We start from the raw sequence: 288,358 nt of genomic DNA, 5'->3' as shown, positions 1-288,358 counted from the left end.
GAAGTTTCTCCTTAATTCCAGGTTGGTTTTCCCCTTGATTACGGGTAGAGGTAGAGTAGAATATTTAGCAGCTGTATTTTCCTTTAGAATGTGTTCTGTGCAGTTTCACATCTGAATCATAACACCTTTCTGCAATTATACATAACCAAGGTCCTGAAGAGATTCCTCTATTAAAATAAAATTTGTATGACACTGACCACAGAGTATTTCTCAGAAGAATTAAGAACAATGACATTTTTGTAATTTTCATAATTGTCTTCTTTGTCCTGATATGGTTAGTAGGAAGTAAGAAAAATTCCAATCTTTCCTATGATGTGGTGTTTCATTTGATCAAAAACATACTAGCGACTGGGAAAATACAATGCTATTTTGTCTAGAAAGTAACAGTCAAGGCTATAAAATTGTATGATTTTCTTTTTTGTAATTTGCAGTTAGTGTACATAAGACTTCACATGACATCATACATCTGCTCAGGTTAGTTTTGTTATTTAGAATTCACAAAGGAATCTTATACTGATTATATAAAAATATAATGTTGAAATCTTTGTAATAGCTTAACTCCTGTAGCACTCCTTAAGATTAATCAAGTTACGTTGCGACCTTGATTTTTGCATATTATTACCTGTAACAAAATAAATGTTCTAGAGATGAAATGCCAATTAATGTGAGAAATTTTCATGCTTTCCTAAATGATATGCATATATAATATGATAATCAACAAGTTCATCTGAGGACTCATAGAGTGTTTTCTTTCTCTCTTTCTCTTTCCTTCTCTCCCTCCTTTCCAACAATTTATGTTGAACAAAAACAAGAACTTAAACTGTTTCAGATCAAGCAGGAACAATCAGTGGGAAGAAAACAGCTCCTCCAAAAGGTGGAACCCCTGGCTCAGATAAGGGAAAGAGAGGTACATACACTCAAAATGCATCTGAAATATTTAATTTATATGGACCCCAATTTCAGTCAAATTTTTGGTCAGGATATGGAACTGATACTCCTTTGCTCATCTTGCTTTATAGTCCATGCCAAATGATCAAGGTTACCTGGAACGTGTTTTGCAACACAGATTCTATTTGATGATTTGAACTCTAACTGAACTGAAGTTGGACTCAGAACATTAATCCTGGCTTGGTACGGATTCTCTTCTTTTGTATTATTTTTTTAAAAAATAGATTATTAGTGGTCTACATACATACTCCAACCAGGCAGTGGTGGGTTGCTCCCGGTTCGCACCGGTTCACAAGAACTGGTAGTAAAAATTTGTAGTAGTTCCGAGAACCGGTAATAACATTGGCTGGCCACGTCCCCAAACCAGTCACCACCCGGTCATCGCTTGCTTACCCCGCCCACCTTATCAGAGGCTTTTTTTTTAACTTTTAAAAGCATTTTTTCTACAACCTCTTCAGCCGAAAAAATGCTTTTAAAAGTAAAAAAAAAAGCCTCTGATGATTCCGCGGCTCAGCTGGGATCATCAGAGGCTTTTCAAAGCATGTTTTCTACCACCTCTTCAGCCGAAGAGGTGGTTTAAAACATGCTTTGAAAAGCCTCTGACGATCCCAGCTGAGTTGCCTGATCGGCAGAGGCTTTTCAAAGCATTTTTTTCTGCAACCTCTTAAGATTGTAGAAAAAATGCTTTTAAAAGTAAAAAAAAAAGTTGGTCACGTCCACCCAGTCACATTACCCCCACCAAGCCACTCCCACTAAATAAGCCACACCCACAGAACCTGTAGTAAAAAAATTTAGAACCCACCCCTGCAACCAGGAGCTTATTTAATTACCAGAAACATGAAAACTGTAAGCAAATATTTATCTGATTCATTCAAATCAACATGTTGCCCCTTCCCACAAATCTTCTTTCTGAATTTGAATTCTGAGAAGATGGAGATGCTGCTTGTGAACGGTTCCCAGACAAATCATAGGAATTTGCCTGTTGTAACTGTGGTTGCACTCTTTCAAAATTAAAGGATAGAACAATCATATTTTTGATTGAAGCGTTTACTGATGCCCGCTACAATTCTGTTTAGGCAATCTGATTGCCAATTGGCTACCAAATTGAAATCATGGCTTTATGTGGGATTAAAATTAAATATAAAGAACTAACTAATGACCACAGGTGGAGCAACTTATAATAAAGATATTGAAGTGGCAGCAAGAGCGCATGCAGAGATGGAGAGTCTGGGCCTGCTGTTAAAGGTTGTGAATTTTCCCTTCTGAGGTATGAATCTGCTGGGCCTTTGTCTTTTCCTCAGAGAAAAGGGACAGAATTAACAACTAGACTGAACTGACCAAGAACACTCCTACTTCTGCCTCCCAAACTCCCAAACAAGTAATTTTGCTTTTCAATAGCCAATACTTAAGATGAATTACCCAGGATGTTTTATTAAAAGGCATACAATTTTATGAGCTGCAGCCTTTTAATATACGTTGTTAGTCAGGAAAAATATTATCAGACTCCTGATTATTTGCCACCATAGAGTAACATGGTTCTTCTCCTACCATGCCTGTGATATTGGAGATGTATTTTGAAATGCTCCATTTCAGGAATTTGGGAATAGGCCAAATAAAATGTTTATGTTTTTTTTCATATATGTTTTATTTGTAGTTTTCCTTTAACAACATAAATATTTTGTGGACAGTGCATTGACTGGGTCAATATTCTTTTTACAAAATGCTAACAGTAATAATACAATTAAATATACATAGTCCTAATCTTCCAACTTCAGCAATACAATTCTCTCTTTATGATTCTTTATCACTTTTTTCATAAATTCATTGAAACATCAATAACATCTTTATACAATATGTTTGTTGACCTCTGCTAAATCTTAAATATTTTAATATTTTAAGAATTACTCAATTCCATCATAATTCCAATCTCCCAAATCTAGAAACACTAATAAGGCCAATTATTAACTTTAATCAGTGCCGGGATTATATCTCAAATTCCCCAAAATTTCTAGTCCCTAAAAATTAGTTTCCAATATAGTTTTTATACACTGTTAATAACAATAATACAATTAGATTGCCTAATCCTAGACTTCCAACTTCTAACCTTAATTTGCTTATGATTATAATAAATTCTATTGCCTATCGATATGTATACTACTATTTTCCACTTTGTGGTTTCTTCTTTTTATCTTTTATCTTTATCTGTCATCTCTTACCCTTTTTGAAATTCCAACATTTATTGACTTTTTGGTCACACTTTTATTTTTTTCTCTTGGGAATTTATAGCTCTTTCTAGCATTTTTATACCCACTAAATATTCCTTTCAGTTTACCCCTTGTCTCCTTCTGCTGCATCCTTTGAGCCCCCACCCATAGTCCTTTTTTTTTTTTTGAGGATATTTTTCTTTTTTCTCTCTGTTCAATTGTAAATTCTTAAGGGATTAACTATTTGATTCATACTTATTTTTCCTTTCTCTTCGTTGTTTTCATTATCTTTATCTTCTTGCATCTTATTTTGCTTTGTCCCCTCCACCACTTCTTCTGGTTTCTCATCTATTTTCTGAATATTATGTTCATCTTTTTCTTTTTCCCCTGTTTGTTGAAGATCTTCTACACTCACTTCTTTATTTTTGGACAGTCCCCTTATCTCCTTATTGTTCTTTATTGTTTCATGTATACTTTTAAGCATCAATAACATTTCTTCATATGCCTCTATTATCCCCTGTTGAGTCATTTTATAATTACTTGATATATTAAAAATTACTCAATATACCTCTAATATTCCAATGTCCCAATATCTAAAAACTCAAACTAAGCCAATTATTAATAAAATTTAATCAATTCTCTGATTGTACCTCCAAATCCCTTAAATTTATAGTCCTTGGAGTTCTTTGGTAATTTACCGCCTTTATAGTTTTCTATATAACTATAGCTTAGTTAGCTATATAACTATAGCTTTATAGTTGTTCACCTTCCCATTATCCAAATTTTAATGTCTTACTTAGCTTTTCTTTTTTCCCCTTCTTTTCTTCTATCACCTTTCTTCTTTTGCCTCATATAATGTTCTGTCAAATAACATTAATAATCCAAGTCCAAATTGGTCCACCAAATTTCCTCAGATCTTTTAAGTCCACCATCCATTAAACACTTTCAATAGAATTTTAGTTCTTTGCAATTTAATTTGTCTTAAGAATCTCAAAAAGCTCACTAAGTAAGACTCCTTCTGGAATGGAGTCAAGGTCAAGCCACCTTCCAGGTGTTGTTTAGTATCTTTCCTTCCTTTATGTGTATTAAACAATTCTCAGTTTCACTAGTTTCCCATGCTGTACTGCTCGTCTTCTTCCAGTAGATAGCTCCCCTGCTCCAAATTCCCACCTTAAACAGTGTTCCTCAAACAGATAAATTCAGGGGGTTTAAAAATTAAAAATAAAAAAGACAGTTTCTCCCAATAATCACCTTTCCAATTGTTTTTAGCTCTTTTCCAGGCTTTCTATATTTTAAAGCCTCCATTGGGCATTTCTTTCGCCTCTTAATCTTTAGTCTTTCTCCATGTATCTAATCGCCACTTTCTTATCTCTTGGAGATTATTTTTGAAATTCTTTTACTTGGGTTAAGTCTCTAGAATAAAAGTTGGAAGTTTTCCCACCCAGTTTCAAAGCTCTCTCCACGAACCGCTCCAGCACAAATCTTAATGTCCCAGTTGTCACAGCTTGTGACTTGACAAAAATGGCTGTCATTCCTGCTGCCATTCAGGAGAGCTTTCTTCGGACCTAACGAGGAAATTGCAAATTCCTCGTGGTTGACGAACTGCCTCTCCTTTCTTCACCACCCCTCCAAGGCAGCTTTGACCCCATAGGGGTCAGCAGATACTGGCTGTTTTCCATGGAGCTCGGCAGAGCTCTGCTATTTTCAGCTGTTCTCACTGCAATGTCAACTGGTTTCCAAATGAAATATTTATCAATAGAGATGGTAATTACTAAGCCCAACTAGCCAGAGTTTGTAAAGTAAAACCTCAGCTCACAAATAACTATATAAAATGTACAAAATCAGTATCTCAAAGACCCTGATATGTCTCCAGTCAATTATCCCCAAAGATAATTGATAAAGAGCCAGGTGTTTACAAAATATAAGGGGGAGTGGTTGGCTTAAATTTCTGAATAGGGTACTTCAGAAGTGAAATCCATCACTAATGAGAATCAGTGTTTGTTTGTTTAAATATATCAGCTGCCCAACTCCAGTGGACTCTAAGCTGGCAAGAGAATTGCTGATCGGTTTCTTTAGGCACAGCAGTTCTGCTGGAAGTTTAATAGCACTTAGCTGAGAAGGTTTCTTTACAAGAAATTTGGACTGAAATAAATCCAGTAATTTCCCATTCAAACTACATGGGTTTTTTTTAAATACAGCTTAAAAGCAGCCAGCCTGCACTGAAGCTTGAAAAATGATGGGCTGCTTGAATGAAAAAGTGAACACTCTCCTTTTAAATATGTGTTATGTGCGTGACACACAGTTGTAGGCCACAAAGGAAATATATAGACCCAGATTTTGTTTCCACTGAAAAAGTATCTTTGGTCAAAGGGTTTAGCTTGTTCCTGTAACATTTCATAGGAATAATGTAAATTGAGCTTTAGCATTTGTGACATGATTACATTGGTAAAGCATGTGTCTTTCATTTATCAGTTCAACAGTTTGGTGCTTTGCCTCTTTTGGATTGAATCTGCTGGAGAGCTACACTTCCATTTTTCAAAATATTATCATCAATTTTCATGGCAAGAGCAATTAGAACATTTGTGATTTGCAGCTCTCGAAGTGGCAGCAATAATTGATTTCTATTAATTTGAGTGGTTTTTAAAAAGACTAAATTCCCACAAAGGAGAGATCTGTGGAAAATATAGCCTGCTTAGAAGCTCCTTTCTCTTCAGAGCAATGAAAGCCATTCATCTTGTTCTGTTTAGCCCTCATGACTTTACATAGTCTTGTTAAGTTAGGAGGGAAGGAAGGTCTGTTATGAATACATAACAAATGCCTATCTTAATTCTTACATTTTTCTTTGCAAGTATTTGTTGCCAACTGTATTGGAATTTCCAGTGGATGAAATATTTACATATTTTATTATCTGTAGCTAACTGCTGGGTAAACCACAGTCCTCCCTCTATTTCTGTATCTTAGATGTGTTCCTTGCATGGGGTTGGATAACAGAATAATAGAAGGAACCTTTGAAGTCTTCTAATCCCATTCTTACTTCCATACTTCTGACTGGTGAAAACATCTTTCCACTTTCCCTGATCATCAAGACTGCTATAAAAAATGATAATATCCTCAATACTGTAATCAATATCTGCATTTTTGTAAGTATGAAAAATTCTTAGATGCGCTATATGTTGTCATTTTCAATGTTCAATTACCAATGTCCCACCCACCTCTTCTTTGCAATTGCCAGGAGTTCACAACTAACATCTTTTGAAAGTGTTGCTTTCAGACAGTTTTAACATGTTAACCTTCGCTTTATAGAAAGCTGCAATTCATTATTATTACAGGCGACCATTCTTGTATTCCTTCCATCTCTAAAATTTCTTTTTTCAGATGAGACTATCCAGGCTGCAGACTTTTTCCCAGAAATGTTAATATTATAATATTTACATAAGTACATTTTTGTTGCTTTTGACATTTTATCTTCGGTCCACAACAAAATGTAGTTTTCTTCAATATCACCAAGAGTAATTGTATTGAGTTATGTATCTACAGGATAACAGAATAACAGAAAAACAGAGTTGCAAGGGACCTTGGAGGTCTTCTAGTCCAATCTCCTGCTCAAGCAGGAGACCTATATCATTTCAGACAAGTGGCTGTCCATCTCTTCTTAAAAGCCTCCAGTGATGGACCACCCACAACTTCTAAAGGCAAGCAATTGCACTGGTTAACTGCATTCAGTTTTGGTTGCCATGATGTAAAAAAGATGTTGATACTCTAGAAAGAGTGCAGAGAAGAGCAACAACAATGATTAGGGGACTGGAGGCTAAAACATAAGAAGAACAGTTGCAGGAACTGGGTATGTCTAGTTTAATGAAAAGAAGGACTAGGGGAGACATGATAGCAGTGTTCCAATATCTCAGGGGTTGCCACAAAGAAGAGGGAATCAAGCTATTCTCCAAAGCACCTGAGGGTAGGACAAGAAGCAATGGGTGGAAACTAATCAAGGAGAGAAGCAACTTAGAACTAAGGAGAAGTTTACTCACAGTTAGAACAATTAATCAGTGGAACAACTTCCTCCAGAAGTTGTGAATGCTCCAACACTGGAAATTTTTAAGAAGATGTTGGATAACCATTTGTCTGAAGTGGTGTAGGGTTTCCTGCCTAAGCAGGGGGTTGGACTAAAAGACCTCCAAGGTCCCTTCTAACTTTGCTTTCTATTCTATTCTATTCTATTCTATTCTATTCTATTCTATTCTATTCTATTCTATTCTATTCTATTCTATTCTATTCTATTCTATTCTATTTTATTCTAATCGTTCTCACTGTCAGGACATTTCTCCTTAGTTCTAGGTTGCATCTCTCCTTGATTAATGATTAGACTCACTACATATCTAAAACAGATGACTGTAGATTATTTTCCCCATTAACCAGAACGTTACCCCAAGGGAGTACCAAACTTCAGGTTGAAACATTTCTATACAGGCAGTGGTTCCTCAATTTCATATCTAACAAAATTTTGCAAAGGCAATAAATTCATGCTGGATTAAGTTGAGGAACAATGATACTCAATGCATTGCTTAACATCAATGAGCGATTGATAAATAAATACAATTAGGTTACATTCAGGGTAATTAACTGTAAAGCCAGTTAACTGAAAATTAACAAGTATTAAGAGAAATGACTAGGATCAAACAATTACTAAAAAATTAGTGTGGGAAGGCAAAGCAAACCCTTAAGCAAACAAAGCAATCACCATTTGTTTAGTAATTACATAAGTTTCTTAAAATTTGTACAGGATGCATCACAACTGTAGTCTTTAAAATAAAGAGATCATTTTCAAATAAAAAATACAACTAAATTATTACAGCTTTCAAGATTTGAAATTTAATTTATTTTTGCATTATTTATATTGGCTAACTTATTGGATGTAGCTACCTTCACATATAATTTAATCTTTTATATGAAGATATCACATTATTGGTTTCGCTCACCTACTTCTCACAATATTAATAAAGTTTTAGGAATTTTAAAATATTTTAAAGTTAACCACTTTCTTCTCTGTCTCCTTCCTTAATCGCCAACGTATATGATAAAATATCTGCCAGGATTAAACAAAGACAAAGGATATTTTCACTCTTTTTTTTGCAACACATAACACATAACAATAATATGTCATTAAAAATGGTTTAATTCCATTAATATACAATGTGTTGTTTTAAGTAAAAGGAGTAAGGTTCTACCCGTGGTAGCATGCATTCTAGGGCTATATACAAAAAACCCCCAGAATAATAGATATTTATTAGAGAGGGCAGCAGAGGGAGGATTCTGAAATGTGGTAAACCATGTGACATTATCATGGCATACATATTTGTGTCTGATGCTGGGATGCTAGAACAAATGATTTTTCATCATTTTTTCATCATTGTACCAGATACTTATAATTCTCCAACATAAGATCAATAATTTTCAAATGAAGATTGATACAAAGAATCAGCTGCCTTCTCTTTCTTTAATCTTATTCCTGTGTTCAAACAGGGTTTAAACCACACTAGAGTTCCTAAACTGAAGAGCATCAAATGGCCACTAGATGGCAGTTGATGGGTCTTCTCTAGCCCATTGCTGCCATCTAGTAGTCATCCAGATAGTCCAGATCTTTAAATTATTTTTCCATTCTTGCTCCTGCTTTGACAATGTGTTCAACACCTACAGTCATTCTGAAAAAGCAACACAAAAATTTTGTTAATTAAATGAATTAACACCTGATCTTACTATCAACATCCAACCCTAACAAGAAGTCTGTATTTTGTGAATGTCTTTTCTTGTATAAACCTTTAGAATGTATGTTATGGTGCTCTGTGTGTTTTAAAAAATAAATTGAAATGGGACACTCATCTTGAGATGTCATGACTGTGAAGTGAGATGTCACTTCCTGAGATCAGGAAGGTCTCTGGTACAAACTATACAGTGTATGCTGCTTGTTATTTATTATCCACTCTTGCTGGTAAGAGGTATTTTAAGGTATTTTCTTTTTGATGCTGCTTGATTTTTGTTTTATTGTTATTTGTGTTTGTTAGTGGCTTTTAAAAAATCTTGTTTATATTATGTCCATGTAATTTTCTTGGCAACACTACAAGAAGCCATTGGCTTCTAAGTTTTTTTTTAACTTCACAATCTCATTCTGACATCCTGAGAAGTCTTCTATCTTAATTCTAACCAGATACAATCTTTGCTTAGCCCAAAGTACATAGGGATATTAAAAGTGAAGAAACAAACAGTAGAAAATAAAAGATATCATGAAACAGAAAAGAGCAGAAGCAGTAAAAACAAGATTAAATATTTGACAATAACACTAAAGAACTTTATTAAACCTTCAGGAATCCTACTTGAAAATCCCTCAGTTTTTAACAGGTTCACTAGTGCCTTCTTTAAGAAACAGGCATAATTTCATGAACTGAATCTACTTGAGAAACTATTCTGTCTAACCTTAATTATAGCTTTATTATGTTGTATGTAATGGGTTTTTAAATCAATTAATATCCAAAGAATCACAGCAGGCAGGAGCACTTAGCCAATAACCAGGAAACCAGGAACAGAACTAGTTAGTAATTAGATGGGAGACTAATACAAAATTTAAGTGATGCAGATTAACTATGAAATCAGAAAAAACATCCTGGAAGAATGATAGCCCACATTAAAACCATATATGATATTATTAGGTATATATCCCGTTTTTCCCTCCAAGATTCAAGGTGGGAAGAAAAGAGATACATCCCTTCTTTTTATCACTACAACAGCAACCTTGTGGGGTAGTTTGGGCTGAGATGGAGTAGCTACCCCACTCCATCTCAGTCTATTTTAAAACTGCCCTTAAACATAGGCTGGGACTTGGGTCTTGTCCTAATCCAGCCTCATAACTAATAAATCCCTCAGTTTATAGGATTCCTTACACATTTTATTCATGGCAAAAGAAAAAAAGGGGAGGGAATGAATATGGGCTTAGAAAGGATACCTGAAAAGGAAAGCTCTTTATTCAATAAATAACCTAAAATCATCTTTCTATTTAGGAAAGAAGGTGAAATTCATTCATTCATTCATTCATTCATTCATTCATTCATTCATTCATTCATTCAAAGTGCTTTTGTGATCCTTCGGGTAAATGAATCTTATAAAAGCTAGAATAGAATAGAATAGAATAGAATAGAATAGAATAGAATAGAATAGAATAGAATAGAATTATTTATTGGCTAAGTGTGATTGGACACATAAGGAATTTGTCTTGGTGCATACGCTCTCAGTGTACATAAAAGAAAAGCTATAAGCCATATACCATAATACAAAGATTATACATTCATTTCAGTTTCATTGTGATCATAATAACAAGCAACCATAAACAGTGCCCACACATCTCTCAATATGTACTTCATCAAATGTACAATATGCACTCACCGTTTGCTTGCTGAATGAAAATATTTATCATCTCTTTAGTTTGGATCTAAAAAAACATATGCAGGATTACATTTATGAATTTTTTTTCTCCAATTGTTCCTGCCCCCACTGGTCTTTTTCCTATGATGAATCCTGGCACTACAAAAAAAAAAAAAAAAAAAAGCAAATGACCATTGGTATTAGTAGCAGGATGACATTTCAGTTACACAAAGTGCCATTATTCTGAGTTAAGGCAGATTCCCTATGTTTGGAAAATAAAGACTGAGGACTATAAGGATGAAACAAAGCCATTGACATACAATGTCACATTAATTTTTACTCCAAACTTGTCACATAGGGCTGGTATTATTAACTGCTCCATTTTACAGATTCTGAAAGACTATTGGAACTGAGTGGTACTTGTCCAAGGTTGTTCAAGAAATGAATAGGTGTACTGAAATTTCATTTGGAAGCACAAGAATCCTGCTACCTTAGGCCAATGTTTCTATCTCTGTGTCTCAGTCTCGTTCCCTAGAAGGACCAATCAGCTGTGGACCACATAAAAGGTTCAAAAGCATTAGGCAATGTGGTGACATATTCAGGGACATGCAGTGGTGAAATATAAAATTTGTTACTACTGGTTCTGTGGGCGTGGCTTGGTGGGGAGGGTGATGTGACTGGGTGGGCGTGGCCAATTTTTTTTTTTTACTTTTAAAACCATTTTTTCTACAACCTCTTCAGTAAAGAGGTTGTAAAAAATGCTTAAAAGGCTCTGATGATCCCAGCTGAGTTGCCTGATTGGCAGAGGCTTTTTAAAAAAGCCTCTGCCGATTAGGCAACTCAGCTGGGATCGTCAGAGGCATTTATTTATTTATTTATTTATTTATTTATTTATTTATTTATTTATTTATTTAGATTTTTATACCACCCTTCTCCTGAAGGACTCAGGGTGGTGCACAGCCAAAACTAAACACATATATACAAAAAATTTTTAAACAATTTAAAAATATATTAAATAATTTGGCCCCAATCTTATTAAAACATGCGAATGATTTTTTAAATGTTATCTAATTCTGGGTTTTATTTAATTGACCAAACTAAGTAACAATTTTAATTAGCAATTTTATGATGTTTGTGTGTCTATATTTTTCTTGACTGTACACCGCCTTGAGTCCTACGGGAGAAAGGCGGTATAGAAATATAATTAATTAATTAATTAATTAATTAATTAAAAACTAAAACAACCATTAAAATACATGTTTAGGCCAGCCCAGCTTGTTGAAATAATAAGATCTTGAGGGCACGGTGAAAGGAACGTAGGTCAGGGATCATCCGTATCTCCGGGGGCAATTCATTCCAGAGGGCAGGTGCCCCCACAGAGAAGGCTCTCCCCCTGGGGGTTGCCAGTTGACATTGTTTGACCAACGGCACCCTGAGGAGTCCCTCTCTGTGGGAGCGTACTGGTCGGTGGGAGGCTATCGGTAGCAGAAGGCGATCTCGTAAGTACCCAGGTCCTAAGCCATGGAGCGCTTTAAAGATGGTAACCAACACCTTGAATTGCACCCGGTAGACCACCAGGAGCCAGTGCAGCTCACACAGGAGAGGTGTTACATGGGTGCGCCATGTCGCTCCCATAATCACCCACGCGGCCGCATTATGGACCAGTTGGAGCCTCCGAGTTCTCTTGTAGAGAGCATTACAGTAGTCCAGACAAGAGGTGACGAGGCCATGAGTGACCATGCCCTCTTCTTTAGAAGAAAAAAAGGGTTTTTTTTTCTTTTAAAGGCCTTTGAAGATCCCAGCTGAGCCGCGCAATCATCAGAGGCTTTTTTTTTTTTTACTTTTAAAAGCATTTTTTGGCCGTAGAGGTTGTACAAAAAATGCTTTTAAAAGTAAAAAAAAAAGCCTCTGGTGATTGTGCGGCTCAGCTGGGCATGGGGGAGGGGCAGGGATTTTTGCTACCGGTACTCCAAACCACCCGCCTCCATCATTACCAGATTGAGCGATCTGGTCTGAACCAGGAGCATTTCACCCCTGGGGACATGTCCCCTCAAACAGGAAGGTACAATACAACTATCATCTCAATTAATAATATGCCAAAGATTATTCTAAAAACTAGCAAACTGTACTATAATTTGTAACAACAAATTCCATGCTTTAAATCCACCATGTGTCAGTTAAATACAAATCTCTTGTATTTAACTGCTACACTTCTTGTGCAACTCATAAGATAATGTCTATTTTCCTAATGGCATCTCCATCTGCAATACACTGTGCAGCAAATGAAGATTGTCTGGTATTCCATGAGCCACATATAAAACCAATATGTAACCCCTATCAGCCAATTACCCAGAATTTAATATTTTTGTCTTTGTGAACAGCTGTACTGGTATTTGCAGCCATGATGCCATTAAGCAAACAGAGTAAGATTTTTTTTTCACCAAAAGGATTATTCTTTCATTCATTTGTTTGTATTCAAAGCAAGCAAAGCAGGGAATTTCACTCCCAGATCTGCTCAATTATTTTGTAGAGAAAGGTGGTTGATTTATGCATTATGAAATACATATCTTTAGAATCTCTTATTGCTTTTTCTTATACCTTATGTTACACCGTATAATTTAGTTAATAAGGAATAAGGCAATGCCCTTTAATGCTACTGCTATTTTCGTTGGTGGTGACTGTGTTTTGCTAGGATTTTTTTTTTCTACTATTGTCAGCTTTAATCCAAATGGATATTCATAATGAATCTAGATGCCTGAGTTGGAAAAGATAAGATTACTATTGTTAAATGCATGCAGGCTTAATTTTGCTCCAATGACTTCATTCAAAGGAAGATATTTCAGATAAAATTATACAAGGAGTGCAATCTGGCTGCAAGCCAAAGCATGAATACTCAAAAGTAACAAAATGGCTAAAGGACTATATGTAATACAAAGAAGTATGGCTCAGTTTTAGTGCACATGCTTTGCATTTGAAGAGTCCTTGATATTTCTTTTTAAAATATTTTGATGGCAGGTGATGGAGAGTCAATAGAAGTTGAAAAGAAGGAGGGGGCTAAAATAATCTGATCTGAAGTAGCATTCCTTCAGATTCCTTCCTATATTTCATAATCTATTCTTAGAGATTAAAAATAAATAGTTACTCCTATTTGTTAGGATTGGATAGTCAATAACTGTTCCAGAAATCTAAAACATTGCCCTTGCCAAATTGCCAAGTTTGTGCAGTGTTTAATTTGTCCACAAAAACAATGTGGGCAATAACCCTACATTTTAGGATAAATTTGAGTAAACCATGGAAGTTTAGATTTCACAGCATTTTTCCTTAACAATATATAATCACAGATCAAGAATCCCTGCCTCCAAAAACTATGACTGTAGGTTCCTGGCTTCCATTAAAATTCCCTTCAGATTGTAATTTTGAATGAGAGAAAAGAGAAAAATTGTTCCATTCTTCAATGCAGGGAAATTAATTAATTAAATATTAATGAATGTAAGTGAATGTTAAATTGAGAAATAGTTAACTCTTGAAGGAGGTATCACTTGAATCATTTTCCTGATGTATTTCTATTCCCTATATGGCTATAATACACTATCATCTCTGGATCAAAGCAAAAACCAGAGAACCAGTGGTGGGATTCAGCCAGTTCGCACCGGTTCGAGCGAACCAATTGTTAAATTACTCTGCACACATACTATCAAAGTGGATCCTGGGTGCTGCGCTGCACTGCTATGGAGAAACAGGAAACGGAGCGGCTGGTGCAAGGGAAGGAAGAGGCCACTTTCCCTCTTTCTTTTCCCTGCTCTTCCTCCTTCCCTCATGCCAGCCACTCCATTTTCTCCATTGCAGCACAGCACAGCATCCAGGATCCATTTCAATAGTATGTGTGCAGAGTAATTTAACAACCGGTTCACCCAGGGTCATGTTGGCTGTTGTGGGAAGCTCATCCCACATGTGCGGTGGTATTGTGGTCTGCCAGCAGCCTGCGGAGCTGGCAGCGGAGTCGGACAGCAATGAGGCTGAGGAAGAACATGGGCCAGTCCTGGAGGCTGGGGAAGGCCCAGATGAGGGCTCTGCGTCAGAGGCAGAGATGGGGCCAGGGCCATTGGGGAGTGATGTGCGGACTCCAGAGCCTCCAGAGACTGATAGGAGTGAGGCAGAGGAACAGGAGGAGCCTGTTCCTAATGCACACATGAGAAGAGCTGCCAGAAGGCAAGAGCAGCTCAAGCAAAGAGGACAACTCAGGAGTAGGGCCAAGAGATGATTGCCCCCTCCCATACGGCTTAAAACAGACCAGCAACGGCGTTTGGGCTTTGCTGGAAAACAACATTGGTAGCTTCGTCTTTTTCTTCGTCTTCGTCTTGTATTTATTTTTGTATCTGTGACTTCTGAATGTTTGCCAAGAAAGGACTTTGGCAGTTTGCCTAATTGGACCAAGGTTTGCGATAGGACTGATGAATTTGTGTTGGGAGGAATTTGCTTTAATTTAGTTGAACGATGCTGGGAATGAAGTAATTCTCAGCTGTTCGAATACAGTTTGTTTGTTTTTTCACTGACTGATTTTCCTACTACTTACTTGGGCCTGGGTCACAACAGGTGGAGCTGGAGGATGGGGATGGGCCACACCTCCCACGATGGCCAACCTGACCCTGGACGAACTGGTTGTTAAATTATTTGAATTCCACCACTGCAGAGAACCATTAGAATCCAGAAAGAGATATAGGAAAAAAATGCCTTCAAGTCAGTGTGACTCCTGGCAACCTGAAGTTCTCTTGGCATGATTTTTGGAAATGGTTTGCCATTAGCTTCTCCCTGGAACTGAGAGAAAGGGATTGATCCAAGGTCATCCAGCTGGCTTTTTGCCTAAGGCACTACTAGAATTCACTGTCTCCAGGATTCTAGCCTGATAGCAATAACAATAGCACTTAGACTTATATACCGCTCCCGCTCCATAGTGCTTTACAGCCCCCTCTAAGCAGTTTACAGAATCAGCATGTTGCCCCCAACAATCTGGATCCTCATTTTACTGACTCAGAAGGATGGAAGGAGGAGTCAACCTTGAGCCGGTGAGGATCGAACTCCTGGCTGTGGGCAGAGTTAGCCTGCAATACTGCATGCTAACCATTGCACCCCTAATCACTATACCAAACTATCTCTCTGTCTATGTCTTCCTGTCTTTCTCTGTTTCTCTCTCTTCTTTTTAGCTTTATGGAATGGCCATCAATCATATCAGTGAACCCTGAAGCCTGACATCCAAGCAAGGGAAATCTCTAGCATTATTAACATATAATACATTTGTTTTTCATCTTGATAGGTAAGGGGCATACAGCATTTCCTATCTCATGCTGCATCAGGCAGGCTGTAAGGAAGGATGAATCTGATTGCTCTTGTGAAAGATATAAATTGATCATTTATGCAGGGTTTTGGACATTAAGACTACAAATATCTTGGCAGCCACCGATTAGCTACTCCTTGTTTAAAAATAGCACTCAGAACTTAGAAAGAAAGAAAAATGCTGCTAACAGAATTGGGTCTAACTTATTTTGAATGCTTTCAGAGGATTAATAAAATATCTTTCTGATTCTGCACAGCTTTCTTTTGGTTTAACGTTAAAGGCATAAGCAGCCCTCTCAAAAGCGTTTTACTGTACTAACCTTGCATACTGTGATGAGAGAAGTTTCAGAAATTAAATTAGTGTGAAAGAAACTCTTCATCTCCCATTAACACTTCAATTTAAACTCATCTTGTAATAGTAGCAGTTCATTAAGTCTCCACCTGTTCAGTTTAGGATTTTATCTATTTCATTTTACAAGTATGGAGTGTTTATGTTGAATCTACATCAAAGAAGTTAGTGACTAATGAGTAGGACAGAAAAAGATAAAAAATAATATGAAACCAGCTTCAATTTTTGGAGCTAAATGAAGTTTATCAAAAAAAAAAATATTGAACTTTATTACACCCAGATACATTGAAAAATAAAAACCAGGGAAATAGTTAGATATGAGGGGCCCTTGGTGTTCTCTGAGCTTATGTGTTTTCTTGCAGACATTTCATTACCCTAACTGTAGTCGGAGACTACAGTTAGTCCAGAATGCAGCCGTGCGAGCTTTCGTGGGTGCGCCTAGATACACCCACATTACACCAATTCTCCACGAGCTGCACTGGCTCCCTATTGGTCTCCGGGCACAATTCAAGGTGTTGGTTATTACCTTTAAAGTTCTACATGGCTCTTCGAGACCGCCTTCTACCACATAGCTCCCAGCGACCGGTAAAATCCCACAGAGTTGGTCTCCTCCGGGTCCTGTCAGCTAAACAATGCCGGCTGGCGGGCCCGCAGGGAGGGCCTTTTCTGTGGCTGCCCCAGCTCTCTGGAATCAATTACCTCCTGAGGTCCGGACTACCCCCACCCTATTGGCCTTCCGGAAAGCGGTGAAGACCTGGCTTTTCCGGCAGGCCTGGGGCCATTGATCTCTCTGTTCAATCTTGCGAGATCCAGCCATGGATGGTGTGCATGTGTTTTTAATGTTTTTAAAATGCTTTTATAATGTGTTTTTTTTTTTAAATTTATGTTCACTGTTTGTATTATTTCTGTTGTAAGTCACCCAGAGTCCCTTGGGAGTTGGGCGGCATAGAAATATGATTAATTAAATTAAATTAAAATTAAACTAGGTAACATCTAGCATCAGTGCTAGTCAAAATAGTTAGATAATCACTTACAGAAGAAACAAAATAAAACAAAGTATTACCACTCTTTGGGAAAGAAACAAACACATTTCTATAATGAATATATTATGCAGCAATTTGCCAAGTATTTCTTAAAATATTATTTATGTATTTATTTACTTGTTTATGTATTTATCAATTACATTTTTATGCCACCCATGTCCCCTATGAGGTGACAGTAATCTGATCTAGCAAAAATCTAAACAGAATATTCCTTACAATTGAGATTGTAATAGAGCTACAAAAAGAGTTTCTTTTTAAAAAAGCAACTTATGTACCAACTTACTGGCTTTAATACAGTTAGAAAAGTGCTATAAAAATAAATAAAATAAAATAAATAAAAAGATCTATTTAAGAATAATTATTTACCAATTTGGAAACATATAACAGATATTTCTAGATGGACAAAATAAATTTGTGTTAGTTATAAAGACTGTAGCAGTTAAAATGAATATTCTTCCAAGACTTAATTTTCTTTTTCAAATGATTGCACTTTTTAGTGAAAAATCTGGTGCATTTATTTAATAACTTTATTAAAGTATAAAACCATTGATACAGACAAGTAATGTCTGTATCAGACATTATCTTATTGAAGTCTAATTTCAAGAATCTGCAGCTTCAAAGGAACAGGGTGGTATAGCTGTTCTGTACTTCAGTTTGTATTACCATGCTAGTTATCTTATACAAATTTCATGGATTATATTTTCTTAGAGTTCCAACTCTTCCATGAAAGTCTTCCAAAATTGTTGCATAGATATACAATATATGGGTTGATATACAGGTTGATGCCTTTTTGTTTGCTATTAAACATCTCGTTTTATACAGATAAACATTTTTTCAGTGGAAAATTAGGGACTGTAATGAAGACATAGAGTCCTTTTGCATATATGGCAACCATATTTAAAACTCAACAGTACTAGAAAGTAAACTATTATAGAATGGAAATTTTGTTGAAAGTTGTAATCCTATTCCATCCTTAAATATTGTTGGAAGAAATATCCAGGTCCAGTTCCAAGCTGGGAGAAAGGCACTGGAGATAAAATGGAGGATGGAGACTGATTGGAAAGAAAGATTCTCTTTATTGATGAAGCAGAACCACCAACCACATGTGATTCTGGGCAACTGACAAAATGGAGTTGAGATGGGTGGGTTTTTATACCTTCTTTGGGCTTTGTATTTGAGCTTCCTGTTCCTGTGCAAGATGTCCTTTAATATTCTATTGGCTATTGTCAGATTCCTATGGAGTCATGTAGGGGTTGTGTAGAGGTCATAGCTGGCTCTATTTGCAAAACAGGAAATGCAAATCCTAGGTGTCTGTCTGAGCTAATTTTGTCAATCTTTTGTTTGTTGCTTATCTGAGTTTCTGTCTTGACCCAGTCTTTCTGAATGGATTACCAACTTTGCATTTCTAAAAGCTGGCTTCCTCAGTTTCTACTTGGGGCAGGGAAACTGGGGCTGGTTTCTGCCTCCCTTAAGATTTTTTTTTTATTTCTTGACTATACCTGGGGATCAATTGAAATAAAGTTGTGAACCAGTTAAAAATAGGGGTAGGAGTGGAGGAAAGCATTGCTGGAAGGCAACTATTTGAGTTGTGAACCAGTTTTATAATAGATTTAGGAGGAGTTAAGGAGAAGGTCGTGTGCAGTTAAAATTATACTGTGAACCAGCTAAAATAATTAAGATAAGGAGTGGAGGAAAGCATTGCTGGAAAGCAGCTGATTAAGATGCAAGCCAGCTAAAAAATAAATTTAGGAGGAAGTAGAAGAGATTTTCCTGGAGAATAGTAGCTAAACTGTGAACCAGTTTAAATAAATACAGACAGGAGTATTGGAAAATACAGCTGGGAAATAGATATTTAAATATGAACCAGTTAAAAATTAGATTCAATAAAATATGAGAATAAACTTGAAATAAATAAAATAAAGTATTGTGGAAGTAACAAACTATAGAAGGAAATGTTGATTGTTTATGAAATGACTAAGAGAGGAGGAAAATATTTTTTGTCAAGATTATGGATATTAGATGTCATTTAAGAGAAGTAAAATATAGATTTGAGGTAATGGGTTTTAGGATTGAGGAATATATATGAAATATTGATTGTTAAAATGATAAAGATTTAGAACGGTGTTTATTGTTTAGAATTTTGGGTGTAATAGTAGAATGATAAATGTTTAAAATAAGATTTTTTTTCTTTTTTCTTTTTTTTTTTTAAGATGTTGATGGATAAAATTTGGAACAAAATTGATTGAGGGAATGTGAATAATTGTACCCATTTTATGCCGGACCAAACCCTTGCTCTAAAAAGATGTATTTTATGTTTTATGTTTAAAAAAAATAATAAAAATTTTTTTGCAAAAAAAAAAGGTTTTTTTTTTAATTTCTCCTTTAGGGGGAATATTTTATCCTGCCTTTTTAATATTTCCCAAAATATTTCATTCTTCTAGGGTGGGGAGGCTTCCCACAATATTATTAAATTGAAGTAAATCATATATTCTTTCAAAATATACTGAACTGGCATTGTATATTTTAGTGGCTGCAGAGCAGGGCAGGGCAAAACACTGAAAGAGCTTCCATTAAGATTACAAGTACTAATAACTCTCCAAACTCTCCAAACCATTTTGGAAGCTAAAGTAAGAATAAGTTAGTATGACTAGGTTAATGAGAATGATAAACGCATAGGAATACATAAAACCTACAATAGATGTTTAAGAATTATGTTTTCCCCAACCTCGAGACATTCCAAGCAATAGATATTATTCACAATTCTCTTACTTTTGTGATGCTGAGTTCAATTGGCCCCCAAATGCCAAAGCAATTCTCCACGGACTCTTTTGCTTCAACCCTCTGCTCGTTTCAAAGAACAGCTTAATTTCTTCTTCTTACAACCTAAGTCCAATCAAATATAAGAGCTGTTTATATGGATTTGATTGCTATAAATAAAAAGGGCTCCCTTCCTCTTCCCCTTGCCTTTCCTGAATGCAAAACTGATATTTTAATATAACATGACATTTCAACGAATCCCACTATACATTTTAGATATTTCTGCCAAGATATTTTTGTAATGATTCTTTGCTGACAGGTGCCTGGAAGGATTATTAGATTAGATTGCCTGCTTTTGCTTTCATCTGTGATTTGGACTGGAGGTTTTCAAACGTATTTGGTTAAAAGGAATGCCTCACAAGATCAGAAGTAATTGAAAATGCAGCACACCTTTCCAATTCTCTAAGGAGAGATCGACTTAGAACAGGACAGAACCTGGTAGGTAATTTCTGCTGTTTATTTCACTCTTTTTATCAGCCATAATTGGTTTACTTTCATGAATCTAATACACTAACAATGCTTTCAGAGGAGAGATAGTTTCCATCTTCCTCTGCATTGAATATACCTCCCTTTTTCAGTTCCAGTTTCTTTCTCCCCGTCTCTCCTCTCGTGATTAAAAGAATTACAATACATTGAAAAGCAAAGCTGTAGTTTGTCAAGCATTTCAAGAGTCTAGTGCAGGGTTAAACTGGATTTATTCGAGGGCCAGATCATCATTGTAGTTCACCTCTGGGCCAGCAGGGGAGGTGGGGAGCAAGGGAGGGACACAGGACAGATGCATCCTGTAGCACTTTACCAGCCAAAATGGGGCATGGGGGGGGCACACTCAGCCACCCCATGCCTCATTTTTTGCCTCCCTGGCCTCCAGCAGCACTCTGCCAGCCAAAAATGGCCAACATTTTTGGCTGGCAGAGTGCTGCTGGAGGCCAGGGAGGCCAAAAATGGGCCACAGGGGGTGGGCCCACATGGCCCATTTTGGCCGGCAGAGGCACCCTGGCCCCATAAGCCACCCCGTGGGCCGCATCCGGCCAGTGGACCTTAAGATTAACACCTCAGGACTAGTTGTTAAGGTACCAGTCTAGAAACCAGGAGAGACAGTAAGTTTTGGTTCTGCTTTGGGCATGAAAGCCAACTGGATGGCCTTGGCCAGTCACTCTCTCAGCCCAATCCACCTCACGAGATTGTTGTTGCAGGGAAAATAGGAGAAAGGAGTATTGTACAAGTTCATTGCTGTAAGCTATTTATTAAAAATTATAAAGTCAGGATAAAAACATGTTTTTCATTCTCTAAAAGGTCTCTAAAAGATACAAGACATCTTATGCTGATTTTCTTCAGCACTTTTGTGGCAATGGTTTTAAGGTTCCAGGGTCCTGAATTTTACAGCATCACTGTATATGAAAGCATAGAATCGCAGAGTGGGAGAGGATAGGGTGAGGGAGGGGGATTGGTATACACTCATTGCAGATTCAGAATCTCTCCAGCCTGTGACTTTCTAACTTTTGCTTTAAGTCTCTCACAAAATAAAACCATCACCCCTGTAGGTGGTTGGATTCATTATCAAAATGCCATGAAGCTTCTCCTGATCTTTAACTGAAACCTACCATTATGTCATTTAACTCATCCAGTCCGCAGTGATAGAGAAAATGCCTTTGCATACTTCAGAGTGACAGAAAGCCTCTAAAAGGATCAGTTCTCTAGCTCAACATCATCTCAAATTCCTCCAATGTTTTCTATCTTCTTCTGAATCTGTTCTGTGCTATAAAAACAAGTATAGATAAACAGACAGCCGCTTAAAATTACTGCTAGATAGAGAATTTGCATTTTTATCTACCGGTTCTCATTCAATTTGATGAAAGAGAAATTGCTTCAGAATGATTTTTTCAAAATAAGGATGATTATCATGGAGATATTTTCATTGGGAAAATGTGATTGTCTTTTACTTATTAGTTATGAGATACTCCAAGGCTATGAATGACTTCTCTGTCTTTTACTTTATAACCATTTCTCCAACAGTCTGCAGCCTTCTCTGCTTCTTATGCATCAGTGAAATCCCAAAGAGATAACTCCTCTTGTAAGTCTTTCTCAGAATTGGTGCTTCGGTCACTGCTTAATAGCAGTATAGCACTTAGACTTACATACCACTTTACACTGCTTTGCAGACCTCTCTAAGCAGTTTTACAGAGTCAGCATATTGGCCCCCAACAATCTGGGTCCTCATTTTATCCATGTCGGAAGGATGGAAGACTAAGTAAACCTTGAGCCTGGTGAGATTTGAACTGCCAAATTGCAGGCAGCAGGCAGGCAGCAGAAGTAGCTTGCAGTACTGCACTCTAACCACTGTGCCACCATGGCTCACTGCGCCACTGTGGCTTAAGAAAAAATTATAGGAAAATTTATTCTCCCGCTCGAAGAAAATGGAGAAATTGTTCAGCAAATTTCCCTGGCCTCCAATTGGATGGAGAATTTTGAAAGACTGTTTATACCCCATTCTCCTTGCAAAAAAAAAAAAAAAAAAACGTACTTCAGATCACTAGAAAGAATAATGTTATCAGTTCATTAAAAAGAACGGTAATCTTACCGAAGAATATTAAGGAAATCCTGGAGCCAATAAATATGGTTCCTCTCCACCCATCCAGTCCTTTTTTATTTCTCTCTCTTTTTGGGGTGGGGGTGTAAATATTTGTCATCAGAGACCAACACTCCCATATATAAAATTCAAGAGTAGCTTGAGTTTTGGTGCCTTTTTAAAATTAAGCATGAAAAAATATGTGCAAATAATTTTTTTTTCTGTCAGTGCAATTAAAATAAACAAAGAGATTAAGCATATGGCTCTCAGATTTCACTGTGCTATTAATAAGGTCAAATTTAGCTAAATTGATCTTATAGCTATTCTGAAAAATTACCATTTCAACTGATGAGGTTGCACCACGTTTATATTAAAATACAAATTATCGACAGGAATTTTATTCTTTGGAATAAAATATTTTGACCTTAAACTTCTTTATGTCAAAAAGAACTTTTAAAATATGTATCAATACCAAAACAATTTTGTACCAAAATAACAAAAAGGGGTTTGATCAGTTGGCTATGCTTTCTTGGCTCTCAAAGGAATATAGTTGCTAAAAGTTTTTCAAGTGAGGTAAAAATCATTTGTTTGCTGCAAATATAAGACAATCAATGTAAAACACACAGAATGAAGTAGACAGTAGAATGGAAAAACTGTTAAAAGTGGGGGTGGGGCAGTCTCTAAATTCCTGGTAGGTGTAAATTTGTGTTTTAGGTGTTGATAACTCGATACATTGCACTAATGTTAGATGTGTTGATTACAATTTTCATGATTCCAGGTAACATATCAAGTCAGCATGATAATTTTTTATTCATGCCCATTATTTATGTATTCATTTACTAAATTTATTAAATACATAAAGACTTTAAACCCTCCTCCTCTTCCTTCTAACCTTTCATATTCATCTAGAAGTTCTGGAGACAAGTAGAACTAAGTTTTGTTTGGAATTGTAAAGAGTATAGCTCTCTGTAAGATCTGAAAATGTAATAAAGCCAAATCCCAGATGGCCCAAACAAATACCTGTACAACTGTCCCCCAAACTTTCTGGTTGAATGCACAGAGGTCAGAAAGAATAAGTGGAATCTATATAGCCATTCAATGTTCCCATCCTCTCCCCTGTCAAATTTTAATTTTTACTTTGGTATGGTAATAGTATTAAGTTAAGTTTATTTTATTGTCATTGCACCTCGTACAATGAAATTAAATGCCATCTTCAGTGTACATTATAACTATAAAAATAAAACACAAACACACATCTTTCACATTCTACACAATTGAATTGAAAACTTGATACTGCATTAGTATTGCACTATACAGTAGAATTCAATATAGTTACTGCCCTGGGATAGGAGCTGTTTTTCAGCCTATTTGTCCTGTACCGTCTGCCGGATGGTAAATGTTCAAAAAAAAGGATGCCCAGGATGAGACGGATCTTTAAGAATGTTTTGAATTTTCTTAAGGCAGCAGGAGGTATGAAGCTCTTCCAAAGAGGGGAGAGGGCAACCAATGATCCTCTGGGCAATGATGTTAACCCTCTGGAGTGCTGTCCTATCTGCCATTATGCAATTGGCAAACCATACACAGATGCAGTAAGTTAAAATACTCTCTATGGTGCAGCCATAGAAGGTCACCAGCAGTTTTTCATTCAGTTGTTGTTTCCTGAGAAGTGTCAGCTGGTATAATCTCTGCTGGGACCTTTTGACCAGTGCTGCAATGTGAGCACCCCAGGTCAGGTCCTCTTTTATGATAACACCCAGAAGCTTAAAACTGGCCACTTGCTCTATACAGTCTCCACTGATAAGCAAGGGCTGAATGTCTGATCTATTCCTTCTATAGCCCACTATAAGCTCCTTGGTCTTATTGGTGTTAAGGACCAAGTTATTGTCTCCACACCACGAAAGCAACCGGTCCACCTCATCTCAATAGGCAGACTCATCCCCCCCCCCGGAGTTCCACCACTTAAATATATGATAAGTATGTTAACTGAAACTTAATATTAATTACATCAAATCAAATCCTGGTCCTGTCAAAGTACCCTCTGGCTTTTTAACTCCAAAATATATTCAGACTGTGTGAGACACTTTTGGCTTATTCTTTTTCCAGTATTGTTTTACATTCCTAATTTGTTGTCTACAAGAATTTAGCAACCAAAACATGTTATTCACATTAACAGCCAATAAAAGGTTTCCAGTCAATTCACAGCACCAGGCACAAGATTATTGATCGGTACCTTGTACACAATCAATAGATTGGTAGGGGAGGTTTTCTGCCTTTGGCCTCTGCAGTGCCAGATTGATTTGTTATAGAAAAGCTGCTAATTGCAATAAAATGCCTCTTTTCATGAATTGCCTGCCCCAGGATATTCGATCAATAAAAGCATTGAAAGAGGCAAGTACATCATCTCCTATTTATAGGGCTTGATTACAATGTGTAGTCAAACTGCTAATAATGTTGCCAGAAAATATTTATTATTGTACAATACTAAATGTGCTAAAGCATTAAGGGCCAAATTAAATATTCTTGCTGGTTTTCCTTTCCTTCCTTCCTTCCTTCCTTCCTTCCTTCCTTCCTTCCTTCCTTCCTTCCTTCCCCCCTCTTTTTCTCACTCCCATATATAATGCAACTCTAATGCATTTCTGCTCAGTTCAGATATTATGTGAATTTATGGCCACATACAGTGCAGGACAGTAGTGGGTTGCTACCGGTTCGCCCCAGATCAGGCAAACTGGTAGCGGCAGCTCAGAAGGCTCCGCCCACCCGCCCGGATGTCTCTATGCATGCGCAGAAGCGTTGTGCACGCCCACGAGCGAACCGGTAGCGACCAAAATTGAAACCCACTACTGGTGCAGAACCACATTCACATGTGATTTGAATTTCCAGACATAGGACAGGAAACCCATAGTTTACAGCTATTTGTTTTTAATTTTTTCATTGCATGGATCAGTGTTGTAGTTATATTATGTAGCAGCTCCTTGAAGTAAAGAGTTGACAATAAATGCAATTTGTAGACCAGTTCCAAATTATGCTTTAATAGCCTTGTTTGGAAAATTCTTTCAAATTATGGTTCATAACCGAGCATGGGTTCAACAAAATATCAAATCATGATTTGGTGTCACCTCTGAATGCAACCTGTAGATTTCCTTGACGTAGGGATGTAAAATAGGAGAGGGAAGCTTAATTTTTACAAATTAGAAAATTGCAGCCAATTACGCAGACTTCTATTTGCAGACTTGGTTTCTGATAAGTTTCTTTCTGGCTCCCAACTGCAAGATCTTCCTTGAAATGAGTGAGAATTAATCAATCCTCCAGGGAGTCGCCTACAGATAGTCCTGACTTATGACGATTCAAAGTTATGATGGCCTTGGAAAAAGTGGCTTTCAATTTGTACTCACAACAGTTGCATCATCTGTGTAATCACATGAACATGTATAGGGCTGATTGCAGTGGCTTGCAGTCATGCGATCATGATGTGTGACCTTTTTTCTGATTTCCAGCAAAAAACACCATTGGGGAAGCTGGATTCACTTAATGGCCTCATGATTCACTTAACAACCACCATAAAAATTGTTGTAAAATTGGCTCTGACTTGACCATGACTTGCAATGGAAATTCGTAGTCATAAGTCAAGGACTTATGAATAATAGTTTCTCAGTCACATGTGCATAAGCATTTAACAGCTCTAGTTTTCAATCAGACGATGCTTAATTCATGAAGTGATGTCATAAACATGCACAGCAATATCAAATTATTATCAAATAAGCATCCATCTCCTTTTTTTTTTTTTTTTTTGCATGGTATTACCAAAATAGATCTTTAGCATTCACCAGTTCTTATATATCAAGGGTGTCAAACAGGGGAAAGTTGTGATATGTCACGTAATGACACCGTGACAACACAAGTTTGACACTCCTGTTATATATTGTTCACCTGTAAGTCATGTCATGTTGAAGCAAGAGCAGAAATAGCCATTAAAACTCACAAGTAGCCCTGCCAATAGCATCCACATGTGGGGCAACATAAAAAAGTTAGATTCCCTTGTCAAAGTCAAATCTCATATTATTCTCTTGGCAACAGTGCAAAAATGATTTGTTGCTATGCTGTAGTTTTTAAAATCCCTGTATGTTGCTCAGAGTCAGTGTTGACAGCCGGATAAATCATTTAAATTAAACAAATGAATAAATAAAATGCATTTTTTGTTTTTCAGGGTTTCCTTATCACCTCCCATCCCAAAACTAACCAGATTTGAGATTGCTGAGCTTTTTTGAGGTCAGACCATAGGTGGGATTCAGCGGTTCTGTCCGGTACGGGCGAACCGGTAGTGGCGACTGCGGGAGACTCCGCCCACCCATCCTGATGTAATGTGTGAGTATTGTACATGTGCAGAAGGCCGTGCACATGCACAGAGGTGGCACACGCAAGTGAAGCGAGTGTGCACACGCTCACATTTGCAAACCAGTAGGGAAGGCAAGTGAATTCCACCTCTGGGTCAGACATAATTGGTGATATGATGTTGTACTTGATTTGGAAATTCACCAATTAGGATATTTGTTCAGCCAATAGTATTTATTGTTGAATCTGGCAGATGGTGTTACTGGCACCTTTCACTGCTCTGAGTTTCTGAGGGGAAAAAAAACTAATTGGAGAAGTTGCTTCCTTAAAATGGGAAAAGCCAGAGAGTCTGCAGATAGCTAGAGAGAAATTTAATGAATAACACATTCATCCAGGCACCTTTGCTATGTCGTAACCAAACAAATGCTAAAGAACTAAAATTCATCCATGAAAAAAAATTTCAACAGCTAATTCTCTGCCCGCAACCTGATTGACAATTGGTCGGAGAGAAAAAAAAATCAGGAAATATTTCCACACATTTCTAATATTAAGCCATGTAAAATATAATTAATTTTCATGCAATGGAACAGGATGCAAAGAAGGAATGCAAGTAAATAATTTCAGATTATATATTTTCAAAACTTCAGGAACAAAACTTCCCTTTTGCTTCAATTTACGGAATTGAAAAGTGGCTTCAAGTTGGGGGCTGACATGATTGTGCCTGCAAAACAAAATTGCCAACCCAAAATGTAATTCAATAATCCATCAAATTGTGCGTTATCCATCAAAGATGGGAATTGCAATGTTCTCTTTGGTCCTTAAAATATAAAATTGTATTCTAACCGCCAGGCAAATTATTTGTTTCTTGAAAATGTAACAGTAAGCAAACATGGCCAGGATGCAGTATAACTCCCTAGTAATGGAGCCACAGAATGAACTAAAGCGGAATTTATGGGATTTTGTTACCAATCTATCCTCTGTGAGAAAATGGATTTGAAGAGCCACATAATTACAGCAATGAATTGTGCTCGCGGGAGGGAGGAAGAAGCAGAGGGAGAGACAAATAAGTGATTTGAAAGGTTGCTTGAAAGCAACAGTTATGGATATTGAAAATCTATTTCTCATTTTGCACTATCTTAGGAAATGTTTTGCATCACATGATGTAATCCTTGCAGGGCATTCTACCATACATTGGTTTTAGACATATTTTTAGTATGGGCAGAACTTGATCAGCATTGAAAGATAAAAGGCCTTGTAGGTCACCGGTTTAAAAAAAAAGCCTATCCTTCTAGGAGTATTTTGTTTGTATCTTTGAGCAACATCAAACAGATGTTGGGAAAGCATTGTTTTCTTTCTGACAGCCCCTTATTTGTAACTAAGACTTAATTATGGAATTTCAAGAGCCCCACATGATCCAGTGCCAAGCTATTACTCATTTTCCTCATTTCACTGCTTTATGAATGAGCAATAGAATATCATCCAATTTCATTGTGACACTTGCTATTCAGTAAGAAAACAGGGCACTAAAATCCTTCCGTATTCCTTCCTGCCAAGTAGAGATTTCTCAACTCAATGAATTTATAAACAAAAAGCTAAGAGCAAATGGGGCTTGTCATTTGACTTGATTTGTGCTGCTACTTTCAAAATTAATTTGAAATGCTTCCTTTGTGCAAGAAGGCAGAGAGACATCCTTTGTTTTACACTTGTTATGATGTTCTAGAAGTCAAACACTGGAGAGATTTCTTTGTTTTACCAGGAAGAAATGTATTTATCTATTCATTAGATATGTGAGGTGCTGTAGAAGGTAGACAAGCTGAACAAGTTTCCTTCTCTAATAGCAGCTCAGGGGGTAATTTAATTGGAGTCGTGGCACTGAAAGGAAAGGCTGCAATCCATCATTGTTGTGTCCAAGTCCCAGTCCAACACTGTCTACTCCCACACATATCTCAGACCTCAAATTCTGCAATAAACTTTTTGAAGAGAAGATTTCATTAGGAATTCTAATCACACAGCTATTTTTTTTTTTAAAGCAAGCACAATTTTAGGCTATGTCAACAAAGTTATCCTTTCTCCGAACTCAACTGAAGTACGGGGATATCTAGTTTTTGGAATCTCAGTTTACATAGGATGCAGACAAATGGAAACGAGTGCAAGAAATGGAAGTAAGACTGATCCGATGATAGAAAATGAAGTCTTATGAGCAGGGATCAACTGTATATTGTCCAATGCTTGCCGTGAAAAAGAAAATATAATATTACCTCACAATCTGAAGCAATGTTACATAATAAGCCATAGACTATTCCTTATCATTCCTGTGATGACTCTGGGCAAGGCAGTCGGCAACACAGTCAGCTGATAGTTCACAACGACTCTTTATTGCTCCAACTTGCCCTCAAATGCCCCCATGTTTATGGCAAGTCCCAGAGCAAATTGCTCCCCCCCCCTCTCTCTCTCTCACACACACACACACTTTCAGGAGCCTATGACTGCAAGTAATTCAACAAAATGCTGCTAGCACAACAGCTTCAAGGCAAGAAGTCCAGCAGGGCAAGGGATAAGTCAATGAGTCCAGGAAGTAAAGGAACAAGAAAATTAGTCCAGGAAGCAAGGCATAAGGCAAAAAGTCTAGCAAACTCCAGACATCAGCAATGGCACACAAAACTCCACGAATTCAGCATTTGTTCCTGACAAACACCCCTCCCCAGGATCTCCTTAAATCTCAGCCCCCAGGTGTGCCTTGTGAAGAGGGGTAGGGTCACTGGGTCAGCCTGCGCTGTTCCTGCCTCCTCTCCATTCTCTGTGCTCGGGGATCAGGAGGGGGTGGTCCTTGATCATCGCCTGAGCTCTGTTGCTCCTAATGTCCACTGCCTGCCCTCTCTTGGATGTCCTGCCCCCGTTCTTCCCTGCTGGCAAGTTGTCCCAATCCCAAGGGGCCCGGGGCTGCCCCACATTCATCCGAAGTCAACAAGGCCGCCCCCTCAGTCTCCATCGGCCCCAACTCTGGCTCATCCTCTCTGCGGATTCAGTCTTCAACCGGGGCAAGATAATTCCAAAGTGCAAGAAGCAGAATAATGGTCTGTGACAGGTATTGATAGAAAAGCTTCCAAGCAGTCAAAGTAGGTCAAATTGGGAACCAATCATTTAAGGAAAAGGTAGATTTCCTTTTTATGTTCAATCAAGGGTTGGATATAGATTTCATAATTGTGTGAGAAATGCAGTGAAATATTAGGCTTGGGTTTATTTTGGATTCTAGCACACATCCGTTTAGATTCATATCCTGTACTTAACTACTTCAGTAGAGATGTTATTAAACACAATGGAACTTACTTTGGAGTAGACATGAATAGAATCTAATGAACATCATGGAACTGCATCCATTAAGCTAGTGGTTTTTTGCTGTTGTCCACTTGAGAGTATACTTCACACTGTATTCCACTTAAGTTACATTAGTTTTAATTTGCTTTCTGGTACTATGGCTATCAGAGCCCTGATCATAAAATTTTGTTGTCAGAATCTCAACTAGAAGACTCCAGCAGTGAAGTAAGATTAGCATGCTGCTGCTCGAAGTTTTTGCTTGCTACAGAACTCTCTCTTCTCATGGATGAGTAAGACAGCAATCAGCAATTATCTCATATGGTAGATAATAATAAAGCAAAACAATTTCTGTGATTATTTCACATACCCACATTGCAGTAATTTGCATTATAATATTGATTATCCTTTTACAATGGAAAGACATGAATTTCATGTTAATAATCATGCACATTATATAACAGTTATGGAAAGGACACAATCTCCAGTGAATATTTGTAAACACAACGAACTGGCCAGCTGGTGCAATTGACTGATTCATCTCATTTACAGTGAAACAGACTGGACAACAATATCACAGCAAGAGAGTGAAATAATTATTATTCCAACTAAGAGGAAGTGTAAGTTTGAAGGTGTGAATATAAAATAAACTATTTTTATCCATTACCATTTTATAGGAATATAACATTTCTTAATGTGTCGAGGACTTTTGAAATTTAACCATGTAGAAGATAGATCAAAACTGTTGTTCATATATTGTGATAAATTTTCAAAATATTTCCAAAAACAGATTACTGCCATGATTTCCATGCCAGAATTAATGCAAATCCTTAAGGGAAAACAAAGCATCCTTAGTCTCAATTTATTAAATAACTTTCCGTTTTATAAATCCATAGCTGTAGACAAGGGACATGGACAAATCCATCATGAAATGCAACCCTGGTTCTTTGGCTTGATTCACAGAGAGATGAGAGATAAACAAGCATGATCAGCTATATACCTAGGCATAAGTGGTATCTGGTTAGCTGATCACTTATTGTATGACTTTTTCTAACAGAAAGAAATAGCATTGCTATTTATTTATTTGTTTGTTTGTTTATTTATTTGCTTGCTTGCCTGCTTGCTTGCTTATTTACATATATGTAGCATGCTTGGATTTCCTTATAAATTAATTATTTACAAAGGGAAGGCAAGATTTTAAAAAATCAGAAATGCAATAACATTTAGGGAGGAAAGCATGATTGTCACAGTATTAAGCCAATTAAATAGGTTTTCACATACAGTATCCATGCATACTGGATGTTGATTCCAGAAATGTAGGGTGTTCTATTTATCTAAGATCCACTGCTACATTCATTAAATTTTAGCCCACAAGATCTTTATATAGAAAAAACAGTCTAAAATAATGGAAGAAATTCCTCAAGGGAAAGTTGAGATACAAATATCCTTGTATTCTTTGAGGAAAAGTTGAGATACAAATATAACAAAAAAATCACACACATGTAGGTAAAAGCTATTTCTCTTTCTGATGGATAAGCACGAATTGAAAATACCAGGAACTATGTGTCACAAGTATTTATACGGATTTTTTTGCCCTCCCCATTTCTGTATTCTTTCTTTTAAAAATTACTTTAGATGCATTTCTAAAAATATATTGTAAGTATGCCTAAATATATTTTATAAATGCTGAGGCTTGCAAATCAATAAATAGTCAAAAAAATTTAATTTTGCAAAATAGTTAAAATGTCTAACAGGCTCTTCCAACACATGAAAGCCAAATTTTCACAGGTGACATCAAGGGCTTTTATCCTAAATGGCAATTTGCACTACAAAGTAGACTATAAGGGATTTATTTCTCTTCCTTCAGCCCTTGGTTTGGGTTTGTCATGGCTTCTTCTCACGGTTTATTAGAACTGCCCAAATAGTCTCTTGTCACACTGCTTGCCAAGGGAAATCAGGAAAGCCATGCTTGGCAACAGCCATGTTATGTTAATGTATTCATTTTGCATGTATCTAAAAATGTATGTATCTAAAAATCTCAATGGGACACGGTGGCTCAGTGGCTAAGACGCTGAGCTTGTCAATTGAAAGGTCAACGGTTCAGCAGTTCAAATCCCTAGTGCCGCGTAACTGGGTGACCTCCTGTTACTTGTCCCAGCTTCTGCCAACCTAGCAGTTCGAAAGCACGTAAAAAATGCAAGTAGAAAAATAGGGACCACCTTTGGTGGAAAGGCAACAGCATTCCATGCACCTTTGGCGTTTAGTCATGCTGGCCACATGACCACGGAGACGTCTTTGGACAGCGCTGGCTCTTTGGCTTTGAAACGGAGATGGGAATGACTAGCACATATGTGTGAGGGAACCTTTACCTTTACCTTTACCTTAAAAATCTTGATCTTGCTAGAAAGAAGATGGTATGGCATACAAGATGAATCACAATTAAAGTTTGTCCCTCAGCAGTGTTTCTTCAGTAACTTTAAGATGGGTGGAGTTAAGCCCCCAGAATTCCTCACTCAGTGAGATTGAAAAATACTGTCCTAGTGGATTGGAATAAATTATTAGATCAGGTTATATACTAAAATTTGAAACAGGATTCAGAAATCACATCAAAGATTAAAACTGTTTTTGATAAGGATTTTGATAAGAATTGTAAAGTAAGGGAAAACAGGTGAAAAGGTAATATTTGCTTTCTGTCTCTTCTCAAACTTTTTAAAGCATACATTTCTGCTGAGTGAAAGCTAACCCAAAGGTAGACCTTATAAGATTAATACTTTTCCCTGAAGTATTTTAGTGGGCTTCGATGGTGTTTGATAAGGAGAGGCTAAAAAAGAGAAATGAAGTCACTGTTCTATGTTATTATTGCAAGATATGTATTACTAAAGCCCCGTAAATATGCTGCTTTAGAAAAGGTATTTAATCTTATAAATTAAAGTAGCAATGGAATCCTTAGTGTTCCTTGAGCTTGATTGTTTGATTACAGATGTTTCATTAAAATCTGTGGTGGCGCAGTTGTTAGAATGCAGTATTGTAGGCTAACTCATTGCTCACTGCCAGGAGTTCAATTCTGACTGGCTCAAGGTTGACTCAGCCTTCCATCCTTCCAAGATTGGTAAAATGAGGACCCAGATTGTTGGGGGCAATATGCTGATTCTCTAAACTGCTTAGAGAGGCCTGTAAAGTACTATGAAGCAGTATATAAGTCTAAGTGATGTTGCTATTGCTATTATCCAACTATAATAAGTAACATCATCGGTGCTAATGAATATAGGATTTACTCCTTGTTTATATACAGTGGCTTGTCCTGCCAGTTTTGGTGGGTTTATGGTTTTCTCCTTGGTACTTCCTTGTTTAGGGTATTGTTTTTTCATTGTTTGTCTCGTGTTAATTCTTGCTTATCTTGATGTAGGCTGTTGGAGAGACTGTGTTTTTATCTTTTTGATTGCTTGTTTTCTTTTTTCTTTTCTCTTTTGAGTGGTGTGCATTGCTGGTACTAAGATTTTGTTATATTAAAGATGTAATATAAAAATTATAAAAAATTATATTGCCAGTATCTTTTAAGAGTTCATGTACTTAAACATTGTTTCTACTCTTGTGAATCCTGGTATATTTGTGTATAAATTGAATAGTTTAGTAATGTAAACACATTATCTTTATAACTTCTATATTCAGTAACTTGACCAAAAGTTTTTTACTGCACTCAGACTTGGAAAATTAATAATGATATAAAAAGAGGAGATGTTATTTCTATCTCATGGTTCTTTCCCAAGAAATCAATCTAGCATCTCAAAGCATTGCCCCTTATTTTTCTGTGGGGCTATTTTTCATATTATAGAGAATAAAAACATGCCAAAAATAGCCACTGCCCCTTTTTTCTGTCTTTTAAGATCAGAGAGAATCAGATCCCATATAGGAATAACAATACAATATTGTTTTAAGCAAATTATATGAACAAGCAATAAAGGATCTAGGTAAATGACCAGTATTTTTGTCCTCTTGGTAAACATATACAGAGTGCATCTGGGAGTATTAGATAGCTTGAATTATTTTCCACATTCATTATTGAATAACATCAATCAATCAGAAGAGAGCGGGAAGGGACCTTGGAGGTCTTCTAGTCCAACCACTGCTCAAGCAGGAGACCCTATGGCTAACCTTTTTGCCGTCATGTGCCAAAAGTGGGGTCGCATGCGTGCCCATACCCATAATTCAATGAGCCCTCCCCCCCACAATGCGTGCACAACCCCCTGGTGTTTCCCCCCGCTTTTGGCACGTGATGGCATGGTGGGCCCAGTAGGCCCTTTTCCCCCCACCCCAGGCTCCAGAGGCTTTCTTGGAGACTGGGGAGGGCAAAAATGGCCTCCCCCCCTCGGAGGCCCTCAGGAGGCCAGAAACGGCCCATTTCCTGACTTCCGGTGGGACCAGAAGGCCTGTTTTTCACTCTCCACAAGCTCGCCAGAGCTGAGGTAGGGCAACGCTTGCGTGTCCACTGATATGGCTCCGCGTGCCACCTGTGGCACGCATGCCATAGGTTCACCATCACAGCCCTATACCATTTCAGATACATGGCTGTCCAGTCTTTTCTTAAAAACCAAGGCAAGCTGTTGCACTGGTCTTTACTGTTGGGAAGTTTCTCCTTAATACATATGTATTACATCTTTTGTGGAAAGTTTCAAAGAAATGTATTTTTAAAAAACTAACAATGCAATATTATGTAATTTGAAATGGTCATCTTATTACTTTGGTGAGTCAAAATGAAGGACCATTCTCTCAGAAATTTGCCTTCTGATTAGCACTCTATGCCAATAAGGCCAACAAAAATGATTAGAGAGTAAATCACAGATCTTTTTATGAAAAAATAATTTCATACATAGCTAGAAAATGTAGACAGAGAACTTTTATTTCTTTCTTAAATATCAGAACTACATGATCCTAAATTCTGATATTTAAGAAAGAAATAAAGATCTCTTTCTATATTTTCCTTGCCTTGTATGAAATTATTTTTTTCATAAAAGATCCGGGCTTTACCCTCTAATCATTTTTGTTGGCTTTGTTGGTATGTCATGCACAGCTATATCCCCTTTTTAGAAACACAGTAACCTGATTCACACACAGTGTTCAAAATCTAATCACATCATAGATATGTTATCAGCATTACAAATTGCTGTTTTATTTGCAATGCTATTTATTCTTCCCTTGGAAAGTATTTCCCCACCCCCAACCATTTCTCATGGGGTCAACCATTTCCCATGGTCATTAGAAATTTCCAGTCAGGTCAGTTAGTGTCATTAGTTTCAATAATCATCTAGCAATTTTTGCTCTAATTACAATATTTTGCAGTTTTTACACTGAATAAATGCCATTATTGGATTAGCAAGATCCTTTTAAAGTTTCCTGCAAACTCTTTGAAACGTTATCATTTAGCAATTTGGCATTATTAGCAAATATCACCATTCAAAGTTCATCTCTAACTCCAAGTACTTTTTGAAAAGATGAAAAACAGTAGTCTCAGCGCAAAACTGTGAAGGGATTCAATTTACACATTTTTCTGTTGTGGAAAAAAACCAACGAATTCCAAATCATGAAAAAACTTCTCCTCTGACTCCACAGTGCTAACTTTGCTCAGGAACCCTTGGTAACAGATTACATCACAAATCCTTTGAAAGTTTTCCAATCTACATCTCCCCAATTGACTTGAGATATGATGGTTAAGTTTGCATAGTACTTTTTGGTAAAATATAAAATAAAATACAGCAATAGTTCATCATTACAGAGAGAGGGGAGAGAAACAGACTAGATAGATAGATAAATAGATGATAGAGAGAGGGGGAGAGAGAGATGTAAATCTAGACCTAGATATAAATATGTACAGTTTACCAGTGTAATCTGTAACTCTATAACCTGAGGTAATCCATGCAAGTATCTGATCGTTCGGTAAAACACTCCAAATGAAATGCTGCTATATGGAAGGCTTCATCTTCAAATTTTGCCATCCCTGTTAGCTTCTCCAGTTTAAGCTGTATTGTTCTCAAAGGAGCAAGAATGAATGAATGAATGAATGAATGATAAATAGAATGCATGAGTGCACAAGTGTGTGGTTGGAGCCTATTGTTTGTAAATGTGAGGAGTGTTTTGCATTAGGAAAATGTTGGTTTTATATTTTTATTGATTTTATTGTTATAGTAAGCCACTCAGAGTTATATTACATAAGATGGGCAGCTATGTAAATCTAATAAATAAATAAATAAATAAATAAATAAATAAATAAATAAATAAATTTAAAGAATGAGGCAGAGATGTTTGTTTACTATTTTACACAGTTTTGTAAGGTTTGTATGTCATAAAAATTCAGTTTTACATTTCTTCTGTTTGTAAATAACTTTTTTTAATGAGGGAAAGATTCTGTTATCCTTTGTTTTTGGTTTTGAGGAAAAACACACCTACCAGAGAGATTCAAATTTAACTTATTTTCTTTGATCTTAGCTTATTTGTTAAACTGAAAAATGAAAAGGTTTTCTTTTAAAATTTGTAATTGTATTAGTATCTTTAAAGAATAATTTTCTCACCCAAGAAAACAAAAATAAAATAATGAGCAGATATATTCTTTTCTTCTATTCTCATTAAAGCTCATTTGATTGAGTTTTCTTTTATTCGTAATTTGCAGAATCTATGATTAGAATGGCTTAAGTTAAGTCAGCCTGAGGCAATTCATTAAAACATGACAAAAGACTGAATCAATCAAAGATCCTTATTCCTTCAGGCAATAAAAAAAGTATCAGACATATTTGTTTTTCAAGGCAGAAACACAAATGGAATCCTTACCTCAAGATTTTGACACCTGAGATAAAAAAAACCTCAAAAGTATAGGGGCTTTTTTTGGCAATGTTTGTTTTAATCTGGATTCCTTTTTATTCTGTCTTCTCTATGGCCTGTCTGGTTTTCATGCTAGAAATACAGTCTGCACTCTGTACCATGCCAGGTGCTCAGGCAATGAATGGCGGTAAGTCTGAGGCAGGTAACCTGCAGGTAACACATGCAAAGGATCTCAAGGCTGGAGAGAGATGTGAAATTGCCTGGAAGCAAAATTGGATGGATGTTCAGCTCGTATGAAGAGAAAATGTAGCTGTCCAACTAAAAGGTAGAAACTGGAAGGCAGAGAAAGAATGGAAATTACTATCCTGTCATCAGAGTGGTAGGCATCATATTGGTAACATCTAAGTGCATCTTCAGAGTCATATATAACTTGCTAGGTCAGAACGATTGTAACCTTCTACAAATGATTTGCAGACTAAAAGATTTTACTGAAACCCTATTTTAGAGGGTTTCCTATTTTAGAGACAGTCCTCTTATTTAAAGAGCTGCCCAGACCAAACCCAGTTTAAAGAAAGGAGAGAGGAAGTATTTAGGCATGATAGCCATCTTATCAATAATTTGGAGAGGTAATTTGTTTGGTTCAATACAGGGGAGACTAAGTTTAGTTGTTTATTAGGCCATCCACATATTTATTTTTGTGTTCTTCATGTTTTGCATTGCAGTTAAAGGGGAAAACGTAACCTAACAAAGGGCAGGGTTTCTCATTTATTCATTATTCACTGACCTTCATGAATCATTATTCTTCTGTATATTGTCTGCCAGTGTGTTCTGGAACACTTATGATGATTAATGACTAAACATTATACACTACGGTGTATTGCACTGTAACCCATATTTTGTCCTTTTTTCCCTGAAAAAAAAGGGAAAGTATATGCTGGAATCACAAGAGAAAAGTGTTTAGCAAAACTCTTAGAAATAAGCGATGGGTTCAAATTATACATTCAACAGATTTCTAATTACTCAACTTCATCAAGGATTCTCAAATTAACACAAATTACAATTTCTCTTTGTTTTCCAGCCAGAACAAAATACAGTGGGAAGAAGTTACAGATGTTGATTGTTTTAACTCCCACACTTTTCAAAAACATTTCAAGCAAATTTCTTGTATACTCCATCTGGCTGTTTATTGTCTCTACAGAATTCAAGGAAGATTTTTGCAGCAACTTAACATTTTCATTTCAAGGAATTTTCTCCATAATCAATGCTCTCTGTAGAATTATAGATCATCAGAGTTGCCCAGTTCCTTTTTTCCCCTCCTGCTGCAGAACTTGTCACTCATCCAAATTTGGAGTTTGGAGGAAGAAAGCATGCTGCAATTTGTGGGCAAACTTAATTTCTATTCAGATGTTAGAAAATTGCAATTGTGGAAGAAGATGAGAATGCAGTCTTCAAACATAATAATTCTGGCTCCATTGGTTTACATGAAAGGTAATCTGAACTGAAGATAAAGTTCCTAAAAAATTCTGTGCTTACAATTTTCTCTGCAGAAGTTTCAGTTTGCTAGAGGGAATCAGGACTGAAGTAAACATGTTCTTAGTTTAGAGAAATCAAAATACAATGTGGGCTTTATTGGAAGCCTGCCTTCATCAAATGATTCTTTACACTTGGATTTCAAAGCTAAATATTTCTATTTGTTTATAACATTAATTATTGTACTGCATTTCTTACTACTAAAGTTAATTTTGAAAAGGATAATAACTAAATGGACAACCCTACATAAAAATGGTCTCCTCTACAAATAAGAGTCAAGTTGTATGGTGGTTAAAACACTAGACTAGAGACCAGAGACTCTGAGTTCTAATTGTGCCTTAGGCATAAAGCCAACTTTATGTACACTGAGAGCATATGCATCAAGACAAATTCCTTGTGTGTCCAATCACACTTGGCCAATAAAGAATTCTATTCTATTCATTCTAACTGAGTGATCTTGGGCCGGTCATCCTTCTTAGCTCTAGGAAGGAGGCAATGACAAACCACTCATGGAAAACGTTGCCAAGAAAACTGCAGGGACCTGTCCCAGAAGTTATCAGGAGTCAGTGTTGACTTGAAGGCATATACACGCATACACACAGACAACACACACACCAGTACAAATGCTAGTCCAGTAACATAAACTATATCACAACAGTGTTTATTTTCACCCTTATCAATGTTTGTCTTTTAATATTGTTTCAGTAAACACATTGCTTGACTCCATCACTTTTTTCCTTTTGAACAGTGCTTCTGGAGCCAAATTTAACTCTGATTTCCCAGACTGGAGGGAACACCTTTTATCAACTTCATTTAATACAGCACTTGCATCCTTTCCTGGAAGATCATAACCTTAAAAGAGTGGGACATGTTCTGGAAATCTCCAGGCTTCACTCTAACAGTGCCCTCCATGGGGGGCTGTCTTTGTGTTTAATCTGGAAACTTCACTTGGTACAAAACTTATCAACCAAGCTGTTTGTGGAAAGAATATTAAGAGATGATATTATACCTGTACTTAAATTGTCTAATTCATTTTCAGACAAAGTACAAAGGGTTTAATTTTAAAGCATTATATGGCTTAGGGTTTAAGCTTTATATGGCTTAAGGGTTTAATTTTAAAGCATTATATGGCTTAGATCAGCCTATTTGAGAGAACCTCTTTTATATGTACAGCCATACTTACTTTAACAGCTTTTAAAATCTCAGCTGAAAAATTGTTCCTTACTCTTAACCAGCAAAATACCTAGCAGAATATAAATAAATCATTAGAATAATTTTCAAAGGTATAATGAGAGATCAAGCACGACAAAATTGGTTCTGTTGTCACTATAACCTGAGCCTTATTTATGCATACTCTTTTTTTAAAAAAAATACAACAAGTAATCTAAGCAGGAGATGCCTCTTACCCAAAATTTAGCTATGCAGTGTTTTAATATGGTATTTTTTAATTTGCTTAGATGAAATGCTTTGAATTTTAAAAATTTATTAAATTACAAAAGTAATTCTTAAACGGCAATCTCTGCTTGTCCTGTAAAAATCCATCACCATCCCTTCTTTTTCCTTTTTTAAGGAATATAATTTTTGAAACTTTTTTCTGCTTCTCTTTAAAGCCCCTCCTGAGCTTGAGAGAAACCCCATCCTGCTCTTGCCAAAGATTATCAAAAACATGATCATTTCCATTCCATATCCATGCCTGAACCCTGACTGAAAAGAATCTAGATAATCATTTCAAGGCTAACCTTATCAGAAGATTATCATTAAAAGACAATTGTTAAAAGACAATTATATCAGCTAATGTTAAGTACTATCATATTAGGAAAAGTGAAGCAATTAGTGCAATTATCTCTAGCATGCTAGGAAAAGATTTAGTAATGCAATTAGCTGAAACAATTGTATAGAGTTGTATTATCAATAACAGCTATGGATGTTTCTAATGAATAATGGTAGTGTTGGAAGAAATATCCATCCGGTTCAGTTCAAAGCCAGGAGAAAGACACTGGAGACAAAATGGAGGCTGGAGGCTAATTGGAAACAGGGTCCATTTATTGATGAAGCAGAACCACCAAGCACTGTGATTCTGGGTAGCTTGACCCCATGGAGTTGAGAGGGGGAGGTTTTATACCTTCTCTTGGGCTTTGCACGTGAGCTTCCTGTTCCTGTGCAAGAGCATGTATTCTATTGGCTGTTTTAGGAGTTATGTAGGGGTCATAGCTGGCTCTATAGGTTGTCTGAGCTAAGTTTGGTTGAAGTTTGGAGGGTGATGCAATGAAGGGCCATTGGGCAATTCCTATTGTGGCCTACGTCTTTTTCCTGTGTTGGATCTTGGGTGAAGGTATTTGCTTATGAATAGAGCTATCTATTTCTTTATTTCTTAAGTGCTGACATCTGCTAAGGGCTATTAAGAAAGATGGGGGCTCCTTTCTGTCTCCAAGAGCATAGTTCTCCCTTTAGGGAAATATAATATTCTGTCTTTTTAATATTTCCTAAGATATTTCAGTCTTCTAGGAGAGGGGTGAGTGCTAACTTTCTACAGTAGGAATGAATCATAATTTAGAGAGGGGCTTTTCAAACAAAAAACCAGAATTTTCTCTGATTATAGTGTGGGAAGTTAAAATCCCCCCCTCTCCTAGAAAAAGGAAATGTTTTAGGAAATATTAAAAGGGCAGAATATTTCCCCTAAAAGGGAGGCAGAAACTCAGCCTCCCCCCAGCCACCTTTGTTGATGGGACATTAAAGCCTGAGCCAGTCCATTCTACATAACAAAGATCTGCCTCCTTCAGGCAGAGCCATTTACTTTCCCTTCATTGCATCACCCAACAAGATTCAACCAAACTTAACACAGAGACAACCAAAAACACTAGCTATGACCTCTGACAGCAACCAATCAGGATACTCTTCCTGTGCCCCAGGAAGTTCAAAGCCAGAGAGAGAATAAAACCCAGGGACTCTCAGCATCTCTTCCCTTTTTGCCCAGGATCTCAAGCCATGTGATCCTGTTCATCAATAAGCCTTCTTTCCAAGCAACTTCCATGAATCCAGTGTCTTTTTCCCCACTTGCAACTGAACCCAGATGGACATTTCTTCCAACAATAGTTTGAGTCAGGAGCTCTGCTAGGAAGTCTTCTGAAGACATTTTGAGCAAACACCAACACCACCCCCATAGTATGTTCTGGGGTTAGACCTCCTGAAGATGTTTTATGGCTATCTGTGTAGGCAACTTTTTGTGAGAATCTTTGTAGTCAGTCAGTTAATGACTCTGATCAACATCTAGTGAAATGTTTGTATATAAGTTTGCACAAATTGCATTGTATTTAGAGCCCATAAATCAGTGTTTCCTTGGGCCCTCAAACCCCCAAGGGTGCCCAAGCTCCTCTCAGTGTCCTCAAAATCAGAATTATTTTATAGCCTATGTTGAAAAATAATCCAGTATTAAAATCCCACCCAACAATTGTGAGAAGAGACAGCAGTGGGGAATGCATCACATTTAATATTGTAAACGTTGACGTATATGACCCATACAAAGCGAAGCTCTTTTGGGGTTCTCCATAATTTTTTTTTAAATGGAACTGTGCTAAGAGAAAAAAAAATTAAGAAACCCTGAAACTAATTAAATTAAATTACAGTACATTCAAGAATTCCCTAAGTCAAAAAAAGAAATGGGGCAATAAAATAAATATTGCGGAAACATTCAGCATTATTTACTGAACCAAGCATTTACCAATACAGCTTAAAATAATGCAGTCAGCTTATATTCAAACAGAAAAAAACCAATTTTCCCCTGAATCCGTTGTTCTAAGTTTGGCGCACAAAGGCACTAAATATTTGTCATACTAGTTTTCCACATCTATCATTATTAACAGCTAGCAATTTGGTTACTTGGAGCAACTGTATTTTTATTTTTTTTAAAAAAAAAGCTGCTGCCGAATCAAATATGCGGTTGGGGGGAAGATAATGCATTTACTTTGTAATAGTATTATAAGGAAGAAGGATAAACTGACTGTACAAGAGTATCTTCAATATTGTGCATGTAGATGTTATCTGAAAATTTAGAACTTCTTAGACCTGAATGCTTCAGAATAGCAATCACAGCAATGTTTCCTCTATCTTTGCAGAAGTCTATTTTAAATTGTTCTTAAATTTCTTTTTAGTAAATTTCTCTAGAGAAGTAACTTGGAAATCTGGCTGCCTTTTGTTGAAAACCTGATTGGTGTTTAACAATGTATTTAATCTGTTTTGTAGGTTTCACTATTAACCAAAAAGACCCATTTAAGTCTCTAACACCTTTTTTGTCAAGTTCAGGAGAAAAGGGTTCATTTATTAATTTAACTTCCAAAATGTTTAACTTACAATCCTGTTGTTTGTTTTATTTATTTCTACATGTATTCTCTACTTTACTGTTGGCAAAAGCATCTAAGGAATCTTACAATAAATTTAAACATGTAAATAACTATAAGAGAAGAATGAACTCAATACAATTTAATTCAATGTAATAGAAGCTGATGTGGGATGATAATAATAACAACAACAACAACAACAACTTTATTGTCATTGTACGTGTATACACAGTATACCCATACAACAAAATTCACTTAACGCCCAAAGACCAGGTCCAACACACATAATAATCCCCAAACACACTCCCACCCACCACAATTCCCCACCCCTAAACCACCCAAACATCCACACAACAGATCAAGTCCAATAGCTCACTGATGGTGGCCCTTTAGTTCATTGTTGAGTGCAATTATAGCTCTGAGATAAAAAACTATTCAGAAAACGTGAGGTCTGAGTTTTAATTGTTCTGTATCTTCTGCCAGAAGGCAACAGTCTAAAAAGATTGTAAGCAGGATGGGAAGAGTCTCTGAGAATGTTACACAACTTCCTCAAACAGCGAGATTCTAAGATGTCGTCCAGGGCTGGTAGCTGGAGCCTGATGATATTCTGGGCAGTTTTAATGATTCTCTGTAGAGCTTTTTTGTCTGCTACAGAGCTGCTCCCATACCATGCCAGAATGCCGTATGTCAGGACACTCTCAATGGTGCTGCGATAGTAGGACAGAAGTAGATGCTGAGATAGACTTATCTTCCTGAGCATTCTCAGGAAGTACAGCCTCTTCTGTGCCTTTAGTATTGCTGGCTATGTTACTTTTGTTCTAGCTACATGCACACACACACCCAGACTTCACTTTCCAAATTTCCCTAGGAGATCAGTCTCCCATCTCTCTATCTCTTCATTTTGGTAATGCTGTGTCAGGCCCAACCCAAGAGTCACGTACAACAATCCAGCCAAAGTTAAATTCTTTATTTGCTTACCCCCAATAGAATCTTGCCAGACTAACCCTTAAGATTCTCATCTTAATGGTATAGCCTGGGAGTGACTATCCTAATTCTCTTCTTCTGTCCCCTGTCCAACTCCAGGCTATGTTGTCTCTTGTGAATTATATATGGCCACTCCTGTATTCCTAAACTAGCCTGCTGAGAGATGGACAATCCTGATCCATTCCCAGCTGGCATTTGACTCACTATTGATTTCTGTACATGGAAAGGTGAAAATCTGCCCCTTGTCTTAGCAGCAAAATATTTATTTTTATTTATCACATTTGGAAAACACCCATCTCCATCACAGAGGGACCCAGTAATACTCTCTGAACAAGGCTGATCCTAATGATCACCTTCTTTTGGATGACCGCCTATTGAAGCCTTTGTAGCAAGAAAAGTACAAGTCAGAGTGATGGCAGAAACTAGTTTTTTAAAGACATCTGGAGTCCCTTTTAAATTACTTGGTGGAGGTTTTCAGATTCTCTCTGATGTGTAACTGAATAACCAGTTCTATAAACAAAACCCACACTGGGATGTGTTGGAATACATACCGTGTTTCCCCGAAAATAAGACCCTGTCTTATATTTTTTTGAACCCTGAAATAAGTGCTTGGCTTTATTGCCATGCCCTCAAAAGCCAGATTGGTTTTATTATCAGAGGATGTCTTATTTTGGGGAAAACAGGGTATTTACTGTATGTGAGGACATAATAAGTGCCTTGGGCATTCCATTGCTTGAATGTTAAGGATTCCAGGGGCAAGGATGTGCAGATCTCAAAATCAAAATGTGCAGATCTCAAAAATCCAGGCTGTTTCATTTCCTACTTTGGGAAAGCAGCTTCCCAATTCTTCAAATATTCAAGATTTCCTTATAATTAATCATCTATTTAAACCTTTGACTGGCCAGAAAATTTGCATGCTCACAGAGTTTATGTAAGACTCATCATAGATATCATTTATCTTTGCTAGTACTTCCTGGAACAGCCATCAGATACCAGAATGTTGTGTGATTACAATGGACCAACAAGAAACTTGTACTGAAGAGATATATGTTGCTATAGTAACAAATTTGGTTATTATTCTATTTTATTAGGATGTCTTTAATAAAAGATGGTTCTTTACCCTTTCAGAAAGCCTCACATCACTGAATATATGGATTATTTTAAAATAGGAGATTAAAGATCCCACCTTATATTATGATGCCTTTAGGAAAACATGGATTCCAACCGTAGTTTCTAGTGGGAATGGCATGACTAGATTCACTCCCAGTAAAAGTTGTGGTGGAATTATTTTATATACTAGCCACCATCTACCTGAGCACTTAAGAAGTCCAAGAATCTGCCTTAGGTATGTCAGGTCCCATAGATTCCTACGTTGTCATTCTGGTGGGAGTGGGAGGCTTGGGGAGATCTCTGTATGAAGTTTCTGTTTCTATTTCTTGCTTTGCCTTGTTGTAACTTTCAGGACCTTGGGAGTGGGGAAAGGAATGTGCCTCGATCCAGCTGCCTTATCTTGTCTCTGGAGAAGAGCAGCAGCGTTGCCTTGGGGACCGACATTCATCATCTTCTCAGCCTGAGTTTCCCATAACATCTTCACACCTTGGGATTGGCTCGATGATGGTTGGACTTTAGGAGGGCTCTGTTTGCAATGGTTTAATCTAATGTTTTGAGCAGGAAACCTTAGTTCCTGCCTACATCTTCTTGCTATCACAATCTTCCAATAAAAGTTCCTTTTGAAATGGCTTTCGTTTTAAGAGTTCTACTTTCTACTTTCTACTTTTAAGACTGGCAAGGCAGGACCTTACACTTAGGCCTATGTGGATCAGCCACAATCTGCATCAGATTGACATCTTATTCACCAAGGAGAACCAACAGGAGCCCAATTTATCTAAACTAGCCAAGAGGACCAGAAACCTGTTACCAATGCAAGGGAAGCAGCATGTCTGATCTGTTCCAAGCAAGAAAAGTAAGATGCTGCTTCAGGGGACTTCAGTTAAAGTTCCAGTCAAGCAAAGAATCCTATAAATCATTCACTTTTCTGAATAAATTTTCCTGCACATATATAAGCAATGCCATTAAATTCAGATGAGCAAGAACACTAATCCTGACTTAGAGTTCCTAATTCAGCAACTGAACAAGTTACATATGCATTTTTTCAGAAGATCAGAGCACACCTTGTCTTAGAATCATAAATCCATTTATCTGGGAATAAGCTGGAGTGACATTAATACATATGCATGGGGTTGCATTGTTAATAACTCATGAACTAATAGCTGTAACGGAATTTTCTTAATGTGTTATAAATGTCTTTATTATTTTCATTATATCAGAGTAGTAGTGAAATCCAAATTTTTTACTACCGGTTCTGTGGACGTGGCTTGATGGGCGTGGCGTGGCTTGGTAGGCGTGGTAGGGGAAAGATACTGCAAAATCTCCATTCCCACCCCACTCCAGGGAAAGGATACTGCAAAATCTTCATTCCCACCCCACTCTGGGACCAGCCAGAGGTGGTATTTGCCGAACTCAAAATTTCTGCTACCGGTTCTCTGAACTGCTCAAAATTTCTGCTACCGGTTCTCCAGAACCTGTCAGAACCTGCTGTATCAGAGCCCCTGTATCAGAGCCTTAAGCCTCCGACATATAAGTATTCTATTTTTCAGGTATTGCATGAATACATCTGTCAATGACACAAATTAAATAAAAAATATGACAGATTGAATGTGTATTGAAAGTCATAGTGCCAATAACATTTGCTTCAAAAATTTTGATTTATTAGCCATTATACAGTGGATCTTCTCAGGTGAATATTTTTTTTCACCAACTAAAGCAAATCTCCATGGCATTCATTTTCCACTAGGATAGGCTGTTAAGCTTGTTAAAACATAACTCACTGAGTCTCTCAAAAGTGACTCTTATAGTGCACTTTCTGCATATAACCAAGATACTGGATTTAGCTTTAACTCTCCAATTCAGTGGTCATAATTGCAGGATCGTTCTGATATTTGAGAAGAAAATATGACATTGGATTTTCTTTCTCACATTTTTTCAAAGTTCAATGGCTTTTTTGACATCAAGTTATTATGACTTTGAAAAGCCTTAAAAGCAGGCATGGTGGAGATTGGGTAAAAGTCAAAGTCAGGGAAATGTACTAAAACAAAAAAAAAATACAAAGACAATTCCACTTTCCATTCTTCTGCATACCTTCCCATGATAATTCCTTGTTTCTTACATTTCTCCCCTCCATATCATATTCTTCCCTTAGCATTTCTGTAGCCTGAATTTTAGGCAGGTGTCACTCTGGATCACACTGCTCAATAAACACACCTGCATAGCAGTGATGCTAAAACTGAATTAGAAATCATAAATCATATGCATGAGGAAACATGTTACAGAGGTAACAGTTTGAAGTGACCTTGAAGACGAAGTTCAAGAATAATGAGCTGTTTAATATTTGGATTTTAAAGGCCTGACAAACCTTTATTTAATTGCCACTGTTTTTCTGTGAATTATACCATTCTGCTTCCAATAATGGAGGAGCTCCTTTTCTGGCTACAACAAAGATTTAATATCACTGTGATTTAGGCGGAAAAAATGCTGCTTAAGATACGTTGTCTTCCAGATGGTAAACCACAGTAGATTGGGAAATGCTAAAAAGATCAGAGAGATTATCATCAAAATAAGTATTTTTTTAAAATGGTGTACATTATTTTAAATTGACCACATAGTTAACTACTAAGCCTATTATTTAGAGTTAAAAATTGTGTGTTTGCTTTTTTTTTGCATTTAATTCCTGGAATGAATTCAAGAAGGAAGTTAATGGCCATCTGCCATAGAAGCTGGTAATCTGTTGCCTGTCTTCTCAATGCTTTAGAACATAGTCATACTAATTTAGCTAACTTTGTTGGCTAAATTAATTAAGCCATTGCCTAAAATCTAATTACATTCTATAGCTGATGCCAGATCCTCAGAGGAATTCTAAACCCTAATCCACTGACTAGAAAATCAAAAGGAGCCTGGTGGTAGCCCCTTTTCCCAGTAACTTCTTTTTTATTCAAGACATAAACTTAAGTAAAGTAGACTCATCCGATGCATAATATATGAGTTGCTGTTGCAAAATTTTATTAAAATCTGTTAGTCGGAAAAGGAGCTCCTCCTGATTTTGGGCTCTCATAAGCTGCCATGGCTCTCCTCCTACAACAGCTGGAAATAATGGCTCTCCTCTGTTGGCACAGAGAAGATCCATTGTGAGAAGACCAACCTGCCGGCAACTCCAGTTCATATGCAGGAAGTCCCATCAATTTAGATCTAACACTGACAATGCTCTCAGAGGTGATTAACCTGTAGAGTGTGGCCTTCTGGAGATGATTGGAGGTACTTAGAAACCTTAAGAGTGGAAATAATTATTGCACAGTAGAATACATGCCTTCATGAATCTGTGCTTTATTTCATTTCAAGCTTCTGCTATCCTGAAATAGTTATGTCAAAAGGACAGAGTGTAGAACTGTAGTAATAATATTATACATTGTCTAGCTTAGGATATTGGCTGCCACTGTCAAGGGAAATAATCACATTACAGAACTTTCAGAATGGTTTATTCATCCATGTGGTACAGTGGCATCCGCTCAAAGTATCTAGACCAGTGATGGCTAATCTTTTTGCTGTTGCGTGCCAAAAGTGGGGGTCGTGCGCACGCGTGCCCACACCCATAATTCAATGCCCCCATGCCCCACCTCCCCATGGATGCACACATGACCCCCCCCACGCTCCCCACGCTTTTGGCACATGACGGCAAAAAGGTTACTGGTCGGCTCCAGGCTCCAGAGGCTTTATTGGAACTGCCTTCCCCACCCCCCTGGAGGCCGTCCGGAGGCCAAAAACGGCCCATTTCCTGACTTCTGGTGGGTCCAGAAGGCCTGAAAATCAGCTGGCTGGCGCGTGCATGCATGCTGGAGCTGAGCTAGGACAACACTCGCGTGCCCACAAATATGGCTCCGAGTGCCACCTGTGGCACACGTGCCATAGGTTTGCCATCATGGCTCTAGACCGTGTGTGATCATTAAATAATGGTCTATCCACAAGAGGAGGGCAGAGGTGGGTTTCACATTATTTTACCACTGGTTCGCTCTGCTCCGAAAATGTGAGCGCACGCATGCATGAGTTTAGAAAAGGTGGTTAAATAGGATGGCATAGCGCCAGGGCAGGTGGGCAGGCCCACCCCCATCTACAGGTCGCCACTACCGGTTTGCCCGAACTGATCCAAGCTGGCTGAATACTACCACTGGAGGAGGGGGAGAGGAAGGATGTGTGTGCAGGGTGTGGAAATGTAGCAGCCCATATTGTGGAAATTCTTTTCTCTTCCTTGGCTTGTCTAATGTTAATATCCCTTGGTACTGTTAATAAAAGAATGGATATTCATAGCGGTGTTTGCACAACTCATCCAAGTTAGTGAACTATCTAGCAAGTATATTTTCACAGATGCAGAGTTTAGTTAACCTTAGAGCTTAACATGTCCAGTCAACCAGGTTATTCTACAGCTCAATTTATTATGAACATTATGAACATAAATCTCTTTTCATAGAACTGATAGAACTGATCTAGCAAAAACATCAAATTCAAATGGCATAGCCTTTCTACTTTTATAATAACTAAAGCTCATACCCTTTTCCAAATCATTATTAAAATCTTGGCTTGATATTTTCTGTATCAGCAGGAGTCCTCATCTATGGGATAAAGAGAGAAAGAGGAAATAAAAAAGAGAATTGTAAAAGATTGTAAATCTGAACAAATTCACTTGGTGATGGACGGACATAAAAGATGTCTCCTATTATTTGACATCTTTAAAAGTATTGGAAAATGAAGATATATATATCATTGTGTGTGTGCGTGTGTGATCACACATAATGATTTTATATGCATACACACACATACATTGTCTCTATATTTGTGTGTGTGTGAGAGAGAGAGAGTAGATTCATTTTTCGATATTTTTGAAGATAGACTCAGATGCATGCAATGGAAATATATATGCATATGTGTACATATACATACACACGCACACATATTTCCATTGCACACATATGTGTCTATCTCAAATATTACAGGACTATATCTAGAAATACATCATAGAAATAAAATAAACAATCTTTATTTTGTTCAGGTATTACACTAATTAGGAAAATCTAGTGGTTTTCAAACATCTTAGCAATGGAATTGTTTTTTCATCCTTTTTTGTTACTCATCTTAAAGAGAGAATTTTCCCAATATTCCCCACCAGTAGCATCTCAGCAATCTGTCAACATTTTGGATGCTACTCCTAAGCTAAAAGCAGCAACAATGAGAACTTATGAATGGGACTTTGCAGCCCCACTTTTGAGATGTCTGAGTGTCGTTGCAGCCAGAAGAATCTGTAATAGTAAAAACAATGACAGCATAAGACACAGAGGTGAACAGAGTAAGTGATCTATCTTTTAATATTTCACTGTTAGTACTAAGAACAGCACTGCCTCACAAGCTTCTCAGAAAATTCTGCTTGCCTGCATCTAGTTTGTTTGTTTGGTACAGGCAATAACAGAGATGGATGGCAAGGGACCAGAGGACCTCTTTTAATTAAAAAATAGTGCAGCTGGGTTGGTTTTTGTCTCCCAAGGATCCATAAATATATTGTGGATAACACTTGGCTTTATGTAATGGAGACCACATCTTGTTATTTCAAAACCAAACTTTCAGATCACTCACTCTTCGTAAAGCTTCCCAAGGTTAAAAAAAAAAAAAAGGATAATGTAGTATAGGATATTTTAAGGACAATTAGATTATTATAAATTAGGGGACACGGTGGCTCAGTGACTAAGGTCGAAAGTTCGGCAGTTCAGTGGTGTGAATCCCTAGTGCCACGTAACAGGGTGAGCTCCCGTTACTTGTCCCAGCTTCTGCCAACCTAACAATTTGAAAGCACATAAAAAATGCAAGTAGAAAAATAGGGACCACCTTTGGTGGGAAGGTAACAGCATTCCGTGCGCCTTTGGCATTTAGTCATGCCGGCCACATGACCACAGAGACTTCTTCAGACAGCGCTGGCTCTTCAGCTTTGAAATGGAGATGAGCACTACAGTGGTGGGTTTCGAAAAAAATTTACTACCGGTTCTGTGGGTGTGGCTTGGTGGGTGTGGCATGACATGGCTTGGTGGGCATGGCTTGGTGGGTGTAGCAGGGTGGGTGTACTGTAAAATCTCCATTCCCTCCCCACTCCAGGGGTAGGATACTGTAAAATCTCCATTCCCTCCCCACTCCAGGGGAAGGTTACTGCAAAATCCCCATTTCCTCCCGATCATCTGGGACTCGGGAGGCAGAGAATAGATGGGGGCGGGGCCAGTCAAAGGTGATATTTATTGGTTATCCAAACTACTTAAAATTTCTGCTACTGGTTCTCCAGAACTGGTCAGAACCTGCTGAAACCCACCTCTGAAGCACCGCCCCCTAGAGTTGGGAACGATTAGCACGTATGTATGAGGGGAACCTTTACCTTTACCTTTTTAGACTGCTCAGAGCATTTTGAGGGGTTTAATACATTGTGGTATATCAAACGCCTTGCGGTAGATGCAGAGAAGACCTATGAACAAAAGAAATTCCAACTGGATGGTGGAATTGTTGGAGATAAACAAAAAGGAAAAGAAAATGAGTCATCTCTTCATGGTTTGTTTGGTGAATTTTCCCAGACAAACCTTTATGATTAATTTAGTATCTTTGTAGGTTAGTGTTTTTTTTTAAATTTAATTTATTTTTTTAAATTTAGGTTACCAGCCTAAATTATTTGTCCCAGCATTGTCATCCCTGTTTTCAGTTTCTGATGTATTGTCAGGTCAAAGATTCTGCTAGCTTCAGGCTCCGTTCACCTGGATAGTACCAAATTGGAGATGTTTCTTCCAATCAGGGTTCTACTGAAGAATATGGTGATCTTTTTTTGAACTAAAATCTGACATCCAAACCTCATTTAGTATCTTTGTTTCCTCCCTCCCTTCACACAGCCCCCAATTCTCCACTTTTATGCACAGAGAGCTGCTAGTTATACACATTCTGCTTTGACGTCTTTTAAACATTACTACAGAATAATTTTGGATTTTAACACATCAACTTTTTGAGAGCAGCAATTAATTATTGTAAAGAAGCTTTACAGAATGCTTGGCAATGATGCAGACTGACCGTATCACATAAAAGTGTGAGAGCCAAGGTTTTCTGGATGTTTCTTCCCTTTCAGAGAATTCAATGAAGACTGGGAATTTTCTTAATTTTTTTTTTAAAAAAAACTTATCACAAATATTTAGAGGTATCTATACTTCTTCCTCAAAATAGCAAGATCCTGGATTTTTGTTTGAATTCTCGAGCTGGATGTTGACATCCTGATTTTGGTGGTCACTGTTGGAGGGAGCAATAGAGGCTACAGAAAGTGGGGCTCTGCTTGCTAATTGCCCAACTCTGCCATCGAATATTTCTCTGATTAGGATACTTTTATTCTAAGTTTGATCTTAGACAGAACATAATAACTAAAGATTAATTGTATCCAACAAGTTATATCCAACAATATCTGGGGATTCAAATTTGGAAAGGACTTTCTTAAGCCACATTTGCAAAATGAATTTTATTGCCATCTTCTCTCTCTCTCTCTCTCTCTCTCTCTCTCTCTCTCTCTCTCTCTCTCTCTCTCTCTCTCTCTCTCTCTCTCTCTCTCTGTGTGTGTGTGTGTGTGTGTGTGTGTGTGTGTATGTGTGTGTATGCCTTCGAGTTATTGTTGAGTCCTAGTGACGATCCTGGACTAGTCCCTGTAATTTTATTGGAAAGAGTTTGGAAGTGATTTACCGTTGCCTCCTTCCTAGGGCTGAAAGAGATTGACTGACCCCAAATCAACCCAATTTGCTTTGATCCTAAAGAGGGACTAGAACTCATAGTCTCCTGGTTTCTAGTCTTAATATTTTAGGCTCTTCTTCCTAAAATATACTCTAGGTCAGAGGTCTTCAAACTTGACAGCTTTAAGACTTGTGGACTTCAACTCCCAGAATTCTCCAGCCGGCTGGAGAATTCTGGGAGTTGAAGTCCACAAGTCTTAAAGCTGCCAAGTTTGAAGACCTCTGACCTAGAGTATTATACATGATCTCCATTAACTAAGAGGAATATTTTATTTTTAAAAGATTATCATATTCCAATGTAGCAACAATTGTTCATCCATCTACTGCAGGGGTGTCAAATGTGCATCATCACGGCAGCGTCACATGACATATCGCGACTTTTCCCCCTTCACTAAACCAAGCATGGGCATGGCCAGAGCGTGACGCATCCAGCCCAAGACCTCGAGTTTGACAGCCCTGATCTACTGGAAGTATTTGATACCCAAATATTCAGCAGAATACTAATGGTACATCTTCAAAATGGCTATCATTACTGATTTTAACTCTAACTTTATCAACTTGTAAACTTATCTTCTATTAGTGACACAGAAAAAAAAAAAACTAAACTGCTATTATAAATAGTGAGAAGAGTTAAGCTGATAATGACTTGATCAAGTGGTTTTGTAATCAAACTTACAAACTTCTGCTGTGGATAATCAGCAGAATCACTTGTGTATACTTATGCATTTTGATGTTTTACCATAGCCAAGGTCATTGTGGTATGCTACCAATGCCAGAAATACTTCAGACTAATATGATTTCAGTTAGAACAGATACTTAACATTCTTATTTAACTAGAAAACACGATGCCAACTGAAAACATATTGATGAGTCATGTTGGATTGGGGAAAAATGCCTTGAAGAGGAGGAGGGAGGCGAGGCGGAAATTCATCACTATATTCCATTTATCAAAGATTTCATTCAAAGCATTTTGCTCAAATAAATCATAGTGTTATGATTTAGTTACACTAAATAGTTATATTTAGTGTATGAGCCATGATACTGTGGTGGTGCAGTGGTTAGAATACAGTATTGCAGGCTACTTCTGATGACTGCTGGCTGCCAGAAATTTGGCAGATTGATTCTGACCAGCTCAAAGTTGGTTCAGTCTTCCATCCTTCCGAGGTCGGTAAAATGAGGATCCAGATTGTTGGGGGCAATATGCTGACTCTGTAAACCCTCTTAGAGAGGGCTGTAAAAGCACTATGAAACAGTTTATAAGTCTATTGCTATTGCTACCTTAGTTAGTATTAGTTAATAATATTAGTTAATAATAGTTAATTAGTTAATATAGCTAAGTCAATGGAAAATTTTTACAATAAGTAAATAAAATGCATTATTTTCAGCCATTTCATCACACCTCTAGGAACTACTCAGAAGAGTTAGAAGTGCTGATGAATTCAAGCCACCATACAGTGATCATAACAGGAGGCGATGCCAATTTTATGCAGCCACGTCAGTAGTGGGTTTCAAAATATTTTACTACCGGTTCTGTGGGTGTGGCTTGGTGGGCATGGCATGGCTTGGTGGGCGTGGCTTGGTGGGCATGGCAGGGGAAGGATACTGTAAAATCTCCATTCCCACCCCACTCCAGGGGAAGGTTACTGTAAAATCTCCATTCCCTCCCCACTCCAGGGGAAGGTTACTGCAAAATCCCCATTTCCTCCCGATCAGCTGGGATTTGGGAGGCAGAGAATAGATGGGGGCAGGGCCAGTCAGAGATGGTATTTACCAGTTCTCCGAACTACTCAAAATTTCCACTACCGATTCTCCAGAACTGGTCAGAACCTGCTGAAACCCACGTCTGAGCCACACTAGTGGTGGGTTGCCCCCGGTTCACACTGGTTCTATAGAACCAGTAGTAAAACCAACGGGAGGTTCCGCCCACCGACCCCAACGTCATCCGAATGCTTCTGCGCATGCGCAGAAGAGCATGCACGTGCACGAGCAAAGCAAGAGCACGCACATGGCCCCATTGCGAACCAGTAGTAACGGTAAATAGAACCTACCCCTGAGCCACACATGTCCTTCATATCCCATTATTCACTAGTTCTAATGAAGAATGCATATATAAAAGGAACAAGGCTTCAATCATGTAGCCATGGATGTTATCTTGACTTTTTGATACCTCCCCTCCCCAATGCTTACTTGCATTGGTCTAGTCCTAACAATTTATAGCCCTATAACTCATATAGCCCTAACTCATAGGTCAGCATACACAAATACTATTTTGAAGGTAACATTATATACTAGATTACTACATCATGACAAGATAATAGTATTCCTGAATTATAGGATACCTAAAACTAAGAAAAAATGAACTTTTTGTTCCTTTGAATATCCCATTCCATCGCTAAACTGATTTTAGAGTTTATTAGACAATTCATGACCACTTGGGCCATTATTTCGGAGATATTTCCTCATAGGCAGGCAAAATATCAGTGAAGGTGGGAGCAACTACCAACTTCCTGCTGGCTTCCCTGTTGAATTTCCTTGTGGGAAGCTGGCAATGAGCATTAGAAATCTCCCTTTCCCCTCCCTTCCCCTCCTTTCCCCTTCCCTTTCCTTCCCAGCAGGCAGATACATGGCTGCTGGTGGCAATGGGCCTCAGTATTCTGTAATACCCACTTGTGATGCTTTGGTTGAAAACATTTTGTTCTATGATGCACCCTTTTTCAAATTAAATGTTACAGAGAGTTTTAGTGATAGATAGATAAGTTGGTTATAGACATTCAGGACACTTATATAAACCTGGTGACTGTACCAGGAGTGGGCTGCTGGGGGTTCACAGGGGTTCGGGATAATCTCTAGCTAAGATTCTATGCCGTTTGGAGAATCCCCAAATCCCACTCCTGGCCCACCCCTCCTAGGAGTCCCCACGCAGACTGTTTTGGATGCAGGTAAATGCAGGGCACACACAAAGGCTTGGGGACAGCAAAAAATGGGCCTACTGGAAGTTCGGAAAGGCCGGAAACAGGCCTGTTTTTGCCTCTAGAGTGCCTCTGGAGCCTGGGGAGGCTGTTTTTGCCCTCCCAGAGGCTCGAGGAAAGTCTCCGGAGCCCAGAGAGCAGTGGTGGGATTCAAATAATTTAACAACTGGTTCTCTGCCCTAATGATTTTTTCCAACAACCAGTTCACCAAACTGCTCAGAAAGTTAACAACCGGTTCTCCTGAAGTGGTGCGAACTGGCTGAATCCCAGCACTGCTGGGGAGGGCAAAAATGCCTCCCCCCCCACGGTGCAGGAGGCTGACTAGGCCATGCCCACCATGGCCACGCCCACCCAGCAACTGGGCAAAGAACCCCTTGCTAAAATTTTTGAAGCCCAGCCCTGGACTGTACTAAGAAACAAAGAATCTGTGAATATTAATCTGTGTTTTTTAATAACTATTTTTGCTCATTTCCAGTTAAGCTTTTATCTTAATATCATTTGACAAGAGCTGTAGTCCAAAACAAAAAAAGCACTATAGGAATCAACTAGTTAAATTCATTGGGATTAATCTGTTTTGTTTATATTATGGCAGCATTTCAGGATTAGTTATAAACCATATTCCACAAGACAAAAAGAGCCAATCTATTTTAAGAGGACAAGGAGGAGAAAAAACAAGAAAAACGCTGGAGACAGAACAGTATGGAGGATTCAAGAAAGAATGGCTGTATGTTTAACTCTCTGTATATTATTATGCATAGGATATGTGACCACCATTTTTAAAAACATCTTGCATTGACTTCTTACCCTGAGAGTTATGCATGTTTGTGTATTTTGTGCATTTCCCTAAAAGCTTGTTTTGCATACAGTGGAATATAGTTAGCAGAGGAAAAAATGTTATGTCAAAAATACTGTGGGAGAGTTTCTATTTCTCTAATCTCAGTGGAGGAAAAGGCGTAAGAATAGTTCTGCAGCTATTACCTTAAGTGCAAATGTGAGAACACTGAAAACAGCATTGTGAAATGTTGAAACAAAATCCCATGACATCATATGAAATGTCAACATTCTTCACTGAGTATGTGAGATTAATTGAAGACCAGATTATCAGGGATGCAATCTAGATCTTATTTTGCAGAAGGATAGTCAAGATGCTTCATCTTCTCGCACCTGTTTTGCCATATTAACAGTTTAAACACATCCACATTTTTGGTTGTTGTTTCACTCGTTTACTTGTGTACTTTCAATATTAAAGAGACAGATTCAACTTACTTCTGGTTTAATGTTTTCAGAAAAGAGTCTTGTAGCTCTGGGCTGGAAGTCTTTGATATACCATGAAATCTTATAATGGCCTTTACATGTCTCCTTCAACATTTCATAGTCAGCATGACTAACTGACCCAATTAAGTGGGGTGGGTAGAGAGGCGGGTCCATTTGCAGATCACGACCTACAATATCTTTTCCATCTCAGAAGGTTCCATCTGCAGATCACAACCTACAATATCGTTTCCATTTTGATTGATACCTTTTAAACAAATTCTTTGTGATGCTTTTCAATAAGCAAGTATAGGACTGCAGCCTTAAATTAGCATTCATTGCCTTATTGGCAATGAATGCTGCGAATCATTGGCCCCCACGGAGAGGGCTCGCAACTTGGGCGTCCTCCTGGATTCACGGCTGTCTTTAGAAGAGCACTTGACAGCCGTGACCGGGAGGATTTTTCATCAGGTTCGCCTGATTCGCCAGTTGCGTCCCTTTCTGGATCGGGACTCTTTACGCACGGTCACTCATGCCGTTGTCACCTCCCGCCTGGACTATTGCAACGCTCTCTACATGGGGCTCCCCTTGAGGAGCACCCGGAGGCTCCAACTGGCGCAGAGTGCGGCCGCGCGGGTGGTAATGGGAGCGACATGGCGTTCCCATGTAACACCTCTCCTGCGCGAGCTGCACTGGCTCCCGGTGGTCTTCCGGGTGCGCTTCAAGGTCTTGGTTACCACCTTTAAAGCGCTCCATGGCTTAGGACCCGGGTACTTGCGGGACCGTCTACTACCACCAATAGCCTCCCACCGGCCGGTACGCTCCCATAGAGAGGGGCTCCTCCGGGTGCCGTCAGCCAAACAATGCCGACTGGCGGCCCCCAGGGGGAGAGCCTTCTCTGTGGGGGCACCTACTATCTGGAACGAGCTCCCCCCAGAGATACGGAGGATCCCGGATCTGCGCACCTTCCGCCGCGCCTTAAAGACCTTACTATTTCACCAGGCCGGCCTGGCCTAATTTTCCCCCTCTTTTATAAAAGATTTTAAAAATTTTAAATATCTTTTAGTATTTATATATTCAATTTTAAATTGGTTTTAAAAATTTGGGGTTTTAAATTTGTCGGGGCCAAAATTATTTAATTTGATTTTATTCTATTTTTTAAATTTTGTATTGTATGTGTTTTTATTGTTTGGCTGTGCACCGCCCTGAGTCCTTCGGGAGTAGGGCGGTATAGAAATCTAATAAATAAAAAATAAATAAATAAATAAATATTGGTTGTTAAACCTTTTCCATCTACAAAGGTTGCTATACAGTGACAGGTTGCAGTGACAGGTGTGGACAAATAGAGTTGTAGTGGCAGTAATTAAGCTACGAGTGCAAGGTGGGTAACCATTGCTCTCTCTCTCACTCATAAGCTACATATTCACAAAGTCTTCATCCCTGGATCTCCTCCCTCAGCCAGGCTTATATCCCCACATCTGCAGAAGGAAGCAGACTTTTGCTAATCCCATCTTCTTCGTCTTCAGACTCTGCTGTTAAAATCTTGTTAGTTCTCAGTGGTCCATCATAAGACACAGTAGTGTCTCTCATCTAAGTTATGTCAATAAAGATCACCACCAATATTTTGAATTGTGCCCAGAACTGACAACCATTGAAATCTTTGCTACAAAAGATAAAAAGTGGTCCCATAAGCATGCACTGGCATAATTGCCACAGCCTGGAACAAACACACATCAGATATTTTCACGTCCCAGGATAATGAGTATGAGATGTTGCCATAGAGCTCCAAATCCCCCATTATGAATAATTGGGTAATCTCTCAGCATTGTCAGCCAGCTATGGTTGGCATCGTAAAATGATTGAAAGGAAACAATTCAATACGTTAGAATACACATTGATCTCTTGTGCCCATGTTTAAAAATGCTTCTAATCAATGTGAATAATTACTCCTTAATTATGAAAATTAATTGCAGAAAAATCTTCACAATTACCAAACTAATTTGATTAGCCCATCACTGAAAAAGCATGCCATTTTTCTAAGGTTTGAAGTCCTTTTTTAGAAGAATACATACATAGATAATGTTGCAGAAGAAATGCAAGAACACAAAATAAGAGACAATTCAGCCTAGAGCAGGGGTGTCAAACTCGTGGCTCGTGGGCTAGATGCTCACCCTCATTTTAGCGAAGGGGGAAAAAGACACAATACATCACGTGATGACAATGTGACAATGTGAGTTTGATACCCCTGGCCTAGAGAAAGAAGAAGGCCAAAGAAGAGACTCAAACCTACTTTGAGTCTATTTAGTGTAATAGGGGTCAGAGGGAATCTGTGAAGCTTTCAAGATTCTATTACTATATCCCAGAACAGTGTTTCTAAACCTTGGTAACTTTTAAGAGGTGTGAACTTGACTTCCTAGAATTCCCCAGCCAGAATTTTCCAGCATGTTGACTGAATAATTCTGGGAGTTGAAGTTCATAAATCTTAAATTTGCCAAGGTTCAGAAACACTGCCCTACAATAATGTAACATGCCTGGAATCTTTGCACTGTTTTTTGACTTGGCTTACTTTGAAGACATGACTGGCAGCAATGACTTGTTGATATGGATGACTTGCCAGCATTTGAATTAATCTTTTCACCACAAGTACTTTCAAGCAATATAGTCCAGGTTTTTACAGTTGCTCTATTTATAATTTAATTTTCAGAGATTCTTCTCCTCTGCTCTCCCTTTTTAATTGCTATGCTTTCAATTTTAAGGTTAGGTAGATCCTCTAATGCTCTTAAATGTATTTGTATTTTTTATTTTGTTGCTTAGCTTAGCATAACACTATAAATAATGTTTTCAAAGGAACTCCTAGGCTGATTTAGATGGATAACCTGGCCAAATCTTTACTATTAATGTATGTATTCATTAAAAAATTTTAGACCCCTTTTAATGATAAAATTTATTATTAGTCACATATGCCTCACTCTTTTCAGCGATCTTCTTAAATATTAACTAAGTCATCTGATATTAAATTAATTATAGCTATATTTTGGCATTTCTGAAGTTGAAATTTGATTATACCATGCAAATTCACTATTTTCATGGAAGTCTTACAATATATTCCTAATTTTGAAACTTCAAGAACTAAGATTAATCACATGAAAAATTAATACCACCCTATAATGCTTTGGTTAGACCACACTTGGAATACTGCTTCCAGCTTCCGGTGGCTCTGCGTTCCCCGATGGACGCTCCTTTAGGAGCTCCAGCCCCGTGATTCCGTTTGCCGCTAGAACAGCAAAAATCAGCTGTCTAGCGGCTAGAAACTCTCCCCCAGGGAAAAAGGGGGAGAGAAGAGCAGAAGGGTCTGGGTAGAGGTCCCCTAGACCCCCAGGTGTTTTTTTTAAGCCTGGGGTTTGCAGGGTGAGAGCTCCCTGAAAGCCCTTCAGTGCTCCGGATCCGGGACGATCCTGTTCTATGCAGAACAAGGGGTTGTGACCATACCAGCAATGCAATTTTAAGGATTATGAGAAAATTCGACCCTGGATGCTGGCAGAGCAAAATCAGGAGAACAAAAAATGCAAGTACTGAACTTTAACTCCGTTTAAAAGAAAAAGAAAAAAGATGGCGCTTAAGGGCGTTAAAACAAAACTTATTACTAGTGAAAGTGATAGTTAACGTTAGCAACATTGTTAAAGCTACTGGATTATGCAGCAAGAAAAAGATTTAAAGTGCTAGTGGAATGGAAAAGACTATGGTATTGACCTCAACTAATTTATACTTCTAAATTGTGTGGAAAATAATTGGACTTATTGACCTGATAGCTGAACAAATTTAAAGTGAAAATTGAAATATGGCTGACATCAAGGATGGAGGATCATTATTATATGAGCCAGCAAATTCACAAGTTGTGACTGTAAAGGTTTACAAGAACTTTTAAATTTTCATACTTCTGTTATATTAGAATCAATTAAAAGGACTGTTCAAAATCAAAATCTGGAGAACAACAATGATTTGCTGGCTGGAAAAAAGGAAGAAATTAACCAAGCTAATGTGATTTTGGAGCAGGGAAAAGAGGCTGTCAGGATTAAGATGGAAGTTAGCACACTGGAAACAGAGGTATTGGCAGAGGCTTCTTGCAGTTAATTGAAAAGCAGCAAATAGACTCTTTCCTGCAGACTGATAAACTTTACCGTGACAATCTTTGGCTTTACAGACAAAACTGGGGAGTTTTGAAAAAATTGTACTCGTTTACATGACGAATAAAGTAACAACTGAATTCAAACATTTCACAATAGTCTACCAGACTAAGCTACAATGTATTTGGTTGCTCAAAATCTTTGGTTGTTCATAACTTAATTCATAATTAACAATGTGAACTAAGTCACTATGGTATATTTTGGCATTATGAACGAGTCTAGCTCTGTGGTGAAATCCTCTGGTGTGTGAAAGCAGGATTTCCTGCTTTCTGGCAAACATAAATCACGCAGCACAGCTGATTGTCGGAAATACCTTTTTGTCCGAACCGGTAGCATTTTTTTACTACCAGTTCAGGTGAACCAGTAGCTTTTATTACTACTGGTTCAGGTGAACCGGTCTGAACCAGTAGCATTTCACCCCTGGTCGAGCTACCTTATGTGTATAAACAAATCATAGTTTTAAACACTGATTTAGTAGAGGCAGTACCACAAATAGCAGTCTACAAGGTCTTTCAATAGAAGCAAGACAATCAAATGTGTCCACCTTATTTCCAAAGGAGTACGCACGACATGTGTATGGAGGCTTGTTTCATCTTTTCACTTCATAAATATCCTAAAATCCAACAAGACTGCATAGGAATAACTCCACTGGAGGATACTGAAGAAGTGGAAATGAAAACAGATATTCTATGTGAATTTTAAAATTAAAGTATGGAGGGTTTTAAAAAATGATCAAACCTCATAAACTCAGAGTAGCTAAAAATCTGCAAAGCAGTGACTTCAAGTTTAATAAACATTTAAGATGAAAAGCTTACGAAAATATTCTTAGCAATTAGGTTATTTGCATGGGAAGATTTCTTTAATAGAGAAATTATTCTCCTGGGTTCAAATGTGTTAAAAAGTCAGAAGTTTTGAGAATGAAGTTTCCAAATTGAATGTATAGTTTGTAAAATTATTGAATAAATCACTTTTTCAATAAACACATCTAACATTCCATAATGGCATTTTGATCATCCATAGGAGCTGTTGCAACTAATTTTAGAAACATGTCTCTACTATTACTGCAAGATTCAAACTGAACTGGAAATCATATGATTTGATTCAAATCTGAATTTCATTTTCAATTCAGAAATCACAATTTCTTCAGAATTATAACAAAATTGTTGAATTTAATTTTTTAAAGAATTTGATGAAGTGTAGACTCTTTACATGAGGTGAAACTTACAACAGAAAAATGTGAATAATGTTTTGTGAAAAAGCATTTTAAAAAAGGCTATGCTTATTTTTTTTTAGTTCTCTTGAGGGTCAAATTGAATGAAAACTATCTATATCCTAGAGGTAGTCCTAGACACTTCTAAGGTAGTCAGATTACATTCAATGACACTCAGTTCCTGGTGACTTGTAGTGAAATATAGTCCAGAGACTCAGGAGGGAGAGGCTCTTTCACAGAGAGCAAAGAGACAACATAACTTGGAATCTTTGGTATGCAGGAAGAGGATGAAGGTGGACATCCCCACGCCAGGAGTTCACAGGTTATATAACAGTTATGCAGATGGTTGCTTAATTTGACAAAATTCCTGCTTACAGATAAACAACAATTAAAAAGTACGCTGAAGTATCCCCTTGTGTTGTTCTTTGTTCTTCGAGCCTGATATAACTTTAGTGTAGCTGTCTTGGCAGCAATACTAAGTGAATAGCCAATGTCGTCGTCTTCTTCTTCTTCTTCTTCTTCTTCTTCTTCTTCTTCTTCTTCTTCTTCTTCTTCTTCTTCTTCTTCTTCTTCTCCTTCTCCTTCTCCTTCTCCTTCTCCTTCTCCTCCTCCTCCTCCTCCTCCTCCTCCTCCTCCTCCTCCTCCTTCTGCTGCTTCTGCTTCTGCTTTTCCTCCTCCTCCTTCTCCTCTTCCTTCCTTGAGTAGCCTAAACTCCTAGAATTTTCTGATCCTCTCCCATCCAAGAACTAACCTGATTCTGCTTGACTTTGGATGAATTGATATTACTCAAGGCAATATTTCAGATCAATAGATACAAGCAACTCTTAGGGATGGAGAATGCTCACATTCTGAAAAAAGAGGGATAATTTCCTCTTCTTCCTTTGCATGTTATGCATATGTACAATGTACATATAAATGGCATACATTATAAAATGTTATTAGACAAGAAACATTTAAGCTTTCTGAAGGATGTGGATTAATAAACTACCAATGGTTCTTCTTAATGTGTTGCTTTTTCATCCCAAATTGCATTGTGAGTTTGTAGCTTTATGCACTTGAAATAACTCCATTTTTATAAACAATAACAGCAAGATTGCACAAATCTTCATGCAGATCTATAATAGATAACAATAGTTGAATAAGCTTGATTGGACTCCATTTGCTGCATTCTGCAGAATTAGCTAACTAATATATAATGTCACAGAAACAAAAAATGTCAAGGTTTAACAAAGCAAGCAAGCCTGACCTGCTTATCTTTTATTATTCTTTTGATTTTCCAGTGTTTGGTCTCCTTTCTTTGCCTTTGCTACATTGCCTTGTCTTTGAAATTTTATTTCCCCTGTCATTAAATGATAAAGAGAAGTTTCAGCAAGACACAGGAAACAGGTCTGTACTGAGAGTTTTCTTCATTATATCCATTTTAAGTTTGAGGGTCTTCTTAAAGCATTAATCATCAATATTTGTATATCATTTACAACAAAATAATTCTTTATGTCTCTCCCTGTGCAGAAAATAAAAAAGAATACATGAAGATGTCAAAAAAGTACAGTGAGAATGATCAAGGGCTTGATATAAAATCCCATGAAAAGAGAATGGAATGGTTTAGCCTTTAGAATAAAATGACTTGATATGATAACATCTTTCAAAAAGATTATTATATAGAATAAAGTTAAATTCTATTTTCCATCATTCAAAAAAAGCAGGACATCAAATAATGAGTTCAAGTATAGGAAAATGGAGTCTGATTGGATATTGGGGAGAAAATTCCCATAATAATAGTTTAACAATGGGGCCAAATACCAAGAGCAGTGGTAGGTTCGCTTTTGCTGGGTACATTCAGGCATAGACTGAAATGTTTTAATTTGGATTCCTGCACTAGACAGGGAGTTGTAGTTTATATTTTATTGGTACCAGCACTTCTATTCATTTCTCAGACTGGAATATATTGGGGCTTTATCTTTCCCATGTCTATTATGGCATAAACGTGCTCCAACCACCTGTATTTTCCCCAAAATGTCACTTTTAGCAAGGCTCTATCCATAACTTAACCTTAACTCATCCTTAGCTGATCCAGAGCTATGCCAAAATTGTATTCAAAACAAGCCTGAACAACAGCTGACCAGCAGGGGGCTGTTCTGCTCTCTCTTGCTGCTTTACTATGCAGACCCTCCATCCACTTAGCAGCCCCCACATATTAAGACATGTCATTTGTTAGGCTTCTTTACAAAACACTAGCATAAAGCCAGGAGTGAGTTTTGACAATTCGCTAAATCTGCTCATTTAACCATTAGCAAAACTTATCTCATTTCTAAGGTAAGTGATTGGTAGATGCTTTCTGATTAGTTAGTTAGATGTTCGAGGGGAAGGAAGCCATCAGAAATAAAATTGCTGTTAATCCACTAATTCCTGTGCTTAGCATGTACTGCACTCAGTAAATAAGGATACCCTTATTTGGCAGCATTATCCTTAACAGGAAGGATAACGAGGACAGGAAATTTTAAAGTAGTATAGTTTTCTATCAGTTCACAAGCAAGTGAATAGCATATCTCAGCTATGGGGGAAAGGCCTCTAAAAATGATGAGAGAAAGTACTCTAAATGCTTTCCCAGTACTCTTCAATAACTTAGAACTAAGGATAAATTTCCTGACAGTTAGAACAATTAATCAGTGGAACAACTTGCCTTCCAATTCTGTTATTCTATATATAGAATATATATCTTCATCAATGACTTGGACAAGGGGATAGATGAGGAACTCATCAAATTTGCAGATGACCCCAAGCAGGCAGGAATAGCCAACATTCCAGAAGATAGGCTTAAGATACAGAAGGATCTTGACAGACTTGAATATTGGGCACTATCTAACAAAATGAATTTCAATGGTGAAAAAAGTAAGGTTCTACATTTTAGGCAAGAAAACCAAAATGCACAGGTACAGGATATGTGGTACCTTGCTCAATAGTAGTAACTGTGAGAGGGATCTTGGAGTCCTAGTGGACAATCATTTAAATATGAGCCAGCAGTGTTCAGCAGCTGCCAAAAAAGCCAACACAGTTCTAGGCTGCATAAACAGAGGGATAGAATCAAGATCATGTGAAGTGTTAATACCACTTTATAATGCCTTGGTAAGGCCACACTTGGAATACTGCATTCAGTTTTGGTCGCCACAATGTAAAAAAGATGTCGAGACTCTAGAAAGAGTACAGAAAAGAGCAACAAAGATGATTAGGGGACTGGAGGCTAAAACATATGAAGAACAGTTGCAGGAACTGAGTATGTCTAGTTTAATGAAAAGACAGACTAGGGGACACATGATAGCAGTGTTCCAATATCTCAGGTGCTGCCACAAAGAAGAGAGAGTCAAGCTATTCTCCAAAGCACCTGAGGGTAGGACAAGAAGCAATGGGTGGAAACTAATCAAGGAGAGAAGCAACTTAGAATTAAGGAGAAATTTCCTGACAGTTAGAACAATTAATCAGTGGAACAGCTTGCCTCCAGAAGTTGTGAATGCTCCAACACTGGAAGTTTTTAAGAAGATGTTGGATAACCATTTGTCTGGAGTAGTATAGAGTTTCCTGCCTAAGCAGGGGGTTGGACTAGAAGACCTCCAAGGTCCCTTCCAACTCTATTATTCTATTCTATTCTATTCTATTCTATTCTATTCTATTCTAAATTTACTGAAAAAAGTTGGAGTAAATAGGATCTGTAAGCCATGGAACCAGAGTAAAGTAGCTGGCTTTTACAGGAAATGGAATTTTTATGGGTAAAAAAGAAACAAAATATATGAGAACAGAAACCAATGTCTGAATACTGCAATAAGAGAGGCATGGTAGCTAAGTGATTAAATGACACTGGAGATGGGCTTTGCTCAGCAGTTGGAGTCCTAGCACTGTGTGGTGGGGTGAACTCCCATCACTCGTCTCAGCTTCTGCCCACCCAGCAGTTCAAAAGTATGATCTATGCAAATAGATAAATAAGTAGCACTTCAGTGGGGAGACAGGCCGACGTTTCATGCAGATGGTTAGAATCCTGCTAGCGCTGGACCTTCTTGATTTGTGAGGCAGCTTCAGTGGAGGACCTCGGATGCTACTGCAGGAAAGCTGCTTGTCTATCTTTCTCGCCCCTGTGTTGGACCTTAAAGATTGTGCAAGCGTGAACCAAACAGGGCTAGCAGTCTTAGGCAGCAATACTACTGTATTAACATTGTAGTCTCCTGGCTAATGTAACATTGCCATACACTAAATAAATAAATAAACTGCAACAATGTGGTGACCATTTAAATTTTGTGTTGTAGAAGTTATACTATCATATGCAGTAGCGTCAGTTGACTTTTCTTTATATAAATAAACCTCAGAGGTGGCTAATCAAGTAATGTCAGTAAAAATCATAGACAACAAGAACACAGAGAATTCATCCATAAAAATAAATTAAATATGGAATCTAATAAAGAGAATGGAAATCAAAATCCCACTTTAGCAGCACATATTTATTTATTTATTGCATTTTTAATTCAGCCAGCAACAAATGTGAATCACATAAAAAGAGAAAGAAAATACTTTGAAATAGCCTGATCAAAGATTACTAAGTGCAGGGAGAGGATCAATATGGCAGCCATCTTGGGGGGGGGGACCCCTGTGTGCATGACAACATAGCTCTTCAGGTTCCAGTTAGTGTTGTGACAGTTTTGTTGTGTCTGTGAATTCCATAAGTTAATTATGGGTAAAGAATTACCCCATTTACCCCAATCAAATTTTGGAATGATTTTAATTGGTTCATATATTAAATGTCAGCCTGAATGAAAAAATGAAAAAGTGACAGAACATTTCACAATTGTCAGCTAATTACAATTAACTTTGGCAGAAATAATCACATCATACTGACTTTTAAGATGTCACTCGGGAATGGAAATACATTTTCAGGACAGGCTTTAAACATGTAGGCCATGAAGAGCTTTCATATGGTGGCTAAAGGCTCACTCACTTATCGTTCTTTTCTTTTAAAGTGATAGTGAGAGTAGACAGAAAGACATTAGTCTCCATCTTCAATAATGTTAAATTAAGCGTATTTGGTGTAATTTTAAGGTAGAAAGAAGTTTGGTTCAGGCAGAAATGGTGTGATTTTTGAGAGGAAGTCCTTTTTAGGAAGACATAAAATATAGCTTTTCTCCAGTGTGAGAATTAATTTGATTTTTATTCTGCCTTTACTACTTGAGTAATTCAAGCAGCAAACATTTAATACTCCTATTTTCTCCACAACAAGGACTACTGCACGTAGAAGTGATTGTCATTTAACACCAACTATTTTTTAAATAAGAAGATAAAAAGATGAATGGAGATGAGCTGCCATGCATTGTCTTCCATTGGGAAAAATACAAAGTGGCTTCCAGACATTTCAAAGCTTCATCCATGCCCTACCATTTCTCCCTAAAGGAGAAAAATGAGATTGAGGAGTGTTAGAAATTCTGTTTTATATAAAGCACCACATAGACCAAACAAAGAGTACAGTCACCATGTGGCTTACTACTCATCTGTATATAACTGGAGCAGGAAACAGGAAACTCTACTCAGAACAAAGAGTATAGAGTATATATCATAGATCCAAACTTGTAAATACTGCTATCTATGGCTGAATACTACTGTAGTTGTTGCATAAAAATACATTCTAACAATGAATTCCAACAAGGAGACATAAAGCTGATCTGGTTAATACTTTTGGGAACGCACTGGTAAGAACAGCCAAGGTTATGCCTTTCTTCCTTGATGGATGCAGACTGAGCACAAATGGTAGGGCAACAATTGTGGCAAGGAGGAGCTTTTCAGAAGGGTTAATTTTCAGTTCTGTGAGCTGAGTTAAACTCACAATCTGGGGTATGTCATTCCTGAATGACAAGATGGGATGAGAGCCATAAATATCTTTTAAAGACAATATCATTGATTTATCAGAATAACTCAGGAGTATAATAGAGAATATTTACCGATGCTCACGATGATCAAATAAAACTTCTGCGTACAAAATGAAGGTAATTCTCATTCAAAAATGAAAATAATGGCTATTATCTCCATGCTCTGTTAGCAAAAGACTGTAATCAAGTATATCAAACTCTAATTTGCACAAATGTTTGCAATAGGGTTATATTTGAAAATGAAATTAATCTGAAAATGGGATACATTTATAGAGGAATAATTGCAGAAAATGATTGTGTGGGTATCTCTATAATTCTGTAAAACAGATGTTTGTTTTCTGCTTTTAAGTCAATTTTGATTCCTGGCAATTACATGGACAAATCCCTGTAGTTTGCTTGGCATGATTTTTAGAAATGGTTTGTCATTGCCTCCTTCCTAGGGCTAGAGGGAATGACCGAACCAAAGTCAACCAGCTCACTTTCTGTCAAAGGCAGAACTAGAACTCACATTCTCCCAGTCTTTATTGCAATACCTGTTGCTACTACACTAAACTGGTTCTCATTATTAACATATATAATATGGCAATGAAATTCCTTCTTGAATTATTAAATTAAATTAATTATTAAATTAATGATCACTTCTCCAAGTTTTGATTCTGGAGCTTCAAAAGTTTTCTGTACGTATATGTATTTTTTTAAAAAATGATTAAAATTGGAACAAAGCTCTACTGCATCATTTTGAATTTGTATGCAAGATCATCTCCCTAGGGCAATCTTTCTGGACCAAGGTACTGTAGCTAGGCACCTCTGTCCCTCACCATTACCTTAGAATCACTAAAAGCAGGAAATAGGCTCATATTTTGGAGGATTTCAATATCACTCCATTTGACAAGAACAACATCTAAAGAAGTCATCCTTCAAAAACAGTCCAGTGTAGCTGGAGAGTGGTTTGGGATTTGAGTTCTCCCATATTGGGTCAGTGCAAGCAGCATCTAAAACAGGGGTGTCAAACTCACAGCGTCACGGCAGCGTCATTATGGTTTTAAGGTCAAGAATTCATGCTCATAATTTTCATTTAGAACTGTTGGAAGAAAAAAAAACTTTCAGTTGAGAAATGCCCCGTTACTTCACACCCAGACATAAGTGAAGCTGAAAAGCCTACTAGCACCAGATTCTTTAATGCCTCAGATTCCATTAGGTTTCTTCTCTTGAATAAGTCACTCCTTTGCCTTGCCTCGCTCCCTCCCCCAAGATAGCATTGACTCCTGGTAACTGCCTGGATTAATTCCTGGATCTTTCTTGTTAAGGTTTGGAAGTAGCTTGCCCAGGGGTCTGCAACCTTAAATACTCAAAGAGCCATTTGGACCCGTTTCCCACAGAAAACACCAGGAGCCACAAAACATGGGTGGGCGTGGCCAACTCATGTCACTCACTTCCACCAGTCACATGACCCCCTAGCCATGCCTACCCAGACGGTCATTAGGGCAGAGAACCTGTTGTTAAAAAACACCGGGAACCACAAAATCCTTTTGACATCTCTCTCTCTCTCCCCGCCCTTCCTCCCTCCCTCTCCCCCTCTCTCTGAATCTCTCTATATATATCTCTCTCCCCCTCTCTCTGTATCTCCCTCTCTCTCTCTCTCCCTCTGTATCTCTCTATGTCTCTCTCTCCCCCCCCCTTTCTCTGTATCTCCCTGTCTCTGCCCTGGCCACTTTTCCATCCCCCACCGTCACCCTTACCTTCTCAGACCAGGAGAGGAGTGACTGGGAGGGGAGGGTGAGGGATGGGGCCAGCCAGTGGTGGGATCAACTGACAGGGAGCCACAGCAGAGGGCCCAAAGAGCCGCATGCGGCTCCGGAGCCACAGGTTGCTGACCCCTGAGCTTGCCAATGCCTCCTTCCTAGGGCTGAGAGAGAGAGAGAGAGTGGCCCAAAGTCACCCAGCTGGTTTTGTGTCTAAAACAGGACTTGAACTTCTGCTATCCCAGTTTTAGCCTGGTGCCTAAACCATTATATCAAATTGGCTTGCTACTTTAGAAATACCATACATTTAAATAAAATAGTAAATCAGATCTCAGTTCAGGTTCTCAGAATAAAAGATTTCCCTCTGCAGAAACTCCTCTTGATTATGTGTACGAGAAAATAGAGACAATTACGTCTCCTCTAATGGACTGACTGGGACCCACTGTAGTTTGGCCTCTGTCTTTTCCAAATTGTCTTCCGTACTGCTCAGTGTAGAGCCTGGCATTTGTTGTGTTACTTTATTATATCACAGTACGCAAATATGTTTCTTTCCTCTTCCCTCCCATTCCATTTTTTTTAAAGGAACAGTCAAAAGATTGAAATTTATTATCATAAAATGCAAACTATTTTCAGAGCTTTGGTAGACTGTCAATAAATAAATTTTATGTGGGTCAACATTTGCACAAGTATCATGTGCCTGGGTTTCTGAAGAGAACTTCAGGTACTTGTGTGTGTCTGTATGTATTTATAGGTGTTTGTGTGACTGTGTGTGTCTGTGTAGTGATTTTCCAGACATTATAGTTGTGGTTCTGGGATTTCAGGAGATCTATCACTGATTTAAATTAAATGAAGGATGATTTGCCAGATGCACCTTTTGAAATGTTCTCAAAGCTTTTGGAATGTAAAGATCTTAAGCCAGAACGGCATCCTTTATTTATGTACCAGAGGGATGAAAGAGACTATGCAGTGAGATTTTGTAAATAAATTAACTCCAAACAACTCTAACAAAATGATAAAGTGCATTAGCAAAGCAGCCAAGCAGTAACAAACGTGTTCCTCTTTTACTCCTTTGTATGAGTTTTGGGCATTACACAGCAATGCCACTCCCTTACTTTGGTTTAGAATATGCGATATATTTCCTAGATGATGTTGAAAAGGAGCATTTCCAAAGCTATGCATGATTTGCATTACCTTTTCAAGGTGTTAGTTATCCGAAGAGGGCTCGGGGGAGTTTGAAGTTAAAGTAAGGGAAGTATTTTGTTTATGTTTTTTTTTATAAACATTATCAGAAGAGTTTATAAAAATAATGAAAAGATTATTACTATACAACGACACCTACTGGTACACAATTAAATGCATTTAGTTTACATTTCTTTTCTTCAGTTTAAACTGAAGATCAATACCTGAGCATAAATTCAAAAAGAATTCTTGTCTACAACTTCTTTGATCACCTGAGAAACCCCAATCAATGTCTTAAATTCTCTAGAGCTGTGATGGCAAACCTATGGCATGTGTGCCACAGGTGGCACGTGAAGCCATATTGGTGGGCACGCGAGCTCAGCTCTGGCACGCATGTGTGTGCCGGCCAACTGATTTTCAGGCCTTCTGGGCCCACCAGAAGTCAGGAAACAGGCCTTTTTCAGCATCGGGGAGGGAGGCCATTTTCTCCCTCCCCAGGCTCCTAGAAAAGCTCTGGAGCTTAGGGAGAGCAAAAAACAGGCCTTCTGGTCCCATTGGAAGTTGGCAAATGGGCCATTTCTGGCCTCCAGAGGGCCTCCGGGGAGGTGGGGAAGGCAGTTTTTGCTCTCCCCAGGCTCCTAGAAAGCCTCTGGAGCCTGGGGAGGGCAAAAAACAGGCCTAGTGGGCCCACCGAGCCATCGCGTGCCAAAAGTGGGGGAGCGCATGCGTGGGGGGGGGTCGGCACATAGAATTATGGGTGTGGGCATGTGCACGCTCCCTCCACTTTTGGCATGCAACGCCAAACATGTTAGCCATCACTGCTCTGGAGCTTTATTATATAGAAAATAAAAAAGGAAAAACAAATCATGAATAGCTTTGGGGAACAATTACTGATGATGAAGTTGAGAAATCCCTGTTTAATTTCAACAGGAAACTAAAATCTGTTTGTGCATCTTCATTTCTCTCCCTCTCTCTCTCCCTCTCTCCCTCCCCCCTCTCTCTCCCTCTTCCCCCCCCCCCCCTCTCTCTCTTTGTTTGTGTTGGCTGCCAAGGTTGACTTGGATAGTTGTCTTAGATAATTGAAAATTGTCTTAGTTTTTGAAATGACTATCATGCTTAGCAGAGCAAAAAGCAGTCCTTTGAGGCCAATGAACACATTTTGAAATTTGAAAACACATTCTGAGCATTCTCATAAAAACAGTCACTCTCATGATACATGGTCAATGACATAAACCATTCACCAGAAAGAAACAAAATGCTACTGTAATCTGCAGCCAACTACTATTTTATTTTTTAAAGAATATATCTGAACAAATACATAGCAGAGGTAGCACAGATGGAGTGCCCATAAGCACTGTGTGGGTTCACACACCGTTCTGATTGGTTTGGCTTAATATATGGTTTTGTAAACTATGATTTATAGTTTAGTGTTGTTTTAACCAAATCATTGTTAAAACAGAGTTTAGAATTAATCTAGTTTGTAAGTAACTTGGATGTGAGACAGGCTTATCTATTTACTGATGTTTATAGAATGCGGAATGGCTGGCTGGGGAATTCTGGAAATTGAAGTACACACATCTTAAAGTCAGAATAACATAGAGTTGGAAGGGATCTTAGAGATCTGTTCTAGTCCAACTCCCTGCTCAAGCAGGAGACCCTACACCAGTGGCCCCCCAACCTTTCTGGTTCCAGGGATCGGTTTTGGAAGAAAATTTGTCTTCCACATCTAGGGTGGGTTGGTTTCATGTACGAACTAGATCCTGCACATGCGCAGATGAAACTCCGCTTGTTCACCCGCTTGTACAGCCCGGTTCCTAACAGGTTGTGGACCTGTAACTGCCCTATACCATTTCAAACAAATGGCTGTCTAATCTCGTCTTATAAATCTCCAATGATGGAGCACCCACAGCTTCTGGAGGCAAGCCATTCAACTGATTAATTGTTCTAACTGTTAGGAAGTTTCTCCTTAGTTCTAAGTTGGTTCTCTCTTTGATTAGTTTCCATTCATTGCTTCTTATCCTGCCTTCAGGTGTCGACAAAGTTGACAAAGGGGATAAAACATTTTTTCCCCTTCCCTTCTCAGCTCTGTCTTGATTTGTTTTATTTACTGATTGATCTGTTTAAGAGTTCTAGAATACTCAAAAGTTTGCATTATATGTATGATTCTCCAAATGTTTATCTCTTAAAATCCATTTAAATATATTGGGGTTTGATGATGATGCATACACATTTCTAGTAAAAATAATCCTCCTTCAACTTAATCCTTGGAATTGAGCAGTGGTGGAATTCAATTTTTTTTACTACCGGTTCTGTGGGCTTGGTGGGCATGACTTGATGGGCATGGCAAGGGAAGGATACTGCAAAATCCCCATTCCTTCCCCACTCTGGGGCCAGCCAGAGGTGGTATTTCCTGGTTCTCTGAACTACTCAAAATTTCTGCTACCAGTTCTCCAGAGCCCGTCAGAACCTGCTGAAAAGCACCCCTGGAGCTAAGAAAAAAGAGTGAAAGAAAGAGATGAAAGAAGGTAAGGGGAGAACTGATTACCTCCCAAGGGGGTCCATGGGGGCAAGGAAATGTCAAATACAGAGCTTTGGTCATGTGGTCATAACCATCATCTTGACTTTTTGTACAGCCTGTCACAGTCACCCTTTTTCCTTTCCACTTGTGACATTTTTCTCCCTGTGTCCCCTACCATCATTGCACATTCTTCAGTATTTATTCCTTTCTCACATAGTCTTCAGAAGATTGTCCCAATAAAAGTAGTCTTTGAATGGGGGAGGGGGTGTAAGGAATCTGAGTTCTGCTGTTTAGCACCTGTCCATTTCTGTTGCAGCAATTAGCTGGACTTGAATGAGAAAAACAGCTTGGATTGGATTCTATTTTATTTTTTACAAAAAAACAGCACAACATTTGGCCCTCTTTGCTGCTGAATCACTATAAAGTGATATTGGTAAAAAAAAAAAAAAATGATCTGCCACTTAGCATTCTGGAAACAGCCAAAGAGATTAGTGCTTTCATAATGGAATACAACTGGCTAAGCGAGTTCCGTTTCATTTCCTGATAATGCAGCAGTCTAGATCACATTCTATGGCTTCTGAATTTCAAAAGGAGAACAGACTTTGTGCTTCCATTCCTGTGCCTGTCTCTTCTATGGATGGCCTAATCAAATGTTCACTTACACATTTTTCAGTTTTTAAGAGATGCGTAGAAGCTTCAGGAGGCATGTAGATATTTGACTGAAGTTACTTTATGTAACAAGACCTCAAACGCAACAGTAGAGAAGCTCTGCATCCACCAGATACATCTGGTAAATACATCAGAGTACAAGGGTCTGGTGGAGGCTGAGCTTCACCCTTTCCTGACTGATGTGGCCCAATGCAAGCCTGCAAAGCTTATGGCAGGGGTGTCAAACTCAAGGCCTGCGGCCTAGATCTGACCTGTGGGGCTGCTCTGGAAATGGTAAGGACTGGCCCTTGATGCCTCTGCCAGTGAAAACAGAGCTCGGGAGGGCTGCCTGTGGCAGAGGGTTGCAGGAGGCCATTGCAGCCTAAAATGGAAATTGGGAGCCCGTTTTCACTGGCAGAGAGCTCAGGCCACCACAGGAGCCCCTGATATGAGTGATGTTGAGCTGGCCATGTCGCCTGGCCACACACCCCACACACCCAAGTCAAACACAATCCTGATGCGGCCCTCAATGAAATTGACTTTGACACCCCTGGCTTACAGTCTTTTCTCCCCTTCATTCTATGTGTGCAAGCAGATTGGACTGGCTATTAAATCTTGCTTCAATGTCACCATCTGTGCCTGAGGAGAGCCAGCTAGCTTAGGTGACATAAAACAGGTTGTGTATGACACGCATAGCTCTGTTCTTCAAAAGAGTACCATTTTGCAGAAGTGGGGGAGGGGGCAGTGGAGATAATGGAGTAACCGGCTGATCAAAGCCCCAGCCTTTTTTCATGTGTCACCTGTAATATCATCATTCCAGAAATTTTCCGGAAGAGCGGTAGAATAAAAGAAACACTTGGCACATGGGAACTCCTACCCCCTCACAGGATACTTGTTACTGCTGCAAACTATGTCTTTATTTCACTGCTTTGCACCACTGGAATCTGAACATTTATTGCTTGACTCACAAATGGTAATCCATTAGGAATCTGCTTCTTTGATTAAATGTTTGGCTGGATGCATACTCTCCTGACAGCTAAGTGCAATAGTATTAATGCTGACTGATAGAGATAAAATATATCCCATATTAAGAAATAGGAAGTATACAATTCTAAAGCAAAAGAATATTGCTATCTAAAATTTGTCACTTAGATCTCAAGTCTGGATGAGAAAAATGTACACTTCTGTGGCAAATATAGTATATTACATATAGATGTGTATCCTGATCCTGATGTTCTTTTGTACTGATACCTGACACTCAGATAATAACACTGGAACTGAGTAGAATAGAATTATTCATTGGCCACGTTTGATTGGACATATAAGAATTTATCTCCTGCATAAACTCTCAGCATACTGTTGTGGTCCGCCAGCAGCCTGCGGAGCTGGCAGCAGAGTCGGACAGTGAGGAGGCTGGGGAGGACCATGGGCCAGTCCTGGAGTCTGGAGAAGGCTCGGACGAGGGCTCTGCATCAGAGGCAGAGATGGGGCCAGGGCCATCTGGGAGTTATGTGCAGACTCCGAAGCCTCCAGCGTTGGACACCACAGAGGCAGAGGAACAGGAAGAGCCTGTTCCTAGTGCATGTATGCAGAGAGCTGCCAGAAGGCAAGAACAGTTAAAACAAAAGGGATGACACAGGAGTAAGGCCTGGAGATGATTGGCCCCTCCCATAAGGCTTAAACGAGGAGCAAAGGCATGCGGTCCCTTTGCAGGAAAGCAATGTTATTAATTCTGTTCCCAGTCGGCAGCTCTGTTTGATTCTGGACTCCGTGTGGCTTTGCCAAGTAGGTCTTTGGCAGCATGTCAAGGGAGATAAAGGTTGGTGATTATCCAAAAGGACTTCTCCCGAAGGACTTTTTGCAAGTAATTGGGACTCAGCTGTGAATTACTTTCATAAAAGTATTATGTTGCAATAAAAGAGGTTTTTGGGACTTCTCATGTGTTTTAATGACTCAGTAAGCCTAGGTCACAACATGCACATATAAGTAACAAGTGATAAATCATGATCATAATCATAACGTGCAATCATCATATGGGGGCCAATTGGTGAGCATAAACATTCAGAAGAGATAAGTATTGTGATAAGAGGTAAGTAATTATTGTGATGTCACGGATTTAACTTGCATGAAGTGTTATGTCCTTATAAGGACATCCGCCCGGATTGGCTGCCAGCCATCGGGCGGGAAAGTTTGAATCACTGTCAGGGGCGGTGCAGCTGCCTGGAGCGAATATAAGGAGAGCTCCAGCAGCGCACAGTCAGTCTTGCTACTGTTTCTTGTTCTCAATAAAGTTACTAATGTAACGAGCTGGTCACATCTTCCATTCCTGCGCCGATCTAACATGAAGCTCAAAAACAACATTAATGCGAGCATGATTTGCAGTGGAGAAAAAGAACAACTTATTTTGAGGGCAGAAAATTTACAGCGGACAAACAGGCTTGCATAATATGTATAATTAGCTTGCAAAACCCATGGCTACAAGATATTGGTGGTCCTAAATTTACCAAAGAGAATCAGAGATTACTAATCCTAATTCCACTCAGACATTTCTGTAACCTTTGTGCCAGGCCTTTATGATTCTAGATTTGTTTTTATTTTGTTTGCAAAGGATGTTAAGGGCTCTTATGGTTTGCATGTAACACTGCCCCAATTTAACTTGGATCTGGAGAAAGCAGTTGCAGCCTAGCCATGACGATACATTTTAATGTCATTGTGTAATGGAGTTTTTATTAAAGAAATCAGCCCTGAGCTACAAATGACTTGGTATAAATTATAGCCATTGGAATCAACCAAAGAAGGAAAACAGTCCAATAGCATTCTTGGAAAAAGCAGAGTAACTTAACGTATTTTCCTCTACATTACAGTGTAGAACTGAGAAATGTTCTATTCCCCATTACTTGAAATATTCTGCTTACACCTTACTCTCAAGAGAAGACATATACCAAATAACATAATAACGCTACCCACACATACATGTCATGCCATGTGTTATTGTTCACCTGAAGTTGTATTTGCCTAATTTTAAGAACTGCTAAGGATCAGATAATTTTTTACTATGTCCTAATATGTAAAACCATAGAACTCAAAGAGAGTGCACTTACTTTTTCACATGACTGTGCATGCGTATATGTTTAAGTGCCCTCTATACACAATTGGACCCTTTCTCAGCTCCATCTGAATCTAAACTTCTGCATTTTGGATGCTTTTCAAACATGCTGACGTCAAATCCCAAAATTCTCATATTGGCCATGCTGGCTGAGAATTCTGGGCATTGAAATTTGTGCATCTGGAGGGTTCCTCCTTGTGAAAGACGAATATAGGGCTAACATAGGAACAAATAGCCTTCCATCTGTGCCTGTGCATGGCAGAAATAAACTTTTAATTATTCTGCATAGGATAGCACCATCTTGTAAATCTGGAACATTTTCGTAAACCTCTGCAAGCATATCACAAATACGTATTGGATGAGACTTTAAAAAAGTGCACCGTAAAATTGAAGATGCTTCAGAAGCTGGATGGATGCCAACACTATCAGTCAAAAGACTCATCTCCTCCTGTCCTTTAATGGATTTTCTGAGGAAAGAAGAAGAAAAAAAGACAGAAGTGATAGGAAGATACAGAAGGCAATTAAATATAGGAGATAGTATAATCTGTCCAAAAACTGTGCTGTCATATAGATGAGAGAGAACAACTGAACAATGAAGCTCTGGTCAGGAATTGGGAAGAAGTATTTTTTGGATTCACATTTTACTGCAAAACCTATACATCCCAAATCATATTAGCCTATTGGAGGACCTAAAAACTCTGATTCTGCCCAGATCTTTGGCAGAAAGTTGAAACCCCTTCTGGGATACTGGGTCTTGGTCTTGTTTTTGCCTAGGTTTTCGTATCTTTTGTTGCTATTTTATTGTTATATTATTGTTATAGTATAGTATAGTATAGTATAGTATAGTATAGTATAGTATAGTATAGTATAGTGTAGTGTAGTGTAGTGTAGTGTAGTGTAGTGTAGTGTAGTGTAGTGTAGTGTAGTATTGTATTGTATTGTATTGTATTGTATTGTATTGCATTGCATTGCATTGCATTGCATTGTATTGCATTGTATTATATTGTGTTGTGTGTGTGTGAGTGAGTGCGTCTGTATGTGTGTGTGTGTGAGAGAGAGAGAGAGCTTTTATTTTGTGAATTGTCCAGTGTCACTAGGTATCAACACTGTTATCATCATTACTGCAAACAGATATAGCAACTTTTCTGAATTTTGAAATAGTTCTCTACATAGGCTCCTAAAAGTGCTTACAGTAAGGGAATATTGTACATAAAGAAATGTACTGATTTAAAAAAAATAATCTAAGAAATTTAGAAATATTTTTAAAAATGGTTGGAAAAGTATTCCAAGAAAACATGCATACCAGATTGCTTATTCTAGAATAACTGTGTGAAAACATGTCCATTTCCATGTGTTTTTTTAATTTATTAGCAAGCTAATGTGAATTTGGACAAAATAAATAGGGCTGGGAAAAAACTGAGCAAAACTGAAAAGGACAGATTTCTCCACTATTAGTAGGGAATCAGCCCGAAGCAATGCATATGTAAAGCACTGTGGAAAATAAATGAGAGGTTAGCTAAAGGTTTTTACCACAAATTCACAGAAATCAAAAGCAATCCTCAGAATTTGGTTATTCAGCATACCAGGATGTGCTGTTGCATACTTTTCAAAAGTTAAGATTATATTGTGGGAGCAATCACAAAACTTCCATTTATCAGAAAACAAATGTTTAAGTTTTATGTTCTTCCTGCTTTCAGCATTCATTTATTCATTTGCAATTTATATAAATTATTCCAATCAGTTAAGTCTCTGGACAGTGAATAAAGCAAGAATAAACTCAACAATAATAATAAAAAAATATAAAAATAGCAACTTACATACTTACATGAGATGAATGATTGCAATCTAATTGGGTCAAAGGAGCAATAGAAATATACAGTTTTAACCACATTGTGAAATTTATGAAAGAGAAGGAAACAAGCATAGCTCCTGCAGAAACATGCTCCAAAAATTGGACTGCTCCAGAGAAGTCTTATACTTTCCAAGAAGTGGGGAGGATTTTAAGATCTTCCAAATTGTGGGATCAGACAGTAACCCCAGTGTAAAACCATAAAGAGCTTTATAGGTAACAATCAAAACTCTGAATGGGCTCCCAAAGATCAGTGTAACCAGTATAGTGATGTTAGTAAAGGTAGGATTTTCCAGGGGAACTGATACCTTGTTAGGAACCTGGCTGTCATATTCTGGACCACTCATAGCTTTCAAGTCATATGGCTTAGGGCCGGGGTACTTACGAGACCGCCTTCTGCCACCAATAGCCTCCCACCGGCCAGTACGCTCGCACAGAGTGGGCCTCCTCAGGGTGCCGTCCGCCAGACAATGTCGGCTGACGACTCCCAGGGGGAGAGCCTTCTCTGTGGCGGCGCCCACCCTCTGGAACAACCTCCCCCCAGAGATACGTACAATAACAGACCTCCGGATTTTTCGTCGGGCCCTGAAAACCCATTTATTTCAACTAGCTGGGCTGGCTTGAGTTAATTTTAAATTGATTTTAAATTGGGTTGTTTTAATTTACGGCCAATAATATTTAATTATTTTAAATTGCTTTTAAATTTTGTATGTATTGTTTTTTACTCTGGCTGTTCACCGCCCTGAGTCCTATTTTGGAGAAGGGCGGTATAGAAATTTAAATAATAAATAAATAAATAAATAAATATCCTAAGGCAGCTGTCTGTAAAATGTGCAATACAGTAGTCCATCCGGGGTGGGTTCTACTTAGCTTTACTACTGGTTCGCATTGTGCCTGCGCGCGCTCTTCTGCACATGTGAAGAAGCTTCTGCGCATGCGCAGATCACCTATGATGAGATCCGGGGGGTTCTTGCGAACCGGTCCGAACCAGGGGCAACCCACCACTGAGTCCATCCCTGTGGTGACCAAGTAATGAGTTACATTTCCAGGGCATTCTGATCTGGTGTACGTTGACTGAACCTCCAGCCAAAGTGATGAAAAGATTCCTTATTAATGGCATAAATTGTTGATGAAAGACCCACACGTCCAAGAGGATACAAGCAATAAATCAACACCCTCCAGAATACGTGGAGGAGTGATGTTCATGGACTATTAAGGTATTTATTACCAAATGGCAATGCATTTTTATAGGAGCTTGTTTCATCCCATTCAATGTCCATCTGGCTGAATTGTCAGAATAAAGAATGGAAAGATATAATGGCAAATGTCCACTTGTGTACTTGAATTGGGATCATGTCTCCTGACACTATTCATTTGTCATTCTTCATGCCATATGTGAAAACAAGACAATACTGCTGTGTGTTTCAAAAGCAAAGTACATATTTTTGCAAGCATAATTATTATAGAGGATGGAAATATTTGTAGAACAGAAATATCAACTAAAGGTTGCTTATTCACCTGACAAAAAATCTTCTCATTAAGGCATAAATGTTTTTAAAAAGATGATTAAATTAAATTACCTGAAGTAATTTAAAATTCCATGCTTGTGGATACACTCAGAGAGAGACACAGAGAGAAATCTTCTGAGAGAAAATTAAAGGTTTAGACTTAAATAATGTAATCCCACAACTACACTTAAGAATTTCTCAAATCAGGAGCAATGCTCCGAATTTTCATTTAACTTAGATCGATTTCTGGGGATATAAAATACCTTTATCGATCAATGAGACAGAAAAGTTATTTTTTTCCTTTAATTATTCCCAATGGAACTACACCATAGTAGTACACCTTCATTCAAACTTTTGGATTCATAAATAAAAACGATCTATATATCTGTGTACTATGTGCATGCTATATATCCATATTCTGTACAGTTCATGACAAACTGCTTTGAATTCTGATGAATTAGTTGCACTTAGACACCACTGAAATCAGTGTAAAAAGATCCATTGATTATAGAAGTAATTTTGAATCATAGATATATGTAATCCTATGTATGTCATCTGACAAATAATGTTGCAATCTAATATTTATTTGCAAATGAACTCCATTGTATTCCACAAGATATACTGCTAAATAGAGATATAAAGAATTGTGTTGAAAATTCTACATAAGTACATGCGAGGACAGCATAAAACTGGCACATTTTAAAAGAAATAGTAGCACTATGTAGAAAAATCCATATTCTCAACCCTAGATACATATAATTAGAGTTTGAAAATGTTCTGGTAATATTGCTGCATATATTCATATATTTCAAGTCCTAACTGATCTTACTTTTCACTATTAAACTCATCATTACTCTGGCTAGTACCAGTAAAAGCATAGCCTCCATTAAGATCAAAAACCATGAACTAACTTGAAGAGATTTATATTAAGGACAAAGATCATAGAACTTAATAATCTGTGAATGATATTTTTTTTTTAAGATAGCAAAGATCTTTATTAGGCAACAGCAAAAAAGTCTATGTTCAATAAATACTTTTCTGGACAGATTGTTCTCAGGAAATAATGCTTTCTTCATCATCTTTTCCTTCTCCCATCCTTCCATTTTGAGATAGTTAATTTCTGCTACAAAGGCTCAACATTTATTAGCTTTCTCATCACTAGTTTTATTGGCATCCAATAAAACCAAAGAAAAAGATAATAAAAAACTGTTTTCTATACTTACACTTTAAAGTCTAAACTCGAAAGACTTAAACTCCAAACAGTCAAGACTTACACTCTAAAACAGCAGTCCCCAACTGGCAATGGAGTGGTGGCAGGAGCGGGGAGGGAATGGTTTTGTGCATGCACACATCATGTTAGGATATGGTTTGAGCCTAACAAGTTGTCCAGGCAATATATGTGTTCTATGACTTTAATATGAATATGTATTGTGTGACTTTAAAGTTTTACTGCTGATTCATTGTAATGCTGAGTCATGCTGTAATTAGTTGTGAACATATTTAAGGAAGGTACTGTAAAGTATTCAGTTGATGATAAGCTACCATAGTGTGTGGAGTTGCAACCATTGTGCTATCATCGTTTGATGGATCTGGTGGTTTGTGAACCAGAGTGAGTTTGTTATTCTAACCAACTACTGTTTGTTTGGTAAGAAGATATCTGTAACTACTGGACTGATTTAACTGGCAAAGACTTGGATTGATTTAAAGACTATGAGATTGTTTTTTCTACTATAAAGTAAGCTTTTGATAAACCGGTTTGCATATCTCTTATTCATTGCTCTTAGCAATGTTTCTCTGTGCTCTACACTCTGCTGGTTGATAACACAACAACAATATCCTTAACACATCATTTGAATGGCCTGGTTCCCAACAGGTCATAGACTGGTTGAGGTCCAGGAAACGGGGAGTTTGGCACTGCTGCTCTAAAGTTTAAATGAGTGTTTCCCAACCTTGGCAGCTTTAAAATATGTGGACTTCAACTCTCACAATCTCCCAACCAGCCATGCTGGCTGGGAATTCTGGGAGTTGAAGTCCACACATCTTAAAATTGCCATGATTAAGAAACACTGGCCTAAACTATGAAAGTCCTGTTCTCAAAATAATGATCTGTACGGGAAGTCACATTTTAACTGAATATTACATCCAGCTTCCTTACTGTCTGATAGTGGACTCACTTGCAAAAAGTAGTGAATGGGCCTTCCCTTCACTACTTATATTCAAGAGGAAGTTGGACAGCCAGCTGTTCAAATTGCATTTCTTTGGATTCTTGCACTAAACTGGCAATTGGATTTGCGTCTTCCAATAACTTCTTCTAATTTCATGATTTTGTAAGGTTATCATTTTAAGATAGCAGTTAAACAGTTGAAGACTTCCATAAATATTAGCTAAGATTAATTATTTTTTAAAAAAATATAGAATATGTTATTGATTGATTGATTGATTGATTATTTCACTTTATATGCCTCCCTTCTCCAAAGACTCAGGGCAGCTTACAATGCACTTATAGCAATAGCCTTCATTCTTTTGTATATACCTGCTTATTAGGGCTTTTGGCCCCCCCATAAGCGGTGTTTCTACAAAGTGACCCCACAATCCGGGTCCTCAATTTACCTACCTCAGAAGGATGGAAGGCTGAGTCAACCTTGAACCTGGTGAGATTTGAACTCACACTAATTGCAGGCAGCTGGCAGCTAAGTGCTACATAACAGCACTTAGTCCGCTGCACCACCAAGGCTCTTATACATAATATAGAGTCAAAACATTTTCCAGGCCAAGGATTCTATCTTCAACAATCTTGCAAGATTCAAATTCAAAGATCTTACAAAATTTTGCAAAAGAATGCTCTGATGCAGAATGTCAGCATTTTGCAATGGGGGCCTATATTCTGAGGAGTTCCCACGCAAGTTGGTGGTCTTATTTTAGAGCTTGCAAAAGGTTGGTCACAATTTCACAAATGTTTTCATTCATCATCCCCAACTCATGTTCCTAATACCTGTTCCAAAACATCTAATCTTTTTGAGTAGTTTTGAGAGATATCTAGAAGTAGAACGATCAATTCTTCTCTTCAGTTGGTGACATGGCATCCATCTGTAGAATAACACCATGGGATAAAACCCACTTTCTTTTCATAAAAAATAAAAACCTCAATCATGCAAAAACCAATTGATTGATTGATTGAACAAACAACTTTAATTACGTAGCATGGCATGTTAGTGTTATATTCAGTTATGTTCATAATTTCCCCAAAAGGGGAAAGCAAGAAGTTGTGCAATTTGTATTTGATTAATATAGCAGTTAGGGTAAGTCTATACTTCCATACTAGCTTTATAATGGAAATTCTTTAGTATGAGCATTCAAAATTTGTCAGATCTGGCTTTCTGATAATATTATGCCATTTGATCTTAAAACAGCAAAGTTATAAACAGCATAAAACCAGGTAGGCCCACCATTAAAATGAATAAAGAATGAATAAAATATTAGGGCTGGGGAAATCCTTGAAAAGAGAATTAAAGGAACCATGTCTTTTTCTAGATTGGTACAGCTATTTCAGCTGTCTTTGCATATGAGAGCTCCTACATTTGCACAGATAGCTTTCAAAGCAGCTGATAAGCTTGGGAAAATAGGCACCTTCCTTAGAAATTGAGAAAGATGTACATAGGCATTCTTGCATACTCCAAAGTACTTCTTTTGAAGGCTAAATGCAACCCTACTAAACAGTGTGCTCTAATATCTATTTTAATTAATGCCTGTCAACAAATATACTACTGTGTCTTTTTTTTTTCTCATATTGTTTGGACTGCCTATCAAGCAGCCATATATCTTAAATCTTGAATCATGAAGTCGTTTAGAAGCAAATTACTGAACCTTTCAAGCACAACCAGAAGCATGTCCATCATCAGTTGGCAGTTTTGGTACCGAACATAATGTTGCGTTCTAATAGAGAAGATTGAAATGGTGCTTAAGAGAATAGCATGAATAAAAGTGACTACTAAGAGTTTCCTCAGCATGACATATGGATTGGCAAAAAGATTTGCAACATGCTGAAATACTAGACAAAGATGAAAGCCTTTGGAATTTAATTGAACATCAATCAAAATCTATTATTTCTGTGCTGCCTGTAGAGAATTTCCATTTTCAGTAGGAATTTTTTAATCTCAAGTCTTCAGGACTGAATGAAAAGCCTTCCTATGGATACCCCTTTCAAGGCTGCACTATCTGTGCCCTACATTCATCCAAAAGATACACATGCTGTATGATCATTCAGGTCAGATTGACCACCTGTGCCATGTTAATCATTTGTCTTGGACTCAAGCCTTTCCTCATTAGTAGCTGGCTTATGATCACTCACACTTGGATCTTTGTAGATTTGTCTCTTCTCTTTCTGAGCAGGTTCACTACAGGAGCTTGGCTTCAAGTGATCTCTAGTGTTTGACAACAATAGCAACAACCCAATAGCTTAGATTGTAGAATGGCACACATTTAAAGCAACTCCCAGGACAGATGGCACATCTATCTGTAGTGACAACAATCCATCATTCTTCAGCACTTGAAACACAAACCTGTTTTACCTAGAATGAAAGTGAGGGAATTTGGCATCAACTGTACAATGCTGCTCTATGAATTATCGATTCCTATTTTACTGATTTGATGTACAACTGTGAGAACTGATATAAAGTGTGATATTTTATTTAGAGTTGTCCCAAGTATGTTACGAGTTCCCTTTTGTGGCTATATTAACATCCTTGGCACAAATTTTACTTGGCCACCATATATTTATTTTGTATTGTTTTAATTGTTTTTATGATGTACACCACCCAGAACCATTTATTGAGATGGAAAAATCAGATCAACAATAAATGGGAAAAAAAATATGCAAACCTGAATAAGAGTTAGACTACATCATTTCTGATAACATTCTGATATCATGATAACATAATAAGAGATATTGCATTAGACCTTCCCTTCCTCTCTTCGGCTTTCTTAAATTTAGCAAGCCAACTACTGCCACTTCTACCACCACCAAAAATTGAATTGACAAAAGCTGTTCACATCACTGTAGTACAACTGAGTGAGGGGTGAAGAAATAGTTTCCATTTCTGGAGCAAAATCAGTGTTAAAATAACTCAATAATGGTCTCACATCCTATTTTAAATCATTTTGTTATTAAATTCCTAGCTAATCTTTCAATAATAGTCCCATCCATAAAATAAGATTAAAACATAAAAACAGTTAACTGAAACAAATAATTAAAAAAAAAGAAGAATTACATTCACCAGTTAAAACTATTTCACTAAAAAAGTCAACTTAAAGCTGAAAAAGCCTGTCTGAATAAAACAATACTGCCTATCTATAATTGAACAACAGAGAAGGAGCTACCTTACTTCTCTTGGCAATAAATTGTAATCCAATTTCAATCACCAGAATTTCATACAATTCCATATTTATTGTGTCAATCAAACTCGTATCTCATCAAAGAAAAGATTTTTATGCAATCATGACACCAAAGTAAAGATTATTTCAATATAATTTACAACAGTCAGAATAAACAGTATTTGTTTGCATGTTTTATTGCAAGCATTTTAAAAAAATCAGATGTTTTATAATTGCACCCAAGGCACTTATAACTATTGGTGAAATATACCGTGGTTGGTTGCACAGTCAGCCAGATTTGTAAACTGGATTTGGCATTTTTATCCATCCTTCAAGTCCTTCCCAAGGACATGGGATAGGCTGATATTGTTCGATGATGTTAAACATATGTTGCAGAATGGAAGCTGTTCCAAGTTCTTATTGTTACTATTTCCCACCTTTTATATATATATATAAGTCAAGGCAACTAACATAACTATTATTCCTATTCTCCTCCTATTTTCTCCACAATAACAACCCTGTAGGTGTGTTGAGCTGGCAGAAGTGACTCCCCCAAAGTCAACCAGCTGGCTTTCATGACTAGAACTCAGAGTCTCCTCTACACTAAACTCCTTTTATGTAGTCCTTTTGCAGAGTGCCTAACTGAGGGACATTAAAGAGAGCAAAAACTTAACACATAGATAGCAAGATTGTTAGGCTCTTCTTTCTTACTTGGCTCTTGAAAATACATTGCTATAAATTGAAAAGGCTATTTTTTTTCATCTTGCCAACTGCACTTCCAATGTGGCCGAACATGAAAAGAGCTTCTTCAAATCAATACAATATCTGAACCAATCCCTAAAAGAAGATGTTGTTCTTCAGGTATCAAGTATCTCCAAATGTTCATAATTGGATTTCCACTAAATTGCAATATTTCATGGATCATCTAATCAGATAGATGGCCCTTGTAAGAACCTGGCAGTATCATTAATCAAGGAAAACAGGTTTCTCGTGGCAATTTACAATATAAAACAAGTGAATCAACAAAGTTGATTCACACGCAGTACTATAATGACAATAAGCAACATGAGTGAGAGTTTCAAAAACTGCCAGAATACATACAGAGTGTTAGGAAATGGCTACTGCCTAACTAGTTGGTCAGGCAATATATAAACTATCAATACATGTTTGTCAAAAAGTATTATATTGCTTTAAGACTGTATTGCATCATCCTGTATCCTAATTGGCTAAGCTCTGTAGCCAATGTACTTAAGAGGAAGCTGAATCAAGGCTTGTAGGACACTACACCATTTTATCTGCTTATTTGCTGTTACTCTCTACCTGATCTCTCTGCATGATCACTGTTTGATCATTGCTACTTGTTGCTTTTCTACTATTTATTGAATGTTTTAATATTGAACTTGTTCCTGTTTGAAACTCAAGAAGAACTGTTTTATTGTGTAATGACAACAACTGGTAAGAAAACTTTGTCCTTGGAGTATCCCTGAATTGATATTTTATCTATCGCCTTATCTGTGTATGACTTGGATTGTTATTAGACTTTTTTTTTACTTTTTTCTAAAAAGTAAAAGACTACCACAACTCAGTGTGTCAGTATATTAACTGTGGTTATTCATTCTCAGCCGCTTTCATGTGCATATTCAAGGGGTACTTTGCTCAATAACCCATAACATCGGTTATGAGCCAAGAATATCCTTAACCCAGAGTTCCACTTTGTTTGGCCAAATGATTCAGAAAAGGTTTGAATCATACTTTGATGTTGGATGTGCTACATGAGACTGAAAGTTTCACATTTGATTTTCAAGTTGTGTGCATGGGGGTCACACTCCAAAAAATTGTAAAGGTCAATGGTAAAAGCTAAACTTGATTTAATCTAATTTGGGTTTAAAATAAATGAATACAATTATTTCCCATGGCTTTTATAACAATTTTCTTTTACTGTTGGAATGCAAATTACAATTTGCCAACAATTTTAAAAGAGATGGAAAAGGAGAGGAAACACACTATGCCATAGATATAAGTTCTTTTACCATTTCAGAGGGGCCTTTTTATGCAGTTTAAAACTATTTAGCACCGTGTGTTCTCAACATCTATATGGCACCCAGTTCTCCTCCTAAGGCAACTATTCCAAGATAGAAACTATGGAATCTAAATGTTTGAGAAATATCCCCAATATTGTTCTCCTCTATGAGGTGGGAAACTTTAAACTATAATCTGACTAATTTTTCCTTGCATATTGGGTAAAAATAATTTTCTACCCATAGGATTGAATCCCATTGATACTAGCACTGTGATGGTGAACCTATGGCACATGTGCCACAAGTGGCACATGGAGCATATGCATGTACACGTCGGCCAGCTGTTTTTCAGGCCTTCCGGGCTCACTGGAAGTCAGGAAACGGGCCGTTTCTGGCCTCCAGAGGGTCTCCAGGGGGGGTGGGGAAGGCAGTTTTCACCCTCCCTAGACTCATAGAAAGGCTCTGGAGCCTGGGGAGGGCGAACAAAGGGCCTACCAGGCCCACCGTGCCATTGCATGCCAAAAGTGGGGAGAGTGCAGGGGTGTTCGCACATGCAGGGTCGCATTGAATTATGAGTGTGGGCACACGTGCGTGCGACACTCCCCCGCACGCTCCCCCTGCTTTTGGCATGTGGCGGCAAAAAGGTTAGCCATCACTGTATTTAGCAGATGGTTATAATTCTAGGTAGAAGAGATATCTTATAGAAAATATGCATTTTTATGGTTTCTCTCAGGAAACCTTTCTGCCTCTGTGGTATGAAGAGGATTTTTTTTTTTAGCCTGAACATGTAAAAGACAATATTCTGGACATAGGCAAGAAAATCAGTCCTGCCAGCCCAGGAACATTTTTTTTTTTTGAGCAGCTAATCTCTCTAATCAGACCTGCAAGATGCTTAAATTTCATCACAATTTTCAAACTGAGGAGAGACTTTGAAGCTTAATTTAATGCTTTATCCTCAGCTGTCCTGGAAAGAAGATACAAATGCTCTTCAATATGTCTATATGATACAGGTGATGTAGAATCTACTGTTCATTGGTTAATGTGTTGTTGATTTTATAGGGACATTAGAGCCTGTTTGATTTCTCATTTGATAAAATGTCCAAACCATACTAATTTATTTTACATGGGATTCCTTTAATCTGATCAGGCAGTCTTTCTCTGAACATTGCCAGATTTCTTTATACTGCTATTAAAGTAAGATGAAAAGTGATTGCTTCTCTGGCTTCTTAAATATAGAAAAAAATGATTTAGGTTTTTCTTCTCCATTTATGCCTCTTATATACGGTACCATTTTATATCCAGAAGTAGAAAATTATGGCTTTGATTACTTTGTTCTAATCAAATTGTTGAGTTGATTATCTATTGCTGTGGTGGTCAATGACTGAAATAAAGATTTGATTGATATATGGCTTCAAGGTTGAACCATGGAATGTAAGTCCCACCAAGGTGAGGCTGGCCCCAAACCTCTTGACCTTCTGAGTCTTTCAAGACATAATTCTGTCAGTGACCTTGGGAATGCTATGATAAGAGTGAATGGCTATATGTTAGTTTTTTGGGGGGGTTTTGTATACTTGCTGCCATTCTGTCTTTGATCTCCTTACCTTATTTTTAATTTTAATTGTGGGTTTTCTTATGTATCTTTCTTATTATGTACTTGGAGTCACTATGTGTCAGGCCTTAAGACCCAAGACCCACATGTGGAGTTACTTATGAGTAGTTTCCTTTATTGCTCCTTACCTATAGACAGAATCTTGCCAGACTAAAGCAATTATTTGCAGAACTATAGATATGATCTGGGAGAAGCTAGGAGCTGTTTTAATCATCTTCCTGGTGACCGAATTTTTCAAGCTCTGCTGCCTCTTTGCCCTCTGGGATGCTTCCCCTTCCTTTTGGGAATCCAGATTATATTTCATCACACTAAGTGATATGGGCAGCTATACAAATGTGATAAATTAATAAGAAATAATTAGCAACAAACTTAGAAACAGGTTTTGTGGGTTTGTGTGTGTTTAGGGGAGATGACTGGTGCTTTTCTTTGCGATTTGCCATCTTCCTAATTACTTTCTTTTTAATTAAAAAAATTGAAATAGGCATCCATGAATCCCATGCTTGAAGACTGATTTAGAGTGCTTGCTTCTTTTCTATTGGTCTGACTGTTCCATGTGAATTGTCAGCGATATACTGTATACTATTTGTACATAGATCAATGGTTCTGGATGAACAGTTACTTTAGCGCGATCTTCGTATATTCATTAGACGGGCTATCAATAGGCCTAAACTGCTCTTCTCTTAAAGGTCATGACAGGAAAGCAAAAACCACTAATATTACCAAGATGATGAATGCAGTTTATTTAAGTACATAGTTGTCCTGTGACACCAACAAAAGAGGAATTGCTTAATTATCAAAACTGATGTTGGCAGTCTTACATTCTGCACTACAGATGGCAGCTATTTCATCATTTCCATTTCAGCAATAGATGTTGAGGAACATACTCAAATTAATTACTCGATTAACTTTGTCCAGAGATGGAAAAACACAGGGAACCTTTTATAACCTCTCAGAATTCTGCACCGACAATTTAGAAATCTCAGGAGTGCAACTGAGAGTGCTAAATCTACACGCCTTATAAGAAAAATATTGCAGACTGATGATTATTAAACTTGCATTGCTTAGCCAAGTATATAAAAAAATATTCTCGCATTTAAAGCATAGATTTGCATTGCTTCTTGGGCTTTTATTTATTGCCTCTTGCCAAGATATAATGAAAAATGTGTGAACTATTTTACAATGAAAGTTCTGCATTCAAAATGGCATCGGGTTATATTAATTCTTTGTTTCTCTTTATATGGCATTAATTTCTTAAGCTTATTAGATTTATTAGGTAAAACAGCATGTTCATATTCGTAAACTTGTGCCTTCGAATCAGTGTTGACTCCTGGGAAATGCCTTGAAAAGTCCCTGCAGTTTTCTTGGTAAGATTTCAGTAGTTTTTCATTGCTTGCTTCCTAGGGCTAAGAGAGAATGATTGGCCCAAAAGGTTACGCAGCTGGCATTGTGCCTAAAGCAGAACTAGAAGTCATGATCTCCCAGTTTCTTAGCCCGATGCCTTAACCACTGCACCAAATTGGCTCTCACAAAAAGTATAGTATTATAGATGGCGTTGTCATAAGGCACTCCAAGGCATTTCCTGAGGAACAAAGGGCATAAAAGAGGGTTGATATCTTTAAACTGGACTGCCTACAGTGAATGCTTTTAAATTAGGCATTTCATCTTATCCTTTAATCAATTAATATCTTTTTTCTTAAAATTATCACACAGAATCAACTTCAATTTTGTATCCTTTCCCCCCCTGAAGATTGTATAATTGGAGATGATCCTTCTCTGAGACTGTTTAAATCCTGTTTACGTAGTTTACGTAGAATCCTAGCTGACAATTACTTAAATATGAGCCAGCAGTGTGCTGTAGACTAGGAGTCTCCATTGGCAACTGTAAGTCTTGTGGAGTTCAACTCTGGGACTTGAAGTCCACAAGTCTTAAAGTTGCCAAACTTGGAGACTCCTGCTATAGAAGCCAATGCATTGCCTAGGCTGCATTAACAGAGGGATAGGATCAAGATCATGTGAAATGTTAATACCACGTTATAATGTTTTGGTAAGATCATACTTGGAATATCCCTGAGTCTTCAGAGAAAGGCGGCATATAAATTGAATAATTAAATAAATAAATATTGTATGCAGTTTTGGTCTCCATGATAGAAAAAGATGTTGAGACTCTTGAAAGAGTGCAAAGAAGAGCAACAAAGATAATTAGGAGACTGGAGGCTAAAACATACAAAGAATGATTGCAGAAATTGGGTATGTTTAGTTTAATAAAAAGAAGGAATGATATAATAGCTGTGTTCCAATATCTAAGGGGCTGGTACAAAGAAGATCTATTCTTCAAAGCAACCGAAGGTAGGACAAGAAGCAATGGGTGGAATCTAATCAAGGAGTGAAGAAACCTAGAACTAAGGAGAAATGTCCTGACAGAACAATCAATCAGGGAAACAACTTGCCTCCAGAAGTTGTGGGTGCTCTAACATGGAGGTTTTTGAGAAGAGATTGAACAACCATTTGTCTAAAATGGTATAGGGTTTCCTGCTTGAGCAGGGGTTGGACTAGAACACCTCCAAGGACCTCCAATTGTTATTCTGTTACGTATTTCATATATATCTCTGAAAAAAAGCTTTAAGTTCATTCATGTGTATTGAGATGTTGAAAGAAAGGAAAAAGCAAATTTCTTCATATATGTTTTACCTTCAGTTTATTTTAGTTTTCAGAAATGTGTTTAAAGTTACATTCAAATCATTATCTGGCAAGTAGATCAGCTTTATCTCCAGCTAACTTCATCATTAAATCAAAATCTCAATCTGGTTCATTCTCATCTTACTTCTCTAACTCGACCACTTCCAATTTTCTAATACAGTCCAGGAAATGGACATTGAGCAGTTTTTTTCTTATAAATTCTCTGATAATAATGTAAACACAGCATACTTATGAAACTATTGCTACATAGTTAAAAGAAAGAGTTAATTGAGTGGAACGAGAAATGTGCCTCATTATCCTGAAACAACCACTACATAATTCTATCCCGATAAACCTTTGTTGATTATGATACCTAATCAACAGCTGAACTTATTTCTTGCTTTGTGATTACAAACAGTTTAGTAGACATCTATTCTGTTTTCCACCAAATTATGAATTTGTAGAACTTTGATGGCAAAAATCAGGACTCTGATAAGATCTTTTTCAAGGAACACATTTTATTAAAAAGCACACACTTTCATGAATCTTAGTGCAGTTCACAGAAGCTTATGCCTTTTCAAAAAAAATTTCATTAGTTGAAAAAGCTGCTACCAGATTAAATGGATCATGTATCTCAGGATAGAAGCAGATGAGAGTTATTTTATAGTTTCAGAAATGAACTAAAATCCATCTCTCATGTCTTCTTTCAACATGATCTGAGGACACTTGTTCCAATCTATGACTACTTTTCCATGTAGCATATGATCCAGTTACAGGTCTGAATCTCATTTTATTAAAACCTGAAATTTGATTCTCTACTGATTTATCTTCCTTGACCTAACAAGGAAAACCTTACACTGATGCCATTGGCCTGTTTCCGGAAATCTATAGCTGTACCATTTGCTTAATTCTTATTAATTCATAGTTGTATACATTCTTGCATGAAAATATGTTGGAATACATTCTTTTGCCCAAAGATTTCCCCCCTCTATAAATGAATCTTGGTCTAATAAGAGCAATTTTGTAGACAATTGTTTGATCCAAAGCATTTATTTTTGTCCAGTTATCAAATTCTTCACAATAACAGCATTGAGATGTGTTGGACTCAAATTCCCACTACCCAACCAAACTGTACATGCTGAAAGTGAGTGATGAAATTCTAATCCAAAAAATCTGGAGGACATTTCATGGCTCCTTTATATACAACAGCTAAGCTGCATTTAAAAGATAGGCACTTTTTATCAACTATCTCAAAAGCAATAATAAACAATTTGAATAATCTTAGTTCAATATATTGTAATGAATTTAATGGTTTAGCAGTTATAGATGCTGAGGTTGTTAAAATTGACAACCTGGAAACCTGGAAAACTGACAACCTGGATTTGAGATCTGAACGCTACACAATTGGGTGAGTTTCCATTCGTTGCCCCATCTCCTGCCCACCTAGCAATTCAAAAGCATGTAAATGCAAGTAGACTAATAGGTACCACTTCAGTGAGACAGTAACAGTGTTCCTTGAGTCTTTGGTGTATAGCCATGCTGGCCACATGACAGTAGTGGGTTTCAAATCCCAGTGCTACCGGTTTGCTATTGGTAGCATGCAGGCATGTGCACTTGCTTTGTGAGCGCGCAGCACTTCTGTGCATGCACAAAAACTTCTGCACATGCGCAGAGCGTTTTTGATGACGTCTGGGCAGGTGGGCGGAGCCTCCTGCCGCCACTGCTACTGATTCGCCCAAACTGGGGTGAACCGGGAGCAACCCACCACTGCCACATGACCATAGAAAATGTCTTCGGACACGCTGGCTCCCTTGGCCAAGAAACAGAGATGAGCACTGGGCCTTAGAGTCGGACACGACAGGACAAGGAAACCTTTACCTAGGTAGAAACATACAAACATAGCATTGAAAGGGCTTTCCACTTTATTCTCTAGTGGTCCACATCAGCTTTCATACTGTTGCAGCTTGCATACTGTTCCAGTTCAGAATTGGCAATGTTTTCTATTGAGAAGTAAAGATTGGCTAATGATATAAGAGCACTCTCAAAATATTTTAAAGGATGTCACATAAATTTCTTCTCTTATGTACTCTAATGGCTTTAAATTATAGGAAGACAAATTACCTGAATGCTAGAAAGTTTTCTAACAGTAAGAATAGTTTGACAATGCAATTAATTATCCAGGTAAGTTATAGGTTCTTATTATTTAGTTATATTCTAGTGGAGGCTAGACAGGCATCTCTATGGAATGATTTGTTTTATATTACTGCAGAAGGTTGGATTTAAATGTGTGAAAAGTGTCTTCCAGCTACATAATATTATATTATTTTAAACAATCAGGCTAGAATTGCACAACACACTAAGCTTCAAAAATATTTAGGGAAGGTTAAATTCTTGAAATATGGTGCCCTGACTCCCAAGCCCTTTATTTGTTCCATGAGGATACCACGATGGTCTGAGAGACACCATCTACTACTGGAATGATCAATGCCATTTCTGCTTTTTGATTGGGTCTGAATTTAGAATAAAATTGGCCTAGATAAAAATTACTTCCTTGAAAGTGCTCTGTATGTGATACACACTGCTTTCTCAACAAGAGTCAGTAATCCCACAGTAAAACTGTTGAGTCTAGGGATGGCTTCATATGATGGTCTCAACAGTAATGGAACGGTTCTAGCAAGGCATATCTCAGCAGTCCATTTTGATTTCCCTAATACTTTGCTTCCATGTTTTCCTACAGCCATCACTGCTGCGATTGATACCCACGTGTGCTTTCCCCCCTCACTTTTGCCCATGACCCATGCTCTGGTTCATGTCTGAAACAGAACAGTCTCATTTCACTCTATATTGTATAGAATCAGTGTTTGTTGAAATAAGTGAATATGGCTTGTAGAATAGCATCTTTCTGCTCATATGGAATTCAAAGCTGTATATATCAATAGGAATATAAAGGGTAAATTGAACTCTTCAGGAGTGTGTTTGAAAAAAACAAAAAGGAATAAATGTAATATAATTTGAGTTCCTTTTCTTTTCTCCTCTCATAAAGGTTTGCCCCTATTCAGGCTTTGATATTTTTATTCATTTTTTTCATTTTTATATATTTATTTAATTCACAGAAAAAGCATATTTGTGGAGACCTGATTCATTATTCTCTTTCTACTCAATTGGAGTATTCAAGATGGCTAGGAAGCAATAAGATGCAAAATACAAAATATAAATATTCATATACAAATTAAGGCTGAATGCATTAATTGCAGGATGAGTGCCTAAAGTTAATAAATTTTTATTATAAAAGGTAGTAACTAAAACTATTATTCTCAACCCACCTAGTGAATTTAGCAAGACTTATTTGGTCAAGAGTTGATTTGAACACACACAGTTCTGTGCTTTCAATGTGTGGTATTTATCATCTAACCATATGAATTTCTCTAATTTAATGAAGAACATTAACTATACAGTAGATATGGCATGGAATAAGAGTTTCAGTAAATTACTTCACCCGTTAGCTTTCAGGCCAATAGCAGCCACTCTCTCCAATGTACCCATCTTGTAAGAGCACCTATGTTATAGCCACAAAATTTCAAATGTACCCAAAACGTTGAGGACTGTTTAGATCAGGAGTGTCAAACTCGATTTCATTGAGGGCTGCATCAGGGTTGTATTGACCTCGGGGTGGGCATGATCAGGGTGGGCATGACCAGCTTGACATCACTTGTGTTAGGGGCACCTGTGGTGACCCGAGCGCTCTGCCAGCGAAAATGGATTCCTGAGCTCCATTTGCGGTTGTGATGGTTTCCTGCAACCCTCTGCCAGCGAAAACAGAGCTTGGGAGGGCTGCATGCGGCCGTCCCAAGCTCCCTTTTCACTGGCAGAGGCACTGTGAGCCAGTCCTTCGCTGTTTCCAGGGCAGCCCCGAGGGCCAGATCTAAGTACCCCCTGGGCCGGATCTGGCCCCCGGGCCTTGAGTTTGACACCCCTGCTCTAGATCAACAAATGCACATGTTTCTATCCTACATTCAATAGTAGTTTCTCACTGAAGCAACTTTCAGGATCAGAGATGTTCAGTTACATCTGTAGCAATTTTCAAACTCAGTTCAGACCGCAGGCTTTCTTCTCATGTGTTTTCTACTAGCTTTCAGATGTATATTACAGTATTAACACCCCAAGGCATACAGTGAATTAATGGCAAATTCTGTTTCAAAATAGTTTTTTTAGATAGAAAATGATTTTTTTTTCATTAGAAGCTGTGATTATGCTAAATAACTTTCTTCAGTACAGATATTTCAGATAAGACTGATATATCATCACTTCATTGGCTATCTTTTCTCCCCTTAACATTTAGAAAGGGTTAGAATCAGTTGTCTGAAATGGTCATTTATGCAGTCACAAATCAGAATTGTGTTTCTGTAAAGTAGAATTATTTTAGCTTTTTTTTTTGTTGTTGAAAGTGTATTTGCATTTTTAATATGCATGATTGAAATATGTTCTTCAGCTTCTGAAAATCATGCAGTGAACATCCCTAGTTAAAAGAAAGAAAAAGGAAAAGGAAATTGAATGTGTAACTACATTGACCGCCACTTAAAAAATCTTCTTCATGGGTTCACTTCAAGATAACAAAAAAGGAGGTGATCTTTTTTGATAGATATCAGAAAGATTATCTATAGCTCCCTGCTTGTGTATTGGATAATACAATCCAGTCAATTTTTAGCACAGCATCAAATCTGGGATGAGACTGGATAGCACTGCTTTGAACATTAGCAATATATGCAGTATCTGAATATAAAGAAGGGAAGCCATTCAGTTAACACAAAAGAGCAACCCAATCAACACTTAGAAAATGAGCCACGTTGATATGCTTTAGAAAAAAGAACAATATTGTCATGATAAACTCAGACATCCTTTTAAAAAAAATATCCAGTCCATGTATTGAGTAATACTTAGGTCTGTACAGAAGATACAAAGATTATTGTAGCCATAATACTGAGTTCTGATGCCAAATATTGCCAATATTTTGGATTTTATCAATTTTGAATACATTACATCATTATGGTCTTAATCCTGAAGTCATTTCACACTGTGCAATATTTCATACTAGAGACATATCCAAGAGGATGGGATTTTTAACACAGAATACCATATGATAATTTTACTATTTAAATATGCATTATTTATTCTGCAACAAGTGTATTAAATGAAGCATTGATTCTGATATGCCTTTATATGTTTAGAGAAGAACACAGAATGAATCAGAAGATATTTGTTTCTGGAAAATTTAATTGAAATGTTTATTTTTATATTTTAAAAATGCTAGAAATTATTTTCTAGTATACCGTACTTATAATCTACAGTTTACAGATCTTCTTCAATAAGTAATCTTAAATTACTTATAGTTGTCATATGATAGTTGTATTATACAATCTTGTTAGTTTTTTGTCAAATGTACTTTTAAAAAGTCCCTACAACAAAACTTAGACAGGCATAAGAAGCCTTGCCTAAAAATTTAAAGACGTGCCTCTCCTTAAAATAGGAGACATGAGAGAAAAATGTGAAATTGGGAAGGGAACATATGTAGAGAGACGTTACATATTTTATTCATTTTTATTTTATTTTTTACAATATTTCAACTCAAAATCTTTTTCAACCCGCCTCCCTGACCTTTATGTTCTCTTCTGAAAATTTTAATATTTTAGCCTTATGCATTATCCTACAATAATTCAGAAAGACATAAAAATAGTACAGGGTTCACTATTCTTAGCCCTATGAAGAGAACATCTTTATACAATAAAAATTCTATTCAAATCATATTGTAAATTCATCCTGCAAAGAGATCAGAGATCAATTGGGTTATCAAAGGAAAAAAGCATTGATCAAAACAATTCTTGGATCTAAAATCAAATCAAACCAAATTAATTTCTTGTAAATGGTTCAACAAAATAATTTTAAAACAGCAGAATAACTTCATTACTCCTTTTCATGCAAAAGACTAGTATTCAACTCCCCATAGAGGAAATCACAGTAATACTTTCCACTATTTATACAGCTGAATTGCTTGGTGGAGCATATGTATGTTTGACATCCTTTCCTACTGCAAATTTAATTTAAAATCTAATATTTTATTGCAGCTTTAATAGCAATAGTATAAGGCAACCGAAGCAAGCTAATATTCTTACAGAAAAATATGTGTAGATATTATTATTGAGAAGAATTCATGATTCTGAGTTCAAAATTGTCATCCTTCCACTAATGGTAAATTAAAAAACCTATTTTTACAGAATCCACTTTTGCAAGATTTTCAATTATAGGTTATGGTATGTAGGAAAAAGACAATAAAACTATCAGAAATAGTATGTATTACCTCAATTGGATTTCAATTAAAAAAAGCTGAGCCATCTCTTAATTTCCAACAGAAACACTCTATTTAAGCTAATTTTGTAATGAGATGGAAAGCTGCTCAGTTTGCCTCTATGTTGAAGATACAGATTTTGTCTCCATTTATTCAGAATCCTTGTAAGAAGTCTTGTAGTTGAGCAACTATTTCTGTATCTACAGTTTCCATAAGAGCTTGAAAGCTTTGTTCTCCCAGCAATTCCTGCTGTGCTTTTAGTTTCTCGTATACAAATTGCTGCAGTGACACAGAGTGTACTGGATCCTTTAGTGCAAGCTGCAGGATAAAGATAAGAAAAATATATAATTTAAGAAAAAAGACAAACCTGTAATAATCAGTCTTATAATCTTAATGGCAGTGAAAAAGGCTTTTGTTTCCTGTACTGCTTACACTGAAAACATAGTCTACCAGTTGAATCCTTGAAAAGAAAATTTCTGCTACTTCATCAATTGAAATGAATACACTTAGATTCTGTGCCTATTGTATAACATAATTATGTACTGTGAACTTCATATCTGTGTTTTTGTCTTTAGTTATTCAAGACAGTTGTTAACAGCCCAACAGACCGATAAAACATTTGAGATGTTTTACTCACATACAAAAGATAAATATAACATTATCTGTAAGCTTTATGATACTATATATTTTACAGAAAATTCTTTCTTAGTAATGCTATTAAAAGAATAAGTTATAGAAATCTTGTGCCCTTTAAGGTAGCAGTCCTCAAAGAGTTATCCATGCTTAACCTGTTTTAAAAACACAAGAAAACTGTAAGGGAGGAAAATGGCATTTTTATTTAGCCCATGAACAAGTATATCTAGATAGCAAACTGAAAATTTTCGTATGCAGGTTATCATCCTTCTCTATAGTGATATGATGAATGCCAATTTAACTCATATTTCTAAATTTGGAACTTCATAAATATAATTTTCAGCAAAACAGTGCCTCCCTCTATGTAATTACTTTTTTGACAACATATATGTAGGCATCTTATTTGCTAATAACTTCAAGACCTCAGCTATGTATCCAATTTTCTACGAGAAATGAACAAAAACATACTGCTCCACAGTTATCAGAAAGTCATCTTTAACCAAAAGCAAAAAACAAAACCAGGCAATACCTTACCCCCATATACTACTGCAATTTTTTTCTGAGAAATTTATGGTGAAATTTGCAGCATGAACAAAGAATTGAAAGTGAATTAAAAATAGACAGTCCCTGATAATAATATTGTAAGCCCTAATGTTGAGTTTTAAAGTTGTATTTTAACAAAAGTATATAATAAATCAAATAAAATTATAGCTCAAGATGATATTAAAAAAAATGAAAGCAGCAATTTACACCTACAAAAAGAATCTCTATAAAGAGGCTAAGTACACGTAGTCCTCACCTTAGCCTGTCCATTACAGTTGTAATTTGTGATGGTCATAAAACAGATCAGTTAGTCTGATTTTACAACTTTTTTGGCAAAATGTTATAAAATGTGGTTACATGACATAAATGTGGACCAGCTGCTGAGCTCCCAATATGCAGCCAGGAGGGCCCACTCATTGGAACTTCGGAATCTGTAATGTAACACTGTAATGTTGAACAACTGCTAAGTAACTGGTCGTAAGTCAAGGACTACCTGTGTATTATATATTTCCATTCCTCAGCTTAAAATAGTGAAAGAAAAGTCTTCTTTGCAAAGACATCCCTCCTCCAATTCCATTCCCTAAATTTAGTATTGGCACAGTAACACAAAATAATTCCAATAGAATAAAAAAAGAATTTGCACAGTCTCAAGTGGTTAAGGCACTATGTAATGGTATGTGGGAATGACTTGGGACACAGGCTGCCTAGAGAATGTTTGGGTAAAACCCAACATAGTCCACAGTTAAATAGGGGCAAGAAGCTTAGAAGAGACCCTTTCTAATTTCTCAGGATGTAAAACAGAAAGAGGGACTTTCACACATGCAAGATCTTAATGTGGCCTTACAATAAGGTATAATTAGCTTGTCTGGTCATGTTTCTTTCCTAATCCTTTTGGTAAGACTGGTAGAATTCAGGCTAGAAACCAGGAGGCCACAATTTCTAATCTGGCCTTAGGCACAAAGCCAGTCTTTCAGGCCTAGGAAGGAGACAATGGCAAACCACCTCTGAAATTTTACAAGAAAGTTGCAGGACTTGTTCAAGTCGTCACTAGGAATTAACACTGTCTTGAAGGCACCAAAACAAACAAACACCCTTAAGTTAAAGTTCAGGTCAAAAAGTTCATATATACCAGTTTGGATATTAACAGTGATTCAGAATTACTTAAATCTAGTGTCTAGTCTCAAGATTTACAGCAGGATTGAAAACCAAATTGTATTAATGCAGCAAACAGTATTCTATATTTGTCTGAGACTAAAAGTACTTCTGAGACTTCTGAGTAATACAGAAGTGAAATCACTATATTGCCAATCAGAAGAGTAATATATATTTAAATGAAGCTATATAATGTAAAATTATATCATAAGAATAATCCTTAGGAGAAAAGTAGAGTTGCTTTTAATTTCATATATTGGAACTTTCCTATTCAAAGAATGTTTTTTAATTTCGGGCTTTTTACCTCACTCTACATTCCCACTTAAATCAGTGCCTTCAGATATATTGGTTTATACTCTCACATTCTCAAATTAGTATTGGCATGTTGAAATAGTAAGCAGTCTTTGAACTTTTCTTCTATGAAAGATGAAAAAAACTGAATTATGTTCATCTTGCTGTCAATGGATATTGTTAATGTCTTGCATTTATACTAGTATGGTGTAAGAGTGATCTCTGTGATAATATGATCTTGAAGAGCATTGAAGAATTACTGTACAGCTTGCTAAATTCTCCACTTTTCTCCCTGCAAATTACTTTAACAATTCGGTGCTGTATGCCTACCATAGTATTGTTATTTGAACAAAGACATATAAAGGGATAACACATTATGTACAGTTTAACTGTCAAATTATTAATAGCATCAAATCTCCTTAGGCAACAATAAGAAGCCACTTTTTCTGTCATTTTAATTTATTCACTGTCAGCTATTTTGTAATTATCAGCTTCTCTAAAATATTTCTAGATAGCCATAACTTTTTACAGAATATCTAATATTTCATTAGAAGCTAAAAATATAGATTTTTTAAAAAAAATATTGGTAGATATAAAATGTCCCAAATTAAAGATTTGATTTAGCTAAAATACTCATTGCTAAGAAAGAAGTACATTGGATACCTGAGTTTATATAATTTGTAAACTGAAAAGAAAATAATACCACTGTCTCTGCAAGAACTATCTTGGCCCTCTCTCAACTGGCACCCAGCAACCACCTCTTCATTAATCTATTGAGCTGCTTCCAACCCAGCTGGTTATTATTGAATTCTCAGTATCTGTGCTGAGCTTGCTTTTATCTTGCCTTTACCATTACACGTTTTGCTGTCTAATGATTTTTAGACTGTAAGCCTGGAGGCAAGTATTGTATTATCACAGATTTTTATAAGGTCCTATGAAGAATGCTTTAAGTAGCATTTTGAATAATTAGGGGGAAAAAAACCTTCCTTATGGGCTTCACATGGAGAGATTTTTTGTCATGGAGACATAGTAGAAAGCAACAGGGCATCTCAGAATTAAGGTAAAATGCTGTTCCACAGATGATTCAGATGACTTTTCTTGACACTGGCTAAGACTCGTAAATCAGGGACATGGCAGAAACAGTCCAAAACATCTGGAAATCACCAAATTGCTCAGCCTTAAGTCAATGGATTCCAATTGATGATTATTCCTCTGTATACACTTTCTGTGGTCAGAATGAAAGGGGACTTTTTGTACTGGAAAGCTTCAACTTTGGAATATTTTGCACATCTCTTTATATTAGTACCAAAAAGTACTAAGTAGCCAGCATTCTCAGATGAAATGATAGCATAAAGTTGTTTTTCATCTGAATTGTCAAAATGAGATGAACCAGAAACAGCATATTATTGGTCTATTTAGATATGCTTCTGGTTGGGGATGGATAGAATTTTCCTATTTTTATTTTCTTATAACTCTTTTATCAGAACACAACTATAGATGTAAGAGTCAATTTAGTGTAGCGATTGACAGACTAGAAACCAGAAGACCCTGAGTTCTAATCTCATATTAGCCACAAGACCAAGTGAGTGATCTTGGGTCAGTCACTTCTCTCAGTTCTCAAGCCAATAGCAAGCCAGAAATAAAACTGACTTGATTTTGAATTTTGAACCATAGATTATTTTTCTCTGGATTATTATTTTTCTTATTGATTCTTGATGTGCAATTATTATTTTGTCTCCTTTAATATCTCCCCCATCTCAAACATTCAATGTCGGGGGGGGGGGTTCAATGTTTTATCATCAGTTCCTCTGAGAATAATTATACCTCTAGGAGGAAGAAAAAATTAGCTTACAAATTGCTGAAGGTTAATAAATATAATTAAGAATTTGACTATACCATCTTTTTTCTTTTGTCCTGTTCTGTGGGTGGCTCTTCTTCTTCTATCACTTTTGGTTCTTCAAAACTAGACATCAGCATGCAACTAAAAAAAATGCAAATATATTAGACTTCCAATCATCCTAAGAAGGATTTTAAGGAATTGTATAAATGTATGTTGTTCAAAGCTAAAGACTTCTACAGAAGTATGCATGAAGAGTATTGTGCAAAATGAACAATAAAAACTTGAAATGAAAATCTTGAAAATGCATTTAAAGTATTATCTATCTTTATGAGCCAATCTAACAGTAATATATAATCACATTTGTAATATTTCCATATAAGAATATCAAAATGCATCTACTCCCTCTAGTGACAAACTAGGCTAAAATGAGTTATTTATCTGGTAGCTTCACTGCAGTATGCACATGCAAAGTAAAGTTCTACTTACTCTTTGAATGTTCTTGTTTCTATATCTTCAGTCATAACATCATGCAACCCTTCAACTGAAATATTTATGATACCACAAAATTTATCTTGGACAATACTAGAAAAGACATGGAAATTATTTAATTGTTTAGTTAAATAGAAAATAGGTTAAGCATTACGTTTACTAAATCTTTTCAGTTTTCTTTTCTTTGTTTAATGCTTAGCTGATCACTCACGTTTATCCCAAAACTAAGAATATCCTGGTTTCAGAATATTGTGTAACAACCAGTATTATATAGTTTCTACATGGAAAACAGTTGCAATTCAGAGATAGAGCGAGCGCACATGCTAGTTAAATAGACTACAATCCAAGTATAACAAAGTTAGGCTGCAATTATTTCCTTGTTACACAAGTGTAGTACAATCTATCTTGACAATCCAGTCACATCAGCATATGTATGTTTAATAACATGTTTTTTGTTTAACCAGCGAGATGGGTCCCTGCTCAACTCTTTCCTACGTAATCCATAAAGCTAAGGACTTCCCAAGCCTCAAATATATATTCCATTTTGACAGCAGAACTTGACAATACTCAGGAATATTAAAATTCAAATCAGTGTAACTCAGAAACAGACATTTACCAGAATTAGGCAGTTATTCACCATCTCTCTATGAATCCTGGATATTCTTTATCTCTCCAATTTACCTTAATTTTTTTCTTGTTGGAATAATAGGAGCACACTTTTAAATCAATGAAATGCAACATGGATCATTTTTATTTTCTAAAAATTCACAACTAGAATTATGTAGGGCCATAAGGCACTCTAGTATATAAAAACGACGCTTGCTTTGCACCATTAGTAGATGTATACACATTGCTGTATTTGTTTTTAAAGTAGAGTTCCTGGAACATTATAATTACCCCATGTACATCATCTAGATTTTTTTTTTTTGAATCGAAGAAGCATATGCTTTGAAAGAAACTGAAATTCAAACTAAATCTCTTTTCTCTTATTCCTCCTGCTTTCTACAGTTTTGATACCATACACTACTGTACGCTCCTACACCACACTGATAGGGCAAGTCACTTGTATACAAACAGATAACAAACTTCCTTTTCAGAACTGAAGTTGTTACTTAATTGAGTAATAAAATGTCTGCAAGAAAACAACCAAGCTCAGAGAGCACCAAGGAGCCCACATAACCTCCACCAAATTTTTCAAAGGGCAACAAAAATTATATGGGAGGAAGTTGATAAAATCTGCTGCTGCCTTTTCTAGCAGAAGTGCTATGTCTATTTTAAAAAAAACAACCAAAAATCTCCAAAATGCAAAGTGCTTCTATTGGAACTTCTATCAGAGGGAAATGAGGATTGAAACCAGAATAAATATTCTTGTAAATACTGTTTTATTATTCCAGATAATGTAATTTTTTACGCAATAATTTCATAATAAAAGCTGTCTTATCCAACAAATATTGCAGAGCTTTATGATGATGTTCAAAATAGCTGGTAACATGAAACAACAGAAATTATTTCTAGGAATTTATCAATAGTAATGAACAGTTAAAAAAACCTGTTATTTTTAACATAACATCTAATATCAAATTTATACAGAATGCTAAACAGAAAATAACATTAATAATTAATAATTGCTACAGAGATCAATTAAAATTGAGTAATTATAGATAAAATATAGTTACAATCAATAAAATGCAGATATGAAAAGAACAAAATGTAAAGGTTGAAAAAATATTAGCTGCATTTCAACCTTCCAGCCTAACATCAGTAGTTAAACTTGCATTTACAAAAGTCATCTACATCTATACACATGAAAATAAAAATTGTGATGAACGTATTACAGTGCTGAATGTTCAAATAAGATAACCTGTGCTTGGTTTTCAAGGGCCGTTGATTTAGAAAGTTCAACAGGATCCAATTCAGAACTTCCCAGGGGGTTCTGAGATACAGTAACATTGTAAGTACCAGCCTGATAAAAGCCATAATATTCTATTGCATTGTCAGAGTTCTTTTGCATATTGTATTTCTGTTTCAATTTAATGATTTTGTAGAACAAAAAGATGATCATAGCACAGGCCAAAATGAAAAAGGTTAATAAAATGTCAAAAGCCTGCTTTAGTTTCTCTACCTGCTGTGAACAAATTAGTGGTGTTTTAAATGATACAGAAACAGCTTCCGGAGATAGTACTTTATTTTCTTTCATCGTCAAATTAGCAGGTATCTTCTCTGTTGCTATTTGTTCTTGTTTTGACTTTCTACTAGAATTTTCTTCATTGAGATTTTGATAAGCAGATGTATAAGATGCTCTTACCAATGATGTAACTGCATTTGCATTAAAGTTCAACTGTTCTTTAACTGTATTCCTTGTGAGGTACATATTCTGTGCCAGTAATGAAGTAGTAAAGCTCTGCTGGATTCCTGCAGATTTATTGTTCTTGAAAATTTCAAGGCTTGTATTGTTGAAACAATTTTTGAACAAATGCAAGCTAGCATAATTCATATATCTTCCATGCAGACTGGAAGGACTTTGGCAAAGGAGTTTCACGGAGATAGAAGTAGCAGCTAGCCAATTCATCAATCTATATAATTTGCAGCTACAATCCCAAGGATTGTAATTTGCCAATAAGCGAGTTAAAGAAATCAAAGGCTTGAATACCATAGGCTGTAAAAATGTAAGATTATTGAAAGATAGATCAAGTATTTTCAAAGACGATCCTATTCCTTCAAAACTATTACCTGAAATATCAATTATTTTGTTTCTGTCAAGATGCAAAAACTTCAAATGATCCAACAATGAAAAAGTATGGGAATTGATGTTTACTAAATTATTATTACTCAAAACTAGCTTTTTAAGATTGACTAGCCCTGAAAATCCATTTGGATTAATAGTGTTTATTTTTGCACTTTTTAAAAATAGATATTCAAGCTTGCTAAGTCCTTTAAATGCAAAAGGAGGAATTGACCCAACAGGGTTTCGTGACAATGAAAGTTTTTGAAGTTTCCTCAGTAGTAGAAATGCTGTGGATGGCACGCATGTTAAATTATTTCCTTCGAGGTGCAAGCCTGTAAGATTATAAAGGTGCTGGAATGCTCTGTCTGATATTTGTGAAATCTTATTGTTTGCTAAGTTCAGAATTCGAAGATTAATCATGCCAAAGAAAATGCGGCTACCAAGGATTCTGAGTTGATTGTTTTGCAGCATTAGATAATGAACGGAAGTGAGATTACCAAATAATCCTTCGGAAACAAAGTCAATTTCATTATTCTGAAGATATAAAGAATGAAGATTTGAAAGTCCTTCAAATGTTCCAGGATACAAATATTTTATATGATTATTATTCAGCTGTAGGTACCATAATTTTTTCAATTCAGCAAATATATTTGGATATACGTATACAATGCCAGAATTGTCCAAGTGTAGTACAACAAGCTGCTGGAGGCTTATCAGTGCATTGGGATTTATATGTGATATATTGTTGCCACTTAAGTACAGAAATAAAGTATTCTGTGAAAAATTGTTTGGAATAAAAGAAAGACTTGAATTACGACAGTCAACTTGTCTGCCTATACACTGCTGGCAAACTGATGGACAACAAAATATATCCTTTTGGATCATCATCAGCAGAAGACAATTAAAAATATGCCGAAATGACTCAAAGTGATGCAGTTGATACATATCTCGGCTTTGACTCTCCAAGTCACCTTTGACTGCGCTATCAGGAAAAAAAAGTTTAAAAAATGCTTATTCAAAATTCTCATAGCTCATTATTTTTATCAGTATTACTTGTACAATTATTTAGAAGTGTTTTACAGGTAGTCCTCAATTTACAACTACAATTGAGACCAACATTTCTGTTGCTAAGTGAGCCATTTGTTAGGTGAGTTTTGCCCCATTTTATGACTTTTCTTGCCACATTTGTTATGTGAATTACTGTAGTTGTTCAGTTAATAACTTGATTGTTAAGGGAATCTAGCTTCCTCATTGACAAAAGGTGATCACATGACCCTGGCACACTGCCATCACTTTTTTTAGTGCCATTTTAACTTGAACAGTCACTAAACAAACTGTTGTAAATCAAGGACTACCTTTATTATATTTTATTGCATCATTTATAGTTTAAATTAAATTTACATTTACCATATTTGAAGATTGTTAATGATAAAATTAAATGCTTGCATTATTTAAACACAATGTAAAAGTTCTGTTACAAAATTGTCAGATAAGTTATGTTTTAGGTTATAAATTATATTCTTCAACCTTTAATGACTCATCCTTCATAGCTGCACATAACTCATATTAACATTTCTATTATTCTATGTTTAAAATATATTAGAATTCTCACCCAGAATATGAAGCTCATTTTGTCAGTTAAATGTTTTCCTTCTGTTTAAATTTCTCTCTTTGCCTACCAGTTCTGCAATTGTTCCTACAGGAAATACTACTCTTCCCATCGGTTCCTCTACAATGACTGGCTGAAATCAAGTTACCATGGATACAGGAAACTGAGAGACAGGAAGTCATTTTATCTACAGTTCTGAAATGCAGATGGAAAAAAAATCTCTAACTTAAAACTAAACTTGATATATTTTTCTTCTCCAACTACTGAATAGGTTGAAGCAAATCTAAATATAACAGCAATTAAATATGTGAGGTGTTTGCAAATGGTGAAAGCAATTGCTTATTAAGCAGAGAAAGAAATGTTTTACTGTATTAAAACTTAGAAAGCCTCCCTTCCCCCAAATCAAACTACTACTAAAACAAATATTATGGTCCATGCAGAATGTGTGAATGCACATAGAAGAAATGGTCATAGGTAGCAAAAATTATAGTTATACAAGAATCAATTGCTAATCTGTGGCCACATACCCTTGGCTTTGCTTCACTGCCACCAGATTTTTTTTGTAAAAGTCTGTTTTTGCTTTTTCTTCCCTTGAGCCAGGCAGCACACCTTCTATTTAGCCAATATGACAGCATTATAAACCATAGAGGTTTTCCATTTTTCCTTATACTTTACTTGCTGCATTTGTTTTTTCACAGCAAGGGAGAATGAAGTAAAAATAAATAAGTGTTCACTTTATGGGGACACAGCAAAAAGCATTCCCAAGGCATCCAGAAAAGAATTATATTGCTTCAGAAGGAGGCATAATTTTCCACTAAGAAAAGCATGCCAACGTAACTATAAAGGAAAACTATCAAAGCTGCCTCTAATGCGTTTCCTCCGGAGCAAAAGAACCAAATAACTTCAGAAGTTAATTGCTTAAAGTTCTACAATGTTAGTTGTACTGATCTCACTGGTGCTGTTTTTGAATATGAAGTAGTCCTAACAAAATGTTGCTGAGTAGATAAGACATTTGATTTCTCAAAGTTCTTTTTGAAGAGGAAGTGTTGTGCTACAATAAGACAAAAAAGGTCCTCTAATTGGCCTGATCCAGTCAATTATCACTCAATGAATTATTTCATATATAAAGAGTTCCATCTTCTGAAAGGAGGTGCTTGCTTAAGAAATCATCTTTGGTTAGACAATTTTAACAAATGCCCGATGCCAATAATTCATTTTCATTGAAACTGAACATAATGGTTGCCTTTCCAAATGCTCTTGATGCTTTTTCCATCTGGATATAGAACAAAAATGGCTGTGGCTGTTCTAACAGATGCTTATTACCAAGAGAAAGAAGACAAGAGAAATAAAATCTTCCTGATATTCCTGTATGTATGGTACTGTTGACCATGGTATCTTAATGGTCTAACTATCTACCATGTTTAATATAATTTACCATGTTGTTTTATCAGAAGATTTGGTTAATAGGAACCACTTTAAAATATTTCCACTCCACTTTTCCACCATTATTAAAGGTATTGAGACACATCATCTAAACCTCCTAGGAGTTTTCCCAAGGAGTCTAGCAAGGCTTTTCTTCCCTTTTCTTTGTGTTATTTTATATCTATATGAAGGCTCATTCACAGATCAGAAACATGTTACCAATATGTTGATCAGAATCCTTTCCTGTAATTTGGAGTTGGGTAAATTCAGTATTTCTAAATGGTCCAAGCAGTAAAGAATTGGAAACGGTACTAGATGTGGAAGAACAATCTAAAGCTAAATATGGGCAAAATAGGAATTCCAGGAATAGGATTTTAGGATTCAGGAAACATAAACGTTCTGGTTAGGGATGTACCATATTTTTCGCACTATAAGACACACCTGACCATAAAATGCACCTAGGTTTAGAGGAGGAAAACAAGAAAAAAAATATTCTCAATCAAATGGTGTACTAATATATTTAATAAAATATAGCAGAATAATATATCAGCCATGTAAAGTGAACAGCAGTATTAAAAACCATCATCACTGTCATTAAGGTTCAAGCAGTCTTCTACTTTTCTGGAAACCCCAAGAACTCATCATCGCTAGTTTCAGAATTTATGAAGCTCAGTTGCTCCCAATTACTGATATCAGTTTCTTTGCTAGCTTCATATATGATACTATCTTCAGTTTCATCTAAGGCATTCCTAATGCCACATTTTTTGAATGACCTCCTTCACTGAGTGCCATGATGTTTTAACCCATTCACAAACTTGAGTGATAGTGGGCCTCTTCATTCGGCCAGTAGGTGTCAGGTCATGATTACCAGCAGCCATCCATTTGTTCCACTCTTCTCGCATAAAGACTTTAAATGGTTTGTTGATGGAAACGTCAAGAGTAGCAACTGGCTGGCAAAACCCCCAGGAATTACAGCAAGGTGAGTTTTCACTTCTTTAAATCTTTTTTTTTGTAGTTTTGCTACAAAATTGATTGGCGGTATTCTGGGAGGCTGATCCAACTGCAGAGCTGCTGCTGTCGTTCACCACTGCTGCCTGTTACTGCTGCCGCACCAACCCACTCCCCCCAGGTGTAGCAAACCATTGTGGCCCAGTCTGTGATGCAATATTTTCTCCATAAGACGAATAGACATTTCCAACCACTTTTGGGGGCAAAAAAAGTGTCTTTTTTTTCTTATGGAGTGAAAAATACGGTACTTAGACAATAGAGAGACATTAGATCCAGGATCAAATCTAATAAAAAATGCAATCCAAATTGGTTAAGTTAATTATTCCAGCAATTCTGGAATTTTCAATTCTTGAAAAGTGCTATTGTATTTCCTCTCAGCTGACTTTTTAAAAGGCTAAACGTAACTAGATCATTCATTCTCTTTTCGGTGATAATTTTCTAATCTGCTGATCATCCTTGTTGTGGATTTATCCTTGAATAATCTCTGTGGCTGTTCCAATTTCTCTGAATTCTTCTTGTAGCAGGGCCTCCAAAACTGGATATAGTAATTGAAATGGGGCATGACCAACAATTACTTCCTGTGATTTGTAAATTATTATGTTGATGCAGTCCAAAACTTCATTTGCCTTTCTGGCAGTCATATTATGCTGATGGCTCATATTCAGTTTGCAATCAATTGCTATTCTGAGAATTTTTTCTCAAGTGTCATTACCAACCACATATCCCCACCTCCATCTTCTATATCCATACATTTAATTTCTGTTCCCTAAGTAAGTGACTTCTCTATTAATTTTTATTTTGTTATTTTCAGTGCAGTTCTGCATCATACCAAGATAGTTTCGAATGTTCTTTCCCTCTTCTAGGATATTAGATATCTCACTATAGGGAGTCATCATAATGACCTTGGAGAAAGTGCAGCAACAATAGACCGAGAAACATACATTAAGATCAGGAAGATGAGAAAATATTTAATACTTAATATTAAGTATTTAACTCTTTTAATTTTTTCTTGTTTTTTTATGAAGCTTTATTTTACTCTATTTTTCTAAGTCACCCAGAGATGCTAATTAAGTTCGAAGCATAAACATTTTCTAAATTTAAAAAAAAAATAGACATTTATTAAACTTATTTTTTTGGCTGATCAATTTGCTTATTTGTATCAATTGCCATTGTTTATATAGATCCAGTAAATTAAACTGTGGATTTAATTGACCAAATCTCTATTACTATTCAATCTGCAGAGTCTGAGGATATGAAGAGAATTCTTAAATAGCTCCCCATATGCCACTATTCTGCCTGCCAGCCCTGGAATGCAGCTGTCTTCTCCAGTTGAATCTAAGGCCTTCTCAGAAAAAATACTAAATCTATTAATCCTTAGTCATGAAACTGTAATTTTATTTATTTATTATTTACAATAATCTTTTCTTACTGGTCTTGCCTCTTCTTCAGTAGCTGCTTAAGCCCTACAACATTCTGATCTGGAAGGATGGGAAAAATCTCTTGAGCAAAAATGTATTTCCTTTATTTCCATTAGAATGTGGAAATGTGTTTATGGATGAAAAAAGTGATGTATTTGAGTTCAACTCTATTACTGATATTATCCAATACAGATAATCCTTGAATTATGACAGTTCACTTAGTGAACTTTTGAAGTTACGTGATAATATCCCCAAGTTTGGGAGTTTATGACAAACTCCCAAAATTACAAATGTTGCAGCATCATGGCAGTAGCCCCTCCTTACGAATGACCATAGAGGCACTGCAACATTCACCCTATCCCCTCCCCCCACAACTACTTCTCCCTTCCCATCCTGCCATGTCAGACTCACCTTGCAAAGTTCTGTCTCCTCACTGCCGCAGTTTCTTTGAGGGAAAGGAGAGCAGGATGATTTTGCTCCCAGCATCCGATCGGCTTGCAAATGCTTTTCGCGCTGAGAGTGAAATGATCTGGGGACCATGATCTTGCGCAACTTCAGGCACCTATTTGTGTTTGCAGAGAATTGGTGCCTGAAGTCACGCAAGTTCATGGCCCCCAGAACATTGCAGTCTTGGCGTGAAAAGCATTTGCAAGCCAATCAGACGCTAGGAGCAAAATCATGTTGCTTCTAGAGTCCAGTTGACTTGCAAATGCTTTTCATGCTGGGAATGAAATGTTCTGGGAGCCATGATCTCGCACAACTTCAGGTACTTATACGCTTTGCAGAGAATGGGTGCCTGAAGTCATGTTAGATCATGCCCCCCTGAACATTTCACTTTTGGCACGGAAAGCATTTTAAGCCAACTGGACGCTGGGAATGAAATTGTCCTGCTCACTTTTCTCTCAAAGGCAAAGAAACAGCAGCAGAGAGGATACAGATCTTTGCAAGGTAAGTGAGTCTGGCACAGCAGGATGGGAGGGGGAAAGTATGAGATATCTCAGTGGGTTGGGGTGGCTTTGGGTAGCCTGTTCCATCACAAGGCCCCCATGGCCTTCCCCATCCTGAGATACCTCATGCATTTAACGACCCACACATTCAATTAGCAAATGTGTCATGCCTCCATCTGAGTCTGAATCTGCGGCAGAAGGTGAGTTGGAACAAGAACTGACAGTGAGAGGGCAGCTCCGTTGGCCTTGGAGGAAATTGGGGAAAGGCAGAGTCAGCAAGGCTGTTCGCAATTAGTAAGGCCTGCAGGCAGGGAGGAGAGACAGAACTCAAACGAGGAGCAAGAACCACCCCCTCCTAATGCAAGGACTTGGAGAGTGCAAAGAAGGCGTGATCAGTGCAGATGGAGCAGGCCACACACGAGGAGAGTTTCCCGCCCAGCTTCACCAGGCACACCTGGGGAATGAGACTTAAGGAGATGCCGTGGGGAGGGACATCTGTCGGGAACAAACACTAAGTTCCTGAAGTGTTGTGTGCCAACGTTTGAACTTGCCAAGAGTCCTTACATTCCTTGTTGGCATTCTTTTGCTCCCTGAATTCCTTGCTTGGCTCTTGTTTTGCCAAATACATTTGGGATTTATTGCCGAGCAGCCTTGATGCAGACAGCGCTGGGCTGGACTAATTGCAGCCAGAGCCTACTTGAGGTTTTTGTCTGGGGTTTTTTTCACTCGGCTCTGGGACTTGCCAGAAACGTGGGAGTGTTTGGGGAGTTTTGGAGCAATAAAGGGGCAGTTTGAACTGCCAGCTATTTGTGTTATCTCTATGCTGTGCCCTGGGTCATCACAGAATTCATGGGCGAAAGCAGGGAGTGATCACGTTCAAGTTATGTGATTTACTCCTATGATCTTGGAGTTACGAATGTAATTGGCAGGCTCCATTACATTCGTAACTTGAAGATTACCTGACTACAATAATCAAAATAACTTTCATAGTTAAGGAGTTATTTTTCTTAAACTCAACAGAAGCATCCATAATCTCAATGGAGTTTCAGTAGTTTTCAGTTTGTTTTGTTTTAACTTGTTTAACTGTTTATTCCTATGGTCAACAACAAAAACAAAAAAAGATGAAACTAAAACATTCACATATCACTATCAGTCAGGAGCCAGAATCCAAAGCACTGTACAAATAACTTTATATATGAACCTAAAAGGATGTATGTTTAAGCTTATATGAGAACAAATTTGTGAGGATTTGAATCAAAGAAAATTCAAAAATGAAAGTTGCACTTTGACAAGGCTGACTGCTCACTGTATTTTGTAGCCAATAAAACTAAAGTGTTGCTTACCTGTTGTCAGATGGCAGTAATGAAAGCAGAGCCAAAGCTGAAAGCTTTCTTCTCTCTGGCTGTGTTATATTATCCATGCGATCAACCCACATTTCAATTATGTGACCAAGGAGATGGTCTGGCTAGAGAAAAACAAAGTAAAAATCTCATTCATAAACAAGATAAACAACCTAGCTATTTGCAATACAATGAAAAAAATACAATTTTATATTTTAAAAAGTTTTTGTTATTCTGCCAACAGAATAACCAACTAGCTTGGATTCCAAAATACAAAACAATAATTTTGAACACTATAAATAAAACTTGCATACGGCTGGGGACAAAACTATGTATGGCATATATGAAAATAAATTACATAAGAAATCTAAATTCAAAATAAAAATGTGTCAACACACATTTCATGAAGTATATATTTTTGAAGCTACATATTACCATAATCCCTTCTAAAATTATTTTCGAAATCTCTTAAAAGAAAAGCCTGATTTCTGATGCTATTTCTTTAATCATAATTGCTAAGCAGGATTTATCTTCTAAATGATCCTTGCTGAATAAAATGAATTTCCCTGGATAGAAACATTAAATAAATTAACTAGTTCATTATTATTTAATGACTAAACATTTCACAGAAAATGACTGCTTTGAGATAATTTTTTTAATATATTCAATTAATTTAAGCCCACTAGGAAACTGGAAAAATGTGATATTTTTTGAAAAGGTGGATATTTAATAGATAGATGGCCACGTATAACTGAATGAAAATTTGAGGCACAATAAACAAATTACTTCATAAGTAATTACTTATGAACATATAAAAGAAGGAATACAGATATCAATATTAGTAGCAAATGGAAGGCCCCAAAACATAGTAAAATTATAAAAGAAATTCAGATAACAATAGCAAATATAAAGGAAATATATACTGATATATGTTTCATACTGATATGAACTACAGAAATGATAACATAGAAGAAGTAATAACAACAGAATTAGTAAAGGTCAGCACAGAAAAAACCTATAAATTGACCTTCCTGATGATAATTAAAAGAGAAAATTATAGCAGTACCAGTAGAAAGACAAAGACTGCCATCATTAAAAGTGTGCCCAAGAAACACCTGGCATCTATAATGAAGATATGTAAATAGTATGCTTGCAAGGGTATATTGAACCAACCAATCAGTTTGCCTACAGTACAGAAGTGTAGTTAAGAAGATCTGGATGCTGAATTTAGAAACCAAAAGCAAAATCACACTTAATCCCAAAGTGGAAGATCAGATTGGAAACCAAGATTAAAAAAAAATTAAGATCAGATACAGGTAATTTAAAGAACAGGAAACAGCAAACATTTTAAGAACGTAAGGATCAAGAAAAACTTAATTAAAAAAGATTCAAAAATTGAAGAAGCTTTGGAAATCATAAATGAACAAATAACAGCAATAACTATGGAAGCTGAATGGTATGAGGCATGAATCATCAATTAAAGCAAAATCAATCAGACTAGAGACGATTCTACCAAAGCATAAATGGCAAAGAAATTCTAAAAATGGAAACCAAACGAAAAGAAAGCAATTCAGTTTGGAAAAATCTATGAGAAACTCAAAAAGACTATAATAAAAATGCTGGATGGATAAAAGAATTTGAATTTAGTAAAAATCAAATGGAAGAATAGCAGCATAACTGTCAAAGTCAACTGAAAAGGATTAAGAACTGGGGGTATCAATTGCATGTTTTGGGATTCAAATATCTGATTAGCTTACATCCAATTAAAAACCAGCTCAATATTGCATAAATACTGACTGACTCAAAAAGACCCAGCCAAAGGGGCAATCCGAGGAAATTATAGGCCTTATAATGTATACCTACATGCTTATCTTTAATCTATAACCTATAATCCATGTTTAAATTACACATGGGAATAATAATATTCAAGATTATTTATAAGAAAAAACCATCCTTCCAGTAGAAAAGGAAATAAAAGGAAAAGCAGAGGTACAAAATATCAATATCTAAGTGACAAAACAGTTCTGACAAATTGCAAACATCAATCTACCGATACATATAATCCTGATTGAGTATAAAAAGGGTGTTTGATTTATTACCACATAGTTGGATCATCAAATATTTGGAAACAACTGGTGTCCGTAAAATCATTTCACTGTTTATAGAAAAAAATAATGAAACAGTGAAAGACAAAATTAGTCTTGGATAAACAGAGGATCATTTTTAAGAAAGGTGTGTGTTTGGCTGATTATGTAAACGATAGTCAAGAACAAGCATTGATGCAATTAAAAATTGGAACTTACTAAATGTAAAGGAAAAACAAAGTAAATATCAAAAATAATGTAGTAAAAACACAAAAAGAATGCTGGCAAGAAAAAATATTACATTGTCAATTTCTACCAAAGACCTGGCAGAAAGGGAATAAAGATAAAATGGTTTACAACAATAAAAATAGCTTACAACATTAAAAACATTGGATCAATTTTGGCTATCAAGGAGCAAGTTACTTGAACTAATGCAATCAAGAGCATTATTGAAAAATCACCAAATGATTCAAAGTTCAGATTTGTGCAAAGAAGCAGAAGAAACAGTAGATCAGTTCATGCAAGATCACAAAAATTAATTATGACATAATACAGTTGTTAAAATGATTTACTGGAACATCTGTAAAAATTATTTATATTAATGAAAAATTAATGCAAGATTTTTTAAATGAGACATTGAAGTTGTTCATTAAGAAATCAGCTGATTATCTCTTTTGGAAGTCCCAGAAGAAGAAGAAGCCTTAGCCTTGGTCGGATTGCGTATGGAAACAACCTTGACCCGTTTTGAACCCAAGTGCTCAGATTTATGCACCTTGGGAGGACTGGACTCATATTCTATGTCTGAGGACAGGGCAGAATCAGTCATGATTGTCCTGTAGAAATAAGGTATTGGTAAAACCTGGGCCAAGTAGGTCAAAGCCACTAGTCAATTTGATAAACAACCCTTTCCCGGGAACAGTTGCAAACACTATACTTTTAGTCCCAGCAGCTGGAGCACAGATCCAACTATAGCGCGCATGAAGCAAACCTGTCCTTCCTCACTGTTGTGTCGGGTCTCTGCAGAATTATCAAAGTCAGAAGACAGGCAGGAACTCGGCATGGGGAAAGGCAGGAACCTCCAAAGGCCACACCGCTTCGCAAAGAAGCTCAGCTTCACAATTAAAGTCCCAGCCTGTGGCAGTATAGCAAGGCGCGAGGCGTTAACAGCCTCCAAATTTGCTGCCGTGGCTGACACAGATTCAAAATGGCAGGCGCGAGCGGGAAAACCGCTCCTCAGCACCGCCACAGTCTGCTAAAATATCCAAAGTGGCGCAAAGGCTAAAAAAACCGCCTTCCCAGCGCTGCGAAGCAAGTTCCTGGACGCAGAGTTTGCCAATGTTCGGCTGGCAGTGACTCCAGAGCCGCTGTTGAGGATAGGACTGCGGGAGTGGTGGCAGTTGTGCCGGCAAGCCGGGAAACCAGCTCACCACCAGCGGCAATTAGAATTACACGGAGCTGTCCCAAAGGGAACAGACCTCTGGAAAGCTGCTCCATGTTAAATCCTGGGCGGTGGAAGCGACCTGGAGCCCCAGGCACGCTAAACACACCGCCAGTAACTGAGGGGACTGCTGTAAAGCCCCTGTAAATCCACGTTGCGCAGCCCTTCCTGTAAAGTCCAAATCAATCAAGTCCAATTAATCCAAATAAATAAGAATAATATTAGTAAGCCACAAAAAAAGACCAGCAGAAATAAACAATTAGGAAAACTGACAATGTCAGAGAAATGCAACTCAAGTTTCTTCAGCTAGACTGAGTGAAAAGACTGAAGAGCAGGAGCAGAGGGCTAGACCAACGGAAAAGTTTGCACTCAATCTCTAGCAAAAGAGGAAGTGAATACCCATGCGTGGATTGTCAGAGCAACAGAGGTGGAAAATGGGATGGAGGGAATCAGGGAACAGCTAGAACTCCAACTACTGTGATGGTAATTTTTTTAAAAAAATGTGCTGATTCAGCTCCTCACTAGCTTCCTCTGGCCCTAAATAAATAGATAATGAGCTAAGAAGTCATGCTATCCAAGATCTACACCATGCCTTTTTTATAGATTGAATGAAAAGCCACTGAATAATGTCAAAGAAGTCAAAAATCATCTGAAAAGGTATATACACGCATACAAACACAATCACAAAATTATTAAAAGAATTATTATAGTTGTAATATCTAATATAAATTAAACTTAAAAAAGAATAAAAAGTGCAAAGTGCAAAAGAAAAAAAGAGAAGGTAATGTATCGTATTTATGACTAAGGCAACAAACATTTAAAAAGTGACCAAAAAAAAATAAAAAATGAATCAGTGAAGATAATAAATTGATCTGCTCAAAACTGCTCTAACTTCAATTAACAAGCTAAATATTAGCTCAAATGCACTATACTGGGAAAAAAAAAGACTTCCAGTGCCAAGAAAAAAATTGCGCTGACAGGAATAATTTAAATGTTGGTCAATTTATGTCTTTCATACACAAAAGGCATAAAATATAAATCACTTACTTCTTGGTTAAACTCACAAGCCATCTGGTTTAGGAGCAATGAGAAAAAACTTTTATTTTGCAACAAGACTCTACCAATGACTCCCAGGTAAGTTGACATCTCAATTGGGCATCTCTGAAATATAAACAGTTCATTTTAGCTTTCCTATCAGTGAGAAAGTATGAACATGATAAAAGCATGCTGGACTGATTAAATAAGGGCATTCCACATGTCCTACTGCATTATTAATTTTGCAGCACTGTATATTTACTGTACACATTTGTAAGGTGCAACCATATGAGAAAACCTAAAATAAGTACTTATGAGAATATCAAGAAGAAATGAATTTTATTATTTCTCTGTCTCCCATCCTTTCCAAGGATTTACAATAACAATTCTATGAATGCCTGCTCAAAATAAATACCACTGAGTTCAATAAGTGAGCAAAGAAGCCAAAGATTTTACAACAATTCTTTAAAAACAAGTTTTTATACATTATAGTTATCTGTGAGTTGGAGGGATTTGCTTTAAAATGTGCTATTAACTAGAAACAAGTAGCTCATTGTTGTTATTCTCAATGGCAACACTCTTCAGTGCAAAGATTTTATGGAACAGTATTGTGAAGTGATACAAGTGGATGAAAAAGTGTTAAATGTTGTTATTGTAACACTTCCCATTATCAAATACCAGTTATTTGAAGTGAGAAAACTTTTTAAAAGATCTAGAAATGGCAATACACTAGTTCTATAAATTTGCACTACATATTTAACTCTGATTTTAAAAGTAATAAAAAAGTATTGCTATGATACCAGTATACGGAGCTGTTCTATAAACCACCATAAATACTAAAGCGACTTTGTCATAGTAATAGAAAAGTAAAGAAAAAAATTAAGTTAGCAGTAATTAACACTGAATATAAATTTATACATGAAGTATTTTTCAGTAGTTCCTCATTTTTTAAATTTTTAACTAAGGAACACATTATGGCTTACCTCCCCCTGTATAATTCCACGAACCACAGATGGCAAAAGAGATTGAAACATTTCAGGGCCCAGCACTGGATTCACTTTGAATACATTTTCTACAACCTAAAAGATATTAATCAAATTATTCAAATAGTCTCCTGTTTCAATCAACAGAGAAGAAAATGCTTAGTACACTATAATATATATGGTATAAAACAATACTGATACGCTTGAGTTAAACTTGACTTCTGGTGACTAGATAAACATAACCATGCTGTATTCTTGGTAACACTACTAGAGGAATTTGCTATTACTTTCCTTGATCATTCTTTTCATTTCCCTGTCTAGCCTATAAATTTGGAATTCTCTAATGTTCTGTATTATGCTTTTGTTCATTTGAACATATTGATATTTTTTCAACAACTACGTTGAGCTTTGTCTCCTGTTCCCATTTACCAAGCTGAATGCTGTTACGTTAGAACCAAAAACATCCGGCTTTTATTACAGCAATACTCATTTTTAATGCCTTAAACCAAAAGACGGATGGATTGAATGTCATTGGTTGATATATACTTTATGATCACTTCATGGGAAGCAATCCTCTCCCACAACAAATATAAAGATATAAAAACAGACTTCTGAAATGATGTCAGTGAGGTTATAACAAGTGGTGTGTGGCATTATTCAAACACAACATTAAATTCAGGTAATGTTAAATGAAAACTTGTCTCTCCCTCAATTTTCAAAAGTGAAGACAAAAAGATCTCCTTTTTAATAAAGAAAGATTCAAAAAAGATGTTTGACACAAATTCCTGAAAACTGCTTGCTGATATTCCCATGAATAATTTATCCAACGTTCAACTTATATGTATCTCTAGAATTCAGGATAAAACTTTAGTCAGAATTTTAAGAACCTAAACAAAACTATACTGTATATGCCAAACAATAGTATGTTCTGTATTACTTTTATTTTCCTGAAAAAGTTGAAAAAAATTACAACTTGGTAACAACAAAAACAGAACAGCTTCAGCAATAGCGAACAGCATGAAGCTGTTTCTAAAACGTCATCAATGCCCTGTATATATTTTATGAAGAGAGAGGTTTTTAAATGATAGTTAATCTAAGATATATAATTAAAATCTTCTAGATTTTTGATTTATTAAAAATGCCAACTTCCTGAAAAGCAAGCTTGTCTACAAGGTTTGCTTTTATATATTCCAGGGGTATCAAACTCATGTCGTCATGGCTGCGTCATGTAACGTATTAGGACTTTTCCCCCCTTCACTAAACTCGGTGTGGGCGTGGCCAGCACGTGACACATCTGGCCCATGGGACGGGAGTTTAACAGCCCTGATATACTCTCTTCATCTCTTTGCTTTTGGGTCTTAAGCTCTTTCTATTCCTCAACTGCACATTTGTTTCTCTGGAATTTTCTTCAAAAGTTCCACTCCACAATAAATCTTTTTCTACTACCTTGATTTTGAAATTAAATTGTTTCAGTATACAAACTATTTCAAACTATTATATATTATTTTGAAGGACAAGATATAAATGGTAAAGTACTTTATTTATAAACCATATTTATTTAATAAATTTGATGGGGAGTGAAGAAAGTGTAATATTCATCAGAAATGTTCATTTATTTTCAATTTCACAGTCCAACAACGTTTAGGAGATTGTGTGTTTTGCTTTAGGCATGAAAGCCAAGTGGATGACTTTGGGTCAGTCATTCTCAGCCCAACCAATTTCATAGATTTGTTGTTGGGTGGAAAATAGGATGATGATTATGTATGTTTGCCACCTTGAGTTATTTATGAAAATAATAAAGGCAGGATATAAACAAACAAATATAATTTAGTAATAATAATTTAATTTGACTAAGAAGTAGAATTAATTGAGTAAGGAGTATCAACACATGTACCATTTTATAAAATCTGAAATGCTTATATATCTATGTTGAAATGCAAGCAATGACAAGTTTATAACTGCATTTAATTTAAAAATATTCTACACATTCGAACATCCCAACAATAAATTAGGGCATTTATTTACCTTCAGAACTTGAACTTGACCTTCAGTAGTTACATCTTTTAAGATCTCACAAAATGATCTGCAGAGATCAGATGAATAGATCTGGAATAAAAATTAACATATCAATTTGCTTATAAAAATTATTGTAAGTCATGACATACTAATTGTCAAAGATGTGCATTTATTAAATCAATAATTATAATTGTAATATAATTTTATAGTAGCTGAAGCTGTTTTTTCTTCTAGCGCTAATATCCAACATAATCTTATAATATAATGTTTACTTTCATTAGCTTTAGAGGATTATTTTTAAACTGTTTCTCCTCCAACATTTCTTTGCCTGTAACAGGTGGATACAATAAAATTAGGCTTATGCATTGCTGCATATGAACTCACTGAAGGACAATTCATTCATTATCTCTTCAATTGCATCCCTCTATGCCAATTGGTTATTGCTAGAACACAATTATTTCCAGAAACAACTTTTCCAAAAAGGCAAAAGGCCCAGGGAAGAAGGACATAAAATTCATAGTCAACTGAATTCTAATTTCTCTCATCTATTCTAATAAAGCTAACAGGACAGGCAATGAGGCATATAGAAGCAACAGTAAGATAGTAAGAAGTTCTATTATAATTATTAAAATGACTTTAATTCAGCTTTTACATTGGAGGAAAGTGAGTACATGTGACTGTCATTAGCACTTACAGTAAATTGCATACAAAAATGAAGTAGATTAAAAGCTTTATATTTCACTTGTAATCTTGCTAAATAGTTTATAAACCTGGAAGTTATTCAACCATAAAACCGGTGGTCATTATGAACTGCTATGATATTTTGAAAAGCCAATGATGCCAATACATTTAACTGACTCTTAGACACAGTGTTCTATAATAAAAGGAAGAAACAAATCCAAATACTAAGGATGCTGCAACTGAAGGTACAGAGACCTTAATGATAAAAATTCCACTTTCAAGTTAACTATAGTAATAATACAAAAAAGGATATTCACTGACTGGAATAATCAGTGCCCAGAAATTTAATTATATAATTGATGGAACTGTGCATGTTCCCCTTTTCTACTTTGTTTTTTAAATCACACGCGTACCTCAAGTCTGTATTCAAAATGCATCTACAGATAATCTTTCTAAGGCTTGTAAGAAGCTGTGATGAGGTCTGTCATAACTTTAATGGTTGCCAAGAAACCAGTCATAAGTCAAGGACTACTTTTATTTTGAATAAAGAACTGTCAAGGGAAGCAGATGCAATAAAACAATTTTGATCACATTTGATTTGCTCTCCAATATATAGGATTGGAGGAATACGGTGGCTCAGTGGATAAGATCTGAGCTTGTCGATCGAAAGGTGGTCAGTTCAGTGGTATGAATCCCTAGTGCCACGTAACGGGGTGAGCTCGTTATTTGTCCCAGCTTCTGCCAACCTAGCAATTCGAAAGCACGTAAAAAATGCAAGTAGAAAAATAGGGACCACCTTTGGTGGGAAGGTAACAGTGTTCCGTGTGCCTTTGGCATTTTGTCATGCTAGCCACATGACCATGGAGACCATGGACCATGGAGACCATGGACAGTGCTGGCTCTTCGGCTTTGAAACGGAGATGAGCACTGCCCCCTAGAGTCAGAAATGACTAGCACATATATGCGAGGGGAACCTTTACCTTTATATAGGACTGACTACAGATCTGCTAAATAAGCCATTTAGTCATGCAAAATACAGCTGAAAAAAAAAAGTTGCTGCTGCAATTAACCATCAAAGGGTAGAATTTGGGGAAGATAGGAGTTGGCTATCATAAGGGATAAAGTGACATCTATTCTCTATCATATTTTTACAATAAAAGATTGCCCAATGTTATTTCTCATCTTGTTCCCATAAAGCACACAATAAAAAAGTAGAGCTAATTAATTATGAACTAACTAAAGAGCTGAGATGGCACAGTGGTTAGAGTACAGTATTGCAGGCTACTTCAGCTGATTGTTAGCTGCAGTTCAGCAGTTCAAATCTCACCAGGCTCAAGGTTGACTCTGCCTTCCATCCTTCCAAGGTGGGTAAAATGGGAACCCAGATTGTTGGAGGCAAGATGCTGACTCTGTAAACCGCTTAGACAGGGCTATAAAATCACTATGAAGCAGTATATAAGTCTAAATGCTATTGCTATTGCTAATTATTCATAGAATGGACAAAAGATTAACTCAAGAAAATTCAAGCTTCATGAAATACATAATATTGAATTTGATTTGAATTTGATACATACCTGAAGAAATTCAGATGAAGATAAAAAAAGATAAGCATTGATGATCTTAAAGCAAATTCGGAGGTTTTCTGAACTTAATTCTAGAAAATGAGCATCAGATGATTTTAGCTGCAGTTTAATACCACTTAAGTAAACACAATTTTAGGTAATATTCTGTAATATAGGTAATCCTTAACTTACAACCACAATTGAGCCCAAAATTTCTGTTGCTAAGTGAGTTTGTTAAATGAGTTTTGCCCCATTTTACAACCTTTCTTGTCACAGTTATTAAATGAATCACTGCAACTGTTAAATTAATAACATGGTTATTAAGTGAATCTGGCTTCCCAATTGACTTTACTTGTCAGAAGGTCACAAAAGGTGATTAAATGACCCCGGGAGACTGCAACCATTATAAATATGGTTCAGTTGTCAAGCATCTGAATTTTGATCATGTGACCATGGGGTTGCTTCAATGGCTATAAGTGTGAAATATGGTCATACGTCACTTTTTTCAGTGCTTTTCAGTTCAGTGTAACTTTGAATGGTCACTAAATGAACTATTTTAAGTCAAGGATTATCTGTATAACCATTATATTCTTATAAATTATTCTAAAATCATCTACATATGCATATCCAGATTATACTATCTGGAAATTACTCAGAAAACAGTGGTTTTAATTACTAATTAGTGATTATTGGAATACTATTACAGTGTCATTAGAAGAACAGTGGAACCTTTATGTATGCGTGTATAATTTATTCAAACGTTTAGAAGATAAATTAAAAAAAAATACATGTTAAAAAGGTCAAATATATACATTCTGAAACAAAAGTCTCCAAAATATTTTTATTTAATATTTTTATGATAAGTGAAGAGATCGCAGCTCAATAATGCTTATAAAACAAGTGATCACTTTTAAGATAACTTATAAGTTATCCATCTGGTAAATATAAATACAAAAACAATAAATATACCACTGTTATCTTTCCCCTTGATGCTATCTATGTAGTTAATGGAGTATTTATTGTACAATTATAACTTTGCAATAGAGGCAATGGAACATGCAAGATACATGTTAAACATAATTCTTTAAATTTTTAGAAGGATTGTTTACCTCTCAGATAACTGCAATATCTTATATCAGTCTTTAGCCATTATATAAATCTTTTTTCATTTAGATAAGTAAAAAAAAACTATTTTGTATAGAAAAAAATATTATAGAATTTTTGAATCTGAATAGATTAAATTCAAATATTGATATCTTACCAAGAAGAGCTGACATGTTCTGGAATATTCGTAACAGCTCTGGAGTTAGGCAAGGACTATTCTCTAATGTTACTAACCTAGAGGGACAAACAAAATAACATTAAATAATACAATCTTTCCTAGAAACTAAAGTATATCATTAAAAATGAAGTTTTCTTGTCACAGTAGTTTGAACAGTGTTTAAGTTCATATAATTATGCAGTAAGGATGTGAATAGATAAAAAGCAGTGAGAGATACTTTTTTAAGTAATTTGGTAACATATTACTTTATACTTAAAAAACAACTATAGGTAGTCCTTGAATTGTTACAATGGCACTGAATGAATGTAGTTAAGACTAGTCCTTGAACCTCTGTGATGTGATGGCAATCTGGGTGCTTGGCAACCATTTGAACTCACAACTGCTTGCCAAGCGCCCTGTGATCACATGATCACCATCTGCAACCTTCCATGCTGGCTTCCCACAAATTCAAAGGGAAGTTTGAAGGGAAGAGTAAAGTTGCAATGCTCTTCTCTACCCACATACCCCCCTCCAGCCACTCTGCACTCATATCATGCCAGCCACTTATGCATGACTGCACACCCTCCCTGGTCCTCTTACAACTTCCACCTATCCCCTCACTGCTTTCATCACTCAGCAGCAGCAACTACTTACCTCAGCAGCTTGCAACTTCCTGCTGGCTTCCCCATTGACTGGCAAGAAGATGGCAGGAAGTGGCCTCATCTAACAAGCATGAGATTCAGTTAACAACAGCAGTTGCAAGACTATAGAAATTGCTTTTGTAAGAGATGTGATAATGTTTTAAGACTGCATTGATTAGTTATACAAATTCTGGGACCAGTTGTAAAACAAGATATAGATAGATAGATATAGTAGCACTGAAGAGAGAAATTAATATTAGAATGAGATGCAGAAACTATAGAAGGTAAAGGTATTTCTATAGTTTCTGTCTCTCCTTCTAATATTAGTTTCTTCTCTTCGTTGCTATCATATACATTTTAAGAAAACTATGAGACCTTATACCTGTATATCAATTTACAAAAACAGATAGTATTAGCTTAATTTTTAGAAGCTTTAATTTTTCCTTAACTGATCTCAGGCAACTATCTCCCTAACTTTAAATGTTAAAGCCATATCCAGAAGAATTGATACTTCAATAGCCACTACTCCACGTGATACAAGTTATTATATAAAAATGGGAATTGTATTATTCTATGAGATAAAGGCTAAATATTCCTCACAAATAATTTATTTTTTCTTAAAGAATATGCTATAAATTATTTGGATGCATTTTCAATTTGAATTTCTATATAAAAATGTCCACTAGAAAAATGTCCAGACCAGAGTTTAATTATACAACTATTATCTATTATACTTCAAAATCAATATTTTCATCCCTGTAATCCTCTGGAAGAGAATGCCAAAATGTTGCAACATTTAACAATGTTATGATTTTGATCATACAGCTTTTCATCCAATTGGTGATATAGTTTATTCACAAATCAATGAAAACAAATCCAGTACCAAATCACAGCTAAAAATTCAACTGAAACTGCTCCAGAAAATCATTTACTATTAAAATGCACCTGAATAAGTAAGGTTTTCTTCAACAAAATTTATTACTGCCTCTTTGCACAAGGGAGACTGAAAGGGACACTGTTAAGCTCCATTAATTATAGGGCAGGTCAAATCCTAGTTGAGGTAATCAGCCTGTAGGGGCGAAGTCAATAAATTAAGTGCTGGCCTTTATTTTTCTACATTTTCTACATTGTTTATATGTTCAAAATCTAAACTATAAGCATAAATATAATCAAGAGGTACAATAAGAAACTGAACAGCAAAAGATGTAAATCATTCAGGAGCAAGTATACCCTAAGAGTATAAACTATCTTAAATCAAGACAGAGGGTTTCATATTGTTCATTTTTTTCCTCAAAATACAAATCATCTCCAAGTTACATGCTTATTACTGTGGGTTGTATAAAAATACCTTTTCAGTTTTCCCATTCGAAGAGGGTTTTAACAGAGTTTCTGCTGCCTCCTTGTGCCTTCTTTTATTAGTCTGACTGTACATAACAGAAGGTTCCTTTTGCACTTAAAACCAGAACAGGTTAGCTACAAGCTCTTTCTGCCCAAAGGCTATTCAAATGTAGTCTGAGCTGTGGTTTCTAAATTAATCCAGCACCCTAGATTTTTCTTTATCCATTTCTTTATGCTATAACTGGGCTGCTCACTGAGCAGTGATACATCATTTCTGTCTCCTTTGATATCCTGCTGTGCTTCCCTTACGGCCATAATCCTTTCACAGTTTTGCTCTTGTCCTCAGTTGCTGAACTTCCTGTTTATTTCTTTTCATGAAAAAGCCAGGAAGGAAAGAGCTAGGCAGATTTTTTAATGGCAAATAGGTTGTACTGGAACAATGAGCATCATACCAGCCAAACCTTAATATAAAAGAATCTGATTCCTCCCCCCCCCCCCCCGGTAATAACACAAAAGGAAGATAGACCTGCACATGTTTTTATGTGGAAAACAGTAAATTGTTTTAAAAATACTAAAATTAATAAATAAAAACAATATTAAGTTCTTGATTCCCTCCCAGTGATCCCAACTGGTGACTGTATAAAATTATTTATAAACTTTAAGACTATTATGGTTACTAACTTTGCCTCAAATGTTTTCCCCTTAAAACTGTGATCTAGCTTAGGGGTCGGCAAGCGTGCAAAATTCCATTTGTGCAAATGTGGCTTTGTGCGCTTGCCCACCACTTGCACAGAACCATCCCCTCCCCACCACTTTTGCTGGACTGCAGAACCGGAAAGGTTGGCAGCTGCTGTTCTAGGTATCCAAGTTCTCCTTGTTATGTGAAATTTAGGGGAACCATTTTTGCTAGATTTAGTCAAACACTTATTCTGGGTATATGCTGTTAATTTGCCATTGCTGCGTTTTCCCCAAAAATCTGATATAGGCCATTAAGTATCACTTTTCTAATACAAACGATTAACGTATCTTAATAGATTATGGTATTTTTATTTACTTGTTTTGGAAAGATATCTAATAGAAAAACAGACTTCAATTTAAGTTTTGTTTATAGTGGCAGTGATGCTATCAATATAAATATTAATGTTTAGAGTTTCACAGTGAGTTATAACCATTTCCCAAAATGATATGAAGAATTTAGTTTTATATATTCAATTATTTAATCGATGAAAAAATGAAATAGTGAGTTTTAAATTTTATGGCAATTGTAAATTCTTTTTATTTACTGATATTTTGTGTTGCATCTACTACATCTTTATTCATTACTCATTTTTTTCTTTTTCTTTTGTGTAATCATTTATGGTATGTATGTATTATGTTCTTCAAATGTTTTGAAAAAGAAGAAAGACTTACCATAGTTCTAATCCATCTTCTAGGAGATACACATGAGGAGGCTGGCTAACATCAGTACTTAGCTGAATAATTGGAAGCAGAAAAGTGTAAAGATTCTTGCTTTCTGCTCCTAAACCCTGCAGAAAAAAAATAATCAAAAGAAATAACAAACTCCTATGGTCAGATTATGCATGTTAATTGTCCCTATTTCATTTGCAACAATGTGAAGTGATGGACTTCATATACTTTATTGCTCTTCTTATGTTTTGATGTCTGAACTTTAGCATGGGAACTCTTCTGTCTCAGTATGTTAGTGCAGTGACCTCCAACTTTTGTGGCTTGGCAGCCTGGCTGGTGGAGAAGTGGGGAACCAGGCCGCGCAAGCGGTGGCTTGATGCACACACATGCACATATGCAGCTCCAATCATGCAAGAAAGAAACCTTTGGGACGTCACTCATGTGAGTGGAACTGTGCGTGCTTACCCACAACCTGCCTCTTGCACAGCCCAATTCCAAATAGGCCACAGTCTGGTACTGGTCTGCAGCCCAGGGGTTGGGGACCCCTGTGTTAGAGGATTTGAAGAACATAGGTATGTGGTGTTTCCCAAGTATCTGTATTAAGGATAAAGACTGGACACCAAAAGATAAGGAGAGCAATGTAGTGCATGCAGTTCAGTGGAGTGAGGAGTGTTCAGAGCAGAGAAACCAAGCAGAGAAAATTTACACAAGAGGATGACCCAGCACAGGAGAAGCAGCACTACAAGACCAGAATCAGAATATACCTTCATTTTAAAGAAAAAGGACACACTTTGGAGGACAATAATGTTCACATTTTGGACAGGTAGATGGTTTGAGAGAGGAATAAAGTACCCCCTTATGCCAAATAAATAGTGATAAATAATGAATGATTAATAAATATCAAGTTTTTGGAAAATATTGCTAATCGGTTGTTTCTAATGGAATACAAGTCCCATTAAAATGCACCCAATTATTTTATCAAATCAATTAATAACTATTGTTAAGGGATGCTAGATGCAGTGTCAGTACCTTTTAACTTTAGATAGCAGAACATATCTTCCACTGGTTGAGAACTAGAAATACTAAGTAGGTCAGGTTTCATTCTGTGTATAATGATCTACATTTTTCCATAATAGAGATCAACTCTTCTATTTTAGAAGAAAAAAGGTAGCCTTCTCTATCAACATTATATGAAATATGCACTGAGATAAATGTAGAAAGCTAAACAATGGAGGATTCATGAAAGAATTCAAACCTGCTCTCATCTTGCAGGATGAACCTTGTAGAGATTCATAAGAGTTGAAATACAAGACATAAGAATGTGAAATGAAAGCAAAAGAAAAAAAGTTTAGAATAAGAAAAAAGGTGAAATAGCTCTGCAGAATCCTCCAAAGTGTGTCTATAGAGAGGGAAGTAAGACTAGGGAGGTTGTAACAGGTGAAGTTAAAACAAACTCTCTTCTCTGAATTATATACAACATTTCAAGAGAAATGAAAGGGAATCTTTCCACCATTTCTTTTTTCAAAACAAAGGTTTTAGTCATGATTTGGCCAGTAAAGATATTCTAAACCTATTGTATTGGGGTTTTTTGGTTTTCTTTTAGAACAATCTATATAGTTTTAAGGAATTTCTGAGTTTTCCTCTTGAACAAGGGAGCACAATCTGCATGTGATCCCTAAGATTTTTTTCCTCTGCCTTTTGTGGTGTTTTATCATGAATGCTAAAATTCACAGCAATTTTTCCTAGCATTTTGATATGAGAAACTCATATAAACTATAGTGCAAGTCCCCAGGATAAGAATTATCACAATTAAAAACCATTCAACACCAAATCACTGCCCATATATGAACTAACCGTACCTACTTAATGACCTTCTGACCCTATCCCCAAATTACTTTTGTTTCTCGGTCACAGAAATGTTGCCTGTATTATTATAATGTAATAAAATGTGCACATTCAAAACAAGCCTTACTTGTTTTATTGCTATAAGTATGCACAGCACAGGAAAATCTCACAAGCAAAGAAAGGCAAAAAGAAAGAAAAAAGGATCTGAACAACATTGTAACATTTCTTTTTAGGCTAACCCTTAGAGTTGAGGTACACTGTAATAATTATTATGATATTAAATTTTACTGGAGTACCAATATTATGTAAGTTAAAAATACATGGAGGGAAAAAAAGAGAAGGATTTACCTGAATAAGATGAATTAGGGTAGTCAGAATAGCACATCTCAGCATATTGTGTTCTTCACTTTGTTTCCAAAGTAGAGGTAAATACTGAACCAAGCATGCTACATAAGGTCTTATCTGTAATCAAAAACAATGTAATATTGTTTTTAAGAGTGAAGTGAATCTAAATTCTTACATCTAAAAATTAAGAAATGAGCTAATTTATTGTATTAACATATGTACATCTTAATTCCATGACTGCATGTTCAAGAAAATAAACAATTTCATGCTTTTTTAAAAAATATGCAAAATCAAGTGATAACAAAATATACACACAAATATAACTTTGTCAAAGAATTAGCACCATCATTACAACAATTATAAGAGACGCTCCAGAAAAAAAGCTTATATTTTATTGCAAGTTCTAAATTGTGTTATAAGTACTATTCATAAATAATGTGTTAAAAAAATCAGTGCTGGATTTTCTTGAACTTTCAAACTGAGAACTAAGTACTGTTTCTAGGATGGATAACCGTCATGGATATCTATCAGGGAATATTTTGGCCAAGGCAATTATTTCCAGTAGTAATTCCTTCAGAAAACCACAGCAGGATAGAGGGTGTTTCTGACAGAAAACATTTAACCTAACTATCAATCATAACTCCTCTTCAACAGCTCTTTAGGGAACAGGAAAGGGGAAAAGAGCACCAAATAAATCCACAGGAAGCATATGATATTATAAAGCATGTATTTGATCCTTAGGCTAGAGGTTTCTTATCCTCAGTTATGTACTGTATTTGTACAGCCATTACAAGACAGAATTGTATCCTTTTAATTTGAGGTAGGCAGATCAGACTGTTTGTTTTTGGAAATGGTTCTGCACCACGAAAGCTGGGTAAAATACCTGAAGATTTGGAGTATAGTGCTATTGAAGTATGGCAGATATTCCAGAATCTTATTCTATGTTTCATCAGAGCTTAAGGGAGCAATGAAAATTCAGTCTTAAAATTGCCAAGGTTGGAGACCCCTGGTCTACAGAACTCTATCTCATGAGTTTAATTAATTTACTCAAATACAGGCTTTCAACCCAAACAATAGGAATACCATATCCTTTAAGATATTTTGAGATCTTTAATGTAGTGTGGCTACTAAAATATATTAATCCATTGGTTTCCCTAAGTTTTCCTAATTTGCTAATATATTTTTGACGGATTTTATTTTTATTGCATTTCATGTTTAATGTACAGTATTAGCTTAGTGATTTTATAAAGCAGGCTAAAATAGAAAGTGGCATATTTTATTAAGAAAAACATACCCAAACCAAAATGGGTATTAATATTAATGTGCTCAAAATAAGTTGTAACCTCAAACTTATTTTTCAGAAGTGTCTCAAGATCTGGTTTTGTCATTAGACCTGAGAATCTTAGGGGACTGGTGAGATCCATTGCTGATGTGGTTCCATTGCTGATTGAATCTCTTAGATGTGCTCCATTTAAAAATGACTGTGTTTGACATATTTATTGTTTGTTTGTTTGTTTTTTGCTGTACTATTTTCTCACTCACTTTTTGTGAAATAGGTGATGATATAAACATGATAAATAAATAAATTGCTTGATATAATATATTTTGTTTACTTATATAGGAAAGAGAACATAATTAACTATGAAAAAGTTCTAATAGTTACAGAACTTTAATGGCTGGAGAATGCTTTTTTATTTAAAAAATTCAACAAACTAAAATAATATGTGGTTTAATATGAATTTATAAATGAGAGAAAAATGAAATTTACCTGCATATTGACTCTTTCAATTACACAAGAGAGAACATGGAGGACATGCATCTTTGTATCACATTCTCTAACTTCTTGAAGAAGTTTAAAGAGCAACGTAAACATAGATTCCAAGTACTATAAGAAAAAAGTTGGCTGTTAATAAATAGTTGTTTCAGTTACTGATCCAAAATATTAATAAGAGTAACTTTTACATCTAAAATATCTGGTCTATCTTTACCTCGAATCTAATCCTATAAATCTTATTAAGCATTACTAGGTTTCATGCAGTCATTTCCTATTTCAAAATTAGTTTTTCTCCTCCTCTTTTTTATTTTCTATTCCTCATGCCTTTTCTATGAATTATATTTCTTCATATTCAGTTTTAAGATACCTGAAATGATAACAGCTCATTAAATATACAATATCTATCAGAAATAGATAACTAAAAATGTGTTTCTTCTATAAATCAGCAAGATAAAAATTAGAAACTTTCATAGGTGCACATTACATACTACTATATCAACTTTTATAATTAAAATATCCCCACCTTTCAACTGAAATATTTACTTGTAATTAGATAAAATACCTACTGGTAAGAACTGGTCAGTCCTAAATTCAAAATCATCCACTGGTAAAATTGAGTTAAGAAAAAATGAACCCTGTATCTCATGATTTAAAACAAAAACAAAACCCAAATCCAAAACCAAATCGTTTTTAGCATTCTGTTACATTGTAATAATTTACACAAGGAAAAGGATATCAAGTTTTAATGTTGTTGCTGTCTCAATACGGACCTGAGTGAAAATAATTGAATCAGAACATATTTTGCTCAGAGTGTTTATAGAAGTTTCAAAATAAAACATTTATATTCCAATTCTTTAACTTCTTAAATCAATGCTAAACAACAGATTATAAATACAAATCATTTATTTAGTCACAGACCAATAATACACAAATATAAATTTTAAAATGCAGAAAAACAAAACATGAAACATTTAAAAATGAGAAGAAACATCAATGAGTTTTTGAAAGCCAACGCTAGAAACTTGGCAACCTTTATGCAGTGGGTACCGAAGTTGGGTCTTGCAGAAGGAAGACTGCAGTTTCTTGATCATAGAGAAATTAACATTTCTGACAATTGGGATTATAAATGCCAGGTGAAATGGATGGTACGATGGGAAGCCTTAACAATACATAGTTAACTGACAATCTCTGTAACTCATCAGACTTTTATATTTGCCTATAGTGTAATTTCAATAAGAGGTACTGTGATAATTCATGACATCTCCTATGTGAAATATGGAGAATCTTATAAAGATACTAGCTGGATACCCGTGCTTCGCTACTTATAACCATTTTTCGCATTTAGGACCATTGTAGCATCCCCATGGTCTTGACAGACTCATCATCATCAACAGTATATCTGGAGAAATGAAGGCTGCTGTGAGGCCCTGCCATGATACTCCCTGTCCTGCCCCTACACTTTGAATGTGGCATTCAAATGTTGGCATAACATTTCCCTCCTTCACCTCTCTGGCTCCAAAATACGTCATTTGGAAGCATCCGTTGTACTTCCAGCCAGCAGAAAGATAGTCTTTTCCCTTTAACTGGTGTTACAGTAGAAGGAACATATTCGTCTGAACTGAGGAGGTCAGTGTAAGAAGTGATTTGGGGCTGGGACACTATGCAGGAGAAATTCAGTTCACAATCCTTTGGCTCAGTGGTGGTCTGTGATTGAAACACGTAAGGGAATATCTCTCCCACTGCCTTGAGTTTGGAAGCAATTCCATAGGTGGAAGGCGTAGACATTTTGGTGAGGTAGTGACATTTAGTACTGCCCTAGACCGCTCCTGAGTGAAGGAGTGGAATGTTTGCCAGTTTGACTTGAGGTAACGGAATGTGAGGCAAGTGATAGTTGGAACTTTTCAGGTGGGGAGGGGGAGTAGAACATCTACTCCTTAGCATCAGAGCGTGTTAATATACTGTATATGAATATACTGTATATGAAATACTAATGATCTGATGGTCATTTCGAAAAATCCTTTCTTAGCGAGCACCTAGAAGCCAAGAGGAACGTACATGCCAAATTTCAAGTTTGTAGGCTTTACTGTTCTGGAAATTTCATGGTGAGTGAGTGGATTTCACTTTTATATATATAGAAGATATAGCAATCATTCACAGAACATACAGCTATGCCATAATTGGGATGATGATTTTGGCATTTTCACTTGAGGTTCTAAATCCCAAATCCTTTGAGTAAGTTTGATTAAAACTTTAACCAGACCAAGTGATAATATTTCCACAAGGTGAATCAGAGAGGGACAGGAAATATGATTTTCAGAAATTTAGATTGAACTACTCCTAAAGCAGGGTTATCCTTATAAACACAGAGTTGTGCACCAAATAACATGAAGGCCAGAACATTTGCTTTGTACAATTTTATTGGTACAGGGCATTCTGCAGCAACAGTGAGTAACTGAATAACTTAGTTGTTGAGTAACTGTTGAGTAGAACAATGGGGCAATAAAAAAAACTAGTCACCTATAGTATGCAGACCCATTTGGGCTACGAATAAAAGAGACATTTAAGAGATTTGAAATAGGATGGTGGTCAAATGTTGGAGGGTGATACTCTTATTCAGAAAGGTCTGTAATAATGTCCTTTATGTAGAAGTTGAAGGGAAAAAGAATATAGCCCTGTTTGATAGGACTGAGGTTGTTTAATTTGCATTGTGGTCCAATTAATAATAATAATAATAATAATAATAATAATAATAATAATAATAATAATAATAATAATTATTATTATTATTATTATTATTATTATTATTATTATTATTATTATTATTATTATTATTATTATTAATTGAATTTATATACCGCCCTACTCCCGAAGAACTCAGGGCGGTGAACAGCCAAAAGATAAAATACATATAATACAAATGTTAAGAAACCATTAAAATACAATTAAATAATTTGGCCCAGAGAATTTAAAACACCCCAAATTTCTAAGACAAATTTAAAATTTTAAAAAAATTAAAAACAATTTAAAAGACAGGTTAGGCCAGGCCGGCCTGCTGGAATAGGAATGTTTTGAGGGCACGGCGGAAGGCGCGCAGATCCGGGATCCTCTGTATCTCCGGGGGGAGCTCGTTTCAGATGGCGGGTGCCCCCACAGAAAAGACTCTCTCCCTGGGGGCCGCCAGTCGACACTGTTTGACTGACAGCACCCTAAGAAGTCCCTCTCTATGGGAGCGTACTGGTCGGTGAGAGGCTACTGGTGGCAAAAGGCGGTCTTGTAGATATCCCGGCCCTAGGCCATGGAGCGGTCTAAAGGTGGTAACCAAAACCTTGAAGCGTACCCGGAAGACCACCGGGAGCCAGTGCAGCTCGTGCATATGGGAGCGCCATGTCACCACCCAACATATAAAATTTAAAAGCAGTTTAAAAGACATTAAATAATTTTGGCCATCAATTTAAAACAACCCAGTTAAAACCAATTACAAATTAAAACCACAAGGATGGGATCAAGCCAGCCCGGCTAGATAAAATAGATGTGTTTTCAGGGCCCGACGAAAAGTCGGGAGGTCTGGTATCGTGCGTATCTCTGGGGGTAGGTCATTCCAGAGGGCAGATGCCGCCACAGAGAAGGGTCTCCCCCTGGGGGTCGCCAGCCGACATTGTCTGGCCGACAGCACCCTGAGCAGGCCCTCTCTGTGCGAGCGAACTGGCCGGTGGGAGGCTATTGGCGGCAGAAGGCAGCCCATCAATAGTTTGCCTGATTGTTGTCACTGGGAGGGTGAGGTTTACTGGGTTTGTTATTTGGGTTTTTTTCCTCTAAGCAACTTGGAGTTATCATGAATGGGCAATCATTTAAATTGTCTTGATAAATAAAATTTACAAAATGGAAATAATCAGCCAATATTGGCCTGATTTTGCTATCATCTTTCTTATGTATGAGGGAAGACACAGAATTAGGCCACTCTTTGAAGAATGATAGAATGTTATTGACAGTAATATCTAACACAGAAGTCTGGATATGAGGATTTATTTTCAGTAATTTTGACAGAATCATCTTTACCTGAAGTTTTGCCATTTTTCAAGAGAAAAATTACTTTTTTGATTTCTGATTCTGTAATTAGGGACCAAGAACGGTAAGGATCAAAATCATCATCCGAAAGAGCACTGACTACACTGTCAAATTATTTCATCAGGACTCTAAATTGATTAAATCATTGGGACTGGAACTAAATTTATCTGAAGAACAAGAAGCAATGTACCAAAACAGATGATCATTCTTATCTGTTACTACTTGTCAAAATCTTAGTCCATTTCACTAATAAATAGTTCTGCTTTTTCTCCCTTGGTAGTTTATTATATTCCCTTTTTTTTAGTAAATAGAAAATTTCATAAGAGGGAGATTCATTATAAAAATAAGAATAGCAGATTTAAATATCTAAAGATTACCTTTCAAAATTGTATATTTAAAAAATCTGCAGAACAGTTTTCATTAAATATTTTATAAAAAGTAAGTCTTTGGAAAAACTCCTCCTAATATATTTCCCAAACTTGTAAGGGTTTGAAATGGTACAATATAAATTAATAACATTCACATTTGGGAATAACTTTTGAGGTTGAAGACAACGAGGAAGTGTGTACAAACTTTATTTTCTTTCTTTGTTATTGACAATATTCTCACTGAGAAGATAGAAAAATAATAATATTGTGCAAGGAGTCTGGACTAGAAACTACTATATGGAATATTGGTTTGCTCCAGACTGATATGCCTGACACTATGTCTTATCTTTTTTATTAAAAATATTAGCTTTCTGCAAGGTTTTTCTTCCTGCTACTTGAATTCCCTGCCAGTCAGAATTATCAATGAATCTGAATTATACTTCATTTATTTAACTTCCTAATAAAGAGAAAAGATTTTTAGGTAAAGATAGGATGCCCACACACAAACCCTATTGAATACTGAATAGATGAATCAATAACTACAGTCTAAAAATAACTGGTAACTAATGAAAATATATCTTCAGACTTTCTCTGATAGTTACAACCTACCCACAGCAATTCTTATGGATCAAGGACTTCCTTGGTATCATATGAAGCAAACATATCTTTGGGACATACAAAGTTGTCCTCCTTAAGGCTTTCTGTTATAGGTTTGCTGTATTTTGCAGCATTGAATTGAATGTCAAATTTTTAACAATCAAAGAGGAATGTAGTTAAGATGACATGTATTCAGGACAAAGAAGATGCATCTTAATTTAGATTAGCACTCCAAGAAAGGGAACCAGCTAAACTTGAGAAAGCTTACGAATGAATTACAACTGATATAGTTAGGAGTACTTTGCATGAACTCTACCCTGGAGAAACAGTTTTTGCTTTAATCAATGTCATTCTGTTTAAACTACCATAATACGGGATAGACAGAGTCACCTTAAAGATTGTTTAAAACAACTGAAACAAAAACACAGATGTCTATATATAGATGAAAGCAGAAGGCAGAACATTTGATTTTAATAGCTTAGCAGCTGCAGCTGTTGATGATGCAGACAGTATTTGTCTAGCAACCACGATTAGTACTGGCGCTCTGGCTGTTAAGCGGACTAGTCATTAAATGAAATCGCAGCTGTGGTTATATCTTACTACAGCTTTCCTTTGCTTTACAGATTTGCAAAGGTCATATATGTGAAGATCGTTTGCAAAGTTACTTTTTTATCACTGTTGCAACTATGAACACTCACTAAATGAAGTAGTCATTAAATGAAGATATGTACAATCATGTGAAAAAGTAAATATGTACCAACGTTTTATCTTTATTAAAACAGTATATGAAGATAAAGGTGATATACAGAAATCTATCCCAGTGAACACTAACACAATACAAAACCTAGACAATTGGATCAAGAGAACTCTCAGTGACACACTAAGAAAGGACAAACTACCAAGGAAGAACAGTGGCAGATAAGCAGCAGTGGACCTATCCTCTCACACTTCTACAGATGCCCCAAAATGCACAAGCCTGACATACCCCCCTTTCAAATTATGTCATTATCAAGGATCCTTAATTACAATATCACAAATGAATTAACAAAAAGCTTGGGCACCTCACAAGATGCAGCAAGACTCTATCAACTCTTCACTATAGTGCTTTCAAACAATCAGAGACCTGACTATAGATGAAGACAAAATCATGGTCTCATCTGATATCACAGCCGTGTTCCATGTCCATAGATCTGGAATTAGCCAAAGAATCTATGACCACATTGCTCCACAGCATCTCTAACTTAACGAAATACACAAAGATTGAAACACTCAGGATTATGGAGCTCATAAACTTCTGTCTAAATTAAATCCTTTGTTAAATTAAAGGATCAACACGTTCAGGACTTATAGCAGAGACTGTTATGCAACATCTAGAAGACATAGCACTTCCACAAATACAATCCAAAATAGATATGTAGATGACACCTTCATCATAATAAAAAAGGATCAATTAGAAAACACCCACAGAACCATCAACAGCATTTTCAAAGGAATCCAGTTACCAGAAAAGAAGAAAACAAACTCACTACCCGCCCTGGACATCCTGATCAGCAGAGACCACAATGGCAAACTAGAAACACAAGCATATGGAAAATCAACCACACCAATCAAGTGCTCCAATAACAAAGAAACAACCCTATCTCCTACAAGAGGAGCTGCACAAGAACTTTGTTTAGACAAACACAAACTCACTGCAGCAACCCTGAACAACAGAAAAAGGAAACAGAGCACCTATACAACATATTCCAACAAAGTAGTTACCCATACAATTTTATCAAAAAAACCTGACCACTCAACACAATACAGCACAAGTCCTAAAAAGAATAACACTGCCATACATCAAGAATAGCTCAGAAACAACCAACAGTTTAGCACACAAGCCAACTAAAGCTTTTTAAAACATCGTAAGAAAACAAAAAGACCCAGCAGCTCCAGAAGAAAAAACATGGTTCATCTACAAAATACAGTATAATGACTGCAACAACCACTAGGAAGGACAAACAGGTAGAAGATCGGCAGAATGGATCCATGAACATCAACTAGAAGTCAGAAGACATGATGAAAACTCTGTAATTTCACAATACATGGACAGGTTTAACCATGGTTTCAATTGGGAAACTGTGAACATCCTAGACCAAGCCAAGTCCAAAAACGCAAGGGAATTTCTAGAAGCCTACTGGGACAGCCTATCTTGGGCTAGTTATTTGAAATCCTTTCCACTTGTAGATGATCTTTCAAGATCGATGTCCAATTGTTTAGCAATTTTATAAAATCTTTTTCCAGACTCTGTAATCAACTTTCTGAATGCTTCAGAGAACTCTTTCAATCCAGGCTTCATGATGCACCAGTTAAAAAACAAAGAACAAATCAAACTAAAATCTGAAGTTTAAATAACGCAGGTGCCTTCCAACTACTCTCTCATGATGTTCTATTCATTTGAATCTGATTTGGTGCACCTGATTCTAATTTTCGGTATGTTGAAAGATAATGAGGGGTATACTTACTTTTTCCACATGCAAAATTTATATTTATGTTTATTTAAATTACACAATGGACAACAAAATGTAAATGGTGCATGATTACTCCGAGTTCAAACCACTCATCTGGCTTGGTATTAAAATAATTATCTATTTTAATTGGCTTAGCACAGAAATGTTGTTCTGAACACTAACTGAATACACCTCCAATTAGATCTGATACTGGGGGGAAAAACTACTTCAGATTTTCTTAGTTACATAAAGAACATTTCAAAATCCACAGAGACATCCCTAACAAAAGAATGTGGCAAGAAGCAAATATCAATAAACAACATGAAAAGCTAGGCATATGATAAAGAAAAGCTATTTGTAAAAAAAAAAAAAAATAGACATACCACTAAATCTTCATCTTGAAGCAAATTACAAATTGCTTCATACAACATAGGTCTCAAATCAGGCTTGAATTTCACAGAAATCCATTGACCAATTAGCCAGATCACTCGCCGCCGTATTGGTTTATACCTATAAATACAAAAATATTTTTTTGAAATCATGGTTACTAAAATTAGTTACTAAAAAGGTTAATGTCAAAACATTTTCAGTAATTTTATTCTTCCTACAATGTCCTACTTGCAGGCTTTTTTAAACAATATTTGAATCTGGGGTTAGCTGATTGTAAATATTTAATTTCCTATAAAAATAAATAAAAATCAGTTGACAATAATTTCAAAGAAAAAGGATTACAATAAAATATTTTATATATTGAGTAGATTCAAGGAATAAAGTTAATTGACTTTTCTTTTTACAATCCTGTAATGTCCCTTTTATCGGGGTGGAATCAGGGCAATTGAATGGAGCTTAGCATTTACTGGTGGGATGCTCTTCCTGATACCTATGTGGAGTTCACAGTGAGATATTTTCTCTTTCTGCCCTGATAGAGAAACAACTGTCTGCTGCCTAGGATTGAATTCTCAACTTTCAGGGTGGGAGGCTTCTAGGCCACTGCACCACTCAGTAAATTTAGCGTATTTTTTGCTCCATAAGACGCACTTTCCCTCCACCCCCAAAAGTGGGTGGAAATCTCTGTGCGTCTTATGGAGCGAATATTGCAGCCAGGCTGTGGCAGCAGGGTTCTTTTACAGTGCTGAATCCCGCCTGTTCTGTCTTTGTCATTCCCCACCTCTTCTGTCTCTTTTCCACAGTGTAGGAGTCAATAGGCAGATCTGACATGAGAGGACACCTATCTGTGGTCCTCTCAGGCTGAGACTCCTGCCCTCACTACACTGCTGCTCCATATTTGACGCTCCATATTCACAGTGAGACGGCGCTCCATATTCACAGTACTCTGAATATTTTTTTTCTTGTTTTCCTCCTCTAAACCTAGGTGCGTCTTATGGTCAGATGCATCTTATAGTGAGAAAAATATGGTAGCTATTTTAGGGATATGTCTTTTGTAATCTTTGTATCACCAGTGCATTTGGAATCTACAGGAATCACACTTCGTAATATTCATTATTTCCAATGAATATCATTCTGACTGGAAGCAAACAAATTTTTCCAGATGTTGGTAAATTATAATTCTCTGTAGGAAGACTAGGTTTTTGAAGAATGTCATTGCTTTTCTGACAGTTTTTTAAAATTCAAAACATATCTATGATATGACAGGCTCAAATAACATTTGTTTCAGAATGTATATTAAAGAAAGATGAAGTCTTCCTTCAAATTCTATTAAAAATACTGAACTGATTTGTTGTCTTTTTTTGACTTTTTAAAATCTTCTCTGTCTAGGTTGTAGCCCTGGGATTTCTCACTAATTACTTATCATTTGCTTTTTTCCTCCCAAGATCAATTATTGTTAAGTGTTCCCATTATATGTTAAGGCAATCTACATTATAATGCAGAATACAAACTATACAAAACAATTTGTATCTTGTATTACCACAATCCAGAAAGTGTTAAAATCCAAAGTGCAGCCTATGTATGGAGCATACTGTAGCAATTCCTTATTTTCTAATTTTATCAAAACTGTGTCTAGCAATTGTGGAAGGAATATGGAAAGAAGTAACCGTGGGTTGACACGTGCAATGCCAGCAATTGTATCAGATTCCAAGTTTAGAACAAGGGAAGAAAGCAACAGAATGATAAAATTCAACACATGCATAATCTTATATTTGCCAATAGACTGTTGTACATATAATATTTTTAATAGATAGAATGCAGGAAAACAACTTTCCCAAAACTGCATTATTTACACTGAATTTGCATGAACAACCAGCTAAAAAACGCACATACCTGTTATGAATAACTTGCAATTCGGCTAGTAGCTGGGTTTTAAACCACTGATCAAAATCCACACTATCAAAGAGTTCATATGCTGCTAGTCCAACTGCATTGTACACTGAACAAAGAAAAATTAAATGTGGGCATTTTTTTAAAAAAATGCTATAATGTAATTTTAAATGTACTGGTTCAACAAGGAATGCAATTTACCAAACATGTTAACTTAGGTAAGATTATTAAAAGGGTCATTTTGGGCTGTAACATAAAAGGAATATTGCTGGGCCACATCAAAGATTTACCTAATCTATTATTTTGCACACAAAGTAACAGATTATGGGATGCCTTTGGGAGCCCCATAGAATGACACAGGTAATCTTCTAAAGTTTCAAGTAAACAAGTTAACAACTAAGAGGTTACTATAAACTATTGGATTTATATATAATTTTGTTATATATAATTATATATAACAAAACAAAAGCTCCAGTGTAATTAGATCTATCATGATCTTTCATGGGTGACTAAAGATAAAAAGATAATCTAGCTCTTTCTAGAAAACTTAAATTTTCTTTCTTTACATACACATCTGTCTTATCAATCTAAAAATGTCACTGCACTGTTTGATACATGCCTAATCATAATTCCTCTGATTTCAATGTAAGTTCATTTGTCCTTTATATACAGCATTTATTAGAAAAGCTGTTTAAATGCAAAACTGTGCATGTCCATGCCAGACATGCAACTATGCTACAGAGATTTACATTTAATTTTTCCTTTTGTCTGATACGGGTATTTCTTAAAACATATCCTCTTGGACAATTTTTTTTGTAGGTTGTATGGTAGGCTGGCTTTGCCATCAAATAATCTATTTCTCTGACCCTAGGACTTAAATGAATAAAGGGATTTTGTTTCCTATGACAGAACATTCAAAAATTTCAAAAATGTTCTGCTGGAAGCATCTAAAGAACATTTTCTATATCAAAAAGAATTGGAAATGTTCTATATCAAGTTCAGAATACATTTTTAATTCATTCCTGTGCAAAACCTACTTTTTTAAATTCTATATTAATTATTTGCATTGTTTATTATCATTGTTTTCAAAACTTCTGACAATGTTATACTGTCATTTATTAAAAGACATTAGAAAACAAGCAACATCCCACATGTCAATTTAAGATTGTTTTTTAAAAAATCTAAATTTACCAGCATCTTTAATCAGAAGAGCATGAGTATCATCCATGTTGGTGGGGCCTGAAGTAATATAAGTAACAGAAAAACAAACAGTTAGAAATTCTTTTTATTTGTTGACATATGAAGAAATAAATTGTTTTCATGTGAAAGTTGTTTATAAATATGCATTTGTTTGACAATTATAATTCTATCTAAAGTGGAAGAAATCAAATAGATATTTATGTATGGTAACTGCTTATCAGCATTATAAATAAATAAATAAATAAATAAATAATTTTATTTCTATACCGCCCTTCTCCCGAAGGACTCAGGGCGGTGTACAGCCAATTTAAAAACACAACACACAACAATAATTAAAAATTAAAATAATTACATAGATTTGGCCGATTTAAAACCCCAAACATTTAAAATACCCCAATTAAAATTATTAAGTTGATAGCCCTGCCTGGTGGAATTATAATGCAATTGTCTTATATGAAGGCAATTCATATAAAGCAATTGTAGAATGACCTAGAATTTAGGAAGATGTTGTGGTTCTCATCACTTTCCTCAACCCCTTATAAAAATTGGAACCTATAAATAACACCTGTACAGGTAAGAGTGAAGTTTATATATATATATATATTTCGAGATTATCACTGAAAAACTAGAGCTGGTGAATAACTAGTTCTTTTTTTGTGTGTGGTTATTAATTGGCAACAATTCAGGTGATCAAAAAGTTAAGTATGTCAGAATTCTTCCATCTGGATGCAGCATTGCATCAAGAACAAACATTTGGCTACACTATTTTATGAACTGGAAGACTGGGCTTAAATTGAAGCACCACAGGCTAAGATAACTCTTGACTCCGAATACTTTGCAATAGGGAAGCCTGGCCAGTTGGCAGGGAAGAGACTTCTTAATCAACATTCAAAAACCAAGACACTCCAAATTGGAACAATATGTTTAACAGGAGAGTATGAGAGTAACAAATTCTTCAAGAAATGTTTCCAATGTATAGCTTATCCAATATATATTCTGGCTTTTATTCCAATTATTTTACAGTTCCTGAGTGATATGGGGGAATCAGGTTCACATTAGATTTAGCGTGAGTAAATTCCTGCATTACTTTCCCCGGGTTTTGTATGGTTACTCTTCAAATCATCCAGACCTTACTTTGCTTGTACACATTGATAAATTTGAAGGGTGCATATTTCTAACATTGCTATCATTCCTTAGCATCATTGTTCCTTCTGTTACTGCATAGGATCAAATAATTGCATTCAGAGGCTTGTACCTTGGCCCTCTTAAAGCTCATTAGGTTTTAATGCATGATAGCTATAGTAGAATTATTGAATCTTATAGGGATATAGTATACCTCTATTCAGAAGACAAAGCTCATTATCACCTCCTCTAAAAATATCCCACTTATGATACCTTTTTTACTCTGGGTGTCAAACCCTGTGAAGAGGGCATGATTAATGAAACAAGAAACACACAAGAAATTAGTGATGTGCACAAAAACACCACTAATTGCTAACTACATATTCTGCTTTCTTCTGATCCTCCAAATTCTGACTTCAAAAGCTCAAAATATATAACAAGAGCACTAAGACTTATATACCACTCCACAGTGCTTTACAGCCCTCTCTAAGCGGTTTACACAATCGGTATATTTCTTCCCAAAGTGAGAGAAAGCAAGCTAAGTAACCTTTATTACAAAGTACAGGAAGTCCTCATTTAGTGACCACTTGTACAGCGACAGTTCAAAATTATGATGGTGCTGGAGATGGAGACTTACAACCAAACCTCATAGTTACAGCTGTTACAGCATCCCCATAGTCAGGAAATCACAATTCAGACACTTGGAAACTGGCTTACAGTTAGAACACTCGCAGTTTCCTGCAGTCACATGATCATCATTTGCAACCATCACAGCCAGCCTCTAATAAGCAAAGTCAAGTCCTGCCAGCAGGTCACAAATAGTAATTACATGATGCCATGCCTAACTGTCATGGCAACTGGAAATGCCTTTGTAAATCAACATGTTCACATGATACCGTGCTTTATAACCGTGTTGCTTAGCAACAGAATTGCCGGTCACAATTACCATTATTAAGTGAGGACTACTTGTACATATGAAGTTTGTATTGTTTCCATTTAATATAAAATCTCTGCTTCTGTAAAAAAAAAAAAAAACTTCTCAAGATACGCAAAGCAACAATATTACAGCTTTTAGCAGGGTGGGAACACTAATGAACAGTTGCTGATCTGAGCTTATGTTATTTCAACTTCTGTTATTTCAACTATAATAAAAGTCCCAACCTACTATACACTCAGACTTTAAGAGGTCTTTCAACCAGGCAGGACAACTGGGAATGAATGAACTTCAATAATTCATTCAACAAAAACAAACCAAACTTTCCATCTCAACTCTAATCTTATTCATAAAATTTAACTACACCTAATGAATTCAATGTTAAAAGTCCATTTAATTTGCCAATAAATATCCTAGAATTATATTAGTTCCTAGAGTTTTAGTAGTCTTAATTAGAGCCCAACATTACCTGGTAAAATATTTATATTACTTAATGAAAATTATATAATCTAGTAGTGTATACTATTAAACATATTTTTTTAAAAAAATACCTTGTAGGGAGTGAACCATTTCTAGAAGAACTGGAGTAAGCGTTTGATTATATTCATGAAAAATATCAATGAAAAGCACTTCTGTACATGGCTGAAAATGAATTAAAATAGTTTATTATAGAAAGCAAGTAACAATGGAGCAAATTAGCTTGAAGTAGTAAGAGACCTAACTAGGACATGAAAGCAGATGTACAAAGTGGTTAGATTAGTTCTATAATTTGCAGATATTATAATTAGTGAATATGTCCAATATGTCCATTATCACCTGCCTTAAGCATATATTGCAACACTGTTTTATCCTTGTATTGCTTCTTATTCCTGCAGTGTTTTTCCCATTTCTTTGTCACCTTCATTTGTTATTTTCTTATTACAGTGCTTGCCATTTCAGAAGCATCACTTTATTGTCCAGTATACCAAATTCTACTTTTACAACTGAGTTCTGACATACAGGAAAATGTGTTTAAATATAGCTTAGGCTATTACTACATCACATTCCCAGTTAAATTATTGTTTTGGATACCCCTATGTAAAGTATATGTTATTGTTGCTTAGTGTGAAGCAATTTACTCCAACAGTAATTTAAAAGCAACGGTTCATTCAAATTGGAAAATCTTCAAACTGCTGTCAACATCCATGAAGAAGGGCCATACTATGTAAAATGTAAAAAAATAACAAGACGCCCACCCCCTCCCCGCTCAACAGATATTGCCGTGTTTAGAATTGAGGCAATTCTCAATTTACAAATATAACTGAGCCTGGAATCATGGTCGTCAGATGTGGGGGTCATTAAGTGAGTAACCATGTGACTGCACCCAATCTTATAATGTTTTGAAGTGGTCATTAAGTGAATTCTGCAGTCATTAAATGAATATATTATACCCAACGGGCGTTTTTTGCTGGATACCAAAAATAAACATTGGAAACTGGCAAAAAATGCAGCCATGTGATCATAGAGTGCTGCAAATGGCCATAAAGCCAGTTACCAAGTACCCAGAATGTAATTACCTGACCACAGGGAAGGGCTTTGGGACTTCAAAAACAGGTCACAGATAGCTCTAGGGAGGTCCACTATAACTTCAACAATTGCTAAGTGATTTGATTGTTATACACAAAAGTCCACTCTCCTGGTGTTATCTTTAGCATGCAGTTAAAAAGTTTTCACTGGTTAATTTTCATATTTAAAAAAGGTTTTAATTTAAATTATATGCCATATACCTACCCGAATACTGTATTTCCAAGAATCACCTCCTGTTTCTTCAACAACTATATAATATGGGGAAAAATACATTAAAATTTTATTTAAGTATGCAATATTTATCCTTTGGTATCACATTTTCTTGAATACACCTATGAAATTAAAATTAAAATTAAACTGAAAGAACAAGACTTCTTACTAAAGCCTTCAGGGTCCTCTTCCCACATGGTTAGTTCTTCCTCAGTTAACAAGAAGTACTGAGTAACTAGCCGCCTGCATATCTCCGTTAATGTTGGATATGTAAAGAATGATGCCTTTATTTTATGAGCTTCAAGAGTTTCAGGACTGCTATCTGCAGTAAAATAGTTCAGAAAAAAATAATATGTATTCTACTAATATATTGGAAAGGACTAAGCAATTATGAATACCACTGAACTAAAAAAATTACCTTCTATATTTTTGGATGGCTTATAAGCATAATTTTTGACAATCATCTTAATCAGATTCATGCATTGGACAATGAAACGCTCAAAAACAACTCCTTCGCCAGCCTCAGTGAAAACATAGCTTACAGAAAATTCCAATGATCTCTGAATTAGAGACGTGAATGAAAATGGATGTTGGTCCAAGAAATCTAAAAGCTAAAAGTTGAAAATATATACGTATACATGAGAATACCACTCCAAAAATGTTAAGATTAATATAATAATAATAAGAGGTGAAAGTAATATGGGAAACTTTCAGAATAACAAATGGTTTATTTTAAAATACACCAGTCATATTTGGCATTTAAAGTTTAGTAGTTTATTAACATTTAACAGAATTATTAAATGAAATAATTCCAATTTCCAATTTTCATTTAAAACATTCTGCAGCTTATACAAAGATTCATCCATTTTAGATCAGGGATGGTTTTCCATGTATTCTTTTTCCAGACTATGAAGAAAACAATATAGTAGCTTAAATATTCTTTGTTGGGTGGCATATACAACTTTTTAAATCAGGTATTATGTGGATTGCTGAATCTGCAGTTTCTCTTCCTTATGTGGTTTGGATGATAAGAAAAAGTAATTCTGAAGAATTTTGGAGAAGCCCACATTGAAGGCTTGGACCAGAATTTATAAAATCCATAATGTAGATCTACGTCTATCAGTACTGTTTGCACTTAGCCTCTCTTTCTGGCCTCACACAGCTAAGCAAGACAAGGAAGCAAGAATACAGACATTAGTAAGGTATTTCTAATATTAGCCTTGGGGTAAATACAGAATATGGGAACCTGCAAGGAAATTCACAAACTTCATTTATAATGAATTCATTGGAGTCTCTAATTCTAATAACTCTCCAATTATTTTCTCTTCACTGAACCCATGTTACACTTATTTATGCAAACCACATTTTGTAAGACAGAATTTTCTACTAATACTGATTATTATTAATATAATAGCTTATTTGTTACATTAAAAACTGCTAAAAATCTTAAGAATTAATTTAGCTAAAATTTTCAAAAGATTGGTAGTTATAGAAACTTACCACTTTAGTGAAAAGGATTATAGTTTTTTCTAGCCGATCTCTACAGGCATTATCTGTTTCAATGTTTTTACCTGATGAATAAAATTAATTTATAAGTATAAAAATATCAGTCATGCTTAGACAGACCTATGAATTTAATTCAAATGAACCAATATTTGTTAAAAACTACTGACAAAAAATTCACATTTATCTAATATAGCAAAATCCATAATTTAGGAATGAAGAAGCAGTAGAAAGATCTGCTTAGGACTCCAGAGGGCCCTGGATGAAATGGATTATCTGGACCTCTTCCAGTGAGGTTTCAGGCCCAGATAAGGGACAGAAACAGCACATTTGGATGACATCTTCACACTTTTGGATGACCTCTGATAGATTAACCAATTCAAAGTGTTGCTTATCATATTTAAAGTCCTTCATGGCATGGGACCAGGTTATCTGAGGAACTGCCTCATCCCAATCACATTGTCTCAGCCTATCAGGTAAATCACAGAGGGTACATTGAGGAATCCTTTCAGTTGAAGAGTTTTGACTGGAGGGATCTAGGAAGAAAGCCTTCTCTGCCATTGCCCGCAGGGTCTAGAACACCATATCCTCAGAGATGAGGCGGGACCCCTCCTTCCAGCCCTGCAAAAGCATGTTGCCAAAATTGGCATTGCCAATTGGGATAGGAGTTGAAGAGTGGTAGGCGACCATGGGGGATGGTCAGTGACTCGAGGAGGCTGCCTCTGTCTTTAACTACTTTTAGTTTTAACTTTGTTCTTAATTGTTCTAACTCTCCTCTTATTAATTCTTTTATATTACTTTTTATATTTTTATTATAAAGTGCCCAGAATCACTGAGGTGGGATGGGCAATATAGAAATGTGATAAATACATAAATAAATCAATAAATGATCTGCATTATTTAAGACTCAAGTGAATTTGCCAGGAGTGAATTTACAATTAAATTCAAGATTTAGAGCTGCCATTCCTCAGAGATTAATGGAAGGCAAGATACTATAAATACAACAAGAACATAAAATCCATTTATCTTTAACAAAAGAATCCAAGATTTATTTTAATATATATTAGGATCAAATCTGAATTATTGTGTCTCTTTTACAACATGAAAACTATTTAGTTAAATTGTCTGTTTATATAACAACTGTTTCCAATAATAAAGTATTTCATTAAGAGACAGTTTAGATAAGAAGTTTCAAAATATTCTAAAGAGATTTACTAAAAACTCAAATCTCTGAAATCAAACAGGACTGGTCCCTATGCACAGATTTGTATCCCGAAGTCTTAAAATACTTACTGCATTCCAAAAATTGTTTTAATCGTACAAATACTGCATGAAGAAATCCCTTGAGGAGGTAAAAACAAAAGACGCAAATTGTGTTATATCTGCTTTAACGAATAATTATATTTGTTGCATTAAAGCATCCAAAGCAACATGTAAGGGAACAAGAATAGGGTAACTTGAACAAAGAAAATATAAATCATTCTTAAAATTATCAGCTAGATATTGATTCTAATCATTTTTCTCCAACATAACACTTCCAAATATCTTGAATGCTACTGGTTCCAATTTAGATATACTAATAAGGCAATATTGTTTATAGCTAATCAAACAAACTAATAAACCTGTATCTCTTTATAGTAGGAGTACATAAAGTACAATCCCAAATTTTTGAGTGAAGTGCAGAACCTCTTCCTAGACAACGGAAAGAGAGTCCTTTTAATCTATGGTACCAACAAATCAAGAGTCTGGTAAAACTTTTTCCAACACATCTTCTTAAAAGCATATGCTTTTATGAGCTGCAGTTCATTTGATCAGTGCCAGAGTGACTCTCATTCTATATGAATACATCTGATGAAATGAGTATGGCTCAGGAGTTTGTCTTTTTAATAAATGTACTAGTTGGAAAAGGTGCTACTACTACACTCTTAGATTTTTTAAAAGCCCTTCATGAAATGTTATCAAACTAATATTTTTAATGTCACAAGGGAGAAAATTATTAACTACACAAAGAATATAGTTCTTTTCCCTGTCTACTTGTGCAGCACAATTCCTAGCACACTGTTCAAAGATCAAAGGCCCAACACCTGAAGGATCTCTTCCTTTTTTTTTTAACAAGACAGAATTTGAATTCTATGTTATTCAAGAAGCCATTGGAAAGGGGAGGGGGAGAAATCCTTCCAGATTTAACCACTCGTGTAGCAAGAAATACGAGCAGAAGCTCTTTAATAATATGAGTTTGGTGTTATCATTATACTCAAACACAACTTTAGACATCTAAGAATATACAGTATTTACCTCTTTTTTAATAGCTACTTCATTTACAAAAAATAAACACTTACTTACCATCACCTCTATGTTTTTATGAGGCTCCACAAACCCATGAACTGTCAACTTGCGAAGCACTGAAAAATTAAAACAGTCTTATTCCGTACATCATAAAAGTTATTCATTGGCCTTGTTTTATTTTTTAATATACTTTATTGAATTTCTACAAGAATTTAAATATAAAAAGCAACAAAAAAATAATTTAAAGGGAAAAAATTAGGAAGGGAAAGGTCCAAAAAATAAGGAAAAAGGAAAAAATAAGAAAAGGATAACTTCTAATTTTCTTTGATATACAAATATAAAATGCATTAGCCTTTTGATCTAAAATTCAATAGTACACAATATTTCCATAATAATAAACAATTCTAATCATTATTCCAATTACTGCCTTGTAATGAAACATTCTTTATAATGATGTCTTATTGTGAACAAGGAAAGGAAACAAGCCAGTATTCTCACTCAAACACCAACTTCAAGTTATCCTTCAATGTCTAAATATGATTATCATGTAATAAACAACACTCTCACAATTTTAATTTTTCAAAATCAAATATCTTCAAAGCTTTTAACATTTGTCAGGACAATTTTAGTATTGTAGTTTATATACAAAGAACTAGTAAAAAAATTAAAATCCATTCATCTTAATAATTCAGAAATTTTTTAATGTTGTTACAAGAAAGTATAGAATTCTTTCACAAACTTATCCTTGTCTGACAACTCAACAGGCATTCAAAGCACTCAGAAAAAAATATATCATTTAAATTTCTACAGATAGTCCTCAATTTATAAATGGACCAGAATTTCCACTGTGAAGCAATATTGTTCAAAGCAAGAGAACATGTGACTGCATCGTTTAGTGACCATAATCACAGTACCCTCCATTGCCACAATTAACTGAGAATCACGGGTCATTAAGTGATTACCCACCAATTCAAGCCATTTTCTCCCAGCCCAAGGGACTGCCTCAGTCACCTATCTCTCCCCATCTCTGACCTTTGCAATATACTTCCACCTCGAGCCTTGTCAGGATCAAACTCCAGACTGCGGACAGAGTTAGCCTACAATACTACATTCTAACTACTGCACCACCAAGGCTTCTGTTTTGAATTATCTTTGATAATCAAAAGATAATTTAAGAAAAATGGAAGATGCTTTTTTTTTAACCTAAGAGATTGATCAATTCTTTAAACTAACCTCCTCCCCAAGATAGCATGTCCTATGCTAAAGATGAAAATCTGAGACTGTATTTCACAATACTATATTTTAAATATAGCATTTTTGTCAATTACCTTTCAATGATAAGAGAGTTCTTTCTAATGAATTACTCATAGTTGTTTCATCTCTAACACAAATCTGTTGAAGGAATGTATCTGTATGATGATTCCACAAGGAACAGGTAAAACTATAAATTCCAGAAGCTAACTGCAGAAATATAATTAGAAAAAACTTCATAGTTAAAATAAATATAGATGCAATAGGTTTTAGTAAATTAAATATAATCCAAATGTTACAAACTTAGAAAATTTAATTTAGCAACTTGATCCGTTTGTTGGGATACACAAGCATATTTACCCAGAACAAGTCTTATTTAGTAAGCTGTTCTTCTCTCAGCATCCAAAAATATTTGTCAAGTTAAAACAAATCAGGAAGTTGAAATGCCAGTTAATATAAAATACATGAACCAAGAAACCAGATTTGTCATTCCCCTCAAAAAGGAAGATTTTTAAACCAACCTAAAATCTTAACCTCAAAAATTATTCTTTATTGGGATTGTCTACAGTTTGGGGTTACCGATATCTCTGGAGCATATCATCGTGATTTCTAAATGCCACCTTTAGATGAGATAGGCAGCACATAATCTAATAACTAACGAACTAAAATAAAAATGAAGTCATCCTCAGAATGACAGATTTTGTCAATATGCCTCATCAGTTTTTTAAAATATTTAAAATTTGAAGATTTCAGCACTAGGTTTTTGATCTGTCTTGAAGAACAGAAAAAATAAGCAGAAATGTGTAAAATGTTTTTAATATGAATTATTTTTAGCTTGAAATTACACTCTTCAATTTTGAAGCAAAGATGCTCTGACCTCACAAAAAACATGTCCAGATTAAAATGGCTGAATGGAATTAGAAACAGAACCAGTTCAAGGTAAAAACTAACCCCAAGGGGCCAAATCATCTTATTCCAGAGAGGGGCATTTTGAACTCAAAATTATTCAACTCTTGAATTATGTTCACATTTAGCAATGAAACAATATATCCAATAAAGTGAAGTTTTATACTTACATCATAGAAAAGTTTTCTATCTGCAGCAAGCCGTTTAGACGCTAAAGTCTTTGTAACATGATAGAAGGTAAGTAAAGCTCTATGTTGGCGAAGGTCATCTTGAATTTTAACAGCTTCTACAAGGGTAGGAATAAGTTCTGGCCACTGTCTAGGACAATCAAGCCTAGCAACTTTTGCAATCAGTACAGAAATTTGTGTGGCAATCTGCAAAGATAGTCAAACAAAATACTCAACATTAAGCTACCAGACATACTGAGCTATAATCAAAACAGAATCACATCTATTGAAAATTCAGCAACATTGTGTCATACATTGCAGAAAAAAATAAACATAGGATTAAGGCTGTAAAATCTAATCTGTTAACACAAATAGACTGAGAAAGAAAATAGTATAGTATGGAACAAACTCACTCATTTTTCCAAGCCAATCTATACAAAATACTATTTTCTTTCTCAACAGTTTCTCCCCAAAATAGTGGATTAATTTTCCATGACTATTGAACACAGCTGCAACTGCATTTGGAATTATTCTATTTTTCTAAAATATTTTTGTACATCCATAAACCTTGGGGGCTTTTCCATGTCATCTATTCTCTTATATGCAGATGGAACTATTTTGACTGTAGATTAATGTCCTGGGGTGGGGAGATGGCATATAAAATGCACACTATGTGGTTAAAATATTTTCTAATGTTTACTTTGACAGTGAAATTTATGATCTACATATCAAAAATAAGAGAAAATAAGACACAGCTAGAAAATATACTGTATATGTAGTGAAAGACAGAGAAGGATAGTGTACATTTCTAGGGAAAGTGTATTTGGCACAGAAATTCTACTTTTTATGAAGTACTATTAATTTTGATGAAATAACTTTGATGAAAGAAAATGTTACTACAATATTTTAATGAGCAATGTTTGTGTGTGTGTGTGTGTGTGTGTGTGTGTGAGAGAGAGAGAGAGAGAGAGAGAGAGAGAGAGAGAGACAGAGAGAGAGAGACAGAGAGAGAGAGACACACAGAGAGAGAGAGACAGACAGACAGACAGACAGACATGGGTTTTGTTTCTCCAAATAATTATAGGACTGGTATAGTTGGTGGCACAGGAGTGACAAATCTAAGAATTAGAAAGTTTTCAGATTTTTCAAATAGAATTAATAACTTTTTTGCACTAAATTCCTGAAAAGTTCCTTCCAGTCAATGCTGATATTATTACTGGGGTGGAGGGCCAATTAAATGATTAAACATAAAGCAATTTCCTTTCCCATCTTTTTCCAAATAAAACCCTACTATGAGTATTTTTTTAAAAAAAATATTTTCAATCTACTATAAATACACAATGCAAAGTGAAAGAACACTTTCATTCTAGGGATTTTTTAGTACTAACAATATTTTTTAAGTTTTCACAAGATTGTGACAAGCAGTTATTTTGAGATTGAAATGGTTATACTCAAAATTTCTTCCATACTTCATAGTATCTTCTCAGAACAGCTAATTCCAAAATGGCTAAGTAATTCTGAGTAGGGGTCAGTACACCCTTATCTACTGTGATCATTGTTTTGAAAAAAAACATAAAGGAAAAACCTAAAGAAGAGATAAATCTGAATTGTTCATAATGATTAAAATTGTTCATGTTTTACAAAGGAAAATTCAAGAGCAAAACAAAGGAATTAAATAAATAAATAAATAAATCTGAAATGATCGACTGTCCTTTATAATAAAGGATATATGGTCACAAATGAAGGCAAATGGTCACTTTACCGATGTCACACTTTTGTTACAAAAGTGCATACACAACTACCATTATTAGAAATAATACATAAAATAATACATAAAACTTATAAAAGAAATGTACATTGTGACTTGATCTTAGTTTAGTTGACATGTAAGATTGAACCCATTTAATTTTAAAATATTTTTTCACAAAAATACAGTCTCAAAAAAGCATTAATAGATCCAATTTTCATATAATCACTAACCTGATTTACTGGTTCATTGAAATTAGCAATAAGTCCTGCACGCAGAGTAGATTTCTCTTCTTCTGACAGAGCACTGTTTATTGGAAAATTAAAGCCTATATTAGAAATGATCATGCAAACTTTATAGAGAGGTTTCTATGATCAGCAAGATTAATGCAATACTGTAGAATATTTTACAAAAATGTATTTTGAACTATAAAGGTAATCCTTAAATTACAATCCTCATTCAATGACTGTTCAAAATTGTGATGGTGCTGAACTGGGGTGGGGGCTTACAACAATTTTTTTTATATAACATATTTATATAGAGTGTGTAGGATGATACTAGAACCCAAACACATAAATTCAAAATAAATTCATAATTTTGATTTAATCAACCTTTGCTCATTAGGTTCCAAATAAGTGTAAAGAATAGTGGCTGAAAACCTTAAATTTTAACAATACTCTTGTACAGGAAATCTGATAAAACACAGAGCCTTGGCGAGATTTTAAATTGGAAGGGGTTAACATAGAGATGAAAGGAAAAATTGAATTTGGTTAAGATTAGAGGTTAGGATGAAGGGTAATATTGGTTCTTAAAAAAAATAGAGAGAAGAAATATTATAACAAAAAGGGAATATATAAAGTGTAAATTTAGTTGAAATTACTAAAAACTGCTTAAATTTGTTAACCGGTCAAATACTCTGTTCAGAAAAAATACATTGTATGTTTGTGTAAAAAATAAAAAAAAAAATTTAAACTAAAAACACAGATCCAGATTCAAAAACTATTTGCTCCTTCTTAGTGCAATACTTGCCTATATGTTTTATTAACAGTTTCAGATAATTTGAAAACAAGGTAACAGGTATCTCTTAGTGTATATTATTGTAAAAACTGATTTCCCTTTTAGCTTATATTTCTCAGGATTTCACACAACTGCTATATTTGTGAAAAATTTTCAGACTTGTCACTTTTTAGGCAATGAGAACATTTATTCAACTGACAAAATGTGTAACAAGATAAAAAATAGTGAAAAAGAGGAATTAATATTACAAATATAAACAGGGACAATGTTTTCTAATGTGCTTTAAACATATAAATGAAGTGAATAATAAAAATGATTAAGTTCTTTTATAAAATTCATGTGTTGCAACACTGACATCTACAGGATAACAGAAATTAGATTCAATGGCAGTCTTACTTAATTATTTTCCTTATTACTAAATGATTTGAAAATGTTGACATTGTCTGTGAAGTTCATTAAAACTTGAAATTAATTAAAATATTACTAATCAGAATCAAAATAAACTAAATTAAAAAGAAAAAGTTAATATTCACAATAATTATCTTTAAAAAGAGGCTGATAATTTTCCCACTATATTGTTATTTTTTTAATTTAACTTGTATATAAAAAGGTTTAAAAGTAGCAAATGAGAACTTTAAGAAGAGTGATAAAGCAGATGAGAAGAACAGACAATATATCTGAAATACAGAGAATGAACTGGGCAAAAATACAAAAGGAGCAAGTTAATTTGTAACTTTTTGCAATGAGGAACTGAAATACATGTATAGTCATCAGTTATTTAGTCTACTGTTTGCTAGATGCAGGGAACAGGAGTGTGGCAAAATAACCCAAACATTTATCCCTTTCTGTTTATATATGTGGAGACAGATGATACTGAAAACAACTACTATCATATTATAATAACCTTGAAGATCTAAGAAAGAAGCTCAGAGCTTGGGGCTCAACGGGTCTTCTGATCTTTTCTTCATTGAAAAAAAGAAGACTGCAAGTCAACTACTGATTGTAGGATACAATCAGTTACCAGGACAAGAGGTTTGTTCTTCCAAGCTTTCACTCATGCTAGAGCTCATCCTCAGGGAGTTTCTTAATCTACAGGATGTGTGCACTTGGCTGTTCTCACATCCTGGAGATTGAGAAGTTCCTTGAGGATGGGCTCCAGCATGAGTCTGAAAGCTTGGAAGAACAAACTTCAGGTCTTGGTGACCAACTCAGATTGGATCCTGCAACATTATCCTAGGATACATATATTTGCCTTCATTCATGAACTACTGACTACACAAATTATGTTGAAGGTAGAAATTTGGTTTCTGAAATCATAGTTATCTGAGTAATGGATTGCTGACATTGCTTGCTTCAAGTCAGGAAATTATTTTTAAAATTACAACTGCAGGGATGACAGAGAAGATTGGAAAGGGATTCCTTACTGCACTGCCATTCGTCTCCAATAGCGGTCAATTCCATTTTTGAAGTATAGAACAGCCAACCACCTCACATTTATATCCAAACTGTGGTTAGTGAATATGTTCTGTAACGAACAAAAAGAGTTTAGTATAACAGTAATACAGTATATACGGTGTGTCTTAGGTATTATACAAAGTTGAAAGAATCTATATTCCCAAATTTTGTGGTAGTGGATGATGTACATAGAGAATTGTACAGTTTAGAAAATGCTATAATTGTTGGCCTAATAAGATATATAGCATAGACTTAAAATTCACATTACTGAGTAATGTTCTGACTTTGATTCCCAAGAAAATGTTGACATACGCAAGGCACAAACATCTGTCTGTAAATCTTAGAGCATCTCTCTTTTCCCAGGACTATTAGGCAATTACTGGAGGAACGCTTAATCTCAGGAAAAAATACTGCTGCTTTAAATAGTTGCAGAGAGATTATATATTCAAATAATATTTTCCATATTATTTCCACATAATTATAATTCATATGCAGAGTTGATCAATATATTTAAAATGTGATCAACTGCACAGAGCTACTGGGATGTACTTTATACTGAACTTATTATTTATTATTACTTGGTGATATATCTCTAGGAAAAATTATGTGTATTTTCTTCACATAATTCACTTTCAACCATCAAAAGGCATGCACTTCTTGGTTTAAGGATATCCTAAATCCTTTAATTTAAAGGAGCTGATTATTATATATAAATTGAATAAATAAATAATCCACAACAGTTTGTTTGTTCATTTTACGGAAGCTTTTTTTAAATTGGGGCAGCATTCATCAAAGTTCATCAAAACAGACAACACAATCATACCGTGTTTCACCAAAAATAAGACTCTGTCTTATATTTTTTTGAACCCCAAAATAAGCACTTGGCCTTATTTTCGGGGAGGTCTTATTATTTTGGGGCCCGTGGAGCAAGATGGGGCTCCTCTTGTCATCTTATCTGATTTCCATCTCTGCATTTAAATATTTTCGGGAGGCTTATTTTAGTGCATGTGCTCAAAAGCCCGATTGGGCTTATCATCGGGGTATGTCTTTTTTCAGGAAAACAGGGTATATATTTGGTAGTAAACTTCAAACAATGAACACATTAATATTTTTTAAATTATAAGATACTAATTACCAATATGCCCATAATAGCATCACATCTGTTCTGTAATACAGGACAGATGTAGGAACTGCTATGATAGATACAAAATATATATTCCTTATAGGAAAATAGCAAGAAGGTAAATAAAAAAGATGGTTATTAAGAGGTACTTGAACAAATGTAATTGCACTGTTTTAACTTACCAGCAAAACTGAATAGAAACCTGGTTGTGTCTCCCACTGTTTCAGTTGTTCCTCTGCTGGTTTTAATACAGAAGTATCTTGACTAGTAGCTTGGGTCAAGACTTGAAGAACAACGTTACTGGCACTATGGAGATCCATGAAAATCTATCCAAAACATTTTTTAAAATGCATTGTTAGCTTTCCTAAGAGGTCCTATTGCTTCTTTTGTACTGATTTAAGTATTTACTAAATAAGAATTAGAGACAATCAAATTTACAAGTATTTTTAAAAATTTCTACAACAATTATTAGCAATAAACCTCATTAAAAAGTACAGATCACAATAAAGAATTTGCATATTACTAGACTTATCTTACGTAATACAGTACTGGAAATACTGTGGGTGGCCATGTATAATGCAGTGCACTCTGGCATTATATACATGAACCCAGGTTAAAAAACTTTATCCTTTCTCCCAATACTCTCTCATACTCACAAACTAGGTATCAGTGACTTCAAATACTGAAAATATAAACATATGTAAGTGTAATCATAATGGTCACCCATTAAATAAATACAATTTTAAGTTATGCTCAAGGTCCAGCAAAAACATAGTACTGATTTGCTTTGTTCAATATTAGTCCCCATTCCAACAAGCTCTTAGATAAATGTGACAAATGATATAAAATATCCAGCTAATAGTTGAAAATATATGGAAAAAATTGAAATACTTTTAAGAGAGTGGGCATTAATGGAATATTTTCACAAAACAGAAATAACAGAATGCCAATTACTCATTAGCATAATTGCTCAAGAGCAACTTGCAGTAATCAATTTTTTAAAAAAAACTTCAATATAATTCCAACTAAAAGCAGGAAGTAAATAAAACCGTCCTATAAAGCTCTGACTTAATAAAAGGCACTATTATAGTTAAACTTTCTGAAAATATATGCAATCTTTAATGCATGCTTACACTGCAAGTAGAAGGAAGATTGTTTTTTATAATCAATTGAAATAGCATGTGAAAGAAAAACCTGAATAATAAAGATGACACTATATTGATTCTATCTTGCATTTTGCTAATTTTCAGACCACTCTTCGTTCCTAAAACAATACTAAACTGAGAAACAACTTGTACGTCAAGTCAAGAACCACTTTACTTCAACATCTTGTCTCTCTAAAAGGCCAACCTTAAAAGGTCTATAAAGTACCTGAAAGCTGGAAACAGGGACATACCCTTCTTTCACCATTATTGCTCTGTAACTGATATTTGGAGGCCTGCTGCCCTAGGTTGAAGGTAACACTATCAGCGCTCCCCTCCATGCATTTATATAATCCTCTTTTAAAACCATCCAAGTTAGTGGCCATCATCACAGTTTTAGCAATGAATTCCACAAGTTAATTACATGTTGGGCAAAGCACTTTATTTTGTCTATGTTAAATGTCCTTGCATTTAGTTTATTAGATGGCTGGAAACCAGCTTCATATTAGAAGTGCCAACGTAACTCATTCACAGGGTAGTTTTGTGAGAAGAAAAACTAGATCAGTTCATATTTGGTCTTTGAACTGAGAAGACTTACTGAGCCTTCTAGAAATAAAACCTTTCAGAAAATCAACAGCAGCTGAACACGGAAACATCAGAAGAGGAGAGAAAAAGAGCACATGGATAAGAGGAATCTATGATGATGCAAATTAAAGAGTTTTATATATTCTTAGGTACTGCATATCTGAGTGCACAAGCATAGATCCCAATCATCACACTTTAAAGCAGTATCTCACTCAATAGGTAATAATTATCCCACTAATGATATATATCAGCAGTCTAAATGTATGCTAGGCAAGTCCATTTAAATTTCTTCCTGGTGGCACTTCTCAACACACATGGAAAAAGTGATACGAAGCTATTTCAATGTCACAAAGATCTCCTAAATCAGTCTTCTGTTTTCCATTAATTTCATTCCTTTCCATGTGCTGTTCGTTTAGTGGTTGCTTCCATCCTGGGCTTTTATATATGCCACCTCAGGAGCCAGGTATAGGAGTGAAGTTTATTTTGTGAAGCCAAGAATTCCTATCTATAATGGATCAATCAAGGAAATCTTGGGATCTCTATAAATCTTTATAGAGATCTCTATAAATCTTTATAGAGAATAAATAAGAAGAGGAAAAAGTTGCAGCAATAACTGATGCATCTAGAGTTAGATTCCTCACCAAATTTATCACTTGGCACTGTCAAGAATGATCCAAGGGCCTCTCCTTTCCCCCAATGTTTCAGAAGCTACCTCATCCATCTCATTTTTGTTTATTCAAGCAAAAGGGCATTGTTATTTTTCTAGCAAACACATAGGAAGTAGGGGGAGTTCTGGAATACTTTAGAACACATTCAAATTTCAGTTCAAGCCTGTGCACACAGAGTTCGGGAGAGTTTCACCTCTGTAAACATACACAGAACTGAAATTTTACTGTGCTGTCCTATCTTATTAGACTAACTTATAAAAAAATTATAAGAGAACACTTGTATGGTATAAGAGTACTTTCTGGAGAGTTGTTTCTACTGTTGGAGGATCCAGACACTTTTAAAGAATAAGAAGTGAAAGGTTGAAAATATACTGTACTAAAATATGTGCTCTGTACAAAAACAGCTGAATCCATAAGCATCACCCATAATCATTCCGCATAATTATTTTTTTCTCTTTAAAAGATTACATTTTTATATTGTTCCAAAACATGGAAACCTGCTTGGTTTGAGTCTCCTAAACTTAAAAAGGGTCACCAATGTCTGATGATGGATCGCCAACGTCCGATGACGGATATGGCACAAGAAGAACAAACTTAAAAGAGAAGAGGATTGGGGTTCATAAGAATGAATTGTTTAAATTAAGTTACTTGACTGAGTGGAGTTCCCTATTGCAACTGCCTTTTCCATTATAACGCAAGTATTATAAATTCCCCCTTTTAATAAATCAGGTGCAACCTAGGAGGGAACGATTTCTTTGGGTATCGGTTACCAGCTTTTCTTCGTATTCTAGGAGAAGCGAGACCTTTGTGGGTGCTACACTTTGACAAGACGTCCAGTCATAGGACAGTTAACCAAGGCTTCGTGGCATGAGAAAGAAAAAGAGCATCGATAAGGCAAAGCATCTCCTAGTGAGAAAATAAAGTCTCCACAGGGCCGCTGGTCGCTCCCTCAGGACTGCCCAAGCCCATCCACGTTTCAGGACTCGAGCCCGTTCACCACTAGCGGCCGAGGTCTGCTTCTTCGGCTCATTTCAGTCCCGACAGGCCACCCGCCGCCTCAGGATGCGGGGCCTTCGCTGGCTCGCATCCTGACCGGACGGGAAGGAGGGACGGGGCGTGTCCTCGTCCTCTCCCCTCCCTCACTTACCGGTGAAGCCGCCGCTCCTTCACGGGCGTCCTCAGTCTGGCGCACGCGCCTTCCGCTGGTTCCGAAGCTCGCGCCACCAGCCTCTGCTCACCCACCACCGTGCCGCGGCAGTTCGGCGCGCTACGTACGTCATCGCTCTGCGCTTCTCTTCCCCCAATGGGCCTCTTTCCCCCCCCCTCCCGCTTCTCGTTCCGCGGGCCCGCCCGCTTCTCTTTTTCGGGACGATTCCGGCGCCTGAGAAGAAGGGAAGAAAAGTCCCTCAAGATAATAAAAACAGGCTAAAAGCGCATTTGAAAAGGAAAAGTGGGCGGGAACTTTTGTTTTGTTTTGTTGGCGATGTGGGAGAAAAACGCAGCTTCCACCTTTTTGTGGCTGCCAATCAATCTCCTTCCGTTCTTCTTTTCTAATAATGACCCTTAGTTTTAAAAGGGTCACCAACCAACGGCGTTTCACAGTTCGCCTTCGGCCAAGTACTAAAACACTCCCCGAAACTCACTACTCTGACTCGTCCCTCGGGGTCGAGGAGGTGGTTTGAGGGAAATTAAGTCCTCCGGCATTTTCACCGCGCGCTTCCGAAGGGAACGGCGGAACTACTCGTCCCGGCAGCCCCCGCGCGTGCTGTGACCGCTCCCCCCCCCTCTTTCGCCTTCCTTCTCTTCCGAACTTCGCGTGTTGGAGGCCCGGCCGAACCATGCCGAAGGTGAAGAAGCAGCGGGGCTCTCGACAGCAGCGTGGAGAAGGGAAAGGCCCTGGTGAGAGGAGATTCTCGGGCTAAGGAGGACGGGCTGCAACGGACTGCAGCTTTGTATCGTTTGCCATACGGAGGTGGGGGTGGGGTGCTATGGTGATAGTAATTTGGAGCAGGGGTCTCCAGCCTTGGCAACTTCAAGCCTGGCGGACTTCAACTCCCAGAATTCCCCAGCCAGCTTTGCTTTTGAATTATAGAATTCCCCCCGAGCTTTGCTGGCTGGGGAATTCTGGGAGTTGAAGTCCGCCAGGCTTAAAATTGCCAAGGTTGGAGACCCCTGATTTGGAGGGTACCAAGTACTTTGGCTTCGCTATAGAACTGATTTTGAATCTTTCCCCAGAAGTATCCAGATTCTAATAGAAAGAGAATATATATATGAAGAAAGAGAATATATATATATATATATATAGGCATATATATATATATATATATATATATATATATATATATATATATATATATATATATATATATATATATATATGCTGAGGCATATATATATATATATGCCTCAGGGCTGAACTGTGGAGTCCTCGCAGTGATGGTGACTCCATATCTAGCCTCTTTTCAGCTAGTTTCCTGTTTGGATATTAATTTATATATATTATATCAGGGGGAAAAAATGTCTGGTAGAGCTTCCCCCAAATTGGTCAGGTCTGCAAAGCAGAACCCACGATTCAGCGGCTGAAAAATTTAGCTGACTCTGGAGTGGTGGTTGTCCATAATAAAGGCTTGGTTTATAGAAGATCTGTGATTTTTTTTGTGGGGAATTTATCAGGAAATTTCCTCCCTCCTCATTGCCCCCCCCCAAAATCATCATCTAAAATATGCAAAACAAAATCTTGTGCTTCAAATGAGGAAACAAAAATTGAACAATTTGACCAGAACCTGGTAAGCTACATTTAGAGAAGGAATAGAAAAGCATTTGAAGAAAGAGCATTGCAAACCACTAAATATGGGGATGTTTAGTGATAGCAAGCAGTCAGAAGTTCAGAAAATATTTGAGCAGTCCAATGTGGAAGCATATTTCTGAGCTGGAAAAACTTTATAAGGAAGAGAGGGAAAATATTTTTAAAAACTAAAACTAAAGATAAAGCTTGGGAACTTGTTTTGATGCTACTTAATTTTTCTTATAAGGGTGCCAGATTCTGAATTGGGTAAATTATTGGAGAAGGTATCATCCCATTATTTAAGACTTGTATAAATAAAACTATTGGCGAGTTTGATACAAAGTTAAGGAGAGTTTGATACAAAATGACTTGTTAAAAGTATGTGTCTTAAAATTTATTTTTATTAGTAGGCATTAGGTTCAATACTGGACTTGGTCAGCATATTTTGAAAAATCCCCTGATTGTTAACAGCATTATAGAAAAGGTAAGTGATAATCGCAATCATCCAGTGTAAGAAAATCAGTCATTTTCATATATTATTGTTAAACTGGTGGTATTTGAAGCTACTAATGTATATCTATTTAATTAGTAAGTCTCATTAAAATCAATGGATCTGTTTTTCACTAAACAAATAGGATCTTGTCATAAAATACTTGATTAAGAAATTTTAAAATTTTGAAAAAAAGTTCAACTATACCTGTACAGAATACAAATTTTCTTATACATTTTTTTAAAATATCAAAAGTATCAGAATGGCTGTATCTAGTGTGCAGATATTACATCAGAGAAAAATAAGTTAAATAGTTTGTACACATATAATAGCTGGACCTTTCTGACTTGATAGAATTCTGCTTTAGTAAGTAATTTCTCAATGTATCTCAGCCTTTCTAAGTAGGCCACACTAGGAAACCAATGTCATGTAAATCAATATTATTTTCTGAAGTAATAATAACAGAATCTTGCAAGTCGAATGCATTCCTCCCCCTTCCCTTTATCTTCATCAGAACTAGGGAGGGTCCTATCTGAGATTTTATTCATGCTACATTCTTGCTCTGGACACAACTCTTTTCTCTGACCATTGCTTTGGTTCGGCTCTTCGTCCTGTCCTACAAGGCCATTCCCTTTCCCCTGTACATCGTGTTGTATATCAATAAAATTTGTCTATACACAGTGCTAACAGGGCTAGGTTTTTGTGTAATAATATTTTATTCATTCTTTCAGGCTTCCTTATACCCTACAGATGTTGTTTTAGAAGTTGGTCCTGGAACTGGCAATATGACAGTGAAAATGTTAGAAAAGGTGAAAAAGGTAAATCTAAAAATAAAGAAATGCTTTCCTTTCTTTTCCCTGTTTGGTCACAAGGAGACAGTACAAAATAGGAAAGGATAATCAAACAAAAAATGATTGATGATATAAAAGAAGGACTAAAAGAAAGAATCAAAGCCTAACAACAGGCTATGTTATATCCCTCCCCACTCAACCCTCCCTCAACAGAGTGGGAGGGTTCACACTCATTTACACTCTGGTTCAGGTGATTCTTATGGTACAGATAAATCCCTAAGTGCCTCAGTGACTCTCAGATGGCTAAGGACAACTGTCAGAGGGCTAATGACCAATGACCTCAAAGAATATAAACCCATTCGCCGCCAGTCAGTTTTGGGATTTTGGGATTTGTTATGTATGATATGTCCACAAAGACATTTTATATATGATTCTCTTTCAGGTAATTGCTTGTGAACTTGATGTAAAGCTTGCTGGTGAACTTCAGAAAAGAGTCCAGGGAACGTAAGTATTCTATGTGGTAGCAAAGTCATAGTGTTTTTTAAACTAGAACCCCTCTTGGAAATGTATTAATGCTACAGTATTATTTTCATTTCAGACATTTGGCTAACAAACTTGAAATAAAAATTGGAGATGTATTGAAAAGCGACCTCCCTTTTTTTGATACTTGTGTGGCTAATTTGCCTTACCAAGTAAGTATAAAACAAAACTTGAAAAATAAGACAAAGACATTGTCTTTTTGTATTAGTCTTGTAGTAATCAATCTTTTTTTTAATCCCCCCCCCAGATTTCTTCTCCTTTTGTTTTTAAGCTATTGCTGCATCGTCCTTTCTTTAGGTATGTATAAAAATATTTAGTGTTCAATATAGTTTAAATATTTAAATATAGTTTAAAGGGACACAGTGGATCAGTGGATAAGACACTCAGCTTGTCAGTCGAAAGGTCGACAGTTCAGCAGTTCGAATCCTTAGTGCCGTGTAACAGGGTGAGCTCCCGTTACTTGTCCCAGCTTCTGCCAACCTAGCAGTTTGAAAGCACGTAAAAAATGCAAGTAGAAAAAATAGGGACCACCTTTGGTGGGAAGGTAATAGCGTTCTGTACACCTTTGCTGTTTAGTCATGCCGGCCACATGACCACAGAGACGTCTTCAGATAGCGCTGGCTCTTTGGCTTTGAAACAGAGATGAGCATTGCCCCCTAGAGTCAGGAATGGCTAGCATATATGTGCGAGGGGAACCTTTACCTTTTTATAGTTTAAATACTTTTAGAAATAACATCCAATCTTATTATGATTAACCTTACAGATTAGAATTAACACATTTATGTAGAAAAGAATTAGCATTGTGTAAAAGTAAACTAACCCCCGGTCTGGGGACTGGGACCGGTTTACAGCATACTAGCAACTGGTCTATGCAAACAAGCGAAGCCCCATCCGTGGGATACAGGCAGGACACAAAGCCACGCTGCCTTCAGTTCACAGAAAAACCCCTCTATGGAACCAGTCCTTGGTGCCCAAAAGGTGGGGGGGGGGAGGGCACTGCTATATATCTACTTTTCAGTGGAAGTATTTGCTTGAATCACCACACCAAACTGGCTGTCTCTCTAAGCCTGTTGGTAGAGGGTCCCTAGACAAACTCTGAAATGCCTATAAATATTGGCAGATAAGTTTAAAGAAATATTCATCTGGAAGGGGTTGAAGCAAATTATGTTGTTTATCACTATATTATCTGTAAACATCAGTTCTGTCAAAGTGTCAGCATTAGTCTGTTACTTTGTAAGTATAACATTTTATTTTAAAAGTATTGTGTGATTCAGAGTATTTGAAATCTTCATACAATAATAATACTCACTGCATTTAACAGCTAGGTCCTCACAATATTTTCAACTGCATTTACTAAGCTATCCAGTAGTGGTGCATGACTTAACCTAGCCCATAGCATCTACTGGATATTCATGGAGTTCAAAACAGTAAGCTGGTTTAAAACCTATCAAGCAGTAACATATATGTATAAACGTTGTTGAACAAATGTCAAGTTCTTAATCTTTTCCAGGACAGGATTAATTCACAGTAGTATTAAATTTACATCTCATGTTTATTTTCCAGGTGTGCAGTACTCATGTTTCAAAGAGAATTTGCTCTTCGCCTAGTTGCAAAACCAGGCTCTCACCTATATTGTAGGCTGTCTGTTAATACTCAACTGTTAGCTCGTGTTGATCATCTAATGAAAGTAAGCAAAAATAATATGTAATTTTATCTTGTGTTTTTGAAATTTTAAATATTAGATAGGAGAGGTGTAAAGTTGTGGAAGTTTTAATGGGATGAAAATAGTTTTTTATTAAACGACTTTAAAAGATAAAAAGTTATTCTTTCTTTGACAGATGACTTTATTATGTTTAACAGGTAGGAAAAAATAATTTTAAACCACCACCCAAAGTTGAATCCAGTGTTGTAAGGATAGAACCAAAGAACCCTCCACCTCCAATTAACTTTCAGGTGAGATTTATCAGTATGATCTGAAATCCATGAAAACAATATAGTATCCCCTAAGTATTCATTACCTTTAGATATTTGGACAACTGTGCTTGAGTGCCATATTTTGTGTGAAGCCTTTCTAATGCTTCATATTTTGTTATTCACTAACAGCATTAAATGATAAATAAGTATGTAGGATAAGAAGTGGAAACATTCATAGCTTCATTTGGAGGAGATAGCTTCAGGAAATAAAAATGTTACCCATTGGTGAAGAAAATGAGGAAAGAATATTGTCAACCATAGACTTGCACTTAATCAAAATGTTCTACATCTTAACACTTTAAATCTATGTTTAGTTTTACAACTAAAACTTGTAATGAGATCCAAAGGAATACAAAGTTTTTTCATGTCCATGTCAGTATCTACCCTATCTTTGAAAATAAATGTTTCATATAATTCAAAATTTATCCAATTATCCTTATCACGCTTTCCATGGAATTGTCGGTCATAGAACCACAACATAGTTTCAACTAAGATTAAAGTACAAATGAAAAAAGAGGGAAGATGATGAAAGATGTCAGGGGTTACCTCAGTGATCAAAGCAGCCTTCATGTATAACACAAGAAACGATTTCTGTTTAATCTCTAACATATTTGTTTAGGAGTGGGATGGTCTACTGAGGATAGTGTTTGTCAGGAAAAACAAGACACTTGCTGCCGTTTTCAAGTAAGTTACACTTTTTTAATGTTGTATTGCTTGCAGCTTTCTCATTGAACTTTCCTCTTTCCATATTGTTGTTTCTTCCTTCAGCGTTTTGCTTCTTGTAATTTATTGTTGCTAAAAGATAGCAGTTGATGAAATATTGTTTTCTTGGACCAGAAATCTTAAGAGTATGTATTTCTATATGAATACCAGGCAAAAGTGTATATTGCTTAGATTTTGTGTTCGCCATTAACTAAGAGCAGAGAATAGAAGAATGTGGCTGATTTGATTTATACACAGTTTTGTTTGGTCATTCTTAAGAGAACTAAGCCCTTATTCAGGAATTACCAAGATAAACAGTAAAACAATCACCAGGACTCCCATGAACTACTAAACTAAGCTCCAGAGGTATAACATCAGATGATTTATCTATAATTGCCGTTGATCGTGAAAGGAAATGAGGAACAGCACCATGTAGGTGCCTAAAGATGAACTTGTGTTCTTGTTTCCTCTTGTCTTTTGGTTATTCTTGCAGATTATTTTAGATTGGTATTCTTGTTAACAGAATAGAAACTTTCAGGATATGAATAACATTTAGCTAAAATTTCCTTGTTCCTTTAGCAGTTAAAAGTTGTAAACTATGCTCATGTAGTCTGTTTTTGTTTGCATATTATACTGCGTAATAATCTGACAAAGAATTGGTAATGTCAAAATGGCAAGCATTACTTTCTATTAATTTTAGATCCTGCATGTGTCCCAGGTAGTTTTAACACAACTCCTTTCCATTCTGTATTAATTATACAAAGATTTTTCCTTAACCTGTAGTAAAAAAAAAAAAAGTCTCCCAGAGCAATTTATAAAAATCAGTAAATCGATAGTTCTTGCCCTATCAAAGATACATTGATGAATGGAAGAAACTGAGGAGACAGGAAAAAAAGTATGACAGTGGTTGATCAGTCTGTCCAGATATCCTTTTTTCTGCTTTCTATTAGTCAGAGCCTTCTAAGTATGTGTCTTTTCATTGAATGTATATTCCCGTTGGTCGGATGCAGACAACAATATGTTACATTCAAAACAGTCTCTAAGATTTAGAGACCTCACTTGCATAGAATAATGTGAGCACTTAGTGTGAAGTGAGTATAAAAAAATACAAAAAAAGTATAAAGCTATGTTTAGACATGGTATAGGCAAGGTCAATTTGTAAGGATATTAAAGTCTTAAGAGATGCAGAGCATGTAGGTGCAAACTAATTTTAACATTAAAGAAATAATCAGTTGAAAAAATTTGCAAAAGAACAATTTACAATTCAAACTTTTCAAAAAATTTCTATAATTCTGACTTTCCCTTTTTCATTATTACAGTTCAAATGCTGTGAAACAGCTGCTGGAACAAAATTACAGAATTCACTGTTCACAAAATAATTTGGTAAATTTTTCTGATCTATTTACAGTCTTTTATAAAGCATCTTTGTCTTGAGCCCTGTCACATAATTTTCTGTTTTGCCAACAGCAAATTCCTGAAAATTTCAATATTGCTGAATTTATACATGAAATCCTAAAAGATACCGGTTATTCAGAAAAACGTGCCCGAGTAATGGATATTGATGATTTTATAAGGTAAAAACAAATGTATTTACTTCAAGATTACTCTTTGCTTCATGTTTGAAATAGATTTTTTACTAGAATGAAAGCACAAGTAAGTGAGATTTATAAGATTTTTGTCCAACTTAAATGTTTTTGTTGTTGTTGCATCAGGAAGAGAAATGATTTATGCTATGGTCAGCAAAATTATGCCTGCATAGTAATGTTCTGACTATGTTGTGGTATATTGTACCTGGAATAGTGTAGGGTAGCACACGTGTTAAATATTATTTCCAACATCTTAATGCAGCCCTCTGGCCATTAGTGTAAATTGGGCCTCCCATAGATTACTCTTGCTGAAATGTTGCCTTTGACAGAAGAATGATGACCCTCCCTGAAAGAGACAATCCAGGGGACATTGCCACCTTTTTCGGCCTCAACTTGTATGATCTTGGAGGGAAACCACTATTACAGAGAGCAGGACCAGCGTTTTTAAATAGTGGATGGAATGTGGACAAATATTAGATTTGATTTAGATTTAGAATTATAATTATTTAGATTTTAATTAAAATTTATTGGAATGTATATAAGTTCCTCTTAAAAATTAAGTTCATCAGCAATTTGGCAAAGCACAAGTTGTATACCTTCATCTTTTTTGCTATTATATTAATTAGCAGCTGTTACTTAACATTGCCACTTTATATAGTGGTATGATTCTATCGAGTGACGTTGTGTCCTGAACAAAACTATACGAAAATAATGTGCCATGGTAGAAACAGGTGTTAAATATTATCTTGAGTGGAAGAAACTAGTCATATAATAGAATTGACTTCAAGATGAAGTGTAATGTCAAGCGGAGGAAATCAGGAGTTTCAAGACGGTTCAAATGAATGCAGGTTTTTATTGATTGCTAACAATCTATACAGACTTAGGTCACACTTGACCCTTCCTTCGGGGTCAGCCTGGTTATCTTCCACATGTACAAAGAGAAAAACATTGTTCCTCCTGTGTGGGAGATTAAATATTGAGACCATTTGGAAGTAACCTTCATTATACCACCTAAAGCTTACTAAGACTAGAATATTTTCATTTTTCAGTGTTCTTCATGGATTCAATGCAAAAGGAATTCACTTTTCCTGAAGGGATTACAGGAAAGCTGCTGCGAAGATTGAACTAATTTATATAAATAAATGTTATAGTAGAATATATTCATAATGAATGTAAACCAACCATCAACTGGCTGTTATCCAGTTTTTGCTTCTTTTGATTTTATTTGGTGAAGAATGTATCCATTTATAAATATTATTAAAAGTATCTGGAAATGCACTCATAGCATCTAGCTTCTCCCAGTATGTGTTTGATATTCCAAGTTAAGTATTGATATTGTTACTCATTAAAAAAAATGTGTAACCGATATGGAAGTTAGGAGTTTCTCTAATGCCAAACATGATATTTTTTCTTTTTTAATGGCCAAATGTTCTTTATATTGTGCATTGCAATAATTTTCTAATAATAATAATACTCTATATTTCATCATGGTTGTGTTTGTGTGTATGAATATTGTGTGTTTTCCTGTCAGTTTTTTCTCCTAGAAATTCCCTGGATTAGTCCATGGATTTTTCTTGGCAAAGTTTTTTGGAAGTGGTTTGCTATTGCCTCTTTCCGAGGGCTGAGAGACAATGACAAGCTCAAGGTCATCTAAGCGGGACTAGGATTCCGGGTCACCTGGTGGTTTCTAACCTGAGGCCTTAACTTCTGCATCAAAATTCTTCAAATGAGTGCAGTGAACAGTGATCTATACCTTGTTCTGCTCAAGTTTATAAAATTAGACTTCTCTTAAAAGAGCAGTCTCTAATTCTTAAATTACATGAAACTCTTACCCCCATTATTAAGATACTATGTAGCTAATCTTTTTAAACAGATGACAACACACTAATCACAATGCAGCAGTATAATCAGAATAATTGGCAACAAATGTAGATATTGTTTATGCTAAATTCAATTTGTTCATCTAAATTCAGCCACTTGGAAAAGCTAACATTTTCTTCTTTCCATTCTGTATTATGGTAATTATGCAAACGTTTCCCTAACCTTCAATTTAAAAAAATACCCTCTCTGAGCAATTCATAAATATCAATAAAAATGTAGTCTGGGCAGGGGATTGGATCTTTTCCAGCCTATGATTCTACCTTGTTCAGAAATCATATAGTTTTAGCCATAAAAGCCAGCACTGTAAATTTAATCTGGACCCAACAGGTCCTTTAGATAGTTGCACAGAATTGCAGCAACAAGTGCCAAGCAACAAGCAGGTTGCTGCAATTTGAACCATTTTGGTTTTTTTATATTCCTCTATAAAGTCAGTTACAGAGTCTGTTCCTCTATAAAGGAAGCAGTGCAATAAAATAAAGGCCTGGACTTCCAAATTTATCAGCTGCTCATGGGCAGCTTTCATGGAACTGCTTTTATATCTGTCTTTGAATTATTGAAGGAGAGTATTAACACACATGAAGGTTGATACTATGATATTTTGAAGTAAATTTATGATGTTGAACCAAGTGGGGATTATGTAATCAACTTCCAGCTACATGCTAGCAAACAATATGCCTATTTCCTTGTATGCTTATATATAAGACTGATTCAATTTTTTTCCAGCTCTGTCTGATCCCATTCTTTCAGCAACTGGAAGGAAATATACACTGCTTCAGTTTCTGCTCTATCTTTAGTTTCCAAGGAGCATAGAATGAATATGCTAATTGGTTCAGACCTTGGGGTGATGAATTCACCTTTAGTGAAATATTAAATGCAGTCATCCACACTTCAATTTCAACCTTATTAGGTCCACCAATAAATGGAATGCATTGGACTCACAATTCTTGGAAGTTTCCTCATAAACATCGATCAAGTCCCATCTCAGCTGGAACATAACATACTCCCTTTATATAGAAAAGGATTTTTTTAAAAAAAACCCACCTAAAATGCTTCTTTGAGCCATTTGGGCTACATGTAAAACAGGCTTTCCAATTCTGAGATGAGTGGAGTATTCTCCATTGTAAAATTTAGCCACCTCCTCAAGCTTATTCCCATTAGTAATCCTGTTAATTATTCTGACCTTTATTGTGTATAGTTTAAGTATAACATGTTCCTTGCAGAAGAAAAAGATCGAAGTGCTTTCACTGTTGTCAATCAGCATTAGTAACAGGATCACAGCATCATCATCTGCATACAATATCACCATGCTATATGCCTACCAGTAATATTTGAGGGGTGGAATTTGTCCTGAAATAATTAACAATGCAGATAATTCGACAATAATGCAGTCTTGTTAGTTCTACAACTTTATAAGCGTAACACCTATGTTATGTTTCTGAAGTAGCTTCCATAAGGACATCCGTTTTTCCTATTGTGATACTATTTTTCCCTGAAAGACCAGATTTTTCTGCAAATTACCATACCTTTAAAATTGGGAGATCAAAAATTTGCATAGGCCATAGCAATTGAGATCCCCCCCCCATTTAATCTTGGGATAAAAATATGTCATTTTCTTTTCAGGTTAATCAAATAGACAATACTTAGCATACAGAAGAAAACTGTCATGTACGATTAAAAAGAAAAGATGGTTTCTCATAGCTCTTATAGGTGTCAAACTTGCTGTTTCATGTCAAGAGACACTTCACGACGTTTTTCCCATTCACGAAGCTGTGGTGAGTGTGGCCTGTGTGTGATGCATCTGGCCCGTAGACCACCAGTTTGATACCCCTGCCTTTATGATGGGCCCTCTAGAAAGGAAGGTATCATACAGAAGATTTCCCGTTTCCATGTAGATGACATAACCAACAAAATCAAAAGTTTAGTAAGGAAACTAGCAAACAGCGACACATTTATATATATATATCAGTTTTACCTTCCTGGTTGATGTATACTTCAACCAAAATTAATTCAAATATTCCTTATTCTCTACCACAGAATAAATTCTGTCTCAAAAATAGAACACGGGCTGTTAATTGGTCTATAAATATTTACATTTCCACCAATGTCAGTGATAGCTTTGTCAAGAAAACATGTAATTATTTCACTCAGCAAAGGCCAATTCTTATTAGAAAAAAGTGTACCAATTCTCAGTCTGAGACTTATAGTTCTTTTATAGAAGCAAAATTCTCATTTCTAATTTATATTTCATAATTAAATTTATTAAACACAATTGTGTAAAATCTACATTGCTATTTCAGTTTCATGTTTACAGGTGCTTTGTCATCAAGATAATGGCAAGGGATTTTCACAGCCTACCTTCTTATGGGAATTATGTTAAATACTGAAAACATTGGCTTATTTACACTCTCTTGTCATTGCTTTCCCTGTATTTCCCTCAGCCACAGCACAGATGGATTATGTTCCAGAAACAAAACATGAAACAGTTTCAAGTAATGTTTGTTGCTGAAGTGAGTGCCTGGAATATATCTTGGGAACAGAGTTAACTCTTAGAGAGTCCTGAATAAATCTGACTTTAAAGGAAAAACATAAAAAGGGTAATTCTTTTGGACAGCAATTTGGATAAATTATTAAAGTACCACCACCTTAAAAGTGCTGGACACACAGTGCCATTTATGAAGGCTTTAGGCTTCATGGATTATTTTTCAGCATGTGGAGTATATATTGTGCCAATCCTCTAATGATACTAATTCACTCCACTTTTCAAGTGATGGCACTGTACAACTGGAAGATACATATTAGCTACTTTCTTTTAAAGCAACAGTACTAACTACTTGCAAACTACAATTAATGCACATGTAAACTGTCATGCATCAAAAAGCCAATTTTAATAGGAAGAGAAAGGGTTATTTTGATATCCTATTATTGGATACCTCTTCTATTCTTATGTAGAGATCAGGTTGCATCTTTACTTGGACAACCGTCTAGCACACATATTGTAAATCTGCACTACTCTAGATATAACTCTCCTTCATAATCCAGAACCATTTTATTACATATTCACTAATTTATAGCTTTGTTCTTTACAAAGAAGATGTTAGATTCACTCTTTATGGCATTGAAAGAAACCATGATTCCCGATTTATACAGAGAAAAAAAATGAAATGGCTCACTGTCAATCCACACTGACAGTTTTTAATTCCAGATCAATGATATGGCACATAACTATGAAATGAAGAACTAGTCACAAAAAGAAAAACAAAACAACACACATTAAAATGTACAAATAGTAAAAGTAATTTACATTGACAAATAAAGAGTGGCATTTATTAAGGCTGTGCTTTAGAGAGGACATTTAAGATCAGGTTGCCTTGATCAAGGCACAAAACACGTAGAGGTAAGCACAGCTGTTTAGAAGAAGAGGTATATACAATCACTGATGAGGTGGGCATGCATACAAATACAAAACTGCACAGCTGTTCTTTGCAACAACTTGACTAAATGAAACAAAATTCTGTGAAGTTTTTACAAGTCCACCATTGTACTTCATTATTTTTTTAAAAAAAAATTGGCAAAGATTTCCAAAACATAAAAGATTCACAATTTTGAGTACGTTAAACATTTGAAACAAAAGTGCTTCCCAGCTCCCAAACCTGCCTGGTTGTGCTATCTGGTCTAGATGCATTTTCCAGACATTCAGGAGCGTTCCACACAACTGAAATGTTGGCTGGGGGAGGAAGAAATGGAACATTTCTACAGACACTTCAAAAGTTTTAGATCTTTCAAGTAGATGAGACTTCTTACTACTTCATTTCCAACCAGCTGCATGGTATAGCAATGAAGATTCAGGCATCTTTTAGCAGCAGAAGTTCGCCTCAAAGGGCACGTGGTCTCTTCGGATTGATTTGTTTACTAGCCTGTTCTTCTTCTTGTAGTGCTGTGCGAAAGGACTTCACTTTATCTAAAAAGTAACAAAAAAGGGAAAGCTCTTATCAAATAATTTCAGTGGGCTTCCAATGCCCAATTCATGAGGCAACAGCTTCATTTGAAATAATCCTTTAACTGAATCTTAAAGGAGAACCTGAAGGCTGCTGGGACCCCTAGACTCACCACCTCCTCTCTATTCCTCCACCGGGATGGCCACAAAGAGAAAACTGGAAGCTTTTGCTTCCATTCTAAATCAAACCATAGCTTACATCCAATTCCTAAAGGGTACCTGACCATCACTAACAACATACCTTCATATATTATAGTTTGAAGTAATGTAAATGGAAGCAAAGTCTTCTACGTTAAACACAAGATGAACGAGAACTGTAGGAACCTAAGGCTTGGTATAAATTATAGTGGATCACTTTTCCACAACTGTTAGATGTGTTAGGATTACTACCCCTCATATGTTGTCTATACTTGTGGCATTAACTTACAGAGTTAATGCTCTCTTACAGAGAGATATCCCAACTTCTCCCTTTTTGAGACAGAAAGTTTGAGTCTGTTTTAAAGCGAAAGTGAAACTTCAAAGATGGAACTGGAGAAGTAAGAGAGAGAAGCCGAAAATTGAAGCTGGGATTAGTACTGGGGTTCTCTGAATCTCCCCAGCAACCTCAGAATTAACCTACTATAATATCCAGGAAGCTTAAAAATCCAAGAATCAGGAAAACAACTATCCACAGAAAAGTAGGTAAAAACTTTTAACAAGAAATATTTGGCAATGTTAATCCTTGTATTGTTGCACTGCACAAAAGTCTCCTATTTTTCTTTTCCCTGAACAAATTAGAGAAGTATATTCATGAAGTTATACCATTTCAGCAGAATCTTGAATTATAAAGCATAACTCCAATGCTTTAAAGTGGCCAGATCTGTTTCTAACTAACCAGTGTCCTTCTGCAGTCTGCTCTATTTCAGCCATCTTCTTTTTCCTTTATTTTTAAATAAAGTTTGCTTTTGCTTATCTCTAGTAAAGATAGACCTGGGGAAGAAGGGCTGAAACCTTTAATCATATATTTCTAAATTACAGTCAGGAAATTACATTATAGAAAATATTTTTAACCTTTTAATTGTCAGTAAGATTGTGAGGGGCCTCTCACAAACTAGGGTTGAGGATGCTAGGTGAAATGCCTCTTGAAGACAAGTGGCAATGAAGGAGGGGGCAGCCCTCCCCCCAAGGACTTCTGAGAGAGATGATGTGAGACTGCCTACCTTCTATCTTTCAAGCTCAGCCACTCTGCTACAAGGTCATGTAACATTCTGATTATTTCTAAGCTCACAACGTTGGCTTTAGCCCTAACTAGCCTATTTCTCACTGTATGCCTGCCAAGTATAGAAATTTGCAGAAGGCTTTTTCAGAATAATATCATTCAAGTGTCTGTTGCTTGACAGGCATTTTACATTTTCCTTGAAGAATTTCATGAGAAAGTTTGCATTATTTTCAATAGTTGTACTGTTTGGGGAAAAAAATGAAATAGGAACAAATTGTAATAATAAATTTGGCTTATATTACAATTGAAATTTTTAATAATAAATTTGGCTTATATTGAGACAGAAAAAAAATCATTACTACCGGTATGCACCACTATATGGCATGTGTCTGTATGTTTTTTGTTTTTTTTTTAAATTTGATTTATATGCCGCCCTTCTCCGGAGACTCAGGGCGGCTTACAATGCGTTAAGCAATAGCCTTCATATTTTTGTATATTTATACAAAGTCATCTTATTGCCCCCACAAACTGGGTCCTCAATTTACCTACCTTAGAAAGGATGGAAGGCTGAGTCAACCTTGAGCCTGGTGAGATTCGAACTTACAGTAATTGCAGACAGCTGGTGTTAATCACAATGCTATCAGTCTGCTGAGCCATCAGGCCCTCTATGTTATCCTCTAATCTTCAATAATAACCAAAATGAGATATTATACTACGATATGATTTCAACTGACAAACCTTATGTACCATCTAGAATTCCATTTACACGTATGTTTATTGATCTATTGATCTTAATAAGATTTTCCTCTTTTTTTATTGTGCTGAAGAAGAGGAAGGAGTCATTTTACAATTACTACCTAAATTCTAAAACAATGTAGCTGTTAATCTAGTAATATTCTCATATACATAAAAAAGCATTCCAAAAAAGATAAAAGCGTCTACCTCGAAGTTCTGTCAAAATGTAAATTTTTTGTTCTAGAATTGCTTCAAGTTGTGTAGCATATGAATCTACATCATAGTCTACTTCTTCTGTCATTTCCAGGAGCGCTTTTTCATCTTCTAACCATCTAATTGATTCCTAAAAGCATCAAAGAAGAGAGAGAAACACAATAATTGGATCAAGGAAAAGAATTATCAGATATAAACTGAAGCGGATTATCACTTCTCTTAAATTACCAGATTGTTTTGAAGAAGGTAATTAAAATTCTCAGAGAATTTTAAATCAATTTAAATGATATCAAACTAATCATCTCAAAATTGATTTTTAAAGTTCTAGTATTCTTTTTAAAAACATATATTATTAAAGAACAGAAGAAATGGCCAAAAATAATATTAGCTTTGTGATATTAAGCTCATTAAAACAATAAAGAAAAACATGATGTAATTCAATAGTCTTCTACTTATGACCACAATAGAGCCGAACATTTCTGTAGTTAAGTGGACATTTGTTAAGTGACATGAGGATGCTGCAATAGTCATAAGTGTGAAAAACTGTCATAAGTCACATTTTTCAGTGCTGTTATAATTTCAGTCACTAAATGAACTGCTGTAAGTTGAGGACTACCTGTACTTTATTTGGTTTATATATCTCGAATTAAAACAAACAAAAAAATCTATATAGTAATTTTTTCAATTTATAACCACTTATAATTCCAAGCTTCCTCTTATGTCACAAAAACTTTATGTTTGAAAAAGCCAAATCAAGTATCTATAAAGAAATAATCCTACTGCCAACTTTCTTTGTAATTACCAAATACTAAAACTAGTTTGCCAGTTTAAAAATATGCAATAAGTTTCAAAGTTATTTAAACAAGAACTGGCAAATCAAGCAATTCTCCCTTTGCAAACAGCTATGATAAAAACCAATTTAAGCCCTTTGAAAACTACATACAAATGTAAAAAGAAAAAAATGTCTCTAGTTCAGATCTAGTTTTCAAATATTTCAGGTGGGACTTCAAAATACATTTTAGCATTGTTGAGGAGACAACCACGCCCATGGATTTTATATCCATATGCCCCAAGTGTGGGTTCTACTTACCTTTACTACCGGTTCGCAACAGGATTTGCATGCGCAGATCGCTGATGACAACATCCGGCACAGTGGGTGGGGCCTCCCGCCAGTTTTACTACCAGTTCTTGCGAACCGGTCCGAACCGGGGGCAACCCACCACTGATATGCTCTTTCATTAGAGATTTCTGGACGTTCCATCACTTCAACAATAACTGACATTCTAGGATGGTGAAATTGTTTATTTAGAAAGCAATCCCACTGCATTTGGGGGGTGGTACTGTATTAAACACTCAGTGCCTCCAATTACCTCAGATAATGTCTCAAAGCAGACATACATCCCATTCCAACCACTTCCTTGTCACCAAATTGGAAGAGCATGCCGTCTACTACACCAACCATAAGGCTATTCAGTTCCATTATCATACTTCTCATCTTTTCACAAAGTTAGTGCATAAGATTCTTATTTTATATTGTGCAATCTCCCATATAACATTTACCTGGAAGACAGCTCTGTGGTCTTCTACTACTTGCTCTTCCATTTCCACCATCTGTGACACTGCTTCATGAAAAGTGAATAACTGTGGTGAAACTTCTTCCTCCTTTAAGAAACAATAACAACAAACATCAAACAAATGTTTGTTTTATATACACTGATGAACAAAATTAAATTTAACAACATAGTTTTTTTTTTTTTACCCCAACTAGTCTAATCAAAGACACTTTGAGTGTCAATGAAAATTCTCAGGTCATCTAGGCAAAGGTTTCTGAAGATTGAATCATGACAACTGGACAAACTTTGGATGTATTTTACATGTATGTACTCTCAAAAAACTCAAATGAGAATATAAAAAACTTTTGCTAGCCCCATGAACTCAAAAATATCTAAGCTTGATTAGGAAGAATGTATACAAAATAAGATGATAATTTAAATATTTAAATAATTTGATTAAAACTAAACTAGAATTTGCATTTCCAGAACTGTGATATCTGAGTTACTCACATTTTGTTCACAAAGTAGTTTAAGATCATCTCTCTGAGGTGAGCTCCCAACACCCCACTGTGCATCCAAGTCATCAATCTGATTTGGAGTGTGATGCATGATAGGACGGACGTCACCAGCAGCACTGGGATCAACTGTTAGTTCCTTGACTCTACATTTTTAAGATAGATGTTCATTTTAAAATTAATATAATCTGAATTTAAGCTGGGAGAAAATCATTTCATGAATTCACAGACAATTTACATAAATGGTGGTGATGTCAACTTCATGAACATGTATGTCTATAACAGTAGGAGTCAATCACAATATATTAATTAGAAAATTAGAAAATTGCAGTCAAGCACAACATTGAATTATATAGTTGTTTCGCACCTCTCTCCTACACACCTGTACACACAAAATATCCACATATAAAATGAATCAGTATTGTACATCTATTACTCAGATGAGAAACTACTAGTACAAAAAGGTGACATCACCACCACTTTTTTGGGTAAACAAAAAACTTTGATATGAAATGTTTGGAACAGGTGAATGCTAATTTGGAAGATGATTTGCAGGCCATGCAGTTTTACCATCTGTCAAACTGAATGAAAACCAAAAAAAAAAAAATGATGATTTAGGGAAGAAAATAAGTGGAAGCATGTCTGTAAAATTACACATCAGAATAGAAAAATAAACCACTAAAATTAACATTCCATGTAAAGAATGAAGTAGACCTGGTGATTGAAGGAGAAAAGTCGTCATACTCATAGGAAGGAGAGAGATCAGAGCGACTGCCACTACCCTGTGAGAAGGGAATGTCCGAAGGACTAATTCCAAATTCCTTTACTCTACAGCAGCAAGATACAGCAGAGAAATTAAAAGAAAGTGTTCTTGTAAAAACAATGAAAATCATGTTTGCAACTGCACAAAATGCTTCACAATCTATCTAGACTTAACTCTCTGGTAAACCTCTTGGAGAGAAAAAAAATTAATAGGGAATTGAAGTCAGTGGGTGGAGACTTGAACATCTTAAAGGTCAATGACTGGAACCAAATAAAGATCGTATCTCCCCACTAATGGCCTATGAAATACACCTCTGAATATAGATTCATTTGTATAACTTCATCAACTGAAACAAAAGTAGCAGGTTTCATCGCCTATATTGTAACATGGACTTAATGACACATTACAGAGTATGAATTCGATGCAATTCATAGATGTCCACCAGTATTATCTAACTACACATGCTTGGAATGTGTTTCACTGAAAACTAGAATTTATATATTAAACATAAGTCAAGTCTCTTTCCAGTCAGACTTCAGACCTGGTGACCTCAGAGATATGTTCATGTAGTTTTCTTGGCAGTAGTTCAGTAGTTTTTTTATCACCTTCTTCCTGAACCTTCCTAACCTGTCCATAGGACTGATATTCCCTGGCAGGTTTTTTCCAACTAGATACTCTCTGCTTTGTTTCTGAGCCCTGACCAGTTGCCATCTAAAGAACCTAAGAACATTAAGATAGTCAAACCTCAATTTAAAGAGGCCAATAGTCCATCATACACTGATCACCTTAGTAAGGTACGCAAAGTCTTAAATTTATCTTTCATTGTTAAATGAAAACAAACTTTTTGCATAGTTTATCTGTACTTTTTTTAAACTTCCATGTTAAATTTCATTTTTTCTAACCATATAGATGTATATATGTCTAACAATATAATACTGCTAGCAAAGCACCAAAATTAAGGTTTTGTGTGAATATTTTAAACAAATACTCCTCTTACCTATTTGCATATCTTAGTGTATTTAGAGTGTTTTCACAAGATGCCATCCCTGGAGAAATAGTAGCAATCTGAGAGGGGGGGAAATGCCAGAATTATTTTCTTGCAGGATAACAAATGTATACACTTCAATTGGTTGGAATTAATATTTTTTAAAAAAAAAAGAATACTTGGTTTTGAGGAACATTTGATGGCTAAAATGTATAGTATAAGTGTTACTGAAATTTGAAACAGAAGAAAAAGTTAAAGAATGCATGATAAAACAGGCTAAGAATTTTGTTATAACATACAGAGGAAGCAACGGGAGATGTGGTTAAAAGAACTGAAAGTTACATTTTCTAAAAACTTATGAAAGAAAGTGGTATTATCTTGCAACTTAAGTGAGTTTTTTTAATAAATTAATATACCACTGGCATAGAACACCAGAAAAATTGCCAGGATAAAGGTATTCCAGTAACATCTTCATAAATCATACAATAACAATGTTTTAGTTTAAGAAGCAGAAATCCTTCCCATTTAGGAACTTACTGAGTTCCAGCAGGTATATATAACTTATTTATATACAATCCTCAAGAGTTGTCTTTCATGCAATGAAAACACTCTGCAACATGCCTAACTTACCATACAGGTGCGAGAGTTTTCTCCAATGAATGAATCTCTTAAGACCTGAGTAAGTTTACTTGCTCTAAATGGAGTATGAGGTTTATTTCGGCCTAAGGCTCTGATGCACTCCTGTAAGAATAAAGATGTTTATGTTTTTTCCTCAGAACCAATGCAAAATTTATTTTAAAGCAACTGCAAATTTGAACAACAAATACTGGATGACAAGCTGAGTGCGTTCCCCTTGTTCTTCTTAAAATATTACAGTACATTTTCAATTAAGAAAACATTATACATTAAAGATAGAACTGAGATTGTGTACAGTTCACATTCAAATGTTAAGACTGAAATTCCATTTGATTTTGGTCCAACATGGAGACATGGGCATATACTTTTAATTGCTACTGCATCTTGTGACCAATAGAGCACTCCACCCTAAAGTATTAAAATCATTTGAACCAGAAATTGAAGGAAGACTTCACATCATTTGCTGTTGCACTGTTAACAGTTCTGCAAACAGGATCTCTTTTTAAAGAAAGCTGACACTTCCTCAAGATTAAATGTTTACCAAATGAAATTAGAAGTTAAGGAAATCTCTAGCACTGTTTTTATCTTTCTTTCTTTTCTTTCTTTCTCTATCCATCCATCCATCCATCCATCCACACAGAGAGACCTTACCCATCCACCAAGTCTTTCTAGCTTTGCAAGAATGCCAACAACCTCATAAATAAAATACGAATTAAATCTGATAGCCAAATCTAAGCCAACTGCAATGACAGTAGAAAAGAAGATGGGCTTGGTCATCCTTGAATCTAATCAGTTACAATATTTATTTTAAATAGCTGGCTTTTATCAGGAAATAAATAAAAAAACTTTACAATGTACTAAAGGTACTTAAAACAATAGATATTCAATGTATGCAAACATTTTACTGTTGCTAATAGCTAATATCACCATCTCAAACTAGTGTTGCTAAATGCTTAATCAAGAATCTATATGAATTAGCTAGGAAGGATATAAAAATACTCTGGTGTGACACTTGAGAAAATGATTTTTATGACATTGTTAAACATGTTATCCAGATCACTTTATATACAACTTTCAGCAGTTTTTTTAGTATATTAAATACATTTATCTAACTCAAAAACTCTGAGCTTCTGACTATAATTTACCGCTCAAGACAGATTTGAATAATTGCTGACTTTTATATTTCCAAAGGGAGAATAGCCTTTGCTTCTGCATTCAATATATTTTACTGCAACATATGATCTTTGTCATTAGGCATCTAATTTAGTCTCAAGAATCTTTTTTTTTTACATTTTAATATAACCTGCCTTTTCCACCTGTCTTTTTAGATTTTTTTTTCTCCATTGGATCAGTACTAACTAAACATAGCTAATTCTTTAATGCAGAAGGATACCTCACTTCATTTGTGTATATTTTATCACCCATTATTATATTCAAAACCTCTAACACTATACTTGTGAACATTCCACATAATAGTCACAATAGGCCCATATGACCAAAACTCAATCTAAAATTGGAATTCATTAAAATATATAGATAGATATTAAAATCTTTCTGAATAATTCCAGTTACAGTGATACAATTTCAAATCATACTGACATATACTCTAGAGGAAAAAAACTATTAATGCCAACATTATAAGAAACCTCAGTAGTCCTCAGTATGGGCAACTATGGTCTAGTATAAGGTAAAGGTAAAGGTTCCCCTTGCACATATATGCTAGTCGTTCCCAACTCTAGGGGGTGGTGCTCATCTCTGTTTCAAAGCCAAAGAGCCAGCGCTGTCTGAAGACGTCTCCGTGGTCATGTGGCCAGCATGACTAAACGCCAAAGGCGCACAGAATGCTGTTACCTTCTCACCAAAGGTGGTCCCTATTTTTCTACTTGCATTTTTTACGTGCTTTCAAACTGCTAGGTTGGTAGAAGCTGGGAGAAGTAACGGGAGCTCACCCCGTTATGCAGCACTAGGGATTTGAACCGCTGAACTGCCGACCTTTCGATCGACAAGCTCAGCGTCTTAGCCACTGAGCCACCGCGTCCCTATTCTGTTCTAGTATAGACAGGTATAATTAAGCAGTCTTACAGGGGATATTTCTGATGAAAATAGGCCTCAGGCAGTTCATTCATTGGCAAAATATATCAATGTTTGAAGAATCTATATATTCAACTTTAAGCAATTAACACAATTGTAGATTTTTAATTATTTTAATAATTGGAAAAATGTTTCAGGCCATTTCAAACAAGATGTAGTTAATATCTAAAAAGGATTTAAATGCATGAAGAACAGATTGGGAAATTTTTAATTATCTGACCTGAATATTTTATTTTTGAATTATTTTCAAAGACTGTTGAAAAAAAATGAAGTCTTATTTTTAATCTCCTATTTCAGGGGTCCCCAACCCCCGGGCCAGGGCCTATTCACAAATGGGCTGTGTGCATGCCGGACTGCCATTTGTGTGAGTTGGGCTGCGCCTGCATGGGCACGGCCCGCTGCTCGTGCAGCCCAGTTCCCCTCCCCCGTGCCGCAAATGTTGGAGATCACTGTCCTTTGTTATTTGTCAACTCACAAAATGATTATTAACATCATTCAGAACATGACAACTCAATAATTTAGTTGTTTCATATACATATACAAGCTGAAAAGGCATACACATTCAAGTACAATATGACTACTTTATATTTATGTGGGGGTAAAAGCAAGTAATAAAGAACAGAAGTTCATGTTTGCAAACAAACTACAGTCTTTTACTTTGAGAGACGTATGTGTTTAAAACTATTTGTAACTGGACTGATACCGACTTGAATATGATCAGCACCTTCTTTTAAGGTCCAAAGCAATATAATAATCTTATTATGCTTCCAGCATAATACAGATTACTCATAACCACTGTTTTTCATAGTGAACCATTTATAAATTGTGTTTTGTTAGCACAAATTAATGTAGACTCCATTGGTTTTTTCAGGGTTAATAAATATAGGTAGTCCTTGATTTATGATAATTGAGCTCAAATTTTTTGTTGCTAAGTGAAACATTTAAGTGAATTTTGGTGCATTTTACGACCTTTCCTGTCACAATTGTTAAGTGAATCGCTGCAGTTGTTAAATTAGTAAGAAAAGTATTACGTGAATCTGGTTTTCCCATTGACTTTGCTTGTCAGAAGATCGCAAGAGCGGATCACAAGACATAAATGTATGTCAGTTTCCAAGCGTCTGAATTTTGATGATGTCACCATGGGGATACTGCAATGGTTATAATGTGAAAAACGGTCATAAGTCACTTTTTTCAGTGCCGTTGTAACTTTGAATGGTCACTAAGTGAACTACTGTAAATCAAGGATTACCTGTAAAACATCTATCGTGTAAACATAACAAATACAATGCTCTAAAACAAAAGGAAAGCTTCTCCCAGCGAACCTTTGCATACGTTTATTTATCTATGTTATTATAAATTAGAATGTTCCTCCTCTTCACTTTCTATATATGAAAATACAATTCAATAAAGTTGTATACAGAAAATAATATTTACAAAACCTGCCTCAACAATGGAGGGCGGGTGTCTCTCGGTATAGAACTCTGGAACAATCTTGCTCATTTTCTCAGTTCAGACACACAGAATGTTTTTGCCTCATTTTGTGTAGTTTACAGTATTTTTTTCCACTGAAAAGCATAGGTACATCAAATATATGCCCTAAGCTTTCTTACTTTTTGATATTATACTAAACACGGCAACTCCTTTTACGTTAATGAAGCCTGGCAAACAGAAGACATACTGGAAGTAGAGTAAGGAAACAGAAAGTAGCATTTGAAACTTATTTTTTTTTCTCCTAATTTAGGCCCAACAAAAGTATCAACAAAAAGTAGCATTTGAAGCTTTTAAAAACTAAATTCAAAGACAGCATAAACCTGTCAAAGAAAGATATAAGCATGAATAAAAAAAAACCACCTGTTTGTACTCTGTACATGCCTCCATTGATCCACAGACACTGAATAATATTCATCCAACTGTACTGCAAACCCTGTCTTTTAGGCACAGAGGCAATTTCTCTAGGCATGTAAAAGTCAACTGTTGCTGGACGAAGAAACAGAAGCAGGAATCCTGAAGCACAGCTCCTTTTAGAGTTTGAAGACGCAGTGAAACTCAACATACCTGATGCTCAATAAGCTATTCAAAAAGAACTATTTATAAAGTGACCAAGTTGGGGAGTCTGGTGTCAGCCAGCCACTGAACAGACAGCAGTGAGACATCATCTTCCAGCCATTCTTAGAAGACAGAGACCCTACCTGTTAGCCCTTGCTAATGTAAGCAGTTGGTTATGAGTAATGAACAGAGAACTTATTCTAAAAGCTTTCAAAATCCTTCCCAAAACTATTGACAAAAAATCAGAATTCTCAATCATAAAACTGCATATCTTCTTCCTTTTTCCTCACTTCCTCTGCCATTTTTATTAATGAAAAACTTTAAAAGAGTTTCAAAATATACCTTGTTTAATTACATCAATAATATAAATTTTTAATTTTAAAAACCACCAGCTGAAATCCTTTTCATCTTGCAGGATTTGGGCTGAGAAACTACAGGTAGCTTCAAGGTAAAAAAAATTGCTTCAAATTTGTCTAACCATTATTTAATTCTTAACATAACACAGAAATAGAATATCCATTTCAGTCCCCTTCTTTTCAAATATTATATGTTAATGTAATTTTTTTCTCAAAGTTTTGTCTACTGAACTTAACCACAAAGTAAATGGGTATATATAAGCACACTTGAAATAACTGTCAAGAATATATAATAATAGATTTTTATACTATTGTAGACAAACAATACTTAACCATCTGATCATTTCAAATATTGAGCTAAACTTTGATGCTCTTTTAAGGTAATGGGAGTCCTAGGAAAATGTCCAAACTCCTCCTCCAAAGCACTACAGGTAATCCTCAACTTACGACCACAATTGAGCTCAAAATTTATGTTGCTAAGTGAGAAAAATTTTAAGTTTTGCCCCATTTTACAACTTTTCTTGCAACATGAATCACTGCAGTTGTTAAATTAGTAACACGATTGTTAAGTGAATTTGGCTTCCCCATTGACTTTGCTTGTCAGAAGGTTGCAAAAAGGGATTACATGACCCCAGGATAGGGTAGTCATTAATATGAACCAGTTGTCAAGCATCCAAATGTAAATCACATGACCATGGGAATGCTGCAACTGTCTTAAATTTGAAAAATGGTCATAAGTCACTTTTTTCAGTGCCGTTGTAAATTCAAATGGTCACTAAGCAAACTGCTGTAAATCAAGGACTACCTGTACTTCCCCAAAGTACAATTGTCTATGTACAATTATTCTAAGCTTTATTTATCCTTCCATATTAATCATCATTAAAAGAATATAGTGAGAAAGAGCAAGAGGGTATACAGAATGAGTATGTCCATGTAAAATAACATTTCTGCTACATTTTTTCACCTATGTCATGTTTTATCTTATTTGGTCCTAATAACATTTACAATATGCAGAAAATAATACAACTACAATTACATATTCAACTTGAAGAAGTGAAATACCAATTGAATTAAAAAGTTTTTATCAAGAATACTGGACTGATAAAAACAGGCAAAAAATAAAATCCTATAGGGACTAAACATTCAGGTTTAAGCAGCTGGCAACTGGTATAAAAGCTCAAGTAGTTAGTAGTCCATCATTTTCTTGCTTTCAACCTTTTTTCAAGCAATGCATAAGTTCTATTTTTCCAATGTTCCTTATAAACTAAGGAACCAAATTAGTTCCATAACTAATTAAATCTGTTTAAGATGTTCCAGCATCAACTTTGTATCTATTCTTAGCAATGAAGTAAACAACTTGAAATTACATAAATATAATCAATTCACAGTACTTATCATTTTGTACTTATGTTGACGTGTAACATAGATAGTGGCTATTATATGTAAGCATTTAAAATGGAATGACCATCATCCATACCAAACCATTAATGTAGTAAACAAATGTTTTTGAAAAGTTTTGCATTTGATATAATGTGGAAAGCCAACAAGTTTAGTTTGAATTCAGTGACAAGTATTCCTTTTACCTTGAGTGCTAAAAGGCTCTTGTTAATTTCAGCACCTTCTAGTCGGGTTTGCCTATCTGCACTGGAAGTATCAGCTCCTCTTTCATTTCCAGCCAAGTCAATTAGGGAAAATTTACCATGTAGCTTCCCTTTCCTCCGAAGGATGATCTGAAACACTGCATGACTTCGAGATGAGTGTGCATTTGCTGATGTTTGGCCAGATGTTCTTTAACAAAGAGATGGGGGTGGGAAAACAGAATGAAATGTCCCTGAATGTTATTAACAAGATTAGTGCATTCAACACTGATAAGACTATAATTTCTGTTAAAAATTAAGACATATTCTAACAATAATCAAAGTAAGAAACATTTGAAAGGTATATATTACAATTATGCTGTCCTTTTCACTTACAATTTTGGTTGAGACACATTATTAGCATGTTTTCCATTTATACCACAAATTCTACAATATCTCTAAATTCCATAAAAATATTTAAAATATATTTACATGTGAACATAAAATGGGACAATGCTTAAAATAATTGTTAATACATTTGAAAACAGTAATTTGTTTATATTAAAACTGCTTCTTATAAAAAGAGGAAAAATCTATAAATTGTATGGAAGAAAAACTTTCCTCTAAAATATAGGCAATTCTGAAACTCTATTTAGGTTGTACTCCAAGAAAATACACATTTTTTAAAAAAAAAATCAAACTATTTAATTTTTTTAATGTTATCTATTATAATTTCATAATGTGAAAGGGGAAAAAAGAATACCTGCAACTGTTGCCTATCTCAATAAGTTTTAGAACATCTTCAACACATTTAACCTCTCGCTCCTGTAATCCCACCACCTGGACTTGCTGTTTACCATCTTCTAAAACTCTTAATTTGGTCTTCCTGTTCAGTAAGTCGAAAACCTTACGGGGGGAGTGGGAGGGAGGGAGAAGAGATGTATGTGTTAGCTAGGGAATTTCTGAAGTATTAACTTAGTTCTGTTGAAACAGTTGTTTATATAAAACAGAGAAGAAGCGTAAGCACAGAAGATAAAGATTCAGAAGTTATATATTTTAGGAATAAATCACGTACCTTTCCACTATAAATCTCGAAAAATGTTGCATATACTTGAAGTTCCAGTTTTTTATAATTTGGCTTCTTCAACATTAAAAAGACATCTCTAGCTGCAAATAGATTACAATTACAGGAAATGGGAAAAGGAAAAACTTCAGAAATGCACAACAGTTCACATACGGATATATTTATTAACTATACTGAGTGATCAGCTAAAAAAAATGCTGGAATTTATAAAACAGTTTCTGTGTTCATTATGCTTTATCTAGAAATACAGAGTTCACATGTAGTATGGAACTGTATTTTGACGCTAAAGGCACAAACAGAATCGAACATAAATAACAGGCTTGCGCTATTCCAACTCCCATCCCTCTTCCTTCAGAATTGCTTGAAGAAGGCCTGTAACATCAATGACATCCGACCCAATTCCCAACTTGCATTGTATGTGTATCTGAAATTATAATTTAAACCAGGAATCATAATTTAGTTGTTTTTAAAAGTCCAAATACAAGTTCTGAATTGCTGAGCTATTAACTAGAGTTTAATTTTCTTGATTCACATATCATAAGCTAGGGAATCAGACAATATTGATAGATATTGGTTATTTCCCTTCCAGAAGAATAAAATGAAAGGGATAACTTTTCACACAAACATACAGCATAAAATAACATGGGCTCTATACATATTCATATATCCCATTTGTGTCCCATCCCCCCTGCTTGTGCATAGATTCTAAAACCAAATTAAAATGTTGCAATTAGCATTTATTTGTAATTTAAAGTTTTAAATTACAATGTAAAACAAGTAACAAAGTGTTTCACCCTAAGGATTATGAGCTAACAAAAGTTTGGCAAAAAATATGTTCCCACCTCTTTTAACTCGTCAGACCTCTAAACTCTATCTCAGGGGTCGGCAACCTGCGGCTCTGGAGCTGCATGCGGCTCTTTGGGCCTTCTGCTGCGGCTCCCTATCCCATTGCTGGCTGGCCCCGCCCCTTGCACCTCTTTTTTTTTTTTTTTGAGTCCATCCCAAAGCAGCAGGAAGCAAAACCAGATAATTCTGGTTCCACTAACCATGACTTAGGTTTGAACCAGCCGTCTTATTTTCTCAGATCTGCTAAGCTCAATTGAATGTATCTCTACTATTGCCTGTAACCACTGTTTTTTCTCCCCAAAAATGTTACTGCTTTCTATTTATTTAAAAATGTATCAGTACAGTAGTCCTCATTTAATAACTGTCTTATTTAGTAATTGTTCAGTTACAATGGTGATGAAAAAGTAATTTTATGACCTGTCCCTGCATTTATGGCCTTTGCAGATATGTAAAGCAAAGGAAAGCTGAATTTAAATCATAAGCAGATTATGATTTCACTTGGTCACTGTTTCATTTAATGACCAAGTTGCAGCTGTGTTCTGTACATGAGGACTACCTATCTCATGTTGTGGTCACTAAATGAGAACTATCTGTAATCTTTTATTTTTTTGTCCCAATAGTTGGGGAAATAGGGAAAAATGGGTGGGGGGGCATAACAAGGTAGTACAAAATAAAGCATTTTTAAAGGACAGGGGCATGAGAGAGATATGGAGAAAGAGAAAGAAGATGAACACTGCAATCCATGTTTTCATGCTAAACAACATAAAAGTGATTTTATTTTATCTGTTTCTGATTTTTTTAAAACTTTCTAGTTTAGTCTATGTAGCTCTGATAAAACATGGTGATCTTCCATCTGAGTATTAACCAGATCCACATATGCTTACCTTTTCAGGATTAAAATTCAAGATCAACATGTGACCCATATACCTAGTGATTAATTTAAACTGACAGGTATATCCATAAGTCACAAATGGTCACATTTTGAAAAACCTGTATACTAGAATCAAGTAATTATAAGAAAAAAAATGTAGTAGTGGGCAACATGTTGAGGAAGTACAGGGTTGTACTTACTCTGAATAATGAAAGTTTACTGAGGGATTACTCAGTAAACCCCGAGTGTCATTATGGCAAAAACAGAGGAGTTTAAGTACTATGTACACTGCTTTGGGATATCAATCCCTCTCTCTCAATAAAAAGTCTCAGGAGTCTCTCAGACACCACCTTAGAGATTGTTGTGGCTGTGGAATAGCAGAGACATTTTACTGAACTTTCAAGGAAAGTTTTCTTTTTTGGGGAGATATCACAAAAACCTCCTGCTACAAATGTTCATTTGTCTCAAAGGTGCTTTTTCAGGAGGCAACTGGACTTTCTTGTTTTTTTCTTTGAAGACATTTCGCTTCTCATCCAGCTGTCTGTAAGGAATATAAATCCTTCCATTCCCCACTATCCTGTCAGAGCTGAAGAAGTTTCTTGGATGAGAAGCAAAACGTCTTCAAAGAAAAAACAAGAAAGTCCAGTTGCTTCCTGAAAAAGCATCTTTGGGACAACCATGACCTGAATGACTGAGAAACTCTCTATAGACTTTTTTCAAATGTTCATGATTACATTTTCCAAGGTCCATCCCAAAGTGGATCCACATTACACAACTAGTGTTTGTTTTCAACTTTGAGGGCATGTTTTCAGCGATTTCAACTATAATCACAGTAGTATTAAAATTTCTTACCAGCAAGTGCATAAATTCCTTTTGAACAGTCTTGGTTCTTTCCTGAAAAGTCACCACCCATAGTCTAAGGCAAAAACAAAATGAGCAATATTAGAGGGGCAATTATGTAAATTCACAGCCTTATTTATAAAGAAGCATGACTATACTATCATTTTCAATTAGCAGACCCATGTAAAATAAGAGAAATTGTTCTCTCAATATGCTAAAGTTCCCTTTATAGTGCCAATAAATACCTCCCCTCCCCCAAATGAAATAAAACTTAAGGTAACTATGGATGTTTTAATTTAATAGCAACCCATCTCTGAAGGCTTAAGGGTCTGAGTAGACCTCTCTGTCTTCAAGGATCTTTACCACACTGGTGTGACCTTAGGGCAAGACCTCCCTAACCTGAAGTTGCTCTTGAAGGCAATGCCTGCTCTCATCACTCAAACTCAATCCCAAACACAAGAGTTGTGGGGTGAGTTATCTGATCCCCAGAGAATTTCTCACTGAGGCACCAAGGAAAACAAGGAAATTTAAAGCTCAAAAACAGGAGAAGGAAGACTCTTCATATCAGGATTCAGGTCAACAATCCTAGAGAGGAATTATAATATGAATGGAACTCTAAGCATCTGATCACTCTACAGAAGGTATTATTCACAGCTGGGGAACCTACTGGCAGATGCTATAAGGGTCACCCAAAGAATGTTGAAATTAACAGGAAAACATACATGGGTTTTTCCACTGCCTGTTTGTCCATATGCAAAACATGTAGCCATTCCTCTTTCAAATATGGTTTCCACTAGTGGTCTGGCAGTAAACCTTCAGCAAAAAAGAAAATAACATTCAACTATATTTAGTATTTAACTCAAAACTAGTGAAGCTCCATATAACAATACCACACTTTGCTACAATTCTTGTTCCATTCTTATCCAAGATTTCAACAGCTGAGTTTTAAGAGAATCAGTAGAATTACTATGATCAGAAATTATTTTTGAAAAACTGAAGAACCACTGAATACAATAAGCTCCTATTCTATCATCTATATATATCTTTTAAGTTAGCTTAAAATACAAAAAAACCCCACCCCATTTGTTAAGGTATGTGTATATAAGAGGGTTTGATATTCAGGGCAGAAAACTGACATAAATGATTTAAGGTAGCAAACTGAACTAAATGAAAAGCTTGTATTCAACACAGATAAAAATAAGTGTCTCAAGACAACGCATATCACATATATAAACAAAAATAGTTAAATCAGTGGAAACAGGACACTAAAAATTAAATACATATTAAGTTTTCTATTTTAAGGAAGGGAATTTTTCTATGGAATTCTTAATTCCAAACACATACTATTCTTTTCGTTTAGATATGCAAATACAGTGGTACCTCATACTCATTAATTGATTCCGGGAAGTATAAATCAAGTACCAAAACCGATGAGTACCAAACCAATTTTTCCCATAAGGAACAATGTAAATAAGTTTAATGCATTCCCGAACCAAAGACAATGCACATTTTTAAGGCAATAAGTAAAATGATAGGGTTGTATATTGTTACTTTACATGAAAAATAAACCTAAACATTAATAAATACTGTACTTAGATTGAATAAAATAAAAGCTTCACTTTCCCTGTACTGAGAAAAGTCCATGTCCTAATGAGATTGTTCTGTTCTGGTCCATACACACGAACTCATGAGGGAGTTTTAAAGACTTTATTAAGACAGATCCCACTCGCACCCACTGCAACATTCCCGAATCCAAGCCTGCTCAACCTAGGTGCAGGATTATGAAGTCTGTAGGCAAAGGCGCAAGTCCATACATACACAGTCCAAAATCAAGGCACAATCCACACATGATAAATCCAAGTCAAGGTACACGTCCAAAATCTGAGAAGCAGATTTAAAATCCAAACACCCAGTCACACGAAGCACAGATCTGAAGTCACAAAAACTGGAGTCATGGAGTTGGAGCACATGCACAGCAGAGAAAATGGGCAGTTGTTTCCAACATCACGTTGCTCCATATGTTGGGCTAAATAGGCCCACCCCAGTGTAACTCATTAGAAGGGACGAGGAGCCTCGCAAGTAGCCTTCCTGTCCTCTGTTATGCCTCCCTCCCTTTCAACCCTATGCATCAGTGGAAGAAGCAGTTCCTCCTCATCCTTGCTGACTGGCTGCAGCTGTGATCCTTCTCCACCCTGAACTTCTGACTGGGTCTCCAAGCCCTCCTGCTGCAGCTGCATATCTCCCCTCTCCTCTCCAGCCAGTCATCTGGTCCATCTCCTGATGACCCCTCCAAGGTTCCCGGCCTCTTCTCTTCCTGTGACCCATTCACTCCTTGCTCAGAGTGAATGGAGAACTTGGTATCTTCCTGATGCTTCCCCTTGCCCTCCTCTGAAGTCCCCGGAGTCAGTTCTTTGAGCCGATGTCTGGGGAAGTCATTACAGGGATGGTGGGAGGAGAGTGCTGAGGAGAAGAGGTTACATGGAATTGTTTGGAAGGAGAAACCGCCTCTAATAGAAGATCAGGCACTTGCACTTCAGATGTTCTTTCTCTTTTCTGCCTTTTTTCAACTTGCACCACAGGCTCTGACACACTTTGTCATCTTCACTAAAAACGTATCCAATGAGAATGAGAACTGCTTGTCTTTTCAGAAGTTGTCGAAAGTGTGAAATTGTTTGATCACTGAATAAATTCACATTTCTTCAGTGAGTCAGGAGGCAGCCGATAATGACAAGTTTTAGCTTGTGCTTCAAGTACCAAACAAACCATGAGGACCAGGACAAAATTTTCATGTCAAAATTTGATGAATTTCAAAGCAGTCAAGTACCGAGGTACCACTGTATGTCTAGTTAAAATTTTCCTTGCTAGTTTGGAATCGATACCACTGAAATTTTCTTACATTTTTAGCTTTCTTTTTACCAGCTGCAGACCCAGAACTCAAGGAAGCTTACATGAAATAAAACATCCATTGTGAAAATTCTAAAAAATTCGTTATAACATGCCTGGAGTTTTTTGGCAGCTTATCATAGAGCATACTTTCCTGCAGACTCTCAAACAAATGCTCTGTTAGTTTGTGATAGCTTAACAGATAATATTGAGAAGATGTGTCAATATCAATGAGAATACATTGACTCAGATATCCAAATTGGAGAGTTACATGAACTTGCAGAAAATGAAAGCATCGGGTTTTACATTGCACGCAAACAATACATACCTGTAGACCATTTCATTAGGGGCGCTGTCATCAAAGGCATAATCAAATCGGAATGTTTGGTTTTCTAAGTACCTTGTTAAATCTACTTTTTGCTTAGGTTCATGTACCATCACAACATCTTTGCTTGGAATTGTTATGACATCAAGGTCTTTCATTACAGTTTCTAAAGAGAAAATAAACATTACATTAATTTTCAGAATACCTGAGTTTAACAACTGAAACATTCATATGATGAAGACAGTGAAATTAACTGAATCACCCTGTGATTAAATAATTTGACATGTAAAAAGATACTGTAGCCTATATGGAAATAAGCTATAATATCTTTTTATACAAAGTTCATTCTGTGAATTTTTAATAAAAATAATGTATGTTTGCAGGTCCTCACTCCAAGAATTACCTTAGAAATTAAACTACGCAGAAAATTTGTACAATTTATACCATGCGGCCATTTTGCCATTTGTTTCACTTTTATGCAAGGACACCTACAAATTATAATTTATTATATTTAATGAACACACTGTTCACAAATATAAATAATTAAAAACCACAAGGTTTGAATGAAAACATGAATTGTAAGAAATTTACAAAATTGAACCTAAAATATGCCTGGCTTCTTTCCAAACCTAAAGTAGTCACCTCCTAGGTATCAACTCTTTATTTTTTGCTTAATATTTCTACATTCTAATCCAGAAGTCAGCAAACTATGGCCCCAAGATCCAAATCTGTAAATGTCCAGGCAAGCAGCAGATTGCCAGGGATGATCCTCAATCAACTTCCTAGGACAAGGGGCAGACTTTTCTGGATAGTGGTAGCAGCCTTCCAATGGCTGTACTTGCAGAGGTGAAGGGGATCTGATCCTTTAGAGAAAAAGTTTGCCGACCTTGTTCTAGTGGTCTCTGATTGAAACAAAGTCAAATCAGTACCTTGAATTAAGTTTAAAAATGAACAGCACTAAGCACAAACAACTGAGAATGAGTTTCATACAGGTAGTCCTCAAGGTACGACCATTTGTTCAGCAGCCATTTGATGTTATGAAGGCACTGAACAAAGGGGCTTACAATCAGTCCTCAAAGTTATCACCACCGCAGCACCTCCATGGTCATGTGAACAATTTGGCAATTAATTTGTAATTATGACTCATTGCAGCCTCCTGCGATCACAGGGTCACTATGTGCAACTTTCCTTGCTGGCTTCCCACTCGCAGAGTCAACGAGGAAGCTGGCAGGGAAGGTTTCGAGTCGATTGGGTAAATCTCCCCTACCCTTCCAGTCTTTCTTTGCCCACACGTACTGCACCTTCCTCCGTTTCCTCACAGGCTATCAGGCCTAGTCCAAGATTGATGCAATATGGTCCCGTTTTTTATCTGCTCATACCATACAGACTGAATCTTGCCTGGCTAAACTTATACTACCCTGGATATAATGGATATAGCCTGGGAGATTCTGGGGAGTAGCTATCCTAAATCTCTTACCTTTCCCAGAATCCAGCTCTGGACTCTGTTGTTTTTTGCCTTGCCCCCCTCCTTGGAATGAGCTCCCTCCTTCCTGGTAACCTGCAGTTGTGTTACTGTAGTTTATCACATATGTATGTACCCACCAATGCCCTTCTTCCCAAGCCTCCTTTGGGCCATGCACCCCATGTCCTTTTCCCACAGCTATCCTGCACTCACACACATTTATGGAGCCACCACTGCTCTCCTTCCTGGCCCTCCCTGCACTTGCATTCATATCACACCCTCTTTCCCTTGCCTCCCTGTGCTTGTACACACCCACCAGCACCCTCCTTCCCTGGCCCTCCTGCACTCATGCCATGCAATACACATGTCTAGAGAGCATTCCGAGCTGCACATCTACTACATCAGGATGAATATATCCCTGTCTAAAATAACCATCTTCTCTACTTTAAAACTGCACACTAATGGTATGGTGGGATTCATTATCAAATGCTTTGGTCCCTATTCTTACTGATTTGTAAACTTACGTTCTGGTAAATTACATTTATTATTTTTCATTAGTAAAATTCATGTATTGCAATAGCAGCAAATATCTCAAAAGACACATTAACTTACAACCAGCCTACGAACCCCTCAGAATCCAAATCAACCATACAGCCAACCAGAGAAAAGCACCAAACCTCAACCAGCACCTTTAACCAGCACTCCACCTCCAAGCGACCCTCACCTGATGTAACCTCCCCATCACAAAACTCTCACTGGTGACTCACACCTGACCCATCACAAGACTCTGATCTGATGGAACTCACCTGGCGTGACTTCACTATCACAAGACCTACTGACCACACGAAGCCCTTATAAACAGAAGAACACTTGACACCCCCTAAACTCTGCTGAAGGTGTTACCTAGCCTGGTAACAAAATGTTTGGAAACCAACCCTCAAGCTCAGAGACTGAACTTTCACCCTCCACCCTCAAATTCATGTATATTTTAATACTGTATGCCTGTGTGTGGCATGCACATGTGTGTGTGTGTCTTCAAGTCTTTGTTAATTCCAGGTGACTACCTGCAGTTTCCTTAGTAAGATTCCATAACTGGTTTGCCACTGCCTTTTTCCTGGGTCTGAAAGAGAATGGCTGTCCAATGTCACCCAGCTACCTCTGTGCTAGAACTCAGTCCCGCCCCCCCTACCACCCCATGGTTTGTAACTCAATGTCTTAACCATTACATCAAACTGACCTTTATCCCTTTTGAGCAGTGTAATCTTTAAAACATTATCAGTCATAATTCATTTTAATCTGATTAACAATGTATGAATCAGTAACATTTCAGAAAACTATCCTTCATGATTTTATCAAAATCTATTGCTGTACAATTCTTAATACTAATTGTTAACTGTGTGAAATGTCTGTCTCAGCAAAAACATGCCCAGTGTACCAAAGGATACACAAACAAAAGAAGTGTTGTACCATCAAATACATACATATTTCCTTTTTCTGTGGGAAGATATTCCTCTAGGCATAAAACTAAACACACTGAAAGTTCATTCATACAAAATGCATTATTTTACAATAAATATTCCAACTATTCCAGCTCTTTTGATATTGTATGAAATTGAAGCAACTGAAGTTTAGTTTCAAATGATGTATATGTGTTCAGTTTTTTATCACTGCTGCTAAAGAATAAAAGTAATTCTATTGGTCAATAATTGCAAATTAAGTACACAGGAATACCGCAGAAGGAAATAGCTAAAGGTATGGCTCTTAAGGAAAACCTTACTTTATACAATTTTAAATAAAATTGCTATAAAATCTACAGCTTTTCCTAATGGGTTTTAACAAATTTATCTAGAGCGGCATTCACTTATATTTAGAATAAATTCATTAAATGTTGCATGCCAAAAATTTAAAGCATATTTTAATACTTACTTGCTAAAAGAATAATTTATTAAGCAATTTATATAGCCATCCAATTAACACTGTCATTTTATTTCACATTTTTAAACAGCTACTATCCACTCAAGAAAAATTTGATCATGATTGGAAATGGATGGTCCTACAGATAACTTGGGTCTGTACCATGTAGAGTTTTATAGGTAATAATAAATACCTTAAATTGAACCAGAACCCCCTGGAAACTAGTGCTGCCTTTTTATTCTGTCGAAGTCTTTATCTTTTCATTTTGTTTGTTCCTCACTGGGCTTCTGAATTCTAATTTTCTTCCAAACATTTACTCCATGGCTTGAACAATTTTTAGCTCATACCAGTTTCAAATAACCAAAAAAAAAAAAAAAAAAAAAAAAACCCTCTCAGTTTCCAGTTGCTGTTTTCACTGTTGTCTATTCTTATTAGGGCATCTATCTTTCAATTTGCCACTTTATTAGTCTCCTGGGCTATGGCTCAGTTTATTGAGCGTTTTCCTCACAGGCAGCCATTTTGTCTTCCCTTCTTCTTTCCTCCTGTCCAGCATTGTAGTTTGATTGGAACTAGGTCATCCTGGGGGAGTGCCAAGAAAGGAGGGAGGGGGAAGAAGCAGCACAGGTGCTTATCACCTAGTCAGGCAGTCTGTCCCTTCACAGGGCCATACTCCAAAAATAGGCAGTGGCAGGACAAAAACTAAGATAAAATTAGTTGAACTAATGACTACTAATTAAAATCATAGTAAAGAAAATATCCCGTTTAAAAAATTGCTCCACCATCTGCTGGTACAAACACCATTTTTTTCAGAGACAAATCACAATCCATCATTTATATCACATGCAAATATAGAGAATGAATGTGTGGGAAACTGATGTAATCTCAAGTAAGCAGAAAAAACACAAGAAACACATAAACACAAGAAAAATTATGTCATCAAGTCAGTACTGACTCTTAAAAGCCACATAGATAGATCTTCTCCTGGATGATCTGTCCCCAAAACCGCTTTTCCAGTCTTCCAACTGTGTAGCCATCATTGCTGTAATCATGCCCATTCACCTTGCTCCTGGCTGCCCTCCTCCTTTTTTACCTTCCATATTTCTCAAAATTATGGACTTCTCAAGAAAGCTATGTCTGTGCATAATGTATCAAAATATGATGATTGGATTCTGGTCATTTGTGCCCCAAGTGTTAATTTGTTCAATGGTCTATTTGTGTTTTCATGGCTATCCAGGGTATTCTTGAAGACTTCTCCAACGTAAACATTCAAAAGTATCAATACTATTTCTTCAAAGTCTAACATTCATTTTCATAGTGTCACAGGGAAAACCATCACTTGCACAATTCTGATCTTGTTGGTACAGTCAGGTTATGGCATACAAGTATCTTTTCCACGAATTCAATGCTGCATTGCCCTCTAAGTATACTTGACTACTAGTTCCTTTACTCTTTACTTATTGATACTTTGGGGAAGTGAAGCTGGGATTGTTGTCTGCTATTGAGAAAAAGCAGCTTCAGCCAGGCAAAAACAGTTCCCAACGTATTTCTCTAAGGGTCAGCCCAGCTCATTGCTTTTGCTCAAAGAGCTGTAAAAGTTTACAGCTCCAAAAACCTGAGAGATGGGCTCATACATTAATTCATTCATTCACTTACAAGTTTACTTACAAGCATCTGCGCTGGTGTTCCAGCTGCCTGGCTAAATGAGCTACACCATTTTCAAGGATGTGCCAACTTCCAGAGGCAGCCTCACTCCATCCAGGCCCTTAAGCTTACAAAAGACAGAGTGTGTGTGGGCGTGTAGAACAAAAAGAGATTTAAAGAATAGCAAGCAGACAGGGAAGCAGGAGGCGACCTTTGGAGATTGACAATAATTAGCAGGCAGGCAAGAGAGCTATCAAGCAGGCTAAGGATCACAAGCTATAGTAAGCAGCATATCCTGGTGAGATTCCTGCCTAGGCCTTGGCTTGGGAGCTCAGCTGGAGTACTCAAAAGCAACATATCTTTTACTGGGTAAAATATAAGTATGGTTTACTAATGCTTTCTCCCACACAGTATGAAATGATAGCTCTTGCTATTGTCACTGTTTTGATCATTTACCTCTAGCATCTTCCTATATTACTGCTGCCCAATGGACAGACCAAAAATCCAAAGTATATTTCCTTGGGAAAATAGCCACTGAACTCAATACAACCTGTTACAAAATAAGCATTTCTATATTTACCCAATAAAAGTTTGCTAAACCCAGTCCAAATACCTTCAAAAGCACAGCCTGTTAACTTGTTCATACAAACACATCCCAGAATTGATAAACAAAAAGTATTCTCTGCTATTAGTAGTTAAATTCAAAAGTTTCAGGTACAGTAAATATAATTTCAGTTTGTCATCTATTTTGATTACAATTTTTAAAGAGTTAATAAAAACCTGTTTTCTTACAAGGCTATTAACAAATGTATTTTTCCTCCCAGCTTCAAATTTCTCATCCCCTCCCTCTTTAAGACAATTTTTTCACTTCACAATATAAGCAATTCCAAAATAATTTCCATTTTCTAATACCATAATTTTGTATTCAGCTTTTCTACAGATTACAGCTTGAGTTATTCCATCGTTTATCTCAGATCTAAGTTATGTCCTCCCTCATTCTAATATGGTGGGCAAATTAAAAAAAAGTTCAGTTAACAATCTCACATTTCAAATCTATATTTTCATTAACTTAAAATGCATTTTATGGCTATAATTACATTCTGATTCTATAAACTCATCTTTAAACTAATTTTAACTATTTATACCTCAAAAAGGCTGGATTGAAAGAAGAAATTTAATATGTAACATCTTAAAACTTATCTACACATTCTAAAATCAAGTTCAGCTGTGTATATGATTTCAAGACTAAACCCATTTGAAAATTATTTTTGATCGCACTTAAGATCTGTATGTTAAAATGAGCCATACCTTTTTTATTGAGTGGTCGTTTTCGAACACATACACATATCCTGTGCTCATCAATCTTTTACAAAAAAGGAAACAAAATGGAAGTTAAGTTAAGTAAGTAAAAATTGTACTTGAAATTAAAACTCAAAGAGAAATGTATTGAAGCAATTGTATATAAGATTATATAACTGTCTATTTTTAAAAATACCGATGATCTAAAATTCATTGTTACGTACTCTTGCAGTTCAACATTCCACAGTGAAATGTTTCAATTACTTACAGGTTCCTATAGGCTTTCAAGATAAACCACTCCATGTGGTTTAGGCTAATTCTTTTGGCCAATTTGAATACCTCATCAACAATGGTGGATGAGTGACATATTTTATTATTCATATTGCTGTAAAAACTACAGCACCAAAACCAAGATGTGGTAAGTTACTTTTGTTCTAATACGAAAATATTTCTTAAAAGAGACATCATTTTATAATCTCCATTTAATTTTTCTAATATCAAATGTACATTTAAACTCTTTTGTAACACAGGTTCTCATGGCTGAGATTTGCCAATTCCCCCCTCATAGCAGGTAACACCAATTAGACACAAAAGCACCCTAAAGTTATATCTGTACTGGTTCCTAAACCTAGATTTGAATTAAATAAATTTATCTACACATTCTAAAATCAAGTTCAACTGTGTATATGGTAACCTTCTAATAACCTAAGCATAAGGTTAATTTCAGAGTTAAGGGCAAAACATTATTGCAAATTTTTCTTAAATAAATCAATTCAAGAAAACTATCAAATAGTAAAAAAAATTAACATGGTCTCTTTGAAATGAAGGGTTAAAGATTATTATTTAAGATTCAGTTCTCAGATAGATTTGCTAGGAAAGAAATAACTAAAAGTGAACATTTGTTTAAATACAACGACTTCAATTTCACAACTTATTCCCTGCTGACCATGTTACCATTCAAAATGTCAGTAAAACTTCTTTTAATTATTACATATTAACAAAACTTACAGGATCTGCAGTTGTTAGTGGTCTATAATCCAAACTTCCTCTGAAATCTCTGATCATACACATGATTTCATAATTTGGATTTGTGGCATCTACATCCTAAGAGAAAAAAAATCATTACTAAAACCATATTGCTCATGCCACTGTAACACATACCGTATTTTCCAGCGTATAAGACGACTTTTTAACACATGAAAATCTTCTCAAAAGTCGGGGGTCGTCTTATACGCCGGGTGTCGTTCTCCTGTAACCAGGCAGACCAGCCCGAAAGGCTCTAACGAGCCTTAAATGGCTCTGGCGATCCCAGCTCTGAGGATCCCAGCTCTGAGAATCCCAGTTGAGTTCCCTGCAACTCAGCTGGGATCGCCAGAAACCACGTAAAAGGAAAAAAGTTTTTTCCCTTTTACTCTGAGGATCCCAGCTCTGACGATCCCAGCTGAGTTCCCTGCAACTCAGCTGGGATCGCCAGAACCATGTAAAAGGGAAAAAGTTTTCCCCCTCCAGCTTGCTTACCTCAGCTGCTAGTCCCAACGCTTGCCTTGCTTTGCTTGCCTGAATCTATTCAGGCAAGCAAGCAACTCCCTGCCTGCAATCAAGCAAGGAGGGAGTTGTGGACTTCAACTCCCAGAATTCCTCAGCCAGCAAAGCAAAGCTGGCTGAGGAATTCTGGGAGTTGAAGTCTACAAGTCTTAAAGTTGCCAAGGTTGGAGACCCCTGTTCTATTGGGTAAGTTTTTTTCCCCTTTGGGAGCTTTAAAAAAAATAGTCAATTGGGGTTTTTTTAGTTGTTCTTTTTTAGATCTAGCCATTTAAAGTTTAAGAAGTTTTAAATTTAGCTTTCATATAAAAATAAAAATAAAATAAAATAAAATAATATTTGTGCAGCTTTCTGAGATTTAGTGTGTTTCTGTAGTGTTTCACTCCAACTACACAAACACACAAAATCTCACAAAGCTGTATGTGGAATTTGGTGTGTGTAAAGTGTGAAAGTTGGTTTTTTGGACTTTTTGTGGCTGTGTGAGGTTCCTGCTTGTTGCAGGGGCCATTTTGGGTCTAGCACAGCTGCTTTTACATTGTGGGTGAGCCAGTTGTGTTGTGTTGTGTGTGTTTAGAGTGTGAAAGTTTTTTGGGGGGGCTTTTTGTGGCTGTGTGAGGTTCCTGCTTGTTACAGGGGCCATTTTGGGTCTAGCACAGCTGCTTTTACATTGTAGGTGAGCCAGTTGATGTTTTTTAATTTTTATTTGGTGTGCATTGGAAGAGGGGCAGTCTTATATGGCGACTATAGCCCAAACCCTATATTTTAACAGGAAAAGTTGGGGGTCGTCTTATACGCCCAGTCGTCTTATACACCGGAAAATACAATACTTATCATAAATATTACAAGAGAATCCTGAATGGAGATAATAGGTTTTTAAATATCAATTTTTCTTCTAAATTCATGTATGAGAAAGTAGACCCAATTCACAAGTCAAATATGTGTTTAAGTGTAATGCAAAATGAAAAAACTTTTGGTGGCTATTGCAATCAACATTTTTGGCAGTAGGTGAGGTAATGATGCAAGTGGATAATTCCAGGTCATGCATATGGTTGCCTATTATTACTCTGGAAAGAGAGTAAGACGGAAAATGTGTTTTTCCTTTTTGTAATAAAATTTATTGCTCAGACTTTATTTTTATGTATTCACTGTCATCAAATTTTTACAACATCTATCCCACTTCATGTGTCCTACCTGTTCTAACATATGCCAGTGAAACATGGACACTAATCTCACAATTGATACAAAAGCTACCATTGGCACAAAGAGTCATGGAAAGATACATGCCTCAGAATCACAAGACAAGATAGAAAGCTCTGCACGTGGATTAGAGAACAAACAAAATATATCATGCTGTCAAAAGAGTAAAAGAATGGAAATGGAAATGGGCTGGTCACATAGCAAGAAGAACTGATGGTAGGTGGACTAAGGCAGTCATAGAATGGTTCTTGATAAAAACCATCCACAAAAAAGAGACCTAAAACAAGATGGATCAACATCAGCAAGTATTGTGGGCCCAACTGGCAAAGGAAAGCTCAAGACATACTGATTGGAAACATGCAGAAGAGGCCTTCATCCTGCAGTGGATAGACAATGGCTAGAATGATGATGCTGATCCTATCCCATCTAAGTGACTCTGACAATTTGTCACAAACCTACCCTAAGCATACATTCCAACACAGTAAATTGGTTAGAATGTAGGACCCATATAGCACAACGTAACAATACATATCTCATATCATACATTTCATCTCACAATCATACCCAAAAAAATCTAACTATCATTCTTGGGGGGGGGGGGGGGGAGAAATCACTACTCTCAACTCAGGTCCCAAAATTTTTCTGAAAAAGGCAAATTACAATGGCTTTATTAAATACCAACAATGCCAAATTAGGTATTGACTTAATACTGGGGGGTGGGGGGATGGTGTGTGTGTGTGTGTGAAAAATGCTGTTTTCCATAAAAAAAGTGCCAGGGGCCAAAAAGCTTTGACTTCATAAATCTGATGGTTATGTAGCATTTTACCGCTCACACTTAAGTCATTTGGGTTGCACATTTTGAAAGTAATAAAATGAATGAAGGAATGATTGTGGATCTTCAGATCAAACAAAAAATCTGAAATATTGTCGCTATTTATTTTATAATCAAATTTATTACACTGTAAACTTCTAAAGCCTTTAAACCAGTGCTTCCTAAACCGGGGTAAATTATCTAAAATTGGATATAAGTGGCTTTTCTTTGGGTAATAATCCATAGACATATTACCCAAACATACCAGGGATATTTAAATTGATTTAAAGTGTAATTTACATTGGGTAAAAACGAATTTCTGATAAGTGGTTTGAGTAATGAAGCAAAATGTTTGGGAAACATCGCTCTAAACAGTTCTTAATAAAACTATACAGTGACAATTAAAACTTAAAATACTAAAATACAGTCATCAACATTAAAACTCTTGAGTTTATATCATAGAGACTTTTCAAATACCAGCCAAGGAAGTTTTGAATTCAACTGAGAATCAATCACTTCACTGCAAGAAGGGATATGGGCAACAATAAAAAAAATATTTGGTCTGCAAATAACCGCTTTATCAGAATATCTTTAGATCCTGGCTTGCGCCGAATGACATGAGCATGCTAAAGCTGATCTTGGCTGCAGTTACCGGATTATTAGCATTTTTTTGTTAAACTGATCAACAAGTGTAGATTTAATTATTGTGGTGGAACCTCCAGCTACAGTACACTGGAGGGAGGTGTTAAGAGGGGCCTGGTTTAGAGTCCTTGCACTGCAGGAAGTTGCAAGCCTGACCTCCTCCACAATCCCTGAAGCCTCATCTGACCAATCTGAAAGGAATGCCTTCAGTCTGGTGAGATTCTCATATCATGGCTGACTAATAATGAAACTTCCACTTGAGATTGTTTATGAGTGGTTCAGATTGCTTGTGCCTGACAATTATGGAAGAATTAAGGGCTGGTACCTATCAGTATGAATTGATGTAATCTAGGATGGTATGGATGCATATTAAACTAGGAATCCTTAGGTTGGTGATAGTTGCATGTTATAGTCTAATTTGAGGAAAAAATGTCTAATAATCTGAATGAATAAGATCCACATTATTCTGCTAAGGGAGATAAGAGATGGGTGGGAATAACATAAAAGAGGACCATTAAGTAATTTAAGAATGGCATGATTACTATCATAATTACTGAGAAAGACTGAGAAATTAATAAGCTTGTAAGAGTAAGCATGGGACAGACTGTTTTATGGTAGTCAAAACTGATCTAATAAAATATGGTCATAGAAGGAAAAAAAGTTAGAAATTGCTATGAAAATAGAACTACTGAAAGAAGTTAAAGTACAACTCTTGCATTAAGATGCATTGTAAAAAAAGATTAGCCTCCCAATTTTGGGGGAGGGGGGAATGATGTTGAAAAAAGGATATGGAAGCTGCTTGGAACAGAATAAAAAGATTTTGAAGAAAATTCAATTCAATGCATTGTTTTAAATGGTTAGAAAAATATGAACTGTACACAGAAGCACTATCAATGAAAAAATTAAAAACCTGTGCTCGTTTCTCTCTAATTTCCTGTTGCTGTAATCTTCGTTTTTCACGCTTTTCTTGTAATTTTTCAACTTCTTTCACACAATTTGATTTTCTACGTGCTTAAAGAAGAAAGACAACTTTTGTCATACAATGTATTTCAAGTTTTCAGTTTTTTAATTAATAAGATTGAGAACTGTCCCTGCTAATTTAATTCAATATAAATGGGTTTAAAAATTCCTAAAATATAACCATCTTCTGAATAACCATTTTGAGCTGTGGGAGACAATATGAAGAAATTGCCAGAGCTTGATAATATATTGTTCACATAGCCAGCCTGTAATATAATCTGGTTGCTACTCAACTGCACCATAGTTTGTACACCACCTGCAAACTAACAAATTCTGCTGGCTGCTCTCCCAGGGACAGAATTTTAATATAGGCCGGAGAGAGAGAAATTTTTTTCTTAACAAATCTGGGCTGAAAATAAACCTTCAACCAGTACTTTTTTTATCGTCCCACCCTCTTTCTTCCCTTGTTTTGTAATGTTAAGCAATTATCTTATCATGGGCGTGTTACATAACAGTTAACAAATACAGAATGTATTTTTTTTATTTGCAAATCTGTTGGCCTAGCTAAGCAACAGGGGACTCTTCAGGGAAATTTTTTCAATATTTAGTTTATACTGTTTTTGTCATAATCATTCTCGCTGGCCCTAGAGAACAAGAGAGGATAGCATGACTGCTTAACAAGGAAAGCAGAGTCCCCCACTTTCCACAAGGAAGACTAATCGAATTCTTTTCTATTAAGACTACTTAACTTAGAGGTCTCACTTAAATGGCTAATTCAGCTTGAAGGTAGCGTGTCTACCTGTCTTACCTAGGCCAGCAGGATACGGAAAAAAAGAAGTGACAACACAGAAACAGCCACTGACTAATACATGTTACTCTCTTGGTTTGTCCTAAGGTAAGATCTGGCCGATTTTAAACTCAGCTTGTTAGTTAGAACAGAATTCTTAGTCTATTCTTACAGGACTATTGAAAAAATAATCACAATGATGTATTATAACAAGATATAATAATGGTATAGTTAAATCTGTATTTAAGCATTATGTAATCATCCAAGAGAGTCTACATGTAATGCCTAAAATAAATCCTTGATACATGGTTTACATACAAGGGGGTCCAAATTCCTTTTTTGCAGCTTGAACTGGAGATATATCTGAAACACTACCATTCTGTTGTGTAGATGATGACTGTTCAGGAAGCTGAGTAGGTCGTGCACGTGCAGAACCAATCACTGAAAAGATCAAAATAAAGAGTTTATTAAAAAAGATTTACTAAGAAAATGAGGCAAAATGGAAAAGAAATGTGTAATTGTTTCACAATTCAGTGACTTATTAATGATAATCATACTCTTCATTAAATCTGATACTCTTTAATGAAGCAAATTATAGTTGTGAAAAATCAGCATACTTCTTGGAGACAAATCAAAACATAAGAATAGGTTACATAACAAATCAGTAGTTGAATTCACAAATGACTGTCAATCTTTATGTAAGAAGTGAAATGCATGTGTCACTCTGGCAGAACCGTATAAGTACACTTAAGTTTCAAGGCCAGTAGACCTACTCTGGTGGACCTTCCCTTGTGGCAACACAAGCAACCAAAACAAATTACACAATTTTAACTTTAAAAAGTTATAGATAAGGTGTAATGGTAGGTGGTTACTCATGTGTTCCAAAAGAACTAGTGAGGCCCCATTGTCTACATATTAGCTCATGCATTACAGATTATGGGAGTCCCACACCTTATTCCAATAAAAATATTCATACCAATAATGGGAGGTGATCAGCCAAACAATGAAGCAGAGGAGTATTAATCCTCTGGTAGAGATGGGGAAAAAATGCAAGAGTCATGAATAGAAATGTACTACATGGAAGTTTTCACTCCAGACCTGCAGATCATCTCTCACTCAAACCACTTGTGCTTCTGAAACGGTTCAAGAGATTTCTAAAAATAAATAAATATTCACTGCTGGACTTATATTCTACTCCAATTATAACTGATTTTGTCCAGTTTACTTATCCTATTCTACAAAATAAAAATTTAACAAAAAATAAAGGTAAAGGTTCCCCTCGCACATATGTGCTAGTCGTTCCTGACTCTAGGGGGCGGTGCTCATCTCCATTTCAAAGCCGAAGAGCCAGCACTGTCCAAAGACGTCTCCATGGTCATGTGGCCGGGCATGACTAAACGCCAAAGGCGTAGGGAGCGCTGTTACCTTCCCGCCAAAGGTGGTCCCTATTTTTCTACTTGCATTTTTTTACGTGCTTTCGAATGGCTAGGTTGGCAGAAGTTGGGACAAGTAACGGGAGCTCACTCCATTACGCAGCACTAGGGATTCGAACTGCTGAACTGCCGACCTTCCCATCGACAAGCTCAGCATTTTAGTCGCTGAACCACCATGTCTCTTTTTTAAAAAATAAAAAAGTATAAAAATCAGCAAATAACAAACAACTCACAATTGTATACAAGGGAAATGAACACATTCAAAGAGAATATCTTAAGAGGGACCAGTTGTTCCCAAGGCTTGCTAGAAAAGCCAAGTTTTAATAATGTTTTGCAGCCCAATAAGATTGAGGAGGCTGAGTGGTGGGGGATCAATTGAAAACGGCCTCTTTCACCTTGTCTTATCTGACAGACAGAAATAACTAAAAGGTGGCAGTCCTCAAGCCACACAGGTTTTAAAGATGATATCTAGCACCTTGAATTACATCTAGAAGCAAACGGACTATTGAAATAGTGGTGTTATGTGGGGAAATTATGACAAACACATAGCTACTCAAATTACTGCATTCTAAACTAACTGTACAGGTAGTGCTCAACTTAGGCCCACAATTGAGTCAGGAATCCCAATAGTTGGGCAAAATGTTGTTAAGCAAGGCATCATGTGACTACAGAAGGAGGCTCAGATTTTCAGGATCTGAGCTATGTTTCTGCACCACGCCAGAGGAGTTCAGTTCCCCTTAGCCGGCAGTTCTTTCCCCCACAAAATGAGATGGAGTCCTCTCAGCAGGTGGCAGTAGCTTGAAATCTTCCCTGTTGGCTCCTCCATTGATTTTCTGGGGAAACCAGAAGAGAAAATTTCAACTGGCAATCACATGATTGCAGAGCACTTGGCAACTAGTTTCAAGTGCAAACAGGTTGTCAAGCTCCCAAATCACATTCACATGATTTCAGGGGAGGCCATGATGTTTTACGACAGCTAAAAGGACTTTACGAGCCATAAAGCACCTTTTCCAAGGCTATCATAACTTTGAACGCTTTTTAAATAAATGGTTGTAAGTTGAGGACTACTTGTAGTTTCCAAGTGGTCTTCAAATGCAGCTTCAGGTATAGGGGTAAAATCCAGCAGCTTCTGACAGGTTCTGGAGAACCGGTAGCGGAAATTTTGAGCAGTTCGGAGAACCGATAGCGGAAACTTTGAGTAGTTCAGAGAATACCACCTCTGGCTGGCCCCTGAGTGGGGCAGAAATGGAGATTTTGCAGTATCCTTCCCCTGCCACGCCCACCAAGACACGCCCACAGAACCGGTAGTAAAAAAAAATTGGATTTCACCACTGCTCAGGTAATATAGATTGCAGCAGTACAAACAAGAAATGACCAAACATGTCCAAACATGAGTGATTAAGTAGTGCCTTCTACTTCAGAAAATGTCCAGAACTTAGAGGGAATCCCTCTGGAGTCAGATGGTTTCCTAAATTGTATAGGAACCCTAACCCTAACCCAAAACCATTCTATTTCAGATCATGTCTAGATTTATTCTGTGCATCCAGATCCTATAAACTTCTGGCTATCAGGACAATACTATATCATCTTTTTGACTAGGGGTGGAAATATAAAATTGGGTTACATTAGCAGATTGATAACTGATCCCATATCAACATATCAATCCCCAACATCCTTGTGTGCGTGTTAAGTAGAAGTTGGGAAAGCATCAAGCCTGTGAAATACCATAAGCCAGAGGTCTCAGCTCAACTTCTCCCCTTTATACCAACTGGAACCAGATCATCATTGCAATACAGTGCCTACCACTCCGTGACTTCAAAACTGTCCAAAAGGTACCAAAAACCAGCTAACTATAATTATATTAGGATCTGTATTATTTGGAATGTGTTACATTGTTATTACTTGGAACAGAAAATAAAATTGTCATGCAAAGTTTTACAGAAGAATAAGGCAGACAGTTTTTTTTATAGCTGGACTATTAAACTGGAATTAAATAAAAAGTTAATAAAAATTACCTCTGTTGTCTCTAGCAGGAGTTTCAGTTTTAGAAGGAGCCACAGTCCTTCGATTCTAGAGAAAGGATAGACATTCTATAATTTGTTATCCACATCCAAACAAACTTGTTGGGAGAGTTGAAGCCTTTCAGCAGGTAAAAGGAACAGCAAGTCAGCAAAATTTATACATTTGGGAAGTCCCTAAATTATTCTCAAAACCATCTACAAAAGAAGCTCTACCCTTCTGACAAATGCAAAAGAGAACTGCAGAGATTGAATGTCAGTACAGTAAACACAAAAATGAGGTAAGTGTTTTCTAATTAACTATAATCTCTTTTGAGGGAGATAGGCAGTTTAGAAATGTGAAAACTAAATAAATTAACTACCACTCCCACCCGCACCAAATGTTATGTATCATATAACTAATTGAGGACGTGACCAAATTATCAACACAGTAATGAAAACTGTAGAAGTGAAATTCCATGTAAAATTTATTAAAAATTAAAAGACAAAATATTTATCTTGCAAATTATCTTGGGTTCATATATGTATTATTGCAGCTGTATTTGGAATACTGGTACAATACAAGAGGCCAATACGGAATTAATATGAAAGTTCAAAATGCAAATAGGACAAGATATTAATGAGTATCAATCATTTTAGAACTGTAAATAGCAGTTACAAAGGAGTTCAATATTATAGGACTATTGTTTTAGATATTTATTTGTTAGGCTTTTAATGTTTTAATGCTGGAAGCTGCCCAGAGTTGTTTCGTTATAAATGGGTGGCAAATTCAATCAATCAATCAATCAATCAATCAATCAATAATAGGAGAGTTTAATTCTTGCCCTGCACTTGACCAGGGAAATCTCTCTCTCTCTTTCCATACCAATCAATTCTTTAGCTGATAAAGTTTTTTTAATTTAATAATATAATACTTAGATTAGCCTTACAATTTGCTATGAACACATTGACACTATAATCCATATCAAAATTACTTCCTGTTCTTCGACTTTTTACATAAAGGGTACTGTTACTATCTTCTGTAAGGCTGGAATGGTTTCAATATAGATGAAGAACTCTTGACGTAAAATATCCCTGACAGCTTGATCACACTCTTCCACTTAGTAATTTGTTATAAAGCATAGCTGTTGGGCTTTCACATGAGGTTCTGTGGTGGACTAGATATCTCTGAACTAGCAGAGACAGCACTGTGAAAGTGAACAGCAGCCATCGCTAAAAATGTTTTTTTGTGACTGGGAGATCGATCCACCTGCATCCCGAATTGCAATTTCTTGTGAGATTGTGGGATGGAAGTCTAACAGTCTTCTCATGGGTAGAACGGACATTGTCTCACCTGAACGCCCATTTTCGGGGCGCTGCGGCTACACTCCATAGCTGGGTTACTTCCTCACGTTCTGACATCAACTAAGTGGACTTTAAATTTATTTCTCCCTTTCTCCGTGCTCTGGCCACGCCCCTTTGTCCCATGATTCCTCAGTCTTGAAAGAAGGTGCAGCACAGTAAACATGGAACCGTCCAAAGAACAATAACTGGAACAACCCCTGGAATGTCTGAAAAAAACAGGAACAGAGCAAAAAGCCCAAACCGAATAAGAAAAATGGGGGGGGGGAATGGAGTGTAGCCGCAGCGCCCCAAAAATGGACGTTCAGGTGAGACAACGTCCGTTTTCCAGAGTGCTGCATCTACACTCCATAGCTAGGATATACCCAAGCCTAAACCACAGGGGCGGGAAGCTGACTCCTCCCCGAAGCCGAGGCTGAGATGACCGACTGCAATACCCTCCTTCCGAAAAACGCCTCCAACGAAGCGTACGAGTCAATCCGATAATGTCGGATGAAGGGGGACAAGGAAGTCCACGTGGCCGCCCGACAGATGTCCGACACCGATGTTTGAGTCGCCCACGCCGCCGATGTTGCAGCACTGCGGGTGGAATGAGGAAGGATCCTGCCCGGAAGGGGCCTTGCCTGAAACTCATAGGTGGATGAAATACAGGCCTTAATCCAGCGGCCACCGTGGACGAGGAAACCTTTTGCCCCATGGAGGCGGGGTGAAAGGAGACAAGGAGGGCCTCCGTCTTCCTAAAGGAGGCCATTCGACAAAGATAGCGACGAAGTGCACGGCGGACATCCAGCGTGTGCCAGAGGACCTCCCGGTAATGTTTAGGGGAAGGGCAGAAGTCAGGAAGGATGATCTCCTGGGCCCGATGGAACCACGAGTTCACCTTGGGGGTGAACGCCAAATCAAGTCTAAGCACCATCGTGTTGGACCAAAAGATGCACAGATCTTTCCTAACAGATAAGGCAGAGAGCTCCAAGATCCTCCGGGCCAAGGTAATGGCCAGGAGGAAGGCAACCTTGAGGGAAAGAAATTTCAACGAAACAGAGGCCAAAGGCTCAAACAGCGGTGCGGTCAGAGCTTGGAGAACAAGTGGAAGATCCCAAGAGGGATATCGGTGCACTGTGGGAGGACGCAAATTGGTGGCCCCATGCAGGAATCCCCAGATCCAGGGGTGATGAGACAGAGATTGATAAGGTTGGCAAGAAAGGACCATCGATAGGGCGGCAGTCTGACACCTCAAGGTGGCTGGGGCCAAGCCTTTGTTGAAGCCCTCGTGCAGAAACTCGAGAATATCCTGGATAACCGCTGAAGTGGGATCGACATGGTGTCCCGAACACCAGAGACAAAATGCTCGCAAAGTCGCTTCGTACAGCCAAGTCATTGACAGCCGCCGGGAGGCTTGGATCATGCCAATTACCTTGTCAAAAAGTAAATCTCTCTTCAGGATGACCCGTTCAAATGCCAGACAGCCAACTGGAGCCACTGAGGCTCTGGATGACAGATGGCCCCCTGGCACAGGGAGATCCGATGTGGGGGAAATCACCCATGGACTTTCGACCGAGAACTCCACAAAATCGGCGAACCACTGGCGGAGTGGCCAATTGGGTGCCACTAACAACAGTTCCGCCCTGTCTGTGATCATCTTCCGTATGACCTTCTGAATGAGCGGGGTCGGAGGGAATGCGTATAGGAGGCCGGGAGGCCAACGACACCGTAAGGCATCTGTGTTCTCCGCCAGCGGACTCTGGTAACGGGTTATGTATCGAGGCAAGTGGGAGTTTGCGGGACTTGCAAACAGATCGATGACTGGAGTCCCGAAGTGGGCCGACAGCTCACGAAACAACTGAAGCTGAAGTTGCCATTTGGCAGGGTCGATCCGTTCCTTGCTGAGCCAGTCAGCTTGTACGTTGGCTAACCCGGATATATGATCCGCCCGTATCGATAGGAGGTGGTGTTCCGCCCAGCTGAAAAGCCTTTCCGACTCGAGCATCAGGGAGCGGGACCTCATCCTCCCCTCCCAATTCACATGTGCCTTAGCTGATGTGTTGTCCGTGAGGACTAGGACGTGTGACCCCTGCACGGCGAGGCTGAAGTGACGAAGGGCTAGACTAATCGCCCAAAGTTCGAGCCGGTTGATTACCAGGAAATGACAGCCCTGCAGGATAGCTGGCGACCGCTACCACCGAAGGGAGAGGCGAACCTGAGGAGGTACAAGTATCTTCCTCCCCGAGTTGGAACAGCTGCTCCGCTGATAAGGGAGGATGAGCCACTGCAACGGCCGGGAGTGCCTGCGGGCCCAAGGAACAATGTTGAAGCACGAGACTAGCTTTTCGAGCAGTTGAGAAAGCGTCAAAAGGGAAACGGATCTCTGAGCTAGGACCCAGATTACCAGTCCCTGATGCTCCGAACCCTGTACGGGGACAAAAATACTTGATCTGTGGTGGAGTCTATTACTGATCCTAAATGAAGGATGGATGTGGAGGAACGAGATGACTCTTGTCCAGGTTTATTGAAAAGCCGTGTTTCTGAAAAGCCGAGAGCACCCAGTCCCTGTCCTGTGTTGCCCGATCCCGGGACGACGAGAGAATCAGGATATCGTTGAGGTAACACAGGATCCTCACCGGGGCAGATCTGAGGGTGGCTGCCACCACTGCCACCAGCTTGGTGAAGGCAAACGGGGTGCTGAAGAAAGCCCGAAGGCAAACGGGGTGCTGAAGAAAGCCCGAATGGCATTGCACAGTACTGGTAGTGCGTCCCCGCATACTCGAATCTCAGGATCAGCGATGGGCGGGATGCACCGGGACATGTAAGTAGGCCTCACGAAGATCTACAGACTGCATGAGGTCCCTGCCGCACTGACGCGAGGCTCAACCGCAGGGAATGCATTTTGAATCGGCGGTAGTGAACTGCCAGATTCAGATGCTTCAGGTTGAGGACTCCCCTGTAACCCCCCGAGCATTTGGGTATCAAAAAAAGCACCGAGTAAAATCCAGTCCCCAATTGGTCCCCGGGTACGGCCTCTATCGCCTTGATGTTCAGAAGGTGCTTGATCTCTGCTGACATGAAACTTCGCAGATCCGAAGAGCAGGGCACTGGGCATCGGATGAAGCGACTCAGGGGGGTGTCGGTGAACTCTATAGAGAAGCCCTGGGAGACCGTACGATGCACCCAGGCATCCGCCGTCGACAGGACCCACTGGTGGCGAAATGTCTGGAGCCGTCCGCCGATGGGGCTCAGCAGTTGCGAGTCATTTGCCTCGCCGGAAGGTTTTAGAGCCGGAGCCACGGAAAGGACGCTTCAAAGCATGTTGAAGCCTTCCCCTGTCCGAAAAGCAGTCACCTCTGATGGTAAGTAAAGGACCCCCCCCAGGCCCAGAGAAGGTCCGAAAGGGCTGCCGTTGCCGTAAGGAGTGTAACGTCTGTCTGGCTTGCGGTAGGCGGACGGGAGGACTTTGCGCTTATCTTTGTCCTCGACGAGGACTGGATCGAGTGCAGCACCAAACAAGTTGGGAGCCTTATAGGGGGCTGAAGCGAGCTTCCATTTAGTTTTTACATCGGCCTTCCAGTGACGGAGCCAGAAGAGACGCCTTGAGGTGACCGACGAGGCAAGGGCCCGGGAAGCAAATTTAACTGAGTTTAAAGAAGCGTCGGCTGAGTATTCGGTGGCTGCAATTATCTTATTAACATCTTGATGCAATCTGGTCTCCTCAGGAGGAAGCCTTTCTTGCAATTGACGCAGCCAGATAAGCGATGCCCGGTTAAAAAAACGACATGGCCATTGTTGTTCTGACCGCCCAGGCCACCGCTTGGTGGGATTTGCAGAAGGTGAGCTCTGCACGTCTGTCTTCAGACTTCAGACCGTCCAAGGGGTCCGAGGAAATGACCGAAGGTGAGGCGAGAGTCACCACGGGAGCATCGACTACAGGTAAATCCAGAAAAGCATCCAGTTCGGGGGCCGGGCAATAAAATTTTTTGTCCAGATTACTGGGGGTTGTTAAGGACCCCGGTTGACCCCACAGCATTTGAAGGACATCTGCAAACAGTTGGGGGCATGGAATGTAGTCCTTCTCCTGCTTGGCCTGCTTAAATAAGGCGTCATGGGGGCCTGCCTCAGGTTGAGAAATGGCAGCCTGTGCCCCAACCGCCCCCAGATTAGTTGTGAGGCGCGCCTTGTGCAGAGTGATTTAAACAGCGCAGGGCGAAAGAGACCAGTAAAGGCAGGAGAGTCTGGCATCAAGCCCTCGTCTTCAGAAAACTCAAAGTCCTCAGGGAAGTCTTCTGCCTGGTCCGAGTCCCCAGAGGAGTCAGACTCCCTCCGTTGTGGTGAACGAGGCCTGTGTGATGGCTGACTAGGCGCCAACCCCTGGGCTGGCCTCGATTGGGGGTCCTGAGAGGCTTGTTGTAGACCAGCCACCAGGATGTTGGATAAGGCCATGGACAGCATGGCCTAAAGGTCAAGTTGAGGGGCTACAGGTGGTGGATCCGCTGCATGGAGCCCCGCTGCAGTAGGAGTGAAGGTAGCCTCAGGCGACTGGCGGTGAGGAGGATGGGAGGAGTCCAAACCGGCAGAAGAAACGTCTGGCATAGATTGCAAGACCCCCTTTGCAAGGGACAGTGGAGCCATAGAAGCGTTCTGTGACGTTGATGGCGTGATCACAGGAGATGTCGGCTGAAGGGGTCTTGAGTCCATGGCAAGAGACGAGGATGCCGCTTGCCTGGCCTTGTCATATTGTCTCTCAAATGCCTTGTGGCGCCGCAAAGTGTCCTTGTCAATGGCCTTGGTAGCCTTGGAGCGATGGGTCTTGCGGCTGACAGGAGCAGACCACTTACCCGCCCCCTTCCTGTGTGCCTTGGCCCTGGGCGGACTCTCTTCCCGCTCGAGGTCGGAAGAAAGGGACAAATCTGCCATGGTGGTATAAAGACCTGGTAGTCCTGTTGGTTTTTTTTTTTTTTTTTAAACAGGAAGAGGCGCCAGACAAAGACAGGTGGGACTAAGGATCCCCAAAGTTCGACCACCAGCATACAAAGTCAGACCAAAGGCCCTCCAAAGGCTTTCAGACTGTCCTCGTTAGGGAGCAGTGAAGGAGACTCAAGGTGTGGCAAGAGGCACAGTCCGGCCGGCCAGCAATCATGCAGAGGCGCCTCAGAAGGTGTGGGGCAGCTAGAGCTCCTGCTAGGTATGGGGCTCCTAGAACAAGCCAGGGGACTCCCCTCCCCTCAACGCCGCCGATTCACGGAGCGGATGGCACACAAAATGGCGGGTGAGGCAAACGGGCAACCAAAATGGTGGCCACAACCGTTGCAGTAAAATGGCGGACTCACGTTGCCGAGACCTCGCTGCTGAGGCCGGGAGCCGAGCAGGACCGCTCCGCCAATTGTCGCTGTTCTTGTCCCGTTGTAATCGGTGGCGCCCGCAGTAGCAACTGACAGGGCAGCCACCAAATTAGAGCCCACAGTGAATATAACGGAGCGAACATGAAAATTGTGTAACCGCTCTGATGCCGCCTTTGCAATGCCGAACCTCTGAGCGCCAATCTGACGTGGTGGGGACCGTGACCGCAAGACGCCTAGCCCACGCACACACACCGGCGGCTACAAGTCGAGCCAGATCCGCCCTGAGGGGTCAGAGTCTGGCTGCTGTCTTCACACTGAGGAACGGGACGGCCTGGAGCCTCCAGACGCATCACCATGCTCACACAGCTGACTGTCGGCTCAAACAAACAGAAATCTTCCGCTCTCCACCGCGAACAAGGGAAAAAAATAAATCAAAAATAACCAAATTACCTAAGCGAAATAAGAAATAGAAAGAATTTGAGCACAGAGAAAAATTCCACCTCAGTCTGTCAGCAACTGAAAGACTGAGGAATCATGGGACAAAGGGGCGTGGCCAGAGCACGGAGAGAGGGAGAAATAAATTTAAAGTCCACTCAGTTGATGTCAGAACGTGAGGAAGTAACCCAGCTATGGAGTGTAGATGCAGCGCTCTGGAAAATGGCTGAGGAGATGAGGGAAAAACAGCACTTACACACACATTGCGCTTGCACATACAATGTGTAGCATTTTAAAGGACATTAAGTTCCACCAAAGCCTCGCTTTCTTAAACACTTTTGGATACAATCGATTTACAGTAAAAAAGAGATCTTTGAAAACAGCTGGACAAAGAAAACAGTCTGTCAAAGAACCAGCCTTCCTTCCGAATTACAGAAAGTAAAACAAAGACAAAACGTCTTTTAAAGGACGTTAAAACAACAGCAAAGAACTTAATAAGATTTTGACTAAGAAAGTTATAGACAGATAAACAGGACTGTATAAATTTGAAACAGTAATATTTTGATGAAAGTACTTTAGTACTATTCAGAATTAATTAAATAAAACAGGCCAGATCTTCATGTGAATGCTGGTTTTTCTTTTTAACATCAAAGAGAAAAGATAACTGGTGGAATTTATAAAACAAGGAGATAGATGTAACATGATGGGCTGTGTTATTACAACTACAGAAATACAGATTAGATTAAAGTTTTAAGAACAAAGAGAAGTCTAAACAAGAAAAAAGAGAGATAAGTCGTCCTTCATTTTTGTAACTGACTTACTTTTAGTTTTGGATTATAAATAAGAGAATGGCAACCTCCAGAAAAGTTACAACACATGGTGAGGGAAGGAGAAGATTGTTCAGAAAAAGGAAATTATCCCAGAAATATTATAAAAATATTAAAAATGAGTAAGAATAGAAGATAGATAGTAAAGATGAAAGAATAAATCTTACAATAAATCTTAAAGAATCTAGAGAGGAAATTATGATTTGGGAGATAACAAATTGTTGAAACAGTGGAAAAACAGCTGGTTGTAATGACTGAAATTCACATTATATTATAATCTAAAATAAAATTTTGATAAAATAATGTACTGTCACTAATGACTTCAGAAAAATTATCTGAAACACGAAAAGGTACTTCAAATTTATGTTGGTAATATGAATAGCATGAAGGGACATTTTATTATGCATGGTGGATGTAAAAAATTTGGATTCAAATGCATATACTGAAACAAACATTTTTAAAGTTTAAAGTGAAACTACAACTTTTTTTATTGGGATTCACAGGCATACAACTAGAAAAAAGTCATGGAAGATTATTTTTATATATAATCACTATTGTGAAAGAAGTATATGCACAAAAATGGAAAAATTCTGAAATACCAGAGAGATGATTAGTGAAAATGATGGAACAAGCAGGGGTGTAAAAGTAGCTTGTTGTTTAGAGAAAGATCAACTACTTTTAATTATTGGAATAAAGGAAAGAAAAAAAGAAAATTTAACAAATAGACTATGCATTTGATTATTAGAAAGAGTAGATATTTGGAAATAAAAATACTTTGATGTAACCTTAGAGAAAATAAAGTGTAAAATATTTATAACTGCTGTTAAGAAGATTGGAATCCACTCCTGTATTATTTTGTTTTCTATTTCCTTTTTATTTTTTTCCTTATTTCATTTTCACTTTTCTATTACCTTTTCTCTGTTTTTCTTATGTTTAACTTAAAATTTGTATTATTTTTCTCTGCAGAACACTTCATCCACACATACACACAGAAGCTGTCTTTAATCTATGCATCTAGGTCAGTGATGGCAAATATTTTAGATACCGAGTGTCCAAACTGCGTGCATGCACTTGCCCAAACTGAAAGGTACGCATATGTGAGTGATCATGCGCATGAGCAGACATGCGCGCACGCATACACAGAAGAGACCTGAAGACCAGCTGGCTGGCGGGAGGCAGGGCATCCCAACACCGGCAGCACGGCAAGATCTTTTTCTTTCACGAACTTCTGTTTCGTCATTTGCAGGGAAACAGAAGCTCACGAAAGAAACGCCACGGAGAGCTGAGCTGGGGCGACAGCGCATGTGCCAGCAGAGATGGCTCTGCGTGGCACCTCTGGCACGCATGCCATAGGTTCGCCATCACGGATCTGGGTACAAGGAACATTTGCTGAACAGAGAACAAAATTAAAGAAATCTTATTTCATTGTCTTTAACATTTATTTTTAAAAAATCAGAACATTGTTAAATTTCAATTCTAAACTAAAGATAATTATAAACCAAGAGGCACAATGAGGTACAGTGACTTCAACTAAATAAATATTATATACATTACCAACCTTCACAATTTTGTTTACTTTTGCTGAAGGTGTGGGAGGTGGAGGAGTCTCTGGGCTAGGATCATCTTCTTCAGGAACTAGGTCTGGGTTAAGTGAAAATATACTCTCCAAGTCAATCTTTAAAAAAAAAAATAGTTTCAAATAAATACATTGAAGTATTTACTTGCCTTTCCTCAACAAACAGTCTCTATGTAACATTGCTACCAAAAAATAAAGGTTTAATTATGAGGCATAAAGGTTTTCATTTTTTCTAAAAAAAAACCAACAGAACCTAATAAATTAGGGCACAATGTGTTAGACATTCTCTAATGACATAGAAAAACAAGTGCTTCTGTTGCTCAATTCTGAAATTTTAGGGAATGCAGCTGTCTTCTGCCACATTCTTGATCAGCACAGTCTCATCAGAGATATATCATTGTTTGATATAAGTCTAACTGCTCTATTTCCTTTTTATTTACTTGACATACTGCCTTTCTACTCAAACAAATGAATATTTATCTTGATAATACAGGGGACTATATTTCTTCCCAACTGTGTTCCAAGTCCTTTTCCTTGAATAAAGGAAACTACATTTTAGATAATCAAAAATATACATGTCTCAAGGACGCATGCTAATAAGTGGTAAGTGGTCCTCAATTTACAGTTCTTTTAGTGACCGTTCGAAGGCACTGAAAAGAGTGACTTATGACCATTTTCAAAACTTATGATTGTTGCAACATCTCCATGGTCACGTGATCAAAATTCAGGCATTTGGCAACTGACTTATATTTATGACTGTTGCAATGTCCTGGGATCATATGTTCACCTTTTGTGACTTTCTGGCAAGTAAAGGCTAAGTTGCTTAGCAACAGAAATACAGGACTACCTGTATTGTGTCAAGCTATTTCTTGCAAATTCAGCTGGTGATGAAATTTTAATTATTTCTTCTATTAGACTGATTTTTAAAAAGCATACAAAATACCATTGAAGCATATTGTTACCGTTTTCATTGAATGCAATTCATATTATACAACTTTATTTAATATTTCTACAAAGTGATACTGTATTTGTGTTTGAAGAATTTCATTTTTCATAACATTTAGATGGTTAAAAAGACCATACCTCTTTTCCTTTAGTATCACCATTTTCAATCCATTCTACAGTAACACTTTCATTATCCTCATTTAGAGATGTTACCATAGCTTCATGTATTCGACCTGGAAGAAAAGTATATTAAGTTTTAAAATATGATCAAAAGATTCTTAAAAAGAGTCACAACATATTGCAGTACAATGGCTCTTAATACCCAGGCTATTTTCTCTGAGTAATGATAGAAGGTTGGGAAAGATTCATGTACCTACTCCTTCTTCAGCCAACTAAAGAAACCAAGCTGACCTCTATTTGCCATTATGCTCTATCTGGGAGACTTTTTCTCCCTAAGCTGATAGTAGAAACTAAAGTATCATTATATAGCATAAAAACCCTTCTCATAAGTCCTCCTTCCATATATTTTCTTTGAAAATATTTTCTTTTGAATTCTTGATGCTTTCTGAGCTTGACTGTTTGCACGCAGACATTTCATTAGTACTGTAACATCTTCAGTGTTAGCGAGTGTGGGGTTTGCACCTTGTTTACATACAGTTGCTTGCCTTGCCAATGATGGTGGGTATAGTTTTCTAAGCGAGGGAGAGGCCAGTGGTTATACTTGGGTAATACCACTGCGATCCAATCAGATCGAGTCTGTCAATTAAAAACTCCTCCTCCTTCTGCTGTCTCCCAGCTTTCAGACTCGATCTGAATCAGGTCTAACGCTCCACTGAGTCTCTCTCTCAACTTAGCTGATTCCTATCTGATCTTTCTCAAATTAATCCTCCAAATTTTACTAACTGCCTCCTTCTGCTCGTTGAGATCGTGAGCAGATCATTCAGCGTAAAGGGCTGCGCGCCCTGCGCCTCAGGAGGACGCTCAGTTCATCAGGGGATTGAGCCAATTCTCCAGGCTCTCCCCTGTGCAGCGCGAAAGGCTCACGCCTAGTAACGCTGCGAAGTCTCCCAGCTTCGCTGGTAGCAGGCTTCAGTAACCTGAGCTAGCCGCCCATCTCTTCTGCTCGGCTGCCTCGTCCCTCGGCGCAATATACATCTCAGCGCCTCCCAGCTGACAGCTCCGGTGATCTCCAGAGGGTTGGGCTGCAGCCGCCCTCACCTTCTCAGACGGAGCTGCAGCGTTTGCGCTCCCTCGCAACGCTCCTTCGGCGTCCCTGGGGCTTTCTTCCCCACACGCGCCTGCCTTCCTGCCTCCTGTTGCTGCACAGACCGTCGAGGGACAGAGCTGCTAATTAATCAGGCAAGGCAGAGCAACGGGGATTCCCTGAAGGGGGGGGGAGAAAGAAAGGAGAGAGGAAAATTCTTGCCTGGTGCCTGGCTCCCCAAAGAGGGGAGAGAAGAATTTCTTGCCCAGTGCCTGGCCCTCCACTCTAGGCCTTCTCCTTCGGAGCCTTCCCTATCGACGGCCGCCATTTTAGAACAGTATAAGCCTCCACGAGGCAGGCGGCCGCCATTTTATCCCACGATTGCTGGGGCCTTAATTAATAATTAACCATATATTACGGCATTTTGCAGGTCCTGATGGCTTCTCGTTCCTCCAAGGCCACCAAAAGAGGGGCTGAGGAGGAGGTTTTACCAGGGCCCTCCTCTGCAGTGCCTCAAAAGAGGCCCAAAGGAACTCACACCTCTAAGGAGGCAAAACGCCAGGCAGCAAAGGCCAAAGAGGAGCTTCGGCTCCATGAAGCGATTGAACGCTCCATTCAAAAAAACCCTCAAAGAGGTTTCTCTCAGGGAGACCCCATCACACCCTGAACAGCCCCCTGGGTCTCCTTCGCCCCTCCCTCCCTCTTCTTCCACCCCCTCTAAGGATAGGGCCCTTCAGGGAACCCCCATTCCCCAACTGTCCCCTGATGACACTATTGCCAACCCTACCATTCAGCCTGAGGTCCAGGAGGCCCTATTCGGGCCTTCTTCTGATCAGCCTCCAAGGGGATCTCCTCAAAATCCTACCATGGTCCCACCCCAACCTCCAGAGACATCTACTGAGGCTCAGCCTGCCTCTATCCTAACCCCGGATTTAGCATCCTTTCTCCATCAAGCTATCCAAAAAGGGATCCAACTAGAGTTCCAGAGGCGCACCGCCTCGTGGGTGGATGCCTCAGCCTCTTCCCTGGTGGATATTGAGGGATCTCAATATGGGGAGCCAATTAATCCTTCCGGGGCTGCTGCCCCTTCGGCTGCCTCTGAACCCCATTCACTACTGGACCTGGAAACTAGGGAACAGGATCTATCAGAGGATGAGGATCTAGCCCCTGATCAACCCTCATTTGTAGGCTTGTTCAAGCCACAACTGTTTAGATCTCTTCTCCACAAAGCGAAGATCACCACTGGATTGGGTATTGTAAAACCTCCCCCCCCCAGCAGGGGACCCATCTGAGACAGCGGTCCCTCTCTTTGAGGTGCCTATTTCGGAAGTAGAAGAGATTCCAGGGTTCAAACTTTTCAAAGACGTTCTTCAACGTCAATGGACCAACCCGGTCTCGGGGCCTAACCCCAATTCTTTGGACAGGCGCTTGTACAACCTGGCGCCTGATATCGCCTCCTTACTGCAGGTTCCCACGGTAGACCCTCCAATGGTGGCTCTCTCGAGCCCTTCCAACGTGGCCGCCCCCCCTGAGGAGGCCCTTCGCCCCGAGGAGAAACGCCTTGACAATTCTCTGGTCAAAGCTCATATGGCCTCGGCCTGGGCGGTCAAGGCGGCCATGGCGGCTTCTTTCTTCGATAGAGCCTCCATTTTGTGGCTCCGCCAGTTGAAAGACCGCCTTCCCGTCTCAGACTCCCGGTCCCTCCAGGACCTTAACAAAATTATAGCGGCCCTAGAATTCTCTGCGGACGCAACTTTAAATTCATCGCGCTTCGCTGCTAAGTCAATGGGGGCCACAGTGACTTCCCGCCGCCTACTTTGGCTTCGCCAATGGCAGGCCGACGCCAAGTCCAAATGGCGTCTCGCTTCATCCCCTTTCGCAGGCCCTTCCCTTTTTGGGGCTCCACTCGAGCCCCTGCTAATCGAAACCAGAGACAAGAGACGCATCTTGCCCAACGTTTCCCGGCGGGCGGATTCCCGTCCGACGGCCCCTTTTCGTCCCTTTTGTAACGCAGAATCAGGTTTCTCGGGCCCGAGATACCATAGGTTCTTTCCAACGCGTTCTCGCCCACCAGACCGCCAAGGTCTCCCGTCCCAGAGGAGCCAATTTAGGCGCTCTTTCAGAGGGGGCCGAGGGGGCCCCTCCCGCAGGTCCCGCTGACTGCAGGTCCTCTTCTCCCATTGGAGGCCGCCTGGCTCTCTTTGCCAGCCAATGGGAGGCCACAACATCAGACCCTTGGGTCAGGGAGACGGTCAGGTGGGGCCTCTCCCTGGAATTCCTCTCCACACCCCCAGACAGGTTTCTCCGATGCCCCCTCTCGAGGGATCAGTCGAAGCGGCTTCTGGTGGTATCGGCCATCCAACACTTATTAGAAATTCGGGCCATCGAGCCGGTACCCCAGGATCAGCTCGGACAAGGCTACTATTCACGCCTGTTCATCGTCCAGAAATCGTCGGGGGGCTGGAGGGCGATTCTGGACCTCAAGACTTTGAACCGCTGGGTCCTCTACCGGCGGTTCAAAATGCAGTCCTTACTATCCATCCTGGATGGTATTCGGGTTGGGGACCTCCTCTCGTCTATAGATCTGACAGAGGCTTACTTACACGTCCCCATCCATCCGGCATACTCCAAGTTTCTCAGGTTTTGTTATGCGGGCCAACATTACCAGTATCGCGCACTCCCTTTCGGCCTGTCCTCGGCTCCCCGAGTGTTCACAAAACTGATGGCCGCCCTTGCGGCACACCTCCGGGCTCTTCCGGTCAGGATTCAATGTTACCTGGACGATCTCCTGATACAGTTGAGTTCGGAGGCCTCGGCGCAACGGGACCTGAACTCCACCCTTCAGGTCCTGACGGCTCACGGCTTCTCCATCAACTTAGCCAAGAGCCACCTGGTACCCTCGACCCGCATACAACATCTGGGAGCTGTCATCGATACGGTCGAGTGCAGGGTCTTCCTTTCCCAGGAGCGCCTGGCCAGTTTGCGGTCTCTGGCCAGGTCAGTCATCCAGAGACACTCTGTCTCCCTGGCGACTCTATCCCAACTTCTGGGAAAGATGGTTTCCTGCATAGGAATCGTTCCTTGGACCCGTCTCCACTGCAGGGACCTGCAGTGGTTTTTCCTCCCGTATCAGAAACGCCGCTTATCGGCATCCTGCCGGATGGTCTCCCTCCCACCCAAAGTTCGGTTAGCCCTGGGGTGGTGGTTATCGCCTGCTCTTCTCAAGGGGAGGGAGTTTCGGGAACCCAACCCCCTTGTAGTGACTACGGATGCCAGCCTCCGCGGCTGGGGGGCTCACCTCCACTCCACCATGGCCCAGGGTCTCTGGATCCAGGAGGACCTGGGCCACAACATCAATTGGCTAGAGCTCCGAGCCATCCACCTGGCTCTCCGCGTCTTCCAGACTCAAATCCTGGATCGTCATGTCGTAATTCGGACGGACAACGTGGCCGCCAAGGCCCATGTGAACCGCCTAGGGGGGACCCGCTCCCGGGACCTCATGGAAGAAGCCGGGAGATTGGGAGCCTGGGCGGAGACTCACCTGAGGTCTCTTCGAGCCTCTCACATATCAGGACAATCCAACACACAAGCCGACTGGCTCAGCAGGTCCATCGTCGATCAGGGCGAGTGGCAGCTCGACCCAGCCCTGTTCCTACGGATCGCAGACCATTTCGGTCATCCGACGGTGGATCTGTTTGCGACTCACTCCAATCGGCAGACCCTTCGATTTGTGTCCAGGTTCCACGATCCGAGAGCGGAGGCGACGGACGCCCTACACTGCAGGTGGCCCTCGGGCCTCCTCTACGCCTTTCCCCCCCTCCCTCTTCTTCCCAAGGTAATCTGGAAGCTCCTGGAGGAGGAAGCCGAACTGATCCTGATTGCGCCCCACTGGCCTCGCCGCCCGTGGTTCGCCAACCTCCAGATGCTGTCGACCCGTCCACCGTGGCGTCTACCTCCGGCGGAAGTCATCCTTCGTCAAGGTCCTCTTCTACACCCGGACGCTCACTGGCTTCACTTGACCGCCTGGAAGTTGAGCGGCGCCTCCTGAAGGCATCGCATTTGCCGGACCAACTTATCAATACTATTCTGGCCGCTCGCCGGCCGGCGACGAGGCGCATCTACGGAGCCACTTGGCGGGCCTTCGCGCTTTGGTGCTCGAGGAGGAACCAGGATCCAGGTTTGGCATCTACGAAACAGGTACTGCTTTTTCTTCAGGAGGGGTTGGATGCTGGGTTGGCTCCCAATACTCTGCGGAGGCAGGTGGCCGCCCTCTCTTCCATCTTATGCTTTGGCGCCCGGAACTCATTAGCGGACCGCCCCCTTATCCGCCTATTCCTCCGGGGCGCCACCAACCTCCGCCCGCCTCCCATTCATCGATATCCGTCCTGGGATCTGCCCAAGGTCCTATCAGCTCTCACACAAGGCCCATTCGAGCCCATTAGGACGGTGCCCTTACGCTTCCTCTCATACAAGGTTTCATTTTTAGTTGCCATCACCTCCGCCAGGCGGATTTCGGAGTTGGCCGCTCTCTCGGCACGAGCTGACCTATGTATATTCCACTCCGACCGGGTGGTACTCCGCCTGGATCCCACCTTTCTTCCTAAAGTAAATACCCTTTACCATCGAACCCAGGAACTAGTCCTGCCCGATTTTTGCCCTAACCCCTCTCACCCCCGGGAACGTTCCTGGCAAGAGCCTTGGTACTACAGTGGTTTAAAGCACCCTGTTATTAACACAGCTGCCTGCAATTTACTGCTGGTTCGAATCTCTCCAAGGCTCAAGGTTGACTCAGCCTTCCATCCTTTCTAAAGGTAGGTTAAATGAGGACCCAGTTTGTGGGGGCAATAAGCTGACTTTGTATAAATATACAAAAGTATGAAGACTATTGCTTAACGCACTGTAAGCCGCCCTGAGTCTCCGGAGAAGGGCGGCATATAAATCAAATTAAAAAAAAAAATTCCCTGGATGTCCGTCGGGCTCTCCGTATTTACCTCCGACGGACCTCCTCTTTCCGTCGGTCGGAAGGCCTTTTTGTCTCCTTCCAACCGTCTACCCTGGGGCTCAAAGTTTCCTCGCAAACGGTGGGCCGCTGGATAAGGGCCACAATTACCACGGCTTATGGGGCTCAAGCCTTGCCAGTTCCTCGCCGCCTGACGGCCCACTCCACCAGGAGTGCGGCTACCTCGGCGGCTTGGGCCACCCAGGCCCCTCTTCTAGAGGTCTGTCGGGCCGCCACTTGGACGTCTCCGACCCCATTCATCCGCCACTATAAAATTGACAGCTTCGCTTCGGCGGAGGCGGCGTTCGGCCGCCGGGTGCTCCAACAAGTATGTGCGGGGGGTGTCTCCACGTCCCGGGCGGCTCCCTCCCTATAAGTGGGGGACTTTGGTATGTCCCAAGTATAACCACTGGCCTCTCCCTCGCTTAGAAGGGGCGTTGTCTTACCTGAACGCCCTTTCTGAGAGCGGAGAGGCCAGTGGTTATCCCCATCCTTCTCCGCCGGTCCGTTTCGCCCGGTGTTATCCTTCTTTTTCTTTATTTCAGTTCAGTGGGAGCGTCATCAGTCTGTCCACATCTCGTCCGAAAGCTGGGAGACAGCAGAAGGAGGAGGAGTTTTTAATTGACAGACTTGATCTGATTGGATCGCAGTGGTATTACCCAAGTATAACCACTGGCCTCTCCGCTCTCAGAAAGGGCGTTCAGGTAAGACAACGCCCCTTCTCCTTGGTAGTTCCTTGACTAGGGTAGTTTTCTGTTTGAATAGTTTGTGTGCTTTTCTGGCTGTAGGCTGCTAGAAACCGTATGTTCTGGACTTTGTTTCCTTTTTAGCTTGTTATAGTCCTCATTGAATAGTGTATAAATGTATTTATTTCTATGTGTCTATGGGTAGCTGATTTGTCCAGGATGCTCACCGTTTCCCCGTTAAAATAATGGTTAAGTCTATCCATGGGGTGAGAGATTAAAGAGTTTTCATCATGTCTTCTGACTGCTAGTTGGTGTTCATCAATGAGCTTTATGAGAGAGAACACTTCCAGTGACCAGATTAACTGACACTCCATGTTTTGTGGCATACATTGCAGTCAAAAGGCAGCTGGATGTAGAATCCAGATAATTATCTCTGAATTAAAGAGATCTTGATTTCACCCTTGTGTATTCTGGTTAGCAAAAACTGGTATTTTTGTAGCCGCTTGTGATGACTTGGGAGTCGTGGGTTTCATCATACTGAGCCATTAATGTGGCCATTATAAAATTCAACGAAGTCCCATCTTTATAATCACCATGGGTTTTAATTTTCTTATGACTTCTTCAAGATTTAAAAGCCTGCTTATGCATTTGCTACTTATGCATTTGCTGAGTGAGTCCCTCTTTTAATCCGCTTAAAAAGAAAGAAAAATATGTGTTTCCAGCTTGGTAAGCTTTTATTTCTTGTACTATACAGCAAAGGGGTGACTATAGTGTTGTTTCTGGAAAGTTCTTAAAACATTAAGAATTTGGATGAAATTTATTTAAAGACATGGAAATTAAGTAAAACTATCCTCTCCTACAGCAAATAATTTGTATTTATAAGCTACTGATAAGAAGGCTTTGAAGGTTGATCACTGAATGATGGCTATGTTAAGAAAATTTATCGGCCTTCTAGACTCAAGGTCTTCTAGACTCAAGAACTGTGTGATCTACTTAACCTTATACTGCAGGCAAAACTACTGAAGAGAATCAAGTTTCTTTGAATCAAAATGAAAAGGATATCATGGAGGATTCCAAAATTATAACCTAAAAGAAGGAAATTATTGGATTTACAATAATTGGAGCTAGTGTACTATTTAAAAATCTGGAATGGAATGGAATGGAATGGAATGGAATGGAATGGAATGGGAATAGAATAGAATAGAATAGAATAGAATAGAATAGAATAGAATAGAATAGAATAGAATAGAATAGAATAGAATTCTTTATTGACCAAGTGTGATTGGACATACAAGGAATTTGTCTTTGGTGTATATGCTCTCAGTGTGCATAAAAAGACAAGATACACTCATCAAGAATCACAAGGCACAACACCCAGTGACAGTCATACAGTACAATAAGCAATCAAATCATACTAGGAAACAATCAATATAAATATAAATCGCAAGGATACAAGCAACAAAATTACAGTCATGGAGTCACAAGTGGGAGGAGATGGGCGACAGAAACGATGAGAAGACCAATAGCAATAGCAATGCAGCCTAATGTGAATAGCCTGACAGTGTTGAGGGAATTATCCGTTTAGCAGAGTGATGGCGTTCAGGAAAAAACTGTTCTTATATATAGTCGTCTTGGTGTGCAGTGCTCTATAGCGTCATTTTGAGGGTAGGAGCTGAAACAATTTATGCCCAGGATGCGAGGGGTCTGTAAATATTTTCACAGCCCTCCTTTTGAGATACATACATAAATAAGATAACAAAAGAGCAATGTGGACTACTTATTTTAAATCAGAATACAAGAGATTCAATATGTACTTTATGTTTAAAGACTTCTGAGAGGAAAAAGAAAAAAAAACAAAATTGGTTTGTTGGATTATGGTTAAATAATAGATTGCTATCTCTGGTGTTGTTTAATAGTCATTTAGATTGGATACTTTTCTTTTTGGAAATGTTCAATTGAGTGTAATGGGTTAGTTCGCAACATATATTATTACTCCTGATATATAAATAAGAAGTTATCTTTGGTAATGCTTAATGCTTTTTAATTTCTATAATGTTTAATTCTTAATTAAGATCAGATTTTCATTATTAAAGAGAGTTATTTGGATTTGATTTTAAATAGAAAATGGGGCTATATATTTAGGTTAGGTATTTTTGATAATTTTTTTTAATTTCTGTTGATTGATAAGGCAAGTTACAGATTTAGATAGGAGTTTATAAAAATGGGCGAAGTATGTAATGAAGATGTATTTGGTTGGTGGTGGTTGTCAGCGTTTTTGTGGGTTTGGGGTTATGGTTTCAGTTCACATTGTTTCAGTTATTCCTTGAGGTTATATATGGATTAGCCATGGTATTAGATAATTAGCTTTCATAACAACATGAACATCAAGGGGCTGTCAATAATATAAAGGAAAAGAGAATAATACTGTTTAATTGTCAAGCTTGAGATTTTTCATAATTAACACAAATTGTAGCCATCTTCAGGAACTGGCATTTTTTAAGTCACAAACTAAACTTTGGCTAAGAATACAATTTCCTTGTCCTTACATTATCTTTTGTTACAATCTATAAGAATATCTTAGTTACAATCTATAAGGATATATTTGCAAATCAGCGAATAAAGCTTATAAACTATTCTTCATTGTGCTACGAGAGAATAAGGTTGAACATGCTTCAAAAAATTCAAAAAAGGTACTTCAGAATGAATGGAAAAATGAGCACAAGACCTCTTTAAAGCATCCAAAATTTTATTTTCAGACATGGCAGCTTTACTGAGTCAATTCATTAAAGCAGACAGATCTTTTTTCTGAGTCACATGGATGCTTTAAAATTGCAGCTGTCTTAAAGAGATGCTATGTAAACACATTAATTATTTTCAAATAATCCTAATACTAATACTTGGAAAAAAAAGGGAAATAATAATTTCCACCACCATTCAATTTACAAAAACTTGCTTGCCTATGGCTTGAAAGACAGGGATTGCTTGCCATGAGTAATTAATAATGAACATTTACACATCTATTAAAGTACATAAAAAAGAGACTGATATTTAAAAATAAAAGTATTTTTCTTTAAAAACTACTAAAAAAGTAGAATTGTGTATTTACATACTCATTCAGTATTTGGAGCATTTGGCCAGACAGTAAAATTAGTTCTCCAATGATTTTACCAACTGCAAACCTTTTTTTCATAAACATGAATATAATTAAATTATTTTACCCCATGGAATGGCTAACAAGAAGCACTCAATATTTACCTCTATAGCAGGGGTGTCAAACTCGCAGCGTCATGTTGTCACATATCGCGACTTTCCCTCCTTCATTAAACCAGAGGTAGGCGTAACCAGCACATGAGGCATCCAGCCCGTGGGCTGTGAGTTTGACACCCCTGCTCTACAGGATTTACACTCACCAAAATACTATTAAGAACTATGATTCCTCAAAAAGAATACACCTCTAGTGTTTGTATTTTCTTTTATTTCAGATACCAATCATATCTAATCCTTTTCAAAATGACACAATACACAAAGCCAAAGCAAGCTATTCATAAAAGACACTAAATAAAAAAAATAATTTCCAGAATTTTCTGTCAGGATGGTTTATGGCAACAGCCCTATATCATATATTGGAAATTTCCTCTCCCAATATCGACAGTGCTTTTTGAGTTTAAAATTATCAGTTTAAAAAATGGAGACATTAGATGGGAGAGGATTCCATCACTTTGGGTACATTTGTTTATACAGAGTAATTCAATGGAATGTATCACAAATGCAGAAATTAATATTTCTATATGGAAATGAATCTCATAAACATCAAGATAATTGGAGACAAGTAGAATCACATCACCACTGGTAGATCTGCCATTCGTATATTCCATACAGATGCCAAGACAAACTTCTTTTAAATCAAAGATTTATTGCAATATAAATGTTGATAATCATGCTTTTGTGTTGCTTTTTGGTAGACAGAAGAAGTTTTGAGAAATTATCAAACTAGGAAGTAACTTTTCATTGAGACTATCTCTGGTATAAAAGTCTTTATGATAAAAGGGAAAAATTCCATCAAGTCTACCTTGATTCCTGATAACATCATGGCATAGACCCATTTAGTTTTCTTGGCAGCAATACGGAAGTGGCTTGCCACTACCTTCCTTATAGGATAAGTTTTTTTCATCTTCAAAATCTAGTCCATGGATTTCTTTATAATCCCTGTAAAGGCTGAAGTTGGCAAGGCAGCAACCAATTTTCAGGCCAGACAGAATAGCCTCTAACCCTCAAGTCTGGGAAAAAAGTAACCACAAATTTGACAGCTCAAAACTTCAGCAAGAAAAAAACTGTAACAGATATACTCTGTGTGTGTGTATATGTATATATAAAGCTTTCTGTAATGGGGCACATTTTCTGCACGTACGCTATTATTATTTTTAAAAACCCTACACTAAAAGACTTAACGGAGATCGAAACAATGAGGGTGGGGAAAGATTACCCCCATAAAAAATAAAAATATGAAAACCAACTATCCAACACTAAGATCTCATAAAACCCTAGCCTAAATTATTTCTCTTAAATGCATATTTTTTCAAAAGAGAAAAATACATCAACCTATTAAATAGATACAAATTTATCCAATTTCATATTAAGATTCAACTTTTTAAAAATAAACTATCTTGTCTGGTCATGCTTCTAATTCAGTATAAATTGATAAAACAACTTTTAGAGCCCAAGACACAAGCATTTTTCCATGCATATACAACCATACACTTTGTAACCTCAATTTTCTATCCAGTTACTGCTCACAAATGAATTGTGATCAAAAATATTCAGTTAACAAAAAGGCCCTAAAATGAGACTTAAATTCAATACGCCGTAAAAGAATGAAACCAAGACCAATCAATCCTTGCTTCTGTTAATGATACTATTAATATATTACATTAAATAATAAAAACAGCAATAATTTATACTAATACTTTCTATAAACATGGCTTTAAAAGGATAAACATCTTCTGATAAATATCTTCTTCATCTTTTATTGGACATATAACACTCAACATAGTCATGAGGTTAAAAAATAATTCAGTTGTTCTACAAGGGTCAAAAATGGTGAGAAACCCCTAACCCTAACCCAACTATTTTCTCTTATGAGACAAAAATAACAGCAGGTGTATAGCGCCTCAATAGGTTCATGCATTAAGGACTAGATAGAGCAGCTTAGTTCTTTTATGTCATGCAAAAAGGGCAAATAAAAATTAAGAAAATGGATTTTAAACTATAAACAGCAGTATTGTATTTCAGTAAATGTACAACTACTTAAACAATGGCATCCATACTTTCTTCATAAATGAGCTACATCAATTCCTGGGAGGAAATATCAAGTAGGCCACCCACCACTGCCAGTGCTACACCACATCCTTATAAATGACCTAGAGCAGGGGTGTGAAACTCATGGCCTGAGGGCTGGATGCGTCACGAGCTGCCCACCCCCGCATTTAGCGAAGGGAAAAAAGTCATGATACATCATGTGGAAGATGTGATGACGTGACGATACAAGTTTGACGCCCCTGACCTAGAGGATGGAAAGGTTGCTTATTACATTTGCAGGGTTAAATTTGGAAGCTATGGCTTGTTGACAATGTATAAAAGAAAGCCCTGATGTATTAGTGTACCACCAACAGGCTGCCAATGTAAGCATGGAACACATTAAGCAAATCACTGCATCCAGATCAAAGGAAGTAATAAATATCACTATACTTCGTACAGGTTAGACCTATGTGTCTATTCTAAACCTTAGCAATATTAAGATGTAAGACTTCAACTCCCAGAATTCTCCAGCTAGTATGCTTTACATTTGAAGAATTGAGTAAAATAAGACTAAAAAGTATTGACTGAATATTTTAATTACTTTGAGGCTTTTTTTAAACAAAATTTTAAATATATAAGTGGACATGTCAAAGCTAGAAACGTTTGTAAGAGGTGTTGGGTGGCTAGACATGCCTTACCTGCCAAAGAGAAGACTAAGGAACAATACAGTAGCTGTCTACAAATATCTAAAAGGCTGTCACAAAGAACAGGGTGAAGAATCAGCTGTCTATTGAAGGTGAGTGTAGGACTAGAACTAAGAAATTGAAATTAAAAGAAAGAATTCAGGCTAAATACTATTAACTAGGAGGAATTTCTTAATGGCAGTAGCTGTTAAATAGTGCAACAATCAGCTCAGAAAGTTTACTGGAGATTTTCAGATGAAGGCTGGATAGCTCTTTGTGGAGAGTGATTTGGCTGATTCTTACACTGAGAAAAGCATTCTGCTAAATGGCTTATACTATGTGAATTGGAAAAGATCTTATAAGATTCTACCAATAGAGTTTGCATATGAACAACAATTTACAGGTCACAGAAAGCTGTATATATGGCTTTGATTAAGTAAGTATGCTAGTCACTAAATTGTTTCTGAGAAAAATATAAGTCTTGAATACCTAGCAAGCCTATTTCAGTTTTCTTCCAATAATGGGGTTTTTAATGATACTTTCAAAAGGGATGTGGTGGCTCAGTGGCTAAGACACTGAGCTTGTCGATGGAAAGATCGGCAGTTCAGTGGTTCGAATCCCCAGTGCCACATAATGGAGTGAGCTCCCGTTACATGTCCCAGCTTCTGCCAACCTAGCAGTTCGAAAGCACGTAAAAAATGCAAGTAGAAAAATAGGGACCACCTTTGGTGGGAAGGTAACAGCATTCTAATCACATCTTTATGAAGATCCGTTCCAGTCGGGCTTCAGGCCTGGGTACAGCACGGAAACGGCATTGGTCGCGTTGGTTGATGATCTCTGGAGGGCTCGGGACAGGGGTTGTTCCTCTGTCCTGGTCCTGTTAGACCTCTCAGCGGCTTTTGATACCATCGACCATGGTATCATGCTGCACCGGCTGGAAGGGTTGGGGGTGGGAGGCACCGTTTTACGGTGGTTCTCTTCCTTTCTCTCTGACCGGTCGCAGTCTGTGTTGACAGGGGGGCAAAGATCGACCCCGAGGCCCCTTATATGTGGAGTGCCGCAGGGATCGATTCTCTCGCCCCTTCTGTTCAACATTTATGTAAAGCCGCTGGGCGAGATCATCCGTGGTTTCGGGGTGAAGTACCATCTGTACGCTGACGACACCCAGCTGTACATCTCCACCCCGGACCACCCCAACGATGCCCTTGAAGTGATGTCCCAGTGCCTGGAGGCCGTACGGATCTGGATGGGGAGAAATGGGCTCAGGCTCAACCCATCCAAGACCGAGTGGCTGTGGTTTCCGACGTCCCGATATAGTCAGCTGGCGCCATCGCTGGCTATTGGGGGCGAATCACTGGCCCCCACGGAAAGGGCTCGTAAATTGGGCGTCCTCCTGGACTCACGGCTGTCTTTAGAAGAGCACTTGACGGCCGTGACCGGGAGGATTTTTCATCAGGTTCGCCTGATTCGCCAGTTGCGTCCCTTTCTAGATCGGGACTCGTTACGCACAGTCACTCATGCCCTCGTTACCTCTCATCTGGACTATTGTAATGCTCTCTACATGGGGCTCCCCTTGAGGTGCACCCGGAGGCTCCAACTGGCGCAGAGTGCGGCCGCGCGGGTGGTTATGGGAGCAACATGGAGCTCCCATGTAACACCTCTCCTGTGCGAGCTGCACTGGCTCCCGGTGGTCTTCCGGGTGCGCTTCAAGGTTCTGGTTACCACCTTTAAAGCGCTCCATGGCTTAGGACCTGGTTATTTACGGGACCGCCTACTACCATCAACAGCCTCCCACCGACCAGTACGCTCCCACAGAGAGGGGCTCCTCCAGGTGCCGTCGGCCAAACAATGTCGGCTGTCGGCCCCTAGGGGGAGAGCCTTCTCTGTGGGGGCACCGACGATCTGGAATGAGCTCCCCCCAGAGATACGGAGGATTCCGGATCTGCGCACCTTCCGCCGCGAGTTGAAGACGCTTTTATTTCATCAAGCTGGCCTCGCCTACATCTTCTCCCTTTTAAGTGTAAATTTTAAATTTTTTAATGTATTTTAAAATATGGGTATCTTAAATTACGGGTATTAATTCAGCCAAATTTATTTAATTCATTTAATTCGATTTTAAATTTTGTATATCTATGTGTTTTATTTCATGGCTGTGCACCGCCCTGAGTCCTTCGGGAGTAGGGCGGTATAGAAATTCAATAAAGTAAATAAAATAAATAAATAAATATGGTGTTTTTTTCCTTTTGGCAAGCATAAGACTTTTGTAGTAATAATGAATGAAATATTCCCCAAAGAACATTTTCAAAAATGAATGCTGAAGCTGTTGCAATAGTGCCTATGAAAAGATGCTTTAAGATCAAGCTATGTATAGGCATTGTTTAAACAGAATGCTTACCGCAGAATGCTTACCACTTTCAGCTAAATATTGAAATGATTCTAGAGCAAGATAATTTGCAAAAATAGTTGGAATGTCACAAACCTGAAATAATACCATATATTGCAGTCAGGCTTTGCAATTTTATACTGCATTTGCTCAGGGTTTATTATTTCTGAACTTTTTACTTCCTATGCTGAAAACCTTAATACATGCTCTGTGGGAATAAAGGAATAGAGAGAATGCTAGGGATCTGGAGAGTCCCCAAATCATAGAAGAAAATGATGCAACGAATTGCTTCTGTTCCCCAAACTGTCACTGTCAGATAATAAAGGGGCTGTTTTGAACTATACCTGATGGTCCAAAGACAGCTAATCCAATCCCAAATGAAAATCCATAGCAAGCAATGGAGTACAGGAATCACCAGAGTCTGGCAGAGGAACCTGTGGAAAGCAACCTAAATTTTGAGGAAATAAAGTATGGTGAAAATCTGCCAGTCATTTGAATAACAATACTAATGTGTGCCTTGCTTCTCTGACTTCAACTTTTTCTTCCAGTAATATATTCTAGTTTACAGCATTTTCTAATCAATGTTCATCTTAATGGATGAAAACTTGACTGGCCATCAGTTATACCTACACCTACATCTGGGTACATCATTCTATATGCTGTTATTTTAGCAATTATTCAGTAGAGGCACCTAGACAGGAAAATCAGGTTTGATTATTTTTGATTTTCCTATAACTATAACTGAACAATCCAGCAAATGGAAGTAACTGTTAAAAGGAAGCCATCATACTAATACTGGTAAAAGAACTAGAAACACTCATATATGCTGGGTATTAGAATTATAGGACGGTCTATCCAATTATGGACACTATGTTTTAAGGATTCAGAACACTATTAGAGAACAGCAAGAATGATGTTGAATAAGGAAACTGGAAATAAGACCTATGAGAAATAGAAGGATCTTGGTATGGCTAGCCACAAAATTTTTTTTTTAAAAAAATCAGTTTTTAAATACCCAAAATCATGCCACAAAGAAAATCAAGACCTATTTTGTCTCAATTCAGAAGGCAGGGCAATCAACTGATGTTACAGGACCACAGATTCTGACAGTAAGTTAAAATATATATATTTCTAGCAATCAGCAGATCAACAGCTGACTGGCCTACATGACCTTGATGGCTTAAAACACTTTTCTGCCATTTTGTATTGACAGGTACAGGTAGTCCTTGACTTACGACCACAATTGAGCCCAACATTTCTGTTGCTAAGTGAAACATTTGTTAAGTGAGTTTTGCCCCATTTTATGAGCTTTCTTGCCACAGTTGTTAAGTGAATCACTGCAGTTGATAAGTTAGTAACCCAATTGCTGACTGAGCCTGGCTTCCCCACTGACTTTGCTTGTCAGAAGATTGCAACAGGTGATCACATGACCCTGGGACAATGCAGCCATCATAAATATGAGTCAGTTGCCAAGCATCTGAATTTTGATCATATGACCATGGGGATACTGCAATAGTCATGTGAAAAATGGTCAAAAGTCTTTTTTTTTCAGTGCCATTGTAACTTTGAATGCTCACTAAATGAACTGTTGTAAATCAAGGGATTACCTGTACATTACATTTCACTTCAGAGATACAATCATGAACTAAATAATTTACTCAATATCAAAAGATTAATTTTTCTGAAGGGAACTGGACAAAAAAATGAGAAACCTGCACTTTGGAAAGAAAAAAAAAACATGCAAAGAAGGTAGAAATATAATGTTAAAGAGGTTTCTATCCATTAAAGAGAGGTGAGAATTCTTATTTGGTTCACATCTTTGTTAATCTAATTTTCACTTCTTACTAAAATGTGTAATGAAATACCATTATTCTTTAGAATGCATATTTGTTCCATTTTTGCATTCAAAACTTGGGTGGAAAATATATGAATATATTTGAAATAACATTTTGAGAGTATAAATATGTTTCTTCAACTCAGTTAAGACTGCAAATGAAGTGTAACTGAGTCATAACCGCTGACTGCTTTGAGGGTCTTCCTAATTCACATGTACATACACAGAAAGCAATTCAATTGGGTTTGGTACTGCAATGAATCAGTAAACACATGGCTTTGCTAAAATTCAGTGAAATTGCTAGAAAGCACTCCTCAGAATGATCTTAGCAGCCTTATTACTTATAATTTTATACAGAAATGCATTACAATTTTAATAGTTTTAATAGGATTAGTTTCAACATAATTTTGAATCTATGTACATCTACTACTTCTACTGAAATTAACAGTAAACCCAAATGTCACTAGGGAAGCAAAGCTATAATTCTGGTCCTGAGTTCATGTATCTGCATAGGCTCTTCACTAGAGTAGTAATGATACAATATTCAGTAGAGTAACAGTAGCACTATATGTGGTCCCACTAACTAGAATATTAAAAAAAATGGAAAAAGATTAGACCTATCCAGTCCGATATTCTGTGCAAAAAGATTCACCCATATTTTTCAGACTATAAAATGAACTGGACTATAAGACGCACCTAGATTTACAGGAGGAAAACAAGAAAAAAATAGTTTTTGGCCTCCACGCGTCACGTTTTCTCCCTCCCCAGCCCCCAGAAGCACTCTGCAGTGCTCCGCACATCCCATTTTAGCCAAAAACAGACCTGTTTTTGCTTGCAGAGTGCTTCTGGAGGCCGGGGAGGGTGAAAACATGATGTGCGGAGTGTTCGGGAGCCCAAAAATGGGCCCATTTTTGGCAAAACAGGACGTGCAGAGCACTGCAGAGTGCTTCTGGGGGCTGAGGAGGGAGAAAACGTAATGTGCGGAGGGTTCAGGTGGCCAAAAACAGGCCTGTATTCGGTCTATAAGGCGCATCGAAATTTTCACCCACTTGAGGAAAAAGTGTTTCTTATATTCCAAAAAATACGGTAGTTATTTTACGATAGTGGTATTCTCCCCTATCCTCCTCATATTGTAGATAGGTGCTGTTACCATAATTCCTTTTTAAACAGGAAAAACTACTTCAAGACAAGGATCAAAGTCAGAGAATTAGGAAGGGAAATGAGTATTTAATCTTTTCTCTGCCTGTCAGTTCTTTGCTATAAATAGCCTTAAATTACCTGAATTCTAAATGTAAGCAATGGTGCACATGGAATACTTGAGTAGACAGAGAAGTTGATTACACTTCAGGAAAAAGACCAATAACATTCTTCTACTATAGTAGACAGTCTATGGCAGGGGCGGTATGTGGGTCTTTCATCCCTCTGCTGCAGCTCCCTGTCGCTGGTCAGCTCCACAACTGATAGGGCTTTTGGTTAGGACAGATAGAGGAAAAAAGATGCTGCTCTAGGAGGAGACTCTATGGTGGGGGAACTAGACTTCCGGTCAGTAGAGGAAAAAAGATGTCGCGCTAGAAGGAGACTCTATGCTGAGGGAACCGGACTTCCAGTTGGCTCCAGAATTGAACGGGGGGCTTCCGGTTAGGAACTTTGTGGCTTTTTGAGTATTTAAGGTTGCCGACTCCTGATCTACAGAAATGCAAACCATTGACAAACTGATTAGGTCCATGAGTACATGCTGATTAGTTACACTTTACCATGCCTTCAAATATAAACTAATCCAAGTATTATAAATATCTAGTTGCTTTCTCAGAATCTCATCATCCTTTTATATTTGATGGGTGGCACTTTCATGTCAATACTGACCTATCAAGTGTGTGGTACAAAACTTAACATCTTATTGGCAAGTACCTTTTTAATGATTTAGATTTTAGACCTTCAGGCATGTTCCTAAAAATTGGTTTAAACATCAACAATTTATATAAATTGTAACTGCTGCTTTACAAACTTTAGCCAATTTATATCTGGAAGTATCTTAACACAATGCAGTAAGTTAAACAGGCTTAAACAATAAAAACTATTATTCAATTATTTATCAATTTTTAATCAACATTTATACAGGTAGTCCTCACTTACCAACTATAAGACAAATTGACAACTCAGGTGCTAAATGGTATGGTAGTTAAGACTGATACCATGTGAGGTCAACTCAAGGGGTCAGTTCCAGGTATGGCCATTAAGCAAATCATCACAAGTTGCTAAGTGTGACATTACAACTGTGAGGAGCAACTTCTTTTAAGCTTCCCGTTGATTTTGCTTGCCAAACATCAGTTGAGAATGTCACAATGGAAATCATGTAGCCATGGGAAACTGTGACTGTCATAAATGTGAACTGGTTGCCAAGGGCCCAAATTATAATCATGTGACCACAGGGATACGACAGCCACAACTTCAAACACCAGTCATAAGACTTTTCAGTGCCACTGTATATTACCTTCAAATAATCGCTGAATAAGTGGACAGCAAGTGAGGACTACCTGTAATCTGTTAGTGATTTTTTTGAAAATAGCATGAGTGTGTGCTGTGCCTTATTACAAAGTTGTATCAAAGTTCTGAAACTCACCAGCATATATATTCTACTGTTTCTTAATTCCCTAAGTGACTTAAAGCTGCGAGTCATAGTTATATTAGCAATGCATCCACACTGAGCTTGGCTGATGGTGGGTTCATCTATGTTTTCTTTGCAATAGGAAGGAAGTGGTTTGCTTCTACATTCTTTCAGAATGCTTTTACAACTTCCCTGCTTAGAGTTAAATATTATTTGTTCCAATTCCTGCTTCATTACAGAATTAGAAGGAATAAAATCTACCAAAAGTTATATTTGTGAGCTAGCATTTACAGTTTTTTTCCCAAACAGCAGGCAACAAGTTAATTACTTTTTAAAAAATTCAAAAGATTGTTAGCAGAGATGACTGACAATGACCCTCCACAAAACAAGAAACATTCCTTACAAAAATAAAACAATTTATTTGAAACTATTTGATAATGTAGATATGGAACTATTTAAAGCCAGTCAGGAACCTATCCAACCAAAGATACTCAGGGATACTCATCCCATCATTTTTCACTGGTGGTGGTAAGCAACTATAATTCTATTTCTTACAGTTAGTAGAATACAAGAATATATTTAAACATTACTATCCAGACAAAAGCATTTTGTTAGAGACATATACTCATTTTTATCATCTGTGGTAAAGCATGAACAAATTCCTTGAATCACTTTGAAAATATAACAAAACCAAGAATTTTAACCTGATTCATTTAAGCCTGCTTAATTAACGGTATAGGTTCCTCTGACAAACACTAACAATATGCAGTTAGAACTGCAGAATAAAAAGTGTATGGAGCGCAAATCAAAATGCTGAAAGAGAAAAAGCACAATTAACACTAGCATTTATTTCTTAGTCCTTTTAGTACTAAGTACTCAATACTCGTACTAAGTACTAGTACTCATGAAAACCTCCGATTTCTAGACCTGTGAGGAGCTCCTGGATTTCGCAAACACGAAGCAGTATCGGATAGGTACCCTTCCAGAACGAATTTAAAACTGACCTCATCCCAGCGTCATCAAAAAAAATTACTAGGAGCATCCAATGGCATCTCACTCATCATGGCTGAGCAAGAGCTTCATTTTGCACGCAACCCTCCGCACGCTGTTATCCACACCGTGCAAGTGTAATCTCACCAAAAGCTTCCCACGCCTACAAACTTCATCCGCATCGTTAGAAAGGCTTTTTCACACACTGTTGCCACGAGACACAGGGCAGAAATGGGGAAAAGGAAGAAAAAAAAAGGAAGAAAAAAAAGGAAGGAAAAAAAAAACACCACCCGGGATCGACCCAGGAACTTCACCCTCCCGGGAGGAGTAGTATATGCAAATATGCGGCTGCCTCTACGAGAGATTAACAATCCCGTTTATTTAAATTAATTACTGCACCCTGTATGACATCGGTCTCAATAGTGGGGTGTCACTCCATTTGCTTTTGCTTTTTAACGGAAGGAAAGCTGAACGCATTGGGGGATACCCAGAATACCGGTTTACACCTCGGAGAAGCCGCACGTGAGACTTACCTGCATTCTCCTTGGGTCTCCTGCACATGCTTCCCCATCGCCCGCCGAAAATACTCCTGTTGCTAACCCCAAGTTTCCGCGCGCAGCAGCCTTTCCAACCGGCCGGCTTCGGCCTCCTCGGCCACGCCCTTCCAGAGCCTCCCCCATATCCCTGAGGCGGCTTCCCCTACAACTCCGCACCCCCAAAACCCTCCCCGCGGCTCCGCGCCCTCCCTTCCCCACGGCACTGCAGCAACCTCCCTTTTCCTCTGCCGTCTCCAGCGGCGACAGCGCAAGCCTGCCACCCCGGGTGCCTCACCGCCCCATCCGCGCCGCAAGAGGCGACATAAAAATCTCCTTAACGACCGCGGGCCGACGCCACAGGCCCCGACGCCGACGCTGCTCCTTCCTCGGGGCCCGCGCCCACCTTCCGCCCCGGCCGCTCCGGGTTGAGGAGGGTGGGCCCCTCCACTCCAGCTCCCCCGGCATCGCTTCCACCCATTCATCGGTTTGCTGTCCTCCGCCTCCCCTCCCCCTTTCCCCGGCTCACCATCGCTGCGCTTGATCTCCACATAGATCCCTATCTGGATCTTGCCGAAGTTGGCCGTTGCCATCGCGTCATCGAGTGAAAGGGAGGGGGAGACACCGAAGATGAGGCGGCGAGGCGGGGGGCGCCCGGCTGAAGGAAAAGGAGAAGCGGGAGGGGCGGCGGGAAAGAGGCGGCGGCGGCGGCGGCCACAGCAGTTTCTACGGGGAAAAGGGGAGGGGGAAGGAAGGAGGAGGAGAAAAAAGGCGCCGGCCGGATACAACAGTCGCCGGGAGCCGCTGCCGCTGCGCACACAATGGAGGCGTCACGGCAGGATCGGTTGAAGGAGTGGGAGGAGCAGAGGCGGGCGGCGGGCTTTCAGAGTTTGGCGTGGGGCGCCGCGGAGGCCGCCGCCGCCGCCGCCCGCCAGCCAGCCAGCCGGCTTCCAGGCGCTTCGTCGGCGGTGCTTTCTGTGCTGGCTACGACGGCGCCGCCGCGCTGAGCGGGAGGAGGGACGGGCTCTGCTCTCCGCCTCCTGAACTCCAGCCCCCGGCTTCGCTTCCTCGTCGGCAGCGTGCTGGGGTTTACGAGGAAATCTATCCGACCAGGTGCATTGGGGGGCCTTGGCCCTTCGAGCGGACTCCTGGGTTGCGGAGTTGGGGTTTTGCAGAGGAGGCCGCGAGATTGCGGGACCCGGCCGGGCAATCGGATGGCGGGTTCGGTTCTCGTTCTGTCTGTCCGTTGTTACCTCATGTGGGATTTTGATGCCCTGAATGAAAAAGAAGCCTCTTCATGAAGGCATTATCATCCCAACTCTTACTTGTCATTCCTCCAAAGGGTGGTATCAAGTTGAGTCTATTTACTATATTTAAACTGCTGCAACCTCACCCCACCTGCCCTCTTAATAGCATAAGCCTGTTACCTTCCCAGCAGTTACGTGGGATAGTTTATTTTGAGACTAGTTCTGGGCTAAACCTGGTCTAGAGCCCCTTCTGTAGCTGCTGTTACAACTTTTAAACTGTGTTTCCTTGGGATGTCTGATCCCTCACGTTTTTTCAAGTCATTTTTATCACCTCCAGACATCAGTAGAATACAGGTGGTGTATTGAGTTAGTCCTAGGCTTTGTATGGAAAATTGAAATGCTTGTAGGGGTTTTTTTTCCTTTTGGTTAAAATTGATTTTTTTAAAAAAAAAAAAATTAAATCTGTGGGGGAATTGTCAGGGTGTGCATCACAACATCCAGGAATGCATATTCACTCCATCACTTTGACTTCCCATAAGGCTGCCACAAATGAAAATGGCAACATTAGGACAAATTCCTAATGAATTTGGCTCTTTCTCAGAAAGGAAATAGGTGGATTGATTAAACCTCCCCCTCCCTTAATATGCTGTTTAGGTTTTGCAAAAGCCTGGAAGAATTATTTTAAACTGTGCTGTTGTGGAACCTTAATTTTGGAATTTAGGCCCAGTACTGTATACACTCAAGTTCTGGGACTAAAAAAAAGTTGCTTATGATATTCACAATCCATCCTTGTATTTGTACAGCACACAAACTAGTCTGAGTTAACATTCTTCCTGAATCCATATTCTAAAATATATAGAATATAACTCCTAATTCCTTCTGTGGCTAAATTCCCACTGTTTACTAAAGTATATACCATATTTTACTGCAAAACTATAACATAGCAATTGAACAGTTATGTATCACAGTTGAAAATGCATAGCTGGATTGTATCAACCAAAGATGTAAACAATTTAGTTATATGCTATAATTAAGCATATTTTTGAGTTCAGAATCAGGCAAAACAGTATAAAATCGAATAGGGGAAAAGCAAGTAAATATAAAAAGTTTTGAGGGCTGAAATTCAAAATACGTTGCAAGACTGAATGCACAGTTAATACTCATTTCAGTGGTGATTTATTTATTTTATTCTATTTATATGGCCCCTCTTATCTCATAGCAACTCTGGCCAGCAAGCACAATTAAAACATCAATATAAGAACAAACAATATTTTTTTTAAAAAAAACAAGCAGATAATGGCAACTGATGATAAGTGAACAGCACCTCACAGGCTCAATGACCTCCTGACCCTTGTGCTTGAGGACAGCCAACTCTTAAGAGCTTACTGAAAGGCCAGCAGGATTGTGGTTAAACTAATCTCAGGTGGAATAGTGTGCTAAGGCACTACAGCAGAGAAGGCATATTTCCTGGTTCACATGGATGACACTCTTTAATCAATGGGATACGCAGCAATTTTACTGCACCATCCAACCATTGTGCTGATATAATTAGGAAGTCAGGCTTTGATTTGTAATGTCACCTCTTATTTAAGGATGTTTCAAACTATTCTTAGAATAAGAATACTTAGAATAACAGAGTTGGAAAGGACCTTGGAGGTCTTCTAGTCCAACCCCCTGCTTAGGCAGGACACCCTACACTATTTCAGACAAATGGTTATCCAATCTCTTCTTTAAAACTTTCAGTATTGGAGCATTTACAACTTGTGCAGGCAAGTTGTTCCACTAATTAGTTCTAACTGTCAGGAAATTTCTCCTTAGTTCTAAGTTGCTTCTCTCCTTGATCAGTTTCCACCCATTGCTTCTTGTTCTACCCTCAGATGCCTTGGAGAATGGTTTGACTCCCTCTTCTTTGTGGCAGCCTCTGAGATATCGGAACACTACTATCATGTCACCCCTAGTCCTTTTCATAAGACTAGACATATCCAGTTCAAGCAACCATTCTTTATATGTTTTAGCCTCCAGTCCCCTAATTATCTTTGTTGCTCTTCTCTGCACTCTTTCTAGAGTCTCAACATCTTTTTTACATCATGGCAACCAAAACTGGATGCAGTATTCTAAGTGTGGCCTTACCAAGGCATTATAAAGTGGTATTAATACTTCATGTGATCTTAATTCCACTCCTCTGTTTATTCAGCCTAGAATTGTGATGGCTTTTTTGGCAGCTGCAGCACACTGCTTGCTCATATTTCTGATTGTCCACTAGGACTCCCAAGATCCCTCTCACAGTCACCACTATTGAGCAAGTTACTCATATACTGTACCTGTGCATTTTGTTTTTCTTGCCTAATGTAGAACCTTACTTTTTTCACTATTGAATTTCGTTTTGTTAAATAGCGCTCATTGGTCGAGTCTGTCAAGATCCTTCTATATCTTAAGCCTATCTTCTGGAAAGTTGGCTATTCCTGCTAGCTTGGTGTTATCTGCAAATTAGATGGGTACTAGGCCTAAAACAAAGTCCTGGGATACCCCACTGCAGACCTCCCTCCATGTAGATGCAGTTCCATTGAGGACTACATGTTGAGTGCGATTGGTCAGCCAGTTACAAATCCATCTGGTGGTGATGCTGTCTAGCCCACATTTTTCTATTTTATCAAATAGTAGGTTATGGTCTACTTTATCAAATGCCTTACTAAAGTCCAAGTATAAATTATATCGACAGCATTCCTCTGGTCCACTAATTTTGTCACTTTGTCAAAGAATGCAATAAGATTAGTCTGGCATGATCTGTTCTTGACAAACCCATGTTGGCTTTTGATTATTACTTTGTTTGCTTCTAGGTATTTGCTGATTTGTTGCTTGATTATCTTTTCCAGAATCTTCCCTCGTATTGAGGTCAGGCTGATGGGCCTGTAGTTTCCTGGATCTATTTTTTTTCCTTTTTTGAATATGGGAACTACATCAACTCTTTTCCAGTCCTCTGGCTTTTCCCCGGTGCTCCAGGATCTTTGAAAATTATAGTTCAGTGGTTCTGAGATCACATCAGCCAGTTCCTTCAGAACCGTGGGGTGTAATCCATCTGGTCCTGGTGATTTGAACTTGTCTAGGGTAGGCAGGTGCTCACTTATCATTTTCTTCCCTATTTTAACTTGTGTTCCTAATCTGTTTTTTGTGGTGCTGTTTTTGATAGGTTGGACTGTTTTTTCCTTTTGTGTAAAGACAGATGCAAAAAACGAGTTAAGTAGTTCTGCTTTCTCCCTGTTGCTTGTCACCTTCTTGCCATTTTCTCCCAGGAATGGACCAATTGTTTCCTTGACTTTTTTCTTGTTTTTAACATACTGGAAGAAGCTTTCTGAAAAGGGAAAGACTGTCAGGACTTGGGCTTCTCTTATGACCAACTTAAACAGAAATAATGAAACATTGCAATCTATATATCAAGAAAACAGGACAGTAATTTTGGTTGGCACACTAAATATAAATTAAAAATAATTGGGTGGTGTTACAAAATAGTTAAAGGAAATGAACTCCACATAAGATTTATTCAAATACTATAACATTATATGTTGTATAAAATAATTATAATACTATATAAACATAGCTTATTCCCAATCTTATGGGAAAAAATCAATTTCATAATCATCTCATATTTTTTTAGTAATGATATGGAAGTGGCTTACCATTGTCACAAACATACTAGCTATGGTATTTCTAGTAGTCTTTCATCCAAATACTAACCAGATCCAAACCTTTTTAACTTTCCAAGTTTAATCAAGATTATTTACCGTATTTTTGGAGTATAAGACACACCTTTCCCCCCCCCTAAAAGAGGGTGGAAATGTTGGTGCGTCTTATATACTGAATCCAGCCATTTTTGGCCTCCCAAAGCCCCGCCCTGCTCGTTCCATTTTTGTGAAAAACAGGCCCGTTTTTTGCCCAATTTTTGCAAAAATTGCATTTTTGCCCTCCCCCAGCCCCCAGGAGCACTCTGCGAGCCTCCCAAACCCTCTGTGTGTCTCGTTTTTTGCAAAAATGGGTGAAAAACAGCCCGTTTTTGCCCATTTTTATGAAAATGGAGCATGCAGCGGGTTTGGAAGGCCTGCAGAGTGCTCCTGAGGGCCAGGGAGGGCAAAAACTTTTTTCTTACTTACCTCTTCGAAATCTTGGTGCGTCTTATACACCGGTGCCTCTTATAGTCTGAAAAATACAGTAGGTACTGCCATCTACATGGATTTTCCTTTAGAAGCCCACTTCAAAATGAGCATTTTCGAAGAAGTGTTGGTTCATTTGGGGGGGGGGGGGACCAGTTAACATCCTGCAATAAATGTTTATTAAATATTGTTTAATAAATATAGTGGTAGTGGGAAAAAAGATCTAAATTCAAAGGCTTCTTTTTAGAGGTCACTACCTCACTTTCATTTAAGGATGAGTACTCTGGCCATGAGAGTAATATTTCTATGTGTCATATAATATGTGTCATATATATGTGGGTATATATATATATATATAATTTTGTATTTATTTATTTTGTCATGTTTATGTAGTGTATATTGGAGGTGGTGATCCTTTAAGAGCTGTATGCAACAAAATTTCATTTTAATGTATGCCAATTAGTGTACATTCAAAGTGACAATAAAGCTGTTCTGTTCTGTTCTGTTCTTAACAAATTCTTCAAAAGGATGGATCAGGGAAGTTCTTATTGTGCTGGTATATCTTCTTCAAAGGGGAAATGATACATGTATTGTTAATTTAAGTCAGAGAAGACTATTAAAGCAATTTCAGTTCAACTATTTAAAGGATATCATTCTATAATTAGGTAGTATGCCTACATGTCTTGTGTCTTATCCAGTTTTCTTTTAGAGTGCTTTATTCAGATAAACTCGGTTTTTTTTCTAAAAAAGGAAAACCTATAAGAAGGTATTAACAATTTTTAATTTAAGAGAGAGGGACGGACATGACAGCCTAGTGATGATGCTCACCTCCCACTGGGAAGGTTGAGAATTTAATCTTAGGCAGATGTTTCTTTCCTAGAGCACAAAGGAAAAAAAAAAAACCTACTGCAGGCACTTCATAGAAGGACTACAGAAGGATTTATTAAAATATACAGAATATATATATAGGTACCGACAGACAGACAGACAGATAAATAGATATATCTGTATGTATGTTTTCAGGGTCCTAAATACAGTTTTTATTTTAGGGATGAAGGGATAAAATCTTATATAGTACTAGTTCTCAATACTGTTGATATCTTCTTTCACATATACAAAGATAATATTCTCATCATTCTGTTTCAGTTTTCCCTATTCAGCAACTATTGCTGTAAAGCACTGTAAAGTGATATATAAGACTAAGTGCTATTGCTATGCTGTTTTCATAGCAAAACAAATAACTTGGAGCCTGTCCCTACCTAAACAATTGAAATTTATTAAAATAAAAGAGCTGTTAATTATGCAAAATATCATAGTGCATATCTGCCAACCCATTTTTATACTTAAGACCGGGGTGGAATGCTGCCGGTTTAACAACCAGTTTGGTGAGCGCGCGCTTTGTGCTCCTTGACCATTGCTGAGCCAGTCACTCTTTCTCAGCCCAAATTACTTCACAGGGAAGTTGTTGTGGGGAAAATAAGAGGTTGCTGCCTTGAATTATTTATAAAAAATAATAAAGGTGGTATATGAATAAAGTTTAGAAAACATAAATAAAGTTAAATAAAATGTAATGGGTGGGAGAGTATTGGCCCATTGGATATTACCACAGGATACCTCAGAAGGGAAGGGAATTATTAGGTAACCCAGGTTGGGTAAAAATAGCCTGCAATTGAAAAGAGAGTTTCTATTTCATTGTGTCAAAACTACAAGACAAACCTTTAACATTCAGGCAAGATATCTCCAAGACCTGTATGTCAGCTTGTGCAAACATTCCCAATTCATAGTGGCTCTGTTTTCCATCCTGTGATTAAGATTTATAAAATTGCAGATCTTATATGAATGTAAGAATATAAGTACTTACCAAGTAAGAGTTATGCTGGTTTGAACTTTTCTGTTCAAGTCAAAAGGAAAGGGTTGTTTTATTCACATATGTACATGCATTTTTACTTGCGTATACATATATCCTGAATGACAACTCAAATATTGAGACATTTTATCAAATGTTAATTCCAATTTTTCTCATGCTGAGGTTGCTAAATTAATACTGTCCTACTTTTTATTAGAATAATTATTGCTAATATCCTATCTATCACTAATTATTTTGTTTAAAAATTTCTCCTTTTCTCTTTTCCCTCAGAATAAGAAGGGAGAATGGGGAAAATCTTTCTTCTGTCTGATCCTTTACTGATAGTTGTTCAAATCCTGTAGTGAAAATTTGTTTTTGTTTTTTTTTATTTGCAAATTCCCTAGGGAATGTGTAAAAATGGTCTTCAATTATCCAGTTGGTCAAAAGCAAAGAACCAGAATTCCTACTCAGTTGAGCAATGTTTTTCTCTCATTCTATGCTGTTTTCTTTAGTGGAAAGAAGCTAAGCCATTTTCCACTATATTAGCCAGCAAAAATGACCCAGCACTATTCAGAACATGATTCTTTTTCTGTTTCTTTCTCTCATTAACCAAAAATAATTCTTGCCTTTTTAATGTAGAAAGCAGCCTTTATTCTCAACCTAAGCTACATCCTGTGCCTCCATTTTAGCATTTGTATGTGTGAATGCTACATTTTAAACATTTCTTATCTTTGCTGTGGCAAGCAGTTTTAACATTACACATTTGTTTTTATTTTTCTGCTTTTTCTGTCAGTGGCTGAATTCTCCATATATTTGCATTAAAGTAAATCATGTCCTAAAATCCTCTGCTTCCCATTTTTATTTAAACTCACCACTTCTCTTCTCTCTCTACCAATGACTGCATCTCAAAAGACCTCTCTGTTAAACTACTGAAGTTTGCAGATGATACAACAGTGATTGATCTCATTCGAGACAACGACGAATCTGCATACAGACACAGATACAGTGAGGTTGAACAACTAGCATCGTGGTGCGACCGGAAAAATCTTGAACTAAACAGACTCAAAACCATAGAAATGATGGTAGATTACAGGAGAAACCCTCCTATATTCTGACAACTTACAATACTAGACAACACAGTATCAATAGTAGAGACCTTCAAGTTTCTAGGTTCTATAATATCTCAAGACTTAAAATGGACACCTAACATCAAAACTGTCATCAAAAAAGCACAACAAAGAATGTTCTTTCTGAGCCAACTCAGAAAGCTCAAACTGCCCAAGGAGCTGCTGATACAGTTCTACAGAGGAATTATTGAGTCTGTCATCTGCACCTCTATAACTGTCTGGTTTGACTCTGCAACCAAACAAGACAGACACAGACTTCAGAGGATAATTAGAACTGCAGAAAAACCAATTACTACCAACCTGCCTTCCATTGAGGTTCTGTATATTGTACGAGTCAAAAAGAGGACTGTGAAAATATCTATAGACCCCACACAGCCTGGACATAAATTGTTTCAACTACTTTCAAAATGACACCAGAGGGTATCACACAGCAGAACAACTAGACGCAAGGACAGGTTTTTTTCCCCCATGCCATCACTGCTAAATAACTAATTCCCACAACACTGTCAAACTATTTAGTAAGGCTGTATTACTATTCTCATCTTTCCTATTACCTATCTCCTTTTCTACTTATGACTATTAACTTTATTGCTTGTATCTTTACAATATATATTGTTTTATTTAGTTTCCTAGTCTGATTTATATTAATTGCTTATTTAGTATCCTGTGACTATCACTAAGTGAATGAATGTCACAGAATAGCTGGCTAGGATACCCTTTAAAGTGGCATGCTATGCTTTGCAACAGTCATAGCACAATCTCTTTCTGATTACTGATATTTGAACATGTTGAATCTAACACCTCATACGTACACATTTTTAGTGGAAAAACTACGAGTTACAGTCACTTTAACATAGCTTCAATTTTTCAATTGTTCTTTGTGACTTTTAACATAATCAAACTTTCCTAGGCAGCACATACAGACTATTATCCTATCCAGGAAACATCTCAAAAATTGGTCGTAGCTGTAGACTTGGGTATGATTGTGACTACAGTTATTTTTTATGGCAACTGACAGGCCCTTGGAAGGGTTCATTTTTGGCAAACTTGAATATGTTGCATTAAGATACTATAAACAATTGCATGTGTCAGCTACAGTTGCATTGGAGGCTATAGAGAAATGTCAAACTACAAGTTGGCAGCTATGTAATAGAGATTTCTGTTCAAAATAACTTAGCACAATGAATATTGTGATTCTTTTGAAATTTTGTGGATTCTATTCTGCGTATGAGTGTTTTGATAATAACCAGAGGTATAATATAGTCAAAAATAATGTCTTCCTTATTTATTAAAAGTGGCAGTGAGTGATTATCATAACTCCATTATCACTGACTTCAGCAATTTGAAAAGCTCTTTGGAGCATAATGAGGAAGTTTACAGTTCAACTCCAATATATTTCACTGTTGCCCTTTCTGGAATTTAGAAGTACATTGGTGACTCAGATCCTCAGTGTGAATTAGGAGCATTAAAATGCAGAAGTTTATATTCCAGCAGTCCACCAAAGTGCGTGAGTGGCATCATAGGGCCTGATTCCTGTTTGGACAAGGTGATATTAAAGTTTATGTTTATTTCTTTATTTAGGAGTAAGTATAATTGTATGCAGTATTTTTCTTTTGCAGAAAGTTTCCTTTGGATTTCTCATCTAGACAACTTCGGGAGTGTTGTCACCCTCTGGCTATACTCTGAGATGTCAATTCATTTAAAGCTAGAGAAAGAAGTGTCTGTCAGCGTCACTATTTTTGTTACTATACCATAACCTGCCTTCCTTTGAAATTGCTTCTTCTAAATTGGGCTTTCCTAGTAATATTGAAATACTTTCAAAATATTTATAATAAGGTCCTTAAGCCTTTGCCACACAGATATGATGATGTATAAACCCCCAGTGATTTGCAGCAGCATGAATATCTGGGAAGCACTATTTGTGCAAGATTGATCGAAGACTTCAACCCAGCAGTTGTTAAATAAATGCTCTTAGGCTTGTGACTTCCTAGCTTCTAAAACCTACATTGTGTTTCTTTTCTTTTTTTTTTAATTAAAAAGATTGAATAGTACTTCCCTGTGGACAGTGTTGTACACAATTCAAAGATCGCCATTAGTAAGTTTGTGGAAATTATCATTTCCACAAACTTCATTTGCTGATAACAATTTAGACAATCCTATTATAAATAGTGGCTTTTCCCCTTTCATATTGGAAATGCAATGCTGTTAGATTTATTGCTTTTTATCCTTTTGATTCTTAATTTCAAGTCACACTTTTTACTGCTTGAATGTCTGGGTCCTAGATATCTTTGAAACTGCCTATTCCATGAAGTTTCTACTTCTCTGGTCTGAGGGGATAGTGAATGACATTAAAGGTCCTCATCTATCAAGAGGTGTGATGAGGGATGTTGTACAGTATTTTCAAACCAGCAGGAGTTCACAATAGGAAATGTTTCATGATATTTTGTATTAGATCATACAATGCTTTATGAGAATTTTTAGTCACAAAATGTTTTTATAAAATTTGCTAAATTTCAATTCCAGAGAAATCCATGACTCCCTGTAAATTAGCCCATTTGAGGCATCTTGTTTCAAAAATTGTTTCCCTGTGATGCACTGTTTCGCTCTGTTAGAAGTCACAGACACCAGAATTTTAGTCGGGTGAAATGTTCCCGGTTCGGACCGGATCGCCCAAAAAAATGCCAAAAAAAGTTAAAAAAAAAAAAAGCCTCTGATGATCGTGCGGCTCTGCTGGGATCATCAAAGGCTTTTAAAAACATTTTTTCTACAACCTCTTCAGAGATAGTAGAAAAAATGCTTTTAAAAGCCTCTGATGATTGGCAGAGACTTTCTTCCTTTTAATTGCCTCTGACGATCCAAGCTGAGTTGCCTGATAGGCAGAGGCTTTTAAAAGAAAAAAAGCCCCTGCAGATCAGGCAACTCAGCTGGGATCGTCAGAGCCTTTTGAAAGCATTTTTTTACAAAATGGTTTTAAAAGTAAAAAAAAATTGGCCACGCCCACTCAGTCATATTACCCCCACCACCAAGCCACGCCCACAGAACCTGTAGTAACAAATTTTAGATTTCACCACTGGTTTTAGTAGTATATAGTAGTAGTAGTATTTAGCATGAATGAATCCACTGAATATGAAAACCACTTCCCTGAAAGTTGTAGACTATAGCTTGCTACATTGGTCCTGTGCAGGTTGGTAGAATTTTTTTTTTTTTTTTTTTTTTTTTTTTTTTTTTTTTTACTTTCTGATCTAGGGCTGAAGGAATAACTGGCTGAAAGTCACCCAATTCGCTTCTATGCAAAGACTAAAATCTAGGTCTCACTGCTCCTAATCAAGTATTTAAACCACTACACGTTTGGTCTAAAGCTGTAATAATTTTATTTTACTGACTGTTTTTTTCAAAGAAGAGGGTAAAGCAACTTGTCCTGCCCATTCTTGCTGCAATATTCTCTGTCTCTCAGCAAAAGTCCAGTCATTCAAATCATAAGTCAGTTGGGTTATTCACATATCATTTGTTGGTAATAACTCAGCAATTATTTTTCCTGTTATTAGTTGAATAGCAAGAGAGCAGTTTGTGTTTACACACTGCTAATAGCATCAGGCCATATTTCGGCCAATTCAGAAACATAACATTGCAAGTATCTCCTAGCATAAAGAACTAGATTGGTTCTTGTCAGTAATTGCTTTTTTATGAGTATTACAAGCTGGGAGTGGGCAGAGATTTTCTTGTTTTAACTGATTTATAAGTCAGTCCCACAGACTTCTGTTTAAAGAGTTGGCTACAAACTTCGTGAGTACATGGATATTGTCTGTGAAATCTTACCTAGCAATTACAAATAGATAAAATTATATGGGTTTCTCCGTTTCCAAAAAATAAACCCCTTGTCAATAGCTAATAAATACCTTAGTGCAGGGGTTCTCAAACTTTTTAAACAGGGGGACAATTCACGGTCCCTCAAACTGTTGGGGGGCCCAGATTGGCTGGGAGGGCGTGGTAGGTGGTCGTGTGACTAGGTGGTCGTGGCTAGGACATGTGACTGGGTGGGCGTGACCAATTTAACAGTCCATTGAACAATGCACAGAAATTAAACTTTAATTTGTTTCACTCCTGGGGGTGTTTTATTTGCTTTTGTTTGCATGTTGGTCTTTTGGTTGCCTTTTCTTTTTACTAGATCGTTTTTTTCAGTTGTTTAGGAGTCTAGTGGTTCACTTCAGGAAACTCAGTTTTGCTGCAATTCTTCTCAGCCCCAAGGAGCTTGAGAAATCTCTCTCTGTCTCTCTCTATCTCTTTGTCTCTCTCTCTTTCCTTCTCTCTCTCCCTTTTTCTTTTTTCTCTCTTTCTCTCCTCTCTCCCTCTCTCTCTCTCTCTTTCTCTCTGTCACTTTCTTTGTCTCTCACCCTCTCTCTCTCTTTCTCTCTCTGTCTGTCTCTCTCTATTTCTCCCTCTCCTTCTCTTTCCCTCTCTCTCTTTCTCTCTCTTTCTCTCTCTCTCTATTTCTCCCTCTCTTTCTCTTTCCTTCTCTCCCTCCATCCCTCTCTTTCTCTCTCTCTCTCTCTTTCTATCTCTCTATCTATCTATCTATTTATCTTGTGGAGGAGGTGAAGGTGAAAAATGGATCATTTTTGCCTGTTTTTTTGCCACTTCTAACCACCATCCCCACCTCCACAAACATTCTGCAGGCTAAAATTGTTGAGCTTACCTTTTGGTTCCAGTCCGCAGGTCTCCCAAAGGCAAGTCCTGCGCTCTGCTGAAGGATGGGTGGGGTGATGTGGGCGGGGCAACCTTGTGGTGCTCCGTGGGCCGGATTAATTGGTTCAGCAGGCCGCATGCGGCTCGCGGGCCGTAGTTTGAGGACCCATGCCTTAGTGAATCTCCAGCTTTATTGCTATTGTATCACTATTTAGTTGATAATACCAATTGCTGGCATTGCCTTCATTTTTCCACTGTAGTCACCTGTGGATTTTTTAAAATAAGAATGGAGCAGTTTAACAAATAGGAACTGGACTTTGTTGCAAAAGGCTTTTATATATGACATTAGCTTTAATGTTTGATTTAATAAATATACATATCAGTTGTTACACTAGATGGCAGTATGGGGTACCTTTGTTCCCTTTTCCCAGTATCACTGCTAATCTAATTTTTGCTTCAAACACAAACCTGTAGCTCCTTGTAGTTGTACTAACTCCACTATCACTTGCACATCCTATAAAAATATTTCTTAATAATAATAGGTAATATGCAATTCAAGGGGAGATTAATATGCTTGACTGAAATGTTTGTCTCTTTTATTGAATATGCTTTCTTGAATACCTTTTTCTCTGTTTTCCTGCACATCAGGCTACCAACCTCCACAAAGCTATTAAAACAATGTTGTTAGATGGGGTTTTGAATGTTAATAATAATGTTGGGCTGCTGTTCTGTGTTTTCATTTTGATTTATGAGTTTACAGGAGAGATGGGTTTGGAGAGAAGTGTTTTTAGTGTATATTTTATAAAAGGGTGATATTACCTGATGGATTTATGCTTGGTATTTTATTATATTTTTATTATTGTAAACCCACACAAATCTTCATTAGGTGGTATATGCGTTAATGTAGTAAATAATACCACCAGCAGCAGAAACAACAACCAGATAATACTGATTAATTATTAGAAATTGAGAAGTTTTTAATCATGTAAAAACCATATACAGTGTGATTCTTTTTAAAAAAAAAAAAAAGACGGAGCTTGGAAAAGAATCATAAACATAAGAACTCAAAAAACTTTTACCATATTGCTCAAAAAACACTTCTTCCATGCATCACCTAAAAAAATAAGGGAGAATTCACTTAAATATTGACAAAAATATTTAAAACAGTCCACTTACAAACTGTATGGATTTATCCTTCTGATTGTATAATGCAAACCATTATTCAAAACATGATGCTGTCTGAACAAAAAAAAAATTAAACATTGAGAAAAACATGAGAATCATGGACTAGGGCAGATCACCTAATATCAAAGGAGTATCAGATCTGAGAACAAGAAAATAATGGCAAAAATGGGATAGCTCTCTTTATTAACAAAAGGATGTGAAAATCTTTGTTAAATATCACCCAGAAATGATAGAATATCAATTTGATTCCAAGGTGAGCAATTCAATATCATGTTAACTCCACTCTATGTTCTAGTTCCGTGATGGCGAACCTTTGACACGTGTGCCGGAAGTGGCACGCAGAGCCATCTCTCTGGGCATGCCAGTTGTTGCCTGTTGCTCTTCCGGGTTCTGGTGCACATGAAACAGAAGTGCCAAACGGGAGCGCGCACCGGGGGAGCATCGAAAACCGGAAGAGCAGTTCCCTTCCAGTTTCCAGCATGCACGTGCATGCTGGTCACCTGGTCTTCCGGTTTCTGGCGTGCATGCACATGTGAAGACCAGCTGGTCTTCCCGGGCACACGAGTGCCAGAAACCGGAAGAGCAACTCCCTGGCACACTTGTGTGCACTTGCAAGCTGAGCTTCCAGTTTCTGGCGTGCGCATGCATGCCGGCCACCTGGTCCTTATGCGCACATGCGCACCAGAAACAGGAAGACCAGGTGACTGGCGTGCATGTGCATGCCAAAAACCGGAAGGGAACTGCTCTTCCAGTTTCCACTGCCCCCGCACGTGCGCACCAGGGAGCTGCTCTTTGGTTTCCAGTGCTCGCTCCCGTTTCCACACTTGGTGCTGAAAAGGTTCGCCAACTCTGCTCTAGTTAATGGTAAAGGGGAAACAAAAGGACATGGTGGCCATCAGATTGAAGAGCTCAGTCTATGTATTAAAACCAAAGAAAAGAGACTCAACAGAATGTGGAAACTTGCACAATAACCTTCATTTCACCTGCTAGGGAAATAATGCTTAGGACTATCACAGACCAAATTAGAACCTTGCCTGGAAAAAAATACTAGATACAGAAGCTGGTTTTAGAAATGGCTGAGTAACAAAAACTTTTCTCATGGTCGATGGATAATTGAGAAGGCCAAAGAATTTAACCATAGAAAGGCCTTTGGTAAAGTTGAATTGTGGAATATGCTTAGAAAAATGAGCATCCCAGAACAACTCATTGTGCTCATGTGAAACCTGTAGGCAGATCAGGAAGTCACAGCCTGGACTAAACATGACAAAATAGACTGGCTCCAGATTGGCAAATGAGAGACAGGGCTTTGTTTGTTTCATTCATTCATTCATTCATTCATTCATTCATTCATTCATTCTTGCAGAAAGGCCTTCGAGCATTGGCAAACTCACATGCTACTTCCCTCAGTTTCCTTTAAGTCTTATCCCAGCTTTTTTTTCACAGACTGGCTGTGGGAGAAGCTGGAGAAGGATGATGTGTGTGTATTAGTGTTTTTAGCTGAGAATTCAGGAATCAAAAGAAAAGAACCTACCAAAAATAAAGCTGATTTCTCCGGAGGAAAATACTGTGTGACTAATCAGAATGAGATCCCAAAGGAAGCTGCACAAATTGAAATCTCTGCTAAGTGATAACTCCTGGGGACTTTCTGCAGGAAGCCTGGGGAAGTGTGTGTTGTGTTGTTTCTTTATTTCTCCCACCATCCTTTCCTCTCAAACGTAAATCTCTTCCAAAAACAAAAGGAAGTAAGCGGGTAGATTCAAGGCCATTCCTGGGTGAGGAACCAGAAGAAGGCTGAGGATTCTAAAAAAGACTCAGGAGCTCCATCTACTGGTCTCTATTGGGATGATAGTTTATTCAACAAGTCAAGACCACTAACAAATGAAGCAGATTCCAAACAAGTCCGGGGGAGGGGGGGAGGGAGACAAAGATGGAAGGTAGAAAGGAAGTAGAGCAGGAATAGGATAATAGTAGCATAGTATAAAGTTGCATAATATAGGGCTAAATAATATAATAGATTAAGACTAGCATAGGATTATATAATATAAAAATATAGGACATTGGGTTAGATAGAGATACAAACTGTTACCCCCATTAGGTAGACCAGACAAATCAATCTAAGAAGGCTAAAACAACTTTTTATGAGGTTAGCTATAACAACAGAAACTTACAGTCTAATTGTGCTGTACATTTTCCTTCTTACAGTTCAGAGGAGTCTGGCTGAGTCACTTCTAAACATCTTGATGTTCTGAACTTTAAAAATGTTTCAGTCCTTGTTGCCTTGGCAACAGTACATATTTCTATCAAGGTCATCTTCCTTACTTTCTACACAAATCTAATTATTGTTTGTAATTTGTCTGTAATTTTGTTGCTCCTTTGTAATTATTATTATTATTATTATTATTATTAGTTAATCTTTAGTGAGATTCACAGCCTTTGAGGCTGGTTAATAGCTCAGCAGCTCGAGTCCTAACCAAGGACCTAGGAACTGTTAAGGTATCGTCGGAGGATGTAAGCTGTTCCGAGTAAGGTGGTTTTTTGTAGAGTCAAAATGTTCAAGTCCGGCAAATTTAGAATTTCTAAATAGCGGGGTAGCCCTTTGGGTGTTGCTCCAAGGGCTCCAATTACAATCGGGACAACACACGATTTCTTTTTCCACAATCGCTCAATTTCAATTTGCAAATCCTGGTACTTTGTGATTTTTTCTTGCTGCGTATCTTCAATCCGTGCATCACCAGGTATTGCAATGTCAATGAACCATACTTTTTTCTTTTCAACTATTGTTATGTCAGGTGTGTTGTGGACCAAATGCCTGTCAGTCTGAATCCTAAAGTCCCACAAGATCTTGAGTTTCTCATTCTCTAAAACTTTCTCAACCTGATGTTCCCAGTGGTTTTTGCTGTACTCAAATCCAAACTTCTGGCACAATTTCCAGTGAATTATCTTAGCAACACGGTCATGGCGTTGTAGGTAGTCAGTTTGTGAAATTTTGCTGCACCCACTGATCAGGTGGTCGACTGTCTCATCTTTCTCATTGCAGAGGCGGCATTTGCTGTTGGTGGTAACATGTTGAATTTTTGCCTTCATGCAGTTTGTGGCTAGGGCTTGTTCTTGAGCTGCCAAAATAAAGTTTTCTGTTTCTTTTTTCAGTACTCCTGATCTTATCCAGTTCCAAGTTAGTTTCTGGTCAGCTTTGCCTTCAATACTTTTCAAGTATTGGCCATGCAGAGCTTTGTGTTTCCAATTTTCAGCTCGCTGCTCAATTACTTCTTTCTTATATTCTACTTTTGTTTTAGTTGTCTTTTTTTTTATTGCAAAAGTTTTACAATTACATTTTCACCCCTTTTCCCCCCCCAATACCCACCCCAAACTTCCCAACCTCCCTAACCCTCCCTAACCCTCCCCTCCCCCCCAGACTTCCACACAATATAGTCATATCAAGTAAAGAAACCCCCCTTAATATAAAACTTGTATAAAACTTGAACCCGTCCCTCCCCCTTATAATTTTTCTTTTTATCTTCATTACATTAAAATATTTGTAATACATTATTTTCAAATAAAAGCTATTTGATACTTCCTAGTTTGATATTTGTTCTGAACATATTCTATCCACTTTTTCCATTCCCATTCATAAGTCTCTTGTGAACAATCTTTTAAGTATGCTGAAATCTTCGCCATCTCTGCAAAACTGGCCATCTTCAAAGTCCATTCCTCCATAGTGGGCAAAGCTTCGTTTTTCCAATATTTACCTATCAACAATCTTGCTGCTGTTATCATATACAATATCAATTTTGTGTCACCCAATGTAAAACCCTTAACTATACCCAATAAGAACAGTTGTGGAGAAAATTGAATTTTTTTCTTCAAAACATTCTGCATGACCCACCAAATTTTTATCCAAAAAGCCTTAACTTTCCTACAGGTCCACCAAACATGATAATATGTAGCATCCAAGCATTCACATCTCCAACATTTTGGCTGAACATTAGGGTACATACATGATAACTTTTTGGGGTCTAAGTGCCATCTATAAAACATTTTGTAGAAATTTTCCCTCAAATTCTGCGACTGTGTAAATTTAACGTTCTGAACCCAATTTTTTTCCCATGTTTCCAACATCACTGGTTCTTCAAAATTTTGAGCCCACTTAATCATACAATCTTTAACTAATTCGGTTTCTGAATCCCTTTCTAACAAAACATTATAAAGCCTTTTAATATGCATTGGACCTTTCTCTTTTATATGTGTAACCAATTCTTCCTCATGCAACATAATACCAGTTTTTTGATCTTCTTTCCATCTCGATTGTAGTTGATTATATTGTAGCCAAGTTAAATTAATCCCTTCAGCCAACAATGTCTGTAGTGTCTTCAACTGCCATCTGCCCGCATCTGTAAAAAGAACCTCTTTGTATAAAAACCCCCCGAGTGACATTATATTTGTATTCCACAAAATATGACCAAGATCCAGCCATAGCGGTATTTTATAATCCCATTTGAATCGGTGCTTCTTCCAAACTCTCATCAAAGAATCTCTAAGTATATGGCTTTTAAATACTTTATCAACTTTGTCATCATAAAATAAGTAGGCATGCCATCCAAATTCAAGATCAAAACTTTCTATATTCAATATTCCAGCCTTTTTCCTTCCAAACCAATCACTTGTTAAAGTCAAAGCTGCTGCATCGTAATATAGCTGTAGGTTTGGAAGTTTAAGACCTCCCCTTTCTGGAACATCTTGGATAATTTTCAATTTCACTCTCGGCTTTTTCTCGTTCCAGACAAACTTATTCACTCCAGTTTGCCACACTTTCAGTTGATTATCACTTTTAAGCACCGGAATCATTTGGAACAAAAAAAGAAATCTTGGCAAAATGTTCATCTTAACTGCTGCTATTCTTCCAAGTAGAGACAGCTGCAGTCTGTCTTCCAAGTCTCCATGTCTTTCTGCACCTCTCGCCACAACACCTCATAATTATTTTGAAACAATTTCATGTTTGATTCTGCAACCTGAACTCCTAGATATTTTACCTTAGGTACAATCTCAAAACCTGCCCTCCTTTCAAGCTCGTGTTTATGATCTTGTGTCATGTTTTTAACTATCATTTTCGTCTTTTTTTGATTCAGTCTAAAACCTGAGACTTTACCATAGTCTTGTATAATGTCCTTCATCAGGATGATTGATTCCATTGGTTGTGCTAGGATAACAACCAGATCGTCTGCAAATGCCTTTATTCTGTAATCCTCTTGCCTTATCATTATACCTTTCAAGATATTAGAGTCCTGTATTGTGTTTAGCAAGACTTCTAGTGTTAAAATAAATAAAAGTGGGGACAACGGACATCCTTGTCTTGTTCCTTTTTCAATTTTAAACTCTGTTGTCAAGCTTCCATTAATGATAATCTGTGCCTTTTGCTCTTGATAAATTGCTGAGATCGTCTGTATAAATTGATCCCCAAAGTCCATCTTTTTTAAAGTCTTTAGTAGAAAATTCCAATCCACTCTATCAAAGGCCTTCTCTGCATCCAAAAAAACCAGCACTGCAGGGATCTGTTTATTCTTCTCAAGATATTCCAATAAATCTATTACTTGCCTTACATTATCCTTCATGTATCTGCCCTCGATAAATCCCGCTTGATCATCATGAATCACCTTTTGAATTACTGGCATCAACCTGTTGGCTAATACCTTCACATAAATTTTATAGTCTGTATTCAGAAGAGAAATTGGTCTATAATTCTCTGGTTTTTTAGGACCGGCTTGCTCTTTTGGTATCAGAGATATAAAGGCTGTTGTCCATGATGGGGGTATTTTACCCCCTTGTTGAATATTACGAAATAGATCTCTGAGTTGTTCCATCATTTCAGCTTGCAAAGTTTTATAATACACTGCTGTCAAACCATCCGTTCCAGGAGCTTTAGCTATTTTTAATTGTTTAATTGCTACTATTATCTCCTCCTCTGTTATAGGATAATTCATTCTTTCCTTTTGTTGATCAGTAATTTTTATAACTCTGTTATCATCTAAGTATTTTTCTATAAGTCCATTCTGCACCTCCTCTTTAGCGTATAGTTTAGAATAATAGTCCACAAAAGCTTATTTAATTAATTTTTGTTGAAAAATTTCTTTCCCTCCAATATCAATACTATCAATAGTCCGTATACTCTGTTTTTTCCTCAATGTGTAAGCCAACCATCTGCCCGGTTTATTAGCGTTACAAAATGTATTGTGCTTCGCATATTGTAAGTTTGTTGCAACTTGTTCCGCCATAAGCATTTGAAATTGGTCTTTCAAAAGTTTTATAGCACCACGTGTTCTTTCATCTGTTGGATTTTTAATAAGTAGCTGTTCTTTATTCTTTATTTCTACTTCCAGTTCAGATCTTTTCTTTTGTCGAATCAGTCTATGTTTAGAGTTCATGTAAATAAGCACCCCTCTCATATATGCTTTGCTTGCATCCCATACAATTTCTATTGGGGTACCTTTATTCAGATTTATTTCAAAAAATTCTTTCAGGTGTTTCTTAAGTTCTATTGTGTTTTTTTCATATCTGAACAAGTTCTCATTTAATCTCCAAGAGCGTCTCTCAGTCTTATCTATCTCAATTTCTATCCATACAGGGCTATGGTCAGTCAAAGTTCTTGGAAAAATCTTTGTTCTTTTTGTCTTAACAAGTAGATCATCTGACAACAAAATAAAATCAATCCTAGAGAAGGATCTATGTCTATCTGAGAAGAAAGTATAATCCAGTTCTTTTGGGTTGTGTATTCTCCAAATATCTTTTAGTTCCAAATCTTCTTTCATATCGAAAAAAGTCTGAGGTAACCTAATCCTGGACTTCGCCAAACTCCTTTTATCTAATTTAGAGTCAATTACTCCATTCCAGTCTCCCATGATTAAAATAGATCTATAGTCCCATTGCAGTATTTTGATATGTAACATTTTATAAAAGTGATCCTGTTGTTGATTGGGAGCATAAATTCCGATCAAAAGAATTTGGCTATTTGTTGTACGTTATTCAATTGCTACAAACCTACCATCTTCATCTGCTTCTATAATTTTAGCCATAAATTTTTTATTTACATAAATAACCACCCCATTCTTTTTTTGTAACGTTGAAGATATAAAATGTGTTCCTAATTTGGAGTTTATCAAATATTTTTGATCTTGAACTGTAATATGCGTTTCTTGTAAACAAATTATATCATTATTAAATTGTTAAATTGTTTTAGTTGTCTTTAAAAGACCTCCTTTATTTACTTCCTTAATCATTGGTTCTTCACTTTTCTGGATGTAATCATTCAAGCTGCATTTTTCTTCTTCCACAGTCTGCTTTACTTATAGGAGTCCTTGACCACCCTCTGCTCTTGGTAAATATAATCGGTCAACATCACTTTTAGGGTGCAAGGCATGATTCATTGTCATAAGCTTCCTTGTTTTTCTGTTCAAATTGTCTAACTCCATCTGGGTCCAGTCAATTATTCCTGCAGAGTATCTAATCACAGGTATAGCCCAGGTATTTATGGCTTTTATGATGTTTCCTCCACTCAATTTGGACATTAATATCTTACGAATTCGCCAAATGTACTTGGCTGAAGTTAATTCCTTGACTTTATTATGCATTAAGTCAGAGGCTTCTAAAATCCCCAAGTACTTGTAACCTTCTTCTGATTTTACTGCCTTTATCATTTCTTCATTCTCTAGTTCTATTCCATCCTCTTCTATGATCTTGCCTGCTTTGGTTGCTATTATTGCACATTTGTCAATTCCAAACTGCATACCAAGGTCTTGGCTGAATTCTTTTGTGTTTTCAATTAATAAATTCAGTTCAGCTTTTGTTTTACCAAACAGCTTCAAATCATCCATGTACATCAAGTGTGAGATTTTCAGTCCTTTCTTTGCAAGCTCATATCCACAGTTCATCTTCTTTATTATTATTATTATTTTCATCTTCTTTATTATTAATAATAATTCATTATTATTATTATTATTATTATTATTATTATTATTATTATTATTATTATTATTATTATTATTAATTGAATTTGTATACCGCCCTACTCCCGAAGGACTCAGGGCAGTGAACAGCCAAATAAAATACATATAATACAAATGTTAAAAAACCATTAAAATACAATTAAATAATTGGCCCGAAAAACGAAATTTAAAACACCTGTTCTCTGGGTTGGAAGAAATATCCTCTGGGTTCTGCTCCAAGTGGGGAAAAAAACACTGGAAACATGGAGACTGCTTGGAAAGATGGTTTAATGGTGGACAGGATCACATGGCTTGAGTTCCTGAACAGAAAAGGGGCGAGATACAGCAAGTCCCCGGGTTTTATGCCCTCTCTGGCTTTGAACTTCCTGGGGCCCAGAAAGAGTATCCTGATTGGTTGTCAGACTCCCAGGGGGTGGGGGTCTTAGCTAGCCTTGCTGGCTGATGTAATCTTCCCAGGTGCCATGTGGTGAGTTTCTGTCCTAGATGGGTCCCATTGTCTTGCAGATGAGATCCATTGACAAAGATTGAGTTTCTGCCTCTGGCCCATTAACAAAAGGGTGGAGGCAGGAAGGTGGGAGTTGCTTTGTCTTTAAAACATGCTTCTCCATTTCTCATCCAGGGAAACATAATATTCTGTCTTTTTAATATTTCCTAAAATATTTCATTCTTCTAGGAAAGGGGTGGGTGCTAACTTCCTACAGCGTGATACACATTGTGTATAACATGTCTTTCTGTTAGTAAACAAGAAAAAAAAAACCTTACTGTGCCAGGTACTTAACAGGGCTTCACTGGGGTTAGCTTGATTGACTGAAGCAAAAAGAACCTCCCACAAGCCTAAAACCTGCATATAGATCTAGGAAAGCTGGATTAGAAAGTAGATGAATGTAAACTGGAGAAAGAAACATCAGTAACCTGCAGTGTGCTGACGATACTTCTCTGATAGCTGGAAATGATCTGCAAGCTCAAGTAATTAAAGTTATGGAGAAAAGTATAAAATGAGATTAAATATAAAAAAAACCAAACTAATGACAGCAAGTACAGAAACCTTTAGAATTACAAGGTATTGTAGTAGTGGATAGTTTCGGCCTTTAAAGATCAACTATCAACAGTAAAGAATCAATAGAATAGAATAGAATTAGAATTAGAATTAGAATTAGAATTAGAATTAGAATTAGAATTAGAATTAGAATAGAATTTTATTGGCCAAGTGTGATTGGACACACAAGGAATTTGTCTTGGTGCATATGCTCAGTGTACATAAAGGAAAAGATACGTTCATCAAGAATTAAGGTACAACACAATGATAGTCATAGGGTACAAATAAGCAATCAAATCATATTAGGAAACAGTCAGTATAAATCGTAAGGATACAAGCAACAAAGTTACAGTCATACAGTCATTAGTGGAAGAAGATGGGTGATAGGAATGATGAGAAGATTGATAGTGCAGACTTAATAAATAGTTTGACAGTGTTGTGGGAATTAGTTGTTTAGCAGAGTGATGGCATTCGGAGAAAAACTTTTCTTGTGTCTAGTTGTTCCGGTATGCAGTGCTCTATAGCATCATTTTTAGGGTAGGAGTTGAAACAGTTTATGTCCAGGATGTGAGGGGTCTAAATATTTTCACAGCCCTCTTTTTGACTCATGCAGTATACAGGTCCTCAATGGAAGGCAGGTTAGTAGCAATTGTTTTTTCTGCAGTTCTAATTATCCTCTGAAGTCTGTGTCTGTCTTGTTGGGTTGCAGAACCAAACCAGACAGTTATAGAGGTGCAGATGACAGACTCAATAATTCCTCTGTAGAACTGTATCAGCAGCTCCTTGGGCAGTTTGAGCTTTCTGAGTTGGCGCAGAAAGAACATTCTTTGTTGTGCTCTTTTGATGACGTTTTTGATGCTAGGTGTCCATTTTAGGTCTTGAGATATTATAGAACCTAGAAACTTGAAGGTCTCTACTGTTGATACTGTGTTGTCTAGTATTGTAAGAGGTGGAAGAATGGAAGGGTTTCTCCTAAAGTTTACCACTATTTCTACGGTTTTGAGTGTTCAGTTCCAAATTGTTCTGGTCGCACCATGAGGCTAGTTGTTCAACCTCCCATCTGTATGCGGATTCATTATTGTCTTGAATGAGACTCTAGAATTCGGTAGAGTAGCAATGAAGACCTCAGAAAAGATATCCAGATGCCATGATGTGCCTATACCTGCGAAGATTGTGCAGATGCTGATTTTTCTATGGAATTGAAAGAAATGTAATCCTTTCCACAGACACAATCAAATAAAAATTGATCCAAAGGGCAACCATGCCCAGATCCTAGTAACAGAGTCACCCTGTGAGGGAGATATTTTAAAATGTGATAAATGATATAGGTAAGTAGGTAGATGATAGATAGATAGATAGATAGATAGATAGATAGATAGATAGATAGACGTTATAAGAAATAAATTCAAAATATTTCCATCACAGTACTGTCTTATGTCTATCAATATTTACCCATGTAGTATTGCTGTATTAGTATTATCATTCTCATCTTTTTCTCCCACCTTCTCTTATTGGTAACATTATTATGATTGTATTACTTTGCTGTTTGTAGGTACAATGAGAGCATCAGCACCAGAAACAAATTTGAAACAAAAGTGTCCAATCACACTTGGCCAATAAAGAATTCTATTCTATTCTATTCTATTCTATTCTATTCTATTCTATTCTATTCTATTCTATTCTATTCTATTCTATTCTATTCTATTCTATTCTGCAGGAATAGAAAGCTTGGTAAGCTTTCAAAATGTTCTTATTTTATCCAACAACAATAAAGAACCATTCATGAAATGCTTGCTCTTTTTTCTCACCTAACCCTAACCCTCAAGTAATCAAACAACAGCAGACAAGCAGAGACAAAGGTAAGAAATGCAAATGTTACTTTGTGGAAAGCCAGTCACAAAGACATCTCTTTTATATATATACTATCAACTGGACTAAATGCCTGAGTCACCCCTCTTTCTTTCAAGTGAATGTCTTACTTCCTTCGCTCTTTTCTTAATCTGCAAGGTGTTGCTGGGTTTGGCCCTTGCCTAGCTCAGACACTATACCCTTCATCTTTGAAAGACAGAGGGATCCCTAACAGAAGAGCTGGAGACAAAGATAAGCGTCTACTGACAATAATTTCCCATGTGTCCAGGTGATGGCGCTGTAACTCCTTTCATAGGAAAAAAAATGATTATTACAATCCCGAGAAATAAAACGTTTTGGTCCATTCCAATTTTGAATATAAGAAAGTAAATGCTTGAAGGTTTAAATTAGCACTGAAAAGAAGCCATTGCTTAGGGGGGAAAGGCAATTCTTATTTGCAATTCTGTAATAAGTTATTTTTTTATAGTACCAAGTACTTTTCTGAACAGAAAATCTTCATAATTTTCTTCATTAATCTTAAAATTTTATGACAAAAAAGGCAAAATGTGTCTGCTTTCAAGAAGCCAAGATAAAAATAGATAGATAGATAGATAGATAGATAGATAGATAGATAGATAGATAGATAGATAGATAGATTAGATTAGATTAGATTAGATAGATTGGATTAGATTAGATTAGATAGAATGAATATTGAAGGGCAGTGTTTGGCCCACTTGGAGTAACGTTTTTATGAATGACTGCAGAGAAGAAAAGGCTCTAGCTTTAGAACAGTGTTTTAATTAGGTGATACACCAAGATGACATAATTCAAAGGCACCCCAGTGGTGACAGAAAATACTCTGGGAGAGTTTTATAAAACATGAAAGACCACTTTAATTTCCATCTATTATTTATTAGTGTATTACATTATTAGTATGCTTATTAAATGTTTTCTATACTAACTACTGAAGTCTCTCAGTGTTCTATAATCAAATTTGCTTTTCACAAATAGATCTTGCTTTAGAGACTTGGTAAAAGGTGACACAAAAATTGATTCCCCACCGCAGTATAGAGGGGAGGACAACGCAGAAACCAGAATGTCTACAAGGCATGGTTAAAAAGTCAAGATGATATCCACAACCATACCTGAAGATATCCCTGCCGGAAACCCAGCACAGCTCCTAAATTACCATTAGAAGTTTAGAATAACAGAGTTGGAAAGGACCTTGGAGATCTTCTAGTTCAACCCCCTGCTTAGGCAGGATACCCTACACCCAGGGGTGAAATGCTCCTGGTTCGGACCGGCTCGGGCGAGTAGGTAGCGATGGCGGCGGGCAGTTCAGAGAACCGGTAGCAAAAATCCCTGCCCCCGCCCCCCATGCCCGGCTGAGCCACGCGATCATCAGAGCCTTTTTTTTCTTTTAAATGGCTCTGACGATCCAAGCTCTGACGATCCCAGCTGAGTTGCCTGATCGGCAGAGGCTTTTTTAAAAACCCTCTGATGATCAGGCAAGTCAGCTGGGATTGTCAGACCCTTTTGAAAGCATTTTTTACATGGTTTTACATGTAAAAAATGGTTTTAAAAGTAAAAAAAAAAGTGGCCATGTCCACCCAGTCACATTACACCCCCCCCCATCAAGCCACACCCACAGAACTGGTAGTAACAAATTTTAGATTTCACCCCTGCCTACACCACTTCAGACAAATGGTTACCCAATCTCTTCTTAAAAACTTCCAGTATTGGAGTGTTTACAACTTCTAGAGGCAAGTTGTTCCACTGATTAATTGTTCTGTCAGGAAATTTCTCCTTATTTCTAAGTTGCTTCTCTCTTTGAATAATTTCCACCCATTGCTTCTTATCCTGCCCTCAGGTGCTTTGGAGAATAGCTTGACTCGCTCTTCTTTTGTGGCAGCCCCTGAGATATTTGAACACTGCTATCATGTCACTCCTAGTCCTTCTTTTCATCAGACTAGACATACCCAGTTCAAGCAACCATTCTTTATATGTTCTTGCCTCCAATCTCCTAATCATCTACGTTGCTCTTCTCTGCACTCTTTCTAGAGTCTCAACATCTTTTTTACATCGTGGCGACCAAAACTGGATGCAGTATACCAAGTGTGGCCTTACCAAGACATTATAAAGTGGTATTAACACTTCACATGATCTTGATTCTATCCCTCTGTTTATGCAGCCTAGAACTGTGTTGGCTTTTTTGGCAGCTGCAGCACAACTGCTGGCTCATATTTAAAACATTGTCCACCAGGACTCCAAGATCCCTTTCACAGTTACTACTATTGAGCAAGGTACCATGTATACTGTACCTGTGCATTTTGCTTATGCATACCTCAACAGGCAGCAGTGCTGGAGGTGAATGAAGGATCAGACTGAAGAAGATTTGCTTTCAAGTAATCCAGACTTATCTACTTAGACTACTTTTCTCAATGTTTTCTTTGTCCCTTCTTTAAATCTTTTGACCCTTTTCTTCTTCCTCCTTTAAATATCACTAGACCAGCATTGTTATTATTCTGCAAAAGTTATATAACTTGGACAATTGTGTTAATTTTGCATTTACTCTCTCATTATTTCATTCTCCTTTGAAGGATTGCAAACGTGCACAGTTCTTGATTCTGGAGGTCAGTGCTGCTCTTCCAGCAATTTTAAATTATTTAGACTTTGCAGTTTAGTTAAATATAATATCATTTTACTATCACTTCTCCTAGTGCTGCTGTCCTGTGTGAGTTTATTCAAAAATATGTTCCACTGTGTACAATTAAATTTCTCTCAAAGAAGCAGACATAAGATTGCAGCAATTATTCCAGATGTTAAATAAATAAATAAATAAGCTCAAAATATCAGGCAGTTTACAGTCTCTGGAATAACCAAATAGTAAAAGCCAACCTCCATAGAATTCTTTGTTCCTTTCATATTGTGCATAAATGTACTAGCTAATTTATAATAAATTAAGAAATTGGTGATTCCCGTAGCTTCTCATCATTAGTCTAAAAGAGTGAGTTTGATGGTAAACAATGGTCTAGCTCAATTAAGACCCTCTGATATTAATTTACTTTATTAAGAAAAATATTGCCATACCAGTATTCCTTCATTGCTCTTTTTTAAAAAGATGCTAGAAATAGCAATTTGATCCCATTTATAATTAACTAGAAATACAGCGCTTCTGGTAATAGTACTTTAACAGATGCGCTATATTTCTAGTAAGGATATGACTACATACAATGTATCTTCAGGGGAAAAAAACAGGCCTACAGAGTATTTAATAATATCAACTGATACAGTAATTCCTAACTTCTTATTTATTTATTTAGTAATCACATTTATATAGCTGCCCATCTCACCCAAGGTGACTCTGAGTGGCACACAACAAACAAAACCACATATTAAAAAAATCACAGGTACAAAAAAATATAAAAATAACATTAATAGTAAATATTATAAAACAGAGATATAAACCCTAGGCAAAGAGGGAATAAAAATAGCCAGCTGAACAATGGAGCCATCTAAGCATGTCTCCAATTCACCAGGACTCCCAGGCTTGATAATTGAGTCAGGTCTTGCCTTACTATTAAAAAAAAGAAAAAGAATTAAAAACAAAAGCATTTTCCCACAGGAAGGATTCTTATAATTAATTCCAAAATCTTATTTCAAATTGGATCCTTAGTCCACTAATAATTTTCTAAAATCAAAAGTTTTTATCACCCTTTTGCTCAGGGGTGAAATGCTCCCGGTTCGGACCAGATCGCCCGATCCGGTAGCAATGGCGGGTAGTTCAGAGAACCGGTAGCAAAAATCCATGCGTTCCCCACCACCACCACCATGCCCAACTGAGCCGCACAATCATCAGAGGCTTTTTTCTTTTACTTTTAAAAGCATTTTTTCTACAACCTCTTCCAAAGAAAAAATGCTTTTAAAAGTAAAAAATAAAAAAAGCCTCTGATCACGTGGCTCAGCTGGGATCATCAGAGGCTTTTCAAAGCATTTTTTTCTGCAACCTCTTGGCCGAAGAGGTGGTTAAAAAAAATGCTTTGAAAAGTCACTGGCAACTCCCAGCTGAGTTGCCTGTTCGGCAGAGAGGTATTTTTTAAAATCCCTCTCAGATGATCCCAGCTGAGTTGCCTGATTGGCAGAGGCTTTTCAAAGCATTAGAAAAAATGCTTTGAAAAGTTAAAAAACAAAAAAAGTTGGCCACGCCCACCCAGTCACATTAACCCACCACCACCAAGCCACGCCCACAGAACCGGTAGTAACAAATTTTACATTTCACCCCTGCTTTTGCTATTTATTCAAAAATATTTTAAAGTCCTTAAATTTGCAGTTAAACTTCTTTCAGTAAGGTTTGAAGGAAACTCACCTGATGTTGTAAAACATGTTTCCTAATAGCTGAAAAGCAATTAGCAAACAATTTCCAAAAGTGATTAGAAAAGGAAATAAGGATGTCCATTTTCTATACCTGTATATATAAAGGTATACCTGTATTCACCTGTTTCTATACCTGTATTCACCTGTATTCACTGTACACACATGATTGTGTATCATCTGACCCACTGACTGTGATCATTAAGTTCAGAGATCATACCACCGGTCTTATTACAGGTGGAGATGAAACAGCATAGAGGGGAAGGTTCAAAAAACTATCCAAATGGGGCTTAAAAAACAACCTGCACCTGAACATCAATAAGACCAAGGAGATGGTATTGGACTTCTGGAGGAAGAGAGAGGAATCTGCCACTCTTTACATTGAAGGGGGTTGTGTAGAGAGAGTTTTCTTCTTTAAATTTCTGGGAGTCCATCTCAGCGAAGACCTCACCTGGAAAAACAACACGATCCAGGTGGCCAGGAAGGCCCAAAAGAGACTCCATTTCCTTAGGGTCTTGTGTAAAAACAGGGTGGAACAGCAATTGAGGACCTCCTTTTGCCGGTCCACAATAGAAAGCATCCTCACTTGCATCATGGTATGGCATGCCGGTTTGACAGCCACAGATAGAAAAACATTACAGAGGGTGGTGAGCACAGCACAAAACATCGTGAGCTGTCCCCTGATACCAGGGGTGAAATCCAGCAGGTTCTGACTGGTTCTAGAGAACTGGTAGCGGAAATTTTGAGCAGTTCGGAGAACTGGTAGAATTTTGAGTAGTTGAGAGAACCAGCAAATACGACCTCTGGCTGACCCCAGAGTGGGATGGGAATGGAGATTTTGCAGTATCCTTCCCCTGGAGTGGGATGGGAATGGAGATTTTGCAGTATCCTTCTCCTGCCACACCCACCAAGCCACAATATGCCCACCAAGCCACGTCCACAGAACCAGTAGTAAAAATTTTTAGATTTCACCACTGCCTGATACCCACTAGATGAGATCACTAGGGCTCTCTGCCTTAGAAGAGTGACAAAAATTCTCCGGACTGACTCTCACTCTGGTCACCAATTCTTTACCCTCCTACCAGTGGTGGGTTCTGATCAGTTTTACCACCAGTTCGCATCGCGCACGGGGAGAGATGCTAAGAGTGCCTAAGTTTTATACCCTCTCTGGGCTTTTGAATTTGAGTTTGTATTCTGATTGGTTGTCAGACTCCCATGGGCCATGCACGGATAACTTTGTAAGTTGTGTTTTTGAATCCCAAGCTTGGTTGAGCCTTGCTGGGTGATGATGTAATGAAAGGGCTTTGGGATTCCTATTATGGCTTTGCCTGAAGGAGGTAGATTTTTGTTATGTAGAATAGACTGGCCCAGGCCTTAATGGCCCATTGACAAAGGTGGGGGGCAGGCTGAATTTCTACCTCCCTTTTAGGAGAAATATTCTGCCCTTTTAATATCTCCTAAAATATTTCATTTTTCTAGGAGAGGGGTAGGTGCTAACTTCCTACAAACCCCACCCCAGGGGTGAAATCTAAAATTTTTCCCTACCGGTTCTGTGGGCGTGGCTTGGTGAGGGGGTGTCCTGTGACTGAGTGGGCGTGGTCAACTCGATGTCACAGCCACGCCCACTCAGTCACAAGACCCCCTCCCATCAAGCCATGCCCACAGAACCAGTAGGGAAAAAATTTTAAATTTCTATTCTGCGGCGTGTCCTTACCTTTCTCCTGCGGCTCCGCCCAACCGCCCCATTCCCTGGAGTCGGGGAATGCACCATTCCCCGACTCCGGCCTTGTTGCGGAGCCGCTGCCTGCTCGCCCTTTGCCACGCAGCTCTACCCACCCGCCCCATTCCCCGACTCCTGCTCACCTTTCTCCTGCGGCTGGCTGTCAAGGAAGGCAAGCACCTGAAAAATACCGGAGTCGCTCACTCTCCTTCTTGAATGAGCCGCTCTGGTCCACATGCCGGCTGCGCAAGTGCATACCCAATCTGCCGCTAATTAAATAAATGGTATGTGCTTGCGCAGCCGGTGCATGGATCAGAGCGCCTCATTCAAGAAGGAGAGTGAGCAAGTCCGGTAACTTTCGGGCGCTTGCCATCCCTGACAGTGAGCCATAGGATACACTGTGTGGTGAAGGCCAAGCAGGCAGCGGCTCCGCGGCAAGGCCGGAGTCGGGGAATGGTGCATTCCCCAACTCCAGGGAATGGGGCAGGTCGGCGGAGCCTCCAGCTGCCATTGCTACCGCTTCTCCGAACCACCGGCCATCATCGCTACCTACTCGCCTGAGCCGGTCCGAACCAGGAGATTTCACCCCTGCCCCCCCCCCCATTTTTTTTTCTTCATCCAAGATTTCAAGGCATGTGATCCTGTCCACCATTAAAACCATCTTTCCGAGCAGCCTCCATGTTTCCAGTGTCGGTCTCCCCACTTGGAACTGAGCCCAGAAGGATATTTCTTCCAACATCCTGGAGTTCCAAACTCATTGACCTCAGCTGGGTACAGGCTTCAGTAAAAAAGCAAAACACAACAAGGAAGAAGAAGTGTGGGGGGGGAGAGAGAGAGAGAGAGAGAGGCAAAGGTTCTAGTCTTTGTAATTCTCTGGGTTGCCCTTTCTGTGTCCATAATTCTTGCCAAAGAATACAAGGTGTAATAAAGCCATTGCATATTCTAGATTTTATCTCCTTTCTTGTGATTGAAAGCCTTTGCACTTTAGAACTTCAGAATGGAGACTGTGGTTAAAAATCTTCAGAGCATTAAAATCTATATTTCACATAAGAAGCAAGTACAAATCTCAGGATGTCTAACTGAAATTCCTCACATTTCTCTTTCCCTCCCTTGTTATTGATGTTTGCAGTTTCATTTCACTCTAATTATTCCCACTGGTGAGAAGTGGCAGGTACTCAGTCACCACCGATGGGTGTGTAGCCGCCATGGCAGCTTTCTCTTGATTATGAAATTTAATGGTTCACATGGGAGGAAAAAAATAATCTTTCTTTTTAAAATAAAAGTTTTAAAAAGTGTTGACAGTTTGAGAATTAGCACCAGAGCTACTGTCTAACTACCAGTTCTTTAAGTTGCCACTTGAAACCATTCACAGTACTATATCTTGCTTACTTCTCGGTAAATTTGTTGGCTTTAAGTGGATTTATACTCGTGTGGGGAAAAAAGAAATAGATTTTTACTCACTGCTCCTGTAAAATGGACAAGGTATAATACGCTGTTTTAATAGAGACCTCTAGTAGTTAGGAAGGATTTTTCTTCCCCCCATGTAAAACAGTTTTAAATTGGTTTCCCCACATTTTGGCCAAATGTTTTTTTTTTTTTTTTGGCCCAACTATTCAAAGAGTTGTAGAGGCGGAGAGAGCATTGTAGAGATGGTCCTTGACTTATGACTGGTCATTTAGTCACCATTCCAAGTTACAATAGAACCTCCCCCCAAAATACTTATGACCTGTTCTGAAGTGTCAATGGCTGCTCTCTCCTCGTGGTCACATGACCACATTTTGGTGCTCAGCAATTGAACTGCATTTATACTGTATACAGTGTCTCGCAGTCACATGACTGCAATTTACAATGTTTTTTCAGCTAAAATGTCCCATAGCAAAGAAAGGGTTGACTTTACGACCTTGGAGTTTGCTTAATGACCACTACAAAAAAAAAAAAAAGAGGAAAATCACTGTTCGCTTGATGACGGTCACATTCTAGGTTCATAATTGGCAATCTCCATTATAGTCATTAGTCAAGGACTACCTGTATGTCACCTTGAACTCTTGGGGGTAAAATAAGATTAGTTAATTAGGAGCCATTAAGTCCAGTTTGATTCAAAGTGACCACGTACAAACATTTTATCTCCAGTAACAACTTGTAATTCTCCTAAGTTAAACTCTTGGATTCCATCCATCCCTTTTATGCACTATTGTATTCTTTTTCTATCTCTCTCAATCTTGACAAGCATAATCATTTTTTTCCTAGTCCACCATATGTTCATCATCTCAAAGGAGTAGTCAGCCTTTATTTATTTTAGATTGGTTGATTTGTCCTTGTAGTCCAAGCTATTCTTAGTAACCATTGGGCTATATATTTAATGGTATACCTAGGAGTAACAGGTTTCTCTCACTTTTTTAAATAAATTGGATATATGTATATTGAAGAGCAGGAAATATATTTATTAAGTAAATAATTGGGAAGAGAAGAAGTATCTCTCTCTTACCCTCAGGTCCTGGGTGGAATGTTGAGGTAAAAATTAATTGAACAAAAATGTGTGTTTTCTCCCTTCGGGTAGTAAAAACTGTTTCTTGGCCTAGAGCAATTCTTTGGAGTGTGCCTTGAACTACTGAATAACCATTCTAGTAATGGAATAACTAACTTCATGTTGTTTGAATGCAACAGCTAATGAGAAGGCACCAAAAGTAGCCAAAACAAGGGAGATATGACTTTAAACTATTAAAAACAATAATCTGAAGCAAAACATTAACATATTATATCAGTTATAATAGAGCTGTTCCTGTAAATAGGATAGGAAACCATAGTGAGAGTGGATGATGGCTTTGATTGCATCTACTTGAAGACAGAACAGTATGAGAATGATGGGTATGAAAACTGGGGAATCTCATTTCAGAAGAAGAAATTCTTGAAGAACAGTAACACAAAAACTTTGCAAGAATATATAGGGTCTAAGTTTTGAAAAACAGAAAGTGAACAAGACAATTTAGCACACTAAATCGTTAGACAGCAGCCATGATGGTTAGAATGCAGTATTGTAGGCTGACTCTGCCCACAGCCAGGAGTTTGATCCTAACTGGCTCAAGATTGACCCAGCCTTCCATCCTTCCAAGGTCAGGAGATGAGGATGCAGATTGTTGGGGACAATATGCTGGCTCTGTAAACCACTTAGAGAGTGCTGTAAAGCACAGTGAAGCAGTATATAAGACTAACTGCTATTGCTATTGATAAGAAAGGATTAGGAGCCTTTTTCAAAGTACCTTCTTTTCTGAACAGGATTTTAATGCTACTTTTGTCTTTTATGAAGCCAATCCTTGCACAAGCATTACTGATATTGTCAGTAATTCTGTAACATTTGTTTTGCTTCCTTTTGCTGCTCAGGGAATCTGCTGAATTTATTTTCAAACCACAGCTGCAAAGGGCTACTAGAGAGCTCAGAATAAAATGCCAACATAAAGAATACCCCGTTCCTTTTTAATCGTCATATTTACAAAGAGAATGCAAATATAAGGATTAAACAGAAATGCAAACCTCTGTTTATTTATGAATAGTATTGGATTTCCAAAAGCAAGACAGATGATCCAGTCTAGCCTACATCATAGGGTTGTTGTCAAATCCTTGGAGAGCAAAATATTATAATTCAAATAAAATAGACTGTTCCTTTTAAAAATACACAAATTAGCAATTTGCCAGCAATAAAACAGAATGAGTCAAATATAGTTCCTGGGTTAAGAACAAGTTTCATTCCCTAACTCTGTTTTTAACCCAAATTTGAATCTAAGTCAAAACAGGCGACTGTACTTGCCTTCTGAATATCAGGAATGAACAATAACAATACAAACTTATTTATAACGTCGTTGTAAGTTTAAACTTGCAACTTTTATACCTTGGTTTTCTCTGTAACTCTCTATGAGAGTGAAAGTTGGACCGTGAAGAGGATGGATAGGAAAGGTACTGATGGATTTAAACTTTGTTGTTGGAAATAGCCAAGAAAAGAAACAAATGGATCATGGAACATATCAACTGAGAATTCTCATTTGAGGCACAAATGATCAGGCAGAAGGTATCATATTTTAGACAAATTGTGCAAAGACGTGACTGTTTGGAAGGGAAAGCTGAAAGGAAAGAATGACCAGTAGCAAAGTGGATGGACTTGATTAGAGCTGCAATGAATATACCACTGGGAGACTTTAAGACCTTGTTGGGGAAAGAAAATCCTGGGAAAGGTCTGTCCATATGGCCCCTAAGAGTTAGCACTGACTTGATGGCACATTAATAGGGATACCATGGCCTAATGATTAAGATGTTGGGCTTGTCAACTGGAAGATTAGCAGTTTGAGGCTCAAGTACCATGTGATGGGGTGAGTTCCAGTCCTTGCACCAGCTCCTGCCAATCTAGCAGTTTGAAAGCACAAGTGGATAAATAGGTATCATTTTGATGGGAGAATAACAGCATTCCATATATATAGTCATGTCGGCCACATGTCTACAGAAACATCTTCAAATAACGCTGGCTCCCTCAACTAAAGAAACAGAGATGAGCACTGCCCCCTAGAGGCAGACATGACTGGACAGGGAAACCTTTACCTTTAATTATTTTAATGTTGATTTCAATCTTGGATCTTAGTAATTTCAATTTTTACATTTTTGTTGGCCACCTTGAAAACTCCCTAGAATGTAAAGGCAAGATATACATAAATAAAAGTTTTCTAATAAAAATAATGTTTTGGGGCCACACTTCTCCAATCCACAGATTTTTTTCACCCTCAATGACTACAACTTACTTTTAAAAAGCTATATGTACAGCTCGTAATTGCATGAATTGCATCACATCTTGTTTGCGACACTAACCAATAATTTCCCAAAAGGGAGATTTTGTTCCCTCCATTTATAGCTCTTGCCATCCTTTCAACATGCATAATTCTCAAACAATGCTCTGGATGTTTAACAAAAAAAAAGCATTGACAGTTGTTCATTACTTGTTATTTCCAGTGGCAAGCTGAATTTATTAATTTTGATTTTTGTTTGTTATATTCTAAAGGAGAATCATATTTTAATGAAGCACTCATGGGAAAGGTATGGAACTCTTATATTATTAATGAAATGGGGAAGCCTTATGTGTGAATGTCCTTTCTTTTACCATATAATCCTCTCTTCAGCAGTTTACCACTTCCCAGGTGTCCCATAATTTAATGAAATCCTATGAGAGGCAGAATTCCCATGAAAAAAAGAGTCAGGTGAGATGTGCAATCTGGAAATGTGATAGATAAATAAAATAAATAATAGAGTTCTCTGACATTTTTTTATACTGGGAACCATGAGCTTTCAAAGAAATGGATATGTTTGTAACTGTGAATGCACCTGCAAGCATTTTACATGATGCCACGGAATTAAGCAAATTGAAAAATACCATCAGAAGATGTTCTAAGGCATCTAGATTAGCAGATAAAAAGAACAATAGTTTCTTTCACTAGAAATAAAAATTTGAGGACTACAAACATAGATTCCAGTAGTGTAAATTAAATTTATGATAATGTTTCCATTTTAATCTAAATGGCTAATGAAGAGCCATGGTGTGGTGCAATGATTAGAAGGCAGTATGGTAGGCTAATTCACTGCCCACTGCCAGGAGTTTGATTCTGACCAGCTCAAGATTGACTCAGCCTTCACTCCTTCTGAGGTTCGTAAAATGAGGACCCAGATTGTTGGGGGCAATATGCTGACTCTGTAAACTGCTTAGAGAGGACTGTAAAGCACTGTGAAGCGGTATATAAGTCTAAGTGCTATTGCTATATTGGGGCATTCCCAAAAGATATGATAAATGATTGGTCCATAATTTCATCTTTTCCAAACCCTCCCATTTGTTCAATAACACTTGTGTAGAGTATGTGGCAGCAGATAATACCCACATTTCTTTGAAAATTATTCTCCAATACCGTAACATACTTCTCAGTTGCGCAGATAAATTGGTTGTTCAATTTAGAGTACCATTACACTGGCAAACAGTGTGTATTAAAAGATGGAAATTATTTGTCAATCAATTATCAATAATTTTGATTACAAATATCTGAAATCTGTGAATAAGGTAGTTCCTCCCAGAATTCTGGTAAATGTCTTCCCCCACCTTTCCCATGCTCTCCACAAAGGTAAAGTAATGCTCTCTAAACATGAATTTTCTTAATTCTATCCCTTCCCCCTCCGCTCCTCTGGATGAATACTGATTGATTACAAGTAGCAATCTGGAGTATTTTATCTCTCCTTCCTATCCTTGTCTTCTTACAATATCATGGTATTACATTATTTGATTTTGTAATGCTTCCCTCCATGTTTTAACGTTGCTTTTGTGCTTACAGAATCAAACATTTCCTTGCAATTTGCCCTTATCAGACAATCCTTTCTGTAGAAGTCTGTTTAATGGCAGTCAGACATAATTTCCATCTTTTAAGGTCAGGCTGATCTCTTCAAAGGTTAGAGGATATGCCAGTGTAAGGCTGACTGTTTTCAGTAGTTGTGCTATGGCTTTTAAAGCTAATCCTTGTGGGGAATAAGAGATGTCAGAGAAATATTATACAGTAGTTACTAAATACAACGAGTCCTATATATAGCTTTAAAGTGTTCTTACATCTTAACATTAATTTGTAAATTAATTGTTCATTGTTACATTGAAAAATTAATATGGTAGAAAATATTCATAAGCATAATACGGTGATGAAAAGACAGCTAGAACATTAGGATTATCTTGTAGAAAAGAGCTTTCTGTGCGTATATTTTCCCCATATGAAACTCAACCCCAAGACTTGAATGTACTTGAAATCTTGGACACTGATACCGGAGATGGATTAAGGTCAAGGACATCCACAGGCAAGTAAAAAAAGACAAAATGGCAGCCATGAGCATGGAACTAAAGCCTTTTCCTATTTTTATACCTGCCACCCTAGTCAGGGTTTCAGTAGCATGAATGTGGCTGCTAGCTTGATTTTTTCTTTAGCCCTGCAGCCACAGATGCCCCTGATTAATACCATGGTAGATTTAGCCTGGTAGGATGCAATTGGCTAAAAATTATACTCTACTTATTTGTAAACTTAACCACTTAACATTTGGGCATGTATGCACAGAGGATGTATAGTCAGAGTGACAGATTGTTATTTGAAAGTCCAAAAGCTCCTAGCAAAAGACTGACATCATGTGATTGGCATCAGGAGGACGAGGGGCTCATACAATGTGTTCAAGAATAGGATACAAGAATGATGCAAACCAGGGGTGAAATCTAAAAACTTTTGCTACTGGTTCTGTGGGCGTGGCTTAATTAGTGGGTGGGGCTTGGTGGTCAGGTGACTGGGTGGGCATGGCTTGTTGGTCAGGTGGGCATGGCCAAGTCGACGTCACTTCTTTGTCCTTTTTAAACCTACAAAACACAACACAACTGGCTCACCACAATGTAAAAGCAGCTGTGCTATACCCAAAATGGCCCCTGTAACAAGCAGGAACCTCACACAGGCACAAAAAGCCCAAAAAACCAACCACTTTACACGCACACAACACAACACAACACAACTGGCTCACCCACAATGTAAAAGCAGCTGTGCTAGACCCAAAATGGCCCCTGCAACAAGCAGGAACCTCATACAGCCACAAAAAGTCCAAAAAACCAACTTTCACACTTTACACACACAAAATTCCACATACAGTTTTGTGAGATTTTGTGTGTTTGTGTAGTTAGAGTGAAACACTACAGAAACACACAAAATCTCAGAAAGCTGCACAAATATTATTTTATTTTATTTTTATTTTTATATAAAAGCAGCTAAATTTAAAACTTCCTAAACTTTAAATGGCTAGGTCTAAAAAAAGAACACCTAAAAAAATCCCCAATTAACTATTTTTTTTAAAGCTCTCAAAGGGGAAAAACACTTACCTAATTGAGGCAGGCAGGCAGGCAGGCAGATAGAGCTGCTCACCGATGAGCTTGATTGCAGGCAGGGAGATTCAGTTGCTGATGCAATGGATTGCAGGGATTACAGCAAGTGAAGCAAGGCAGGCGTGCGAAGGTAAGCAAGCTGGAGGCTGCAGGGGGGGGGAAGGGATTTTTGCTACCGGTTCTCTGAACTGCCCGCCGCCATCGCTACCTACTCGCCCGGGCCAGTCCGAACCGGGAGCATTTCACCCCTGATACAAACTCAACAACAAAATATAGAATACAAAAGATTGAGTTTCTTAGCAGTGTGCTCAGAATCACAAAATAAAAAAGTCAATACTTTCATCTGAGTTATGGGAGGAAATCCATGGCACTTTCTTTGCAAGAATGAATGGATAGATGGATAGATATAAACGTATCTATGAAATAGAAAACAAAAAAATATTAGAAAGATGCCCAGATTGAATTTTGACCAATTTTGATTTATTTTAAACATTAGAACACTTCAAGACTGGGCTATTTTTCTAGCACTGGATACTTCCATGAGTTAGTTTCCTAGATGGTGATGATGATGATGGTCACAGGGGGTGGGGCAAAACGTAATTACAAGAGAAGACTGTTCTTTGAGACTAAAATAGCAACCAAGAAACAGTGCCTCCTGGTCTCCATTTCTTTGTACCTCACAGAAGTAGGCTACAGTACTACAGTATATAATCAAAAGCTTCTCCTTGGGTTATTAAAAAAAAAAAGGAGCAATAATACCACTGCTGCTAACCTAATTCACATTCTCTGAAACTAGATGGTTTCAGGTAGAACTTTCACCTAAGGACATTATAATATTGGAGCTCCTACTGTCAGTTATGCCCCACCTAAAATGCTATTAGCTTAAACATTTCCCATGGACTTCTGCTACTGAGATCTAAGTAGACATTACCTGAAAAACAAACACCCTAATCACAGGTTTGGTAGATGGTTGAATTTTATCAGGATTGTGATGGAGATGTGAGACGACTTCTCTTGCCCATCTGTATTTGCAATGGGAAATGAAATTGCCTGAAATAAGGATGGACAGCATGCAGTGCTCCAAATGTTAGTCAACTGATACGCTCATCATTTCTCACCACGAACAGTGCTGGCACTCACTGATGTGCTATCTTGCTCAGCAGCTTACAGAATTAGCAGAAAGGCTGTTCAAAGCATGCGGAAAGAAATGTTTCATGAAGTAGGATAGCGCAAGCAAAGCAGTGATATCTTTTGGAAGGCTGGCATGCATGAGCAGACCACACTTCAGTTGGGACTGCCAGCAAACCTGCTGCACGTGTGACACATATGTGTGGACAGCTATGGTTAATCTAAAAATGTTGTGTAGCCAGTTTGGTCCACTTTCTTGCAAAGTGGTTCTTACATTTTGTCATGCAAGAAATAGGAGCAGATTCTGGTCCCCTCCCACAGACACTCTAAAACTCATATACAATACATATATAGAACAGTTTGTTTGTTTTTTTCCCACTGCCCCCCTCAAAAGAAAAACATTTGGTCTTCTTTCACATTCTTAAGCACCAAATACATTTGATTGTCATTTTTGTTCTTGTTGTTCCTGCTCCTTCAGTGTCAGGGACTAAATCAGTGTGTCACAGCACAAAGGAGCTACTCAGCAAAGTGAACAAAAGTCTAAGCAAATCCTATTTGTTTCTGATGGTTCTTCCATCCCATTAGTACCCTGGGACATGTAGTCCTGATGCAGCGGGATTCAGAAAGGACACTTTTCTTTCCCAGAATATGGTCTCTTCTTTGTCCCTTCAGCTTTTCATTGATAGCACCCACAAAGAATTAGATATTTTTCAGGAAAAACAGATACAAATTCTTCCATTGATGAATATGCATGGGGGGGAAAAAACCTATTTGAGAATGTGTTTTATTTTTATCCCATTCCCAGGTTAAAAAGTAAGACAATCCTTTGAAATAAAAATACACATTTTCCAACCAAAGTGGCTTAAAATTGATAAAAAGTAGGGTAGAGAAAAATCAAAATGATTAATACAGAAGGTTATACCAAAATCACGTCATAGTTGGTATAGGAAGCTAACTTCCCTAATCTCATATTAGTTGCTATATCCACACAGAAAATGTGCATGCTTTAGTACATCTAAATAAATTTACAGTGTAAATAAATGTCCTGGGGGCTTTTTTGGTTCTTTTTAAGCATTTGTCTAAAAATGAAATGAAGGAATAACCCTAGCTAGTTCAAATCTGGATTTCAAATACAGGATATGTGATGAACTTAGAGGAGGATTAGGGACTTTTACTTAATAAATGTATATTTTGCTATGTAACACTCCATTTTTACCAATTCTGAGCCATTAGTGCAATTTTGCACAACTCATAAAGGGGAAAGGGCCATATTCAGTGGTAGGATTCAAGTAATTTAACAACCGGTTCTCTGCCCTAATAATTTCTTCCAACAACCAGTTTGCCAAACTGCTCAGAAAGTTAACAACTGGCTCTCCCGAAGTGGTGCAAACTGGCTGAATCCCACCACTGGCCATATTGATAATTTAAAAATAATTGCAGACAAAGAAATAGTTGGAGCTATCAATTGCAGCAGCAATGATGGAGCTGAAAGTGAACACTTGGGCTGGTCAACAACACATTTTGGGGTGATGGTGGCAGCATATTTTTCCTGGAGGTGGCAATGTTTGGCGGTGGTGAATTTAATAAAAAAAATACCAATGGGCTCTATGTGGCATATTATACATATCTGCATTAGAGACTCTTATATCAATACAATGAAAAAGTGTCAGTGTTGCAATCTTGGAACTAATGAACCAACCCGTATGTGGTACTCCGAGTTTGAGACCACTGGCACCTAGTAACAAACTAGATAAATATTTTGGTGCAGAAGCCATCAAATTGTACAAACACTTCTCTCCATCCCTGATAACAAAAACTCACTAATGCCTAAGAACTTCCCATCCTGCTGTGGTGCTTAATATCCTCTCTCTATCCATTGCGTCTCTCTCTGCCCAAGGATAGAGCTTCCTTGTTGCATTAGATCTGACAGTGTGCCAATGTATTATTTTTAAAGAAAATAATCTGTTAATTTGTGCTGAAGCAACCATGTGTGTGGGTATCTACTAAATTTGTCTAGTAAATATGTCTAGTACATTTGCTGCATTTCTTGGGCTTTCTAATAGGCACAGTTTTAGCACTTTCTCCTCCAACTCCGCTGACTTTCTCTAAAACATGTCAAATGTTCCACTTATTCTAAATACTAAAAATAGTTTAAAAGCTATTTTACATAATTGTGCAAAACTACTTACATAGTTCATCAGCAGTACGTATCTCCCCACAATACATTCTTCTTATACCTGAAACATTTCCATATAGACAACCTTAAGATCACAGTTTCTTTGTGACTCCCAAATAGAAAGCAGCCAGTTCATCTCTGATAACTGCTAATAAAAATAGTTCCTTTCAACAGGAATTACTCTGCTAATGGTCTTGCAGTTTCAGAAGCAGAAAATCCTGCAAACAAATCTACTCTAGATTTGTCATGTTACAATATTGTAGGATCACATGCATCAAAAAGCTGACTACTATGGCAGTAGCTACTTAACTTTTTTAGCCATCCCATTTAAAAAAAAACAAAAAAAACCCCACTATGTTAAAGTTCATTGATGCCTCTTTCCTTAATGGCCATTAAACAGTACATTTTAGAACAATGTTTGGGCAAGAGGTAATCTCAGAAAGGATACCTTACAGGGGTGGGTTCTACTTACCTTTACTACTGGTTTGCAACGGGGCTGCGCGCGTGCACTTGCTTCGCTCCTGTGCGCGTGTGCGCTTCTGCGCATGTGCAGAAGCTTCCTGATGATGTCAGAGTCGGTGGGCAGAGCCTCCTGCCGGTTTTACTACCGGTTCTATAGAACCAGTCCGAACAGGGGCAACCCACCACTGGTACCTCAGCATGATAATGTTCTTGTTTTCATTTATGAGGTGTGGCTCTGACACATCTGTTTTATAGTTAAATACAGAGCATTTGACTGTGGTTCTGTCATGTGTGAAAACATGTCTTAACTTCATCTCAACAGAGAATTCTGATTTGAATCTATCATAATTCTTATTGCCCCTGGATTTGGCTCCATGAAGTAAAAAAGATTGCATCATGTGGCCATAACTCAGCAACAGATCACATGTCTTGCACACTGAAAGCGGATGGGTTAGGTTATTCTGTAGATAGAGTGAAAAATGTCAGGCCTTGCTAATCAAAACTGATGAACAGGGATAGATAGGCAAGACAAATAAAACAACTTCTTTCTCCAATTGAAAGGCTGGGGAAACTCTGATTCTCCAGGTTTTCATGAATCTAAGCACCCAAAGTTACTACCAGGATAGCCAATGCTGAGAAATGCTTGTCATTCAGGAAAATCTGGAGAATACGGGTTTGTTATCCTACTTTTCTCATTACCTGGTTACCGCATTTTGATTAGGAAAGCTTGTTCTGTGTTTATAATTGCAAATTTGTATTCAACAGCATCTAAATCTTTCCTGAAACAAACACCTGTTTGGTAAATCTTATCTTTATTTATTTTACTTATCACTGATGGCTGGCTAATGTTTTCAGAGATTCCTTCATTCTTCTATGCTTTCCCAAATGGCCAAAAACCACAAGCCAAATAACTGTTCAGTACATCTTTTACAGATTAACAAATAATCCTTGCTCTGCAGAGATCACCTACATGGTTAAGAACAATTAAAGTTAAATAGCTACTTGCTGGGAGATGGCCAAGGAAGAACATTACAAACTTGAAGCATTTGCCTTTTTTCCGGATAAAGTACATTTAATTTGGTGCTATACAAAGTTTTTTTGTAAATTGCTCACTATATTATGAGAGATTGTTGGAAGAAATGTCCATCTGGGTTCAGTTCCAAGTGGAGAAAAAGATACTGGAAACATGGAAGCTGTTTGGAAAGATGGTTTAATGGTGGACAGGACCACATGAGTTTTTTGGGACCTGGGCAAAATGAGCACATGGAAGAGAGAGAGATTTATACCCTCCAGGGTATAAATTCTTTACTTCTGGTTCGCAATGAGATTGCGCTTCTGCGCATGCGCAGATCACCCATGATGATGTCGTGGGTGGGCGGAGCTTCCCACCGGTTTTACTACCGGTTCTATAGAACTGAACCAAATCGGGACAATCCACTACTGATACCCTCTCTTGGGCCATGCTTTAGAGCTTCCTGTTCCTGTGTAAGGACAGGTATCCTGATTGGTTGTTAGACTCCCATGGGGCCAGGCAGGGGTAACTTTGTAGGTTGTCTTGAGTCCCAGGCTTGGTTGAATCTTGCTGGGTGATGATGTAATGAAGGGGCTTTGGGCAATTCCTATAATGGCTTAATGGCTTTGTCCTGGTTTGGATCTTGAGTGAGGGCTAATCCTATCACCCTGGAGCTGAAGGTCTTTTGTAGATAAGATGGCCCAGTCTTTTGTCTTGTAGATAGGTTGCCACCAGTCTTTCTCAGGCTATTAACAAAGGTGGGAGCTGCTTTCCGAGAGCATGTTTCTCCTTTTCTCATCCAAGGAGGTATAACATTCTGCCTTTTTAGTATTTCCTATAATATTTCATTCTTCTAGGAGAGGAGTGGGTGCTAACTTCCTACATGATGATTCCTTTGCAACAGGGACATTGGTTTGGGAAGATAATTTTTAAAGTATTCAGAATTCATAATAGACTTCTTACTGTGATCTTCTTAGGCGACAGATATGATTTGGATATGAGAAGTAGTAGACCAGAGAAGGAGAACAGAAGTAAACCAGAGAAGGAGAACAGACAACACCCAAGCTGTGGCAAGGATTTTTCTTACTCCTCTGTGTGCGATGTCAGCAACAGCTAGAACTATTTCACACTTGATGCTTTAAATTTTCTTAGCTGCCTTCTGTGTATGCCAGAGCAGGAAAATGGACATAAGTCAAATCAATCAATCTTTGTAGTCTTGTGCATTTATCTAAAACACAATGAGTTCATCTGACAAGCATACCTTTAGAAACACACTTCATACAGATAGCAGGGATTGATAGTAGCACCAATTTTTCAGCACCTGCCAGCTCTTTGGCATAGGCCAGTGTTTTCCCAAACTCAGCAACTTTAAGACGTCTGGACTTCAA

The 288,358-nt window shown here is 37.4% G+C and overlaps 4 protein-coding genes and 1 pseudogene across 19 annotated transcripts; 2 read left to right on the top strand and 3 right to left on the bottom strand.

Moving 5' to 3' along the window:
* Positions 1-98,179: 98,179 nt before the first annotated feature.
* IPO11 (importin 11) lies at positions 98,180-163,176 on the bottom strand. 2 transcript variants are annotated; one of them, XM_034440962.3, is made up of 30 exons: positions 162,591-163,176; positions 159,231-159,374; positions 157,895-157,995; positions 155,687-155,759; positions 153,710-153,913; positions 152,711-152,843; positions 151,440-151,498; positions 150,390-150,438; positions 149,094-149,164; positions 148,012-148,204; positions 147,763-147,915; positions 147,588-147,631; positions 146,369-146,459; positions 143,753-143,800; positions 142,565-142,670; positions 140,668-140,794; positions 133,502-133,535; positions 133,332-133,372; positions 132,760-132,876; positions 130,995-131,108; positions 128,805-128,920; positions 125,416-125,492; positions 124,167-124,246; positions 121,921-122,001; positions 119,896-119,991; positions 118,925-119,038; positions 114,359-114,480; positions 103,884-103,979; positions 103,454-103,538; positions 98,180-99,256 (listed from the first exon to the last, which is right to left on the bottom strand). In XM_034440962.3, the coding sequence occupies exons 2-30, from the start codon at positions 159,366-159,368 to the stop codon at positions 99,092-99,094; spliced, it is 2,928 nt and encodes a 975-aa protein (XP_034296853.1). In that variant the 5' UTR covers positions 159,369-159,374; positions 162,591-163,176; the 3' UTR covers positions 98,180-99,091. The 2 variants fall into 2 exon arrangements, with proteins under 2 accessions (XP_034296853.1, XP_034296854.1); XM_034440963.3 differs by having other exon boundaries at positions 162,214-162,594.
* LRRC70 (leucine rich repeat containing 70) lies at positions 104,651-108,320 on the bottom strand. 2 transcript variants are annotated; one of them, XM_034440969.2, is made up of 2 exons: positions 108,224-108,320; positions 104,651-107,593 (listed from the first exon to the last, which is right to left on the bottom strand). In XM_034440969.2, exon 2 carries the CDS (start codon positions 107,554-107,556, stop codon positions 105,718-105,720), a length of 1,839 nt encoding a protein of 612 aa, XP_034296860.2. In that variant the 5' UTR covers positions 107,557-107,593; positions 108,224-108,320; the 3' UTR covers positions 104,651-105,717. The 2 variants fall into 2 exon arrangements, with proteins under 2 accessions (XP_034296860.2, XP_087741849.1); XM_087885723.1 differs by lacking the exon at positions 108,224-108,320 and having other exon boundaries at positions 104,651-107,703.
* Positions 162,803-171,796, top strand: DIMT1 (DIM1 rRNA methyltransferase and ribosome maturation factor). Of its 3 annotated transcripts, none has more exons than XM_034440970.3 (12): positions 162,803-163,342; positions 164,636-164,712; positions 165,450-165,536; positions 165,952-166,013; positions 166,108-166,201; positions 166,297-166,346; positions 167,613-167,736; positions 167,910-168,002; positions 168,643-168,707; positions 170,045-170,108; positions 170,193-170,299; positions 171,361-171,796. In XM_034440970.3, the coding sequence occupies exons 1-12, from the start codon at positions 163,282-163,284 to the stop codon at positions 171,401-171,403; spliced, it is 927 nt and encodes a 308-aa protein (XP_034296861.1). In that variant the 5' UTR covers positions 162,803-163,281; the 3' UTR covers positions 171,404-171,796. The 3 variants fall into 3 exon arrangements, with proteins under 3 accessions (XP_034296861.1, XP_034296862.1, XP_087741850.1); XM_034440971.3 differs by having other exon boundaries at positions 163,195-163,342; positions 164,639-164,712; XM_087885724.1 differs by having other exon boundaries at positions 163,241-163,415; positions 164,639-164,712.
* Positions 171,797-174,428: 2,632 nt separating this feature from the next.
* Positions 174,429-244,287, bottom strand: KIF2A (kinesin family member 2A). 11 transcript variants are annotated; one of them, XM_034440965.3, is made up of 21 exons: positions 243,605-244,287; positions 222,002-222,096; positions 220,901-221,017; positions 211,407-211,461; positions 208,277-208,399; positions 207,122-207,222; positions 203,028-203,123; positions 202,029-202,083; positions 195,707-195,869; positions 193,218-193,308; positions 192,508-192,571; positions 189,930-190,021; positions 189,618-189,760; positions 188,861-189,065; positions 182,779-182,889; positions 182,161-182,228; positions 181,115-181,228; positions 180,396-180,546; positions 179,893-179,994; positions 178,327-178,462; positions 175,363-176,150 (listed from the first exon to the last, which is right to left on the bottom strand). In XM_034440965.3, exons 1-21 carry the CDS (start codon positions 243,666-243,668, stop codon positions 176,065-176,067), a joined length of 2,232 nt encoding a protein of 743 aa, XP_034296856.1. In that variant the 5' UTR covers positions 243,669-244,287; the 3' UTR covers positions 175,363-176,064. The 11 variants fall into 11 exon arrangements, with proteins under 11 accessions (XP_034296859.1, XP_087741848.1, XP_087741844.1 ...); XM_087885719.1 differs by having other exon boundaries at positions 208,334-208,399; XM_087885716.1 differs by lacking the exon at positions 243,605-244,287 and adding an exon at positions 243,374-243,516 and having other exon boundaries at positions 208,334-208,399.
* Positions 223,934-227,012, top strand: LOC148115063 (uncharacterized; annotated as a pseudogene). The gene has a single exon (XR_015732726.1). The product of XR_015732726.1 is annotated as an uncharacterized LOC148115063 (transcript).
* Positions 244,288-288,358: the final 44,071 nt, after the last annotated feature.

This window comes from Pantherophis guttatus, chromosome 2, assembly GCF_059756535.1.
Source record: "Pantherophis guttatus breed Tessera chromosome 2, ASM5975653v1, whole genome shotgun sequence".
In the NCBI taxonomy this organism is placed as follows: Eukaryota; Metazoa; Chordata; class Lepidosauria; order Squamata; family Colubridae; genus Pantherophis; species Pantherophis guttatus.
This window is presented reverse-complemented; position numbering and strand designations above follow the sequence as displayed.

What these genes read in the sequence shown, in the direction of transcription:
- LRRC70 (XM_034440969.2), bottom strand. Translation starts at nt 107,556, where the DNA reads ATGTATCAACTGCATCACTTTGAGTCATTTCGGCATATTTTTAATTGT.
- DIMT1 (XM_034440970.3), top strand. Translation starts at nt 163,282, where the DNA reads ATGCCGAAGGTGAAGAAGCAGCGGGGCTCTCGACAGCAGCGTGGAGAA. An exon ending in TGGAGAAGGGAAAGGCCCTG is followed by an intron (nt 163,343 to 164,635) that starts GTGAGAGGAGAT and finishes TATTTTTATTAG; the next exon opens with TAGGCATTAGGTTCAATACT. An exon ending in ACTGTTCACAAAATAATTTG is followed by an intron (nt 170,109 to 170,192) that starts GTAAATTTTTCT and finishes TTTTGCCAACAG; the next exon opens with CAAATTCCTGAAAATTTCAA.
- IPO11 (XM_034440962.3), bottom strand. Translation starts at nt 159,368, where the DNA reads ATGGATCTCCATAGTGCCAGTAACGTTGTTCTTCAAGTCTTGACCCAA. An exon ending in AAAACAATTTTTGGAATGCA is followed by an intron (nt 149,165 to 150,389) that starts GTAAGTATTTTA and finishes TTTATTCATCAG; the next exon opens with GTAAAAACATTGAAACAGAT. An exon ending in AGGACAAAAGAAAAAAGATG is followed by an intron (nt 99,257 to 103,453) that starts GTATAGTCAAAT and finishes TTTATCCTGCAG; the next exon opens with CTTGCACTAAAGGATCCAGT.
- KIF2A (XM_034440965.3), bottom strand. Translation starts at nt 243,668, where the DNA reads ATGGCAACGGCCAACTTCGGCAAGATCCAGATAGGGATCTATGTGGAG. An exon ending in GGAGATCAAGCGCAGCGATG is followed by an intron (nt 222,097 to 243,604) that starts GTGAGCCGGGGA and finishes CTTTTCTTCCAG; the next exon opens with GTCGAATACATGAAGCTATG. An exon ending in AACTACTTTGTGAACAAAAT is followed by an intron (nt 179,995 to 180,395) that starts GTGAGTAACTCA and finishes TGTTTCTTAAAG; the next exon opens with GAGGAAGAAGTTTCACCACA.